The following is a 288358-nucleotide window of genomic DNA, read 5'->3' as shown; positions in this document are numbered from 1 at the left end:
ATGCTAACATGTACTGTGACATACTAAAGCCGAGCATGATCCCCTCCCTTCAAAGACTGGTCCGCAGGGCAGTATTCCTACATATCGATCCTAAACACACCTCCAGGATGACCACTGCCTTGCTAAAAAAGCTGAAGGTAAAGGGGATAGACTGGCCAAGCATGTCTCCAGACCTAAACCCTATTGAGCATCTGTGGGGCATCCTCAAACGGAAGGTGGAGGAGCGCAAGGTCTCTAACATCCACCAGCTCCATGATGTCGTCATGGAGGAGTGGAAGAGGACTCCAGTGGCAACCTGTGAAGCGCTGGTGAACTCCATGGAAGTGCTGGAAAATAATGGTGGCCACTAAGGATGAGCTTCGTGTTCGACTCGAACATCGGCTGTTCGATCGTTCGCCGAATTGCGAACGTTATGGGCCGTTCGCGCTAAATTCGTGTGGCGCGTCACGGCCCATAATTCACTGCGGCATCGCAGTGCATTGCTGGCTGATGATTGGCCAAGCATGCACTATGACCCGCATGCTTGGCCAATCACAGCGCCGTCAGTAGAGAGAGCTGTAATTGGCCAAAGCCAGGGTGGCTTTGGCCAATTATGGCTCAGGGGATTTAGTACACACCCCACACTATATAAGGCCGCCTGCACGGCGGCCCTGTGTAGTGTGTGTTCCGGTGTGCTGAGAGATAGAGAGAGAGAGAGACCGTGTCATTTGATTTGAGTTAGATAGATTAGGCAGAACAGTCAGTCAGTTAGCTGCACTTACAGTGTATTGTGTATATATATGCATCCCAGGTGTTGCATATATATATATATATACACTGTATTCAGTTTAGCTAGATCCGTTCCTGTTATCTTCTATCTAGACTATTTACATTTAATGCAGTGCGTCCTGCTCACAGTGTTCAGCTAGATCCGTTCCTGCTATTTACATTTAGTGCAGTGCGTCCTGCTCACAGTGTTCAGCTAGATCCGTTCCTGTTATCTTCTAGACTATTTACATTTAGTGCAGTGCGTCCTGCTCACAGTGTTCAGCTAGATCCGTTCCTGCTATTTACATTTAGTGCAGTGCGTCCTGCTCACAGTGTTCAGTTAGATCCGTTCCTGCTATTTACATTTAGTGCAGTGCGTCCTGCTCACAGTGTTCAGCTAGATCCGTTCCTGCTATTTACATTTAGTGCAGTGCGTCCTGCTCACAGTGTTCAGCTAGATCCGTTCCTGCTATTTACATTTAGTGCAGTGCGTCCTGCTCACAGTGTTCAGCTAGATCCGTTCCTGCTATTTACATTTAGTGCAGTGCGTCCTGCTCACAGTGTTCAGCTAGATCCGTTCCTGCTATTTACATTTAGTGCAGTGCGTCCTGCTCACAGTGTTCACCTAGAGCCGTTCCTGCTATTTACATTTAGTGCAGTGCGTCCTGCTCACAGTGTTCAGCTAGATCCGTTCCTGTTATCTTCTAGACTATTTACATTTAGTGCAGTGCGTCCTGCTCACAGTGTTCAGCTAGATCCGTTCCTGCTATTTACATTTAGTGCAGTGCGTCCTGCTCACAGTGTTCAGCTAGATCCGTTCCTGTTATCTTCTAGACTATTTACATTTAGTGCAGTGCGTCCTGCTCACAGTGTTCAGCTAGATCCGTTCCTGTTATCTTCTAGACTATTTACATTTAGTGCAGTGCGTCCTGCTCACAGTGTTCAGCTAGATCCGTTCCTGCTATTTACATTTAGTGCAGTGCGTCCTGCTCACAGTGTTCAGCTAGATCCGTTCCTGTTATCTTCTAGACTATTTACATTTAGTGCAGTGCGTCCTGCTCACAGTGTTCAGCTAGATCCGTTCCTGCTATTTACATTTAGTGCAGTGCGTCCTGCTCACAGTGTTCAGCTAGATCCGTTCCTGTTATCTTCTAGACTATTTACATTTAGTGCAGTGCGTCCTGCTCACAGTGTTCAGCTAGATCCGTTCCTGTTATCTTCTAGACTATTTACATTTAGTGCAGTGCGTCCTGCTCACAGTGTTCAGCTAGATCCGTTCCTGTTATCTTCTAGACTATTTACATTTAGTGCAGTGCGTCCTGCTCACAGTGTTCAGCTAGATCCGTTCCTGTTATCTTCTAGACTATTTACATTTAGTGCAGTGCGTCCTGCTCACAGTGTTCAGCTAGATCCGTTCCTGTTAAATTCCTACTGACAGGCAGGCTTGTCTGGTTACAGTATATAAAGCTACCTGAAGAAAATTACAGGTGTTCTATTTGATCCTATTAGTACCACGGTCAGGCAGCTAGACTATTTACATTTAGTACAGTGCGTCCTGCTCACAGTGTACAGCTAGATCCGTTCCTGTTATCTTCCTACTGACAGGCAGGCTTGTCTGGTTACAGTATATAAAGCTACCTGAAGAAAATTACAGGTGTTCTATTTGATCCTATTAGTACCACGGTCAGGCAGCTAGACTATTTACATTTAGTACAGTGCGTCCTGCTCACAGTGTTCAGCTAGATCCGTTCCTGTTATCTTCCTACTGACAGGCAGGCTTGTCTGGTTACAGTATATAAAGCTACCTGAAGAAAATTACAGGTGTTCTATTTGATCCTATTAGTACCACGGTCAGGCAGCTAGACTATTTACATTTAGTACAGTGCGTCCTGCTCACAGTGTTCAGCTAGATCCGTTCCTGTTATCTTCCTACTGACAGGCAGGCTTGTCTGGTTACAGTATATAAAGCTACTTGAAGAAAATTACAGGTGTTCTATTTGATCCTATTAGTACCACGGTCAGGCAGCTAGACTATTTACATTTAGTACAGTGCGTCCTGCTCACAGTGTACAGCTAGATCCGTTCCTGTTATCTTCCTACTGACAGGCAGGCTTGTCTGGTTACAGTATATAAAGCTACCTGAAGAAAATTACAGGTGTTCTATTTGATCCTATTAGTACCACGGTCAGGCAGCTAGACTATTTACATTTAGTACAGTGCGTCCTGCTCACAGTGTTCAGCTAGATCCGTTCCTGTTATCTTCCTACTGACAGGCAGGCTTGTCTGGTTACAGTATATAAAGCTACTTGAAGAAAATTACAGGTGTTCTATCCCAGCTTAGTGCAGCTACAGGCCATTAGTATGTCTGGAAGGCCAAGAAGGAGAGGCAGACAGTCACAAGCCAATAAGAGAGGGCAAGCAGGCTCTGTGTCTAGTGCTGGTCGTGGAGACGGTGCATCCTCATCAGCACGTGGCCATGGGACACGCTTGGCCTTTTTTTCGGCAGCTGGCCGTGTTGAGCCGCAACATGCGGAAGACTTGGTCGAGTGGATGACCAAGCCGTCCTCATCCTCCTCATCCTCTCTCACCCATGCCCAGGGTGCTTTGTCTGGCAAAGCAGCGGCCTCTTCCCTCAGCTCAATGTCATCAGTGACTCCTTCCCTAGCTCCACCATGTCCTCATGAGGATTCCCTCGAACTGTTTGACCACAGTGTTGGGTACATGCTCCAGGAGGATGCCCAGCGTTTGGAAGGCTCTGATGACGATACTGAGCTCGATGAAGGCAGTAACATGAGCACGGACAGAGGGGGTGCCCAAGAAGGACAGCAATCTGGCAGTCATGCTCCCCCTGCTGCAGCATACTGCCAGGTTTGCTCCAGTGATGAGGAGGGAGGGGATGATGAGGTCACTGACTCAACGTGGGTGCCTGATAGGAGAGAGGAGGAGGCGGCGGCACATCACCAACGAGGCAGGATGCCCTCCAGGGGCCAGCCTAAGGGCAGCACATTGACTGCATCACACCCCAAAGCTCCACATGTGCAGGGCGCTGCAGTCTCTGCGCGTTATTCAAAAAGTTCTTTGGTGTGGGCCTTTTTTGAGACGAGTGCATCAGATCGCACCGCTGCTATTTGCAACATATGTCTCAAGCGTATCTCGCGTGGCCAAAACACCTCCCGCTTGGGTACCACATGCTTGACCAGACATATGTTGACCTGCCATGCAGTTCGTTGGCAAGCGTATCTAAAAGACCCACACCAAAGAACAAAGAGGATCTCTCCTTGCTCCTCATCAGCTGAGATTTCCAACCCCACTAGACCTTCAGTCCTCTCTGAGACCTGCAGTGAGAGGAATGAAGGTGTAGAATTAAGTGTGTCACAGCCAAGTACTTGTGGGCAATCTGCTTTTGGTACACCGATGTCAGATTGTACCAGGCAAATTTCCCTGCCCCAGCTGCTGCACCGCCGAAAGAAGTTTGCTCCCAGCCATCCACATGCCCAGCGGTTGAATGCTAGCTTGGCAAAATTGCTAGCACTTCAACTGCTGCCTTTTCAGTTGGTAGACTCTGCCCCCTTCCGTGAGTTTGTGGAATGTGCGGTTCCTCAGTGGCAGGTACCCAAACGCCACTTTTTCTCACGGAAGACGATTCCGGCTCTCTACCGGCATGTGGAAGGCAATGTCCATGCCTCGCTGGACAGGGCGGTCAGCGGTAAGGTGCATATTACCGCTGACTCATGGTCCAGCAGGCATGGACAGGGACGTTACCTAAGTTTCACGGCGCATTGGGTGACTCTGCTGGCAGCTGGGAAGGATGCAGGACAAGGTGCAGTAGTGTTGGAGGTTGTTCCGCCACCACGCCTCCAAAATGCTGATTGTGACACACCTCTCTCCTCCACCCCCTCCTCTTCTTCTTCCTCCATGGCCTCTTCCTCGGAACCAGCGGTGCTCCGTAGGCGTTCAAGGGGCTACGCAAATACGCAGGCCAAAAGATGCCATGCGGTGCTTGAGCTGGTGTGCTTGGGGGACAGGAGCCACACTGGGGCAGAGGTTCTGTCAGCTCTGCAGGGGCAGGTTCAGAGGTGGTTGACGCCACGCCAACTTAAGGCAGGAATGGTGGTTTGCGACAATGGCACCAACCTCCTCTCTGCCCTCCGACAGGGACAAATGACCCATGTGCCCTGTTTGGCTCACGTCCTTAACTTGGTGGTGCAGCGGTTCTTGGGCAGGTACCCGGGCTTACAGGATGTCCTGAGGCAGGCCAGGAAAGCATTTCCGCCGGTCATATAATGCCAGTGCTCGGCTGATGGACCTCCAAAAGGAGTTTAACCTGCCCAAGAACCGCCTAATCTGTGACATGCCCACCAGGTGGAACTCAACGTTGGCCATGCTGCAGCGGCTGCACACGCAGCAGAGGGCCATCAATGAGTACCTGTGCGACTATGGCACCAGGACAGGGTCAGGGGAGCTTGGTTTTTTTTCCCCACGCCAGTGGGCCATGATCAGGGATGCATGCACTGTCCTGTCACCATTCGAGGAGGCCACGAGGATGGTGAGCAGTGACAGTGCATGCATCAGTGACACTGTCCCCCTTGTCCACCTGTTGGAGCACACGCTGCGTGGAATAATGGACAGGGCACTTGAGGCAGAACAGAGGCAGGAAGAGGAGGACTTCCTTAGCTCTCAAGGCCCCCTTTATCCAGACAGTGTTCCTGCGTGCCCGCCGATCACACAGGAAGAGGACGAGGAGGAAGAGGAGGAGGAGGAAGATTGTGTCAGTATGGAGGTGGAGCCTGGCACTCAGCATCAGCAGCAGTCTTTAAGGGATCAGTCCCAAGAAACACATGGACTTGTACGTGGCTGGGAGGAGGTGGCTGCGGACCATGTCGTTCTTAGTGACCCAGAGGACTCCAGACCGAATGCCTCAGCAAACCTACGCTGCATGGCCTCCCTGATCCTGCAAAGCCTGCGTAAGGATCCTCGTATTCGTGGTATCAAGGAGAAGGACCAATACTGGCTGGCAACCCTCCTTGATCCACGTTACAAGGGTAAGGTTGCGGACCTTATCTTGCCATCGCAGAGGGAGCAGAGGATGAAACATCTTCGGGAGGCCTTGCAGAAAGGTCTGTGCAACGCGTTCCCAGAGACTGGGAGGTTACAAACTCCTGTTTCTGGACAACGTGTTGCTGAGGCTTCGGTCAGTCAAAGAAGGAGCGGTGGAGAAGGTGGCCGTCTGACCGATGCGTTCAGACAATTTTTTGGTCCGCAGCCCCAAGGTATGATCGGTTCCAGCAACCATCGCCAGCGTCTGTTTTACATGGTGCAGGAATACCTAGGGGCAAGATCAGACTTGGACACCTTTCCCACCGAAAATCCTCTGGGTTACTGGGTCTTGAGGATGGATCACTGGCCAGAGCTTGCACAGTATGCAATTGAGCTACTGGCCTGTCCTGCATCCAGCGTTCTTTCGGAACGCACATTCAGTGCTGCTGGAGGCGTGGTAACCGATCACAGGGTGCGTCTGTCCACCGACTCGGTCGATCGGCTGACCTTCATAAAAATGAATGAGTCTTGGATCACCACCAGCTACCAAGCACCTGATGCTGATGTAACCGAATCATTTTTTTGAAATCTCAGATCCCTTCAAAGACTGCCTATGCTGATGCTGAGTGACTATCCTTGAGTAATTATCCTCTTCCTCCTCAATCATCACGCTGATAGCTTGTAAGAACATTTTTGGTTCTGGGCGCCACCACCAGTGCCTAAGGCACAATTTTTCAGCCCCTGTTTAACAGGGGCGTGTAATTACAATTTTTGATGTAATACTTTGCAGCAGGGCTCGTTCCTGCATTCCAACTAGAGTGTCTGTGAGGGGTTGCAGTGTTGTGGCACCAGCACCAGTGCCTAGGGCCCAATTTTTCTGCCCCTGTCTAACAGGGGCGTGTAATTACAATTTTTGATGCAATACTTTGCAGCAGGGCTCGTTCCTGCGTTCCAACTAGAGTGTCTGTGAGGGGTTGCAGTGTTGTGGCACCAGCACCAGTGCCTAAGGCCCAATTTTTCTGCCCCTGTCTAACAGGGGCGTGTAATTACAATTTTTGATGCAATACTTTGCAGCAGGGCTCGTTCCTGCGTTCCAACTAGAGTGTCTGTGAGGGGTTGCAGTGTTGTGGCACCAGCACCAGTGCCTAAGGCCCAATTTTTCTGCCCCTGTCTAACAGGGGCGTGTAATTACAATTTTTGATGCAATACTTTGCAGCAGGGCTCGTTCCTGCGTTCCAACTAGAGTGTCTGTGAGGGGTTGCAGTGTTGTGGCACCAGCACCAGTGCCTAAGGCCCAATTTTTCTGCCCCTGTCTAACAGGGGCGTGTAATTACAATTTTTGAAGCAATACTTTGCAGCAGGGCTCGTTCCTGCGTTCCAACTAGAGAAGTCTGTGAGGGGTTGCAGTGTTGTGGCACCAGCACCAGTGCCTAAGGCCTAATTTTTCAGCTCCTGTTCAACAGGGGCATGTAATTACAATTCTTGATCTAATATTTCACAGCAGGGCCCTGTGAGGGCTTACAGTGTTGTGGCCACAGCAACACCTAAGGCCCAAATTTCTGCTGAGTATATAGGGCAGGACCCTACTTTCAAACATCTAACTTACAAACGACTCCTACTTGCAAACGGAAGGAGACAACAGGAAGTGAGATGAAATCTACCCCTAGGAAGGGAAATTCTCTCCTGTAAGAGTTAATATGGGAAAACAATTTCTCCTTTCCACTGATGCTTTCCAATCCTTGTTCCACAAAAAAACCCAAATTTTCAAAAAACATTTTTCATTGGGACAAAAAAGTGAGGTGAAATCTTCTGAAGAGGAGGAAAGACAGCAAAACAAATGTCACAGGGGTGATAACCCTTCCCTATGTTTTCCAAAAAGCTTAGAAAAGATTTTTTGGCTGGAGCTAAACACCTTAAAAATGTTCAAAATTACAAACAGATTCTACTTAACAACAAACCTACAGTCCCTGTCTTGTTTGCACCGCCTGTATACTGCTGTTCAGAGTATATAGGGCCTGGTGGCCCCACACCTTTCCTTATTTTAATTTGGGTGCGGGGTTCCCCTTAATATCCATACAAGACCCAAAGGGCCTGGTAATGGACTGGGGGGTACCCATGCCGTTTGTCTCACTGATTTTCATCCATATTGCCATGACCCGACATGACATTAAACCCGCAAGCAGTTTTAAATGAGATTTTTTCCTTTAAAAATGACATTTGGTGCAGGGACTGTTCTAAACATGGGAAACACGCGTCACTTTACAGGCATACTATAGACACCCCCCAGGTACGATATTTAAAGGAATATTTCACTTTTTTTTTTTTTACTTTAAGCATCATTAAAATCACTGCTCCCGAAAAAACGGCCGTTTTTAAAAGTTTTTTTTGCATTGATACATGTCCCCTGGGGTAGGACCCGGGTCCCCAAACCCTTTTTAGGACAATACCATGCAAATTAGCCTTTAAAATGAGCACTTTTGATTTCGAACGTTCGAGTCCCATAGACGTCAATGGGGTTCTAAGGTTCGTGCGAACTTTCGGTCCGTTCGCGGGTTCTGGTGCGAACCGAACCGGGGGGTGTTCGGCTCATCCCTAGTTTCCACACAAAATTTTGACACTTTGGGCCCAATTTGGACATTTTTACTTAGGGGTGTACTCACTTTTGTTGCCAGCGGTTTAGACATTAATGGCTGTGTGTTGAGTTATTTTGAGGGGACAGCAAATTTACACTGTTATACAAGCCGTATACTCCTTTACACTACTTTACATAGTAGAAAAGTGTTATTTCTTCAGTGTTGTCACATGAAAAGATAGAATAAAATATTTACAAAAATATGAGATACTGTATATAGGAGCCAAGCACAATACAATTCCTTGAACTTGGACTTACTTGCAATATACCAGGCATGAAGAGGGCAATGCGATGATCTTGCATAAGCTGTAAAACACGCGTTTATTGGCAGCCTGTCTGACATTTATTTTGTGGAATGCATCCCACCATTCTCAAGGGCCAAAGACCATATCAACAAAACCAGTGGGTAAAGACGGGTGAATCAATCAGCAAGATTAAATCCAGCCAGCATGGATTACAGCATTGGGAGAAATGCTCTCAGATATTTACTTTAAGGACCTGTGTATACAGTACTTTTCTGTTTTGCTTTTAGTTCAAATCATGTTCATGTGTGGCTAGCTGTCATCCTTGCTATAGCAAACATGCTTAAAAATAAGAAGCCCATTCTCACTATTACATTACAACACACCTGCATTTTGTACGATGTGGTTGCCGTTCATGTTGAAGGGAAACCCCATGCACTTTGCCAATGGACGTGCATTGCATTGTGTTGCCACAAAAAGGTAATCACACCTTTTTCTGGTGCATATGCATACTGGTGCACTAGGCAGCCTATTCATTAACACGCAGCATAATACATAACATAATGCAATAGTGAGAACGGACCCTGAAGCGTAAGCCTATGTAAAAATGCATTAAGTCGGGCATAATATAAACCTGCATCAACACACATGCTTTGAGGTGTAGACTGGATTCTGGGAGATTACATCAGACAACTTCTTACACTGACATAAATGGTATATCTGTATGAGGGCCCCATCCAACTGATACCAAAGAGCCCTGAAATGTTGAAACCAGTTTGTATGCTGGTGAGGGGCATACATGTCATGGTAAGGGAGGAGGGAATTTTTTTGTACCCTGTGTGGAATATTACTGCTTTACACCAAACTACATCATATTCCAGTCAATGGAGGATAACTGCCAAATCAAGCAGTTTTGTGTTGAAAGGCTGGCTTGGCTACTGAATCCTTTATAACCAAAACTTTATGATATTGTATTTTCTCATGTACTAGTACCCCCGTAGGGGCTGCTAAGTGATGTGGCCCACCTGTCACACTGCCCAGCCCGGCATTCGCGTCCTGGTCACTTTGAGACAATGAACAGTCCGTGTGCTTGTTTTTGTTTTTTTTATTGAGGGAATTAAACTTGGATGGGGTGAGGGAAATATGGGATGCACCCGTGAATTGTTTATCAGTCAGTTGGCAGATTGTATATCAAACAATTGGTGGATTGTATATCAATCAATTGGGACAACTATATACACTTCTCTGTATAAGTTACTAGTCCAGTCTCCTCCAGCACTTTCCTTGCTTGCAGACTACTCCTCTTCCTTCCTCCTGCACAACTCTTTATCTCCCAGGAGCAGCTAGCACATGTTTAGGCCTGGCACTGGCTCAGCCAGGCTTTAGCAATTGCCTTTTGCAGGCAGGGACTGCAGGCCCCTTTGGTGTAGTAAGAAATGAAAAGTTTTTAGTGCTAGCTGTCCTACTGATGGACTACTCCTAGTCAGCCATCTTCAGGCCACTGCCCATGACATTGCAGTCCTCACTACCGACTCTGCACCTATCTCTGACTGCATGCTCCCAGTCCTCACAGGCGCCCCAGTCCCCCTGACTGCACATGTCCCTCACCAGCCCTCCTGGCTGCAACCTCCTGAAGACTTGACCGGGAGTACTAGTTCCTGCTGTCCTCTCTTGCTCCTCCTGTCCAGAACCTTCACACTTTCCTGAAGGGCTGAACCCTGCACCTGAGCCCCAGGCACAAGGTCACCCCCCCCCCGCAGACTAGGGAGCTCCCTCAAAGGCCCCGACAGCCTAGTGCTCCATCTCCAGTTCTTCCACACAAAAACTCCTCTCCAGCTGCACTGAGCCTGGATATTCAACCACATCCGGACCGCCGCACGCCGATATACGCCCTTACTTTGAGGAGAAATGTCGTTGTTATGGCAGCAGCTAGCTGCTGGGTATGGAGACAAGTGAGGGAAAATGGCCCTCACCCATCTCCATAACATTGCAGGGCGGAAGCGACGTTAAAACATCACTTCCGCCCATAGCTCTTAAAGGGCAATTTTTTTTTTTTTTAAATGACATTTTTTTTTTTTTTTTTAAATTGCATTTTAATGTAAATATGAGTTCTGAGGTCTTTTTGACCCCAGATCTCATATTTAAGAGGTCCTGTCATGCTTTTTTTCTATTACAAGGGATGTTTACATTCCTTGTAATAGGAATAAAAGTGACACTTTTTTTTTAAACAGTGTAAAAATAAAAGGTAAAATAAATAAGAAAAAAAAAACTTTAAATTTGCCCTGTCCCGCCGAGCTCGCGTGCAGAAGCAAACGCATACGTGAGTAGCGCCCGCACATGAAAATGATGTTCAAACCACACATGTGAGGTATCGCCACGATAGATAGAGCGAGAGCAATAATTCTAGCCCTTGACCTCCTCTGTAACTTAAAACATGCAACCTGTAGAATTTTTTAAATGTCACCTATGGAGATTTTTAAGGGTAAAAGTTTGTCGCCATTCCACGAGTGGGCGCAATATTGAAGCATGACATGTTGGGTATCAATTTACTCGGCGTAACATTATCTTTCACAATATAAAAAGAAATTGGGCTAACTTTACTGTTGTCTTATTTTCTGATTCAAAAAAATAATTTTTCCAAAAAAAGTGCGCTTGTAAGACCGCTGCACAAATACGGTGTGACAGAAAGTGTTGCAACGACCATCATTTTATTCTCTAGGGTGTTAGAAAAAATTGTATAATGTTTGGGGGTTCTAAGTAATTTTCTAGCAAAAAAAACTTTTTTTAACTTGTAAACAACACATCTCAAAAAGAGGCTCAGTCCTTAAGAGGTTAAGGAGGCCTGCCCCCTGCCAATCCAAGTTGGGGACTGGTCAGTGCTCCTTAGAACACCCCAGGCAGCTCCACCTCACCTCTCCTCCTCTCCTTTTAGAATCCTCTAGAAGAAAGAGGGAGGGTCTCAATGACACTGCCTGTGAGTCACCAGCTGCCAACTCTGAGCCACTCCCAGTCCACACAAACCTAAACAAACAGGCCTGACTGCCAGCCAAGCCTGCCTAAATTTTCCTACACTCATCAAAAATCCTGATCTAGCACCTACATATGTAGAGGATGCTACACTTACAAGGAGTACATACAACGAAACAGAAACCAAGAAATAGCTTTTGTTTAAAAGGAAAAGCCATACAAAAGTAATATTTCAGGTATCGGTAAAACCTCTGACTTTTTATAAGCCACGGATGGACGCTTCACCTTTATGATCTCCCAGCCACAATATCTACCTTTTTCCAGTCTACCACTGTGTTTTCCATTATAACATTCATCAAACAATAAAATGTAAAGCTGAACTCTTGTTAAACTGCTAAATACACAAAGGCAATAAATATATAGGGCCTGGTTTACAGCTTTACTGTACTTTACTCCTGAAGGGTTTGCTTCTGTACATCATGTTGTAAGATTTACGCAACTTTTCCACAACTTTGCCTGATTTTTCCCTGCTGCAATTACCTATCTATCCCCTGTTAAGTACAAGACCCGAAAGGGATAGTTAATTGTCCATTTCTCTGTATTCTCTCACTTTTCTCTCCTCCTATCAGCACGTCTCTTCTTAGCAAATGAGTACTGCAGCCCAACTGACTGGCTTCTGGTACTGCTTCTCCCCTCTAAGTCTAAGCTCTGCTGTAAAGGAGACTGGAAGATAATACAGGTTCAGCTGTAAAGAAATCAAACAGGGATAGTGGGAGTCCCTCATATTGGCCACAGCAGGAGTACAGACCCAGGAACACTAGCGAAGATATCTCACCAAAATAGCCTTCAAGAAATATGAGGTATTTACTTGGTTTAACTCTCCAGTACAGCCTTTCTCAACCTTGCCAACATGAAGGAACACTTAAAAAAGTTTCTGGTCTCAGGGAACCCCTGCTAATATTTGCATTATGTATAGTTTAAGGTACATTAGTGTTGTGGTCACTGGGAATAATACTCCTCAGATGTGTGCTCTTTGGGAAGAATCCCCCCCCCCCCATAATAAATGGCTAAAGATCATTGTTGTTGTCTGTGGTTACATTTTTAGGAGGCAGAAATTACTCCTTCCCTTACACAAGGAACAATAGGGTTCTACAGAACCCTGATTGAGAAAGATTGGTCTATCATCTACTAAAAACTGAAATACCAGTTTTGTGTAGACTGTACCTTTTAACCACTTCCAGACTGCCCACTGCGGATTTACGTCACTACTTTGACGTTAAACACGATGTTATGGCAGCAGATAACTGCAATAACCCTGGTATTTTCTTCACTGGCGGGCGGTCTGCTTTAAGAATAAAAGTGGTCTCTGCGGCGGATTCGCCGCAAGATCACTTTTATCGGTGGCGGGAGAGGTGCACACCCCTCCTCCCGTGCTGCGTCTTAGTCATCTCCGTCTCTTACCAGATCTCTCGGTAGAGACTAAGATTATCTGATGCTGTCCTCTGAGAGGCAGGAAGTCAAGTGAGGGAATGATGGCCCCCACTCGACACAATGCCATTGGATGACGGAATTGATGTCAAACATCACTTCTGCCCAACGGCCTTAAAGGGCCATTTTTTTTTTTCAAAGTGTAAATGTGAGATCTGAGGTCTTAAAGAGGTCCTGTAATGCTTGTTTCCTATTACAATGGATGTTTACATTCCTTGTAATAGGAATAAAAGTGTTTTTTTTTTTTTTTTAAGAGATAGTGTAAAATAAATAAGAAAAAAAAAAACTTAAAGTGCTCCGTCCCTCCGTGCTTATGCGCAGAAGCGAACGCATACGTAGTGGTGCCTGCATATGTAAATGGTGTTCAAACCACACATGTGAGGTATCGCCGCGATTGTTAGAACAAGAGCAATAATTCTAGTAAAAGACCTCCTCTGTAACTCAAAACTGGTAACCTGTAGAAATTTTTAAACATCGCCTATGTAGATTTTTAAGTGTTAAATGCTTGTTGCCATTCCACGAGCGGGTGCAATTTTAAAGCATGACATGTTGGGTATCAATTTACTCGGCGTAACATTATCTTTCATAATATTAAAAAAAATGGCTAATTTTACTGTTTTCTTATTTTTAATTCAAAAAAGTGTATTTTTCCCCCAAAAATTGCGTTTGTAAGACCGCTGTGCAAATACAGTGTGACATAAAGTATTGCAACAGCTGCCATTTTATTCTCTAGGGTTCAGCAAAAATATATATATATAAAATGTTTAGAAGTAATTTTCTAGCAAAAAAAAAAATTATTTTAACTTGTAAACACCAAGTGTAAAAAATAGGCTTGGTCCTTAAGTGGTTAAAGTAAAAAACTCCTTTAGGAAGTTTATCTAAATTGCAGCCTTTTGATGGTTTAAATACATTACCTGTGTAGTATTTATATATAACTTTTTGTTTTACATTTCTTACTACCATACAGTTCTCTGAAAATAGAACCAGACTAGAAACCTTTTAACATAATTGGCATAGTGTAGGAAATGAGGAATTTCCCCAAATACTGGCCGTAGTATGGGTAATTCTACAGCTGAAACAGATTCCTTTTGTCTGAAATGATGCAATGCTAAAACTTTCAGTTGTGCTTCTCTAAATTTCAAGCATATGGTGGTTAGTTTGTGCTGCTTTATTTAAATACAGTGAACTGGTTTGCTGTTGCACCATACGGTGCATTATATATTTCGGGCACCAACAAAGTTTGCTTTTGTCTGGTCCTGTGCTCACAGTTGTACATGCAGTGCTGAACATTTCATTGTACTTTCAGCATGTTTAGAGGAATGACATATCAGGAAATGTGCATGTATTTCAGAGATGTACTAAATATGTTTTTGGTGTTTTTTGCCCTGACATGCGCTCCATTGGATGGAATGTAAGGTATCAACTGCGGGACACTGCCTCAACTAGTTTAATCTGTAATTGAACATCTTCAGGAAGCACATCCCAGGTTACAACCCATCCCTGGAGCACAAGCCAGTTTGTGGTCTCTAAACGGTGCCACCCATCTTAATCATAAGTGCTGTATGTACCTGGTCCCGATCCTTAGGCAACTATACATGTGAGTGTGGTGTAACTGTAAGGTTTTATATGGTTTAATAAAGTTGACTGCTTTGCGCAATGAACCTTTTCCCCGATACAGTTTTTTGAGTGGCGGTGTATGGCATTGGAAGTAATCACATCCTGGTACATTTGAATGGTCAAGTTGGTGACAAGTTACACAGTGGGTCCAACCAAAAAAAAACAGTGAGACCTATCTAGCAATAGAAGGTACACCTATCATGAGTGTACATCCATGTGGGGTCACCTGGATCACCAGCAAGTGGTCACACATGTTTATCTGTCACTAATGGCACCAGCACCTTACCTTTTGTTTTTTGAGCAACTATTACTTGACTTGGACTTACTGTTACATTAGGCTTTAGTTGTATTTTTTTGGTGCTGTTCATTTATTATTTTTTCTGCACTTTTATATGTGGTAAACTGTTGTAATCTGGATTCAGATTTTTGGCAGAATAGTCTGTATACACATTTGTAGAGTTCGCAAACGTGGAAGTTAGACACATTTTGAAGGCTGCAGCAGCCATAATCACATTTGTACTGCTTAGCCTGTGCCACAGAGTTTTAATTGTTAAATAATGGAATTGGGCCCATTAATTGGGGCTAAGGGTTGTTAAAGACAAAACAAGAATACCCAGACCTGCACGTTAAGGCTGGTTTCACATGGCGGTCTGATCAGGTCTGCCTGTCAGTTTTTCTCAGCAGACCTGATCGGACCAGCCATTCCTCTCTATGGAGCGGCAGATGTCAGCGGACATGAGTCCGCTGCCAGCATCCAATCTGATCCTCTCCGTCAAAAACAGACGGATGGGAGATCCATTCCCCCTCTGTCCGGCGGATCGGATGACAGTCGGATAGAAATGGACAGGCAGTCCATTTCAATCTGACAGCCCCATAGAGAACAGCGAGGCTGTGTCCCCTCATCCACCTGCTCAGTGGGGATCAGTGGAGAGAATTCAGACCTGAAACAGACCAAAAGACGCACAGGACCAGGTGCAAAATTGCACCGGAGCCGCAGATGTGAACAGCTCCATAGAGAGCCAGTCACAATCTCCTGCTATTGCGAATTGGATGCAGGGAACCCATATCCAATTCGCACTAATGTGAACCCAGCCTTAAAGCTCTAATCTGGTCACTCTGCTCTCTCTTTCTATCTGCCTTCTTGTGAGCACATGAAATGACTGTCTCCTTTTACTGCTTCCTCTTCTCACACTCCCAACTCTGCTGTACATGGTTTGCAGCAAATGGATGACAGGGCAAATTCAGGTATTTACACTGCTTGCATTCCAAAATATTTAATTACATATTTATGATTACAGTGTTGGATTGCTTTGTGTCTTTTAGAGTTCTATCTTAAATACCTAAAAGTCAATGTAAGTGCAGGGCACATTAGAGACATTCCTTTAGAGACCAAAGTACTGTTTTTCCCTGTATATGTCTTGGTCACACTTTTTTCCATCATAGGTAAAAATAATTATCTAACAAGGTTATTTACACAGTATTATCATCATAATATCCCAGGGGAGGTTTTGGACCAGGAAAACAATGAATTTATATAACATAGGTACTGCTAGCAGACAGGGCTATTTTGGGCTCCAAAACTTGCCTGCCTGCAGGCTACATTGATCGAAACTCAGCCCTGTGTGAGCCTTTAAATACCTTTTAGACGTTTCTTTACCGTTTTGTCCCCTAAGTAGATCGCTCTCCAAGGTCTGGAGGTTTTCATTCTTTACATTTAGATGTCCGACACTTGTACACCTTGTTTCTGTGATGCAAGTAAACGTAATGGTTCCTATCCATCTACCAACCCCACAGCCAAGCTATGTAGTTGAGTTGGGATGTCAGATCAAAACATCAGCAGAAGGGCAAGATCTAGGCAAGTATGGATATTGGGGATAAGGGTCTAGAGTCTAGACCTACTTAGGTGGGTGGGGGTAAAAGGGTAAGAAAACTTTGCAGGAATGTTTCCCTACCCTATAAGGGACAAAGAATTTTGGTCCAAAACCTTTAGTGGAAAACATGTCAAAGCCCTCCCCTCTGCTGGAAATGTCCTATTGCTCTCTATGCTAGTTCAGCTACTTCGCCCCTCCCTACACCTCCCAACAACATTTTATGTAGCAGCCAGGGAGGTGGGGGGGTGAAGGATAATATTTTCCCTTGAGTGATTCTGGGTCTTCTGACATCACATACAAGATCTGATGTCTCCCACCAGTGGTCTGAGGTCTTTCGAATGTCTACTCAAGGGAGACTTTTACAGATAAATTACATGTATAAATGCACATATAAACTTTTAGGAAGAATTTTGTTAAAAAATGCCTGGCGACAGGGTCTCTTTAAAAACAAAATGAAATATAAAAAGCAGCACATTTATGCTCCAAACCGAACAGAACATTGTTCAAAGGTACCGGGGGGGATTTTAGACTAGCACTATGCACCATTCAATCCCTTGTTTATTGTATTTAAACATGTATATCCTATCACTACTTCTAAGTACCCCACCAATCCTGGAGGAATCACACAGCACACAGGCTCAAATTTTATGAATGAGTCAAGGAAATTACTCAGGGAACCTAGCAAGGAAAAGAGCAGAATTCCACCTAGAATGTAGAGTAAGCTTTATCCAAACCAGATGTGTAGCTAAAACGGTGCTGTTAATGATAAGCATAAAAAGAGTTTTAACATTAAATGTATAAAGCCAATTATTGAAAATACCATATATTTATTTGTTACATCTCTCTACATTCAGAATTATTCAATATCAAAGAGACTCGTTAATCAGAACAATGTGGGGAGAACAGAAAGGTTTTGTTTCAGCCCCAGTCACAGGAAATGATGGAGCAGCCAGTGGAATGTGTATGTTTAGTCAACCGAAGATAAACTCTGCAATTTGATGTCCATACAAGAAAAAAAAAAAAGAAGAAAAAAACGTAATGTATTGCTGGTAAACTTACACTTTGAAGCATGGCCCAAGACACTATGAGGAGAATGACTCTTACAACAAAATGTTCCACATGTGGAGAAAATCCAAGTGTGAAAGTGATGCAGACTGAACTTGTGCACATTTTCATTTTAGAATAATTGCTGCTATTAAAGAGTTCTTATTTTCCTTAAAACAGTTTACATTTCCTGCTTAAATACCTGTGTAAAATATGTAGTGTTTGGAGTCTTATATAATAAGTGCCAGGTTTTCCAAAGTGTCACTGATTTGGTGTCTGCCTTTGCTCATTTGTCTGCTTAAATTGTCTTGCCACAATTCTTCATTATAGGTACAATAACCTTTTACCCAGAGATGAACAGTGTGCATATGCAGGCCAATTACTGAAGTATATAAACTGAATATAGTCCTAATGTGCCTCCTGATAATGAAATTACTAAATCTGCTAAAACTATTAGATCCTATTTAGGTTGATGGTGGACTGTTGATGTTCACATTGGTACCTTAGGAAGGTTAGGGAAAAAAAGGCCTAGACCTGCTTCTCAGCTAGGCTGATTCTGGGAATTAAACAGGCCCTTCACCTTAAAGTGGTTGTAAATGATCTACTTGTAAAACAACTAATTCGTTGTTAAAATAGAAATTAAAGTTAAAACATTTTTGTATAGATATAAAAAAAAGATAAATATTTTTTCCCTTTTTTATAAGTGATCACATTCCCTCTGTTCTCAGCTGCATACGAGCTAGGGGGCAGAAGCAGCAGTACCCTGATCTTCCCAGCGAATGGCTATGCAGCAGGGGCGTACCAGGACAAGTCTGATCATTGGAAGAGAGCACACCAAGTTCCCAGCATAGCTAGAGAACTGACCACATTGTGTGTTCTCCTGCTTCGTGTGGTCAGTTTTTAATAGGAAAGCAAAAAGACTGGCAGGAACACCAGGGATTTCACGGAAAGGAAGCAATACAAAGTACAGGATAGTTTTTCATACAAGTACATGGTACAGCAGGCACATATCAGAAATATGAAGTGTTGGAGTAACAAACGCTTTAACTATAAGGCAGAGGGGAACTCAATTTTAGTCTTAATCTGCTGAAAGCAGAGCTCCACCCAAAAGTGGAACTTCCGCTTGTTCGGCACCTTTAAGGGGGGAGGGGGGAACGGGGACCTGTGCTTGACAGGTCTCCTCCCCCACTTCCGGGAGACGGGTCCACGACGCCGTCTCTCAAAACTTTGGCCCCTTCCTCAGCCGCCGTGCGCTTTGCTTGGGCATAGTTGGGAACCGACTGTGAAGCCCAAAAGGCTTCACTGCCGGGTTCCCTTACCGGCAATGGCGGTGACTGCACCCAACAGCCGATCCGAAGATCTGTAGTGCCGACATCGTGGGCTCCCTGGACAGGTAAGTGTCCTAATATTAAAAGTCAGCAGCTGCAGTATTTGTAGCTGCTGACTTTTATTTTTCGTGGGGTGGGTGGACCTCCGTTTTAACATGCTTTTCATCCAGTTACACATTTTCAATAAAAGTTTTTTAAAAATTGAGGTTGCCCTCTCCTTCACAAAAGTGTTGGTCAGTGAAAAGTTGTCCTATATGAATGGCCAGGTGTAAATCAGTAGTTCCGAGTCACTTGGCTAACTGGACAGCCAGCGGTAATGTCCACATTGAACAAACAAATAAATAATGACAAAATGTCAAATCTCCAAACCTGTGAACGGCTGTGCTTATGAAAGAAGGTGAGCTTACCAGATATGAATAGGTTTAAAAAGTAGAGGTGCCTTTCCTTTCTAATGCCGCGTACACACGGTCGGACTTTTCGTCTACAAAAGTCCAACGGACGCCGACGGACTAAAGCTGGCTGGTAATCCGATCGTGTGTGGGCTTCTCCGGACTTTCAGCAGACTTTTTCAGCCTCAAATCCGACGGACTTTAGATTTGAAACATGCTTCAAATCTTTACGTCGTAACTACGACGGACCCCGAAATCCGCTCGTCTGTGTGCTAGTCCGACGGACAAAAACCCATGCTAGGGCAGCTATTGGCTACTGGCTATGAACTTCCTTATTTTAGTCCGGTGTACGTCATCACGTACGAATCCGTCGGACTTTTGTGTGGTCGTGTGTAGGCAAGTCCGTTCGTTAGAAAGTCTGCTGCAAGTCCGCCGAAAGTCCGCCGGAAGTCTGTCGGACAGGCTGTCGGACTTTTGTAGACGAAAAGTCCGACCGTGTGTACGCGGCATAACTCCTTTACAGCCGTGTATAATTCTCATAAAAACTGCAGGTGTACTTTAGTAGTCAAGAGTTTCTATATTGTGCAGCATACTGCAGAAGTCACAAAACAAGACATAAGACAATTCCCTGGTACATGCATTAAAAAAATAATTTTTAAAAATAATTATGAATGTAAAAGGTCAAATTATCCCTCTATTATGCTTCCTATTTTAAAAAATGCAGCCCCTGGCTGCAGAGGCTCAAACTAATAGCATAATCCCTTACAGCGCAGCTTCAGGCACGTTCTGTGACTGCTGTGTCCTTTGGACACAGCTGATCACAGATCAGAGTAAAGGGCCAATCACAGTGGTCCTTTACCATGTGATCAGATGTATCCAATCACAGCTGGTCCCATGCAAACAGACTTGAGGGTTATCGGTAGTCCTTTCCTCACACGCTGTCTCTGTGTGAGGAAAGGAGAGCCGATAACCAGCAAGGCTGACAGGGCACAGTGAGTACATTCTTTACACTGATAATCAGTGCAGCCACATCAGTGCCAATCAGTGAAGAAGAAAAGTTACTTATTTTCAAAATTTTATAAAAGAAACTAAGGAAAACATTTTGTTTTTAACTTTATTTAGCAAAAAAAAGCAAAAAACAGAGGTGATTAAATCAGTGGTGTATTTAGGTTTTGTGCTGCCCTAGGCCTGACTAAACTCGTGCACCCCCTATTTTAAATATGACCCACCCATTCCTGTCAAGGCCACACCCCTTTCTGTTTAAGACCCACCCGGTCATCTGTAAACCACACCCCCTCCTCTTTAGGTCCCACTTCTTCCTCATAGAGCTCCACCTCTTCCTCTCTGTACATTAAAAGTGGGTACCAAGTGCCTAGTTGTAAGCTCCTTGAGGGCAGGGACTGATGTGAATGTACAATGCAGGCCTCAAAATTTCAAGTCCTGAGCCACTAGCCAGAACTTAAGAGTTACTCACCACCAGTTGCCCCACCCAACCCCTACCCTGCCCCGCCCCTAAACACACTCTCGTAAATTATCTCATGAGATGACACTGTAAGGCCCCTTTCACATGGGGTCAATCTGTTTTGACAGACTCCATTAGCTCAGCGGGGATCGCTCCGTTGATCCCCGCTGAGCAGGCAGATGACAGGTCTCCACTCACTGTGCTGAGATGGACCTGTCAGAGACCCTCTCTCCTCTATGGGGAGATTGGATGTCACCTGGTGTGGTAAAACATGGTGTCAACCCCCCTCAGTCCCTAGGCTTAGTAATGCATATTGGCCGACAGGCCCTCTTACCAGACCCAGCGAAACAGCAGCAATGATCCCTCCAGCTGGACGTTCGCTCACCCTGTGTTGTGTAGCACTCTCTCTGGTGGTGCTGGGCAGCGTGGCACTATCTCTGGTGGCGCTGGGCAGCGTGACACTCTCTCTCTGGTGGCGCTGGGCTGCGTGGCTCTCTCTGGTGGTGCTGGGCAGCGTGGCGCTCTCTCTGGTGGTGCTGGGCAGCGTGGCGCTCTCTCTGGTGGTGCTGTGCAGCCTGTCACTCTGGTGGCTCTGGGCAGCGTGGCACTCTCTCTGGTGGCGCTGGGCAGTGTGGCGCTCTCTCTGGTGGCCCTGGGCCCCGTGGCACTCTCTCTGGTGGCGCTGGGCAGCATGGCACTCTCTCTGGTGGCGCTGGGCAGTGTGGCGCTCTCTCTGGCTTCCCCCAGCACAGTTCTCTTTTTTTCCCGTCTCCTGTAATTTGCTGCTACAGTGTGGCACTCACTCCCTCAGCTTGTTCCCAGGATCTCTCTCTTTCCCCCAGCAGAGTGCATGCTGGGGGGTGTAGCTGACTCTCTCTGGAGAACAATGGAGAAGCCAATCTTCTGGGACTACATGTCCCATGATGCTCCCTTAGTCTCTTTTGATTGGCCTCTGCTGTGGCCAATGGGGAGGGGAAAAAAGCTGGGTGATGAGGCAGAAAACAGCCCTCTCTCTTATCCTGCAGACATGAAAATGAAATGGGGGGCGAGCGGGGGAAACCTTCCGACAGCCCGCAGCTCGCCTCTCCCCTAACACAGTGCCACTGCTGAGTTCTCCTAAGAAGCAGCGCGCTGTCCCTGCTTCCTGGATGGTGTCACCCGGGTACGTTCCTCCCCCCCGCAGCATCGCCACTGCCTGGGGGTTCCTTACCTCCTCCTCTGGACAAAGACAGACCACGCCCCGGGGAGGAGTTACAATGTGTAAAGATGCCACTGGAGGAGAGTAGGCAAAGCATTAGGCTCCGCCTCCCTCAGCTGAATGGCCAGTCACCGGCCACTCAATGGGGCACCCCCCACAGTGCCAAGTACGCTTCATACTGCCCAGCAAGCCGCTGGGGACTGTTTATGTGCAGCAGGCGGCCGTGCAAGGCGGGACTCGAGAGGATGGGTCAGGGGGCTTTTTTTGTGCGGGGGCGGCTTTTTTGCCGCCCCCCGCAAAGTGCCGCGCTAGGCCTGGGCCTTGTTGGCCAAGAGACAACACTGGATTAAATACAATGGAAAAACGAAGGAAAAAGCTGCGCTCGAAGAACAAAATAAGTCATAAAAATTGAAATATATTGACCAAAAATAAAAAAGAATATAAAGTGTGTGAAAATATAAAAGCAGCCAGCACCTAAGGTCTAGTCTCAAACCTCACAACAATATATATAATGCAAAGAGATGCAGCGCTAGAAAAAGGATTGATGAAAAGAAAGTGAAAAAAAAAGACTAAGGCATAGTCTCATCAGCATCAAATAATAATAATTGAGCAAAACAAATTAATGAGCTCACGTCAGGGGCGCATCCAGGGGGGGGGGCAACAGGGCAATTGCCCCCTCCGAGAAATTCATGATTGGCAGGACAGTCAGTCAGTGAATGAGTGAGCGGGCGGGAGCCGGAGGACGAGTGTGCGGGTTATTGAGCGGGCGGGCCAGTCAGCGGGGGTCGGTAGGTGAGAGAGAGCCTGAGCGGCAGGTCGGCAGATGAGTGAGGGGGGGTTGACAGGTGAGTCTGCCTGCGGGTGTTCAGGAGCAGCAGGACAGACATCCAGAGAGGGGGCGGTCCGGTCCGCAGGTGAGCGGAGAAACTGGCCAGTCCAGAGATGTTGCTTGTGACATCATCTGGAATGGACGAGAAGAGAGGAGGAGGAGGGGCCGCCGGGGGGAGCAGCAGCAGCGTGACATGAGAGAGAACTTACTACAGAGGCTGCCTGCGCTACTCTGCATATGCATATGAAGAAAACAATGAAGAAAACAAGTAAACGCTGCCCTTATTGTACCCTATGAGCCCTGATGTGCCCTGAACTTATCCCATTAGCCCTGATTGTACCCCATGTGCCCTGATGTACCCTGATGTATCCAATGTGCCTGATGTGCCCTGAATGTGCCCTGAATGTGCCCTGATGTACCCCATGTGCCTGATGTGCCCTGAATCCTGAATGTGCCCTGATGTGCCCTGAATTTATCCCATGTGCCCTGATTGTACCCCATGTGCCCTGAATGTGCCCTGAATGTACCCCATGTGCCCTGAATGTGCCCTGATGTGCCTGTTGTGCCCTGAATGTGCCCCGATGTGCCCTGAGTTTATACCATGTGCCCTGATTGTACCCCATGTGCCCTGAATGTACCCTGATGTACCCCATGTGCCTGATGTACCCCATGTGCCTGATGTGCCCTGAATGTGCCCTGATGTACCCCATGTGCCCTGATGTGCCCTGATGTACCCCATGTGCCCTGATGTGCCCTGATGTACCCCATGTGCCTGATGTACCCTGAATGTGCCCCATGTGCAAGTGATAATCAACAACATGTGGCAGGTGACGTGGCAAGTGACAATCAGCAACATGTGGCAGGTGACGTGGCAAGTGACAATCAGCATCTGGCGGTAGGCAAGTGACAATCCGCAGCTTGTGGCAGGGACGTGGCAAGGCAAGTGATAAGCTGCATCTGAAGGCAGGTCGGCGTAAAAAGTGACACACTCGGGGCTCCCACTGATTCTGCATTATGGTGAGTTGAACCATTTCATTTTATGTTAAATGTAATAATAGAAATAATGCGCTTCAATCATCCTGACACCATAACAACCATGGTGCCGTGATGATGAAAGCGCCAACACCAGCCATTACCCCGATAAATTGCCCACAAAAAAACATATTTTCTGGCAGTGCCCCTCCCGAGACTAGACTCTGGATCCGCCCCTGGCTCACGTGCAAATTAATAAAATAACATGAATATCTGTATGGGTATGGATAAACACAAAATCTAATCCAAATAACAATAAGTGAAAAAATTACTGTATATTTAAACCTTAAATAATAAAACAGTTGAGTGACAAATGCATAATAAGGTGTGTGAAGGGAACCCACAAGAAAAACCAGTCCTGAAAAAAACGACCAAAAAAGAAGAGCAACCATAAAAAGTGCCAAGAAAAAGAGACGAAGAAAGTCTTCTGTGTCTTGTCACACACTGGGTGGAAAATCAAATGCGCTTACCGGACGGCGATGACTGCTATTACAGCAGTCTCGCCCAGCACACGGAAATCGGTCTCCCAACAACCATAACGCACAGCAGCAGCTAGCAGCAGATGATTCCCGGGGATATGAAACAGAAACATTCCATAGTGTAATACGTCCAAAAAGATTAATTTATTGAGTATAAAAATACACTTACAGGATCGCAATATTAAAAGGGCAGCGGAATAATGCGGCATAAAAAACTCCGGCGTCTCCGTCTGTAACCTCCACTTCCTAGGTTCGTGTATAGCCCGTCCGAGAACAACGTGATGACATCGTAGGCTCCTCCCTACGCGTTTCTTCACGATAGGACGTCATCTGGGGATTGGCCAAGCTGGAGCGTCATCACGTATGGGCATTATATACACTACGAGCGCCATCTTAACTGATGGCAATTTAGTTACTGCAATGAAGACGGTTCAGCCATCTTGATTGCTGGCCGTCAATGCACATTAAGAAGCTAGAATCAATCTATAAGGTGGAGGAAAGAGAAGCGCCATCTTGTGGCGAAAAAAGTAAACTGATTAGTAGACACTCGGATGGCAAAAACAAACCATGAAGGGATGCAACAGACGTCAGACACCGCAAATAGACTAAAAATTGATACTTCAGCCATACATGAAAGCTCTAATAAAAATAATAAATACAATCTTAGAACACTGAAGTACATGTTGATATGAATAATTATCCGCATATAATATTAAATAAAAATTGAATAAAAATTAAAAAGGGTATAAACTAATAAAATTTAAAAATTAGGAATTATTTATAAAACAATGAATGTCCCAATCAACGTTTAATCCAAAAGGAACAAAAGATTTCAAAAGATTTCATAATAAAGATCCACTTAGTCTCAAGTCTAGAAATGGATCTAACTTTATTTGTACCTCTCCAGTGGGGGTGTATCTTATCAAAGGCTAGAAAAAGAGTACCCTTCAATTTTTTATTGTGATGTTTGGCATAATATCTAGACAAGTTGTGTTTGGTGAAACCTCGCTTTATGTTAGCCACATGTTCTGATAGGCGTACATGTAGTTCACGTTTCGTTCGTCCAATATACTGTCTAGAGCATGGACACTGGATAAGATAGACGACATACTGAGTGGAACATGTGATAAATGACTGAATGTCGTATATCTTATTCGTAACTGTAGATTGAAAAGCCTCACACTTCCTCCCCATAAAGGAGTTAATTTGGCAGATACTGCATTTACGGCAGGGAAAAAAAACCCTTCATAGTATGAAAAAAGAGATGGTTTTAGGGGGATCTATAACGTTCGTGGCAACACTGTGTCGCAATGAAGGGGCACCCCTGTATATCATTACTGGTCTATCAGGGATGGCCGCCCCAAGAACTTTGTCATTTTTAAGTATATTCCAGTGTTTCTGGAAGATTTTTTTAACAGAAAAATGTTGATTCGAGTAGCCAGTAATCATGGACCATCCAAACTTGTTGTCAGGTACAGGACTATGTTCCACTTGATTAAATACCACCGAAACAAAACTCTATCTGTCTCAAAAAATGATAAAAATGTAATTTGGGTACAATGTTGCATGACCGCGCAATTGTCATTCAAAGTACGACAGCAATGAAAACTGACCTGGTCAGGAAGGGTGTGAAAGTGCCTTGGCATTGAAGTGGTTAAAACACCCTTTTTGTATTTCGGTGGGTTACCAAAATGTACCTTAAAGTGGAAGTAAACTCTCCTTTTTTATTTTATATTTACTTATAATAAAACTTACCTGTAGGTTAAACAAATATCTTCTAAACGTGCATCGTTAGGAGATATTCTAGTAAGCAGCATGATGACACTGGCGCATGCGCTCTAAAGGAATGCCATACCCAGCTCCATGCAGCAGCCATGACGTCATGGCTTTGTTCCAAGGTAAGTCTTTCATAATGTGCTAGTATGTGATGCATACTAGCACAATATGGCTTTACCTTGCAGGTATCCTGAACTTTACTACCGCTTTAACTAACATTATGCACATTGGCATATTGCAGTGCCCTTAATTTTGAATGCCACCCAAATGTATTAAGGCAACACAACTTCAACACAAATGAGTTGCAGACACTACTGTGTAAAAGGAAATATGGCAGGGTCTGTCTCTATGTGAGAAGTGATCTCAAAGCGAGTGTATATGAGGACCTAATTGATGGAGAGTGTGATGGGTCTGAAGCATTATGGGTGGAACAGCATATAGATGTGTGTAGTTCAAAATTAATCATTGGAGTTTGTTATAGACCACCCAATGTTAATGAGGAGGTGGAGACTCAGCTCCTTGCACAGATGGAAAGGGCTGGAAGAGCTGGAACAGTGATAATAATGGGGGATTTTAACTACCCGGAAATTGACTGCTGGAACAGTTAAAGGGCAGAAATTTATAAACTTATTACAGGACAATTTTATGGTTCAGTTTATTGAGGCCCCAACTAGGAATGATGCTCTGTTGGACCTGGTAATCTCAAACCATGCAGAGCTTATTACTAATGTTCATATAAAAGAACATCTGGGTAGCAGTGACCATAACATGATTTCATTTGATGTTAGCTGTAAGCAAAAAACACATACGGGAAAGATAAAAACACTTAACTTTAAGAGAGCAAATTTTCCAAGGATGAGGGCTGCTCTCCAGGACTTAGACTTGGAGGGAATATTGGCATCGATGAAAACAGAATAGAAATGGGAATTCTTCAAAAAGACTGTTTGTGAACTCACTGAAAAGTATATTCCCATGGGCAATAGTTTTAAAAGGCTAAAAGTAAAACCTATGTGGCTCACAGCCAAAGTTAAAAAAGCTATAAACTTTAAGAAAATAGCTTTTAAAAAATATAAAATGAATGAACACAATTATCAATTAAATGTTACAAAGAATATAACAGAATATGTAAAAAGGAAATCAAGGGCGTAAAAAATTAAAAAGGAACGACAAATTGCATAGGGCAAACCCCAAAAAATTCTTCAAATATATTAATAGTAAAAAGGTCAGGTCTGAGCATGTAGGCCCTTTACAAAATAATCTAGAGTGGGTGACTGGGGACAAAGAGAAGGCAAATTTAATAAATATATTCTTCAGCTCTGTTTATACAAAGGAGCATGGGGGAGCTCAAGTCAATAATGGGAATGGTATTGGTCCAGAAATATTTAGACAGAATTAAGGTCGATAAACCACCTGGACCAGATGGCATCCACCCACGGATCCTAAAAGAATTGAGCTCTGTCATTTCAAAGCCATTGTTTCTAATTTTTAGGGACTCATTAATGACGGGATAGTACCACTGGTTTGGTGTAGGGCCAATGTGGTGCCTATATTTAAAAAGGGAACAAAGTCTTTAACAAGTAACAATAGACCTGTTCGTTTAACTTCTATAGTCTGGAAGATACTGGAGAGTTTAATAAAAGACCACATAGACGAGTTCTTGCTGGAAAAAAATATTTTAAGCAAAAGACAGCATGGATTCATGAAAGACAGAAGTTGTCAAACAAATCTGAATTCTTTTTATGAAGAGGTAAGTAAAACCTTAGACAGAGGGGTGGCTGTGGACGTGGTAAACTTGGATTTTGCAAAAGCGTTCGATACAGTTCCCCACACATGACTAATGTGTAAGGTAAAGTCTACAGGCTTGAAAATATCAGTTTGTAAATGAATAGAAAACTGGCTAAAAGATCGAATTCAGAGAGTAGTGGTTAATGATTCTTACTCTGAATGGTCTAAGGTTATCAGTGGTGTACTCCAAGGTTCAGAGTTGGGGGCCTTACTTTTTAATAGCTTTATAAATGATATAGGGTCTGGGATTAAAAATACTATTTCAGTCTTTGCAGATGACACCAAACTATGCAGTGGAATAACGTCCTTACAGGATGTCTCCAATTTACAAGCCAACCTTAATGCCCAGTCTAATGGGGCAACTAAGTGGCAGATGAGGTTTAATGTTTATAACTGTAAAGTTATGCACTTGGTGGCTAAGAATATGCATGCATCATACATACTAGGGGGGTACAACTGGGGGGATCCAGAGTGGAGAAGGATCTGGGGTCTTGGTAAATCATAAGCGCAATAATAACATGCAATGCCAAGCTGCGGTTTCCAAAGCGAGCAAAGTCCTTTCTTGTATTAAGAGAGGTATGGACAGCAGAGAGAGAGAGATATAATTTTGCCCCTGTACAAATCATTAGTAAGACCTCATCTGGAATATGCAGTTCAGTTTTGGGTACCAGTTCTCAAAAAGGATATCAGGGAACTGGAGAAAGTGCAGAGAAGGGCAACCAAACTTATAGGAGGCATGGAGGAACTCAGCTATGAGGAAAGATTAGAGGAACTGAATTTATTCTCTCTTGAGAAGAGGAGATTAAAGGAGGATATGATCAACATGTACAAATATATAAGGGGTCCATATAGTGAACTTGGTGTTGAGTTATTCACTGTACGGTCAACACAGAGGACAAGGGGGGACTCTTTACACCTAGAGGAAAAGAGATTTCATCTCCAAATACGGAAAGGTTTCTTCACAGTAAGAGCTGTTCATAGTAGATTGCTTTAAGAAAGGCCTGGATTCTTTCCTAAATGTAGATAATATAACTGGGTACTGATATTTTTAGGTAAAGTTGATCCAGGGAAAATCTGATTGCCTCTAGGGGGGTCAGGAAGGAATTTTTCCCCCTGTTGTAGCAAATTGGATCATGCTTTACTCGCCTTCCTCTGGATCAACTGTAGGTATAGGATTGGGTATATGGGATTGTATGATATTATTTATTTATTTTTATGGTTGAACTAGATGGACTTTTTTCAACCTGACTAACTATGTAACTATGTAACTGTGTGTTATGGTGCACTGTGTTTCCAAAAATGGCGCATTTTGTTTTTTGGTATCTTGGCATTGACAGCTGCCTTAATGCAACAGCCATTTACTTGTGCGTTAACATGATGCAGCAGGACACCAAAATGCGAATGGACCTTAAATTAATTCTAGATTTACAAGGTTGATTTTTAATACAGCAACCATCTTTTAATCAGCCACATCTGTGAGTGAAATATCTTCTTTCCACATGATCAATGTAAATCATATGTGAGCTGCGAAGGCCTTACTAAGTTACATAGTTAGCTTGACTGAAAAAAGATGACACATGCCCATCCAGTTCAGGCAATAGAAAAAAAACAACAGGCAACCTTCATATACAAAATCCTATACTCACTGTCAATCCAGAGGAAGGAAAAAAAACAATAAAACATGATTCAATGTGAATTTATTCCAGTGGGGGGGGGGGCCTTCCTAAACCCCCAGGAGGCAATCGGATATTCTCTGGATCAGCTACCCCTGGTGTTATGACCCATAAATGTTAGTATCCAGGTACATTTTCTGCATTTAGGAATATATCTGGCTATTTTTTTTTAAACGATTTACTTAGCTGGTAAGAACTAGTTCTTGAGGGAGTCTATTCCACATTTTCACAGCTTATACTGAGAAGAATCCTTTCCTTGTGGTGGTTAAATTTATTTTCCTCCAGATGTAGAGTGCCCTCTTGTCCTCTGTCCTTTTATTTCAATTTCAATTCATGGTATTGTATACATTAATTTGTTGTTAGTGGTAATTTATGTTATGCTTGTTGTGTTTTGCTTTGTTCTTCGTTGAGTAGAATTGTATCTTAAAGCAGAGTTCCGCCCAAAAGTGTTTTTGACAGGTAACCATCTCCACTTCTGAGAGAAAGCAGCGTGGCGCCGTCCCTTGGAAGTTAAGCCCCCCTCCTCCGCCGCTGGGCCAATTAGAAAGTGCAGCATGCTTCGCGCATGCCCAGTAGATAAACAGCTGTGAAGCCAAAAGGCTTCACTGCCGGTTTCCTCTACCTTGAATGGCGGCAGCAGCACCACAGAGCCGATCCGAAAATTGGTTTCAGGTGCTGACATTGTGGGAACTCTGGACAGGAAGGCGTCCTAATATTAAAAGTCAGCAGCTACAGTACTTGTAGCTGCTGACTTTTCATTTTTTCGTGAGGGGCGGAACTCCTCTTTATTTATCCCAAAGAGAAATTATTATTCTGAATCTGATTCCTCTGTAATGACCTGGAAGTGAATAACGCTAAACTGGCATGGCACCAATGTCAGGAGCCTGGCGGACAAGATGGGTAAACTAGAGGTACTGTTGTATGAGGAGGATTTGGATTTTGTGGGAATTTCAGAGACCTGGTTCAACAACTCTCATGATTGGCTGGCAAACATTCAAGGATATACCCTTCATCGCAAGGATAGAGAGGGTAAAAAAGGGGGAGGGGTATGCCTATATATCAGGAATAATGTACAAGTGAATGTGAGAGATGAAATTACGAAGGGAGCTAGGGAGGAGGTGGAATCCTTATGGGTAGAGCTATAGGCCCCCTAACCTGAGGGAGGAAGGGGAGACAGATCTCCTATCACAATTTGGATTAGCAGCAAGGATGGGAAGTGTTATCATAATGGGGGATTTTAACTATCCTGACATAGACTGGGCGGAGGGAACCGCGCATTCATCTAAGGCTTGCCAGTTCCTAAATGTCTGGTAGGACAATTTTATGGGTCAGATGGTAGACGCACCAACTAGAAATAAAGCGTTACTGGATTTACTGATTACCAACAATACAGACCTGATCACAGATGTGGAAATACGGGGCAATTTAGGTAACAGCAATCACAGGTCAATTGGCTTCAGTATAAATCACACAAATAAGAAACATAAAGGGAATACAAAGACACTGAATTTCAAAAGAGCACACTTCCCTAAACTACGAACCTTGCTAGAAGGCATAAATTGGGATAAAATATTAGGAACAAAGAACACGGAGGAGAGATGGGTTTGCTTTAAGAGCATATTAAATAAGGGCATCAGCCAATGCATCCCATTGGGTGATACATTTAAAAGAGTGAACAAAAGTCCTGGATGGCTTAACTCCAATGTAAAAATGCATATAAAAGCAAAGGAGAAGGCCTTCAAAAAATACAAGGAATACAAGAAATGTAAGGGTGCAATAAGGATGGCTAAGATAGAACATGAAAGACACATAGCGGAGGAGAGCAAAAAAAAAATCCCAAGAAATTCTTTAAGTATGTAAACAGTAAAAAAGGGAGGACAGACCATATTGGCCCCATAAACAATGAGGAAGGACATCTGGTTACAAAGGATGGGGAGATGGCGAAGGTATTGAATTTATTCTTCTCCTCAGTCTTCACAATGGAATCGGGGGCTTCAGTAACCAAAACTGCAGTGTTTATCCTCCTGACACATCACAGGAAGCACCTCCGTGGTTAACAGAGGACAGAATTAAAATTAGACTTGGAAAACTTAACATTAATAAATCACTGGCTACCAGATGGCTTGCACCCGAGGGTACTTAGGGAACTCAGTCAAGTAATTACCAGACCATTGTTCCTAAGTTTTACTGACAGTCTACTGAATGGAATGGTACCAGCTGATTGGAGAAAAGCCAATGTAGCACCAGTATTTAAAAAGGGTCCAAAATACATCCCTGGGAATTACAGACCAGTTAGCCTAACATCAATAGTATGTAAACTCTTGGAGGGGATGATAAGGGACTATATACAAGATTTTAGTAATGAGAGCGGTATCATTAGCAGTAATCAGCATGGATTCATGAAGAATAGTTCTTGCCAAACCAATCTATTAAATGTCTATGATGAGGTGAGTTGCCATCTAGATAAAGGAAGGCCAATAGACGTGATGTATCAGGATTTTGCAAAAGCATTTGACACAGTTCCCCATAAACGTTTACTGTACAAAATAAGGTCAGTTGGAATGGACCATAGGGTGAGTACATGGATTGAAAACTGGCTACAAGGGCGAGTTCAGAGGGTGGTGATAAGTGGGGAGTACTCAGAATGTTCAGGGGTGGGTAGTGGGGTCCCCCAGGGTTCTGTGCTGGGACCAATCCTATTTAATTTGTTCATAAACGACCTGGAGGATGGGGTAAACAGTTCAATCTCTATATTTGCAGATGATACTCAGCTAAGCAGGGCAATAACTTCTCCGCAGGATGTGGAAACCTTGCAAAAAGATCTGAACAAATTAATGGGGTGGGCAACTACATGGCAAATGAGGTTCAATGTAGAAAAATGTAAAATAATGCATTTGGTTGGCATAATATGAATGCAATCTATAGACTGGGGGGAGAACCTCTGGGGGAATCTAGGATGGAAAAGGACCTGGAAGTCCTAGTAGATGATAGGCTCAGCAACGGCATGCAATGCCTAGCTGCTGCTAATAAAGCAAACAGAATATTGGCATGCATTAAAAAGGGGATCAACTCCAGAGATAAAACAATAATTCTCCCGCTCTACAAGACTCAGGTCCGGCTGCACCTAGAGTATGCTGTCCAGTTCTGGGCACCGGTCCTCAGGAAGGATATACTGGAAATGGAGCGAGTACAAAGAAGGGCAAAAAAGCTAATAAATGGTCTGGAGGATATTAGTTATGAGGAAAGGTTGCGAGCACTGAACTTATTCTTTCTGGAGAAGAGACGCTTGAGAGGGGATATGATTTCAATATACAAATACCATACTGGTGGTGACCCCACAATAGGGATAAAACTTTTTCGCAGAAGGGAGTTTAACAAGACTCGTGGCCACTTGTTAAAATTAGAACAAAAGAGTTTTAACCTTAAACTACGTAGAGGGTTCTTTACTGTAAGAGCGGCAAGGATGTGGAATTCCCTTCCACAGGTGGTGGTCTCAGTGGGGAGGCATTGATAGTTTCAAGAAACTTTTAGATAAGCATCTGAACGACCGCAACATACAGGGATATACTATGTAATACTGACATATAATCACACATAGGTTGGACTTGATGGACTTGTGTCTTTTTTCAACCTCACCTACTATGTAACTATGTAACTATGTAACTATGTAACTCAACACCAAGTTCACTATATGATCCACTTATTGTATGTATTTCTGCATGGTGATCATATCCCCCTTATTCACCTCTTCTTAAAAGAGAATAAATTCAGTTCCTCTAATCTTTCCTCATAGCTGAGCTCCTCCATGCCTCTTATCAGTTTGGTTGCCCTTCTCTGCACTTTCTCCAGTTCCTCAATTTTCTTCTTGAGAACTGGTGCCCAAAACTGATCTGAATATTCCAGATGAGCACTTACCAATGATTTTTACAGGGGTAAAATTATATTTCTCTCTCTCTCTCTCTGAAGTCTATACCTATTTTAATACAAGAAAGGATTTTGCTTGCTTTAGAAACCGCAGCTTGGCATTGCATGCCATTATTAAGCTTATGATCTACCAAAACACCCAGATCCTTCTCCATCATTGACTCCCCAGCTGTTCTCCTCCTAGTATGTATGATCCCTGCATAATCTTAACCCCCAAGTACATAACTTTACATTTATCAACATTAAGCCACATAGTTGCCCAATTACACAGAGCATTGAGGTAGGCTTGTAAGTTGGAGACATCCTGTAAGGACATTTTTTCACTACATACCTTGGTGTCATGTACAAAAACAGAATGGTACTTTTAATCCCAAATTATATGTATATCATCAAGACCTGAAGTGTGAAAGCAGTGCTTAAAGTGGTAGTGAACTCACTTTTTTGACCTATAACCTATAATAAAGCTTACCTGTAGGTACAGTGAATATCTCCTAAACTTGCACTGTTTAGTCGATATTCACACTGCATGCAACTGGTGATGTCACTGGCGCATGTGCTCTGAAGGCCCGCGTACCGTGCCGGACCTTCATAGGCCAAAAAGGAGGGCTTCCGCACATGAGTGACATCATTGCGGCTTTAGCCACTCATGTAGCCAGAGGCCACGGACCCTGATACATATAAAGAGAGGTTCTCCTAGGCGGACTTTTAAGGCACTTAAAATTGAATGTGATGAAAGAGTATGACAGAGTATGTAACAATTAATAGTAAACAAATTTTATTTATAGACAAAATTGTTAAAAAGTGTATATATTAAAAAAACATTGACATATCTACATAGTTCGTTGTTATCACCAAAAAGTAAGTATATGAAGGAACTCTTCTCACGTCTTCCAACGCGTTTCGGGATATATAGTGTCTAGTCCTTCTTCAGGGGTGCAAAAAAAGAGAGAAGAGAGATTCATCTAGGATAATTGGAATATACGATGATAAGTGGGTTACCATGACATGCAAAGACATAGAAATATCCACTTAATATTTATATAATCAAATCACTTGCATAATATTGAATGGTGAGACAGTTGTTAATATGTTTTGTTAAATTGCATTAAAAACCTGGAGTCAAGATAGCATTGGATATTAATGCTGGTGGGATTGCTGTCCTTTTGACATCGTGGGCATCAGAGAAGTCAGTAAGTGTATACCAAGTGGTATTGTCCTCACTAAGAGGAGGTTCCCCCCGCGTTCCGCGGCTGCTTGATGGCCAGAGTGATATACCGAGGCAAAGTGAGTGAGTTTGATGGTATGAAGGAAGAGGAAATGAAACTGGTAGCTGAAAATAGAAAATATATACAAAAAAATGTATACTTATATGCTGTCACAATTAGTCTATTAAAAAAAAAAAAAAAGGTTTAAAATGTAATTCTGTAATGCTGAGTAATATGTTAAAAGACTGGGATGCCCGATATAGTATAAATGTAATTGTAAAATAATATCGGTTCAGTTATCCTTTAAACTTAGGGATACCAATATAAGAATAATATAATAATATTTGGACACTCAGCCAGCCAATATAAGTAAGGGAGTGGTGTGTTGAAGAGTAGTAAATGTTAGAGCCTGTGTATGTATACTACCTGGTCAGTCTATGTTATAGTGTGGAGATGTCATGTGAAACAAAAATGTTATTTGAAAGAACTAAATCTAGTAGATATTCTTTTGAAAAAGGGGGGGAGGGAATTTTTTTGGTTTTTAAATATCGGTTTAGATAAGGAGCTGACTAGTAGTTACATAGGTAGAATAATGAGATGTAAAATACAGGCTAAAATATAGTAAGAGTTACCTTGTTAGAGAGGGGTTTAGACAGACCAGCCACACATCCCAGCATCCAGCTATCCAATGCTTGAACTGGGAGTGGGAAGGTCCGGTATTTAAGAGTGAGGAACTCCAGTCAGCTGGCACGACAAATTGCGCTCAGCTGAGAGTGGAGCTCGTTGCCGCTGCCCCCTGAGTCGAATGTGCGCGGCCCCTACCGCGCATGCGCGAATGTCAGCACGTTGGAGCGGCGTTGTGCACACCGGCCCACCAACATGATATGCCTCACCAGCGGACTGCGTATGTCGGCCGGAGTGGTAAGATGGAGGCTATGGGCGGTGATGGTAAACGTCCAGACAGCCTCCAAAGACGCCGCCCAGATTGTGAGTCTGGGCGGCTTTCCGTTCTGGTCAATCATTCCGGTCGGCCGCAGCCCGGGGAAGGCTAGAGGGGAACAAAGGGGATGATCAAAAATAGTGGACATGGATAGAGCGATAATCAGTCCAACCTAATGGACATAAAAGAATAGAAGTAATTTTGCTTACAGATGCCAAAATGGGTGTTAACGAAAGAACAGCAAAACCAATTAATAATAGGAAACAAAAAACATAGGATTATACATTGTATAGACATAGGCTTATAGCAAATATAACAATGTACAACATGGTAGGCATAGGATGTTAACATTAGAACAAAAAAGATTATGTAATTCTCTTTAAATTCAAAACCATAACCGTACCCGTATATATCTTTTCATGGTTAAATAAACCTATCACTTATTAACATTTCATAATTAAATAAACATGTGTGTTTTGTGTATTTTTTTTTTTACACACACCTATTGGCGTATAATAGTTGTATCAACATATGTATCCGCACAAGCAGATGTGCAGTCATGTAGATTTGGATACAGAATTAACAATAGGATAAGACAATGGGCAGATGTTAAATGTGTAAGGGAAAAACTAATTCTCGTATAGAAGGAGAAAGGACAAGAAAACCAATGGTGAAGATATATAGGTTTTGGATGTTTAACAATATAATAGACAACAAATGCAAGAAAACTGACACTGAATCAAAATATTGCTGTACATATGTAGAGATACAATAAGGGAAAGAGGATAGCCCCAAATATAGATACTTGGCGAAAAGATGGAAGAGATGGAAAAAATTGAATGGATGGAAAAATTGGCATAGTTGGTACAACAAAAATCAACGAATATAGCAAAGGTAGTTAGGCTTGTTTTTTCCAGAGCAGAATCTTTCAAGAAATGGTTTGAAGCATACAGCTTTGTTTAAACCTGGAGGCAGAGTGGCCTTTTATGAGTAGATCCATCTCAGTTCCCTTTGAAGGAGGACTTTATTCCACCCCCCCCCCCCCAGGGCTGGGATGTATCCGATCTAGAACCAAAAATTTGACTTTAGGAAAGATACCGCCATGAACTAAAGATACATGGCGTCCTAGGGGAAGGTCAGGGTCACAGGTTTGCATACTAAGTATGTGCCTGTAGGCTCTTCTCCAAAATTCTAGTTTAGTCTTTCCAATGTAGAAGCAATTGCAACTACATTGGAGCATGTAGACCACCCCTGAGGTTCTGCAAAATGTCTAGGGTAAAATGTTTTACCGTTGGGAAGGGTAGGGTTTTTCTGTGTAAGCATGTATTTGCAGTAGTGACAGGAGCCACATATAAAGGTACCTTTATATTTGCAGTGTGTTCTCATTGATTCGCTTCTAAACTCACTATTTACGATTCTATCACTAATAAAGGTGGTTCTTCTGAACGTGAAGAGAGGTTTGTCTGGAACAAAAAGGCTCAAAGATGGATCTAGGGTCAACATGTGCCAATACCTCTCAATGATTTTTTTGACTTGATGTTGCTGGTTGAATTTAGTAATGATCCGTAATTGATTTGTGTCCTTGCGTTTGGTAGCCTGGAATAGAGTATTTTTAGGTTTCATCAATACTTGTTTAAAGGATCTTTTGAGGGAGGCATGGGAGTAGCCTCTTGCAAGGAGTCTATCGCGTAAGTAGCCTGCTTCTTTTATAAAGGTATCCTCATCTGTGCAATTACGTTTAATGCTTAGGTATTGGGAGTATGGAATAGAATTATTCAGAGGTTGAGGATGGAAACTTGTAGCATGAAGTATTGTGTTTCCTGCAGTGCTCTTTCTATATAGCTTGCTACATAGATTTCCCTGTTCACCCTTATAGATTTCTATATCCAAGAATGTTATCTGATTCTTGTCAAAGGACATGGTAAAATTTAGATTAAAATCATTTTTATTCATTCTTAAGAGGCACTGCTCGAGCACGTCACTGGGGCCATCCCAGATGACAAGAATGTCATCGATATAACGATACCACCCCATGATATGGTTGGTATATAGGGTCAGGTTTCCGTCGGTCAGGAACCCGGAAGGAAGACTGGGTGAAGATGGAAGCCCTGTCAGTGGTGACTGCACGCCGCTGGAGGGCTTCATTTTAAGGTAAGCCTCGTGTAATGTGCTAGTATACGATGACATTGCCTTGCAGGGGATTTTTTTTTAAGCTGCGATCTACTACAGCTTTAAAATAGGCAAAAGGCAAAAGACTCTCTCCAGTTGTCATGAATCTGCAGTAATGTTTCATGCCCTCTCTGCTTGCCTCTCTGCTTGTGTTTAGCTTAGAGACCGTGCGCTTTTCACCTGTGTGATTAAGTAATCTTCCCTCAGCATGGCTCCACCCCAGCCTTTAACAGGAAACACTATTTAACCCTGTGCACTGCAAGCCAGCTTTTCAACATTAGTGTGTTAGGCTTCCTGTGTGGTTCTTGCCGTGTGCTCTTCCTCTGATTCTGTATACCGACCTTGGCTTGTTCTCTTGACTATCCCTGTCTGCTTCATACCCCGACCTTTGGCATGTTCTCCTGTCTACCCCTGTCTGCTCGTTGCCCCTACCCTTGGCTTGTCCTCTTGACTACCTCTTTTTGTCCTGGACTGCTGCTTCCTCTCTATCCACCAGTAGGCAACCATGAGCGCGAGCTGGGAGACCCTGGGGGCCATGACCTGGATTTAGCTGCAGTGAAGGCCATCCTCACCCTCAGAGGCTCTGGGGAAAACCTGCTGGCTCTTAGACTCCGCGCCCTGGGGAATCTTAAGCTCTAGCTCCCTGTGTGATCTGTGTCGGTGCTCCAGTGGACCTGCTTTCCTGAACCATCCAGAGCTTCATCTGCAGCAGTTTGCCCAAGGGTCCACAACCTTAGGGGTGCGCTCCTAACCCCAACAGTAAGCATCTGTCACCTGGCCTCAGATGACCTGACACCAGTATTACCTATAGATTCTCTGCAGCTGATCTTTTCCTGTTACTGTCTTCCCATGCTTTGTTCTACATTGTTTTCTGTGTGGAAGAGGCCCATCTTGGTAGAGGAGCAAGGTTTGTCAATGGCTTCCTTCTATCCCCACAAAGCACCTTCCACGTCCTTCCAGTCTCTCCCTCTCTATCTCTTCTTTCGAGATGCACTGTATTCGTCTGTTTTCTCCTATTTCGCTGAGGATTGCAGCAATTTATCTGCCTCCTGGGCCGGTATCGCGCTTTCTTGATGACTTTGCTGCCTAGCTACCCTACTTTCTCTCCTCTGAAATAACCACTATCATTCATGGTGACTTCAACATTCCTGTCAATGTTAACAGCCCAACTACAGCTAACTTCTTGACTTAACCTCATCTTTTGACCTAACCCAATGGACACATACTTGAACTCACTCCAATGGTAATACCCTTGACCTTGTATTCTCCCATCTCTGCAACCCTGGCAACCTCACCAACACCCCCTTTCCTCTTTCTGATTACAACCTCATTACTTTCACTGTATCCTTGCCTCCAACCACCCATCCCTCCAAGCAGCAAACAATTACTTGTAGAAACCTTCACCACTTTAACCCTTCTCTTCTCTTTTCTGCTACTGACCACCTATATGACATAATTTCTCCCCTGTCCTGTCCTGACCTGGCCACCTCTGTCTACAACAGTTCCCTCTCATCATCACTAGATGCACTTGCTCCTCTAACCACACGCAGAATCAGGCCCCGACCGTTACAACCCTGGCAAACTGACAACACTATGAATCTCAAGAGACATTTCCGTGCTCTTGAATGACTGTGGCATAAAACCGAATGCCTGCAAGACTTATACTACCCTATATAAATATGCCCTTCTAAAATACAATTCATGCCTCCATGCTGCCAAACAAGCCTACTTTGTCTCTATTTTTAATTCCTTGTCATCCAGTCCCCATCAGCTCTTCTCAACCTTTAACTCTCTGCTTCGTCCCCCACCCCCTCTACCCACTAACTCGCTCACTGCCCAAGAGATTGCCAATCACTTCAAAGACAAGATTGATGCAATTCGTGAGGATACCTCTACTGTGCGTACATCTTCCCCACCCAACATAAACATTCAACACTCTCCTCTTTTGAATTGGCTACTACTGAAGTGGTTACAAAACTTTTCTCAGATGCCCACTTAACCAATTGTCCCCTGGATCCTGTTCCCTCACAACTACTACAGTACCCCTCTTTTTCTATCCTATGCTCCCTCACTCACATCTTCAATCTCTCCCTCTCTAGTGGCACCTTCCCCTCCCCTCTAAAACATGCGCAGATCACTCCCATACTTAAAAAGCCCTCACTGGACCGTACCAACCTGAACAACTTAAGACCTATCTCATTGCTCCCAATCACCTCTAAACTTCTAGAACGCTTAGTCTACAACCATCTTAGCTCCTACCTCATTGAAAATAACCTCCTTGACCATTTACAGTCTGGCTTTCGCTCACAGCACTCCACAGAAACTGCCTTACTAAAACTCACTAACGATTTACTAACTGCTAAAACCAACAGCCAGTACTCCATACTCCTACTGCTTAACCTCTCTGCAGCCTTCGATACTGTTGACTACCCGCTCCTTCTCAATAAACTACATTCCCTTGGCCTCCGATTCTGCTCTATCCTGGTTCTCTGCCTATTTATCACAGCGCTCCTTCAGTGTCACCTACAACTCTGTCTCCTCCTCTTCATTGCCCCATTCTGTGGGGGTCCCCAAGGCTCTGTTCTTGGACCCCTTCTCTTCTCTATCTACACCTCCTCCCTTGGTCACTTGATAACCGCCCACGGCTTCCAGTACCACTTATACGCCGATGACACCCAAATCTATCTGTCTACTCCTCACCTCACTCCTTCAGTCTCCTCTCGCATTACTAACTTACCAACTGACATATCAGCATGGATGTCGCACCACTTCCTTAAACTAAATCTCTCTAAAACTGAGCTATTAATATTCCCCCCGCCCGTGCCCTTCTCCATGACTTTTCCATCAAAATCAACAATGCAACCATCAGTCCCTCCCCTCACACCAGGGTACTAAGTGTAATCCTAGACTCTGACTTGTCATTTCATCCTCAAATCCAATTGTTGTCAAAAGTTTGTAGAATTCACCCCTGTAACATCTCTAAAATTCGCCCCTTTTTAACACATGAAACCACCAAGCTCCTCATTAACTCCCTTGTTATCTCCCGCCTTGACTATTGCAACTCCCTTCTCACTGGCCTGCCTCTCCATAGGTTATCCCCTCTTCAGTCTATCATGAATGCTGCTGCCAGACTTATCCACCTTACCAACCGCTCAGTGTCTGCCAACCCTCTCCTCCAATCCCTACACTGGCTTCCAATCACCCAGCGAATTAAATTCAAAATACTAACCACAACATACAAAGCCATTCACAACTCTGCCCCGAGCTACATCACCAATCTTGTCTCCAAATATCACCCAAATCGTCCTCTCCGCTCTTCTCAAGACCTCCTACTCTCAAGCTCTCCCGTCTCCTCCTCTCATGCTCGTCTCCAGGATTTCTCCAGAGCCTCGCCCATCCTCTGGAACTCGCTACCTCCACCTGTCCGGCTATCCCCTACTCTTGCTACCTTCAGGCAATCCCTGAAAACTCATCTCTTCAGGAAAGCCTATAACGTCTCTAACTAATCTTTTACCACTTCCATCAGCTCATTCCCCACAGTTACAACCTTTTGTACCACCTGCCCCACCCTATTAGATTGTAAGCTCTTCTGAGCAGGGCCTTCTTAATCATAGTATTGGGACACCTGCCTTTACACGCACATGCACTTTAATGGTCCCCAGTCTTAGTCCTTAGGGTTCAATATTGAGTTGGCCCACCTTTTGCAGCTATAACCATTCTTCCAGAAGCACATTTGTGAGGTCAAGAACTGATGCTGGATGAGAAGGCCTGGCTCGCAGTCTTCCCTCTAATTCATCCTAAAGGTGTTCTATTGGGTTGAGGTGCAGGACAGTCAAGTTCCTCCACCCCAAACTCGATCATCCATGTCTTTATGGACCTTGATTTGTGCACTGGTCCAAATCATTTGGTGGAGGGGGGGTTATGGTGTTGGGTTTTTTTTTTCAGGTGCTGGGCCTGGCCCTTTAGTTCCAGTAAAGGGAACACTTAAGGCGTCAGCATACCAAGCCATTTTGGACATTTCATGCTCCCAACTTTGTAGGAACATTTTGGGGATTGTCCCATCCTATTCCAACATGACATGGGGTGGAGGAACTTGACTGGCTTGCACAGAGTCCTGACCTCAAACCAATAGACCACCTTTGGGATGAATTCGAGTGGAGATTGTGAGCCAGGCCTTCTCATACTAAATCAGTGCCTGATCTCACAAATGTGCTTCTGGAAGAATGGTCTAAGATTCCCATAGACGCACTCCTAAACCTTGTGGACAGCCTTCCTAGAAGAGTTGAAGCTGGTATAGTTGCAAAGGGTGGGCCAACTCAATATTGAACCCTACAGACTAAGAAAAATTCTATGGATGTTAATGTTATTTCCTCTGGAAACTTCTACTGGAGTTTATCTGTAGTAACTGGTAGAAGCAGTTAATGTCATGAGCTTTGGGGGGATGTAATCAAAGAGACCAGTTGGTATATGGAAGCTGAAATTGCTGACCTCTCCTTATTAAAATGCTAGTTGCCTGGCTGTCATCTTGACTCATTGATTTTAACACGTTTGGAGACTCCGACCTCAAACAGGTACACATATCAGGTGTTTTAACTTTAGTCTGACCTTCTCTTTTATTCCAAGTGACTAAGAAAATACAGAAGTCAGTGACTTCCAGGTAACTGGGATTTTTGCTCAGTTTGGTGTGTATTGCTAGAGTTTTTTTTTTCTTGGGAGAGTGCAAGTGATCAGCACATGGCCAACCATCGCTATTCTGACAGAGGGTCAGGGGTCCTGCATCCTCATAGGACAATCAGGGGAGAATGAAAACTCTTCCTACAAGCTTTAACGAGACACTGCTAGAAGTCACAAGACTGTTATATACTGCTGATGAGAAAAGGTATTTAGCTATTTATATTTACTAAAACAACTGCATTTCCACGTTCTGTGTACTGTGTGAGACCAGATATAGTGAATGCAGAGTCCTGGGTTAAGTAACACTTTAAGCAACTGAGGAGTGGGCAGAAAGAGTATGAGGTGTGCAGCACTGTTTAAGACAAACTAGAATTATGCCACTCTGTTTCTTAGTAGGCCACAGAGGAAAGGGTTATAGTAGTCATTAAGGTTTAAGTTGAGGGCATGCATTATACTATTGTATGCAAATCATGCATGAGTATGAAGCTGTAACTACAAGCACTACAGGGTACCAAGATCTATCTCTATTTCTTCACTCTCACACTAAAAAACTGTTTACCCCCGAATTTGGTAATTACATATCATCTTAGAGTTAGAGACGATACACTTCAAAACCCACATGGCATAACCTAAATCTCTCATGTTACATAGACACAGAGCATTGCATTGTCACACATGGGATGGGAGAGTGCTCACGATGTGGACTGCACTGTGTACTTATTTGTTCATCAAAGAAAAAAATTGTTAAAAAATGCATTAATGTAAAGATCAGTGGTGAAACTTTGATGTGCTGTCATACTTATAATAATCCACAAGATGGAGCCATGGTCATAAAATCTACTAAGACAACATCTTGGTGATACTTTTTACAGAGATGGTAATATACACTGCCATGGAATTCATGAAGAGTGTCATAGATACTCTATAGAAACCTATCCTGTGGTAGAGCGGTGAATGGTGGAACTTGGGACAGATCATGATATGTGTTGGTAAAGTGTATATGAATCTGTTTCAACTCTGAGAGGCTATTGTAAGTACCTATATACGATCAGGTCCATAAATATTGGCACATCGACACAATTCTAATCATTTTGGCTCCATACACCAACACAATGGATTTGAAATTAAACAAACAAGTTGTTCTTTAACTGCAGACTTTCAGCTTTAATTTGAGGGTATTTACATCCAAATCAGGTGAACGGTGTAGGAATTACAACAAGTTTGTATATGTGCCTTCCACTTTTTAAGGGACCAAAAGTAATGGGACAGATTAACAATCATCCATCAAACTTTCAATTTTTAATACTTGGTTGCAAATCCTTTGCAGTCAATTACAGCCTGAAGTCTGGAACGCATAGACATCACCAGACGCTGGGTTTTATCCCTGGTGATGCTCTGCCAGGCCTCTACTGCAACTGTCTTCAGTTCCTGCTTGTTCTTTGGGCATTTTCCTTTCAGTTTTGTCTTAGCAAGTGAAATGCATGCTCAATCGGATTCAGGTCAGGTGATTGACTTTGCATAACATTCCATTGCCATTGGCCAGGCCATTGCATAACATTCCACTTCTTTCCCTTAAAAAACTCTTTGGTTGCTATTGCAGTATGCTTTGGATCATTGTCCATCTGCACTGTGAAGCGCCGTCCAATGAGTTCTGAAGCATTTTGCTGAATATGAGCAGATAATATTGTCCGAAACACTTCAGAATTCATCCTGCTGCTTTTGTCAGCAGTCACATCATCAATAAATACAAGAGAACCAGTTTCATTGGCAGCCATACATGCCTACGCCATGACACTACCACCACCATGCTTCACTGATGAGGTGGTATGCTTTGGATCATGGGCAGTTCCTTTCCTTCTCCATACTCTTCTCTTCCCATCACTCTGGTACAAGTTGATCTTGGCCTCATCTGTCCATAGGATGTTGTTCCAGAACTGTGAAGGCTTTTTTAGATGTTGTTTGGCAAACTCTAATCTGGCCTTCCTGTTTTTGAGGCTCACCAATGGTTAACATCTTGTGGTGAACCCTCTGTATTCACTCTGGTGAAGTCTTCTCTTGATTGTTGACTTTGACAGACATACACCTACCTCCTGGAGAGTGTTCATGATCGGGCCAACTGTTGTGAAGGGTGTTTTCTTTACCAGGGAAAGAATTCTTCGGTCATCCACCACAGTTGTTTTCCGTGGTCTTCCGGGTCTTTTGGTGTTGCTGAGCTCACCGGCGCGTTCTTTCTTTTTAAGGATGTACCAAACAGTTGATTTGGCCACACCTAATGTTTTTGCAATCTCTCTGATGGGTTTGTTTTGTTTTTTAAGCCTAATGATGGCTTGCTTCACTGATAGTGACAGCTCTTTGGATCTCATATTGAGAGTTGACAGCAACAGATTCAAAATGCAAATAGCACACTTGAAATGAACTCTGGACCTTTTATCTGCTCCTTGTAAATGGGATAATGAGGGAATAACACACCTGGCCATGAAACAGCTGAGCAGCCAATTGTCCCATTACTTTTGGTCCCTTAAAAAGTGGGAGGCACATATACAAGCTGTTGTAATTCCTACACCGTTCACCTGATTTGGATGTAAATACCCTAAAATTAAAGCTGAAAGTCTGAAGTTAAAGCACATCTTGTTCGTTTCATTTCAAATCCATTGTGGTGGTGTATAGAGCCAAAAATATTAGAATTGTGTCAATATCCCAATATTTATGGACCTGACTGTATATGGTAAAGTGCAGCGCTAAATTGATAATGGTGAAGAAACGTATGTTAAATGCAAAAAATCACTTATATGCATGAAGGGTCATAAGAAATATGAATTATGATGAGAGAACTCAATATTTGTCATACCTTAAAAAAGTGAGTATAAAATGAACAGTGATAAATTACAGTGCAATACTACACAACATAATGTGCATGTGCATTCTTAAGTGCATATATAGTCCATAAATCTGTGATCTCAATGAATAAAGTGACTTCAAAGTAGATTTGTGTAGACAAAATTGTCTGTAGATAGTCCGCCACTAGTAGTAAAAAAGGCTTACTAGACAAGTTGAACCCAAGTAGGCATACGCCTAATGAGTCAACAAAGCTTGTGGTGTTATACACCCAGGGGAAATGTACACAACATACAAAACTTCCAATATGGACGTATAAACTGCAAGAGTCCGTCACAATAGTGTTTCCAGTGGATTTCAACCAGGGGATTAGTGACCAAGGACTGGATCAAAAAGTGTCACCCTTAATGAGAGTCAGCTCCATGGCAGCCAAAATGCAAATTGTGTAACTTCCGGTTAAGGAAAATGGCGCCTTGGCAAGAATGCCATGACATCAGAATTACACTTGCAGTGGGACGTACTTTTTTTAGAACAATACATTTCTGAACGCATGGTACCCAGGAGTCTTATAATTCTCATTCCTCTAATCTTCAAACTCACCTGAAAAAGAAGATAGACACCAAAAGAATAACAAACATAAAAAGTATTCTAGAGACTCGGGTGACTACAAATCAGGGGTGGTTTTTGGTTGGCAGAAACGCATTACTTATCTGCACTTACATCAGAAACCCCTATGGAGGCTGAGATTGGCTCCGACCATCTTAATAATATGGCTGGGCCCAATCAATACAATGTCGCCAACTCGAGATCTTTACAGACCCCTAGGGGTAGATGACGAGATTCTAAGAATAATCCTCCCTCACAATATAGGAGCAGAAACCAGAGTTTCCGTACTCCATCTCAATCACATAGGGGTAGGGGTAGCAATTCTAATAGAAGAGGTGGAAGGGGTAACCTTAGAGGTAACCAACGAGACTCTAAATCCTACCATCAGAGAGAACAGGGGCATCACTCTTAATATAATTCCCCTTCTCAATACAATGATTACGCAGCCCCTTATAACGCACAGTCTCGATCATTTAATCGCCCCCCTATAACCACTCACAATAGATTTTCTCTCTTACATGATTCATACAGTGATGACTATCATCATTACATAGAAGAGGACTATGAACAACCTCCCTATAGAAATAGTCAATATGATCACAATGCTTATGTAAATCAGGTTTTTCACCAGGATACACAAGGGAGAAAAAGGGCTCCAGACCTAAGAGAGGTTGCAGAGGGGGCAGGAGAATTCAGAGAAAAACGAAGAAGAACTTAGTTGGCCAAGGAGTGTTTATTCTTAGTTATAAGGTACTATCCAAAGAGGAACTTCTTATTTTGGATAAAGGACTCAAGTTTGCCCCCCCAAAAAAATTGATAAGTTCCATACTTTTATAGACGTTCATAAATTCATAAGGGAAATTAACATACAACATTATCTTGTGTCCAATCCCTGTGAAAGATCTTCTAGTGCTGCGACTTCAGGCATGGCAGGGCGGATTAACATAGGGGCTATTGGAGCTGCAGCTCCAGGCCCCTTACCTTAAGATAGGCCCATTTAAAAAAAAAAAATCACACAAAAAAAAAAAGATTGACTTCGAGGGTCGTGGCTCAGCGACCAGGGGTCACATATAGCCCAAATTTAAGGGGTTAGTAGCTGAAGGTCTACCCCACTACTGGACAAAATTTGGGGCTCCTATCATCTGTGGTCCTGGAGATACGGGGCTCCTTGCTCAGCCTGTCAGAGGCTACATACAGAGCTGCCAGTTTAAATACAAGCTGGCACACTCTGTTTGCAGCAGACTGAGAGGATGAGCTCACAGTGCCTCTCCTCACTTCTTGTCAGAGGCACTGAGCTCAATGGATAGTTTGGAGCCTGCAGAGCTTGACAGGTGGCACCGCCTGTCAAACTCGCTCGCAGTAGCAGCATAGTCGAACAATGTAAAACTGCCATTCAGCAATGTAAAAAAAAAAAAGGAGGCGGCAGTAGCACCTCATGAACGCCTGTCAGCTGCTGCTATACCACTCAACAAGCAATACGCCACAGATCACTTTTCAGAGGGCAGTAAGCATTACTGCAAAAGTGAAAGAAACTTGAAACACATCATCCATTTCACACTCACCACCAACCAGGTCACTCCCCAGCCACTTTCCATGTTAGCCACCTCCCTTCAACTTATATCACAGGTGACCATTTCCGAACCTGCAGATGACAGACCATACTCCAAAAGATATCACTTTTAGTTACTCCCCCCCACCCGCTGATTGATATCCCTCCATGACCACCTCACACCCCCCTGCTGACAGACCTCTCTCCCCTTCCTATCCCCACACACCCTCTCACCTGCTGACCTGTGGATGGGGGAATCACTCCTGCAGTGTTATTGTGTTCTGCCAGTGGGGAGCCTTCCCTACCCACAGAATACAATGATCAGTGTTGCTAACTATAGCTGGCAGAACTGATTGTTTTGGGAAAAACCAGACAGGCTGGTTGTACTCAAGTCGATTAATAGATTGACTTGTGTACAACCAGCTAGCCCATATATAGATCGACTATGGCTGGTCTCTGCTTAATTGGCTTAATTTCAATTCATGCATGGCCAGCTTAACCACTACGCAGTCCCTAAACATCCTTCCACAAACCTTTACATTTTTCCATCCCAGATTCCTTCATCCTCCTCACCTGTACATAGTGCTCACTGTCATACCCTCCACACTCCTCTCCTGTATATACTGCTCACTGTAATACTCTCCACACTCCTCTCCTGTACTTAATGCTTACTGTCATACCCTCCACACTCCTCTCCTGTACATACTGCCCACGGTCATACCCTCTACACTCCTCTCCTGTACATACTGCCCACTGTCAAAACCTCCACACTCCTCTCCTGTGCATACTGCTCACTGTCATTCTCTCCACATTCCTCTCCTGTACATATTGCCCACTGTGATACCCTCCACACTCCTCTCCTGTACATACTGCCAACTTTCATACCCTCTACACTCCTCTCCTGTACATACTGCCAACTATCTTTTTTTCCACACTCCTCTCCTGTACATACCGCCCTCATAATACCTTCCACACTCCTCTCCTGTACATACTACCCCTAACATACCCTCCACACTCCTCTCCTGTACATACTGCCCCATCATACCCTCCACACTCCTCTCCTGTACATACTGCCCACTGGCATACCCTCCACACTCCTCTCCTGTACATAGTGCCCACTGTTATACCCTCCACATTCCTCTCCCTCACCTGCACATGCTTTTCACTTTTATACCATCCATACTCCTCCCCTATGCCTCTTACACACAAAAATAGTTCTTTAAAATTATATTGAACATCCTCAATGTTACCAGCTCTAGAATGGGCACACTCTTCACCCTGTCTTCCTTCCGGGTTCTGTGCCTTCTGTCACTTGCCTTGGCCAAGCTGTGTTCCTGTCACTTCCACACATGCTCATTCGCATCCTCGCTCTCTCTCTCATCCTCCCTCCCTTACCCCTCACCCTTCTCTCATCATCTTTCTCTCTCTCTCATCCTTCCTCTTTCTATTTAATTTAATTTGTTATAACAAAAAACTGTTTGCAATTTTAATTATTATTTTTTTATTTTTTTTATAAAAAGCCCCACCATAATCCTCAGCACCAGGCCCATGATGTTCTTAATCCGGCCCTATGGCACGGTACACTCGGGATTGTCTGATCCTTCCTTATTCAATCCCCCTGTCCCTGTTGCCCCAGCCGTCAATATTTTTAAAAATATAGTTCTTGGTGATTTAGCTCAATTACCTATTACTAAAACCTATAGTTACCCTTCATTTAAGGCAGGTTTGAGATCACTAAGGGAAAAATAAAGATCTTGTCATATGCCCCGTCGATAAAGGCGGAGGCATCGTGGTTCTAGACAAAACAGACTACGAACAAGAAATGTACAGGATTCTTAGTGACACAGACACTTACAAAGAAATACTCATTAACCCTACTGCCCCTTTCAGGGATAAATTAGAACAATTAATCACTAAGGGTTATGAGTTAAAAATTTTGAATAATAAAGAGCGAACCTATTTGGTACCTCTAGCATCCAGAATCCCCACCATTTATTTTTTGCCTAAGATACACAAAGATCCCATTCATCCTTATAAGCAGCATAGATTCGGTCACTTTGAGAATAGGCCACTATATTGGCTTTTACTTACAGCCGCTGGTTAAACTTATCCCATCATATCTTAAGGATACTAAGGACACTATTAAATTACTGGAAAGTATTGACATACATGGCGATTATTTATTGGCCACAGCCGATGTGGCCTCTTTATACACCTGCATTCCCCATGCTTTAGGTATCAAGGCTGTCAATTACTTTTTAAGTAAGGATGTTTCCATTACAGAAACACAAGGCAATTACATTATGGAATTGCTTGAGTTCGCAACAGAACATAATTATTTTTGGTTTGACCACAAGTTTTTTATTCAACAAAAAGGTGTTGCTATGGGCGCTAAATTCGCCCCTAGCCTCGCCAACGTATTCATGGCCAAGTGGGAGGAGGATGTTGTCTATTCTGAGGGTGGACCTTCTCTGGTCCTTTGGGCCAGATATATAGACGACATCCTCCTCCTCTGTGATAGCAGTTCTGATTCTTTGAAATAATTTTTCTCAGTCCTAAATTCCAATGATCGGGGTATCTCTTTGACCTATGAATTTAGCCATACCAAGGTAAATTTCTTAGATTTGGAAGTCGAGATCAGTTCACGGCAGTTGCCATCATCAATCATGGCTTCGGTCAGTCCCACAAAGTCAATTCCTAAAACTTCGTAGGAATTGCACAGATACTGAGACTTTTAAAAAAACAAGCCTCTATTCTTACCAAGAAATTCACAGATAAGTAATACGACCCACTATCTGTTGATTCACAATACCAAGACATTCTTAAAATAGATAGAGGTTCTTTGTTGGCTGATCGTCCTCCACGAGTACCAGATAATTCTTTTAAGTGGTCAATCTTAACTTCATATTCAGTACAACATAAGGACATTAAAACTATACTGAATAAACATTGGGATGTTCTTAAGACAGATAAAATTTTGGGCCCTTTATTACCTGAACATGCCAGAGTTACATTTAGGGGAGTTCCTTCATTACAAAGCAAAATTGCCCCAAATATTATTAATCCACCTACTTGCCCGTCTTTTTTTTCACAACCTAAAGGGCTACTATCCTTGTAAAAAATGTGCTGTGTGTTTACACAACACATGTGGAAGGTCCAAGACTTTGGAGTGCACATCTACTATTACCAACCATATATATCCAATCAAAGGATTTTATACATGTGCCACCAGATACGTTGTCTATTTGATAACGTGCCCATGTGGCAAGCAATATATAGGACGCACCATCTGCACTTTTTCAATTAGAGCGGGAGAACACATCGCCAAAATAAAGAATGGTGACACCAAACATACGGTACCAAGACATTACAGAGAACATCATAACTGTGATCCTAAAGGTACAAGTTTTTTAGTGATTGATAGTTATATCCCTCTGTGGAGGGGTGGTGCAATGACAAGAGGTGTTTCACGACTTGAAACTTATTGGATATACAAGTTACAGTCATATCATCCTTTGGGGATCAGTGTAGAATGGGACATTAACTCATTTCTTAATAAAGCATAGATCTATTATACATAAATAATACACTATCGGGACTATATGAGCTCTGGGCATTCTGATAATACTATGGGGGGGATATCTGCGTTTTCGATATTCTTAGATTTTTAAAAATCTTTTGATTTTTTACTCCTATTTTAATTCCATTCATTATATTTCCATTAATATTCTCCATTAATATTCCATTAATATTAATATATATCGTACAAATGGTCAATACAGTTATTATGTAATTTTTGACATGAACTTTAATATGGGCAATATGACATGTATGCATAAATAACATCAGCATTTGTGCATGTTTGTCATTTACTATTGATTGTTTTGATCTCATTGTGAGGGTCAGCTCCCTGTCATTGGAGATGTAATTGATAATAGATTACATTTGTCCACTTAAATATAATTTTTCTAGTTATGACCCGTTGTGTACATTTCACAACATGTTTTAATGTTTTTCATTTTTTCTCCTTTTCCGTTTGGTGTTGTTTAGCATTTCCTGGCTTCAATAAATGTTTTCACCTTTTCCGTTTGGTGTTGTTTAGCATTTTCTGGCTTCATTAATGAATCCCGATTCCTGCTGTTTATACACTTCATTGTTATGATACGAATGCTGCTTGTAGCTAGCTCTTCTGGTACATGCGCCATTTTGTTGGCACCCGGAAGTAACCACCATTCGTTTAGAATGAGGTTTGAACCGCATCATCCATTTACGCCAGCGCCATGTTGCTATGACCAGCGGTAGAGACCGATGTCTCCCGCCTCATGTGCCATTTTGTTGGCATTCTGCGGTGATCGCGGTTCGTTCCGCATGTTGATTGCCGTTGTCTGTCTGGGGGTTGGTTGCGTCCCTCATTCTCTCATTTGTGCTTATTCTTTTACATTTTGTGAGTTTTATTTTTATATTGAGTGGAGACTAGGGTGGATTAACTACTTCCTGTCTTACCCATAATGAGACATGACACGCACACCATCGTTTTCAACGCATATCAAAGCAAGGCTTGCACAGCACGCCAAGGCGCCATTTTCCTTAATTGGAAGTTACACAATTTGCATTTTGGCCACCATGGAGCTGACTCTCATTAAAGGTGACACTTTACTGTATAAATACGCAGTGGCCGCAGTGAACTAGCATCCCAGATGATGTCTTATTAGACGAAACGCGTCAGTACGGGATCTGCTGATGCCACTGCGTCACTATATTTTACCAAAGCGCTTTTTTACCTTCTCAAATGTGAGTGTTCATTTTTTATACTTTCAATAAATGTTCCCTGCTTAAAATGGAATTACACTATGTGGCCTATCTTTTCTCCTTTTTATAAACTCACCATTTGGAGAAAGTCTTTTTGATCCAGTCCTTGGTCACTAATCCCCTGGTTGAAATCCACTGGAAACAATATTGTGACGGACTCTTGCAGTTTATATGTCCATATTGGAAGTTGTGTATGCTGATGTACGTTTCCCCTGGGTGTATAACACCACAAGCTTTGTTGACTCATTAGGCATACGCCTACTTGGGTTCAACTTGTCTGGTAAACCTTTTTTCCTACTGGTGGCGGACTATCTACAGACAATTTTGTATACACAAATCTACTTTGAAGTCACTTTATTCATTGAGATCACAGATTTATGGACTATATATGCACTTAAGAATGCACATGCACTTTATATTGTGTAGTATTGCACTGTAATTTATCACTGTTCATTTTGTGCTCACCTTTTTTCATATATGACAAATATTGAGTTCTCTCATCATAATTCATATTTCTTATGACCCTTCATGCATATAAGTGATTTTTTACATTTAACATACGTTTCTTCACCATTATCAATTTAGCGCTGCACTTTACCATATATATAGCTCACTTATCCACAAACTGATCCTTTGTTGTGCTGGCTGCTACTGTACACCATTTAAAGAGACAGCGCATTTGTTCCTCTTTTTTCTTTTCCATATTGTAAGTATCTCGCCTGCGAAAAAGCTATTTGAAGCCAGGAGGGTAATAGAAACATATCAAATATCAGTTCCATAGTAACTTAAACACGCAACAGTAAAATCAGTCTGTATATGCAGTAAAGCATGCTTGCTATACTCACTGTTTAACCTAAGGGGTTAATCCTGCACATTGTGTAAAAAGGCTGCTTGATCCTGTCTTCTCTGATCCTCCCCTTCTTCCACTATCCCCAATCCATCTCTTGTTAGTACAGAGCCTTTGGCGTCACTCTGCACATGCTCAGTTTGGTGTGTATTGCTAAGGGGTATTTTTTTTTTTTTTGGTGGGGGGGGTGCATGTGATCAGCACAGGGCCAATCAGCACTGTCCAGACAGAGGATCAGGGGTCCTGCAGCCTCATAGGACAGTCTGAGTAGAATGAAAACTCCTCCTACAAGCTTTACAAGACACTGATAGAAGTCACAAGACTGCTATAAACTGCTGATGAGAAAAGGTATTTAGCAGTTTATATTTACTATAATAATTACATTTCCATGTTCTGTGTACTGTGGGAGACCAGATATAGTGAATGTAGTGGCCTGGGTTTAGTAACACTTTTAAGACAACTTGTGTTGCAGAATTGTCTTACAGTACAAGTTCAACTACCACTAAAATCCCTGCATCTATAGATACCCACATTCTAACACTAACCTATCTAGCTCTGTAAAGAAGAAATCAGTAAACATACCTTTTTTGAAGTCGATCCGACCCGATCCCACGCTGAGCTGTCAGTCTCAGCTTTGCTGTGGAGGCAGGTGCAGAGGACCCATCCGACAATGGAAGCCCCATAGTAATTCTATGGGTGACATCACTTCCCATTCATTTCACAGCCGTTGTCGGCTTTCTCCTCTGCAGAGCTTCCGCCGATGGAGACCAGATCAGATCAGCTTCAAAAAAGGTGTGTATACTGATTTCTTCTTTACAGGGCTAGATAGGTTAGTGTAAGATCATGGATGTCTGTAGATGCAGGGATTTTAGTGTTAGGGTGGACTTACACTTCAAAGATGCAACATAATAATTGCACATGCAACAAAATCAACTATTTACTCCAACATGGAAGAGGCCTTATTTACCCCCACTTTCCTTATCACCGATATGGTGGCATACTTGATTTTGTAAGTGTTAGTACTGTGACGGGAGGGCCCGTAGAACTCAGAATCCCTTGGAAAGTAGGGGATGCCCTTGTTTCAGCTCCCCATACACCTCTTATGTCTAAGTCACCCTGTGCTATCCTGGCATAGGGTGAGTGAGAAAATATATCTTGGACTACTTAAAATGGGACAGTAATATTTGTCCACAATATCTCCCAGGATGTATGTAAAGACTATTATTGGTTTGTTTGATTCTGAACTCAACCTGTTAATTGAGTGAGCTGATCACATTGGCCTCTAGGACTGGCTAGGAGAGGAACAGTCTACTCCTACTATAGTTTGTTGATGACTAGGCTGAGGAGGGGAGGAGATCACTGTTTGTATTGTTAATTGTAATTAGCTCCTGTTATTGTGAGAAAATGTCCTGTGGTTGTACTTATGATAATGTATAATGTACTGTGTAAAGCTCGGTGACCACAAGTCTGGGCAAAAGTTCATGTATCAGTCACCTAGGCTATATAAAGGATTAGATAATTAGCTCATGTTAATTAAGTTAGATTTTAGTCATCCTGCTGTATATATTTGTGAGAGATCTCAAATAAAAACAGTCCATGTTAGCAGTGAAACAAGTGTCGCCTTGTTTTGTGCTTGGGAGCAGTTGGAATATCTGATATCTGTATCCAGACTGGGAGGAAGTGGTATACTGACGGAAGCACTCAAGCGGAGTGTGGGACGTTCCGTGACAAGTACTAACAAAGAAAATGTTGCATGGTTTCCATAAATTTTGCGAAATGCTTCAGACTACATATAACACCAGAAATGCCTTTTTGAATCTTCCCATGAGAGCACTGTACCATAATAATAATGTCTCCTACAGCAATTTCTGAAGCCTGCAGACTATTTCATGCGTTCATGGGGCTGGATATGCCAAATAAAACCTAAAAAATGAATACATGCAGTAACCAACAAAGGTAGAAAAATCATAGATACTTACAGTGTAGACATTCGCCTATAAATGATATACTTACCACCATATTTAATTTACATTTAGGACAATGGTTAGGAAAAATAGCTACGTTGTAGATGATCTACTTCCAAGCCAGTGTATGGCAGAAATGCCCAGAGTGCAGCACTGAACAATTGTGGGTAATCAATTGTTCAGTTGAGCCATGCCTTATATTTTGAAAAGCGGTTTTGAAAACAAATGTGACTCAAAGAAAGAAACTAGGGGTAGCATGGTTAAGCTACTAAAAATCACTGATGTATCCCTTTCCTTACACAATATGTACAGCCAAACTGTCATTCTTTAGTTCCAGATAGAGTTGGGAAAGTTTAGAGCCCCATCATGTTTTTGCTGATGTTTCCCCGATCATCATTTTTTTTTCTGTCCTGATGACCATTGCCATCAGGACAAAATGTGATGAGAAATCTGATATTTTTGGTGGTCAACAAAACAGCAAACCATCTAATGGGCACACTGCATGTAGTGTCTCTGGCCAATGTTCTAATATTATGTGATGCAAGGATAAGGATGACAGTCTGGAGTATGTGCCATCAAAAACATGTTAGCAATGGCAGCTCTAACATTTCTATCCTCATGAGTTGCCTATAAATATAAATTATTCTCCCATATCACACAAGAATTGGAGAGACCATTGCCATAACATTATATATGAAGTTTTTTATGCAACTTGCTCTTCCTTCCATTTACCACCTGCCATTTCATTTTTACTGAACAGTGTTTTTTTCTGTTTGCCTCTGCAATACAATCAGTCTGCAAGCTAGGTACCAGTCATTTTTCTGCACAGATCTTGTGACAAAGGTCCACGCCAGTTAAAGCATATGATATACTGACCTTTGTCGACCTCTGTTACTAGATACAGTCTTGTTTTCCTGCCCCCCGCCCCCCCCAAAAATACACAGCACCATATATATATATCTTATAAGGCACTGGCTGTCAGGATTGTTGACAGTGTATATGTGTTGCCTAGGGTTCTCCAGGGTTTATGACTGATATGGGAAAAACAAACGTATTGTTTTCTCGGAATCTTGAGTTCTGTCCTGGGCCCTGGAACATGAAGACTTTGTAGAGCTTCGGCTGAGAATCAGCCTCCATTCCTAGACCCACATCTTACCTGGTAGCAAGACCTCAATATTTGTCTCAGCTGTGCACAGGCCTTCATATTTGTGACCTGACTCATGCTCAGGGATCTCTATCACTCTCTCTGCTGTGAGAGCCTGCTCTGGGTGAAAAGGCTGATTGCTGACAAAACACTAAAAGGCTCAAGAGCTGCCGGGTTGTTTTGGGGAACCCATTAGGGGGCACCCTGCTAATCAGGAACTACCTAAGTTTAGTTAGTTACTTGGATTAGCAAATGTTTTGTTTGTTTTATGTTATGAACTTGCTGAACAAAGCTCCTCTGCATTGAAACTGTTTGCTGACTAAAAGTCAGGACAAACTTGCCTGGACTGTGGTGTCCTGGTCTATCGGTGCCACTATGATTTTTGAGGTCCCCATGTATCATTGTTTTACTCGCTGTTTATTCTGCCAGTTGATCAGTTATTATCAACATCATGTAATAGGGTAACAGCGCTATTCATTCCCTGTGGACAGGATAGGCTTAAATGGACATTTCTTTTTAATTGGACTTTAAGTGAAAGACAAACTAAAGCCCAACTACAGTAAGCACTTTTTAACAGCAACAGATTTATTTATTTTTTGAAAAAAATAGGTTCACACCATACTAGCAAAAGTGTGCCCATTCCAGAATGAGCAGGATTTAGAATATTACAAATAATGTTTCAGAACTGTTCTAATAGGCCATAAGTGCAGGAGGGGAGTTAGTTAAGGTGGCTAGGGAACAAAGGATGTCAGTATGAAGAGTAAGAAGTGACTTGGTATACTAGTATTCACCAGAGCTCCTGATGGTGGAGATGGGTTTTGCTGTGAGTTAGTACCAGGTCTTGTTCAGGATCTCACCACCAGGATGTGAGCAAGCCGGCGTCCAGTAGCAGATATAGAAGGTAAGAATAAAGCAGAAGCGTAGTCAGTAAACAAGCCAAAGATCGGTAACAATTGGTCGCAGGTTGGGATGAAGCAGAAGCATAGTCCAGTAACAAAACAAAAGGTAAAAAACAAATGGTTGACGAGTGGTAGTGGCAATAAGGACATCTGAAGGCACGCATAGGAGCAAGATATAGAGATCTGGAGAGAGCAATAATCTGGCTAACAGGAAGTGTAGATACATGACTTAAATCAGGAAGTTCATGGGAGGAGCAAAAAGTTCAAGGTTCACCAGAAAGAGACAAGGCAAGATTGTTCTAAGAGATCAGACAGAGAGCTGTCCAGCATCTCAAGTGGCTCAGTAAGAAGATCTACTACTGGACGCAGCAGAGATTATGGGTTCAGATCCCAGTTTTGACATTAGCAGTGGTGAAGAGGGTTAAGGTTGCTTGGGAAGGATGATGTCAATGGGGGAATGTGAGGTTGCTGGAAAGGGATGGATGTCAGTGGAGGGGGGATGGTTGTGTGAGGTCGCTGAGGAGGGATGGATGATGGGGGAGTCAGGGAAAATTGCATATCAGTGGAAGGGGTGTGATAGGTTTGGGGATGGATTGGTGTCAGTGGAGAGGGGGGTTAGGTTGCCATAGGGAGGTGGGAGTTGGGGAAGGATAGCTGTCAGCAGAGGAAAAAGAGGCAGCTGGATAAAGGTCAGTGGAGGAAGCGGACATGGATAGCTGAGGGAGGATTGATGTGTGCAGGGAGGTTAAGCAGACAGGGAGGGATGGATGTGAGTGGGTGATGGGGATTGTGTGTGCTGGGGGAGGATGGATGTCAATGGAGGGGGTGATAAAGGATAGATCTCAGCAGGGTTGAGGATAAGGCATTGGGGATTTATAGCTGTTAGATGGATGGAGAGGCATAGATGTCCGAGGAGTGGGGGAGCCAGGAAAAAATGGAAGTCAATTGAAGGGGTGTGGCAGGGCTGAGGAGGGATGAATGTCAGTGGAGAGGAGATGAGGTTGCTGGGTAAACATGAATGTTGGGGGAGGATGGGGGGGGAGTTGACTGGGAAGAGATGGCTTCCAGCAAAGGGGAGAATGAGGCAGCTGAATAAATGCAAGCAAAGTTGTGGGTGAAGCAACTGGGGGACTGGATGAATTTCAGTGTTGGGGTGGGGGGGTGAGGCAACCAGTGAGTGATGGACATTAGTGATGGGGCAACAGAGAAAGAATTGATGTGAGCAGAGGAGGGGTGAGGTAGACAGGAAGGGACATGAGGCTGCTTAGGGGGGTGGACGTGTGGAAGGGTATTGGGGGGCTTGTGTGCTGACAAAGAAGGCAAGGGTTGGGGTTAGGAATTAGGGAGTTATCTATGTTGTGGGGATTCTGGGGAGGGAATGATGCTAGTGGAGAGGGGGGGTGAGATGGATTTGAAGGGACAGATGTCAGTGGGGGAGGGAGGGAATGTACGATCAGGTAGGGATAGATCAGTGGGGGTGGGGGGGTGGGAGGGGAAGGATGAATGTCAGTAGAGGGGTATGAGATGGGTTGGGAGGGATGGTTATCTGTGGAGTGGGGAGGGAAGGATGTCAGCAGAGGGGGTGAAATAGGTAAGGATGGATGTATGCCAGAAGAGGGGGTTTAGGACAGGTTGGAAGTTGGAGATATGCTGCAAAAGATGGGTCAGAATGTCCTGGGGGGATCTCTTGTTTGTGCTGCAAGCAAGAAGGGGGATTGAAACTGCTACATTTCTTTTGGATTTCAGACACCAGGCCCTCTTGGGGATGTGAGATCAATCTGGCATAGCAGTAAGCCAATTTATCTCCACAGGATTGCTTGTATTGAGGCACATAAGCTCTCTCCTGAGACCTGTGTGTTGCATCCTGACCTGTTTTCAGGATGCAAGTCTTTAAGTGTAGATATTTGCCCAATGGATTAGCTCTAAGGCTAATGTTAATCTTGTGCCCTGTATGGACCTCAGAGTAATCAGTATTAAAACGTGTTAAAATATTGGGCATCATGCACAAGCTCTTTGTATAATGTTTGTCCACATGGGATGCTAATTTAGGATTTGTACATAATAAAATGTATTATTGTTTCTATATTTGATTTGTACTGACTGACTTATGTCTCAGTGTTGAACAAAAAGTCTCAGAGGTACAAGGGCTTTGAGACTTGTTGGATTTACAAATTTGCTCCGGGATTGATATATGTTATGGGGTCGGGATGTGCTGTCAGGGGGGACTGGCTGTGCAGGGGGTATATGTTATGTATGGGGGCATATGATGTGCTGTAAAGGGGACATGTACTGTCAGGGAAGCAGAGGGAGGCATACTCTAGTATATGTCTTGTGAACTGTTCTGTCTCTTGCCTCAAATGTCTTTCAGCCCCTCCAGCTCACACAGCGGTTGGGGTGAGGGCAGAGGAGCCAAGCACAGGCAGAATCCAGGAGCACAGAAATACATAGGGGTACAGAAGGAGCACAGCAAAGTCGACTGCCCTGCATTCATCCATCTCCACTGCTTAGTAGGCTCGCCTGCACATTTGTCCCTGCATCCTTGCTACTAGGCTTGCTGATGCTCATGTCCTAGGCTTCATCTCTTCAGAGCCCAGTATTTGTACAGCAGGCAGCCTAAAACAGATGGCACTTGGATGGGCACGTAGGGGACCCAAGGGTAGCACTCCAGGTCTTGCTGCCCTCTAGGACTGGTGATGTCCTGTAGCCAATATAGAAATTAACAAAAAGAGGGTGCACCAGCCTAGTGCATTATCCCACAATTTCTTTTTAAAAATTATTATTATTATACAGGATTTATATAGCGCCAACAGTTTGCGCAGCGCTTTACAACATTAGGAAAAACATTACCGTTACAATACAATTCAATACAGAAGCAATCAGAGGGCCCTGCTTGTTAGATTCCACTCACAAGCATATGGATAAAATAGCTTTTCGAGGCACTCGTCCATAGCTCCATAGTTCTAGACTCAGCAATCTCCAGAGTGTAGGGGGATCTCACTGAGGTCCCAGCTGGCTGATGCGTTTGGAAGAAGTCACCTTCTATATCAGCCAGCCAGATGGAACCCCGATAAGGTCCCCCTACACTTTGGAGATTGCTGAGTCTAGGACTACAGAGCTACGGACGAGTGCCTCGAAAAGGCGATTTTATCCATATGCTTGTGAGTGGAATCTATATTGACTCTTTATTACATTTTGTGGGATAACACACTAGGCTGGTGCACCCTCTTTTTGTTTGTTTCTATAATAAAATGATGTTATGGGGCACCAAAAATGCTGTGCATCATATATGTCATTTTTTATTTTGCTCATAGTTATAGTTTAAGAGGCATAAAGCGCCTTTCACCAAACTTTTATTGGTGGTTAATCAATCGCTGTCATTTAACATGCATGTACCGGTAAGATTCACCCGCAGTGAATGTTTGGTGAATATCAGGTTACCTGCTTTATAAACATTCCCCATTAGTACAACTTTATCATCTTTTTCTTTGACTTGTGTTGCTACCCCTCCACAATGAGTGAGGTTTTTATGTTATCTTTTCCATTTGCTTTAGAGTGGATCTGCCATGTGAAACGAATGGGGGACTTTGCTAATCTGAAAATACCACAGTTTTTTCACTGTATTTTGTACTTCAGATTCACATAGAGGGAACATGCATTCTATACATAACTATCAGAATTTATTCTTTCTGCACTTGTTCTGGGTCAGAGATTCAGGCAGAACTGAAGTCAAAGCATCAGAATGACAGCCAGGAAACCAGCATTTTCAAAAAGAGACTTTGATAGCAGCCTTCACTGTGCTCATATGTAGGTTTCCCTTTTGAGCTGTGGTGTGTATATTTTTCTCACGTTTATCATGTTTAAAAACAATGGCAATAGCACAAGAATCATAACACTGGAAGTGAATGTAGGGAAATCTCTAGAGACTTTATCATCAAAGATGCAGCAGCTTGGGTGGCTCAATATTACCATCTAGTGGCCAATGGACAAAGTGAGACGTGCAGAATGCCCACATTGTCATTTATCTTAAAGTAAATGTCATTAAAATAAGCACATGTGCCTGTGCGGAGATTCTGGGAAGCCTACATTTTGCTTTTGGGAAATTATTGAATGCAAATAATATGTCTAAATGTTTTTTTTTTTTTACAAGGGAGATGTTTAAAGGATTATTGTGGTCCCAGATAGAAAAGCATACTATTGATAAAGTTTTTCTGTTCTATACTATCACAATAAACGAAAAAGTGTTTTTATCTACTATAGATCTTACAGCGCTTTCTCTAACGTGAGACTTTTTTTTGCTTACAAATGCATTGCCCGGTGTAAACCTGTCTCATATAAAATAATGGTTACTGCTTAGCCTGTGCCATCTCAAGAGAATCAATGGTGTTGGAACTGAGGCTGCAACATTCATAGCTACCTCCAGGCACAAAGGTAAAAGAGAGGTTTCAGTAGATCGTAGGTACAAGTAGTTTAAATGCAAATCACCGCTCTTCCTGAAAAGCAAAGCTTTGCCCCACCTCCTTAGCCTCACATTATGGGTTGAAGTGTGCATGCGTTAATGCGGCACATTATTGTGTGTTAAGACTTGCTGTGTTAAGGCAGCCCATTAAGTTTGCATAGACTGGCAGTTTCCCTTAACACATGAAAAAACTGGGCATGACCATTTTTTTTAACAGTGCACTTACCCTATGGCATGTGCCTTGTGGCACAAAGTAATGGTAGCATGTTGGGGGACCATTCAAAATGAACGCATCACAACTCATGCATTAACATGCTGCAGCACCACACAGTAAGGTGCACAAACCATAATGCATCAATGTAAATGAGCTGCAAGGCTTGATTTACACTGTTATGTATTTGTTGTTATGTGTAGTAATTAGGTGTGAATGGGTCCATATAGTTTTCCTTTCCAAAATACACAAAACTTCAATTAATAACTATGAACCAGCCACTATGATTGGAAATGAATAGGATTTCTTCTTGAAATGCAATTTTACAGTACAAAACATACATTTTGCTCTATCCTTCCTAGGATCGATCACCATTCTGCCATCTCTGTGCTGTTCTTTTCTTTTGGTGCGCAAAATACCATTATAATGAATAAATGTCCCATTTTTGAATAAAACCAGTGCAATTATTGGATAATTTTAAGTGCTACAATAATCACTCTCCTGAAGAAGCAGCACATTTGGCGAAACATGTTGAGAAATTAACATCATTGCAGCATGGAAAATGTCATTATAACTGTGTTCTGGTAGTAAAGACCATGATATTGTTATTGATTTTATTGTACTTTTAAAGGGATTTGGAATAAAATTGTTTCATGATTTTATGGAATATTTTAATATATCATTGTTAATTAAGCACCCATAAAATCCTGCATTATTCTAACCTTTCTGCATGAAAACATACCAGTGTGAATACGCTTATCTGTGTTCACTCACGCATATTGCTGCATGAAAATTCATTTCAGGTAGAAATGTCGTTCATTCTCATTCATTGAGGCTAGTTTACATGTACTGTACAGTATCTGCTGCAACTTGGTGCATTTTGAAAGGGAGACCATATATTGGGCCATGCATTGCTATGAGCACTGCAATACATAAGGGACACTGTGAATCCAGTCTTAATATTAATGAGTAGCAAGAAAGCAGAGAAAAGCTTTTCAAGAAAAGCTGAGATTTGATACTACAGCTACTTTTAACTGAAGGCAACTACAGCTTAATTAGTTCTGTTTTTCTGTAGTATATCAAACAACAAGCCTGAGCATCTAGGCAAAAACTGACAACCCATCATGTGGCAAATAGTCTTGCAAAATACAAAAGTGTGTTTCCACACAAACCAAAAAGTTACTGGGTTTAAAACCTAACTTTTATTGAGATTTTCATTAAAAATAGGCTATTCCCAACAGTTTAATGAAAGGTATGGAAGTGGGTAGAAATGTAGCGCTAGTGAAAAAACAGTGCTAGAAAGCAAGGTGAATAAATACAACATGTAAAGAACATATGAAAGGGGAATACAATCAAAAGTGAATAAGTCCAAAATAAACAACAAAATACGTGGTGAATCACAAATGGGTCAGTCCCAAAGAGTGGTATGCAAACCACAAGTGAGAAATGTTCATGTAGGGGCCAAAGGCACAGCTAACTGGAATTGATCTTGATACCAGAAGTCAGGAACACCAGGTGTAATCTTGACACCAAATATCACAAAGGAAAGTGAATGGGTACTCTTACCAGAACCAGTGGACCTGGATGTCAGCGATACCAGATCAAACAGGCATGGATAGCGAAAATCTCAGTGAAGCAGGAACGATTCCATGTATCCTGGAGTGTTCAGCAAAGGGACTGGAACAGACACTGATATCTTCTGGAATCAGCAATTCTCCCAATACGATTACAGCAAAAGAGCCGACCAATGGGCCAATGATGGCCGGATGGATGGATCAAGCAGGCTCATGATGGAAAGGATATGGAAAAAAGGAAGAAGGCTCTAAAATGGTGCAGATCAAAAATAAATCGGGTATTTATTTACATAAAAACCAGCATACAATAAAATTGTGATCACAAATAAAAAAGGGGGGCAAATGTCTGATAGGCAGCCTGTGCCATAACTGCCCTTTTACACTTGTGCATGCATTATCGCATTTTCACTAATGCATGTTTCCATACGTAGCTGGCAATGTTTTCTGATTTTACCCTTTTTTGTGAAAGCATATAAAAGAGCACTGGTCAAAAGCCCTGCATATAACCCCCGCCAGCTCAGAATGCTGCTGCCAGGTGCAGAAGCCCTGTGCATGTTTCCATACGTAACAGGCAATATTTTCTGATTTGACCCTTTTTTGTGAAAGCATATAAAAGAGCGCTGGTCAAAAGCCCTGCATATAACCCCCGCCAGCTCAGAATGCTGCTGCCAGGTGCAGAAGCCCCAAAAGAGCATGTCTTGCTCTCTGTACCATCAACAAACACTAAGAAGAGGGCTGCACATCATACGTGCCAAACAGATCTTTTAGTCAACACTCAGAACTCTACTCATAGACCATGCCCCTGACATGGTTCATTCTGATAGGGAGGATTAAGCCCTATCGGGCTGAAATGTGTTGAGGGGCATTAGACGAGTTTTTAGTTGAAGAGGATTCATGACTGAAAGATCTGGTTGAGATGTATGGTGTGCAGCCCCCTCCTCAAACCGTTTTAATAACTATACTTCTTTTTTGGGTCACAGGAGTTCATTTACCAATTTGCTCCTGTGATCCAGAATCAGCTGATAGTTACTGCACTGTATGCTATAAACTGACAGGACACAGCCACACCACATTTGGGAAAGATTCAGTCTGCCTTTCTGGGCATGGCTAAAAGCCATATCTGCCTTCTCCCCAGCCTGTCGCCACAGTGAGTATTGGAGAAGCAGGGTGTAACAACTGTTCTTCGCTAAGCAGATCGGGAGTGGACTACTCAGTGGATATGGAATCTATCAGCTCTTAAGCTGGCCGATACAAACATTTGTGTGAAAATTCTCATCAGTACATTTGATGGCATGATAATAATGTCATTCAAAAGTACTTCAAAAAGTTAGCTTTTAACATTAGCTTTAGGAGTAAATGGACTTTCCCTAATAAAAACCTCATTCACTATTGGAAATCATTTGTAAAAAATTTCCATCCTGCTCCTTTGACTTTTCTCATCAGTGCGGTGAAAAACAAATGTCAATTTGACCCCACAATTACTAAGAAAATTGAACAAAGTTTTTAAAACTAATTTTTTTTTTTTTAACAAATTCTTCTAGAGTAAGGCCAGCTTTAGAGCTGGTGTGGGACAGCTGCAGTGTCATACAGATGCTATATCATGGAGGTAAGTATATATGTTTGTTTTTTTAGTAACCCCATAATTCTCCTTTAAGGCTTGGGCTATATGGATGAAATCTCTTCAAAGTGTAACTGCCCTTTTAATGCAATTTTACTTTTAACTCACAAGTCCCCGATCTGTTGAGACCTTGACTGTGCAACTTTTTGGGTGTCACATGGCTTCCCGTTAGATTTTTTCCAGCGAGCCTGTGAATGCTCTCAGCTGCCTCCATTTAGTCCTATGGAGCATTTGTACTCTGTATTAATTAAACTGGAGTAGAAACGCTCTGTACAGTTTCATTGCGATTACAAGCATGATGGAGAAGAGGCTGTTTGGTGTGCTAAGCAAGACTTATCAGATCAGGGACAAGTGAGTATAATGCTGGAATTTGTAACTGCACTGCAACTGCCACTTTATCCACTGAAATCAATGGGATGCTAATAAAGATATCTGCAACAAGCTTTTGAATCCAGAAAGATATAGCTGACGGTGTAGCCATAGCATAGGGGCCTGTTCACAAAATCATGCAATGCATTCTTTTTACTTTGCTGCACTCTTTTAGGCAAAAGGAATGGGCTGCAACGCACCTCAGCATGCCAAAAATAAGTGCTGTTTGCATTTAGTGTAATTCAGTCTTACTTTGTTTTCCTAATCTTTGCTGTAATGTTCTAGGGGGAATTTTCTATGAGTGGCACAGAGAGAAAACCACATTGCACACCAGCAAGAAACTTGTGTTTTGTCTCAACAGTGGAGGGAACTTCAGGTTGAAATCGGACCTGAAACGGTGAACCAGGACGCACAGGACCCCTGCTGGGAGCCGTATCGGCATCTAGTATGAACCAAGCCTGACAGTTAACTTGCTGCCTTCTTTAGTAAAAATGTGCCCTCTACTGTTCAGATGTAGCGCTGCATCAGTTTAAAACAAGCCTTTGACAAGGAATGTACACACTACAAAGCTTGTAAAAAGTATGTGTGATTTCCGTGCCTTCAGTACCTTAATACTGTATGTGATGCAGTCACATGTATTTGAAGTAAACCCTGTATCTGATATATTTTTTTTCATAACCACTTCAATACCACGGACGTCATATGACGTCCTGGGCTTTGAGCAGGTATATCTGAATGATGCCTGTAGTTACAGACATCATTAAGATATTGTCGGTTTCAGCCGGCGAATCTCTACACCATAGGAACAATCATAGTGGCCGTTCCACCGCTTGATCGTTCCTATGGGAGGCGAGAGGGGAAGTCCCCCCCCCTCCCGCCGCCCTCCGGTGCTTGCTCCGACTCACCGTTACGATCGGTGAGGCGGAGAGTGGATCCGCCAGCACCAGATGTAGATCATAGAGATTTCCGGCAGACCAGATGGTCCCCGGAATCTCTATGATCGTCGGAGGCCGGGCGCGATGTTATGACGTCACGCCCGGTCTCTCCATTCAAAAAAATGGCGCCGCTTCGGCTGGGAAGCGGCGATCGTTTTATTTTTATTTTTTTATTTCAGGCTTCCCAGCCTAGTGGTGAGATATGGGGTCTTATTGACCCCATATCTCACTATTAAGAGCACCTGACATGTCATATTGCTATTACAAGGGATGTTTACATTCCTTGTAATAGGAATAAAAGTGATCAATTTTTTTTTTTCAAAAAAGTGTCAAAATAAAAAAAATAAAATATAATTCACAATAAAAAAAAAAAAAAAATTTTAAAGCGCCGCTGTCCCCGTGTGCTCGCGCGTAGAAGCGAACGCATACGTAAGTCCCGCCCACATATGAAAATAGTGTTCAAACCATACTTGTGAGGTATCGCCACGAACGTTGGAGCGAGAGCAATAATTCTGGCCCTAGACCTCCTCTGTAACTCAAAACATGTAACCAGTAAAAAAATTTCAAACGTCCCCTATGGGGATTTTTAAGTACCAAACATTGGCGCCTTTCCACTAGCGTGCGCAATTTTGAAGCGTGACATGTTAGGTATCTATTTACTTGGCGTAACTTCATCTTTCACAAAATGCAAAAACATTGGGCTAACTTTACTGTTTTGTTTTTTTTAAACACAAAGCAGGTTTTTTCCCCAAAAAAACGCGTACGAAAAATTCCTGCGCAAATACTGTGTGAGATAAAAAGTTGCAACAACCACCATTGTATTCTCTAGGATCTTTGCTAAAAAAACATGTATAATGTTTGGGGGTTCTATGTAATTTTCTAGCAAAAAAATGATGATTTTTACAGGTAGGAGCAAAGTGTCAGAATTGGCCCGGTATTGAAGCGGTTAAGTGTATGTAGCCTAAGTACTGTGTAACAACTGCCAGTATTTCTTACCAATCGCCAAGATCACAAAACTCCCCCTGGCAATGCCTTCATCTGTTTTTCTCACCAGAAGGACGGAGCCATTTGTGTAAAGACATCATCCAGCATCTATTTCATGGATTTATATACAGGCTCAAAGATGACACAATCATGTTATTCCCAATAATCGTGTTGTTCTTGGTTGTGTCCACAAATATCTGATCCAGATCAGTCCATTTCTGCAGCTTCTTACCATGATACAAAGTTACAATATTACAGTCTGATCACTGGAGAGGACAATAATGAGAAAAATGGTTCCTCTTGTGCGCAGCAGACTAAATACTCTCAGCCTATGCAAATGATACTGTTGCCATTTATAAAGATGTTAAAAATGTAAACAGATTTGTAGAGGTCCACTTTAAAATTAGAAAACGAGCCCTGGCTACCAGCAAGACTGTTTATATGTTTTTTATGGTGTATTTACAATGCTTCTAATGTGGAATTACACAGAGCTCTAATAGACACAATTATATAGGCTGACCACAAGAAAACATCAATGTATATAAATGGATATGCAGTAAAAATAGCAGTTGTTTTTTTTTTGGTGTGTACATACACATAGAAAATATTTTATAATTTATAATGCCTGCAATAATGTGATATAGATGATTATAGATTAGATGATAGATATCTGCCAAAAAATATTTTTTTTCCATTTGATGGGTTTAAAAAATGATGCAAGGCACACATGCTGATATTTCCAGGCTCAACCTAGGTACTGAAAATCTTTTTCTTTCAGAAAATTTAGTAATAAAAATGTAAAATGAAAAATTATTTTATGTACAACACTGGTCAAAAACAATCTCATACATGTTTGTGCTCATGAAACTAAATAAAATATACTTTTCTTTTTCTCCCATACACCACCATTCATCTACTGTAAGCTCCTGGAAACATATTTGTAGGCTTTAATGCAAGTTCTGCAGTAACAATAAAGGGCTGAGCTTTGAGCTTGTGTTGATTGTATTATTTTGAGATGCTTCTCTAATCATCCAGAATTAGACAGGTGTTGTTGACCTCCATTTGACCTGCTTCAGGTGGATTTTGCACTGCCACAGACTGGCATGGGTAAGCAGAACCTATGTGAAGTGAAGAATAGCTTGTTGATGTAGGCTCTACTAAACTAGCCTTCTGTAAGTAAACCATGCAGCTACTGGCTGCTCTAAAGCCAAAACATATATTTTTGGCTCTTGCCAAATCTCAAGCTTTTACATCAAAATGGCAGTGTGAGATTTTTTTTTCTGGTCCCTTTCACACAGGCGTCATCTGTTCAGTCACATTTTTTTTTTTTTCAAAGAAAAAAATAGATTGTTTACATCTATTTTTACATCCACCTGCTGGCATCTTTTGGGTCTGGTATGAATTTTAGTGGGGACTTCACACCAAAAAAAAAAAAAAAAAAAAGAAAAATAGCATGCACCTTCCCCCACCCTATGTTATTGAGGACAAGGGCATCCTCCCCACAACCCCACTCCAGTGGTTGTGGTACATAGTACCCCTAACCATTAAAATAAAACCAAAAAAAAAAAAGTATAAATAAACAAACACAAGTCCTCCTCCCCAATTTGAGGGCATGTGGCCTAGTTTGGTATGGATTTTGGGGGACCTAACTTCACTTTTGGGACTTTGATATTGATTTTTATATGACATAATTGTTGTTTTTTTTCTTTTCGAGTGATACCAATTTTGCCCAGCAACACATTAGCATTTTGTTAGTTTATGAAATGTGATGGTTTTTACAAATATTTATTCATAATTGTTGTGCACAATAACACTTTAAAGGGAACCACAAACAAAAGTTTTTTCACAGCGCTGTCACCTTGTAGATATATTTGTAATTGAGGTTTGTCCCAACAGGACAGCAGCAGTGTAAACTTTTGACACAGTATTTTATTACATTTTCTGGTGTGGTTCTATCTCCCCTAATTCAATTGACAATACGCTGGGTGGGAAAAATAGATTTTGCAGAAATCTAAAATGCACGATTGCAAATATTTACCAATAGAGCAAAAGCCTGCCGGGCTGGATACAATTTGCAAATATTTGGTTTATAGGTCCTTACGCTACAGAGATGTGTGTAGTTAGCCAATGGAAACTGGAAGCCTTCTGCATCATCATCATAAAACAAAACTGCTAAATAAGACAACAGAGAGAGCTGTGATTTTATGCAAAGTGCAATATGCCATGGCAACCAAATAGGCATTTACAGATACCAGATTCATAAGAAACCAATACTGATTTGACACCCAAAAGTAGCCTGTTTATAAAAACATTCATTCACTGACAAATGTCACAAGTTTTCATGCATGCTGAAAACATTTTCCTGTATTTACTGTAATAGATTAAAGCCCACTGTAGCTCTAGGTTTTAATTCACTTCAAATAAATTGTTTGTGCCAGGCAAGCCCAAACAATCCATTTCTATCACTAATACATGCACTGTCAGCGCTGCATATAAAAACGGCATGTAACATCAACACTGTGTTCCGGCAGGGGTATGAGGACTTTCGATCTTGATCCCACTTAACTTAGACACACAGGTTGCAAATATACTGTAAACCTGTGACCTGTCACAGAGCTTTTGCTCTGTTTGTGTCACTAATGTGTTAGATAAATGCCCCCCCCCCACACACACTTAACAAAAAGATCAGTGCTGCCTAGCATGGATTTTGTCCATCATAGTCTTTATGGCACTGCAATGTGCACAATATACAATGGCTAGTTCTGTAATTGCAAGTAAATTGATAAACCAAGCAAGCTTTATGCACATTTAATATAAAATGTACAATCTCCTGGTAAATATGAGTTGTATTGGAGAATTAAATAAAACCTAAAACAATGAGTACAAGTATTGTTCTTTCTCAATATGGCACAGAGTCAAATGATGCCAATATCTGCTTTCTTTCTTCGGCTGTTGGCATAGCAGGACTTAAACCATCTCTTCTTCTTTTTAACATGACTGTGTGCTGAAATAAAAAGATGAATTTTAATTTAGTTAGAGCAAAATATAAATTATGCATTGTGTTTGCCATTATATGCCAGAATTCAAACACTAAACTATGACATCAAAATAAAATTTCTATAAAGTGGTTCCAAAAACAGAAAGGTTTTTTTTTTACCCTAAAAGGAGTTGTGCAGCTCCCCCTCAGAGCCCCTCTTTTACTTACCTGAACATGGTCTTTCCAGCGAGGAGAATGAGCCCAGCAGCTCCAGCCACTGTCTGGGGTCCTCATTGAATAGATTGATAGTAGCAGGAGCCATTGGCTCCCGCTGCTGTTAATCAAATCCAGTGACACTGGAGCTGGGGGGGGGGGGGGGGGGCAGGGCTGAGTCCTGCTGTCTGTGTCAATGGACACAGCAGCAGGACTCAGGAGCGCGCCCACACAAGTGCCCCCATGGAATGGGGCAATCGATGAAGAGGAGGAGCTAGGAGCGCCACCGGGGGACCCCAGAAAGGAGGATCGGGGCCGCTCTGTGCAAAACAGAGGAGGTAAGTATAGGCATGTTTGTTATTTTTTTATTTTTTTTTAAAAACAAACCTTTACAATCACTTTAATGCATTTTCTAAATTAAGGTAAAAAATCTTCTGAGTGCAGCCCAACCCCAGACCCCACCTTATACTTACCTGAGCATGATCAAGATCTATCACTATGCAAGGGAGCAGCGGCTCTCTGTTCACCTTCTCCTCATTGGCTCAGAGACAGCTGTGGGAGTCTTGTAGTGGGGACTGGTCAAACCCCTGTCAGGTTGCCATTGCTGTTTGTGACCCATCTGGAGAGACCCAATCTCTCTATCTGTCCCACTGACCATTGTGAGTGGAACAAGAATTATAGGGAAATCTTCCAACACCTGTTTCAGTGACAACTCACCTCCCAACACTATAACCCTATTCAAAATGGAAAAAAAAATGTTTTAGCTTTAGATAGAATTTAAGTGAACCTGTGTACTTCTTCCTCACCTCCATGTGATAGCACTGGTTGTCTCAGTGGTCAATCAAGCACAAGGGAGGAAAATATTGAGTCACACGCTTTCCCATGATTGACACATATATTCCAAACATGTATTTTGTTATAATTTAGCTTTTCAAAAAATCATTCTTATTTTTTTTTTTATGTCACGAAAAACACAATATCAAACTAATATCTGAAATGTTGCATTCCAGCTGAATATTTGTGCAGCAATATGAAAGCAATCTTGGGAAATATGAAAATATTTTGCTGCATAAATAACTAGATTGTCAGCTTTTAAGGCTTCATGCACATGGTCGCAAGAAGGCATACTGTAGGGGCATTGAATTAAAATTAAAAGGTCCACGCTATGAAATGTTCATCCAGTGAAGGTCCAAACCTCACATTTGTGCTGTGACACAGATCTTTAACATCACAGCCCCCCATCCTTTTACACAAGTGTCCTCAGTCATGCCCCCCCCAACCCTCTTTTTACATCAGTGTCTTTTGCACAGAGCCCCCCCTCCCCATGTCTTCAGTCATCTTTACATTACATATCCCCCTTACAGTATATCACAGTCCCACTCTAACATTGGAGTCCTCTGGCCCCCCCTTCACACGAATGTTTTCAGCCCTCTTTATCATACACACCCCCTTCACATCAACGTTCTGAGCCTCCTTCACATCACATCCCTTCCCCCTTCTCAGGAATTGTCATCAGCACCCTTCACATCATCCACCCCTCATCATGTGTAGTTATAATCCTTTTGGCTTTTGTTCTTTTTTATTTTACTGCATACAAATTGGAACAATACAATAAAACAGCAAAGACAGCAGCAACAGAGCCGCAGGAAAAAACAAGGGTCAATGGACCCAAATAGGCAACCAACAGCGGAAACACCTGAAAGCCGAAGCATGAATCAGCAGGGGCTCAAATAGACACCTGTTAAAAAACGGTTTCGAAAAAATGAACAGAAAAACAGGTAGGAGACCTGTAAAATGTGAGACGGACAGATGCTAGATGCCTTTAAAAAATTCAAGAACCCAAACATGGGAGAATGGGGAATAGACTCAAATAGGGAAGGAGGAACTTGATCCCTAAGGGCAGAAGCCCTAGTACAACAATAAATAAAAAAAAGCAAAATAACCACTCAGCCAGAAGAGGAAGGGGAATAACACAGAATGACAACTCAGTAAGGAATGGAAGAGGGTTCAGTTTTCAAAAGGAAATACACAAGAGGCAGATTTTGATAACAACTCTGACCTCACCCATAAGATGAATCATAATTGTTTTGATATGCCTTCAAAGCATTGAGGAAGAAATATATTACCTCAGGTGATAAGAAGAGCCCCAGAGAAGCACAAAAGACTGGCCTCCAGGATACTTTGATCCTAGCACATTAAAAAGAGAGGGCTCCCCAGGAAGAAAACTAGGCGTGCTCAAGCAGGACCACAGCTGCCAGGAGCATTGTAGAGAAGGAGGACCCTTAATGACAGAAACCCTATTAGGGGAATAACCCCTTTGAACACAAAGGGCAGGTTTTTTTTCGGGGCAAGAGCACCTAAGGAATTCCCCAGGGGGGTATAGAAAAAATGCAACTGTTGACAAAGACCAACTTCTTGTAAAAGGAAGCAAAAAGTGTGAAAGCAAAGGTGTTAGGAAGAGGATATGCAGGGCCTAACCAAGACTTGCAGGGTACGAAGGTGTTTTGCGAATACTAAACATATTAAGTTGCAGAATGAGGAAAGGCAGCTATTTTTAGCATGGGTTCCCTATCATCACACTACGTGGGAACCACCTCACAATATAGATTTGCAGAGTAAGGGGGCAGTGATTAGCATACCCCCAGAAAATAGGGGCACCCAACCTATAGGTTGGCATTTGCCTAACTGGTGAATATCAGAGAATTAAAGAGGAAGTAAACCCTGATGGGTTTTACTTCCTCTTTTTTCCTCTGCAAAATAAATGCATAATGGGCTAGTATGCACCACATACTAGCCCATTATGTTGCACTTACCTGGAAACAAAGCCCGTGATGTCTTCGCTGTCCCCGCTGGTGGCCACATCCATCTTCACCGCTCTTCCTTCCGGAGCCGTGGACTCCGGTTCTGTGACTGGCCTGAGTCGCATGACATCACTCCTGCGGGACCCGCCAGTCACAGCACGGGCCCTTTAAAAACGGCACGATTGTGCCCATTCTTCAGTGTGCATGTGCCAATAATGTTGGCGCAAGCGTATATGGTAAATATCTCCTAAACCAAGAAGGTTTAGGAGATCTTTCCAGTACCTACAAGTAAGCCTTATTATAGGCTTACCTGTAGGTAAAAGTAGTGTAACTAGGTTTACAACCATTTTAAGAGATGCTGGGAGTTTTCTGGATGAGAATCTGTATAGCAGTCATACTGAAGATGTTTGGTGAGAGAGGCAAGCAAGTGTCGGGACAGCTACGGACCCTATGTGGAGAGGAAACAAATACACAAGGGGAGTACTGAGAACAGGGGCAATGTGCTCTTTACCAGTACTAAGCCGGAAAATGGAGTTGACAAGTACCAAATGACCAGGTCTTTGAGGGGACATGAGCAGGATGACTTCTCAGCTCATAACACAGGCAACTTGGCAATCCTTGAGGGAGGAAGGGTATATCAAAACTCAGGACAGAGTGTGAGGATTGTAGGCCAGGGAGATCTGGGTATAAAGGGGTCCAGGAGTAGCGTTTCAGTGACCCTGAGTGAATAAACCTGGCCATTGGCTGTCCCAAAGGACTGCAGCAAACCCCGAGAGAATTTCTCATAGAGAGCAAACCAAAGGCTACCAATGAGAGTATGTTCACGAACATAGGGTTAGCGATAGACAAAATGTCATCCTGGAGATGTGATTAAGCATGAGGTCAGGATTAGACCCAGATACCCTGTGCAATACAAACCAAAGTGTGAGCATTAGCATTTGGGCATGGTTTCCTGGGATATGAATGTCCAAGGTGTGATTAAGAATCTAATGACATAGCACCACAGAGTGTTATAACTTTTTTCTTTAATGTAAAGCCTACATTAAAGTGTGAATAGATAAAGCAGAAGACCAACTAGGAGTCCAGGTACTGCAGTAATATGAATAGGATGTTTGATGGGTGTGATGGGACATGCATCCCTATAAACTGCCACAGGTCCATTTGTAGGACTTAGAAAGTCCTTGTATTTGGACCTAAAACAAAAAGAGATGACCACCCCTTGTGACTGTAAGCTGCTAGGAGGTATAGAAAAACAGTCTGCTTTTTGGAAAGCAACAAATAAAAACAGGTAGAAAGGAACAGACAGAGGACAGCAATTGAGACTCTGTACCTTTCCTAAAATTAAAGCCAGGTTGTCTTTGTACCAAGCTGGAGCAAATGTAAATTGATGTTCTTACACCTCCTGAAGTGGAAGTGAACCTTCATTGTTAGGGATTCTGATCAGGTCTGATTTGCTTAGTTTAGGGTGTCTGCCACAAAAGTATGGACATTAAATAGACGACGCCTGGAGGGGGTGAACAGACCGCACATTTTTCCAAACAGTAGCTCATCTTTAAAGAACATATACAAAAGGCACCATTCTTAAGCCGGGTGAGCTAACCAAGAGCTGTAAACTTGCAGACAGAATAGATCTATATTAGGAAACAGTCCACTATTGAATTATCCAGCCCAGTTTGCTATAGTCTGGGCAACGGATAAGGTGTCAACAAAGGCTAGGCTTGCCAGAGCAAAGGAAGATTTCAAAAGAGTCTCCAAATGCCTATCAGCTAATTCCTTAAAGGAGGGAATGCCTAAAAAAAAAACCCACACACAGTAGATTGATTATTTGGTGCAAGAAAAGTGGTGTCCACAGTGGGTGCAGTCCATTTCTTTTTTAATTAGTCCTCCGTAGTGCACAAAACTTGAGTTGCAATGGTTTAAACATGAAATGCACAACAGGTGCAAGAGAAACCAACTCCAGTTGGCATACTGCACTGCAGAAAAGCAAAGCCTTACAGTGAACATCAGCAAAACTGTGAGGACCAGTAAGAGCAACGGAACAGCAAGCAGGGTGATATGAACTCACAGATAACTGAATCAGTGGTGGGGAGGCAGAGTATCAAGCCAGGCAGATGCCTAGAAGTGGAGAAGTGAAGAATCAAACAGTCTCCCCATCCTGAACCCGCAGACGAGCAGGGAACAGAACACTATAGCGGATACTGAGAGTCCACAGAGCCGCCTTTACCTGATTGAATGACTTGAACCTCCTCTTTTCAGGTCCCCTCCTGATGAGTACTCAAGGGGAAGGGGCTATCTATGGGGGCACTCATGCAGGCCCTCTCCCAAGCCTCACTGTCTGCATCTATAGACACACGCCCCATGCTCCCTTGTCACTGTCTTTGATTGACAGCAGCCAATGGCTCCCGCTGCCTCAACAAAGTTTGTGAGACCAGGAAGTAAGGGGAGAGTAGAGCTGCAGATGGACACAACGCTGGATCGAATGAGGGCCCAGGTAAGTAAAAAGGAGGGGGTGAGGGAACAATACTGATGCCTAAACATTTTTTTACGTTAATGCAAAAAATTGCATCAAGGTAAAAAATGTTTAGGCGTTATAATCCTTTACTTTATACTTTAACCCAACTACTCATTTGTTGTTCATGCAGTTATGGCAGATTGGTTGGCTACATAATTTTCAGGTAAGCTATGATGTATGCACTGCACATGCCTTAGGTATTGGAAATATCAAGCTTTATGTGACACTGTTTTGGGTTGAACTGGAGCAATAGTGTTCACTGAGACTTGTTTTGGGTGAATTTAGGGCAGAGTCAAGTTTGCATCAGGATTTGGAATTTTGGCAATTATAGAAATCTGTCACATAATCATAACCCTCTGTATAGCAATTATTGGGGCTATTAGTATTTGTGACTGGGTATTTCCTTCCACCTTCACTTAACTGCAAGAATACCACTACTGCTTACAAAGAAAGAGCCAAATCGAACACAAAACAATATAGGATAGGCCCAGAAAACCCTCATGAATAAGGTTATAACAGAATGCATTAAACAATATTGCTATGTAATATTTCTTAACAGCAGGTTTTGCAGGCATAATATACATAGAATGGCCTAACAGCCTGCAACTTTGTTCTTAACATAACTCTTGCTATTGTTATTGATATTTGTATATCACTAGGTGATACATTTTACTGGATAACTACTGCTGGTATTCTGTGTGATTGTGTGATGGCTATATTGTCTGGAAAGCACAGCAACTGTCTGGTGGTAAACAAGTATCCCAGGAAATATAGCAGTGATAGTACCCTGTGGTTACTATATTACAGGTATCAGTGCAGCCAAATTTGAGGCTTAGGAGTATTTGCAGGGACAATGATGTAAACCAACTCCACACAGAAGTGATATTCTTGTAAAATGAATAGCATGTTGACTTATATCTCTAAGTGACTGACATCAGAATTTCCAGTTACACCCACCTGACTCGGTCATTGAGCCAAACTTTTCATTCTCTGTAATGAGGAATACACAAATAACTGTACAGTCCAAAAGAAACCTCCATGGACATCAAGCTTACACTAGCTGGAAGACTTTCATAACTTAGCACACGCTGCAGGTAGTAGATATGTCCTGCCTGGGACATTTAAAGTGACTAATCTTAGAAATGATACATGTCTCTGCACTCTGGGTTTTATGTCTGGAGTGTCCTGTCAGTTTTTACTATAGTACTCTGAGAGGGTGGGGTCTTCTTGGTTAAGCCAATTGACAGAACAAAGTTTGCAGTCAATACTACAGCTGGCCATGGGCTGACTGAAATGCGGCTGGTTCAGCAAGAATGATGCCCCTGTCTACTATGCTTCTGTCAGAAATATACTCTTCATCAAGCATCATGGAGCACTTGCTGAATCCTGATGGGTGATGGTAAAAACATTTACACCCATATACATGGCTCAAAAATAAACAAGGTTAAGTGGAACTAAAGTAAAAAACCTCTCTTTTGTGTTTTGGATATCTAGGGATGGCTCTGAATTACTGTAAGGTTTTTATTGCTGACAGCATCCCTATTGAGAATTTCATCTAAATATGCTATAAGCACTGAAATCTCTACAGGCTTTTTTATTTAAAAGTTAACAGTGGTTTAGTAGTTAGCACTTCTGCCTTGCAGTACTGGAGTTGTCAGTTTACTAGAGGAATTAAATTTGCATGTCCTCTCTATGCTTGCATAGGTTTCCTTCTACACTTCATAGCCATGAACAAAGTATATCTAGTGTGTATATGTCTGAATCCAGAGAACTGTGTCATTTCTGTCTGCTGCTTTGTTCCTCTGCTGTCAGCATGACTCACTTGTGACAAGTTTTCCCGGACACCAAGAGAAAAATGGTGACGGGAGAGGGATCTGCAGCAGACTGACATCCTGCAGCAGCTCTGCTCCTGTGTGCTGAGTGGAGGGGGGTGCCTCTTCCCTCCAATCAGCTCTCAGACCTCTCCTCCCTAAGCTCTGCAAAGTGTTACTTCAGCTCTCGTCCCCTTTTTTTTCCTGACAGTTGGGCAAGCTTTATAAACGCTCCACTTTGAATAGATGTAGAGAAGAGAAGACTGCAGATAATCAGGCACAACTTATGTAGGAGTATTTGTTTCTTCTCTGTGTATCACCCGAGGTCACTCACATCACTAGGAAAATGGAAAGGTTTACAACCACTTTAATTGGCCCCTGTCTGTATTGGTTCCAATATGTGCATGCATGCAAGATAGTACTGAATCCCAGCTAGGATACTATCTGCATGTGGTTTACATGGCTTACTCTCATAAAGCAGGACATGCTGATAGGTTAATTGTATCCTGTCTAAATTCACCCAATATGTGTGTATGCATGTTAAGACAGGACATTAGATTGTAAGCTCCTTGAGGGCAGGAACTGATGTAAATGTACAGTATGTAAATCACCCTGTAAATTGCTGCTATATAAATACCTATAATAAGATTTAGACAAGGAATGCATTTAGATATCCTGGCAATAGAAGCCAGTTTTTCTTAAGAATTAAAAAATGGATTAAATACAATAATTTGCTATACTGTCTATACATATTAAAATTGTATGTATGCCATGAGACAAATTGCAATGGATAAATCTGGAGTTTTAGAGAAACACGATAAAAGCACAAACATGTAATCATTGTATGTACTTTAACGCTACCAAACATTTAGAACATTCAAATTGAGAAGGTACATTACTTCCAGCTGATCTACTCTTCTATTTAAAGATTTTTTATATTGCTTGAGTGAGATACTTAAGGTCAGCAATGACTACACTGAAATTCTATACTTAGTCAAAACAATCCAGAGTTAATCATATTGAAAGTAGTCACAACAATGGAGGTCCTTCCTGGGATCGACCTGACTATGCTACAGAAAAGGTTTAGGGTCATATGTGCAGAAATCACCGTACTGTGTAATACAACTTGAAGTGACTTTCTGCTGCAGTTCCCTGATTATCCTTAAGGTTAAGAAGCCAAACCTTCCTATTCCTCCCCCCATATGCATGTGCTGCTGAACTTTAGAACGAAACAGGCAATGTGAGTAAACAGTCCATTACCTGCATACTTCAGCTGAAGTTTCCCCTTGTCTTGAAGAAAGTAGTTTCAACAGAAAACACACTTAAAGTGTAACTATGGCCAAAATAAAAATGATATATATGATACAGTCTATCAGTACCATTACAAGAGCAGTCTTCTTTTCTGAATACCCCCCTGTAACAGTTTATTACCTGTTGATCCTGCTAGTAGATCTGCTTTTCAACTTTCTTTAACAACCCAAGCTGTCCAGCAAAGATGGCAGGTAGAGGATTGAAACAAAAGCATTTTACATTGTCAGATGTGCTTAAATTGCTCAGCTATTATCTATGTATTTTAGCAAAAAAAAAACAGATAGGCTAATGCTGCACTAGAAAATCGATATGTGAAAAAAATAAAATTGAGTATAAAATATCATAAAATACAACAAGCTGCCAGCCCTAAAAAATCCAATACAAAAACTCCAAGTAAATAGGCATAGAAAAGAGTGCAGCGCTATATAAGCAACAAATGAAATAATCTTTGCAATATGAGAAGTGAGAAAATATGTGAAAAAGAAAACTAAGGCAATGTCCCCAAAAAACATTAACATAATTCTGTAGGTATGATAAGTGTAAAAAGATTTTTTCTAATTAAGACTAGAAACAAAGTCCAAGTGAAAAATCAATCCATAAAGCAGAAATAACAATCCATATGTGATGACGGTGACAAATCGCGCAGAATCTTCAAATAAATGTGCATCCAGCTCCACACCCAAGTGAAAAAGGTAGCCTGCTTACCAGATATCCATGACTGTTGAAAAACAGTCTCACCTAGCGCAGGGAAATATGTCTCCCCCAAAATCCTTAAAGTTGTATGGGACTGCTGCTGGAACAATGTCACTCAAAAAACAAAACAAAGTGCTTCCATAGTGCAATATGTATAAAAAGTAGCAATTTAATGAAAAATAAGTGGGTTACACTCACAGATCAATTTCTAGTTAGAAACCAGATGGATTTTTGATATGAAATCGTATGTACCTTTTGGCTTAAACATTGATTGGGACATTAACTGTTTCATAAATAGTTCTTAGTCATTTTAATATAAATCAATTTTTTTTTTTGTAGTTGTTTATACTAATTTTTTATAGTTTTTTTTTTTTAAATATACTTTTTTGTTTAACAATGCATTTCAATGTATGTCATTCTTTTATCACTTCCTGCTTCTTTATCCTATTTTTTGCTGCATCAGTGATAAGATTTTACATTTTTCAATTAGATTTTTCGCCACAAGATGACAAGGTTCTCCTATATGCTTCCATACCTCTTTTTATATATCCTTTTCCTATGTTTATTGATAGCCAGTAGTCAAAATGGCAGTTTTCCCTGGCTTCATTATTGTAGTAACCTGGCGTCCAATACTTAAGATGGCGCCGCTGGGCTATAAAACCCATATGCGTAATGACAGATGCACCTGGCCAATCCCCAGATGATGTCCTATTGTGACAAAGCGCGTATGGTGGAGCCTACGACGGTGACGTCATTACGTTTTTTCACAGAATCGATGGGAGAAGGAAGTGAACGGAAGCCATAGGAGACGCCGTGGACCTCATGGATGAGTTATTCGGCTTGTATTGCTTTTATACATCTTAGATCTTGTGAGTGTAACCCACTTATTTTTCATTAAATTGCTACTTTTTATACATATTGCACTATGGAAGCACTTTGTTTTTTGAGCGACATCGTTCCAGCAGCAGTCCCATACAACTTTAAGGGTTTTGGGGGAGACCGATTTCCCTGCGCTAGGTGGATATCTGGTAAGCAGGCTACCTTTTTCACTTGGGTGTGGAGCTGGATGCACATTTATTTGAAGATTCTGCACAATTTGTCACCGTCATCACATATGGATTGTTATTTCTGCTTTATGGATTGATTTTTCACTTGGACTTTGTTTCTAGTGTTAATTAGAAAAAATCTTTTTTCACTTATTTTTTTGGGGATTTTGCCTTAGTTTTCTTTTTCACTTATCATATTGCAAAGATTATTTCATTTGTTGCTTATATAGCGCTGCACTCTTTCCTATGCCTTTTATCTATGTATGTAAAACCTTTATCCCCCCCCAAAAAAGAAGACATCTATTGCTGCAACTGCTTAAAGTGGAACTTTAGTCGTAAAATTAAGTCTTGTTAGATCACTTCAGGCTGGCCCCTTTTGCAGGTATAGCTATTTAAAACATTAAAAAGAAGTTCTATACTGTGTAAAATGCTGTAATACACTGCCTCACCCTGCTCTGCACATGCTCTGTTGCTCTCTATTTTGAGGCACTGTGCCAAATTTGTAGAGGCTGATCTGCTGACAACCTAAAGATTTAGGTTCAGGGACTGTGGGCTTCAGCAAAATGGCAGCCTCCAGCAAGAAGAAACATGAACAATGCTAGAGGCAATTTACAGCACACACTCATTTTGGTAGCATAAGTATTAATGTGGAATGTATATTCCTTGATAAAGAACATTTTTATCAAGTTGTTATGGATAAAGTTCCAGTTTAAGATTATCTGGAGTTCAGCATTAAATGGATTAGTCACTACTGTAAAGTCCATATAAAGCCAATAGTGTATACAAGACCACCCTGCTTTACTGATTGACAAATGCTGCTGTCCAAGGGTGCCTACGCTGCTCCTTCATAGATTCAGTGAAAGAGTGAATGTAGCCTCCCTAAGACAGGAGGTGTGTTATTGGCCAATCACCAGGTGAAAAAGTAAAAAAGCCTGAATGAAAAGAAAAACTAATGCAGCCATCACATCCAATGATTAATAAGCTACAATATATTGCATTTTTGCTGTTGGGCTTAGTTACACTTTAATATGAACCCTGGTGATATTTTTATCTCACCATACACAGATTGGTCAGTCCTCAAAAGTACTCTTATGCCGCGTACACACAAGTGGACTTTACGGCAGACTTGGTCCGACGATCTTTCCGACGGACTTTGTAGCGTAGATGCGCCGGACTTACAAACAGACGGATTTGGACACACACGATCACACCAAAGTCCGACGGATTCGTACGTGATGACGTACAGCCGGACTAAAATAAGGAAGTTGATAGCCAGTAGCCAATAGCTGCCCTAGCGTCTGTTTTAGTCCGTCGGACTAGCATACAGACGAGCGGATTTTTCGACTGGATTCAAGTCCGTCGGAAAGATTTGAAACATGTTTCATTTCTAGGTCCGTCGAACTTTTGGGGGAAAAAAAGTCAGCTGGAGCCCACACACGATCCAATTATCCGACGGAGTCCGGTCCGCCGGACCAAGTCTGCCGTAAAGTCTGCTCGTGTGTACGCGGCATTAGTACCACTTCAACTTGGACTGTCCATTTTGAGACCGGAGTTTTTTTTTTTTTTTATCTGCCTGCAGCTGTCTGTGCTGTCTAACAGGGGTGTCTGGATCTGGCTGAACACAATCATAAATGCTCATTCTAAATCATTTGCTGCAGACTCCTTGGGTTGATAAATTAGCTATACTGTATTGATTTTTCTCATGGATCGCCTTCTCTATGATGAATGGCGGACACATACAGAAGGGAAAATAAATATTTGATCCCCTGAAGATTTTGTAAGTTTGCCCATTTACAAAGAAATGAAGGGTCTATAATTTTCATCATAGGTGTATTTTAAATGATAGAGACAGAATATCAAACAACAATCCAGAAAAAACACTAATATAAATGTTATAAATTGAGTTGCAGTTCAGTGAGTAAAATTAGTATTTTATTCCCTACCAACCAACAATAATTCTGGCTCCTGCAGATTGTCAACAGTATGTGCTCATGTGGTACACAGATTAGTCCTGTCAATTTAAGAAGGTGCTCCGAATGACAACTCGTATGTGTAAAAAAGACACTTGTCCACAGAATCTTTCTTCCAGTCATATCCACCATCATGGGTAAGACCAAAGAGCTGTTAACGGACATCTGGGACAAGATTGTAGACCTGCACAAGGCTGGAATGGTCTACAAGACCATCAGCAAGAAACTTGGTGAGAAGGAGATAACTGTTGGAGTGATTATTTGCAAATGGAAGAAATACAAAAAAAAAAAAAACATCAATCGCCCTCGGTCTGGAGCTCCATGCAAGATTTTGATTCATGGGGTCAGGATGAGAAAAATGAGGGATCAGTCCAGAACTACACAGGAGGAGATTGTGAATGATCTCAAACAGTGGGCACTTAATGAATTATAACTCTGCATTTATTACCACACAGGTATTTTAACAGCAGTATGTAGAGTACAAATGTGTTTGTACTCTACTTCCACTAGCTCCAACACTGCTCTGTTCTGACATTTCCCCGGCTTCCCCCCTTTGCACATTCTACTGTGTTAACTCCTAGTGTGCTGGAAGGTGCAAACGGGGGGAGCCCAGAGAAATGTCAGCACAGAGACAGTACAGGGAACTTCACAGTGCTGTCTGTCAGTTGGGGATTCTAATCCCTCCTGACCACCCAGCAGCCGTGTGTGTGACTTCCTGTACTCTGTAGTGCACCGGATTAGTGCACTTTTACTAAAGCGGAGTTCCACCCGTTTTTTAGTTTATTAAAAGTCAGCAGCTACAAGAAGTGTAGCTGCTGACTTTTAATAAACAGACCCTCACCTGTCCCACGGTCCATCGATGCGGCTGCTCCTCTCCCCCTCCTTGGCGCCGACATATCTACTGTGGGCAGTGACAGCTTACGGCTTCACGCGCACTGCGCTCTGCCATTGGCCAGCCAATCTCCTGGGGCCTGTGTTGTGTCCGAGAAGATCGCTGGCAGGGAGGGGCCGCCTAGGGCGAGAGGAGGAGTCACCTAGGCAGCCAGGACAGGAAGTCCCACTTAAAAGAGGACACACACTCCCCCCTCCCAAAAAAATGACATGCCAAATGTGGCATGTCAGGGGGCGGGCGGGGAGTGCTTAAAGCAGAAGTTTCACTTTTGGGTGGAACTCCGCTTTAAAGGAGTGAGGTTATTTTTAATTCAAAGCAGAGTTCCAGTAATTTTTTTTGTTTATTAAAAGTCAGCAGCTACAAAAAAAGTGTATCTTCTGACTTTTAATAAAAAGACACTCGCCTGTCCCACAATCCAGTGACGTGGCCACCCAAACCCTCCATTCTCTCCCCTGCCTGTCCACGGCACTGGCAATACTACTGTGGGCATCCGGCTGTGACAGCTTGCAGCTTCACAGCCGGGTGCGCATGTCTCACTGCGCTGTCCTGAATGGCAACCTTCTGGGACCTGTGATGTGTCCCAGAAGATTGCAGGGAGGAAGGGACGCCTAGGCGGCCCAAGCAGAAGTGGGAGCGCGTCAGTAATCGTGATGCATCTCGGAATCAAATCAAATCAAATCGTGAGACCAGTAAAGATGTGCACCCCTATTAGTAAGGCTTGTTTCATACCTTTGCATTTTTTGTGCTTTTTGCAGATTTGCTCGACAGAACGTATTCCATAGGAAACCATGTTGAATGGGCTGTAGTGCAAATCTGCAAAATGCAAAAAGCACTAAAAATGCATAGGTGTGAATCCAGCCTTACACCATACACCGCCATGGATTGAAATCCTGCAGCAAGATCCCCCCTCCTTAACCATTTAAGGACCGAGCCTCTTTCTGAGATTTGTTGTTTACAAGTTAGGTTTTTTTTGCTAGAAAATTACTTAGCACCCCCAAACATTATACATTTTTTTTTCTACTACCATAAAGAATAAAATGGCCGTCATTGCAATACTTTCTGTCACACCGTATTTGCGCAGCGGTCTTGCAAGCGCACTTTTTTTGAAAAGTGCGCTTGTATTTTTGAATTAAAAAATAAAACAGTAAAGTTAGCCCAATTTTTTTTATATTGTGAAAGATAATGTTATGCAGAGTAAATTGATACCCAACATACATATCATGCTTCAAAATTGCGCCCGCTCGTGGAAAGGCGACAAACTTTTACCCTTAAAAATCTCCATAGGCGACGTTTAAAAAAATTCTACAGGTTGTATGTCTTAAGTTACAGAGGAGGTCTAGGGCTAGAATTATTGCTCTCGCTCTACCGATCGTGGCTATACCTCACATGTGGTTTGAACACCGTTTTCATAGACAGGCGCTTGTCAAGTATGTGTTTGTTTCTGCACGCAAGTAAAGAAGAGTGTACCAAAATCCCTCCTGATATGTGTGCAAACCTGGTAACCAACTAAAAGAAATGTCTTACCTCTGTGCTTGCCAACAAGGGTATCCCCACCAAGTACTAAGTTATGTTTTGCTTTGGGACCAAATACTTATTTTACTCACTGAACTGCAACTCAATTTACATGGTTACATAGGTAGTCAGGTTGAAAAAAGACACAAGTCCATCTAGTTCAACCAATAAAAAAAAAATAATAATAATACAATTCCATATACACAATCCTATACGCACAGTTGATCCAAAGGAAGGCAAAAAAACCCCAGCAAAGCATGATCCAATTTGCCTACAGCAGGGGGACAACAATTCCTTTCTGATCCCCTGAGAGGCAATCGAATATTCCCTGGATCAACTTTACCTATAAAAAAAAAAATGTAGTACCCAGTTATACTATGTACATTTAGGAAAGAAGCCAGGCCTTTTTTTTAAAGCAATCTACTGAGCTGGCCAGAACCACCTCTGGAGAGAGTCTATTCCACATTTTCACAGCGCTTACTGTGAAGAAACCTTTCTGTATTTGGAAATTAACTCTTTTCCTCTAGATCTAAAGAGTGCCCCCTTGTCCTCTGCGATGACCTTAAAGAGATTGTAAACCTCAAAAAAAAAAAAAAAACTTACAAGACAAAGGCATCACATACTAGCTCATTATGAAATACTTACTTTAGAACAAAACCCTGGATCGTCACTGGCACACCGCTCACACTGCCAACATGTTTTCCGGAGTTACTTCCAGGCACCGGGCGCTGTGATTGGCCAGAGCCACGATTACGTCACTCCCGCACATGCGCGTGGGTCCTGCCGGTCACAGCACGGGCCAAGAAAAAACGCCACGAGCGGGCCGTTCTTTCAGTGCGCATGCCGATGACGTCGGCGGCAGCATATATAGTAAATATCTCCCAAACGGTGCAAGTTTAAGAGAAATTTACAGTACCTACAGGTAAGCCTTATTATAGGCTTACCTGTAGGTAAAATTAAAGAGAAAGACTTTACTTCCTCTATAAAGAGAATAACTCAATACAAAGTTCACTATAGGGACCCTTTATGTATTTGTACATGTTGATCATATCCCCCCTTAATCTCCTCTTCTCAAGAGAGAATAGATGCAGTCCCTCTAACCTTTCCTCATAGCTGAGCTCTTTCATGCCTCTTCCCATACCCTTCTCTGCATTTTCTTTAGTTCCCCGATATCCTTTTTGAGAACTGGTGCCCAAAACTGAACTTATAACATTTGTATCATGTAGGGGATCAAATAATTATTTTCCCCACTGTAGCTGTTACATTTTAGAGCCTTTACTAATTTTGTATCGTATGAAGAATTCTACAAATAAAGATTTATAAAAAAAAAAAAACACAAAAAAAAAAAAACTGAGCTAACATTTAAAAGTCTTACAAGTCCCTAAAAAGTGGATTATTTTTTAGCTGGCAAATTATGAAGATTTCTTAACAAGTCAGCAGATGTAAACTGAGGCTGCTAAAATTAGTCTGGGCATCTAGGCTTTAGTAATCTCTGATCTGAACAGCTCTCAGGACTTTAACCCATGTGGCAACATTAGGTATTTAAGTGGCATATTGCCAAACACCAGCAATGTGAGGTGAGCCACTTTTTAACCATTATCCTACCCTAACACCTAAAGTTTCAAACTTTTGACCTGAAAAATGAACAAAGCATATCCTCCTATAGTGTGCACTTGACTCTATCCAAAGCATGTGTGATTTCTATTTGCCATCTCCTTCCTCTGCTATCTGCATGAGTCATTTCTGACAGGTTGTGCCAACTCCAAGGGATGAGGGGGTACTGAGGAAAGGAGCCTCCAGCACACTGCCTGTGATTGACAGCCTCAGCCAGGCATAGTTCCCTATCAGAGTGAGTGTGTGTGTGTGTGTGTGTGTGTGTGTGTGTGTGTGTGTGTGCGGGGGGGATAGTTCTCTCTACTCAAGTCTCAGAATTTACTTAGCTCTACTCTCTGAGCAGTTGGACATCAGATCCTGCCCCCTGGCTCTTGCAGCTCAGAAATGCTGTGTAAATTCAAGACTTTGAACAGCTGTAGAGGAAAGAGCGCTGCAAATAAACAGGTACAACCCACGTAGGAGGATTTGCTTCATCTCTGTGTATCACCTGAGGCCAGTCCCTTCATTGGGTATATGTAGGGGTTTACAACCACTTTAACCCTAATCCTTAAGTTTCATGTGTTCAGGCTATGCACCTATTTTTAAACTGCTAACTAACTTTAAAACTAGTCCTTATGGACCAGCATACACTATGGAATAACTCATCACAGGTTACAGTGGAAGCACTGAATTTGTCCAAATCAGCAGCTCAGCTAACTCACATTTTGAATTTTAGAAGGATGCTGAGTCCATTCTGGAAGCGAAGAGCTGCGCTGGCTTTGAAAGCAGTTTTACTTACCTCATACTCCTGTCCTGCAGGCTCTCTCCAGGCTGTAAGACTGACTGCTGCAGCCTCTTCTCCCCCACACTCCGGAGATTGCAGCTCCTCTCACATCATCTACTCCAATGCAGAGCCCACAGGCCTGCTCTGGACATGAGGGCACCAAATGACAGTAGAGGAGTGTGCAGGCTTGCAGGAGAGCAGAGCATTGAGTAAGTAAAATTGCTGTTCCCAGTCCCATAGCTTGAGCATTTAACCCTTTTCCTACTTTAAGGAGAGAACATTTTTTTAATTCAAACAAAAAAATGCTATTCACTTTTACCTACAGGAACTCTCAAAGCTAAGGGTTTTTTGAGAATTTGGTTCTACTTAAACCTTAAAGGAAATCTGTATGAAGAGAGATGGAGAGGCTGCTATTGTTGACATCCTTCTAAAAAGTTAGTTGCTTAAAGTGGTTGTAAAGCCATATGAAAAAAAAACCCCCCAAAAAACTGCAAGACAAAGGCATAATGAGCTAGTATGCATCGCATACTAGCTCATTATGAAATACCTTAGATTGAAGTTGTTGCAGTGGTCCCTGTACACTGCTGTGACTGGCGACATGTCCCCTGGAGTTATTTCCGGGTTTGCGGGCTCCGGCACTGTGATTGGCCAGAGAAGCAATGATGGGAGCCATCGGTCATGGCACAGGCCATTTAGAAACGGCACGATCGAGCCGTTTCTTCAGTGCGCACGTGCCGAAGACGTCAGCGCAAGCATATATGGTAAATATCTCCTTATTATAGGCTTACCTGTAGGTACAAGTGGTGTAACAAGGTTTACAACCACTTTAACAGTACTGCTGATGACTACAGAACATTCTGAACCACCCACCTGGAACAGGCATGCAACAAATGGAAGTCAGAACTCTTGATCTGCATACTTCATACAAGGTCAGGGGCTCAAAGAACTGAAGAATTGATTAGCATGACAGCCAGGCCACTAGCATTTAGCAATGGAAACTTCTAAGTTTCTCCTGGCATAGGCTACCTTTAACTAGGATGCATTAAGGTGAAAAAACGCAAACCTTTAAAACCCCTTTAATAAACACTAACATGAATTTTAGGGCCAACAAATGCAATAAATTACCCACATTTTTGGTAATATATAAAAGAGGAGGTTGCACCGAGTAAATAAATACCCAACACGCCAAACCTTACATTTTTGGGCGCCCGTAAAATGGCGTCAAACTTTAGTACCCTATATTTTCTATAGACGACACTTCAAAGGTCCCTATAGGTATCAGTTTAGTGTTACGGAGGTGGTGTTGCATTAGAATTATTGCTCTCACTCTGGCGTACATGGCGTTATGTAACGTGTATCGCAATCAATGTTTTCACGTGTAGGCACCCAGACACATGTTTACGTTCGTGCGTATATGTGGAGGTGATTTTATGTGCTTGGGTGTAACTTTCTTTGTTTTTTTAGGTGACAGGTTCTCTTTATTGAGATATGCAGTGTTTTTTAGACCCTGCACATCTCCCCTGTACTCCACTGAATGTTTTGCAACGCACATCGCATTGCAAAACATCCTTTACTGGCAAAGTGAGCCGGGGACACCAAGTGATTGACCCAGAAGTGACGTAAGAGAGACGGTGCTTTCCGGGTTACAAGAAGTGGGGGGGGGGGAGGAGAGCGTGTCCACTCTTCTCCTTCCCCTCTACCCGCCGGCACCCAGTATGGAGATCCCGGGCCCGCCGATGGGCAAGCAGAGCACAGTAAGCATGGCGGAGCGCGGCGGCAGGGGACTGCGCAGATACCGGGGTGCGTGCCAGCGATCGAGGGGCAGTGGAGCAGCCCAAATGCTCTCATCTGACAGGCAGGGGTCTGCCTGTCAGTTTCACACACAATCCCGGTGGCTGCTGCCACCGGATTGAGTGCGATACCCCGCTGTCAGGTACTGTACGTATGACATTCGGACCTGGCGGCGAAAGGGTTCATCACCACAGTGACTACAGTTACATATACTGTAACTAGTCAGCACAAACTAATATACAAAAATAAAACATGCAGTGTACAGATGGTCCAACTAAACAGATGCTTTTTTTCCCCCTAAAGCAGCCCATGGAGACCAAGTGGAAAATGTACCCAAATTTCTATACAGTAAAACTGTCCCATTTTTACACATTTTAAGGCGTGATACACTGCAAGTTAATTCATATTTTACATTTTTTTTTAAATTTTTTAAATAACTTTAACTTACCCAAAACTTTCTGCACTCTTTGTATCTGATAAAGTAATAGCTACACATTTCCTTTCTGTAGTTATTGTTATTCATACACTTTGTAGAGGCATCATTTTCCTTGAAACAAAGGGACAGAAATGTTTTGCTCCATTATCATGTGCAACTACCAACTAAAAGGCAGGCCAAAATTAAATGAACACGTCATCATTTTTCTAGGTAATAATATTTCTAAAGGTGCCATCCACATGAAATTTATCACGTTGGTAACAACCCATGCAATCCATAAATACAAAAAAAAATTAAAAATACATTCACAAAATAAGATGTGTAATAAAATGGAATGACAGAGAGAAAGCACTGAACATGCTAACTGAAATGTAATACTTCGTACAAAATGCTTTTGTTGGTAATGACAGCTTCAAGATGCCTCCTGTATGGAGAAACTAGTCGCATGCATTGCTCAGGTGTGATTTTGGCCCATTCATCTACACAGTCTTCAAACCTTGAAAGTTCCATGGCCTCTTCTATTAACTCTGATCTTTAATCCTTTCCATAGATTTTCTATTGGTTTCAAGTCAGATGATTGGCTGGACCATTCTAGCAGCTTAATTTCCTATTTTGAATCCAATTGAGAGTTCCCTTGGCTTTGTGTTTGGGATCATTGTCTTGCTGAAATGTCCATCCTCGTTTCATCTTCATCATCCTGGTAGATGGCAGCAGACTTTTATCAAGAATGCCTTGGTACATTTTTCTATTCATCCTTCCACCAATAATATAAAATTTGCCAGTACCGTATGGTGAAAAACAGCCCCACACCAAGATTTCATCTCCAAACTTCACTTTTGGGATGGTGTTTTTGGGGTGATGTGCAGTGCCATTTGGACTCCAAACATGGTGTGTGTTATGGCATCCAAAGAGTTCAATTTTGATCTCATCTGACCAGACTATATTCTCTCAGTATTTCACAGGCTTGTCTAAATGTTGTGCAGCAAACTTTAAATGAGCTTCAACATGCTTTTTCTTCAGCAATGGAGTCTTGTGTGGTGAGCATGCATAAAGGCCATGACGATTGAGTGCATTACTTATTGGTTTTCTTTGAAACAATTGTACCTGCTAATTCCAGGTCTTTCTGAAGCTCTCCACAAGTGGTCCTTGGCTCTTGCACAACTCTTTTGATAATTGCTTTCACTCCGTTGTGAGAAATCTTGCAAGGAGCACCTGGTCGCGGCCGGTTTATGGTGAAATTATGTTCTTTCCACTTCCTGATTATGGCCCCAACAGTGAAGCCATTTATTATCAATCAACTGTGTTTACTCTTTTTAAATCATAATCACAACAGAAACTACCCAAATGACCCAGATCAAAAGTTTATATACCCCATTTCTTAATACCATGTATTGCCCCCTTTAACATCAATGACAGCTTGAAGTCTTTTGTGGCATTTTTGGATGGGGCTTTTTATCTTCTCAGATGGTAAAGCTGTCCATTCCTCTTGGCAAAAAGCCTCCAGTTCCTGTAAATTCTTGGGCTGCCTTCCATGAACTGCACGTCTAAGATCTCCCCAGAGTGGCTCAATGATACTGAGATCAGAAGACTGAGATGGCCACTCCAGAACCTTCACTTTATTCTGCTGCAGCCATTGACAGGTCGACTTGGCCTTGTGTTTTGGATCATTCTCATGTTGGAATGTCCAAGTACGTCCCATGCGCAGCTTCCTGGCTGATGAGCGCAAATGTTCTTCCAGTATTTTTTGATAACATACTGCATTCATCTTGCCAACAATTTTGACCAAATTTCCTGTGCCTTTGTAGCTCACACATCCCCAAAACATCAGCGATCCACCTCCGTGTTTCACAGCAGGAATGGTGTACCTTTCATCATAGGCCTTGTTGACTCCTCTCCAAATGTAGTGTTTATGGTTGTGGCCAAAAAGCTCAATTTTGGTCTCATCACTCCAAATGACTTTGTGCCAGAAGGTTTGAGGCTTGTCTCTGTGCTGTTTGGCTTATTGTAAGCTGGATACTTTGTGGCATTTGCATAGTAATGGCTTTCTTCTGGCTACTCGACCATGCAGCCCATCTTTCTTCAAGTGCCTCCTTATTGTGCATCATGAAACAGCCACACCACATGTTTTCAGAGAGTCCTGTATTTCACCTGAAGTTATTTGTGGGTTTTTCTTTGCATCCCGAACAATTTTCCTGACAGTTGTGGCTGAAATTTTAGTTGGTCTACCTGACCGTGGTTTGGTTTCAACAAAACCCATGATTTTCCAGAGTTAGAGTTTTATACAGCTCAACTACTTTTTCCTGCAGATTCCTTTGACAATTCTTTTGCTTTCCCCATGACTCAGAATCCAGAAACATCAGTGCAGCACTTGATGAAAGATGTAAGGGTCTGCCAGGAGTCCAGAAACTTATTGACCTTTTATACACACACACACTAATTACAAGGTAAGAGATCACAGGTGAGGATAGTTACCTTTTAATAGCCAAATAAAGCAAAGTGTAGCGCTACAAAAATTAAGTACAAATGATAAATGTAATGTCAAAAATCAGGTATAAAGAAAATCTGCCCACTCATACACCCAAAAAACGCTGCGCTGATGGAAAATAAAGCCTGAATCTAAGCTGCTGCTTAAATGATAACAACCATAAATGAAAAATTTGATTCACCACAATCTCGCCCCAAGTGAACTCAAATTAGCAGCGCTAAAGTGAACCCTAATCAAGAAGTGACATATAGTAAAGAGTGATGAAACAAACAATCAAACAATGATATAATCATATCATCACTCCTCCCTATTATTGTGCATCAAATAATATGATGCTCACCAGCTCCTTTTTTTTATCCCACACAGCAAGGGGAAATGAATGATCTCCAATGGTCTACCATTGGAGATCATTCATTTCCCCTTGCTGTGTGGGATAAAAGCTTGGTGGCCCTGACACGAGAGTGTGGGCAAAATTCAAGATATATATATAAATATGTGTAAACCAATGTGAATCAGTCCACAAATATAAAAAAGTGTCCACAAAAAGTCCAAATATAATATTGTTCCGTGACGTGATACAGTGCAGGTCTTCACTTAAAATAATTCTTCCACCACACCTCTGTGACTGTGAATCCACTCCCCTTAGGTAAATAAACTCACCAGCTCCTTTTGCCCACACTCTCGTGTCAGGGCCATGCACAAAAATGTGATAAATGCACAAAATGTGAAAAAATAAATTACATATACTGTGGTGCCCATGGGAGGACTCCACTGCCGCCTTTATTTTATATACAAGCGCTTTTTATCTACTTAAATGTAAGTGTATTTCTTTTTATTAAAATTATTTAATTATGTGGCCCCTTTTTTATTCTATATGGGCCACGTTCTGGGATGCTTAATTATCTGTGCGGAGAAGACACTTCCATGAAGTCTCCTGGAACTCCATTACCTCCAGGTATTGCGGGTTGGCAATACAAGCTGGTTTGACCCATACGGTGTATGCTGTTTTGGGTTCAAACCCTCCGGTAAGCCTCCAATCATTTTGGCTGTGGGAATTGCACAGGTTTCTATACAGGACACTTTGGTGAAGGTTTTCCAGATCTTTTCCCCCTGCTGGCCATCAAGATTTCCTGTATACGATTGGTGGACAATTAGAAGCCAGTTTGACTCATTTATAATCCATGTCAGTTTTGGCGTGAACTGTCTAGCAGGCTCCCACTTTGGTGGCGGCATTTCACTATTTTTTTTCACAGCTGGTGATCATGATGGCCCTATTTATATATAGATTGTAAACTACTGGCACATTGATGGACGTTTAACCTCAATTTAGACACCACAGTATATGTAATTTATTTTTTCACATTTTGTGCATTTATCATTTGTACTTAATTTTTGTAGCGCTACACTTTGCTTTATTTGTCACTTTAACAAAAATTCTATTTGTTGTGTCGGCTGCTCACATTTTAGAGTAAGCGCAAATTTATCACTGTTGTTTTGTATACCTTTTAATAGCCATTCAAACCCTTTTGTGTCAACTTGTGAGCATGTTATCATGCCAAAATCACCAGGGTATGTACACTTTTGATCAGGGTCATTTGGGTAGTTTCTGTTGTGATTATGATTTAAAAAAAGAGTACACAGTTGATTTATAATAAATGGCTTCAGCCAAACACTAACCATGAGTGAAAGAAAGGTTTTTGTGTTATCATTCATATTCTCTAAAAAATGTCCAAGAAATCATAAATTCTGTCAAGGTATGTAAACTTATGAGCACAACTGTATGTATATACACTGAGAAAAATTATAAATGCAACACTTGTGTTTGCCCCTATTTATAATAGCTGAACTGAAAGATCTACGACTTTTTTATGTGCCTTAGGCTGGCCACAATAAAAGGCCATTCTAAAATGCAATTTTACTGTATTGGGAGGGTTGGAGGGGGGTCCAAAAACCAGTCAGTATCTGGTGTGACCACTATTTGCCTTACGCAGTGCAGCACATCTCCTTCGAATAGAGTTGATCAGGTTGTTGATTGTGGCCTGTGAAATATTGGTCCATTTCTCTTCAATGGCTGTGCGAAGTTGCTGGATATTGTCAGGAACTGGAACACGCTGTCGTATACGCCAATCCAGAGCATCCCAAACATGCTCAATGGGTGACATGTCTGGTGAGTATGCTGGCCATGCAAGAACTGGGATGTTTTCAGCTTCCAGGAATTGTGTACAGATTCTTGCAACATGGAGCCATGCATTATCATACTGCAACATGAGGTGATGGTCGTGAATGAATGGCACAATGGTCTCAGGATCTCGTCACGGTAATTCTGTGCATTCAAAATGCCATCAATAAAATGTACCTGTGTTCGTTGTCCATAGCATACGCCTACCAATACCATAACCCCATGGCCATCATGGGCCACTCGATCCACAACATTGACATCAGCAAACCGCTCACCCACATGATGCCATACACACTGTCTGCCATCTGCCCTGCACAGTGAAAACTGTGATTCATCCGTGAAGAGAACACCTCTCCAAAGTGCCAGACGCCATTGAATGTGAGCATTTGCCCATTCAAGTCGGTTACGACGATGAACTGCAGTCAGGTCGAGACCCCAATAAGGACAATGAGCAGACAGATGAGCTTCCCTGAGACGGTTTCTGACAGTTTGTGCAGAAATTCTTTGGTTACGCAAACCGATTGTTGCAGCAGCTGTCCCGAGTGGCTGGTCTCAGACGATCTTGGAGGTGAAAATGCTGGATGTGGATGTCCTGGGCTGGTGTGGTTACACGTGGTCTGCGGTTGTGAGGCTGGTTGGATGTACTGCCAAATTCTCTGAAAAGCCTTTGGAGACGGCTTATGGTGGAGAAATGAACATTCAATTCAAGGGCAACAGCTCTGGTGGACATTCCGCAGTCAGCATGCCAATTGCACGCTTCCTCAAAACCTGCGACATCTGTGGCATTGTGCTGTGTGATAAAACTGCACATTTTAGAGTGACTTTTATTGTGGCCAGCCTAAGGCACACCTGTGCAATAATCATGCTGTCTAATCAGCATCTTGACATACCACACCTGTGAGGTGGATGGATTATCTCGGCAAAGGAGAAGTGCTCACTAATACAGATTTAGACAGATTCGTGAACAATATTTGAGAGAAATAGGCTTTTTTGTAAACACATATACACACACTATAGTGCCAAAAGTATTGTGACACCTGCCTTTACACGCACATAAACTTTAATGGCATCCCAGTCTTAGTCCCTGGGGTTCAATATTGAGTTGGCCCACCCTTGGAAGCTATAACAGCTTCAACTCTTCTGGGAAGGCTGTCCACAAGGTTTAGGAGTGTGTCTATGGGAATGTTTGACCATTCTTCTAGAAGTGCATTTGTGAGATCAGGCACTGATGTTGGAAGAGAAGGCCTGGCTCACAGTCTCTACTCCAATTCATCCCAAAGGTGTTCTATCGGGTTGAGGTCAGGACTCTGTGCAGGCCAGTCAAGTTCCTCCACCCCAAACTCGCTCATCCATGTCTACTAGTGCACTAGTGTTGAGCACAAACTGTTCCCACAAAGTTGGTGCATTAAATTGTCCAAAATGTCTTGGTATGCTGACGCCATAAGAGTTCCCTTCACTGGAACTAAGGGGACAAGCCAAACCCCTAAAAAAACAACCCCACACCATAACCCCCCCTCCACCAAATGATTTGACCAGTGCACAAAGCAAGGTCCATAAAGACATGGATGAGCGAGTTTGGGGTGGAGGAACTTGATTGGGCTGCAGGGTGGGCCAACTCAATATTGAACCCTACAGACTAAGAATTGGATGTCATTAAAGTTCATGTGCGTGTAAAGGCAGGCGTCCCAATACTTTTGGTCATATAGTGTACATTTACATAGACATAATCATGGCCAAAAATATTGACACCCCTGTATTTCTGTCAAATACAACACCACTTCACCCAGAAAATTGTTGCAATTACAAATGTTTAGGCATTCTCATTTTTATTTCTTTTGTTTGTATTGGTATGACAAAAAAGTGGAGATACAAAAAGCGAAATCTAACACATTCCATGCAAAACTGCAAATATGGACTGAACAAAATACTGGCACCTTCTCAAAATTGTAAGAAATAATTGCATTCCAAATTGGTGAAGCTCCTGTAATTTGTAATCAAACTCACCTGTATCAATTAGCAGGTGCTGACAATATAGAAATCACACCGGTAACCAGTTAAAATGGTGAAAAATTGACTCAACCTTTCTGTTTTGTGTCTCTGTGTGCCACAAGGAGCATGGAGAAGAGAAACAGCAGCAAAGAATTGTCTGAGGATATGAGAATAAAAATTGTGAAAAAGCATGGACAATCTCAAGGTTAGAAGTCCATCTCCAGAGATCCTAATCTTCCTGTGTCCACTGTGCACAACATTGTTAAGAAGTTTACAGCCCATGGCACTGTAGCTAATCTCTCTGGAGGAAAGAGAAAAAGTAATCAAAGATTGCAACAAAGGATTGTTCGAATGGTGGATAAAGAAGAACCTCATTCAACTTCCAGATAAATTCAAGCTGACTTTCAGGCACAGGGTACAACTGTCAGCTCGCACTATAAATCGCCATCTGAATGAAAAGGGACGCTATGGTAGGAGGCCCAGGAGGACCCCACTGCTGGCACAGAAACATTAAAAAAGCCAGATTGGAGTTTGCCAAAACATATCTGAGGAAGCCAAAATTCTTTTGGGAGAATGTGCTGTGTTCAGATGAAAAAAAAAAAAACAGCTTTTTGGTAAAGCCCATCATTCTACCGTTTTCAGAAAAAGAAATGAAGCCTTTAAAGAGAATACAGTCCCTACAGTCAAACATGGTGGAGATTCACTGATATTTTTGGGTTGCTTTGCTGCTTTAGGCACTGGATGTCTTGACCATTTGCATGACATTATGAAATCTGAAGACTTTCAAAGAATTCTGGGGTACAATGTAGGCCCAGTGTCAGAAAGTTTGGCCTCCGTTTCCCGATCCGCGGCTGCACATATCGGGAAAGGTCTCACTGCCTGTGATTAGCGCTGCGCAGTGTAAGCTTCCTGGCAGGCTCGGGCATGTGGAGCTGCAAACATACCTGAGCCCATCCATACTGGCCAGCAATGAGTCCAGATCTAAGACCTGGTTCACACCTATGTATTTTAAGTGCTTTTGCAGATTTACACTACAGTCCATTTAACATGGTTTCCTATGGGATGCGTTCTGTAGTGCAAATCTGCAAAATGCAGAAAGCTCTAAAAATGCATAGGTGTGAACCAGGCCTTAATCCCATAGAGCACCTGTGAAGACATCTCAAAACAGCAGTTGAGAAAAGGAACCCTTCCAATCTGAGAAACCTGGAGCAGGTGTAAGAAACTCATTGATGGTTACAGGATGCAATTGATTTCAGTTTTTTCCAAGGGGTGTGCTACCAAATATTAAATTGAGGGTGCCAATAATTTTGTCAAGTCCATTTTTGGAGTTTTGCGTGGAATGTGTCAGATTTGGCTTTTTCTTTCTCCACTTTTTTGTGTCATACCAATACAAATAAAAGAAATAAAGAATTCCTAAACATATGTAATTGCAACAATTTTATGGGTGGAGTGGTGCATTATCTGACGGATAAAGGAGTGCCAATATTTTTGGCCATGACTGTATATATTACATTTTTTTTCCAAAAAAACGAAAAAATTATATAAAAATGTGTGCTTATAAATCATTCTTTTAAAATGTTCCAACTAACCTCCAAGCATGGATTAGTATCACTATTTCTAATTGAAGCCATCTTACTGAAAAATAAAAAACAGAACAAAATACAAAATTAGATTTTCATATGTTACAGAATATCACCAAATTTAACATTCACTTGGTCCATGTAAATTCCTCTTAAATCTAAAATTATTAAAGTGGAAAATCACTCTAGCATTAATCAATGGTTCAATCAATGAATCAATGATTAATGAACATTAACCACTTCAACTCTAGAAGGTTTACCCCCCCTCATGACCAGGCCATGTCTACCCACTGAGTCTGCGGGCTGTGTCTCCGCTCGATCTATCACAGTGCCGGGCTCCGTTCCCTGCGAGCGTTGCAAGGCACGGAAACGGAGCCCGGTGCCAAATTCAACTTGAAACTTGAGAATGTCCATAGCAACTAAAAAGTGTCCCTTTACATCAAAAGCGGTTTTAGACCAGCTAGAAAACAGCGATAATAAATTAGAATCACTTGCAGAATTGAGGGATAGTGATTTGTGGGGAAATTCGTCAAACACTAATGCCCTGTACACACGGTCAGATTTTCCGAAGGAAAATATGTGATAGGACCTTGTTGTCGGAAATTCCGACCGTGTGTAGGCTCCATCACACATTTTCCATCTGAATTTCCGACACACAAAGTTTGAGAGCTTGCTATAAAATTTTCCGACAACAAAATCCGCTGTTGGAAATTCCGATCGTGTGTACACAAATCCGACGCACAAAGTGCCACGCATGCTCAGAATAAATTAAGAAACGAAAGCTATTGGCTACTGCCCCATTTATAGTCCTGACGTACGTGTTTTACGTCACCGCGTTCAGAACGATCGGATTTTCCGATCACTTTGTGTGACCATGTGTATGCAAGACAAGTTTGAGCCAACATCCGTCAGAAAAAATCCATGGATTTTGTTGTCGGAATGTCCGATCATTGTCCGACCGTGTGTACAGGGCATTAGGCTACTTTCACACTGAGGCACTTTACAGGCGCTACAGCGCTAAAAATAGCGCCTGCATAGCGCCTGTACAGAGCCTCACCTGTCTCTCCAGTGTGAAAGCCAGAGTGCTTTCACACTGGAGCGGCGCGCTTGCAGGATTGTCAAACAAGTCCTGCAAGCTGCATCTTTGCAGCGCTGTAGGAGCGGTGTATAAAACGGCCCTGCCCATTGAAAGCAATGGGGCAGCACCGCCAAACGGCCAACAAAGCGCCGCTTAGCGGGTGGTTTAAACCCTTTTTCGGTCGCTAGCGGGGGTTACGCCGCTTTACTGGCAGCGCCCGTACGCCCCAGTGTGAAGGTAGCCTAAAAGTATTGACAGCTACAATTTTGCAACTGAGCAAATGTCAGTGTTTTTGATTTGATTACATTATTAAATAAATGTAATTATTATATTATATTAGAATTATTTATAGTTATTTATTATATTATAATTTATGATTTCGTGTTTCAAACTTTATCATACCCGGGATGTCTACTAGACTCTTGTTTGGACAGATTTAAGTGAGTTGTTCCTAAGCATTGCAGGCCTACAATATAAAAGGCCAAATTTCCATGCGAAACAATGTACCGCTTTGAGCATCGAAAATCTGACATAATCATACCGCCACGGAGGTTAACTGACAATTGCGCAGCCGTGCGACACTGTACCCAACTAAAATTGATGTCCTTTTTATCTCACAAATAGAGCTTTCATTCTTCATCACTTTAGGCCAAAATGTATGCTACTACATATTTTCGGTAAAAAAAAATCCCAATAAGCGTATATTGATTGGTTTGCACAAAAGTTATAGCGTCCAGAAACTATGGGATATATTTATGTATTTTTAAAATTTTTTTTCTAGTAATGGCGGTGATCAACAACTTATAGCGGGACTGCGATTCAGGCAGCTGCAGCTTACTGAATACAATGGTAGTGCAGAACACTGGGGTTAATTTACTAAAACTGGAGAATGCAAAATCTTGTGCAGCATAAAACAGAAACCAATCAGCTTCCAGGTTCTATTGTCACAGCTTATTTAAACAAGCTGAAGTTAAAAGCCGATTGGCTACTATGCACAACTGCACCAAATTTTGCACTTGCCAGTTTTAGTAAATCAATCCCACTGATAAGTCTCGTATACACGATCAGATTTTTGGATGACCGTTCATCTGTTTTTTGTTGCATGCTAGTCTCATGTCGAAAGTGAACAGGTTACTCACCATACAAAAATTCTTGTACGACAGAATTCAACTTTGGAAGTGATGTAATGTGTTGAATTTTTTTTTTGTATTCTTTCGTTTCTGAGCATGCGTAGTCTTGCTCTTACAATTTTTTTCGGCCAGAAACCGTACTAATTATACAAAAATCAGACGTTGTGTTCACATACGATTAAAATGTTATAGTCTGTACAAATTAAGGTTTTAGCATAGGAAAAATCAGAATTGGCTGTCGAAAGCACCATACTAACGATCGTTCGTTGGACGAAATTTTACTTCTGATTTTCGTATCATGTGTACGGGACTCTAGGGTGCACTCTGTTTGGCCAACAATTTTCCACCTGGCTCATATTCACTTTGCAAAGTGAACTTGTTTTACTTTTAATTATGTGGCCAATCACTATTTTTGAATATAATACTATCCTTGAATGACAGTGTTATACATTATGATTTCTGCAGTACATGCTACAGAGTACAGTAATTTGGGGGCCTCTGGTTATGTAACCAGGTTTATACACAACCTATTGGACCAATTACAGTAATACCTAACAAAAGCACCACTGCAGGAATACCAAATGTGTGCATGATTTAAATGGGTAAAGTAAAACCATGAACTTGTGTGCTCTTATGGGAGGTCTTCCTAATTAGAGCTTCTGTGGGTCAATCATTCTCATAATCTAAAAATTTAGCTCAAAGGCACCTGGAGCCGTTTGACTTGTATTGGTACCCCACGACTTTTAAAAACCACTGAACGCATAACAGCAACTAAATATTAATTCTCAACATGCAGATTTATAAACATAGGCTATAAGTGCAGGAAGTTAAAAAAAATAAAATTATGTTCTAAATACACTGCTCAAAAAAAATTAAGGAACACTTTGAAAACACATCAGATCTCAATGGAGAAAACTATCATGCTGGATATCTATACTGATATAGACTGGGTAATGTGTGAGGAAGAAAAGGATGCCACATCGTTTGATGGTAATGAAAGTTATCAACCTACAATTGGCTGAATTCAAAGACACTCCGAAAATCAAAGTGAAAAAATGATGCAGCAGGCTAGTCCATTTTGCTGAAATTTCATTGCAGCAACTCAATATGGTACTCAGTAGTCTGTATGGCCCCACCTGCTTGTATGCATGCCTGACAATGTCGGGGCATGCTCCTAATGAGGCGATGGATGGTGCCCTGGATCAAGACCAGGGCATCACTGAGCTTCTGAACAGGCTGAGGTGCAACCTGAAGGCTCAAGATGGACCGAAACATAATGTCCCAGAGGTGTTCTATTAGATTTAGGTCAGGCGAGCATGGGGGCCATTCAGTGTGACAATTGGTCCAAGGAATTCATCCCAATACCTAATGGCAGTCAAGGTGCCATTGCCTAGCCTGTAGAGGTCTGTGCGTCCCTCCATGGATATGCCTTACCAGACCATCACTGACCCACCACCAAATGCTGAACACACGAGTGGACTTTCCGACGGAAAATGTGCGATCGGAGCTTGTTGACGGAAATTCCGACCGTAGTGGGCTCCATCGGACTTTTTCCATCGGAATTTCCGACACACAAAGTTTGAGAGCTGGCTCTAAAGTTTTCCGAAAACAAAATCCGTTCTCGTAAATTCCGATCATGTGTAGACAATTCCGACACACAAAGTGCCATGCAGGCTCGAAATCAAAGCAGAAGAGCAGCACTGGCTATTGAACTTAATTTTTCTCGGCTCATCGTACGTCACCACGTTCTTGACGTTCGGAATTTCCGACCAACTTTGTGTGACCGTGTGTATGCAGGACAAGTTTGAGCCAACATCCGTTGGAAAAAATCCGATGGATTTTGTTGTCGGAATGTGCGATCGTGTGTACAGGGCATAACAGTCACTTTGGGCGGGGTGGCCCGTGAAACCCAGAATCCCTTGGGGTGATTGGGAAAACCTTGTTTCAGCTCCTCATGCACCTCCTATGTCTAAGTTACTCTGTGTCTCTAATAGGGGCACAGGGTAACCGAGAAATCCAGTCTGATCTGTACTAATCGGACTCACTGTACAGCCACACTGGAATGGTGTGTGTGTGTGTGTGTGTGTGTGTGTGTGTGTGTGTGTGTGTGTGTGTGTGTATGTATATTGTCTCATTTTGTTGTGTACTCTTTGCTGGGTCGTTTGGGGTGTGGCTGTAGTCCAATGTTCTATTATTGTGTCTGTCTGCCTTGGATATTATGGGATGTGTATGTAGATTAGCTAGGGGCGAACTCCTCCAACAGCTCTCACTTCTGATTGGACAGTCTACCCCGCCCGGAATGCAAAGGGGGGGATTGTCCAGAGTATTACCTGTGTTTTCAATAAACAGTCCATGTTCAGCAACCAAACGAGTATTGTCTTGTTTGTTGTTATCAGCGGTTGGAACATCTAATATCTATATTCAGACTGGGAGGAAGCGGTATATGACGAAAGCATTCAAGCGCGGTGTGGGACGTGACGTTTCATTAGTGGCAAGCAGTGAGTTGCTTCCTGCAGTCTGGGACATCCAAACCCCCACCTGGACCCAAGGTCCAGATAGCAGGAGAGGTACAGTTACCAGCCGCCATGGAAGAGGAATTCGGAAGGAGGTTGCGAAGATGCAGATACAGCACAGAGGACCAGTATCACAGCAGGTCCTGCTGGGATGGTATGATTCTATCCGCTGCGAACTATGGAAGGAAACGCTAGCCTGTGAGCAGCACCACCAGGGAAAAGTTCTCCCCTCCATCCAGGAAAGGTACTGGTCGCAGTATGGATTGGGGGTGCTGTTTTTGGGAGAAAAAACGCACAAGGAGCAGACAGCTGAATTAAGCAGGCTGGTCTGAGCAGAGATGCGGTTGAATGAGAGCTAAAGAGCCCTCCGGTGGCATGTATCCCAAGCATGCCCTTGGATAGCGGATGACAGCCCAACAGAAGGCTTTGGCTATGGTGGCCTGGGACTGTTGTATGTGAAGCTGACAGGGGACCCTAACTTTGGGAGTGATTTGGAGCAGCGGTTGGACGAAATCATGGATTTCAGAGGAGAGCTACTGAACGTCTCGGAAGTGCACTGGGCACTGGAAGATTTAGAGTTTCTGGCTGTTCAAAAATGGGAGCCGGAGATCGCCTACAGACAGCTGCTAGACTCTGCTCAGCTCCAGGGCTGGGCTCCCTTTAGCTGGGACCATCAGTAAGTACCAGCCGACAGCTCTGAAATCCTGACTGAAGAGTCGGCAATGTAGCATAGTAAGTGTGCTTTACCCACCTGCCCCTGCAGCTATGGATGTGGAGGTCTTATGGCGGATGCAGCAAGTACTGACTGACCTTGACGAACCTGTTCCTGCACAAGACGAGGTTGGATGGAGGAATGTGCCTGTACAGCAGCATGCCAGAGAATTGGCACTGGAAAATCTGGAGATTGCCAACCCCCAAAGCTGAAGTGCTGACAACAGGGCAGAGCTCTGCTAACCTCTGCCCAGCACCAATAGCATCTTCTGGGTTCCAAGTACAGGAGATGGTGAACCTCTATCCCCAGGCACCAGTTTCAGAGACAGGGGATTTGATAGACTTTTCTGCTGAGGAAGATCAACCTGGTGAGCCTGCAGCAGAAGAGCTGGTATCAGGGCCAAACTTCACTGAGCTCTGCCCAGTGCAAACAGCAGCATCTTTGGAATTACAAGAGACTCCTCCAGCTGAAGAGCTGGCCACCGGACAGAGGGTCCAAGACCTCTTCCCCACACCTACGGCAGTTCCAGGGGCCCATGGTAAGAAGGTCAGGGTCACTCCCCAACAGTTGGCTGGAGTGGATGATGTGCGGTCCTCAGCTGAAGTGCTAACAGGGCAGAATGCTACTGGCCTCTGCACACAACTGCACCTTGAGCTGATATCGGTGGATGGAACTGCGGTCTCCACTCACAGCAACCCAGCAGAAGAGCTGGCAACAGACCAGAGTGCTGCTGGCCTCTGCCCTCAACTAACAGAAGAGAGAGTTGGTAATGAATGGGACTTCGGTCTCCACTGACACAACCCCAGAAAATGGTGCGGCACTGAGACAGGAGGATGTCAGCCATGCTTTGCAAGCACTTGGGGATTTTCACTCACCAAAAGTGGATGAGACTTCAGTCTCCACTTGTATACCCCAGGGATGCTGGGCAGTCGGCCCAGATCCCCAACAGCAAGACGGAGTGATCCCAGTCATCCTGTCTTCTCTCCAGCAGCTAAAAAGACTCCAGGGAGAAGGGCCAGTCCACGCGTCTCCCCAGCGTCGGATATGTTCTCTGAGAGAGGCAGAGGTTGGCTGGGTGAATAATGCTCTGTTTGGGACAATTTGGGGTACTGTGTGGATACCGGCATTGGGGGACTGGAACTACTGACTAACTACGGAGTCAACCCATCTAGGGTCGCCTCCTGTGTTAGTCTTCTGTGGAAAGGGGAGAGATGTAACAGAGTCACTTTGGGCAGGGGGCCGTGGAACCCAGAATCCCTTGGGGTGGTTGGGAAAACCTTGTTTCAGCTCCCCATGCACCTCCTATGTCTAAGTCACCCTGTGTCTCTAATAGAGGCACAAGGTCACAAGGTGACCAAGAAATCCAGGCTGATCTGTACTAATCGGACACACTGTACAGCCACGCTGGAATGTTTTATGTGTGTGTATATATATATTAGAGACACAGGGTGACTTAGAATAGGAGGTTCATGGGCAGCTGAAAAAAAGGTTTTCCCAACCACCCCAAGGGATTCTGTGTTCCACGGGCCCCCCCCTCCCATGTCTGTCACATGTGCTCAGGGTGAGCCTGCTCTCATCTGTGAAAAGCACAGGATGCCAATGGTGGACCTGCCAATTCTGGTGCTCAATGGCAAATGCCAATCGAGCTCCACAGTGCCGGGCAGTGAGCACAGGGCCCAATAGAGGACCTCGGCCCGCAAGCCACCCTCATGAAATGGGTTTCTGATTGTTTGGTTAGAAACATTGACACCAGTGGCCTGCTGAAGGTCATTTTGTAGGACTCTGGCAGTGCTCATCCTGTTCCTCCTTGCACAAAGGAGCACATACCGGTCCTGCTGATGGATTAAGGATCTTCTAAGGCCCTTTCCAGCTCTCCTAGAGTAATTGCCTGTCTCCTGGAATCTTCTCCATGCTCTTGAGACTGTGCTGGGAGACACAGCAAACCTTTTGGCAATGGCACGTATTGATGTGCCATCCTTGAGGAGTTGGGACTGCCTGTGTAAATTCTATAGGGTTCAGGTATTTCCACACGATAGCAGTAGTGACACTGACCCTAGCCAAATGCAAAACTAGTGAAAAACAGTCAGAAAAGACGAGTAGGGAAAAAAATAAAAATAAATCAGTGGCCTCCACCTACAAAACCATTCTTGTTTTGGAGGTCGTCTCATTGCTCATCTAGTGCACTTGTTAAAGTGGTTGTAAACCTTTAACAATTGCAAAAAAATACCTGCAAGATAAAGGCATAATGAGCTAGTATGCATAGCATACTAGCTCATTATGAATTACTTACCGGAGAACGAAGCCCCCGCAGCCATCCTCGTCTCCCCCTCCAGCCGGCGACATCTCTCCCGGGGGTTACTTCCGGGTATCGCGGCTCTGGCGCTGTGATTGGCCAGAACCGCGATGATGCCACTCCCGTGCATGTGCGCGGGACTCGCAGAGAACAGCACAGTACAACTGAAGCAACGGCACGTACGTGCCATTGCTTCAGTTGGCTTAAGTGTGCATGTGCCGATGACGTCGGCACATGCAAATACAGGGATATCTCCTAAACCGTGCAGGTTTAGGAGATATCCAGTGCAGCTACAGGTAAGCCTAATTATAGGCTTGCCTATAGTTTAAAGTGGTTTACAACCACTTTAATTTCAATAACACCAAAGCAGCTGAAACTAATCAACAACCCCATCTGCTACTTAACTGACCAGATCAATATCCCAGGAGTTTAATTGATTTGATTTGATTTGCTCTGATTGAAAAGTGTTCCTTTAATTTTTTTGAGCAGTGTATACTATCTACTGTTTGCCGATTTTCCTTTTTAATTGTACCTACAGGTAAGCCTATAGTAAGGTTTACCTGTAGGTACTGTAACTATCTCCTAAACTTGCACCATTTAAGAGATATTTACTATATACGCTGCCACCGACATCATCGGTGCATGTGCACCGAAGGAACGGCCCACTCGTGCTGTTTCTTCAGGACCCGTGCCGTGGCCAGCGGTATCTGCGCGCATGCGCAAGAGTGATGTCATTGCGGCTCTGGCCAATCACAACGCCGGAGCCCGCGATCCCGGAAGTAACTCCGGGAAAGACGTCAGACATGTGACCGTGCATCGCTCTAAGGTAGGTATTTTATAATGAGCCAGTATGCGATGCATACTAGCTCATTATGCCTTTGTCTTGCAGGTTTGTTTTTTTTTGGGAAATTTTTTCAGAGGTTTACAACTTCTTTAAAGATCACATTTCCAACGGTCCCTCACCAACATCTTTTCCTGTGTCTGATTTCGGCCATCTTCATTGACTGGTGCAGGATAACGTGCATGCTCAGGAGCTAGTCACTCCAGCACACAGGGATCGGGCTGATTGCTGTAAGCTGAGCAGCTCAGTTTACAGTCCGCGGCTGGCTGTGAGCAGGCAGCTAGATGCAGTTTATTGTAGAAGAGACATTGCAGGTCTATTCTGCAATAAAAAGCATGTCTGCTCAAAGCATGTACAGTAACAGTGGAACTTTAGTTCTGCTTTATAAATATCTTTTGATCTTGCCATAAATCTTGTGAACTTCCTGTGCTCTCTCAATTAGTGTTGTTTTCAGCTAAGGGCTACAGGACGATGCCCCTATATGTTACAAATAGGAGAGGGGAGTGATCCTATCTTGTTTCTGGGGTCCTGATAAAGAATAGTGAAGGAGTGTTGTCATACTAGGACAGTAAGGCCAACCATAAACAGAGTGATTTTTCTTTCCTGCAAACACAGGTTCCCACAGAGCCATTGTGTTCTCCCAGCAGGGGGGCAGGAGAAGCCATCCCCACTGGGAGAACATGGTGATTATTATTAGCGACTATAACAGCAGCTAGCAATAATTGCATGTAAAATCCAGCAGGCTGGTTGTACCCAAGTTGATCAATCAACTTGGTTACATTCAGCCTGCCCATATATGATTTGAAACTCAGCCGGTTCCTCCTGAATGGCTGGCTTAAGTTTGTTACTAGCAGAATCAGAAGAATGTAGCTACCATATCTAAAGCCTGGTAAGCTGTAATACATAACATTTTTTGTTTTTGGGTTTAGATATGCTTCACTGTCCAGAAAGGCTGACATAAACCCATGTTTCAGTTGTACTTTTTATGCTAGCTGACTCCTGAGCAATGGGATTTATTCAGATTTATTAATGGATACTTATGGTGTACTCATACTGAACACAGTTGATTTGTACCATGCACGAGTACAACTGCCCCCCCCATGGTCTGCCTTCACACCATGCTTGAAAGGAAGTGTTCCTGTGAACACGTACATTATCACCTCTGCAAGCCAGAGCACATTGATCCCTGCTTCCCTGCCCAATGATCCATGGAGATTGTGCTCATACTGACGCAAACTGTACTAGACTCCAAGTGAACTGTGTCTCCAACCAGCTCTTCTAAGGGGTCCTGGGCACAGTATGCTTAACCAAGCCTGTGCACAATTCTGAGCGTTCACACTACACAACTGACTAATGAGATGAAGCATGCCCAGGCCTAATGTGAACTTAAAGCGGGGTTCCACCCAAATTTTGAACAATATCTGTATGTATTCTCTTCCTTGCCTAGATGCTGACATGCCGTTTAAAAAAAATTAAATTGCAGTAATTACCTTTTATTTTTCTATTCTTCTTTGCACTTCCTGGTTCTCCTCCCGTGGGAGTAGGCGTGTTTCTAGCCTCTCCCAGACTCCACACAGTCTCCTGGGAGCTAGTCTCAGGCTTCCCAGGATGCCACTGAGCATGTGCGGGAAAGAGTGGTGAATGCTGGGAGCACAGCATTCACCACATCCAGGAAATAAATGCTTGTGGGCTTCAAATGCCCACAATGAAGATGGAAACCGCCTGCAGTGAATAATATAAGTTATTCTTTCCGACGAAATCTGACACAGGCGGACATATTACACACAATATGTGAGTATGTAATGCTGAGAAGAAAAGTTTGTGAATGAACTAAAAAAAAAAAAAAAAAAAAAAAAACGATAGATAGGTGGACCCCCGCTTTAACCCGGTGTTAAATGACACATAAGAAGTCTGTTCAGAGCTAAGGACACTAGCAACTTTGTAGCAAAGATTTGTAGCAGTTACAAATCTGTCTACTGGTTTCTTCTGGCAATCTGTAGCTAGCTATATAATTTCTGTTGTAGTTAACTACAGTGCTTATTTAAGCAGCTACAAATCACTGATGAGGCATGGTCAATAGCAGACTGGATAAAATTGGTAGCTAGTGGAGATTCCAAAGCAAACACTATATCCTGCACAAAGTTAGCCATTCACTTGGAATTACAGCGAAACCTCACTTGACTGCAATTCATTGCAACAATTCTGCAGCTGCTTCAAATTTGCTGGTGCCACATGAGCCTAAAGCCAACCATACATGGATTGAAATCCAGCCAGTTCAGCAGGGACTGGCTGAATTTCGATCCATATATGGGCTCCCTGGTTGTACATAATTCAATTGCTTGACTTCCGTACAACTACCCTGTTGGGTTTTCCTGAACGATCAGTGCTGCTGGCACCGCACCGCCCCCCCCCCCCCCCTCCAATCCCCTGTTTTGACAGCAAGCAGGGGAGCACCCGGCCGCATCATTCATTCACAGAGTTCTGTGAATTGGAAACTGCAAGTACCAACAGCCTTTGCAGCTGTTGGTTTGTAGTTCTCAATGAACTACTAGGGAGCTGTTGAGAGCTGTAAGTAGTTAACTGAACTGTCAGAGTAACTGCCTGCTCGTATCAGAGGTACAGCCAGACAGATATACGGACAGTCTGCACGACTGTGGTTTTATTCCCATGATCTTCTGATCATGGGTGTAATGCTTTACAGGTTCCTAATAAAAAAAAAATAATAAAGCATATTTCTTTTCCTGTAAAAAAAAAAAAATGTGCATTTATAATTTTTTTTGTAAAGGTGAACTTATCCTTTAAATAGGGGGACAGTACAAACGCTATCAGCTTTTTATATAAAGTTGGAAAGGGATAAAAAAAAAAAAAAATCATAAAATCTGTATCTGAAAAAAAAAGTGCAACTCCAGACATTTTTTTCTCTTTAGTTTTGAAAAGTCAGGAAGACTCTGAACTACAGTCAGGTTTTAACTGTTACCTGTGATTCCACTGGGGAATTTTAGCATTTCCTGTCCTTATCACATCAAGATAAAAAAGGAGGAGGAGTGGGGATCACCAGGACAGAAAAGCACAGAAAATAGTCACCACAGAGGCTCTTACCTTCCCTCACTGTAATAAATGTGTTTCAATTGCAGTGCCTGTCCTGATCCACGTGGCTAGATTTCCCAACAAACCTGTCTGTCTGACCCCTGTCACCAGGACAAAATGGTGAGGGGATATTTCCCAAATGATAACAAAGACACTACAAAAACAAGAAAACAAAAAACAATATAAGAGTTAATTTAACCCTCCCCCACTATTTTCAATACACAAAAACAAAACAAAAACAGTTTGGTGGAGTTAGCTTTTAAAAAAAAAAATTAGGAAGCATTACACTCAGTACTATTGATACATAAAACGGACCCTTAAAATAATAATTTTAATCATTTGAGAAATGCTGTAAATATCTTCACAACTGTTGGTAATTCAGGTCTCTGCAATTCACACATGCATGGGTTATATCCTTAGATACCATGTGTGGCACAATACATTCTTACACTCCACATGTTGAAAACGGTTTAGACAGAAAATAAAAAAGTTTCTTCCATGCAACTCTTAAAAATTAGATTAGATTAGTTGCTGATCAGTCAGCGTGTACTGGGGGGGAGACGTTTTTGGACAGGGTCAGATCCTGAATGACATGCTGGCCACTTCCTTATTGCAGTAAATAAGATAAAGATGCCACTGGTTATATTTAGGGATTTCAATGGCTAATTTTAAAAAAGGCTTCCAGGTTTTCAATTAGTCCTGGGTTCTTTAACCTTTTTTGTTACCAGAGTTTTTTGAAGCAGAGACGCCCAGGCCAAGTTTAGCACTTAACTTGACAATAACTCTATACCTATTTTTTCTACATGACAGGTCTGGGAAATGAAAACACACACAGTTGAACTCTCCTGCAATTTAATGTTCTCATGGCAAGAGGAGATTTACAGTTAGACTTATGTTATATAGCGGTCACAAGGGGTTTAATATTCATAGGTGGTTATGTGTGCTCAAAACTGTAACACTAAAGGGTAGGGATGCACTTTTTTTGCACATCTTAAATATTAAAAAAATAGAGTCACCACCAAATGTAGAGTTCCATCTAGCTGTACCATACATAGAAGCCATACTACAGCTTCTAGGAATGAAATATATGAATGGAGTGGGGGGGACCGATCAACCATACACCCTTCCTTTATTCTTACAATCTGTTCTGCAGTACCATGTGATCCGGTTGCAGTGCGCTTTTTAAAACTAGTGCATGTATTACTCCTCCATTGTTGGGGGCATGGCCTGGATGAACTGAACAATGGCTGTTTTTGCCTGCTAACTGCTTGGGCCTGGCGAGGTGTGTGGTGGCTGGGCTATTGCTTTCTATTTATACAGTGTGCATTACTTTTGGAGTGATCCAGTATGATTTCAGCCCATTCAAATGAATGAAATCACAGCGCACCGAGTTGCACAGGAACGTAGACCGCGCTCCTGTGTGATTCAGGTTTAAACTAGCCCTTAGTGAAACTTTCAATTAAAATGGCTGTCAATGCACCAGAACAGGACATGAAACGTTTTTTTATTGCAGCATCCATCTCACATGTGCGTCAGAAGGGCTTTGGGGTGCCATTGTTAATGAATGGACACTACCACATAAGGCCCCTTTCACACGATTGGACCAATCAGGTCCGCCTGTCCATTTTTCAGGCAGACCCGATCGGACCACCCATTATCCTCTATGGGGAGGCGGATGTCAGCGAACACGTGTCTGCTGACACCTGCCAGGCATCCAATCCGACAAAATCCACTGAAAACAGACGTATGGTGATACATTCACCATCCGTCCAGCGGGTCAGATCAGATGACAATCAGATGGAACAATCATGCAGTCCGTGTTCATCTGACTACCCCATAGAGAGGTCAATTAGTTTCAGTATAAATCACACAAATAGGAAACATAAAGGGAATACAAAGACACTGAATTTCAAAAGAGCCAACTTCCCTAAACTACAAACCTTGCTAAAAGGCATAGATTGGGATAAAATATTAGGAACAAAGAATACGGAGGAGAGATGGATTTGCTTTAAGAGTATATTAAATAAGGGCATTAGCCAATGTATCCCATTGGGTAATAAATTTAAAAGAGCGAACAAAAGTCCTGGATGGCTTAACTCCAATGTAAAAATGCATATAAAAGCAAAGGAGAAGGCCTTCAAAAAAATACAAGGTTGAGGGATCATCCTCAGCTTTCAGACTTTATAAAGAATGCAACAAGAAATGTAAGCGTGCAATTAGGACGGCTAAAATAGAACATGAAAGACACATAGCGGAGGAGAGCAAAAAAAATCCCAAGAAATTCTTTAAGCATGTAAACAGTAAAAAAGGGAGGACAGACCATATTGGCCCCATAAAGAATGAGGAAGGACATCTGGTTACAAAGGATGGGGAGATGGTGAAGGTATTGAATTTATTCTTCTCCTCAGTCTTCACGAGTGAATCGGGGGGCTTCAGTAACCAAAACTGCAGTGTTTATCCTCATGACACAACACAGGAAGCACCTCCATGGTTAACAAAGGACAGAATTAAAATTAGACTTGAGAAACTTAAGATTAATAAATCACCGGGACCAGATGGCTTGCATCCGAGGGTACTTAGGGAACTCAGTCAAGTGATTGCCAGACCGTTGTTCCTAATTTTTACAGACAGTCTACTGACTGGAATGGTACCAGCTGATTGGAAAAAAGCCAATGTAGCACCAATATTTAAAAAGGGCCCAAATACATCCCTGGGAATTACAGACCAGTTAGCCTAACATCAATAGTATGTAAACGCTTGGAGGGGATGATAAGGGACTATATACAAGATTTTAGTAATGAGAACGGTATCATTAGCAGTAATCAGCATGGATTCATGAAGAATCGTTCTTGCTAAACCAATCTACTAACCTTCTATGAGGAGGTGAGTTGCCATCTAGATAAAGGAAGGCCCGTAGACGTGGTGTATCTGGATTTTGCAAAAGCAATCAACACAGTTCCCCATAAACGTTTACTGTACAAAATAAGGTCCGTTGGCATGGACCATAGGGTGAGTACATGGATTGAAAACTGGCTACAAGGGCGAGTTCAGAGGGTGGTGATAAATGGGGAGTACTCAGAATGATCAGGGGTGGGTAGTGGGGTTCCCCAGGGTTCTGTGCTGGGACCAATCCTATTTAATTTGTTCATAAACGACCTGGAGGATGGGATAAACAGTTCAATCTCTGTATTTGCAGACGATACTAAGCTAAGCAGTGCAATAACTTCTCCGCAGGATGTGGAAACCTTGCAAAAAGATCTGAACAAATTAATGAGGTGGGCAACTACATGGCAGATAAGGTTCAATGTAGGAAAATGTAAAATAATGCATTTGGGTGGCAAAAATATGAATGCAATCTTTACACTGGGGGGAGAACCTCTGGGGGAATCTAGGATGGAAAAGGACCCAGGGGTCCTAGTAGATGATAGGCTCAGCAATGGCATGCAATGCCAAGATGCTGCTAACAAAGCAAACAGAATATTGCCATGCATTAAAAAGGGGATCAACTCCAGAGATAAAATGATAATTCTCCCACTCTACAAAACTCTGGTCCGGCCGCACCTAGAGTATGCTGTCCAGTTCTGGGCACCAGTCCTCAGGAAGGATGTACTGGAAATGGAGCGAGTACAAAGATGGGCAACAAAGCTAATAAAGGGTCTGGAGGATCTTAGTTATGAGGAAAGGTTACGAGCACTGAACTTATTCTCTCTGGAGAAGAGACGCTTGAGAGGGGATATGATTTCAATATACAAATACCGTACTGGTGACCCTACAATAGAAATAAAACTATTCCGCAGAAGAGAGTTTAACAAGACTGGTGGCCACTCATTAAAATTAGAAGAAATTAGGTTTAACCTTAAACTACGTAGAGGGTTCTTTACTGTAAGAGCGGCAAGGATGTGGAATTCCCTTCCACAGGTGGTGGTCTCAGCAGGAAGCATCGATAGCTTCAAGAAACTATTAGATAAGCATCTTAATGACCGCAACATACAGGGATATACAATGTAATACTGACACATAATCACACATAGGTTGGACTTGATGGACTTTTTTTTCAACCTCGCCTACTATGTAACTATATGTGTCCTTGTCCGCTCTGCATAGCGCAGTGGACAGGACCTGTCACCTGCCTACTCAGCGGGGATCAGCGGAGAGCTCCCCCGCTGAGCATGTGGATTCTGTTTGGACGGATCCACCCCGTGTGAACGGGGCCTAACATGCAAAAGCACGTTCTTGCAATCCACTTCACTGGAAAACATCTGAATGGACCCTTAGAAGAACCTGTGTCACATGGGCTCTACTATTGCATGCCTATTCATTCAATGACGTCTGACTGTCCTACCCATCTAATGGCTTCAAATATAACTAAAAGCTCTGGAGAGAGGGATTAGAACTCCTATCAAATTTTATTGATGTCTGTGCCCTTTAGGAAGATTCACCCTCTATTTTTCCTATTTACCGTTATCACAGAGCAAAAGAGAAAGAAAATCACAAATTTTAGGATGACACCACAACAGTAGTAGAGAGTAAATCTTCCAATGGGGACACCAGTTCTGGTGATTTTCTGTAAAGGTGAATTTACCCTTTAAAAGAGAAATAAAGGATTTTTATTTTGCCCCCCAATTATACTTATCTAGGGGGATGCAGCATTGATCCAATGCTGCATCTGTCCCCTGGAGCCTCTACACTGAGAACCGATCGATCGAACATCGCTGATCACTGACAACTCCCCGAGTAGAGAGCTGCCGACTGTCAATTAGCAGCTCTTCCCCTCCACAGCCCAGCGCTCTTCTCGCTCACTGGATCGCTGGGCTGCGGAGGGGAGCGGCCGTCTCAGGCTCTCAATGGCTCGCTGAGAGGCTGAGACGGGTGTCAGTCCAGGCACCTGGCGGATCCCGACTTCCATTGTTGAGATGACGCGGTGCCTGGACTGATTCCTGTGACATCAGCAGAGAGCGGACTTCAGCCCGCTATCTGCTGAAAACGGGTCATAGGAGTGCAAAACGAACTGCGCTCCTGTGATCCATAGGGGAAGTCCAGCCAATCGAGCTTTGGCTATACTTCTCCTTTAAAAGAGATGTATGTTTTTTGTTTTATTTTCCAGAATCATACTTACCTAGGTGGATGCTGCATCTGTCCCCCAGCGCCTCTTCACTGAGAACCGAGCGATCAAACACCACCAATGGCTCAGTTCTCTCAGCTTCCCAAGCAGAGAGCTGCTGACTGTCAATCAGCGGCTCTCCGCTCTGCATTCTCTTCGCTCATTGGAGGAGCCAAGCTGTGGAGGGGCGGGAAGCAGCCGTCTCAGGCTCTCAGCGGCTCGCTGAGAGGCTGAGCGGGGTGTCAGTCCAGGCACCTGGCGGATCCAAACTTTATCGTCGTGATGACGCGGTGCCTGGACTGATTTCTGTAACGTCAGCAGAGAGTGAACTTCAGCCCGCTGTCTGCTGAAAACGGGTCACAGGAGTGAAAAATGAATTGCACTCCTGTGAACCATAGGAGAAGTACAGACAAACGAGCTTTGGCTATACTTCTCCTTTAAGAAAAAAAAAAGGGGGGGTGCATTGGACTGCATTAAAAACACACCAAAAACGCACTGGAACACCTTAAAAACACGCATGCAGAAAAGCTTCTGGACTGCGTTTCTATGGTGTGAACTGGCCCTAAATCTTATGGAACTCTTTCCACCGGTCTGTTGCTTTTTGGCTGTTTTCACACTGCTCCGTTGTTGATAAAAACGCATCATGCCTCCCTTTAAAGGGTTGTAAACCCTCAATGCATTCTATGCATTAAGGTGAAATACCTACTGTGATGCAGCAGCCCCCCCCCCCCCCCCGAGCCCCCCTTTTACTTACCTGAACCCGGTCTTTCCAGCGACGAGGAGGAGCACACCAGCTCCAGTGGTGTCTCTGTCCTGATTGGATAGATTGATAGCAGCACAGCCATTGGCTCCCGCTGCTGTCAATCAAATCCAATGACGCAAGAGCCAGGGCCAAGTCCTGCTGTCTGTGTAAATGGACGCAGCAGCAAGACAGAGGAGCGCGCCCGCACGAGTGCCCCAAGGGAGAGTGGCTCTCCAACGGGGTGTTTAGTCAGATTAGGCGACCCGTCAGAATTTGTAATGGAAGTAACGTTCCGTCGCTGTAAGGATATAGTGAGAAGGCGGCGAGCGGACATTTTCTTACACCCACTGGAGTTTTGCATTTCACACTTACTTTTAACAGTAAACTGAGCTTATAAGGTCAAATACAGTATTTAGAAGTCCGACGGACTGTTTAGATGTTCAATTTTAAAAGCAGCGGCAAACCTGCTGCTCTCACAGGTTTGCAAATCTGACTGAACACCTCTGATTTTATAATTCAACATGTAAACAGTCCATCGGATTTCTAAATACTGTATTTCACCATATAAGCTCCGTTTACTGTAAAAAAATAAGTGTGAAATGCAAAACTCCGGTGGGTGTAACAAGATGTGCGCTTGCCCCCGTCTCACTGTATCCCTACTGTGGAGGAGTGTGGGGTGTAGCAAGATGGCGGCGACGGAACCTCACCTCTGTTACAAATTCTCACGGGTCGCCAAATCTGATGAACAGGAGGAGCCAGGAGGTCCGCAGAAGGACCCCAGAAGAGGAGGAGGATCAGGGCAGCTCTGTGCAAAACCACTGCACAGAGGAAGTAAGTATGACATGTTTGTTTTGTTTTTTAAACAAACCTTTGGATATCCTTTAAATCCTGTGTACATTTTTACACCAGTCTGCTGTGTTTTTTTGGCTATTTTCACACTGCTCTAGTTTAAAACGCAGTAAAAACACATAATGCATCCCTTTGGATTCTACTGAACTCTTCACACCAGTCAGTCGTGTTTTTAAAAGTCCTGCTTATAGCATTTTTGGTGCAGTAAATAAAAACGCGCTTCTTCAATGAAATGATTGGAAACTGCAGCAAACATGTAACGCACCACAACAAAAACGCATATGCATCCCTTTGGATTCTTTGGAACTCTTCACACCAGTCATGTTTATAAAAGTCCTGCTTATCGCATTTTTGGTGCAGTAAATAAAAACACGCTTTTTCATTGAAATGAATGGAAACTGCAGCAAACATGTAACGCACTGCCACAAAAACGCATATGCATTTTTGCACTGGAGCAGTATGAAAGCAGCCTTAGGAGCTGACTGGAGTGAGATGTGTGTCAGAATATCATAAGGAAGGGTGAAGTGACAGGAGTGTGAGGGAGGAAGCAGGAAGGAGGGCAGTAATGGCAGCCTCCATGTGTCCTCAGGCACAGGACTACCTGGTGACCCCCTCCCCCACACACACATCCCAGTGTACCCCATAGAGCAGCCCAGGCCATGCAGACACCGTGTGAGTGGAGCTCAGCAGTCATGACCCTGACCCCCCCAGGAGGAGGACATGTGCTGCACACACACACTGGGGTGACAATGACAAGCCTGTGTGTGGCCGGTGGAGGAGCACAGCCTCGGACAAATAGAAGGAAGGGCGGAAGAGCCAGCGGGGTGACAATACCTGTGACCGGGAAGGTCATAACAACCCCCTCTCACAAGTCGGAAAACTCCAATTCGAAATACGTCAACTTCTCGCCTCGCTCCCCTTTAAGTAGTAGCGCACTCTAACCTGCTAAACAAACCCCCGCCCCTTCTACACTGACAAGTCCCTCAGCCAATCCCCAGCAACCTTTTCCTGACTGTCACCCCCGCCAGCCAATCCTTCTACGTCCCGCCCCAACCTGCTCCCCGCCCTGGACCCGCCCCACAACAGCGCTCCGAAAAAGACTGGCGCGCCCTCCAGCCAATCCCCGGCCGGCCCGGTGACAGCACCGCCTAGGCCATTGGCTGCGGCTCCGCGGACCGCGGGCAAGGCGGCGGAGCTTAGCGGCAAAACAGGGCGGCGTTTGAGGTGGGCGCGTCTCCCGGGGCAAGTTTGGCTGCTCCGCAGCGCATACACTACAATGGCTGCTGGAGAGAGGGGAAAGCAAACAATTTCCAGGCCCGCAGCGTCCAGGCGAAAATATGGGAAAAAAATTATTAAAAAATCGGAAAGGCGCGTAAACCCCGAAAATCGACCGTAGGAAGGATGTTAAGGCTCCCGCGGTGAGTTTGCGGCTGGTTTGGGCTGGCGCAGTCCCTTCTGAAGCGGAGAAAATCAGGGTTATTTAAATTATGGGAGAGGGGGGGGACGGGAGAAGGAGGAGGAGGGGGGAGAGGGAGAGAGCTGGGCAAAAAAAAAGTTCTAGCACTTCACCCCCTCCTCTCCGCCTGTGCCGGGACTGGACTGGGGGGGTCCTGGGGGGCACTTGGGGGGGGGGGGAGTTGCACTTTTGGGGAAATTCATTTAATCAGAAGGGGGTGCATTAAATGGTGGCATCTTGGGGGACAAAGTAATTCTTGGTGGTGGGGGGGGGCAAGGGGGGGTGACCCCATGTTGGGACCCCAAGTTGGGACCCCGGAGAGAAGCTCAGGATGGAAGTTGTGAGCAGCTTTTTCTTTCTTTCAGTGAATCTAGTGACAGGAGGCTGCAGAGAGGAGGAGGGGGAGAGAGAGAGGAGGGGAAGACATTAAAGGCAGACCAAAAAAATAAGGGAAAATAATCAGTATAAAATCCCCAATCTGCCCACACTGCCCCGATCTCCATGGGGGGCACCCCGGGGGGCTCCCCATCCATCCTGCACTCCTTTCATCCTTAATCCGGGGCTCCTTGCTGCATTTCCATGCCCTTCTTTACAGGGGGGGCTGCAGGGTCCTATCTGATCTGACCCCCCCCTTCTGCCCCCCCCCTTTCTATAAGATGGGGGTGCCCATACCGATCGTTATGTGCCCCCCCCATCCTCTTTCCCTGCATCGATGGCCGGATCGGGCACAGAGGACGGGTTCCTGGGACAGCTTGTTGTCAGTATCATAAACAACCAAAATGGAGGGAGAATAGAAGGCATAACTATATAAAAAAAAATCCTAAAAAAAATCCTAAAAAATCCCAGCTTTGCCCATCGGTCCCGGTGTTTCGCAGCATCGCACGGTCCCGGCTTTTCCAACTTGCCTCCTTAACCATTCCGTCCCCGCAGCCCTGCCAGCTTTTTACACTCATTCTCCTATTTTTTTCCCTTTCATAAAAAGTTTGTAAAAGTTTTTGTAAAGTGAAGATGGGGGCTGGTGGCGAGGAGTCCGGGGCAGGCGCCTGTGTTGATGTTTTCTGTCTTTTATTACTTTATTATTGAAAAAAAACAAACAAACAGACAAACAACTACAAAAAACAAAACAAAAAATAACATAATCAACGTGGATGGGGAGCTGGCATGATGTGTGTGAGAGCAATTCATGGCTGCCTTTTTAGAAGTGGCTGTGGAGGTGATGTGAACTGTCTTCCTTGTCACTTTTCTACATGCTAAAAAAAAAAACTTATCTTTGCAAAGCAAGCTCTTGCCTCCCCCCCCCACCCCCCGCCGCTGTGAACACTCAGCCATTGCATTGCTCTTCTAAAGGCTGCAAGCTTGTGTTCTTCATAGTGCTGAGCTGATGAAGGGGGGCAACTAATGTGGCATCATCAGTCCTTTTTTTTAGTTTTTTTTTTATTTAGGGTTGCACTGTATACACTTCACCTGCTGTAAGAGATCCAGCAGTTCCTGCTGCTGATTTACCCCCCCCCCTTCTTTAGTATACAGCAACATGCATATTGCATTGTGTGCAATGGGAAGGAGATGGAGCTGCTGCTGATGCTGTGATCCACGTGGGGCTGGGGGCAGAGGAGATGCTTTAAAAAGACAGGAGCACGTTGTCCAACTCCTGCACTGGGCTCATTCTTTAGTGGCTTTGTACATTTCCATCAAAACCTTGCTGCATAACCAATGCTTTGTGGATTCTCCGTTGTATTTTCTGCTATAGTCAAGCTGTTGGGTGTAGTAGGAGCTTCCTGCATGGGCACCATAGTTCTGAACATGTGAAAGTGGTCAGACATGTAAAGTGATAAGATTTCAAAGTAAAAATGTTGAAATATGACTATCTAGCCCTAAGATCCATGTCTAATGCTCATTCTTATGCAACACTACACTGGTGACATGAGCAGCAGCAGCAGAAAGCTAGCTGAATGTGTGTTAGTTTCCTGTACACATTTCTTTAGACAGCATCTCTTTCTAAGGCAACCTAAGCATGCAGAAGGGTGGACATCTAACACATGTTATGTACAGAGTTTGAATTGTGGTTATATTATTAGTATTATCATTATTGGGCTACATGTGCACTGGCTTAAAAATCACTGTGACTACAGGAGTTTTGTGTTCTACAAGCTAACGTTCTATGTGTCCATGCACATTAGGATGGCTACAGGCATATTTTAAGCTCAACGTTTAAAGGCAAGACAAAAACCCTTCTGGTTTGCGTTCCTGATTGGAGCTTTCGGTCGGAAAAAAAACACAAAATTCTCCTAAACTCATCTAAACGTTGTACAAAAAACGCTCTATATGAGCATTTTTTCCTGCCAAAGGAAATTGAGTTTTTTTAAGCCCAGTGTGCATGGAGCCTTAGACAGCATCTCTTTCTAAGAAAATCTATGCATGCAGAAGGGTGGACATCTAACATGTTATGTACTGAGTTTGAATTGTGGGTATATTATTATTATCATTATTATACAGAATTTAGTTTGCGCAGAGCTGCACAATGTTAGGGCAAACAGTACAGTTGCAATTCAACTTTTATACAACATATGTTTGCACTTTAATTTATCATATATATGCAACTTTGTTACTTATTAGTGCAGCACTTGTTTATTAATCTGTTTTTGCACAATTTATGTAAATTGTGATGTTTGCAGCTCCTTTAATTCTTTTAGCGCAGTATCTTTTGAGTGATAATTCAATAGAGGGGTTGATTTACTAAAACTGGAGAGTGCAAAATTCTGGTGCAGCTGTGCATAGTAGCCAACCAGCTTCTAACTTCAACTTGTTCAGTTGAGGTTTACCAATACAACTTGGAAGCTGATTGGTTTCTATGCAGAGCTGCACCAGATTTTGCACTCTCCAGTTTTAGTAAATCAGCCCCATAGTAAATTGATTGTGAAATCCGTCATGAGGCAAAGTAATTTGGGAGGTTTTTAGATATAGAGAATACAACAGTAAATATGATCATCTTTGACTATGAAATTCATAGGACAGGCTAGCCAAGTATTAGGTTAATAATAACAAGTAATTAAAATATTCATTTTGTGATGCACAATACTTAGAAGGACAATAGTGTTTTTTTTTAAAAAGCCACTTCTTTAAAATGTGGTTCTTCATGGTCCTCATATGTTCCTGTATTGCTGCTCATGCGATGTGTAAAAATACAATTGATCACTAGTTGGCATCTTTATATTGCAAATTTATAAATCATTTTTGTGTTGTCTTAATCAGATTCTTTATAAGAACTGATGAATCTAAATATATCTCATCTTTTGGAAATAAAAGCTATTTTTAGAAAGAGATTTGCATTAAAACATGCAATTACAATTTTCATTGTTGCTTTGTAATCTGTAAAATCAATTGAAATGAAACCAAATGAAGAGAGATCCTTTATCTGGTGTAGTTCTTGAAAGTTGAGTCACAGTGCTCAGTTCATTTATTTGACACATAATGAGCTTGTTACATTTTAATCTTTGCTACATTTTAGCTTTTCTTCTGGCTGATAGTGTAAAGTGGCTGTGTACAGTTTAGTTCTGTTAAATCTTTGAACAGCTTCTGCTTGTTGTATGCCTCCTTATATCTGTGTATATGACTTGCTGGTGCCTGAGTGACATGTCCTAAATATCCATTCTATATTGGGCCTTTTCAAGCCCTTATAATTGCTGCCATGTAAAGGTAACATGCATTAACATTTGGATTAAGCTAAATGATGCTGGCATGTACATCTTGAACAATTACATTATATTGTAGCTTGGTTAAAGTAAATATTTGATGGAACAGAATGGTTTTGTATAGATTCTCATGGTTGAACTATAGCTGTGTATTTGAGCTATCAAGATGAAATAGAATCATTTAACCTTTTTTCTACATTCAATAGAGTACTGTTACTTGTATGAATGTAATGATGTGCAGTGCATCGAAAGCCATTATTTTGTTATTTAAAAAGAAGTTGTGTCAGTAGTTTGCAGTTGTAGCAAATCAAAATAACATACTGCTTTGTTTTTACATGTTATTAGCCTGTTATTAAGGGGAATATGTAATTTTGATAAACCTTCAGCTATTTTTTTGTGTTGGAAGGTGTGATAGATGATTTGTATTGTGTTGTATTTATAATACTGTTTAAGATAATTGTTTTTCTAATGTACTTCTCTTGTGATGCATATGAACCTATAGGGGTTTTAGACCATTGCATAAAGTGTTTATAACTGACATATTTTGATGAATTCAGTTATCACATTACAGTTTCAGTTTTGACTGGGTTTTCTTATAAAATGAAACTGATAAGTGTTCTATTCATTAGTTGCAAGTTAGCTCAGTTACTTTTTTCTGTATCTTACAATAATGTGAGGGTATTTGCGTGGCTTTGGCATTAAAAGTTTAATTAAATACCCTACATTCATGTTTTCTGTACTTCCTAGGGTTGACAGAAATACATTTCATTGCCTGAATTATTTATTTAGCATAACTATAAAGTGATGGATATTAAGTGTTTTTGTTACAGTTTTTAACGACATTTGAAAAAATGATCAAACTAGATATGTGGAATGAAGGTGGTCTAGTGGGAGGCAATATTTTTCAACACATAGCTGACATCCTGTCCAGATATCCTATAGAAGAAAACTACTAGGGGTGATTTTGTTGTCTGCTTTTGTCTAAGATGGCAGCTAACACAGCACAAGTATGTCTAGCGCATGGAAATGTCATAGACCTTGTTTTTGGACAAGTGTTAGTATTTTTACACAGAGAGAGGTTGATTTTTCTAAAGCATTAGAGACCGTGTACTGATCTTAATAAATTAGGTGAATTAATCATGTGCCAGAAAAATAAAACCTTTTTTTTTGTATTTCCTTCACACATGATTAGGTATTCAGAGTAAACACATATTCCCCTTATGCACTAACATTAACCTTAATACTACTTTAGTAAATCAAACCCATATTATTGAATATTAATAGATTATCTTGCATGTTATGTACATTTTGTAGATGTCTTTTGAATCAAAGAGATATATTCTAATGTGGCAGTTTATTAAAAGCTTCTTTAACTGTTACTGTAGTTGCAGTTTTGATAGGAAATTAATGTATCATTAGTAGTACCAACACATTAAGCAACTTCTGAACTCGTACTGTTTCGTCTAATAGGCAGTCACTGGGGTTTACATACTATAGGCAAAATACACTGTTCACTTTGAAAAGAGGGTGTTCCCTTAACTTAGTACAAAGGTGAAGCTCTGATGACTTCCATAACCCAATCATGTGCAAAAAAAAAAAAAACACTTGGGTTGATTTACTAAAACTGGAGAATGCAAAATCTGGTGTAGCTCGATTGGCTACCATGCACAGCTACTCCAGATTTTACACTCTCCAGTTTTAGTAAATCAGCCCCACTGTGTTTTTATTTGCCTTGCACATGATTGGGTATTTTCTGCAAAGTAAATTTTAACCACATTACTAAACTAAGAGAAAATTCCATTGCAAAGTGTAAATTCCTTTGCAAAGTGAATAGTCAGATTGCCTTTAGTAAATCCACATCTCTGAACACAGATGACACTCATGTGACCCTTGTTGCTAAAGTGAGCCAATAGGGTACAAGTTGGAGCACGTAATATGATACTGCTGCAAACATGGCAGAGCAAAGGAATAAGACAAATGTAACAGGAACCTTGTGTTATAGTGTTGATCAGTAGCTACATGCCATTAATGCATCATATTCTATTATAGGTAGTTGGGAACAAGGTATACATTACACATTTGTAAGTGCCATGTAGGTTGTCTTGCTAGGATTTAATTAACATAATTTTCCCTGTAAATATTGCAGTTGCTAAAACGACATGCTCATTATGGTGTGGTAAAGCTGTAATCATCTAATTATTGATTTAAACAATTATTTCTACAGAATGGCTGGCTGATCTTTTAGCTGCTCGGTTTTTATAGCCCTGTAAAACAGCTTTGTGGTTCATGGGTAGCATTGATCTTAAGTGATCAAATAGTGTATTTTATAATCCACTTTGCTTCATCTTCTTGAACCAAAACACACTGGCTTGATTGTTTTTTTCCAATTCGGAAGTCACTTGGTATAAATGTATTTTGTGTTAGAGTTGTGATGCCTATTTTGTAACTTTTCATTGATAAGGCATACATCCTTATATTATATACTTAAATAAATGTTATATGTGAGGCAAGATTTTTGTTTAACACATCACCCTGTCATTGGAGTTGGATTTCTTAATCCTAACATTTTATCTGCTCTTAGAGACTTGGCAAAATGATACTTTATTTGATGAACTGCTTTATATTCAAGCATTCTTTTGTAGGGTGACATATTCAGTTTTTTACTGTTTAATGCCTTGTTTTATGTGTAGTCTATCACCATACATGGGGCAGCCATGTTTCCTTGGTATATATACATTGTGCTCAGTGATTGTGATCTATATAAATACACCCTCTAGGTGGCTTATTTTGTAGCTGATTTTATCCCCTCATTGAGCCAGGTTTCTATAATTGATTTTTGCCTTATTCCTTGAGTAAGGATGCTGACTGAAGTTTATGGTGCAGATAAAGTTGAGCAGTGTTTCCTATACACTTGTTCTATTCTGACAACAATTCATGTTTGCAGATATACACACAGATAGTTGGGTCACATAGCTGAGACACTAGTCACATGCCCTTTGCACATGAACTGTTGGTAGGACTTGAGAACATCTACAAATTTCTGTATGACGTTCAAAAGGGAAACATGGCTTACCAAGCAAGGAAAATGTGACCATCAATTTATTTTTAGTATGCACCCCTCGTACTCTAAGACTGAAGTTTTAGGGCAAATAAAAGTGGAGCAACTCTTGAGCTGTTATCCATTGTAACCAATTGCCCTCCCTGCTACATGTGAAAGATAACACCTTGTTGGTTATCATGGGCATCTGTTATACTGTTGTTCAAGTTTTTTCTTTGTTCAACTTTTTGAAAATCATCTCAAGTTGTTTTCCTCTAAATCGTTTTGTCCAAAAGAGATTAAAAGAAAATTTAAGCAAGTTTTATATATGAATGATCGAATACTACCCATGGACTAACCATTTTAAAAACATGGTTTGTAAAGAATGAATTTGAATAGCACCAATAAAGGAAACTTGTATTGAAAGAAAAAACATGGCTGCTGTTGCTGACCTTTCTTTGTGAAAGCAATAGTTGACTGTATGTGATGCTGATCCAGTGGCCTTGGTACTTTAAGTCCAGCACCTGTAACCAGTATGCAGTTTAACAGTCCTGACTTTTCTTGCTGCCTGCTTCTTCCAGCTTAGTCACGTACTGATGCCAGAATCTGTTAGGCGTCCAACAGTTTTAGAAGAAGGTAACTAAGAGAAGTTTATACATTTTATTACAGATATTTATATAGCACTACCAATTTACTCATTGCTTTACATATGCAGTATATTGTACATTCACCATTCACATCGGTCCAAGCCCTCAATGAGCTTACAATCTGGTCTCTATCTCACATACTTACATACATGCATAGTTACATAGTTAGTCTGGCTGAAAAAAGACACAAGTGCATCTAGTTCAACCAATAAAATTACATTCCAGGGCCAATTTAGACAGGAGACAATGAACCCACCAGCATGTTTTTTGAGTGTGAGGGGAAACCTAGTACAGGTTAAAAATGTTATTGCAGTGCCTTTTAAATAAAGGCAGTCAAATATTATAACAGTGCAGGGTTTCTTTTTAAAGATTATTTTTAATCATAATAAGACTTTGTGTATTTGACGTGTCCACATGGTAAAGGTCACCTGAAGCCCACTGTTTGCTGCCAGTTTTCAACTGCCTGCCCTCCCTCATTCACCCTTCCCTGCCCCTGAGGGTGCAGTATGTGGCGTCAGGCAGGTGACAATTGACAACAACTAACAGACTTCAGTTAACCTTTCATTTCCTCATGAGTCATGCTGAAGTGTTAGACATACAAGTAAATAAGAGGGGGAATAAATCTCCGATCAGTAACCCTGTTATAATGCATTTAACACAGATTACTCAGATTCTTGCATTAAATGGTTTTCATTTAAACAGTGGTTGCCAAAACCACCGCAGATGATCTGGCAACAGGGGCCTGAATGTAAAAGCAAAGTGATTTCTGAATTGCTCATAATGTTTTGCAACACAGTGATGTAGAATAATGTGCAACAGAAACTCTAAGGTGCACATTTATTACATTACTTCTCAGTGCTTGAAACACAAATGCTTGTTTTTCGTGCTGTGCTAAGGATGTTAAGTCCAGTGTTGTTACCCAATGGGGGTTATTTACGAAATTCGGCAAATCCACTTTGCACTACAAGTGCAAACTACAAGTGCAAAGTGCACTTGGAATTGCAGTCGTAAATCTGAGGGGTAGATCTGAAATGAGGGGAAGCTCTGCTGATTTTATCATCCAATCATGTGCAAGCTAAAATGCTGTTTTTTCTTTTCCTTGCACGTCTCCCTCGAATCTACAGTGACTGCACTTCCAAGTGCACTTTAAGTCCAATTTCAAGTGCACTTTGCACTTGTAGTGAAAAGTGGATTTGCCTTTCGTAAATAACCCCCATAGTGTCTTGTCTGGGATGTCCCCCAACTATTACCTATCCATTTGGCCTTACCTAACTTTAACATTTAAGATACACCCCCTCCCCCCCACAATAAAAAAACAAAAAAAAACATGGCTTTCTTGGTGAGGGTGGGTGTTACATTTTATTCTTAACCTACCCTTTACTCTTACACTAGCACGTAAAACCACTTAAAATTCTCTCTTGATATTAGACCTATACCTAATTCTCCACTATGTCCCCCTAATTTTAATATAATAGTTATGCTTAACTAACTCCCTTACCTAAGGCTGAACTATAACTTATCCCTATCAGTGTCATTTGGTTTTAACATAACAGTAACATTTTAAGCTACTGCTTCCCTGCCAACACCATTAGAAATGTCTTGGTAAATCCATACACTTAATTTGCTGTTTCATTTTGATACACATTCACCTTCAATATTTACTTTATTTGTTACATAACTGTCTTATATGCTTTTACACACAATTAGCACAGCTTCCACCCACACTTTCTAATTTGATTCATTTAGAACAATGTGTGAATCGTGTGTGAATGAATCTGGGTTATGAATAGACCCTATAATTAGTACAATGGTCACTTGAGTAATTTTTAGGTGAACGTGTGATAAATATTTATATGGGGTTGGAAATGGTCTTTGTCTAAATACAATGAATCAATGCTCATTTCTCTCTGGAAATCCATATATTTATTCAATAGGCATTGGCTTACAAATATAAACATACATATTAATTTATATAAAGTATGGTCTAAGTTGGTCTAATATTATTTTCTATTATATATCTTGTTTTATCTGTTGTTTGTGCACATGATCCCCTTTTTATATTATATATCATATCAAGCTTTACTTGATACCAGTTGTTATATGGATTAATGTAACTATTAACAATCTGTGTGCTTTTTTATTGTTGAATACCTTTTAAGAGAGTATATATAAAACAGTTGATGTGACATTTAACAAACCTTGAGTGGTGGTGAATATTCATTGGGCTTGTGTTTTTATATTACTGTGATTTTTACTTGCAGTGAATGTCACATTCACCGTTTCATAAATGTAAAGTATAGAAATCAGAATTGTGGTTCAGATCAAATTAATTTCTCTTCATCTTAGATATTTTTTCCATTCAGTTTTTAGTATTTTAGTACCAAATGGCTAATCACAGTCCTTCCAATGCCTATCCTTTAAAACACCTTTTAAAACCAAAGTTCACCATTTGAGAATGGTTAAAGTGCTAATCAAAGTTTTTGGTGATTGAGCAGGAAATGTGAAATTCCCAGTGCTATAGGGTGAATAGTATTGATGAACAGATGTTGAACATCAGCAGGGCAATCATTTTAGCTAAATGTTCTTTATAATTGTGAACAGGTACCTTTTTTAAATGTATGCATGTCTAGAAAGGCACTGCTGTTTGCAAGCTGTCAGAATATTTTTTTGGGAAAATATTTATCTCATGTAATATTGTTGTTAATATGGACAACATTGATAATTAAGAATGTTACACTTCGTGATATATGTACACCTAGCATGAGTATTTCTGGGAGGTTTGTGGCTTTACCCCTGCTTGTTGAACTGACCAAATTACCATTTTACAAAATTAAATTGTTTTTATTATAGACAACATTGATGCTAAGAATTAGCAATATATGTACACCTAGGAGGAATTTTTCTGGAAGGTTTAAGGTTTACGTCTGCTGCTTGAATCTCCAGTTTAAAATTTTACAAATTTAAATTAATTGTAAATATGAATTTTAATTTACAATTGTTATAGAGGGAGCACCCAGTGTATTCTTTTATTTTGAATTTGTTAAGTATTCATTTAAAAAGGAAATAATACATATATTAACATGTATTACCTTTATAAAACATAATTTAAAGGTACAGTAGACATTTTTTAAATTTGCACTAGTAATGACTATTTTTTTTTTTTTTTTTTGTTACTGGAGATTTTTTTTCTTATAAGGGTAGTAGACAAAGTACTAATGTCAACCATATATCTTTGTTTATATCATGTTTCAGCTGTTGTTTTTGTGCCTGGATAATCTAATAATCCATATAAATTAACAGTGGGGTGAAATTGTACTTTACATTTTTTTTTTTTTTTTTTTTTATGATGATCCTGAAGTGAGATCGTGTTCTGTTGAACTAAGACTGGGAAGGCAAACATGGAGGATGCTTTGATGTATATGTTAAATACTTGTTTTTTGTTAAAAAAAAACAAAACAAAACAGTTATTTAGATATTGTAGAGTGTGTGTGTGTGTGTTTTATGCCATGCTTAATATATCTTCCTGATTTGGACAATAGCCTCACATTAAGAAGCATTACCAAAAAACACACACCTGGTGCATTTACACCTACAAACACAAATGTAACATATTGCAGATTACCAGTCCTTGGATATGGTGCATTAGCTTTCCATTTTCAGGCTTTTTCCTTTATTGTTGCTTGATAATCCAGTAAATGAGACACTTCCTGTCTCTGGGTGGCTACACTCATTTCCTCACTGTATCTATGGGCGGTTGTCACAAAGGCTGGGCTTCAAATATATCTGTCTTTGTTCATCTCCATTATATGGTAGACTGATGGGAAAAGTAGTTTACACAAGAAAGTTAAGGATATTTCTGCTTTTATGCAGGAAGTGATAAGGACACTGAAATTCTGGCCAGAGCAATAGGTATTTCCCCGTATTTTCTGAAAATGTTTTTGGCCTGATAAAGGAAAACTAGTGCAACCAGCACATCTAAGTACTGGTAAACTGTGATATATAAAATTGATTAGGTTTGGATATGCTTTAATGAGTTACTGGAGAAGAACTTCCACACATCAGGAGATACACACACACACACACACACACACACAGTGTTTTGGGTTATAAAGAGGTACCTTGTGAAACAAGTCTGTTAAATGGTTTAGAGAACAAATATTATCATGAACAAACAAGATCTTTTTATGTCTGTAAAGGTGTGTTTGTGTGGCTCTCTGAATGCTTTTTTTCTGGCAGCAGTATACATCTTCACTATAATTTAGGTCTAAAAATACAATATCTCAAATAAGGATTGTTGTGAGTAGAAGTATATTAAAGAAAAGAAGGTTCAAAAAAGGTTTCTTTATTGAAGAAAATGGTTTTATGGTAAAACCATATGTGTTTTATGACAATTTCTGACATCTTTATAGTGGGTGCCAAGACTTTGCTAAAAAAGAACCCAGGAAAAACTTAAAGGGTTTCCCAAAGCTTTCATATGATGTACATAATACTAATGTAATGCATTTCCACTCAAAATAAATCTAAATGTATTTTTACAAAAGTGTCACAGCTGGTAGGTCTTGACCTTCTCTTAGTATAGAACTCTAAAACTACAAAAAACAAAACCGAAAAAAGAACTATATCAAGCCAGTCCGGGTTATTCTGACAGCATAGAATAACAGACTATCACTAGGATATTGCAGTAAGGCTTGTTTTATATGAACAAAATATTAATAGTCAGGAGGGTTTTTTTTCATATTGAACCTGTTTTTATTTTTTTCATATGTTCATACATATTAAACCCAAAAGCAAACATTTAGAATATTGCATGGCTGTATTAGTTTCCTTTTTTAAGCTTGCTTTTTTCTATTTTCAACTGGTGATCCAGCCAGTAAGTCTGTTTGTTGTTTTTCAACAGAAAAGCTCTCTTACAGTTACAGGGATGTAACAGATCATTTAACACTGACAAGGGTGCTTAACATGATCAGCTGTTATTTATTTATGCTGATCTGGTAATTCAGTCAGTAAGTCTGTTTTTTTTTCCATCAGAACAAGCTCTCCTGCAAATGTATCAGGGTGGTGAGATAAACCACTTACAGGGGTGCTTATAATACAATGATCAGCTTTTATTTATTCATGTAACCCTTTTGTCCTAAAAGAAAAAAAAACAGTTGCTGTAACTGCAGTGTAAGCTGGAGTTTGGCTTCAGTTTGTTGGTGTATCTAAATCTGCTAGTGCATATAACACTCCCCTCCCCCCAGACTGACAACACTGCTGTCCAAAGGTGTCACAGTGCTGCTCCTGCCAGAGTTGGGGCGCTTTAAGGTGCGTTCCTGGCCAGATCATCAGGTGAAAACGGAGGGAAAAAATAAAAAAAAAGGAAACCTAATGCTCATCTAATGCTGGAAAAGCTGCAATATATTACTTTGTATTTTGTTTTGCATTTAATACCACTTCAAACGAATCACTGTGCATTTTTCATATATTGCCAAGTCAAACGTGAATTATTGGGAGTTGGTGCCCAAGAAAAATAAAAGAATGGACAACAGCTGATTAATTAGTTGAAGTCATCATTTACATTATTGGTACCACGTAATGCAAAATTCATTTTAGGTTTGACCTCATGGACACCAATAATCTGCTGCATTCAGGCACAGAACAGTCTAGTGAGCTCCAATCTCCATGTGGCTTTTGCCCTGTAGAGTTGTAGATTTCCAAAAAAAAGGAGACCAAACCTGTGTTTTCACCCAACAATGGCACCTTGTATAAAGTAAAAGTAATTTCTGCTATGTTTTAACTTGCAGTACAGCACTGTGTGGGAGATTCTAGGGACATTTGTTGTAGAGAAAGCACTTTGTCTAAGTAGTGACTACTGTTTTACTGCTTGGATCTGATGGTGACACCTGCACCCTACCACAGCAGATGGTTTCACAGGGTGGCATTAAGATAAAAGGACCTCACCTGCACCAAATTAGGAACTAATCCTAGTGGTATTAGTATAGTTTATATCTGTTTTGGCTCATGTTAAAAGGATAGTTTCAATTTTAGTTATAGAGTAAATAATACCATATTTAATTGTACATAAATATTAGCTTGTGTAAAGTCACATTAGATCCAATTTGACCTAACAACTAGACAGGGTTTTTGTTTAAATTATTGACTATATGGCTTCTGCCACAATTATTTTTCCTTCTGTAAAAAAATAAAATAAATAAAATTCAAGTTTCTCACTTCTTTTTGAAAACACCCAAAGCAGAAAGTAAATGGCTGTATTGCAGTTGGTCCTGTGTTGTATTTATATTGTAAAACTCCACTTTTGTTAGGCAGGAAATCCATTGCAGGCGTTTTAGCAAACTCCTCTGCCCAGTTACTTGGTATAGTTTGTTGAAACTGATACATGTATTTTCAGTTGTTTATTACTTCATGAGTGTTAAATGGGGAAATAAGGGGGAGGTCTGTCGGCTTTCCGCACATGATCAGTTGTAGAAGAAAAAACAGTGGGGAAAGTGTCCTAGGCATTCCCGATGTTGATATGGCTACAGGATATCAACATCTAATTTTAGGGGGATGTTTAGCTAAAAGTCACCAGTAGTGGGAATGGAGGAGCCTTTGTTTCAGAAGTGTACGAATGGACCGGATTTTGGCATCATCAGCATATAAAGGGAAAGAAGGTGGTGGAGACTATAGTATACACATTGAGTTTTTTTTTTTTTTTTGTCCAACCTGTGTACTCTGATCCGATAGAAAAACTACTGTAGCTTAAATTGATGAAAAATGTTAATGCTGGTTTCATATGAAAGGTATCAGTATACGCAGTGCATCACCGTTTGTTGTATATGAGGTTGTGTAGCTGCAGACCGATCAGGGTGCCCTTGCTGACCTGTGTCTCCAGCAAAAAGCACCTACAACGGGCACGTGAGCATCAGATATGGACCACATAGCATTGGAAGAAGGTGGCCTTGTCTGATGAATCAATTTCTTTTACATCATTTGGATGGCTGAATCTGCATGCATCTCTTACCTGGATGCAGTATGGGAAGAAGGCAGGCTGGTGGAGGCAGTGTGATGCTTTGAGGATTATTCTGATGGGGAAACTTTGAGTCCCGCTATATATGTGGCTGTTACTTTGGAGTCAGTGGCTCAGGTCAGGGCTGTTTTGGCAGTAAAGGGAATTAATGTTATGGTGGGTGGTCATAATGTCATGGCTGATTGGTGTATAAGGAAGACTGTTGATCTTAATGTCTTTGTTTGTGCATATTAACATCCCAGCAGGAATACTGTATATTACAATTATACATAGGAACTCGTGAAGCGTTTTGGGAGATTTGTTTAAAGTCACATCTCTAAGCAGTTCTCAGGCGTATCAACTAGTACAAAAATACAAGATATACAGGTAGACGTGTGGAATAAGTAAGTAAGAAATACTGGAGGCACGTGAGCTAGGCAAGGGCCTCATACAGCTTTTCCACAAATCCTAGGCTGGAGGGATCATCATGAACTACACATTTGAAGAATGACATGACTCCTCTCAAAGTAACCAAACTAGAAGAGTGTAAGGTGGAAGGGTAGATGAACGGGAAAGAAGAAAAGAGAAAAAAGAAAACAAAAATTAAGGGGGGTGAAGAGGGGGGAGTTCCCAGGGATCCTTGTGCTCCGTGGGAAGGGAAGAAAGGGTGAGACCTGGACTCTAGGGGGTCAAGCAATGCAGAGTCAAAATCAGCATGCCAGAACTTATCTATCCAGGGCTCGATCATGTACGGATGAGGCCAATCTTTCTGTGGACCGAGAGGCGAGGTTTTCCAGGCTGACGCAATTGTTTAGCAACTGTAGCGATATGTGAAATAAGTTTGAATTGTGCTGTAGTAATGTCCGGGGGGCACATATTTAAGATAGCTATAGTGGGTTCTGGGGTATAAGTAGAAAGAAAACTAAAGACCCCCGTCCAGAATCTATATACAATTGGGTATGTCCACCAGACATGTAAGTGTGTCCTCGTTCCTTGCAGCCTTTAAATCAGTGCAAGGGGTAGTTCTGTAAATATTTTGAGATGCGTGCTGAGACCAGATACCAGCAAGCCAGGACTTTATATGTGGTTTCCAGCACAGCAACATTTATAGAGCAAGATTTAGTGGCCTGCCATATATTGTTCCAATCATCCAGCTCTACAGTGACACTGAGGTTGGACTCCTATTTGCTGATGTAGAATGGGTGTGTGGGAAGTGTTTGCTAAGCATTGTGAGGTACAGAGCGGAAATTTGACCTAAGGAGTGGGTGTCCTTCTCGCAAAAGCGTTCAAACATAGTAAATTGATTCAAGGATGAGTGAGATGATGGACTGCTTGAAAAAAAAAAATCTTAATTTGCATGTGATAGAACAGCTCCTTTAATGGTAGATGAAAGCCTTGGCTCAGGGTGGGAAAGGGAAGAATTCCATCCGGGCCTGCTAGCTGGTACCTTTTCGTCAAAGCAGAAATTTACCCATAACAACTTGCTAAAAAATAACATTCCACATTAATAATTATGCTATATAAATTATTGTGTGCTGTGCATTGTCTCCAGCAGTGCTCCTGTTCCTTCTTGCTGGAGGCTGCCATTTGGCTATAGCTCAGATCCCCTGAGCAGCAGAAAAACTTTAGGCTACCAGCAGATCGGCCTCTAGTGGCTCTGAATTTAGGTGTCAAAAAAGAAAGCAACTGAGCATGTGCAGAGCTGAGTGAAACAGTAGGGGTTATTTACTAAAGGAAAATCCACTTTGCACTGCAAGTGCACTTGAAAGTGCACTTGGAAGTAAAGTCGCTGTAGATCCGAGAGGGACATGCAAGGAAAGTAAAAAAACAGCATTTTAGCTTGCACATGATTGGATGATAAAATCAGCAGAGCTTCCACTCATTTCAGTTCTACCCCTTAGATTTAGAGCGACTGCACTTCCAAGTGCACTTTCAGTGCAAAGTTGGTTTGCCTTTTGTAAATGGGCACTTATTTTTAATATTTTACATAGCTATACCTGCAAAAGGGACCAGGATGAAGTGATCTAATTAATTTTCTGACTAAAGTTCCACTTTAAATTGAGTGATACCCAGGTCTGGAAAGAAGCAGGAGAAGTATAAGATAGGTGGAACAATTGCAGGGCAGAATGAGCTTAAAGGAGACATGCACCCCTTTTAAGTAGATCCAAAAGTGGAGTTTGTGATGAATTTACAGACCTTTGAGGTGAGCTAAAGAAGATTGGATATAGCTGTTGGATCACATCCCACTCCTTCTATTCCCACCCATAACAGAGTTTATGTAGTTGTGTGTATTACTTTGAACCATTTGGGCGGTGTGGTAATATTTTATTTTGGGTAAGCCTAAACCGCCTCAGAATTTGGGAAGGCAAATAATGGCCCTAGGGAACCTCGGGCAGGCCCATCCCCATATGAACTAGAAAAAATGCCATTGAGTATTCACAAATAATGTAAAGGTGCACAGACTGGTAGTTCATGAAAAAGAGAGGATTGTAGGTTGCAGCATCATTTTTTACCACTGTAGTTTTGCCTAGCTACAATATGCGCAAAGACGCTCATTGGGTCATGAGGGAAGAAAGTTTAGTTAGCATAGGGTATAGTTGACCCAGGACAATAAAGCATACGTGGCCTTTGGGCGAATGCCCAAGTATGGGATGGAGTCAACAGATCATAGGAAGGGGAAAGACTTTAGGTATACTAGGTCATGTGAGGAAAGAGTCACATGCTTAAGATCATTTTTAATTAATTTGAATTACAAATCTAATTTGTAATTACTTACTGATCTCTTCTATAGGTTATTTGAAAGTGGAATTATTTTTAATTGGTTGTGTATGTTACATCAAAACTATACCTATAGCAAAAAACAAAAAAGCTTCCACAATTCATTCAATTATAATTAAATATCCTTCAAGACCCTTCTTCATGTTTGACAATTTGTTTTAAAGTTGCTGCCAATAAAATACCAGTTGTTTTGAAATATCAGGTCATAGTTAAATATAATACCTCCAAGAATAGAATGCTATATCCAGCAGTAGTGCACTAATTAGATAAAGTAATTTGTTTTTGCAGAGTTTGCCTGTGACAAAATTAATGTTGCAATGGTATACAGAGTTTGTTGTGGGTGCAGCCGTTTTGAAAAATTATCTGCTGCGTCCAGATAAAAGGGACATTACTACTACAGTTTGAGATTTAACGTGAACCTATGAGGATAGAATTAAGATAGTTCCCACTGCTGATTTGCTTGCTTGCTTGATTTTGCTAAGAGATTCAACATCCAAACCTGTAATCCTAATCCTGGCAAATTACTGACTTGAAACAAGGATGCAGGAGGTCAGACTTCACTCATTGCATGCTTTTTCCAGATTAGTGAGCTGAATTTACAAGTCTGCCATAGAAAGCTTTCATATTTCTAAGTTTTGGGTTTCCTTTTTACATGAGAGTAAATATGGTCAGGTTTTAGCAGATTTTTTGTTTGAAAGCAGCACAACTTCTTCACTAATTAATTTTGCTTTACAAAAGTGTAAGTACAGCTCCATTGTAGGGGAAAAAAACAACCATCTCCAGATAAACTATATACACTGCAAGGATTTTTTTTTTTTTTTGCAGATTCCTATTTTTCTCTTCTTTGAAAAAACATCTATTTACAATATGTTCTTTCTTGAACTGGTTTCTGAATGTAACAGTCTGACTTCATTCTCACAACCTGAGTGTTGAAATGAGAAAAGCTGCAGTGTCTGCATTCAAAAGATTTTCTTCTTTTTTTGGATAAATGCAATGTATAGAACACTCTGATGTTCCAAAAAAAAAAAAGAATGCTGACTGAATCAAAAGGTATAAATTATAGGAATTCTATATATTATTTAATTTATGTGAAAATGGGATTTTCATAGGGGGGGAGGGGCTTAAAAGTCATCAGTTCTTTATATTCTGTTCCTCTTTAATGGTATGACAAGATACATTTGTTTTAAAACCTTTGTGTTACATTTACCCAACTGAGCAATTAATACAATGTAGTGTAAAATTTCCATTACTTATACTTATACTTATATCTATATTGTCGTTATTTAATTGTCTTGAAAAGAGCTGTGTAAAAAAGTTAAACTATATGCAGTTTGGTTATTTTTACATATACTGTATATCTATAGCTACAGTGGGTATAGAAAAGAATCATCCCTCCCCTTTTAAAAATCACATTTTGTTGCTTTGCAGCCTGAAACGAAGACAGACACAGTTTTTGTTTTATCCAACTGTATTTACAATATGTCAGAAACAAATTTAAAGAAATGTTGAGCCACTTTTGCTTTTATTTACAGCCTTTAGTCTGTTGGGATATGTCTCTACTAACTTTGCACAGCTAGACTTTGCAATATTTGCCCACTCTTCTTTGCAGAACAGCTCAAGTTGCACTGAATAATTACAGCTGGATAAAACAAAAACTGTGTTTGTCTTTATTTCAGGCTGCAAAGCAACATATGTGATTATTTTAAAGGGGGCGATCCTTTCCTATACCCCTGTACATGCACATTTTAGCCTGTCATCTAAGTTCTAATTTAGATTTACTTGCCCGTTTATGACCAACTGTATTCCTCTTCCAAGTGTGTATAAAGCCACGTGCAAATTTTGTAATTACCTGTAAACTCTCCTGAAAGCTTTGCCACTTAGTGAAAACCACTATCTGGAGAAGATAACTATGGCTTTTAGTGACTCTTCAGTTGTTAAAGTCTTTGTGTGTTCCTTTTATGGAGGCTGTAAGGTATTTTACTGATCTGAGTTTATCATTCATTGGTTGTCTATGAAATTTTAAGTAGTTTCCTGTGTTTTTTTTTTTTTTTCTCTCTCTTTTGCTGTATGTCACTTGGTCAACTCTGTAATGTGACTTGGAGGTCTTGGAGGTACTCCAAGAAAAGTAAAATAAGTGTATGTTTATGTAACGTTAGAGTCTGAAATACAATACTGTAAAAGTGACAGTTTTTGGTGTGGCTTTATTTGTAGACAGTGGACCATAATGTCCAGTGTTCCTTTCCTAGCATTTCAAAACACATTGATCAGATCAAGCAGCATTTATCAACATTTTCCCTTCAATGATTACTAGTGTTTAATGTACTATTTACCCTGTTTATTGTCCAGTGAATGTCACATTCACTGCTTATTAGCCCTGCTTGGCACAGACACCATTCTCATATATAGGTTGCGTTTTAAAGGTTTGTAAATGTGCCACTCCAGAGTGATGCTGCCCTAAATCTTTAGGCTGTCGACTATAATTTAATTTATCCATATTTAAAGGGTATGTAAACCAAAATCTCACTCACAAATCATTTTTTTTATGTATATAAATCTGTTGTATATTTTAACTGAATATCCTGTCATAACAAAGCATATTGTAGCAGGCTGGCAATGCAAAACCCAGATTGGCACTGTTTTGCAATTAGCAGTTTCAGTGTACCATGTGAGCTCCCTCAATTGCCCATTTAAAGACTGTGATATACAGCCCAACAGCCAGCTAAAAAGAGCACATGGTAGCTGAACAATGCTGCTGCTACTTGTAAGACTACACATTGTCCAAATCACATTGTCAGCTGGCAACAAAAAGTAATGTTAGTAGTCAAGTCTACAGGTATAATAGTTTGCAACAGATTAATAAAAAAATGATTTGTTTAAAGGGTAACTCCGCTTTCGTGGGGGAAAAAAATAGCAAAGAAATAATAATATAGCGTGTACAATTGCGATACAAGTCATGTTGTAATTGAATGTTATTAAAAATGACCTTTCCTTTTCAATCTGTAGCCGCTGTTATTTTCTATAAATGCAATGCAATATGGCTACATGGAGGTGTTCTGTACACAGAATGTGTACTGACCACTCCCCAGAAACATCATTTCCTGCTTGTTTGGTTGGCTCGCCAATTTTCCCAGAAGACTGCCTAAGATACGAGTCAGATTATAGGCATCCCCTGCAACAAAAATGTCATTTTTGGTGCGATATTTCCAGTCGGAACACGTCTAAAGGGATCCAGGCCCAGCAGCTTTCCTCGTTCACGCCCTGCAGCTGCAACAGCTGACTGATAATTATGAAACCACTCCCATTAGACCCACTCAGCTCAGAGGCACAGACAAATGCACATGGATTTCTTCAGAATAATAAAGGGTAGGAATCTGCAACAAAGTTTGTCATAATCTTTGCAATATACATAGATCACCCAGGGGAAAATGTTTTTTTTCTTTTTCGTACATCACGTGACACAGCACCACAGTAATAACTGTATGGGTTATACGCCACCTTCAGCTGATGGACACTGGCATAATTACAGACAGGAAGTCCCCCTCCCTATATAACTCCTCCCACACAGGGAGTACCTCAGTTTTTTCGCCAGTGTCTAAAGTGTTGATGCTTCTCTTTAAGAGAGCTGGGCCCTGGGATCCGGCACCTTGGTCACATTCTCATACCACAGGTTTTGTTCTGGCAGGGCACTATACGGGTCCAAGGCAGTGGACCCTACATTAAAAAGGGGACCCCGTCCTTGAAGGTCTGGCATGACTGCAACCCGCCGTGATGGGTGAAGATTGGGTCACTGTGAGTATTCCAGTTTATACCCTGCGGCGGGAATGGTAAGTTAAGAAGATCCTGGGTCATTCCTATAGACTTCTTTTAAGTAGATGTTGTCTTGCCTGTATTTATATTTTCAATCACTAGAGGGTGTTATTGACAAATGTAGTGTTAAACATCTCATGCTAGTCCCTATGGATAGCTGTGTCAGCAGTACCTGTTGAGGGGTCTGCTTCACAGGCTCCTGTCAGCAGCTACTCGTAGGGGGAAGAAGGGGGGAGAATCCAGGCATCAGTATACTCACCCCCTTCCCCCCCCAGGATTGCTGATGTGTACCGCCGCACGTGCATGGGCAAATGCTCTCCTCCTTCACAGTTTTGTGGATTGAGAGGTTGTCACAAGGGGGCGGGGCTCGATGCTGCTGGCGTGAACATGGACCGGCGTGCACGCTTTCTCACGGCACAGGCGCGGTCCGGCGGCTTTGTATAAGCCATTGATGTGTACAGAGTGCTGGCTGAAGGAGGGACACAGACACAGTCCAAGGGCATGTAAGCGCTGGGTGATTGGCTTCAGGCAATTTAGACACATCTACTTAGCATCTTGCTGACATTGATAGCGGCATATTAACCATTGCTAAGACTGAGCTCAGCAATCGATGCATGGTAATAGTACCTCTGCTGTGTGCTTAGGACTATGTATTCCCAGAAGAGGCGGACAAAAGCAGGGAGAAGGAGCGCAAAAGCGCAGCGGTCAGGGTCTGAGCACCCTAGTCATGCCTCCACAGTATCATCCTCTCCTGAAAGTCCTGAAGTGGTTGCCCAGGCTGAGCCATTGGAACCGTCAGGCATCGTAGCTACCTCCAACACTCCAGCCTCTGCATATGTCACTAAAGACGATTTGGCTACAGCCCTGGCTGGTTTGGAAGGGAAGATAGCTAGTGCTGGGAGGAAACGTGAAAGATCCCCTTCCCCTGCCCTGGACTTGGCATCTACGGATCAGGAGTGGGTAGAGGATTCGGATGTGCCCCTGGGGGGCCCACTGGAAGAGCAGGAGGATGTTTCCTCATTTGAGGACTCTATCCCAGAGGATTTGGTTTCAGGTTCAAAGGTTGCTAGTTCAATCACTCACTGAAACAGTGCGTTTTTATTATAAATTACCCTTATCAGAGACGGCTGAAGCACCTTTCTCCTCTTTGGGTTCAATGAAGCCTCCTCAGGGTTCACATGCTTTTCCTATGCACCCGTTGCTGGAACAGCTTTTTTATGCTGACTGGGATCATCCAGATAGGCATTTTATTCCTCCTAAAAGATTCTCTCAGATTTATCCTATGGAGGAGAAATTTATTAAAAAATTGAGTTTGCCAGCAGTAGATGCGGCTGTTTCTTCTCTGAATAAGAGTCTTACTTGTCCAGTAGACAATGTTCAGGTATTTAACCACTTCCCACCCGGCCTATAGCAAAATGACGGCCGGGTAGTGGTTCAGTTATCCTGACTGGGCGTCATATGACGTCCTTCAGGATAACATTGCGGCGATTGGTGGTGCGGTGTGTCAGTCTGACACACTGCTCCACCAATCTTGGTAAAGAGTCTCCGACGGAGGCTCTTTACCACGTTATCAGACGTGTCCAATCGCTGATCACGAAGTCAACAGGAAGTGCCGTTTATTAGTGCCCATCATCAGTGCCACCTCATTGGTGCCACCTCATCGGTGCTCAGCAGTGCCGCCTTATCAGTGCCCGTTAGTGAAGCCATATCAGTGCCCATCATTGAAGAAGAAAACATACTTATTTACAAAAAATGTTAACAGAAACAAAGAAAAACTTGTTTTTTTTTCAAAATTTTCGGTCTTTTTTTATTTTTTAAAATAAAAACCGCAGAGATCAAATACTACCAAAAGAAAGCTTTATTTGTGGGAACAAAATGATAAAAAATTTTTTTTTGGGTACAGTGTTGTATGACCGCGCAATTGTCATTCAAATTGCGACAGCGCTGAAAGCTGAAAATTGGCTTGGGCAGGAAGGTATCTAAGTGGCTGGTATTGAAGTAGTTAAGGATCCAGCAGATAAGAGCCTGGAGACATTGCTTAAAGCCTCATTTTCCATGGCTTCCATGGCCCAAATTCCTGCAGTAGTGGCAATTGGCGGCTGTCAATCTCTTAATGACAAAGTAAAACAAGTCATCAAAGGGGAAGAGGTCCCGGATTTGGGCAGATTTGCCCAGGGCCCTTTGTTTTGCGGTTGACGCTATTAAGGATTCTATTCATCGGGCGTCTCACGAGTTGCCTTGTAAGAAGCTGCTGACTGGTTTTCCCTTTCATGGGGAACAATTATTTGTGATTTCTCTTTCAAATCGTTCTGCCTCTCCATCGCCAGGGGTAACGGCCTCCAGACAGTTACAGCGGCCTCCGCCGTCAACTTCCAGAGGAAGGCCTCAGAACCAAATGCAGGGCCAGAAAAAGCCCTGGGGGCAGAAGTCTACAAAGCAGAGTCCCAAGCCAACTTTATGAAGGGGGCACCCCCGCTCGATTGAGTGGCGGGGAGGCTCCAGCAGTTTTCAGGAGTCTGCCGGGAGGAAATCCAGGACAAATGGGTCATCTCCACAGCGTCTCTGGGGTACAAACTAGAGTTTCGGGAGTTTCCACCGTCTCGCTTTCTAAGATCGAGCGTTCCCAAGGACCCAATAAAAAGAAAGTCCTTATTTCAGGCACTAGACCGGTTGCTTTCTCAGGGGGTGATCATAGAGACTTCCTTAAGAGAGCAGGGGTTGGGGTTTTATTCAAACCTCTTTACGCTGCTGAAACCAAATGGGAGTGTCAGACCCATTTTAGATCTCAAGGATCTGAACCAGTTCCTAAACATTCGTTCATTTCGCATGGAAACAATTCGCTCAGTAGTATCCACCCTTCGGGGAGGAGAATTTCTAGCATCAATAGACATCAAGGATGCATATCTCCATGTTCCAATATTTCCCGCTCATCAGAGATTCCTGCAATTCGCAGTAGAACAGCGGCATTTTTAGTTTGTGGCCTTGCCCTTCGGGTTGGCCACCGCATCTCGGGTGTTTACAAAGGTCCTGGGTCCGCTTTTCGCAAGATTGAGAGCCCAGGGTATAACAGTGGTGGCGTACCTGTCAGATATCTGGAACATTTAGGTTGGGTTCCCAACCTAGAAAAGTTGTCCTTACAGCCAGTAAAAAGACTGGAGTACTTGGGTTTAGTCATAGATACTACCCACAAGAAAGTGTTTTTACCACGGGCAAAGGTTTGCACCATAAGAGAACTGGTGCTCACGGTCAGGACAAAGAGTCCTTCCGCCCGCCTTTACATGAGGTTGTTAGGGAAGATGGTAGCCTCATTCAAGGCGGTTCCCTATGCCCAATTCCATTCAAGGTTTCTGCAAAACAGTATCCTGGTTGCCTGGAGCAGGAAAAGCCAGGATTTGGATTGTCCAATGGGTTTGATGCCAAGTGTTCGTCAGAGTCTCAATTGGTGATTGTCAGCCAAAAATTTGCAGAAAGGTAAAACCCGTCATACCCGTCACTTGGAAGGTAGTGATGCCTGGTGCCAGCCGTTTGGGCTGGGGAGCAGTCTTATAAAAAGACACTGTCCAGGGGAAATGGTCGGATTCCGAAAGGTTCCTACCCATCAACATTCTAGAAATTTGGGCGGCATGTCTGGCCTTGAAGGCCTGGACAGACAGACTATGAAACTGTCCTGTCCGGATTCAGTCTGACAATGCCATGGCAGTAGCCTATATCAATCATCAAGGCGGCACTAAGAGTCGTTCTGCCCAGAGAGAGGTAAACCATATTCTATCTTGGGCAGAAGAGCATTTGCCCTGCCTATCTGAGTTGTTTATCCCAGGAGTGGAAAATTGGCAGGCAGACTTCTTAAGTCACCAACAGTTGCTTCCAGGAGAATGGTCTCTGCATCCCGACGTCTTTCGGGCCATATGCCAAAAGTGAGGCACCCCGGACGTAGACCTGTTGGCGTCTAGGTTCAACAAGAAGTTGGACAATTATGTGTCAAGGACAAGGGATCCGCTAGCTTGTGGAACAGATGCATTAGCAACTCCTTGAGAGTTTTCACTGATCTATGCGTTTCCTCCAGTTCGCTTGCTTCTGCGTCTCCTACGCAGATTAAAGTGGGAATGGAAACTAGTAATCCTAGTGGCTCCCGTGTATAAATCCTCCGGTCAGATCACCTCTGTGTCCATGGGATTTGAACCTGGTCTTGTCGGTCCCTCAGGAACCTCCTTTTGAACCAATATGTGATACTCCATTAGTCCTTGTGACAAAGAAATTGGTATTTTTAGTGGCAATAACCTCCGCAAGGAAAGTTTCTGAGTTAGCAGCCTTCTCTTGTAAAGAGCCATACTTGATCATTCATAAAGATAAGGTGGTCTTACGTCCTTGGCCATCCTTTTTACCTAAGGTAGTATCCAGTTTTCATGTAAATCAGGATATTTTGTTTGTGCTACCAGAAGGTCCCAGAAGGGGTGCAAGCAGCATCAAAATCAACTATTCTAGGTGGATCAGTCAGGTCATTATTCAGGCCTATGATTTAAAAGGGTAAATTCCGCCTTTTCATCCTAGGGCACACTCTACCAGAGCAGTTAGTGCTTCTTGGGCAGTTCATCACCAAGCCTCCATGGCTCAGGTTTGCAAGGCCGCAAAATGGTCATCAGTACATACACTCACGAAATTCTACCAGGTGGATGTAAGTCAACAAGAGGATGCAGCATTTGGGCACAGTGTTCTGCAGGCAGCAGTATAGGTCCTCAAGTCTGTTGGCGCCCTACAGGTTGTGTCTCCCTCCCCTCAGATGGCATTGCTTTGGAACATCCCATACTGTTATTACTGTGGTGCTCTGTGTCCTGTGATGTACGAAAAAGAAAATAGGATTTTTATAACAGCTTACCTGTAAAATCCTTTTCTTGGAAGTACATCACGGGACACAGAGGTCCCTCCCCTCTTTTTTGGGATATGTATATATTGCTTTGCTACAAAAACTGAGGTTCTTCCTGTGTGGGAGGGGTTATATAGGGAGGGGGACTTCCTGTCTGTAATTATGCCAGTGTCCATCACCTGAAGGTGGCGTATAACCCATACAGTTATTACTGTGGTGCTCTGTGTCCCATGATGTACTTCCAAGAAAAGGATTTTGCAGGTAAGCTGTTATAAAAATCCTATTTTACTCAACAAAAGTGGAGTTACGCTTTAAGAAAATAAGAGATAATAACTGGATTTAGATCCTAGATTAACCAAACCTGATATACAGGATCTCACAAAAGTGAGTACACCCACTCACATTTTTGTGAATATTTTATTACAGATGCTCCTCGTTTAACGGCTTACCTGTTTAACAACCATTCAGATTTGCAACCAGCTCTCCCCACCTGAACGACGCGCTATACATCATTGTATTGTACAGTACAGAAATTTCGTGTGTGTTCTGTACTTATGCAAATTAAAACAACGTTATTGAGCTGGAGTTGTGTGTTTAGACCTGTTTTTTACAATACAGGACAGTATAGCAGTTAAGAATGATTAAAATATTGATTACTTGTGACTTGTCTTTTAACAACCAATTCGTTTAATGACCTGGTCATTGGAACGGAACCTGGTCATTAAGTGAGGAGTACCTGTATACCTTTTCATGTGACAACACTGAAGAAATGACACTTTGCTACAATGTAAAGTAGTGAGTGTACATCTTGGTTAACAGTGCAAATTTGCTGTCCCCTCAAAATAACTCAACACACAGCCATTAATGTCTAAACCGCTGGCAACAAAAATTAGTACACCCCTAATTGAAAATGTCCAAATTGAGCCCAACGTGTCAATATTTTGTGTGGCCACCATTATTTTCCAGCACTGCCTTAACCCTCTTAGGCATGGAGTTCACCAGAGCTTCACAGGTTGCCACTGGAGTCCTCTCCCACTCCTTCATGACGACATCACAGAGCTGATGGATGTCAGAGACTTTGCAGATGCCCCACAGATGCTCAATAGGATTTAGGTCTGGGGACATGCTTGGCAAGTCCATCACCTTTACCCTCAGCTTCTTTAACAAGGCAGTGGTTGTCTTGGAGGTGTGTTTGGGGTTGTTATGTTGGAATACTGACCTGTGGCCCCGTCTCTGAAGGGAGGGGATCATGCTCTGCTTCTGTTTAGCAGGAGTTTTCCAATCTCTGTACAAAGTACCTTCAAGAAAAGAGTATACCAGAAATCTTTTGATAGTCTTAGGGCCTCTCAAGGGATCCCAGACTAGTAACATCATTAGCAGAAGTTACAGCTGTTCCATTTTTAAGGTAGCATGCACCTCATTAACAAACAGAGATATACTGTATATCTTTAAATTGGGACTCCTCAGAAACCTTCATCTAGCAGGAATTCATGAGACTCTTTATCGGACATATCCTTCACAACAAGGCTCAAATGCCTCTACAACTTTAGGTATGTCAAACACAGATTCTGGAGGAGTAGGTGTGACATTATACTTGCAGCCTCTGTGTTGTAAGTCCATAAGCATAGTTGCTCTTTGTCCCAGGAAATCTAAAATGGCTGCAGAGAACTCTTCCCTGGATAGAGAAGTTTATGAGGAGTGCATGGGCTGAAGCAGGGGACAACAATCCAAATTGTCTGTATCGGGTGCCCGAGGAGGGTCACTGCAGACCTTCCCCAAAGTATTAGTGGATTGCGAGTTCGAAAGACTCAGTGCAGCTTGGAATCTGACATGTTGCATTGTCTAACCGAGACAACCTAAATTTAAACACCAGGTAAGAACCATAGGTACTCCAAACCGGCCGCTGCAAGCAGAAGAGGTTTAAATGGCTGCAGGTGCCTATGTCACTGCAGATGACAAGGACTAACTGAAGTAGAACCATGTACCTCTTGCAAATAAAAGCAATGGCTTCTTGCTGAAAAGGTAGGAACACAACGTAGGGTGCACACTTGACGCCAGCTAGTGATGCAGAATTTAATATCCCAGTGTGTTGACCCTTTCTCTGAAAACCAATGAAATGGGGAAATATTGATGGTACTCAATAGTTCTAATAAACATAGTTCATGATGCTCAGCTCATATGGCGTGCTCAGCTCATATGGCATGCTCATTAAGAAGTCTTCAGAGACTGATTCACATCAGAGGCTGTGCCAAGGTTCAGGACCTGGAAAGGGCCCTGCGCCTTAATACCATTGTACACAGAGGTCTGGAAAGCAGTATAAGCAGAGCGATGTGCCTGAAGGTCTCATTCCAGACAAATATTTAATTCCCCAGTGTTCTGTGTAAACCAACAGAAAAGTTCCAACAGTACCATACTTGTGTACCAACTGTACCATATTGATGGTACTGAATAGTTCTGATTAAAAATAGCAGCTCCTGATGCTTAGGCAACACGCCATACTCATTAAAGAGTTTCTGGACCTGGAAAGTGCCCTGCACCTTAATAACATTCTACAGAGGTCTGAAAAACACCACAAACAGAGCCCAGTGCCTGAAGGTCACATTCCAGGCAAGCCCCACAATCTTTGATCTAGCAGGGCCTGGGTATATCCTATTGCTGAGGTACACCTATCTGGATAACTGCATAAAGAATCCAACTTAGTAGCATATAAATAATGTTTTGATTGAAGAAAATACTCGCAAGAGTGAAAAATGACTAGACTATAGATAAACATTTTTTAATCATTTTTTTAAACATTAGCATTGTTTGCTAATTTACAATTCCTTCTGTAGGAGACATTATAACCCAGTTGTCTCAGAATAACTAAATCCTGTGTTCTAAATTACCAATTAATATTTTTACTTCCTATCCTAAAAAAAGAAAAAGGAAAAAACAACCAATCACCATAATGGTCTGAGGAGAACCTACAGAATATGTCAGTACTGTTCACATGTCAGTATTGCCATCTGTTGATGAAATATGAAAGTTGAGGCCTTGCTTTTCCTTCAGCCCTTTTTAGTGCATTGCTAGCAAAAGTATGCCTTTTCATTAAAGTGGTTGTAAATTCTTAAAGTTAAATTTTCCTATTTTAAATAATCAACACATACTGTGCAAATCACTGTATTTGGATCTCTTCTATCATACTTGCTTTTCTTGTAATCCATTGCTGTTTATTTCTCTGATGTCACGCGCAAAATGTCCCTTTTTTACGGCACGCTTCTCATGCGTTAGTCCTTGCAAAAACATGCTGTGCCAAGATCATGGCCTCTCTATGGCATTGCTCGGCAATCCCACGAGAGCACAAGCTCAATTGGGATTTTCGCTTTGCCGGTGACAGGGTTTCCATAGTAATCACAACAAAAACGAGGCTTGGCTACAAACTCACTGCGCATGTGCAAGATTACGTCAAGGAGAAAAAGAAAGGGCGGAATCCCAAAAGTCCTGCAAACACGGAAGACAGTACTTAGCATGGTGCTGGCTTTGGATGAAGAGGAACAAATTACAAACTGCACTAAATACAAGTAAGAGACATCACAGGGGGTTACTAGCTGGGCAGAATGTAATAGAAACCGTGAACATACTGGCTGCATTACTAAGGAGCGCTTGAGGGGCAGAGTTTACTTCCTCTTTAAATGTCAAAAGTTAGAGGACAATGTTCATGTGGTTTAAAAAAAATATTTCACCTTTACACTACATTTTTTTCAGCTTTCTTGGTCATTTTTCTATTTTATGTGTTTTTTTTTTATTTTCCTATCAACCACTTGAGTCCTGAGGCCTTTTTCTCCCTAAATTCTCTTAAGTCCCAGAGCATTTTTTTTTTTTTTTTTTTTTTAATTTTGATCATGTCTCAGTTCCACACATTACACCTTTGATCATTTCTGGTCTACTCTACGTACTCTACATCTTTTTTCATTACAAAGAGGGCTTTATACTGGTAGCAAATTTAGATACATACATTTTTATTTCCTTGGTTTTTGTTGGAAATAAATTTGAAAACGGTGCATTTTTCGCAATGTAACATTTATGTAATTTGCACACTTCCATATATTTGCCGCAAAATTTAAACAAAGTCTACTGATCAAAAATATATCACATTCATACAACATTTATGTATTACAGCAGAATGGTAAAGTTCGAAGTGAACATACTGTATGTATCCTACTTTTAGGAGAACTTTATTTTCCTTTCAAAGGTACATTGCATGGCACACAGTACATTTGTTAGGTTAACATTAAGATATGAGTTGGGTTGATGAGATCACAAATTAGCATGACAATGACTTCTTTACAGGCTTGCAGTCACTAAAAATTCGAATGACATTGGTTATGTTATCCAGATAATCCACCGTCATTGTTGGGACTTGAATATTACTCTAGGGAGGATATATCAAACACATTTTCTGGGGAAAAAAACACTTTCATGAATTTTTAGTGCACACAAACATAATAACCAATTTTTGGCCAAATATAAAAGATGATACTCTGAGGAAATAGATACCTTACATGTCACGCTTTAAAAATGCACATGCCCGTGGAATGGTGACAAAATACAGTACATTCAATTATTTATAGACAAGGCTATAACCAATTTTTGGTCAAATATTAAAGATGATACTCTGAGGAAATAGATACTGAACATGTCACGCTTTAAAAATGCACACACTCATGGAATGGCGACAAAATACATTACATTCAATTAACTATAGGCAAGGCTTTAAAAGCCTTCACATGTTACCAGTTTAGAGTTACACAGGGGGGTCTAGAATGATTGCTCTTCACTCTGACGTTTACAGCAATACCTCATGTGTGATGCGATCTAAAGCCTTGTAGAACTTCAGCTCTAATCATGTACTTCAAAAAAAGAAAAACCTCCATTGGAATCCATGCGTCCGGCACCCCACATGTAGATTAGGAGGCCGGACATATGGATAGGGGGACAACCACTGGCTCAGAGGCAAGACAAGCTGCTATGATGAATCGACCATCTCCTTCAAAGCTGTTGTTGGATTGGCCAAAGCGGGAGGGGAGGAGCAGGTCGTGCTCATAACTAGAGTTAAAAAGTACCTAGAGACATGGGACAAAATGCTATGTGTAATTTGTCCCATATAGAACAGAACTGTATAATAAATATTTTGGTTTTTTTTAAATATGATAGTTGTTCCTTAAAGTGATTGTAAAGTCTCCTTTTTTTTTTCTATAAAAAGCACACTTGCTCTGTTGCAGTGGCTTTGCACAGAGCAGCCCAGATCCTCCTGTTCTTGGGTCCCCCTTCTGTGATCCTGGCCCCTCCCTCCTGTTCAGTGCCCCCACAGCAAGCAGCTTACTATGGGGGCACCCGAGTTGAGTCACAGCTCCCTGTGTCCATTCAGACACGGAGCACTGACCTTTGATTGACAGCACCGGGAGCCAATGGCGCCACTGCTGTGTCTCAGCCAATCAGGAAGGAGGATCTTGGATGGCTAAGACACTCATAGACATCGCTGGATAGAGAGGGACCTCAGGTAAGTGTTAGGGGGACTGCTGCACACAGAAAGCTTAATGCATAGAATGCATTAAGAAAAATAACCTGCCTTTACAACCCCTTTAAGCCACTTTAGATTTTTACCTGCACATCACATATGCTAGATGTTGATAACTTTTAGGGTGAACTAATATTTGGAAAGTTTTAGTTTTAAAGTCTATACTGGTTAATAGTTGTGGACTATGTGTTTTTTCACTTCCTCATTGCAATTTTCCAAGCCAGGTCCCTAGTCCATTTGCAAGGCCTTGCATGTAGAGTCTACCAAATCCTTAGACAAGCATTCCTCAGCATACAGGTGGATTCTTACTTTCCAGAGTAGAGGTATGCTTTCTTCTGATTCCTCCATGATGGTTGATGTATGCCAACTAAACAGCTGAAGTTCAAGGTTATTTTTTTTTTTTATCCCAGAGAAGTTCAAGGTTATTTAATGGGAGATGAGATTCTTCTGACATCTAAATCCTCTGCATCGCTGGGGAGCTTAGGACTCTTTCTCAGCCTAACAGGGTTGGTGACCATCCCAAAGATCTTGCAGAATATGGGAATGAAGACATTTCCCAATTCAAGAATTGGCTTGCTGAGCTAATAGGCTAGAGACAAACTGGTCATTGGTGCCAAATGAATTGAACTGTCCAGGGACCAGATTAACTTATTCCATGAGTGTTGTATTGCATTAATTCCCCATGTATACAGTACAATGAAGTCTGGCCATGCTGTGACCTGTAGTTATAATACATACCTACATAGTTATACTACAAGTGTCAGTGCATAGAAACAGACACTGTCAGGTCCAATTTTCAGTCATCTGTATTAATCATCTTCTACAGCAGGTCTGCACTTTTAGACTCAGCTTCTCAGACAGTCACTAGAGAAGTAAAGAGTACCCAGTCCACTCAGTCCTTTCCCGGAAATAAACTCTACATCTTCAGATCTGATTCTGTCAAGCAGTAGACTATTTGGAGAAAAGGTAGAGGAAGAAAATCTTCCCCTCTCTACCTGCAAAGTCTGGTTTCCCCTGCCTAGTAGCATAGGCAAAGTAAAGGTCAACATTAAATAGCCAGTACAAGAGCGACCATAAGCAGGCTGTAAATATTATTCCCGATGCCCCTATCCATTGTCATGTGTTCTCTCATATCCAGAAGTACCAGGTGTTTTTGAGAGTCTCTGGTGGTATATTAGGATGGGGAAGTGGGGTTCATGGAAAAGCATGATATCATATGATCCCTCTTGTAAAGTAAACCGTTTTTTTGTCTACTGTGATCAAAATACAGGATCAATTTAACAGTTGGCTTTAGTAAACAATCAGTTTTCATCTCTTAATTTAATAAGCCACAGACAAAAATGTTTTTTCAGCAGCTAATGGTTAGTGAACTTTACAGATTATTCTTTGCCTTATGAAGTGAAAAATTCAAGTAAAAAAAACGTAAACATAATCACCAACTGACTCCATGTTCACCAGTGGGCAACATTTGTGAATTGCTACACTTGTCTTGCATTTTGGGCATTGCACAACTGGCTATTACAATTTAAAGGGATGAGGGCTTGAGCGATCACAATTTGTTGTAGGCAATTTCCCATCCCAGGCTTTAGCAACCAAAAAAACATGAAAGCTGAAATGCCCTATAAAGGCCAATAACAAAAAAATTGTGATGGCTTTTGATACATGGGGGGAAAAAAACATTTATAGGGTTAAAGCTTACATTTTTACATATTTCATTTCTTTTAGGTGTTTTGTTATTTTATGGACTTGTTTTTTGCCGCTTTTGTAAAATAATTGCTAGTGAGAAAGCGGAGATGAGTTGCTTGATCTAAATGATACATACTAGGAGAGCTGCTGAATAATTACCCTGGGAAGGCATTGTAAGTACCATATGCTAATAGAATGTGGGCTTTGGAGGTTCCAGTATTTCCAGACATGTAAAATATGTACATAGTTTAGAATGTGTACACTGTGCTAAGTATAGGGTTGAAGGTGCTGTAGTAAACATGGAAAGACATGACAGAGCAGCAGTGTGCATTATAAACCTGTGCTTTGACTTAGCCTTTTAGCTCTGTTCCTCTGAAATGATATAAATTTGCACATTTTATATTCTGTCACCACTGATAATATTTTTACGATATTTTTTTTTTGCATAAATGTGCCTATGTTTATATCCAAGAAAACTTAAGTGTCTGCCTAGTTACAGTAGAGAAGAAAACAATTGGCTTTGGTGGGGACTTTTAAGGTACAGGAATTATTCACTCCTTTAAAAAGTGCAACATTTTTTAAAACATTATTAAAATTTGTGTAAGTGTAAATGTTTTACAAAAAAAGAATATGGCTGACATATAGTACTAAATACCTCATTTATAGTACTAAACCCGTCATTCCAGTTGTACATTTGTTTACAGTTGTATCATTAGACTACCCAGTGATCCACATGGCACCAAAATTGTAACAGATCTTGCCGTGAAGTGTATACGTCCATATGGAAAAACCCAGCTTGTTTCAATGCAAATTTTTCTCAGGGGATAGAGTGGTGGATTTTTAGAGGGTATACCATTGTAGAAAATCAACTAAACATGTTAAAAGCATAGGTTCATGCATTAAGAAAATTCCTACAGGGTTCGGTCTAGGCCCACAAGGAGAAGAGGTACATGCAAGATGCCCCCACACTAGGCACTTCATGTAGATCAATTTTAATCAATACCATGCAATTCCCCCATCCATGCGTTAAACAACGTGGATGTACCAATCTGCTGTGCCGGGTTTTGCATTCTTAGAGCTGGCACAGTGGCTGTCAGAATTACCAGTTGGGGACTGAATCTGATTGGATGGCAGGTGCTATCCAAAGAAAATATTCTCCCTGGCTCCTTCGACAAAGGATTGAAGATTAAAAATGTGTCTTTTGTCAAGCTGGGTGGTGCCAACAGGACCACCCACAGAGTGAATTTTTGGTCAAGTTAGCAAGAAGAGTTCAATTTCATATATGGCTAGGTTAAGAGGTTTGCGGCATTGCTAGGAGAGGTGTTGTCTTTTTATGCACATTGATGCATTATTTCATGCATGTTTATATACATTCTGCCCTTGCTTGTTGAGGCTGCTATGGGAGAGGCTGGTTATCATGCACTGCCGTTGCTATCAATAGGGCTTAAGTGTGCGTTCACACATTAAAAAAACAGACTTTTTCAGCCAGCATGTCAGTGCATTGTACAGATTTAAATTAGCACCATTAAAAAGCAATGGGAAACCTGTGCACAAGCACTGAAGTGCATTGCAACATGCACGTTAAATTTCATATGTGTAAGCGGAGCCTATGAACAGCACAGCTTACAGATCACTTCCTGTCATGGCAATCTGATGAATGCATCTGAACAGTGTGTATATGTGTGTGTATGTATATACAGGACAGAAAGTATTCAGACTCCTTAAATTTTTCACTCTTTGTTATATTGCAGCCATTTGCTAAAATCATTTAAGTTCATTTTTTCCTCATTAATGTACACACAGCACCCCATATTGACAGAAAAACACAGAATTGTTGACATTTTTTCAGATTTATTAAAAAAGAAAAACTGAAATATCACATGGTCCTAATTATTCAGACCCTTTGAGTCTTTTTTGGAAAAGATGCAACAAGTTTTTCACGCCTGGATTTGGGGATCCTCTGCCATTCCTCCTTGCAGAACCTCTCCAGTTCTGTCAGGTTGGATGGTAAACGTTGGTGGACAGCCATTTTTAGGTCTCTCCACAGTCAGGGTTTAAGTCAGGGCTCTGGATGGGCCATTCAAGAACAGTCACGGATTTGTTGTGAAGCCACTCCTTCGTTATTTTGGCTGTGTACTTAGGGTCATTGTCTTGTTGGAAGGTAAACCTTCGGCCCAGTCTGAGGTCCTGAGCACTCTGGAGAAGGTTTTCGTCCAGGATATCCCTGTACTTGGCCGCATTCATCTTTCCCTTGATTGCAACCAGTTGTCCTGTCCCTGCAGATGAAAAACACCCCCACAGCATGATGCTGCCACCACCATGCTTCACTGTTGGGACTGTATTGGACAGGTGATGAGCAGTGCCTGTTTTTCTCCACACATACTGCTTAGAATTAAGGCCAAAAAGTTCTATCTTGGTCTCATCAGACCAGAGAATCTTATTTCTCACCATCTTGGAGTCCTTGTTTTTTTAGCAAACTCCATGCGGGCTTTCATGTGTCTTGCACTGAGGAGAGGCTTCCGTCGGGCCACTCTGCCAAAAAGCCCAGATTGGTGGAGGGCTGCAGTGATTTCTCCCATCTCCCGACTTCATCTCTGAAGCTCAGCCACAGTGATCTTTGTGTTCTTCTTTACCTCTCTCACCAAGGCTCTTCTCCCCTGATAGCTCAGTTTGGCCAGATGGCCAGCTCTAGGAAGGGTTCTGGTCGTCCCAAACGTCTTCCATTTAAGGATTATGGAGGCCACTGTGCTTTTAGGAACCTTAAGTGCAGCAGAAATTTTTTTGTAACCTTGGCCAGATCTGTGCCTTGCCACAATTCTGTCTCTGAGCTCTTCAGGCAGTTCCTTTGACCTCATGATTCTCATTTGCTCTGACACGCACTGTGAGCTGTAAGGTCTAATATAGACAGGTGTGTGGCTTTCCTAATCAAGTCCAATCAGTATAATCAAACACAGCTGGACTCAAATGAAGGTGTAGAACCATCTCAAGGATGATCAGAAGAAATGGACAGCACCTGAGTTAAATATATGAGTGTCACAGCAAAGGGTCTGAATACTTAGGACCATGTGATATTTCAGTTTTTCTTTTTTAATAAATCTGCAAAAATGTCAACAATTCTGTGTTTTTCTGTCAATATGGGGTACTGTGTGTACATTAATGAGGAAAAAAATGAACTTAAATGATTTTCGCAAATGGCTGCAATATAACAAAGAGTGAAAAATTTAAGGGGGTCTGAATACTTTCCTTCCCCACTGTATATACATAACTCTGCCCCCAGCTACATCACTAACCTAGTCCCAAAATACCAACCAAGCTGCTCTCTTCGGACATCCCAAGACCTCCTGCTCTCTACCTCCCTTGTCACCTCCTCCCATGCTCGCCTCCAGGATTTATCCAGAGCTTCTCCCATCCTTTGGAACTCCCTACCCAAATCTGTCCCCTAATCTGTCCATCTTTAGGCGATCCCTTAAAACCCTTCTCTTCAAAGAAGCCTATCCTGCTTCTAACTAACACTGTTTTACTTCCTCCATCAGCTCATCCCCCCACAGCTATTACCTTTTATATCAATTGACCCTTCCTTTTTAGATTGTAAGCTCTAACGAGCAGGGCCCTCTGATTCCTCTTGTACCAAATTGTAATGTAACTGTAATGTCTGCCCTTATGTTGTAAAGCGCTGTGCAAACAGTTGGCGCTATATAAAACCTGTATAATAATAATATATATAAATAAAAACATTTTATTTATTGTATGAGCAATTATAGAAACCAGTCATGAAACTGTATTGCTATACATCAAACACTGATGTTCTAACCTTAAAATCTGTGCAATCCAAATAACCTAGAAATCACGGCTCCTAATAAGTTCAGTGCATGCTTCCCTTTGTATGCCTCTTTGTAAGGCATGTAAGTTTCAGTGGGAACCTCTCACTCATACAGTCAGGACAGCAAATGGTGTTCCTAGATCACCAGAATAGGAACAAAAAAACAGAGTGGGCTACTGCACCACAGCACTGCCTGAATGAAAATCGCATGGTCTGATCATGTTGGCTTCTTGTTTTGCATTGCTTAAAGAGAAACTGCAGTCTGCACACATAATTTGTAATAAAAACCTCTTTGCCATTCTGAAGCTTCCCTCCAACCACTTTGCATATTATTTTATATATACTTAGGGAAGACCTTCACCATGCCAACATCCAAAATATATATTTAAGGACTGACCAAGTCAAAAAATTAGCAGACTTTGTGGGCACATAATGAGAGAGAGAATCAGTAACAAAGTTTAAATTTTATTACAACATAGTTAAAAAACATAAACAACATACAAACAACACCCTGTATGGACACAGTTACCAGTTACCCAATAATGCAGTTATAGAGGACTGGACCTATGGTACAAAGATTAATTTAATACTGTATTATGGTAAAAGAAAAAATTCTGATCCAGTAATGCCTCCAAAAACTTGCTCATCAATGCTTCCTCAGGTCAGATACTGGGTAGGTGCTGGTATATTTAAAACAAGAAAGTACATGTGTAAGTATTCAATGTAGCATATATCTATATAAGTATGAGTTATGATTGTTACAACATTTCTCCAGGAGGAGTACATATACACAGAGACTAATTACATATAAACATAACAACGTGTATACTTGCTTGGTAAACTTGTGGCTTAAGGTGTGGTAGAACTTGACCAAACTAACAAACAGCCGAAAAAACGAAATTGCATATGTGTGTCTAAAGTAGTGGCATGCACATATATCATGTGGTCTATAGTAGATACCACTAAATAAGACAAAAAACAACAAACGTATTCATTATAGACTAAGGTGCTACTATAAAATTCCCCCAATTCAAAGACTGATTTATATTAGACTTAGTTCCCACCTGGTATATAGTAGTCATGTATAGGTATTTGAGTATAAATCATACACAGCGGTAAGTGGTCACAAATTCCCACTATTTATTTGTGTTCAATACAATATTTAAACATAAACCAAGTAAATAATCAGATATTGACCCTTTAGATAGGGTATATATCAGGGCTATGCAATTAGCGGACCTCCAGCTGTTGCAGAACTACAAGTCCCATGAGGCATAGCAAGACTCTGACACAATCCGATCGGACCCCCCCCCCGGTGCCTGCGGCGGTCGGCAAATCTCCTCCCTGCGATCGCTAACAGTTTTTTTGGTAGCGTTTTGGTGAAATGGCAAGCACCAGCCCCAGGCAGCGTCAGGTTAGTGCCAGTAGCGCTAACACCCACGCACCGTACACCTCCCTTAGTGGTATAGTATCTGAACGCATCAATATCTGATCCGATCAGATCTATACTAGCGTCCCCAGCAGTTTAGGATTCCCAAAAACGCAGTGTTAGCGGGATCAGCCCAGATACCTGCTAGCACCTGCGTTTTGCCCCTCCGCCCGGCCCAGCCCAGCCCACTTAAGTGCAGTATCGATCGATCACTGTCACTTACAAAACACTAAACGCATAACTGCAGCGTTCGCAGAGTCAGGCCTGATCCCTGCGATCGCTAACAGTTTTTTTGGTAGCGTTTTGGTGAACTGGCAAGCGCCAGCGGCCTAGTACACCCCGGTCGTAGTCAAACCAGCACTGCAGTAACACTTGGTGACGTGGCGAGTCCCATAAGTGCAGTTCAAGCTGGTGAGGTGGCAAGCACAAATAGTGTCCCGCTGCCACCAAAAAGACAAACACAGGCCCGTCGTGCCCATAATGCCCTTCCTGCTGCATTCGCCAATCCTAATTGGGAACCCACCACTTCCGCAGCGCCCGTACTTCCCCCATTCACATCCCCAACCAAATGCAGTCGGCTGCATGAGAGGCATTTTTATGTCCTCCCGAGTACCCCTACCCAACGAACCCCCCCAAAAAAGATGTTGTGTCTGCAGCAAATGCGGATATAGGAGTGACACCCGCTATTATTGTCCCTCCTGTCCTGACAATCCTGGTCTTTGCATTGGTGAATGTTTTGAATGCTACCATTCACTAGTTGAGTATTAGCGTAGGGTACAGCATTCCACAGACTAGGCACACTTTCACAGGGTCTCCCAAGATGCCATCGCATTTTGAGAGACCCGAACCTGGAACCGGTTACAGTTATAAAAGTTACAGTTACAAAAAAAGTGTAAAAAAAAAAAAAAAAAAACACAAACAAAAATATAAAATAAAAAATAATAGTTGTCGTTTTATTGTTCTCTCTCTATTCTCTCTCTCTCTCTATTCTCTCTATTGTTCTGCTCTTTTTTACTGTATTCTATTCTGCAATGTTTTATTGTTATTATGTTTTATCATGTTTGCTTTTCAGGTATGCAATTTTTTATACTTTACCGTTTACTGTGCTTTATTGTTAACCATTTTTTTGTCTTCAGGTACAGCATTCACGACTTTGAGTGGTTATACCAGAATGATGCTTGCAGGTTTAGGTATCATCTTGGTATCATTCTTTTCAGCCAGCGGTCGGCTTTCATGTAAAAGCAATCCTAGCGGCTAATTAGCCTCTAGACTGCTTTTACAAGCAGTGGGAGAGAATGCCCCCCCCCCCCCACCGTCTTCCGTGTTTTTCTCTGGCTCTCCTCTCTCAACAGGGAACCTGAGAATGCAGCCGGTGATTCAGCCAGCTGACCATAGAGCTGATCAGAGACCAGAGTGGCTCCAAACATCTCTATGGCCTAAGAAACCGGAAGCTACGAGCATTTTATGACTTAGATTTCGCCGGATGTAAATAGCGCCATTGGGAAATTGGGGAAGCATTTTATCACACCGATCTTGGTGTGGTCAGATGCTTTGAGGACAGAGGAGAAATCTAGGGTCTAATAGACCCCAATTTTTTCAAAAAGGAGTACCTGTCACTACCTATTGCTATCATAGGGGATATTTACATTCCCTGAGATAACAATAAAAATGATTTAAAAAAAAAAAAAAAATGAAAGGAACAGTTTTAAAATAAGATAAAAAAGCAAAAAAATAATAAAGAAAAAAAAAAAAAGCACCCCTGTCCCCCCTGCTCTCGCGCTAAGGCGAACGCAAGCGTCAGTCTGGCGTCAAATGTAAACAGCAATTGCACCATGCATGTGAGGTATCACCGCGACGGTCAGATCGAGGGCAGTAATTTTAGCAGTAGACCTCCTCTGTAAATCTAAAGTGGTAACCTGTAAAGGCTTTTAAAGGCTTTTAAAAATGTATTTATTTTGTTGCCACTGCACGTTTGTGCGCAATTGTAAAGCATGTCATGTTTGGTATCCATGTACTCGGCCTAAGATCATCTTTTTTATTTCATCAAACATTTGGGCAATATAGTGTGTTTTAGTGCATTAAAATGTAAAAAAGTGTGTTTTTTCCCCAAAAAATGCGTTTGAAAAATCGCTGCGCAAATACTGTGTGAAAAAAAAAAATGAAACACCCACCATTTTAATCTGTAGGGCATTTGCTTTAAAAAAATATATAATGTGTGGGGGTTCAAAGTAATTTTCTTGCAAAAAAAAATAATTTTTTCATGTAATCAAAAAGTGTCAGAAAGGGCTTTGTCTTCAAGTGGTTAGAAGAGTGGGTGATGTGTGACATAAGCTTCTAAATGTTGTGCATAAAATGCCAGGACAGTTCAAACCCCCCCCAAATGACCCCATTTTGGAAAGTAGACACCCCAAGCTATTTGCTGAGAGGCATGTCGAGTCCATGGAATATTTTATATTGTGACACAAGTTGCGGGAAAGAGACAAATTTTTTTTTTTTTTTTTTGCACAAAGTTGTCACTAAATTATATATTGCTCAAACATTCCATGGGAATATGTGAAATTACACCCCAAAATACATTCTGTTGCTTCTCCTGAGTACGGGGATACCACATGTGTGAGACTTTTTGGGAGCCTAGCCGCGTATGGGACCCCGAAAACCAAGCACCGCCTTCAGGCTTTCTAAGGGCGTAAATTTTTTATTTCACTCTTCACTGCCTATCACAGTCTCGGAGGCCATGGAATGCCCAGGTGGCACAAAACCCCCCCAAATGACCCCATTTTGGAAAGTAGACACCCAAAGCTATTTGCTGAGCGGTATAGTGAGTATTTTGCAGACCTCACTTTTTGTCACAAAGTTTTGAAAATTAAAAAAAGAAAAAAAAAATTTTTTTTTTGTCTTTCTTCATTTTCAAAAACAAATGAGAGCTGCAAAATACTCACCATGCCTCTCAGCAAATAGCTTGGGGTGTCTACTTTCCAAAATGGGGTCATTTGGGGGGGGTTTGTGCCACCTGGGCATTCCATGACCTCCGAAACTGTGATAGGCAGTGAAGAGTGAAATCAAAAATGTACACCCTTAGAAATCCTGAAGGCGGTGATTGGTTTTCGTGGTCCCGTACGCGGCTAGGCTCCTAAAAAGTCCCACACATGTGGTATCCCCGTACTCAAGAGAAGCAGCAGAATGTATTTTGGGGTGCAATTCCACATATGCCCATGATCTATGTGAGCAATATATCATTTAGTGACAACTTTGTGCAAAAAAAAATAAATAAATAAATAAATTGTCACTTTCCCGCAACTTGTGTCAAAATATAAAATATCCCATGGACTCAACATGCCTCTCAGCAAATAGCTTGGGGTGTCTACTTTCCAAAATGGGGTCATTTGGGGGGGGGTTGTGCCATCTGGGCATTTTATGGCCTTCAAAACTGTGATAGGTAGTGAGGAGTAAAATCAAAAATGTACGCCCTTAGAAATCCTGAAGGCAGTGTTTGGTTTTCGGGGCCCCGTATGCGGCTAGGCTCCCAAAAAGTCCCACACATGTGGTATCACCATACTCAGGAGAAGCAGCTAAATGTATTTTGGGGTGCAATTCCACATATGCCCATGGCCTGTGTGAGCAATATATCATTTAGTGACAACTTTTTGTAATTTTTTTTTTTTTGTCATTATTCAATCACTTGGGACAAAAAAAATGAATATTCAATGGGCTCAACATGCCTCTCAGCAATTTCCTTGGGGTGTCTACTTTCCAAAATGGGGTCATTTGTGGGGGTTTTGTACTGCCCTGCCATTTTAGCACCTCAAGAAACGACATAGGCAGTCATAAATTAAAGGCTGTGTAAATTCCAGAAAATGTACCCTAGTTTGTAGGCGCTATAACTTTTGCGCAAACCAATAAATATACACTTATTGACATTTTTTTTACCAAAGACATGTGGCCAAATACATTTTGGCCTAAATGTATGACTAAAATTGAGTTTATTGGATTTTTTTTAGAACAAAAAGTTGAAAATATCATTTTTTTTTCAAAATTTTCGGTCTTTTTCCGTGTATAGCGCAAAAAATAAAAACGGCAGAGGTGATCAAATACCATCAAAAGAAAGCTCTATTTGTGGGAAGAAAAGGACGCAAATTTCGTTTGGTTACAGCATTGCATGACCGCGCAATTAGCAGTTAAAGCGACGCAGTGCCAAATTGTAAAAAGTGCTCTGGTCAGGAAGGGGGTAAATCCTTCCGGGGATGAAGTGGTTAAGACACACATATGCAATTTAGTTTTTTCAGCTGTTTGTCAGTTTGGTCAAGTTCTCCCACACCTTGAGCCACAAGTTTACCAGGCAAGCATACACGTTGTTATGTTTATATGTAATTAGTCTCTGTGTATATGTACTCCTCCTGGAGAACTTTTGCAACAATCATAACTCATACTTATATAGATATATACTACATTGAATACTTACACATGTACTTTCTTGTTTTTAAATATACCAGCACCTACCCAGTATCTGTCCTGAGGAAGCTAATATTTTAGTGAAACGCGTCGACGAGCAAGTTTTTGGAGGCATTACTGGATCAGAATTTTTTTCTTTTACCTTCATACAGTATTAAATTAATCTTTGTACCATAGGTCCAGTCCTCTATAACTGCATTATTGGGAAACTGTGTCCTTTTTTACTGATTCTCTCTCTCATTATGTGCCCACAAAGTCCGGTCATTTTTTGACTTGGTCAATCCTTGAATATTTTATATATACTGTGATTCTGTACTTGCCAAATATGCTGCAGAAATCTCTCTCCACTAAGTCTGGCTGCATCTATTTTAATCGAGTCACCAGGCCCTTCTTAAGACCAGCCTTCTGCATGGTCCCTTCCAAGATGGGTCCTCCCCTGGATCTTCTCAATTGTCCGGCTTCTTCCCACAGGACAGACAGCACAGGACCATCCCAGCAGTAGTAGGCCCCAGATAGGCTCCTGGGCCTACTTGCACGGCTGCAGCAACGTAGCCCGGAGGGCCACGAGGTAGAACTGACCCCTAGCACATGGCGTCTGTCCCATAAATACTCTCTCCCAGAATGCAGTACAGAGGACCACCTCTGCGAAGTTGTTTCCGGGAAAGAAGAGCACTCATATACTTCAGCTTGTTGCTTTCCAACACCGACCTATGGTGACAACGACACCCGCAGGCACAATGTGGAACTGCATGCAACACAGCCAAATAGGAACAGAGGCTAATTTAACAATAGATTGAATCTGAACTATGTACAGAACAGATGACCCACTAAATTTACATATAAGCGGTAGATTAAAAATCTGCCAGCGCTACACTAGTCTTTTACTCCAGGAGGAGTATGAGTTTGGAAATTCTTAGATAATGCATTACAATATAGCTAAACCCATTCGATTTTAGTGACTAAAATGTACTGGAGATTTTACTCGACTAAAATACGACTAAAACTAAAATGCCATTTTATTTAAAAGACTGTGGGATTGATTTACTAAAACTGGAGGTGGCAAAATCTGGTGCAGTTCTGCATGGTAGCCAATCAGCTTCTAATGTCAGCTTGTTCAATTAAGCTTTGACAATAGAACCTGGAAGCTGATTGGTTTCTATGCAGAGCTGCACTAGATTTTGCACTCTCCAGTTTTAGTAAATCAATCCCTATGACTAAAACAAAATCAAAATTTAACATAAAAATTACTACTTCTTCAACCTCCTTCCCAGTATATGCACACTTCTACATAAAGCAAAAATTTTAGAATAAAATTATGCTAATAGAGAAATAAAGCTAAACATTCCACTTTGACGTACACTTCACTGATGGTTCAGATTTTAAAGTGAACCTGCATTTTGCACATAACCAAGTACTTTAAAAGCTCGCTATAGGAAAAGATCTTGTATTTTGGTAATTGTAGGGAGATTAGCATTTGGTAAGCATTTAGTATGTGCATTCTTTATTTTGCATGCCTTTATATTTTCTCCCCCTTTTACATCCAGGTCAAGCTTTCCAGTAAAAGTAACAGTTATATTTATTGAAACAAACTATTTATACTGATAAGCATGTTAACTAGTGTTATATGAAGAATGTTTCCCTGGTGTGCTTACACGTAGGACTAAACTGTTATGGCCTATTCACACCAAAATGATGTGCAACACGCTCTTGCTGTGAATTAAACAACCCATTTAAAATGAATGGCCCGAAACACACAACAGCACCTGCAAAAATAGGACAGGCTGCATTTTATCACAGCACAATGCAAGGACATTGTGTTGTGTTACACTACTATGCAGCACATGTGCATCTTAGAGGTGTGCTGGGGTGCCATGCACAATGAAAGGCAATGCACTAGTGCATCTAACGTGTTGCAGTAACTTGCGCATTATCACAACGCAGTGGTGTAAATGGGCCCTTATTTCAGTGAAGGACATTGCCAGAAGGACTGTAATGCATCCCCAGGCTCTTCCACGAGGACTGTAATGTGACCTTAGGCTCTGTGCAGAAGGTAGTGAGCTAATTCAAGAAGATTAGATGACAGTGAGAGTAAGCCCAGTCTACAAACTGTGATGTTACCATAGTTACAAGGAAGGAATTTTTTTAAATGTTTTGAAGAGTTTTAGGGACTCGTGATTTGCATAAAACTGAAACTTAATCATTACTATAAAGAGAATCAACAATCTTTTTGCAGTTATTTTAGATAGGTATGCGTGTTCATAATGCGTATGTGTGTTCAGCTCAACATAAGTACTGTCATCGTCCTAATGTTTCGAAAATAAAAAAAAAACTGGTTTTAATGTATTTTGTATAATTGTATTTATACACCCATGTACAAATTTGCTAATTACATATGCATCACTTTCTGATTAATAGTAATACAACAGTGACTGGGCTTCACTGCTCCACTTTTCAGTGCAATTTTCTAGAACAGGTCTGATTTGGTTAAATAGAACAGACACTCTGCAAAGCTAATTCAAAGCGAATTCAACCTCTCTCAGTGATCATTAAATCAGATTACGGCAGGTAGGTTAAATATCATACTAATTACCCAACACTCACCCTCTACCTCCTTTACTGGCTTGAGCCCCCTGCTAACTTGCTTCGTAGGTTGGGACCCACGCCTAGTTGGAGTTTACACATGGCTTTAGATCCCTTCTTCCACCCCAACCTGATAGCACACGAGCCTCACGATTAGGTTCTCAAAGGCTGAACTGTGTATTGTGGGTAGGTGTTGGTTAAAAGCCTCTCACCCAGGTGTATGGGGTTTTGCTCTGGCAAAGGAATTGGGGCAGTGTTGTCAACCTACCAGATTGAAATTTACTGACACAACACCCAAAATTTACTGGCACCGTTTTTACTGGCATTTCCAAAAGTTACATAATTACAGTTTTAAGTGCAAATTAGAGTATTTAGGCTACAAATACAATATGTTAGCAATATGATTTAAGGTAGATAAAAAGGCAAAAAACATATTTCTTATTTAATTTTTGATATAGTAAGTAAGTAGCTCAGGGACTGGCCTCAGGAGGGCAAGAAATTAGAACGGGCAGCACACACACATAACATTGACTCTCACAGTGACACTGACAGCAGTGTGCAGCAGCACAGATGTTAATGACACTTCACCGACACAACACTTCCCCTCCTGAGTCACAGTGACAGTCTCTCTCCAAGCCAAGTGGTCCCTCCAGTCCACTCAAGTCTAAACAGCACTGACGGTCCTGGTCCCAGCCTGCCTTGCTCAATACCGCAGACCCGCACACAAGGCTCTGTCCGCTCTGCTTGGTCCCATTGCACCATGACATCACACGACATGCTCAGGCACCGCCTCCGCCAGAGCCGCCCAATCACACTGTAACAAGCACTTGGATGGTCCCAGCCGGCTCCGGACCAAGCCGAGCGTCACAGCCATATTTTTTACTTGCAACCTTTTACTTTTACTGGCATTTCCTGGCAGGAGAAAATTGCCTGTTTTTTTACTGGCTGCCAGTAAAAATACTGACTATGGCAAAACTGAATGGGGGTAACAGAGCAAGTGGAAGGTGCACCTTTTGCACCGTAATTTTAAGTAGACTGGTAGTGTTGTGATATTGCTGTTAAAGAACAATCTCAATTTCGTTCTGTCTGTAATCTGATTATCTGGAATGCACCAGTTTGGGATGCTGGAACACCTACTGCAGGCTTCATGCTATCCCTCCTACTAATTTTGCCTAATGCCAGTATAGCAATATTTTCATTAGCCGATGAAGTTATTATAAAAAGCTTTTACTGTTAAATACAGAAATCGAATGGGTTATTAGTTAATGCATTCAGGAAAATCTTCAAGTTATACTGGGCGATACCATGTGAAAATTTTGTCTTCAAATCTGTACTGGTAGATTTGGTAATGTCATTTAACGAACATCAATCAAGCTTAAAAGCAGTTAAAAAAAATGCTGTTTTGCCCATTTAGGCAAAGTCCTTTCGCTAGCCTACCCACTGATACTTCCCTCCTTTGCCCTTGTCCACTGCTTCATTCAGCTGTTGGAATCTTGGTTTAATACCAGTGAAAGCTGAAGACAAAGAGACAGATTCACTTTATTATAACTTGCTGGTAAAATCCAAGATATGCATCTACATGTTTCCACAGGAGTTGAGATGGTTGACTTGTACTTTTCTGTGCATCCCATGGTTCTATTTTACACCATTTTAGGCATAATTGGGTAGGAGGTTGGCAATATGTGGGTGTGTGGATTTATGATAAATGGGTGTGTGTATGTATATATTATACTGCTTTGGAAATTGCCCTTCATTTGAAACCATTTCTGGGAGAAATATAGAAGCTACCATTGCTAACCTACCCTTCTGAAAATACCGGTTGTCTTGCCATCAGATTGATTCAGTGGCTGCCATACTTGAAGTTACTGAGGCAGAATATTTGTACAGATTAGGAATTATGATTTCTGTGTACTCCAGGTAGACTTGGATCGTATTCACATTACAGGATTAGCTTGGCTCCTGGAAAACTGGAAATTCTAGGAGTCAGGAATGGTTAATCCTATATTTCAGAATAGGTTCCCACATCTAAGGATTTGTAAACTGCATTACATTTTTTATTTTGGATTTTGTGACAGACCCAACCAGGACAAGGGCTTTTTTGGGGGGACTGCATGGTAGCCTCTTGCATACTGTCTATGGGCCCTGGCATTTGAGGGGGCTTTATTCTTTGGGAGGAGTGTGCCTGGGGGACCTTTGGAGTGGTTTTGCTTCAGATTTGGGTCCATGTCTCTCTGAAACACACAGGCTCTGGGAACCTAGGACCTGGATACAGATTTGGAGTTTCTAAGCCCAAACCAGCAATGACTGCTTCAACCCCCTCCTAGACTCCGAGACTCTCAGCAGAATATTATTATCAGTTCCAACAACATGATGCTGGTGTCTCCTGCTTTGTGAAAATCTGTTTATTAAGGTGTCTTGCTCTCATTGTATAACTCCCCCATTGTGTGCCTCCTAGGTGTGAATTCTCATTGTTAGTTGAGTCACCCACTGTTTCTGTCTGTCTGCTAATCCTCTTGGAGATGTGATTAGTATTGTGTCCACTTTGCTTCGTCAGTCAACTATTGTGAGATGTTTATGTGTTTGTTAGCTGTTCATTAGATGTACTGTGAGATGTACTGACTGGTGATATTACTGTTTAAAGTTTGCATTGTTTAGGATAATGTGATCAAGTGATCTGATTTTGTGTTGTATATATTATGTGTGAACTTACAATAAAGGGTTCCAGTTTGTGCCTAAGCTAATGTCGTCTAGTTCTTGGGTGCAGGGTTCTTGGGTTCTCAGCTGTAATACCTGCTTCCTGGTTCCAGAATGGAGGAAGCTCTATCTTGGCGGAGGAACCCAGGTGGGGTGTCAGGCTGTTCATTACGGGAGAATCACCAACTTGTTCATTTACGATTTGCCTGAATATTTTCATGTGGATCTGTAGAGAATCACACAATTTAAGAATCAAGGGAATCCCATGTATAATTTTTCTGCAGATTAGTCATATCTTCATACACACTATTTATTTTAGAGAATGAAAAACTTCAAATCATTCATGTCAGTGTCTGCATTGGTATTACAATGTAATCATAAATTCACTATGAGCACTGCCGTGTCAAATCTTTCTTTAGAGGTTGAGAGGTAGATTTGGGGTTAAAGTTGACGTATTACTGGATATATACCCTTTACACAATACATGAAAAGAGGGTACTTGGGGCCCCAATTATATCAGAGAGCAGATATTTATTTATTTATTTCAGGTACTTATATAGCGCCGTCAATTTACGCAGCGCTTTACATATACATTATCATTTCAAGTTTATTGAAAAAAAGAATAGCAACAAAAGAATACACTGTATATTGCAAATTTTGCAGATGCAACTGCGTACTTTCCGTCTTTTTACAAAATAAACAGTTAGTGTGAAACTCGTGTAGAAGTCTAAATGTTTAACAGACACCGCATCACTGAGGTTATTTCCACTAAGCTGACTTTGTGACTGTAAAAAATACAATATAATATTTCTATCTACGCATTCGTAAGCCATTGCGACAAACATTTCTTATCAGTTGTTCAGATTGTTTATTGTTGAGAACAGGCAGAAGTGTGGTCTCTATGATTCTCTGAGACAATCTAACTCACGTCTATAAGAGAAGTACGGATTTCCAAGATATATACCAGTGAGAACATAGGCTATAGATCAACCATAAAGTGGTAAGAAGTTAGATGTAGAAAAAGAAGTAAGAAAAAGTAAAGGAAATAATGATGTGAAGGGCAGAAATAGAATACAGAGGCAGGGCACCCGCCCAGACCGCGAGGTCCCTCCCAAACCTAGTTCAGGAGGGGAATTCTGCAGAGTATTTGAAAAGCAACCAGGGTTGCCATGTTTTGTGGAATCGTTCGATATGGCCTTTGTCTTGAGCCAGTACGTCTTCCATTTCGTGGATTTCACTGACTCTCGACAGCCAATCCCTAACAGTTGGAGTAGATGTAGAGAGCCAGTGCAGAGGTATTTGAGATTTGGCTGCATTGAGGAGGTGAATCGTCAACGAGCGTTTGTAGCGTTTAAAAGAGGTATTGGACAGGTGTAGTAGACAACATGCTGGGGTCAGTTCTACTCTGGTTTCTGTAATTTTTTTAATTAAAACCCTAACTTCATTCCAGAATGGTTCAATTTTGTGACAATGCCACCAGATGTGGGCTAGTGTGCCTTTTTCGGAGAGACATCTCCAGCAAGTGTCTGGTTTTTGTGTATCCCATTTGTGTATTTTGTCAGGAGTGCTGTACCAATGGGTCAGAAGTTTGTAATTTGTCTCTTGCAGTTTTGTGCTTATGGAACATTTATGTGCTAGGGCAGCCACGTACCTCCATTGTTTGTCTGAGATCTCCAATTCAAGTTCTTCCGACCATCTCCTCCTGTGCCCGTCCGATATCTCAGTCCCCGAGCGATTCAGCCACTCATATGCAACAGAAGTGGCCTTTTTAATTGGAGTTCCCTCCCGACACGCCGACTCCAAAGCCGTCAGGGGTCTATATAGTGTTTGAGGTTCTTTAATGTTACCTAAATAGCTTCTTAGTTGGAAATATGTCCAGAGTTTCAGTTGGGGTCGGTTTATGTCTGTCTTAAAAGACGACCAATCTCTGAGTTTGTTTTCATTATAGCAGTCTCCGGCCAGCAAGGGATCCCCCTCCGGAATCGTCTTAAGAGTCGGGTTATGTAGGCCTGGGGCAAAGTCTGGATTATCTGTCAGGGGCGTTAGAGGGCTGGGTGTTGTGGTCAGCTTTTTTTGTTTAGCTAGGCCTGTAATGATCTTCAGTGTGGTACCAGTGATCGGGTGCAACCTAACAACATGAGGTAACGTTTTGATAGAGGACCATGGCAGGTATTTAAGCGGCAGCGTGGCAAGCGTTGACTCTAGTGATACCCAGTCTTTCTCCGACTCATGGCAATGCCAGTCTATGATTCTGGTTATGTGTGAGGCCTGGTAGTAACTGCGGAAGTTCGGGAATTGGATTCCTCCTAGATCTTTGGGTTTGACCAGGGTGCCTAGTTTGATTCTAGGTTTTTTATGTTGCCAGAGAAATCTCGTGACCATTGTATTAAGTTCGTTGAAAAATTTCTGAGGTATCTCTATCGGTAGTGTGCGGGTCAGATATAAAAATTTGGGTAGTATGACCATTTTTACTATGGCTGCTCTGCCGAACCAAGAGAAATAGTTCTCATTCCAGGCTGTTAGATCTTTCGCACAATTTTTTAGAAAGGTCACAAAATTTCTCTCATATTCCATTTTTAGGGATGGTGTAAGCCAAATTCCTAGATATTTTAGTTTGGTCCTGTCCCAGTTAAATGTTGAATTCGCCTGTGTTAATTTGAGTACACTGTCTGGAAGGGAGAGGTTCAAAGCCTCTGACTTTGTGTAATTAATTTTTAGATTGGATAAAAATCCGTAGTGTGCGAATTCTTGTAACAGGTTGGGGAGTGTTATAGTCGGTTTCGTTAAGAAGAACAATAAGTCATCTGCGTATGCAGCTACTTTGTACTCTTTATTTTTAATCTGGAAACCTTGTATTGCTGTGTTCTTTTTCACTGTTCTAATAAAGGGCTCTAGTGAGAGAATAAATAAAAGGGGCGATAGGGGGCAACCCTGTCTAGTCCCATTTTTAATATATACTTTTTCTGAGAGAATTCCGTTTATTTTTAATTCCGCTGTTGGGTTCTGATAGAGGGCCGAGATCCAATGCAACATGTTCGGACCTAAGCCCACCCCTCCACACACCGCCAGCATGAAGTCCCATGCCACACGATCGAAGGCCTTCTCCGCGTCTGTTGAGAGGAGAAAGCCTTCGATCTTCCGTTGTCTCACAGCCTGTGTTAGCAAGAGAGCTTTAGTAACATTGTCTCTGGCCTCTCTGTTTGGCGTAAAGCCCACCTGCTCCAAGCCAATTAGTTTTGAGAGCAGCGGCCCCATCCTCAATGCAATGATCTTCGCGAACAGCTTGGCATCGAGGTTCAACAAAGAGATGGGACGGTAGATAGCACATTCCTCTGGGTTTTTGCCCTCTTTCGGTATAACCGCAATATGGGCAGAAAGAAAACCAGGAGTGATACGTCTTGGCTTGGATAAGGCGTTCAGTGCATCTTTTAAGGGTTCAGTCAGAATCTCTATGAAGGATTTGTAATATGTGGCGGAATATCCGTCAGGACCCGGGCTCTTGCCTGGTTTTAGTAATTTGATGGCCTGTTTGACTTCCTCTGTTGTGATTGGGGCTTCTAGGAGATCTGTATCCTCCTTGGGCAGAGATGGTAGTCCGCTATGTCTTATGTAGTCTTGTATGATTTGTGTCCTATCTCCTAGCATTTGTGGAGGTTTATGTTGTGGGGGCAGGTTATAAAGCTTCGTATAGAAAGCGTGGAAGTGATTAGCTATTGCCTCAGGTGTTACCTCGAGCTTTCCCTCTTTGGATCTGATACCAGCTATCTGATTGATTGAATTTTGTTCTCTGAGGGCCCTCGCCAAGAACCTCCCAGCTTTGTCACCTGACTCATAATAGAGCCGCCTCTTAAAGAAAAGAATCCGTTTGGCTTTAGTGTGGAGAATCTGCTGTAGATCCTTCCTTGCCTCTAGGAGGCTCCTGGCTGAGGTCTCCGATAGAGATTGTTTATGTGATAGTTCTAGTGACTCAATTTGGGTGAGTAATTTTCTGATCTGGGCATCTCTTTCCTTTTTGCGCGTTGAACCCATCCCTATCAGAACTCCTCGTATGGTACATTTATGTGCTTCCCATACTAGTAGGGGGTCTATCTCAGGTGTGTTATTATGTTTGAAGAAATCGGTTATGTTGTTTGTAAGTACAGGTAGGAGTGTCGGATCTGATAATAAAGACGTGTTCAGTCTCCATGTCTGCTGTTGTCTACTTGAGTTCTGTAAGTCCAGTGTCAGTGAGATAGGTGCGTGGTCCGATATTGTTTGTGTACCTATTTTCGCGGCGGAGATTTTTGATAGATCTCTCTGAGGGACAAATATGCAATCCAGCCGGGCATATCTGTTGTGTGGTGTCGAGAAATGAGTGTAGTCTCTACCATCGGGATTGAGGAAGCGCCAGGAGTCCACCAACTGGAGTTTGTGTAGGAGTGATTTAATCTTTTTCAGAATTTTATAGGTAATGCAAGTCCTTCCATTGGACGTATCTAGAAGTGGGTTTAGAGGTACATTAAAATCCCCCCCAAGTATAATACAACCATCGGCGAACTCCTGTAGCCTCCCCACGATGAGTTGGCAAAAAGTTATGTGGGACTTATTTGGGAAGTATACATTGGCGAGAGTCAAAGGCAAGTCATTGTATGTACCCTTCAGGAACACAAATCTGCCCTCAGGGTCACACAGCTCTTCATTTAGTTTAAATGGTGTGTCTCTGCCTATTAGTATCGTGACCCCTTTTGATTTAGAATCGGCTGTGGTAGCATGGAAAGCTCTCGGGAAGTGTACATATACATTATACATTCACATCAGTCCCTACACCCTCAAGGAGCTTACAATGTAAGGTCCCTAACTCACATTCATACATACTAGGGCCAATTTAGACAGGATCCAATTAACCTACCAGCATGTCTTTGAAGTGTGGGAGGAAACCGGAGTACCCGGAGGAAACCCACGCAGACACAGGGAGAACATGCAAACTCCAGGCAGGTAGTGTCATGGTCAGTATTAGAACCAGTGACCCTTCTTACTGCTAGGCAAGAGTGCTACCCACTACACCACTGTGCCTCCCATCATGCTTGGCAGTTCTCTGCACTGATGCTCAACTCCATTCATAAAACACAGACCATGGTGTAGAGACTACTGTATGTTAGAGTTACTCTGCTTAATGCAATAGAGAGAACTCCTAGATTGAAGGAAAGACCAGTCACATTATTTTAATACTTCATGTAGCCAGACTATCCTTTGCTTCTTCTTTTTTTTTTTTTGCAATTTTTTTTAAAGCTTTTGTTGGTCAGGGCACCACTTTGGTGGTGCTGAGCAAAGCCTTGTGCAGAAGGTGCGTGAGTAGCTTCTCATAAGACCATCTACTTGTATCCTTACTTGAATTGTGTCATATCCCCTAAGTAATACTTAGCAAATAGATTTCCCCAGGAATGCCTGTATGATTTTTAGAACCAGTTACACAAAGGAGTTCACCTACTAAAATTGGAGAGCGCAAAATCTGGTTCAGCTCTGCATAGAAACCAATATGCTTCCAGGTTTTTTTTTTTTTGTTTTTTTGTTTTTTTGTCAAAGCTTAATTGAACAAGCTGCGCTTAGGAGCGGATTGGCTCACCTGCACCAGATTTTTTGCACTCTCCAGTTTTAGTAAATCACCCACAATGTCATACAGTAAAAAACCTGCATCCACACATAGGGAAATACCTCATACCTCCCCTGACTCATTAAGCTGTATTCGCTCTAAAGAGAACTGAACAGGAGGGATTTAATCTATACACTTTACAACACAGGGGTAAAGAACAACAAAAAACATTAGTAAACAGATGATACAGCTCCACCAGCTGGCTAAGTGTGATATAATTTAAATTGGTGATATGCAGCATTTCCTATTTATTTGTCAAAAAATAAATATAAAATTATTCTTTAGTCCTAAACACAAGCGAGAACATTTGTACAGACCACTGTACATTTCCTTTACCAAGGGTCTGCTCTCACCCAGTAAGGTGATATCTTATAAATTGGTATTAGCTATTGGAGGTATTGGTTTCTGTCTTGTGAATATTGATTTCTACTTAGTACAGTTATCATCAGTTAGCTGATCTCCAACCCTACTCACACCATCACCGAAGTTATCTGTCCTGACAAATCTTTGCTGTGTAGCCTACTGGAAGCCACACAGCTGCCACTGTAAAGTTCTGGCTGAGTATCCTGTGGAAAGGCTGTATATTATCCTGCCCATCCAGAAGACTTTGCAGTGGTGGCCCCCAAGGAGTAGTATGAGCATGCGCAATCCAAGAACCTTTAAAACTCCAAAATGTATGTTATCCTTGAAAATTCTGTGGCCAATACACACACTGATTACCGTCAGATTAGGTCTCAAAAATGTAAGCATCTTAATAGTTATGATACCTATATAGGCAATATAACCATTCCTATTTCCTTTCTGTTTTAAAAGCTGTAGGAAGTGTCAATGAACTACGAGAGCACTGGATGTGGGAGAGTTATGTTTTTGTCAAAATAGCCAAATGGGAAACTATAATGGATGTTGGTCAATATTGTTGTCGGAAGGTGCGAGAACTGGTGCATAGTAAAATGTTATATGTTACACTTTAAATACGGGGTAGTATGTTACTAAAGGTGAACTTAGCCTTTAGGTTTCACTGATATAGGAAAGCTGAAGTGATAGCCAGGAAAGTAGTATTATCCTAGGGAGAGGTTCGCATTTGCAGCTTTGATAGTTTTCATCACAGGATTCTGAACACAACTGTATTAACTGATGTTTTATTGACATGTTTTTTTTTTTTTATTATTACTAAATATTTAAAGGTTTTAAATGGTAAAAAGGTAGTTGACATACAGAATCTAAATAGAAACATATCACATTCCACAGGGGCATTGTCTGGCTTGTTAGACAGTCCTTCAATTCATTTCAGTAGGTTGGGAACTACAGCAGAGGCACCTGACTCCCAAATCAAAAAGCTGCTTGGTGCAGTGCACACTGGGCAGTGAAATGAGGATCACATTTGCACAAGAATTTTTTATGTCTAATACATTTTTATGATAAGGATAAGATATAGGACCAATGGAACATCCAAATACATATGCATCCAAAACAGCACAGAAGTCAATTATCCAATCCTCCTGTCAGTATTACTTCATCCATTCTCATTGTAAAGCAGCATTCTACTTTTGAACCAGCAGTTGTTGCAATTAAATTCACCAAATACACCCTAGTATACTTACAGTTGGAAAGCAGCTATCTGCAGTACAACCTGAACACATACTATAAGCATCAACCGATAATGATTGGTATATGTTTCTTACTGAAGCCAACAATACCACTGATGCTGGGGTCAGAGGAGCACTGGGCTCTGCATTACCCTGAAAGGATGGAGACCGTAGAATAACTTTTAGATGGACTGACATTGACATTCCTGACATAATAAATTCAAAAAACCCTGCAGCTGACAGTTCTGAAAAAGATGTATGTGCTCACCCCCTTCACTGCATCATGTAGTTTGACAACATAGCTGACACATAGCAAAGAACTGAAAGCTTGCATTACATCATGGGAATTGAGGTTCAGATTTCATCAGTTAAGACTTGCTGAGCAGCAATACTGGCCACAGACGAAAACAAAAAAGAATACCTTTACACACACTTTTGATAGTGGCATGTAAATGCTAAAGAAAATTAAGTTATTTCACAGAGGATTGAATATTTTAAAAAAAATTAAAAAATAATCTTTATATAGTAATCTCGGAAATATACTCTAAAAGTATGTGGACAACCCTCCAAATTATTCAGGTGTTAATGTTAAAGCATACAAAGACATTTTAGTGTTAAAACAGTTTAAATATAGCGGTGCAGTTGCCACTAGTAACAGACAATTCACGCCGCTGCCAGACTCCATACATCACTTGCAGAGATAATGAACAGTCTTTTGCTGGTTTTGTTTTTGTTTATTGGGGGGTACAACTTGGTTGGGGAAAAGGGTATATGGGATGCCCATAGGATGTTTCAATTGCAATCATATTTTACAGATTACACATTAGCACATAGTTAGAGCCTAAAGAGATGATGTGCATTTATGATTAATATGATCTTCCTCCTGCATCACCATGCAGACTGTTGCTCCTCCTCTGCTTAACTCCTGTAGACTATTTCTTCCAAGAATTCCCCATCCATTACCGTGTAAAGAATGAGGACAGCACTCTTGACCGTGTAAGAGTGATGGTCCCAGAACTTCTTTCCTCCTGCCCAAGACTTCTTTCCTCCTGCACATAACTTATACTGAAGTGAAATAATGTCACATCCTCTTCTTTCGAGCAATAAGGACCCACTCTGAACAAGTCCTTAACAGGCTCTGGTTGCTGGCTGCTAATAGCCTGAGGCCTGCAGTACCTCTCCCCGGAGGCCTTGTAGTTTAAAAGCATTCTCTTGGTTGGTGGACTACTGTTCACAGCCAGCCCAGCTTGCAAATCCTGTGCCCCCAGGCCACATTGATTTGACACATCACCCCACATTCTCTCCTCTGATCCAGGAAATGTATCACCATGTAAACGATGAAGATTTTGCTAATGATCATGTAGAAGCAACATTCCCTCACAGACTTCCTGGCACATCCAGCCCTCCACTGTGGTAACACTCACCAAACTTTCACTGCCCTGAGTCATTGATGGAGAACTTGACCGGACCATACGTTTCCGACAGCTTCACCTGCCCCTCTGCTCCAGGAGTTCTTTATCAATGGCCGTGTGATGATAAAGACATTGCCAATGACCGTGTAGAGGCAAAGTTCCTTCACAGCTCTCCCCGGGCCTCCTCCTGTGATCGGCACACCCCCCCCAGATGTGGGTGCCCTCCTGCTGGTGCCTAGTATTCCATCCTCCACTTCACTCAGCCGAAATCACCTCCCAGTGGCACGTTAACTCAGATTATATAGGAGGCCCACCCCGTGCCAATTCCAGTTGGGGATTGGTCAGGGCTCCCACACAAGCTGCCTGCCACTCCAGTTCTAGGCCCTGCCCCTCTTCCAGAACATTCTCCCTGGAAGCAGGGGAGGCACCTCAGAACTAGAGCACAGGTGGCCACACCCACTGCTACTCTGACCACTCACAGCCCCCAGATCAAAACAGACAGGCCTAGCTTTCAGCATAGCGGCGCTTTGCGGGTCGTTTTTGGCTCTTTTTTTGGCCGCTAGCAGGGGTTAAAAGTGCCCCACTTGTGGCCGGAAAACCCCCACAAAAACTACGGTAAAGCACCACTAAAAATAGAGGTGCTTTACCGCTGACGCCCCAGTGTGAAAGGGGCCTTAAGGTGATACTAAACCCTAAATTAAAAAAACACACACATAGTGTTGTAGACTTTAGGACTCATCTTGTTTGAGGATCTATTTTGTTATTAATGTGTAAAATAAATTAAAATCTTGCTCCCAGTGTACATTATTATTATTATACAGGATTTATATAGCACCAACAGTTTACGCAGCACTTTACAATATAAAAAGGAGACAATACAGTTACAATACAATACAATACAAGAGGATTAAAGGAGTTGTAAAGATAGAAGGTTTTTAATCTTAATGCATTCTATGCATTGAGATAAAAAGCCTTTTGTGTGCAGCAGCCTCCTCAGCACCCTCTAATTACTTACCTGAGCCCCATCTCTCTCCAGTGATGTCCACGAGTGTCTAAGCCTTCTGGGACACTCCTCCTGATTGGCTGAGACAAAGCAGCGGCGCCATTGGCTCCCACGGCTGTCAATCAAAGTCAGTCAGCCAATCAGGAGAGAGAGGGGGCTGGGCCAGGTTGGGGCTCTGTGTCTGAATGGATACACGAAGCTCTGACTCGGTTTGGGTGCCCCCAAAGAGAGCTGCTGGCTGAGGGGGCACTCGATAGGAGGGAGGGGCCAGGAGGAGCAAAGAGGGACCCAAGAAGAGGAGGATCCAGGCTGCTCTATGCAAAACCAATTACACAGCGGAGGTATGTATAACATGTTTATTAATTAATTTATTTATTTTTTAAACAAGACTTTACAATCACTTTAAGAGGGCCCTGCTCTAGAGCTTATAATCTAATAGCATAAAATGTATATTCAAACAGCGGCATATCTGAATACAAGATAAGGAAAATATAAACACAAAATTGTTGTGTTGTCCAAATTGTGTGCATCATACACTCAAATACATAAATTCATATCACAAACAGTAAATAGATCAAAGAGCGCACGCGGTCTCCTTGTGCAGTATCCTTTTTAATAAAGATAAAAGTAAACACTCATAATGTGAAGCTCAATATAGGCATTGTACTAGTAACAATAAATAGAAGCGTATCAAAAATGAATCAATATGATACGGCACCGTAATACACCTCTTATTCAGAAGGGATATGTTATTCTTGCCTTTCATGTTATTGATACTTGTGATACACTTTTTAACTTGAGCAACCTACATTACCTGGCTGTACTGTTTTCTTTTGTATTGTCTAAAAATATTTGAAAAAAAAATCAATAGTGCATAAGTAATATAAATAAGTAATTAAAAAATAAAAAGTTCATGCCAAATAGCCAAAGTCGTACTGTGAGAAAACCACTGCCATCTGGTGTGCCTTCAAGTGCTCCCACACCTCAAAGTGCACAGGTGTCTTACTAGAAGCAATAGACTTCTAGGTTATAAGAGGTCTTTTAAGGATATGAGGTCACAAATCACTGCTCTCCACCACTCTCTAGCTCCAGTACGTCCAAAAGTGACCCACACTAATGTTTGAGACACAGACAAGCATAAACAGCTCAGACCGGTGATTACCTTCAATAACGATGACTATTGAAGGTAATCACCAGCTGTGGGGACAGTCATGACTATCTGCTGCCACTCAGCCCATACAATGCATTCTATGGGCTGGGCACCCACAGCTGTTTGCACAGATATGTCATTCCAGCCACAGAAATCCACAGATTTTTTGCTGCTGAAAATAGCAGTGTGTTAATCGCTCGTGTGAAAGGACCTTAACGTTTGGAGTTTTGAAGTCTTACATGAAAGCTTTTGTTTAACTTTTCAGGACAATAAGAGTGAAAGAAAAGATTTATAAGAGAGGGTTATGATGAATTGATTGTATGATGTCATGAAGTGCAGTATATTTACTAACAAAAAAACATACATCATGAATGCTTTGTTTTTGCAAACTTTTACACTTATTTTTATGTAGTGTTTGCCAGGTATACAAGTATATGTTGTGTATATGTTACTGGGTATGGCTTCATTTCCTGGCATGTAAATGTTTATATTATGTTATGCATGTAAGAGAAGGTACTTAAAGTAGAAATTAGGCAAAGTATGAAGTAAAAAGTGACGGTGCTCTATAAATGTGATTAATTGTGATAATCTCAAAACATATACCAACTAAGTGAAGAAAACTCTAACTTTAAATATTGATACCCAATGATCCTATATGATAACCAAGTGATAATAATTCTAAAAATAATGTCCAGTGATGCTACAGTGATATTAGCATGTGCAAAATATAAGTTTAAACTCAAGCAAAAAAAAGTGAATCTGTATATCGATATATATAGATAGATACAATTCTCTCTCTCTCTCTCTCTCTCTCTCTCTCTCTCTCTCTCTCTCTCTTTCTCTTTCTCTCTCTCTCTCTCTCTCTCTCTCTCTCTCTCTCTCTCTCTCTCTCTCTCATATTCGTGTCCAAAAAATGATGTGTGTGTCTAAAAATCCACACTCTATTTCTCCAAATTATATGTACCCAAGCATAACAGATGACAGTATAGTCTTTTTCTATGAAGTAATTCAAAGTGGTATTAAACCCAAAAGCAAATATTTATTATATTTCAACTTATTAATTCTTAGATGTGGTGGCTGCATTCGGTTTTTTTGTTTTGTTTTTTTTTTTTTTTAGTTTTTCCTTCTTTGTGCTTTCATCTTTTCATCTGGTGATCCAACCAGTAAGTTTTTTTTTTTTTCAAAAGCACAAGCTCTTCTGCAAATGTAGCGGTTAGACGGTTGAGACAAAGCATTTAACACTGGTAGGGGTGCTTACAATGAGCATATTTTATTTATATAAAACCTTCATCCCAAAAGGAAAACCTGTTTTCTGTAGTTGATTATAAAGTGGTAGATGGAGTTTGGCTTCAATTTGTTAATGTATCTAAGTCTGCTAGTACATCTAACATTCTCCTCCCCCAGATTAAAAATACAATGCTAGGTGGGCTCCTCACACTGTAGATTATCCAGTAATCCACCTTAACAAAATCCAATCACTGTTCAAATCTTGTAGACTTCATCTCTGTAACAATTCCAAAATACATGGCTTCTTAACCAATGGAACCATCAAGTTACTCATTCACTCCCTCGTTATCTCTTGCCTTGATTATTGCAACTTCCTTCTCATAAGCCTACCTCTCCACAGGCTATGCCATTCATATCATGAATGCTGCTGACAGACTCATCCACCTTACCAACTGCTCAATGTCCGCTGATACCTCTCTGCTATTCGGTCAACAAATAAAATGCAAGATACTAACATACAAAGCCATTTACAACTACATCACCAAACCTGTCTCAATATATCAACCAAATCTTCCTCTTTGCTCCTCCCAAGAACTCCTGCTTGCTATCTACTTGTCTCCACCTCCCATGCACACCTCCAGGACTTACCACACCCCTCAGCTTTAGGCAATCCCTAAAAACTCATCTCTTCAGTGAAGCCTATCCCATCTCAACCTAAAAACTGAACTTTTATTTTTTCCACCAGCTCATCCCTCTTAAAGTTATTACCTTTTCTACTGCTTGCCCCTCCCTATTAGATTGTAAACTTTCTTGAGCAGGGCTCTCCTACCCTCTTGTATTCGATTGAATTGTAACTGTGCTTATGCACTGTGCAAACTGTTGGCACTACAGTATATAAAACGTGTATAATAACTGGCAGTCAGAATACCTGCTTAGTTCTAAGTTTGAATTAACTGGATTAACTCTACGCTGTGTGTCAGAGGTGACCTTGATTTGTGAAACCATGTTCCTTTTGAGTTGAATGAGGGTGCCACCTTTGCAAGAGTAAGCCTTCCTTTCACTAAACACTTGGAGCAGTTGTCTGGAGCTTTTTGCAAAATGGGTGGGGGATCTTGTTATAATAATACCCTGGTCCTATCCCCTAATATATCCAATAGAAAAAATACTTCCCATATACTGTACACTCAGAGACAAAACAGAGGGAAGATGGGAAGAGAGAGGATTTTACCAAAATCAAAAAGGAAAGATCTCCATTCAAACTACATATTTATTCCAACATTAAAAACAGTAGGATATAAAAACATATATCATCAGCTACAAACAAATATTGAAAGTATACATCTGGACATCGTAGAATCCCCTCTCTTCCCATCTCCCCCCCCCCTCGTTTTTTTTCTGGGGGTATATGGGAATTATACTCTCTTTTTCTCTTTGTCTGGAGCTTTTTTCTTTAACTGTGGCAACCTGTTGCAAGCATCTAAGCTTTTCTCACACAGCATTGAAGTCCATTCACATGCGTGGGAACTTTGGCTTACATGCCTGGGATTCCAATGATAAATCCAAGGGACATCTGACTCCATTATTTTTTAAGGGAAAACGCCTCCTCGTACCCGCTCTTGATAAGTCATCAGCATTTCCTTTGATGGTCAGAGTGAGCTCCTGTCTCATCTATTACAGCAGTAGTGCAGACAGTGGGAGCCTTCCTCCCGCTCAAGTCAAAGGGTTCAAAGCCAGAAGTCTTCTAACCCCTCTGCTCACCTTTCTGTATGAAGATGCACTTCTACTTCTCCATGTTAGGGGTCTGTTTGTTCATCCTGCTGGGTGGTTTACCCCCTCTGTATTTGGGTAATTAGGGTGTTCCTTGTGGTCTTTGGCTTGAATCCTGGGCATCTTTTTAAGTTGACTCCCTCACCCTGCTGGTTTTATTGCACCCTATTGTGCATCTTCCTTGCTTTCTTCTGGATTCTCTGCATCTGGAGGAATCTGATTCCTACCTCCTATAGGAGCATATCCCTGGGAATGGCATCCTACTCAGACTTGCACTCATTCCCACAGATGCTCTTTAACCCTACCACTCTCTTGAGTGAACTATTGACCTACAAATCCACAGGAATCCATTCCCTACTGCACCTTTTCCAGGAAAAGACCTTACCCTCTGCATTCTCTTGACACAGACCATGCCCACAGCTCTGTTTTTTATGACCGTCCTAGTGCGCTTTTTTAGCAGCCCCTTTGCGGAACACTCATTAGACCCTCCTTTAAGATGGTCCATTTGCCAGAGCAATGTTGAGCATCCTATCTCCTGCAGACTTGGAGTAAATATGGATATCCATGTATCTAGCACCTGTAGTCTTAGATCACAGTCAAGTGGGGTTGTTCAGCTCAAATCTTTGCTAATGGAGTCCACTTTCTGTGGACTCTCAACCTCTTCCCTATGTATAGCCAACTTTTTCCTGTCCCGTCTTGATGAAGGATGTGAGTTTGATGAAGAATATTCTTTTACTATCCTCTCTCAGTTCCCTTGTTCCCTTCAGATTTGTTATGGAATCTGGTTTCTGGAGAAAACACTACGGTGGTCTCTTTGGACCTGAGAAGTGCCAGTATTTGGAAGGGGATGGGATGTTCCTATCTCCCTGCTATGGATGGATCCCTTCTATAGGTGTATCCTATCTAGCCCTTGTGACTGTTTTTTCAACACAGACATTTCCAGTCTCATCTAGGGGTTCTTCTGTGGGTCGGTACTTTGGCCTGCCCTTGACTGGACATCACCTAGGTGCTGCAAGGCATGCACCTGTGGAAAATTCTGGGAACTCTCCCTGCTACAGGTCAGAAGACCTGCTCTCTATGCCCAATAAGTGTGTGGTTTGTGAACTCACTGTCTTTCTTAGAGCCAAGATAAGGCCTTTGGGATCTACTTAAAAGATTATCTCTACATTGAAGGGTGAGTTTTCACGTGGATTTCCACTCTTTCGGCTTGGAGAGAAGTGTCTATTGCTGGAGAGTCCTGTATTCCTCTGAATAGTCAGCAGACAAGACTTTCTGGGACCCTACTGCAGTTTTCTTCAATGGGGGATATTGGAAGCTCCCAGAGGCCTTTGTAGGACCTGATCACCAGGTCATAGGTTTTCATTCTACAGCAAAGCTACAGTTTTCTAAGAGTCCCTTGGATTCTTTTCTTTCTCCTATCCTTAGGCAAAATTTCCTAGTAATATCACTAGGATTTTGTCATCTTGCACCATGATGGAGAATTCATGCTTTTGGTAACTTGTAAGAAAGGGTTACAATGTATTTTACTATACTGTAGTAACATTTCTTTCCTCTACCTTCTGATCCTGCTGTTTTTGTACACCAGTCTGGCATTTTGGTATACCCTCACTTCTGCTCATTTCCTTTAGTGAGGGTGTCCTAATCACCTAACCATCTCCTTTAGGAGAATTTAGATTTAGTATCTTTCAGATTTTTACCAGCCTTGTGGGTCATTCTCTTTTTACATTTGGTATGTTACGCAGTGTGGAATGTGACACCCATGGATGTTTCATTGCAAAATTGGTTTTCTGGTGACACAGCTTCTTTGGTTATCATGGCCCTTCCTTTACCAGAAATCAAGTGTTAGGAATGCTAAGCTTGAGCCTTCTGGGTGCTGGTCTCCTTTGGACATAATTGTCCCTCCTACTTTCTCTTAAGGATTTATTGTTTTTCCTGGATATTGACCCAATCATTTTTTTTTCTTGTTGACCACATTTCTTTCTTTACATTCAGTTAGTACATTTTTCCACCAGTTTTTTTTTGGTGAATTCTTGGTTTTTTAGTTGGATTTCCAGTTTTCACCAGGTTTATTCTCTGTGCTCTCCCCCATCTTGCATAGCTCTTTTCTTCATTTAACCTTGTATCGAGTGTTGACTCCTTCATATACTCTGTTGGGACATGGTTCCTTTCTCATTGGACCTTTCAGAGGCTGTTGCCCACCTCTTGGTTGGACTGCGTTTTGGATATCTCAACCTGAATTCCTGTGTCTGTCAATGGACAGTAAAGTAAATAGGATTTTTGTACTTACCTTAAAATCTTTTGCTTACAGTTTTGCCTGTGTTTTTTACTACTTGTTCAAGCATGCTATGTAAAATAATCTGTCGCATGTTTCTTTATCATACATCACGGGACATAGAGTTAGGCTAATATTCATTACCTACTGGGTTATACGCCATCTGTAGGTGAATGGACACTGATAGACAAAGTCTTAGACAGGAAGTCCGCCCCTATATAACCCCTCCCATACAGGAAGTACTTCAGTTTTTTACCAGTGTCTGCAAGGTGGATGGGCACATTTGTTGAGCTCTCTGAGCTCCAGGTGTTTAGTCCCAAAAACAGTTCTGAAATAAATCAAGGGATTGACCGATCAGATCCATTTGAAGAAAAGCTTTTATGCGTATGCTTTTATAAATGGTACCCAAGCCTCGCAAAGAAGATGCAAGGATCCTGCTAGGTATTGCCTGTAATGCGACCTTTGGGCACTGGACCCTGCATAGTGGAATCTTGGATATCACAGAGCTAAGGCATTCCTGCAGGGTGCTGTATAGGTCCAAGTGAGTGGATGCTAAAACTGAAAGGGTACCCAGTCCTTGAAGGTCCCCAAGTGACGGAACCTGCTGTGATGGTTGAAGATTAGGCTCTTAGTTTCTAAGGCTGCCCAGCGCCTGGATGGTTAAGTGAAACCCCCTTATTTACTTATTGTGGTGTGCCCCAGGGATTGTAACAATCACTCAGCTAGCTAGAGGCTGGACACCTGTGTGCGGTGAGCACGGGGGGAGTTTTGGGCTAGCTGTGGGTGTTTTGAAACGAGTACCTTTTTTTTTCTTGTTGTCTTGGCTGTTTTTTCTTATGGATGGTCCATGCACGAGGGTTTGGCAGCCATGGTGCACACAGCTTAGCCACGTTGAAACCCTAGTGTTGTATCCCCTGAAAGACTAGAGGCTTCCGGGCAGTTTGAACCACTGCGCCTGTCTGGTATTGTGCCTACGGTTAACGTGCTTCAGCCTTTATCACCAGGGATGATCTGTCCTCAGCCCTAGCCGGGTTAGAGGCCAGGATTGCTGGCATGATTGCCTCTATCTCTAAGGGTGGTAAGAAGCGTGACAGATCCCACTCCTCTGGGCCTCCTATCTTGGAGTAGGAATGGGTTGAGGATGGGGCAAATCTAAATGCAAAAGGATTCTGTGGAGGGCCTGGCAGATGAGTCTGCTTCTGAGCAATCTGGGCCAGAAGATGTCCAGTTGGTATCAGCCTCTCAGTCGTAGAGGCTTTTGATCCAGACTCTTACTAAGATGGTTCGTTCTGCCTTAAGTTGCCTCCTGAAGAGGTTTCTGAGCCCACCTGGTCCTCCCCCTGGTCCTCTTTGGGGTCCCTGTGGCCTCCTCAGACCGCACAGGCTTTCCCCTTGCTGTTGGAACAGGCGGTGTATGCTGATTGGGAACATCCTGACATGATTTTTGTTCCTCCTAAGAGGTTTTCCCTTTTATATCCCATGGAGGAAAAGCAAGCAAGCAAAAGCAATTGGAGTCTGCCAGTCCTTAAAGGATTAGGTCAGATGGCCTGACAGGACTAACCAAGAGGATGATTCTGCTGAAAGATGAGCAGATATACCTTGAGCGCTGTGTTTTGCTGTTGATGCCTTGAAGGATTCAATACAGAAGGTTTCTCGTTTGGCTCTCCTTTCTCCTTTTGTGGCTTAAGAACTGGTCAGCCGAGCTTCCTTGTAAGAAGTTATTGGCAGGGTTCCCCTTCCATGGGGAACGTTTGTTTGGTGATGACTTGGACAAATATATCCAAAAGATTTCCGGAGGGAAGAGCTCTCCACTTCCTATGAAGAGAAAGACCAGGCGTCCCTCATTTAATACCTGAGGGACCACTTCCTCAGGTGTCTCAGCGCCAAGGCAGTTCCAAGGCCAACAGGGAGCTAGAGCCAGGGGCAAGCCGCAGGGCCAGAAGAAACCCTGGTTCCAAAACTCTTCTAAACGTGGCACCAAGCCCTCCTTTTGAGGGGATGCCCCCACTCTATCGGGTGGGGGGGAGGCTGCTGCACTTTGCGGACATTTGGAGAACAGTGATTCAGAACGAGTGGGCCACCTCGAAAGTATCCCGCGGTTACAAGCTGGAATTACGGGGGGTTCCCCCTCAGAGGTTTCTAAAATCCTCAGATCCTCCAACGAGAAACTTATTGTTTTAGGCACTAGATCATTTAGTGCATTAGGGAGTGATTATACAGGTTCCTGTATCCAAAAGGGCTGCAGGATTTTATTCGAACCTGTTCACGGTTCAAATACCAAACGGGGACACCAGGCCCATTTTGGATCTAATATCTCTGAACCAGCATCTATTAATCCAGTCCTTTCAGATGGAGTCCGTCTGCTCAGTAGTAGCCTTGCTCCATTGATATCAAGGATGCGTATTTACACATACCTATCTTTCAACCTTATCTGAGGTTCCTGCGATTTGCAGTAGAGGAACGTCATTTCCAGTTTGTGGCTCTGCCCTTCAGGCTTGTCACAGCACCCCTGGTGTTTACAAAGGTCCTAGCCCCAATGCTGGGTCTTTTAAGGGCCCAGGGAATCTAGGTGCTCGGATACCTTGATGACCTCCTGCTCAGAGATCACTCACTACAGGCTTTAGAACGGAGCATAGCCTGCACAGTGCGGTATTTAGAAAGCTTTGGCTGGGTCATAAATACCGAAGAGACCAGCTCAAAGTCTGAAGTATTTAGGGCTGATCCTAGATCTGGTCCAGGCAAGGGTATTTTTGCCACCCGTAAGGATCTATGCCCTGAAGGATCAGGTGCATCAGATAAGGGGCACCATACAACCCTCTATTCTGCTCTATATGAGTCTACTAGGAACGATGGTGTCCTCCAAGGCAGTGCCCTAAGCCCAGTTCTGTTCCAGGCCAATAGAACAAGACATCTTGTTGGCTTGGAACAGGAGAGTGCAAGCCCTGGATTAGCCCATGTTCTTATCGCTTCGTGTGCGCTTAAGCCTAAGTTGGTGGTTGCAGGATCAGAACCTGCAAAAGGGAAGATCCTTCCTCCCAGTGTCTTGGAGAGTACTGACCACAGACACTAGTCTCTCAGGCTGGGGAGCGACCCTAGAGGGGCTCACAGCTCAGAGGAGATAGTCAAGAGCAGAACAGAGCCTGCCCACCAACATCCTGGAGTTGCAGGCAGTACGTCGGGCCCTACGGTCCTGGACGGTGGAGCTTCAGGACTACCCTATCAGGGTTCAGTCTGACAATGCCACTGCAATGGCCTATATAAACCACCAGGGCAGTACCAGGAGTCGTTCAGCCACATACTAGCCTGGGAAGAGGGACATGTGCCGGTTCTATTGGTGGTCCAAATCCTGGGGGGTAGAGAACTGAAAGGAAGATTATCTCAGCCACCAGCAGATGTGCCTGGGGAATGGTCCCTACACCCGTAGGTGTTCCAGGAAATTTGCCAGCGCTGGGGATGGCCAGATGTTGATCTATTGGCATCCAGGTTCAACAACAAGTTACATCAGTTTGTGTCCCGAACAAGGGATCCTCTAGCAATCAGAGCAGATGCTCTGGTAGTTCCATGGAGCCAGTACTCCCTGGTTAATGCTTGCACCCCCCCCCATCTCTCTCCTACCACATTTGTTGTGCAGGATTCAGAGAGAGGGTGTTCCAGTCATTCTGGTGGCACCAGCCTGGTGCAGAAGGCCCTGGATCCTGGAGGTTGTGAGATTACCAATAGATGGGCCATTATTATTATTATACAGGATTTATATAGCGCCAACAGTTTACGCAGCGCTTTACAACATTAGGGCAGACAGTACAATTACAATACAATTCAATACAGGAGGGAATCCAAGAGCCCTGCTCGTTAGAGCTTACAATCTAGGAGGGAGGGTCAAGTTATACAAAAGGGTAATAGCTGTGGGGGATGAGCTAATGGAGAAAATAGTGCAGTTGTTAGATGGAGGCAGGATAGGCTTCTCTGAAGAGGAAAGTTTTCAGGGATCGCCTAAAAGTGGATAAATTTGGAGACAGTCTGACAGATTAGGGTAGCAAATTCCAGAGGATGGGCGAGGCTCGGGAGAAGTCCAGGAGGCGGATATGGGAGGAGGTGATGAGGGAGCTAGAGAGCAGGAGGTCTTGGGAGGAATGAAGAGGGTGATTAGGCTGGTATTTTGAGACTAGGCTAGTGATGTAGCTGGGGGCAGAGTTGTGGATGGCTTTGTAACTTAATGTTAGTATTTTGAATTTAATTTGTTGGGCAAGTGGCAGCCAATAAAGGAATTGGCAGAGAGGGGTAGCAGACACTGTGGGGTTTGTAAGGTGGATGAGTCTGGCAGCAGCATTCATGATGGACTGAAGTGGGGATAGTCTATTTAAAGGTAAGCCAATGAGGAGGGAGTTGCAGTAGTCAAGATGAGAAATAACCAGGGAGTGAATCAGGAGCTTTGTGGCTTCATTGGTTAGAAAGGGATGTAGTTTGGAGATGTTGCGGAGGTTGAGGCGGCAAGCTTTGGAAAGTGATTGGATGTAGGGCTGAAAGGAGAGTTCAGAGTCCAGGATAACACCTAGCATGCTGACATGTGGGGATGGGTGGATGGTTGTGCCATTGCTCTTGACAGAAAAGTCAGGGGAAGAGGCACGTGGGGGAAAAGGGGAGCAAGGAAATAGGGAGTAGGTTGTTAAGATTGGTAGGGTCCAAGGACGGCTTTTTAAGTATGGGGGTGACCAGTGCATGTTTTAGAGCATTGGGGAAAATGCCAGAGGTGAGGGAGAGATTGAAGATGTGGGTCAGAGAGTGTAGGATAGAGTCAGAGGGCGACCGTAGTGTTTGAGAGGGAATAGGGTCCAGGGGGCAGGTGGTTAGGTGGGTATTAGAAAGGAGTTTAGCAACTTCGTCTTTAGTAGCAGATTTGAATAAGGGGAGTGTCAATTGTACCTGTTAATATGGGATCTTAACTAGGGGAGATACCTGTAGAGTGGAGATTTCATCACGGATTGTATCAATCTTGTTTTTGAAGTGATTAGCAATCTCCTGGGCAGCGGGTGGAGGCTGTGGAGGACGAAGTAGAGAGTTGAAGGTAGAGAAAAGTTTACGGGGACTGGATGAGAAGGTGTTAATAAGAGTTGCAAAATAGGTCTTGGCAGAGTGGAGGTTTTTTTGGAGGGCAGATTTGTGTTGGTTGAAGTCTTTGAGAAACTTAGGGGTTGATTTGCTAAACCTGAAGAGTGCAAAATCTGGTGCAGCTCTGCATAGAAACCAATCAGCTTCCAGGTTTTATTGCCAAAGCTTAATTGAACAAGCTGAAGTTGAAAGCTGATTGGCTACCATGCACAGCTGCACCATATTCTGAGTGCTCCAGTTTTAGTAAATGAACCCCTTAGTCTTGTGCCACAGACACTCAAGAGCGCGACTACGTTTTTTGAGAATTTTAGTGACATCTGTTTGCCAGGGTTGTAGAGGTCGAGGCTTGATTCTGTGTGTAGTGAGGGGAGCGAGCTTGTCCAGGGCGGAAGACAGGGATTTATTGTAGATGGAAGTGGCTTGGTTGGGGCAGGACAGAGGAGAGATTTTGTCATGGAGGTGGTCAGTAGCAGAATAGAGGAGAGAAGAGTTGAAGTTGCGAAAGTTTCTACGGGTGATGGTTAGGCAATTGGAGGGAAAGGTGGTGGAAGACAGGGAGAGAGAGACACTAATAAGGTATGGTCAGAGAGAGGAAAAGGATTGTTTGAGAAGTTGCATGGAGTGCATAGGTAAGAGAATTCAAGGGTGTTGCCATCAGAGTGATTGGAAGCTTGTACCCATTGCTTCAGGGCAAATGAAGAGGTTAGACTAAGAAGTTTAGAAGTAGCAGGAGTGTTTGTAGTAGCAGGGATTTTGAAATCACCAAGAAGGATTGTGGGAATTCCAGAAGAGAGAAAGTAGGGTAGCCAGGCAGAAAACTCTTCAAGGAAAGTCGATAATGGTCCAGGGGGCTGGTAGATCATAGCAATTCTTAGGGAAGTTAGAATAAAGAGAATTGACGTACCATGGGCCATGGACGCTTCCGCACTGCCCCGATCTACTGTCTCAAGGCCCCAATTTACAGTCTCTAAATTTGATGGCTATTGAAGCCAGGGTGCTGAAGGATCATGGCATCTAAGGACCGGTGGTGTCAACCTTAGATCTTCCTAGTGACCGCTTTCCTAGCATTCACTATCATAAGATCTGGAATACTTTTATATTGCTTGGTGTGAAGCCAGAAAATGTCATCCTCGGAAATACGTGATTGGGAGAATGCTCTCTTTTTTACATTCGGCTGTGGAAATTAGATTGGCTTCAAGTACAATCAGAGGTCAGATTTCATACCTGTCACTATTCTTCCAAAGGCCTTTAGCCTCCCATTCACTGGTCCGAATCTTTATGCAGGGGGCAACTTGTTTGCTTCCCGCTATTAGGTCACCTATGTGTCCTTGGGACTTAAATTTGGTGCTGTCTGTGTTACAGAAACAACCATTTGAGCCTATCAAGAAAATTTCATTAGTCTTGCTGTCACGCAAGCTAGCCTTCCTGATGGCCATCACCTCGGCTAGAAGGGTGTTGGAATTGGTGGCCCTTTCATGTAGGGAACCATACCTAATTCTTCACCACAACAAGGTGGTGTTGCATTCTATTTCATCCTTCTTGCTAAAGGTGGTGTCGGCCTTTAATTTAAATCAGGACATTGCTTTGCCTTCTTTTTTTCTCTCAGCCTCGTTGTCCAGGCAGTCAGATTTTATTTGTCTAGATCTGCGGAGATCCGAGGATCAGACTGCTTTTTTGTTTTACCAGAAGGACCCAAGAAGGGACAGGCAGCTTTCAAAGCTTCCTTTGCCAATTGGGTCCTCCAGTTGGTCATTCAGGTCTGTGGTCTGAAACGTAAGGCTCCTCCCTTTAGGGTGAGAGCTCATTCTACCAGGGGTGTAGGAACCCCCTGTGCTTTTTGCCATCAGGTATCTGTGGCTCAGATTTGTAAGGCTGCTACCTGGTCTTTAGTGCATATGTTCACAAGATTTTATCAGGTAGATGTTAGAGCATCCGAAGATCTGGCTTTTGGCCATCTGATGGCTATTTTTGTTTGGCAGGGGGTCTCCCTCCGCTCAAGGCTATTGCTCTGGGACGTCCCAGTAGGTAATATTAGCCTAACTCTGTGTCCCATGATGTATGGTAAAGAAAATAGGATTTTTTCATCATACTTACCTGTAAAATCCTTTTGTTTGAATACATCACGAGACACAGAGGTCCCTCCCCTCTTTTGAGGATTCAGTGCTTGCTACAAAATTGAAGTACTTCCTGTATGGGAGGGGTTATATAGGGGTGGACTTCCTGTCTAAGACTTTGTCTACCAGTGTTTATTCTAGGGCTGCAACTAACGATTATTTTCATAATCGATTAGCTGGCCGATTATTTTCGATTAATCGATTAATTGGATAATAACCTAAAAAAAGTGTGGTGTATAATTTAATATGTAAAGTTTAAAAAAAAAGGCATATTTATTCTTCAAAATCTATATGCAGTGGTAAATATAAATAATCAACTATATGATTAGGGAGCAAAATCTCTAATCCACTCTGAGAATAACAGACAGAAGAGATATACTGTATATACTATTGGAGGTTGAATCTGGTAAATATCATCAGACTCAGAGATCACATTTTTTATTTAGACCCCATTCACACTGGGGCACATGTAATGTGCCCTGCCTCTTTGAAATGTGCCCTGCTCCCACATAATGTGCCCTGCCTCCTTGAAATGTTCCCTGCTCCCACGTAATGTGGCTTGCCTCCATGTAAAAGTTTACTTTAAATGTAATAGTAATGCCTTCTATTACCTCCAATCTATCGGCCTCCACCGTCTCTGGGTTCAGATGCTGATTTTCCCTGCGCAGTCTTTAAAGTATTTTTTTTTTTTAAAACAAACATGTTATACTTACCCGCTCTATGTAATGGTTTTGCACAGAGCAGCCCCGATTCTTCTCTTCTGGGGTCCCCCACCGATGCCTCTGACTCCTCCGGCCTTTAGAGTTCCCCAATAGCAAGCTGCAAATTATAGTATAGTGTGCCCCTATAACAAGGTAAAAAAACTGCTTTTAGACCCACTCACTTCCTGCCCAGGACTACATGTTCCATGAGGCATTGCTCCTCACACATTCACATTCACAAGTTCTCAGGCACTTCCTGACATGTATAGATGGTGTACTGAGCTGCACTGTATTTCCTGATATGTAAACAAATAATGCATTCTGTATGCAGGCCAAATAATCGGCTGGCCGATTAATCGATTATGAAAATAGTTGAGAACTATTTTCATAATCGATTAGTTGTCGATTAATCGATTAGTTGTTTCAGCCCTAGTTTATTCACCTAGAGATGGCGTATAACCCAGTAGGTAATGAATATTAGCCTAACTTTGTGTCCCTTGATGCATTCAAAGAAAAGGATTTTACAGGTAAGTATGATGAAAAAATGCTATTTTTATGCTCCTTAGACATTATTGCACAGAGGATCCATGCTATAAAATGTGACAGATCTGGCAGGGTAATAGTATATCTGTACTTTTTCCCTTAAATAGTGGACAATGCTCTACATTCTACCACTTAATGAAATATTGCACCGTTACTTTACTATATCTTGTGTTACTCTTCACAGATCTAAGAAAATGGGAACTACTAAAGTCTGGTCTCTTCAAAGACGTGCCAGCGGGACAGGTTAAAGACCAGAACTGAACTGAGGAATCTACTGGACAACCATCAGGTGTGAAACGAACGGAATCTGTCAATTTACATTTTTAAGTATGACTTTTATTTATTTAATTAACTACATGAGTCAATTTTTCTTTACATAAGACTATATAATTTGTGTTAATAAGATAATGAAATGCCTCCATTTAGGTTTTATAAAGTCTGTTTGATCAGTTTTACCTTTGGGACTTTAGATATGTACTAAGAGTTCATATACATGTACATTCACTGTGTGCTTGACTGATTTGCTCTGAAGTAGAGCTAAGCTGACTCTGCTTGTAAAGTTTTTAAATTATTCACTGGCATATAGGCTGGTGTAACACACAGTAAATATAAACAGCCCTGTATTGGGAGAAAGGAGTGAGCAGGCTTGGCAAAGATCTGTTTGCCCTGCAGCAGAGGATCTTGCATTCATTGGGGTGGATTTACTAAAACTGGAGAGTGCAAAATCTGGTGCAGTTGTGCATGGTAGCCAATCAGCTTCTAACTTCAGCTTGTTCAGTTAAGCTTTGACAATAAAACCTGAAAGCTGATTGGTTTCTATGCAGAGCTGCACCAGATTTTGCACTCTCCAGTTTTAGTAAACCAACCCCATTGTCTGCTTTGTTAAATACTATTCATTTTTAGACTTTTGTTCTCTACCTAAAAATACATGTTGCTTTACAGTCACTAACAAAATGTAATTATTCCTGTTTAAAAGGTGGTGTGTGTTTAATGTTCTGAAATTACTGAATCAAATATACAGTGCAAAGGCTGAGAAAATTTGCAAAAATTAAATGCAAATACACCACAATTGGAAAAAGAGTTGATCATGCAATATGGACATTTTGGTCTGATCCCATCGTGACCACAGAGACAAGCTGGTGCTATGATTTACAGCACACTGTGTAACCATTTAAGCAAATTATGTGCCATATACAGTATAGTGAATCTGCATTTTGGAAGTGAATCTATGAAATGGATGATGTAAGCAGATGACTAAAAAGTTTGTGGATGGCCAATATCCGATGTTGAAACAATCTGTACATGCCCATTTAACTTCCAGTGGTATCTGTTTTCTCTATTGTGTGAACATTTTAAAATCTACATTAAACTAGTTTTAACTATCTATCTGTAGCCATTGATTAAAATATTTTTTTTCTTTTCAGAGCATCATTACAGAGATGCTATGATGAGAAATGTGTGTTTAAAGCAGATCTTTACTGCATCTGAGCACCACAAACTAAAAAAAAAAAAATTATTTTTAATATTCAAAGCAAAGTCCCCCATTCATCCATGTCTCTATGCTTTATTTTTTTGAGAAATCAGTTTGAAAAACAACCCTCTAGCATTTCTGGCTTTGGCCATCTTGAGTAAGGGCAAATGATTAAGGTAGCATTTACTTCCTGGAATCCATCTGCCCTTAGCTCAAGCATGCATGCAGGAGAGTGAGCTTAGCTGAGAAAACCCCTGCTCCTCTTCTGCCCTTCTGAAGACTCCTGGGGTGTATGACATCATTTGCCTAGGCAAGAAACCAGGAAGAAATGTAAGAAAAAAAAGTTAAAAACCAGTAAATATGATCTACTTTCCTATCTATGTACTAATGCTAGCAGAATGAGGATTAAAAATAATCAATGTTGATTGGGAGAGTCAAGTTCCACTTTAAAAACGTTGTAGGGTTTTTTCTGGACAAGTCGGACAGTATTTTTCTTGCCTAAAATAGCCCATTAGAGTATAAACAGAATACCGATAAATGGATACACAATCTGAATGCTCATGTTCTGTACAGACATGGAACTTTTACACACAACCGCATGTTTTCTTCTATGTAAAGCAACTTGTACTTTTTGTTTGTTGCCCCATTCAAATGTCAAGTCCATTCCATTTGGTTAAACATGTTTTGGGGTAACATCATCCAGTGCCATCACCCATGTCCTTCTTATCTCTTTTGGAGCTTTAGTAGGGACTTCTTTTGATCCTGCCCTAAAAAACCTACTCCTTTTTTCAGCTACTATATTTACCTATAGAAAACACAGGAATAAGATACACAGCCTAATATCTAAAGTGTACTGTGTACATAATATCTACAGGAGTAGAGACCTCCAGGAAATTTAGGTAACATAGCCTTTATTAAAGCTTATAAAACACAGAGTGATAGGTCATAAATTGTAATACTAAAATCTAGATTAAAAGGAACCTATGAGTATAAAAAATATTGTAGACTGATATCCTGATCCTCAGTACTTAGTGAGTCACTCACCTTGAACAATCAAGTCTGTAAGTCTGCAAAATCTGAGTTTCCTGTGTGACTCTTTCCAGGTCTTTGACTCTACATAGTGAATCCAGAATCAAGCACTGTAAAACCATTTTAGCGATGGCAGCCTCCGTTTTTCTATCCTCAGTTTCTCATGCGAGTTGATAATACTTGTTTTCACAAAACACAGTACATGGGGAAACAAAGCCTTAGGCCGGGTTCACTCATGCTGTGGCCACAGCAGGGGGCTGGTGCATCCCTGTTCACCAATTCAGGTGCGAATCAGGTACAAATTTTTGCCTGAATTTGCACCTGAATCACTACCAAAGACGCAGAGGACCCTTTCCAAATGCGGACGGTGGCTGCCCCGGAAGTGTGTGAATTGGCCCCATTGCACGCTTTCCTGTCATGCGAATTGGATGTGGGGAAACCCGCATCCAGATCACATACGTGTGAACCTAGCCTTAAACTGTAAGTCCAAGCAAAAACAAACTAACTTTAAATCTGCTCTCTGCCACATTCTAAACCTAATCTATCTAACCCTGTAAAGCAAAAATCGCTGTATTTACCTATTCTGCAGCGGATCCGGTCTGGTTTCCAGCAGCGGAAGCTATGTGCAGGAGAGGACCGACAATGGCTGTGAAATGCATGGGAAGTGACGTTACCCATAGACTTTCTATGGGGCTTCCGTTGTTAGCTGCCTCTCCTGCACCCGCCTCCATGCTGAAGCCGCCGCTGACAGCTGACGCTGGGAACGGACCGGATTAGCTGCAGAATAGGTAAGCAATTTTTGCTTTACAAGGTTAGATATATTAGATTTAGAGTGTGTCAGAGAGCACATTAAAGATTAGGTTTCGCCTGAACTTCCACTTTACAATATGGTAACCAAGAGAGTGGTAGACACAGACATAATCCACAATGGAGAAAGAAGGGGCTCAGTTATAAAGCAACTGTATTGTCTTACTGCAGCTATGCTGTAAAAAAAAAAAAAAAAAAAAAAGAAAAGGCAATGTGCTTTACAGATGTGAATGACATTTCCCTTGCTTGTGGAATTGAAGGCAGGCAAAATAATACATTAATGAATGCAGTTATGTATTCATAAAAATTATTTGATATATTTTTACATTTCTGAGTTTTTTCCTGATATCAGCCTCCTGTCATCTGCAGAGATGACAGGGGAGTCAGTCAGTTTTTGCTGCTGTGCACATGTGGACAGTGCTCATGTATGAGTTCAGGTGGCAGGTGGAAAGATCTGAAAAAACCTTATTGGTGGACTACACCTTCACTGTGTAATCAGCAAGCAGAGGATGTGTTCTCGATCAAGATGTGTTGCTGAAATGAAGGTAGAAGACACTGCTGTTGTCTGGCAGGGGTCACTTGATCACAGTAGTGGCTGCCTGGAGTTTAGCTTTAGAGCCCTTGCACACTGGGGCGGTTTGCAGGCGCTATTGCGCTAATAATAGCGCCTGCAAACCGACCTGAAAGTGCCGCTGCTGTGTATCCAATGTGAAAGCCCCGAGGGCTTTCACACTGGAGCGGTGCGCTGGCAGGACGGTAAAAAAAGTCCTGCCAGCAGCATCTTCGGAGCGGTGAAGGAGCGGAGTGTATACCGCTCCTTTACCGCTCCTGCCCATTGAAATCAATGGGACGGCGCGGCTATACCGCCGGCAAAGCGCCTCTGCAGAGGCGCTTTGCGGTGGTATTTAACCCTTTCTCGGCCGCTAGCGGGGGGTAAAACCGCCCCGCTAGCGGCTGAATACCGACGGTAAAACGCCGCTAATAATAGCGGCGTTTTACCGCCGACGCCGCCCCAGTGTGCAAGGGCTCTTAAAGTTCATCTTTTGTAAAAAAAATAATAATAATAAATGCACATCTTATTGCAGGTAAAAAATGTGTATTTATTTTTATTTTTTTACCCTGCAACCTGTAAAACATTGCACCCACGATCAGCAGATCGCTGGTGCAATGCCAGGATCCTGCAGACTGTCAGCTGTCTGCCGGTACTTCCCATACAGGCAGACAGTTACTACACTGTAGGAAGAACCAATGAACTACAAGTGTGGTCAGTAGCACCCTCCCAGTTCGTTGACCACTACAAGCCTCTGCCACAATGGCAGACGGTACTTGTAGCTCATTCGTTCAATGGAAGCTGTAAATAAATGACGCAGCCATGTGGGCAGAGCCCGGCACAGCCACACTGTTTTTGAATTGTTACAGGAAGAGGATCCCCCACCTGCTGTCACAGTGAGGGAATGGGGGTCATTGTGGCAGGTGCTCTTTGGTAACATTTTACATGTGCCACCCTAAATACGGGTGTAATATTTTACCAAAGAAAGGTGAACTTATCCTTTTAAGTAAGTAAAATGAATGTGTTAACAGCTATATCAAGCTGAGAAACACTGATGCATTGAACATTCAGTTTATTTTAAAGGGAAACATCACACAAAAGGGAAAGTTCTGCTTCTTTGCATCCCCCCTTTGATTATTGGAAGTTTTTGGGAGAGTGGGTACCTGGTTTTGACCTCCCTTTCCTTCACATCAAAGGTCCCAGAAAACTGCAGGACCATTTACAAAGGGCAGAGCGGCTTGAGCATGCGCAGTGGGAAGCTGCAAGGTTTCTCTTACTTAAAGGGGTTGTAAAGTCAGAAGGTTTTTTATCTTAATGCATTCTATGCATTAGGATAAAAAGTCTACTGTGTGCAGAGCCCCATCTCTGTTCAAGGATGTCCATGAGTGTCTCGGCCATCCGGGACTCTCCCTCCTGATTGGCTGAGACACAGCAGCTGCGCCTTTGGCTCCCGCTGCTGTCAATCGAAGTCAGTTAGCCAATCAGGACAAAGAGGGGGCGGGGCCAAACCACAGTTCCATGTCTAAATGGACACAGGGAGCTGCAGGAGCCCCGAAGAGGAACCCGAGAAGAGGCAGATCGGGGCTGCTCTGTGCAAATCCATTGCACAGGAGAGGTAAGTATAACATGTTTGTTATTTTAATATAAAAAAAAAGAGACTTTACAATCACTTTAAGATGCTGGGACCTGGACCCGAAGCTGATTGAAGAATGAAGTGAGGACAACACTGGATCCTTGGACAGGTAAGTGTCCATATATTAAAAGTCAACCGCTACAGTATTTGTAACTGCTGACTTTTAATTTTTCTGGGGGAGACTGGAGTTCCTCTTTAAGTCTATATTTTATTTCATCAGTATTAGCCAAGTTGAGCAGACTTTTTCTCTGTGGTCTGTTGAGGGACACGGCTTGATCGTAATTAAACAACCTGGGGTTATACAATAGAAAAAGATGCTAGGCACATAGAATACTGAAGGCCAAAACCCCTCGAGGGCCAAACCACCTACCACCTCACACCTGCTTAGTGCCCTCAGGCAAATGCATGTCTTTCTTTTCTGCTTCATTTTTGGCTTGAATTAGAAAATCCTGGACATCTCTCTAGTTAGCCAATGATCACAGGTTTTCCCAGTTCTTTATACTGGTGTCGGCAGTGACTAACCTATCAGTGTTCCAGTTTTTACAGGACGCTATTCAGGTCAAGCCAGTACATCTGGGGATTCCTTGCAGAGTGTTGAGATTAGAACTGTCACAGAGCTGTCTGTCCCCATCTTTGAAGATTCACTGGTACTGAGTGGCTAAAGCAGGTCTTTTTATATGAAAATTTTTTTTATGCTTTTTAGTATACTTGAATTTTTGAAGTATACCTACTATATGTAGTATTTACCACACAAGCATCTATAGCTTACTGTGCAGAGGGGGACAGTTGCTCTTGTGAAAACCCTTATCTTTAATTTATCTGAGGCAGTGCGTGGTGTTTTTTGATGTTGGACACTATTTAAACCCACACTGCCATTTACTATTCTGCTATATTGTTGGTAAACTTTTCTGGCAGCTGCTTGAATCTCCTGCTGTACCTTCTTCTCCTGCTGGGCCCTTCTGATGCAGCACATTGGAAGGATGGTGTCTGGACCCAAAAGAATGGTCTCCCTAATCTAAGGTGTCTGTGTTTGAGAGTCGCAGATGTGGACTTATTGGCATCTAGGTATACAAGAAGCTGGAAAGATTTTTCTCTAAGATGCCATACCTGAGGGCGAATGCAGCAGATTCCCTGGTAGCATGAGATCAGAATGCCCTGCTTTTATGCCTTTCCTCCACTAAATCCATTTGCCCATCTATTTTGAAAAATCAAGGCTGAGAGCCTTCCAGTCATTTTTATATTCCCAATTTGAACTCAGTGAGTGTGGTATGCTAACCTCATTCGTCTGTTAGCCAAAATGCCATAGCCTCTACCTGATCAGCCAGATCTGTGATCATATATTCCCCCCCCTACTTTTCTGGCTTTGACGATCTGGTTTTTTAAAATCAAGTTCTGAGAGAGTGGAGTATTTGGGATTTTGTAATGCCAGCCATGTTTATAGTACATTAATCTTTTTCCTGCAAGGTTTTTATGTGAATGTGGAAGACCTATGTTTACTGGTGTAAGCCTCTAGAGATCTCTCTACGCCTTTTTTTTTGATGAGCTGTGTTTTTTCTTCCTGCTGTTTTGTAGTAGAACAATATTTGGCCCTTTGGCACTATCCAAGGGCTGGTGTCTGTACTAACTGTTCTTTTCCCACATCCTCTTGCTATCACGTTGTAATTTTTTTTTCATGGATCAAGGATCTACTATTTTTACTCAAAGTGCTTTATGTTTCACCCTAATGTATGGTGTTGCCTTACCTGGATCCTACAGCAGTTTACTCTTAAGGGGATTCTCTTCATTGTCTAGATGTGGGTGAGGGCCATCAAGGTTTTTTTTCCAGCTTCCACATCCACCATTTCAAGTAACTTAATCCGTTTACTATGCGAGCCTATGAGTTGTAAGATAACTGTGACCTTTTCTCATTAAAGATGAACCCTAGGAATGGGATTTCGTTATACACTTACAGTCAGGTCCATGAATATTGGGACATCGACACAATTCTAATCTTTTGGCTCTATACACCACTACAATGGATTTGAAATGAAACGAACAAGATGTGCTTTAACTGCAGACTTTCAGCTTTAATTTGAGGGTATTTACATCCAAATCAGGTGAACTGTGTAGGAATTACAACAGTTTGTATATGTGCCTCCCACTTTTTAAGGGACCAAAAGTAATGGGGCAGATTACAATCATCCATCAAACTTTCACTTTTTAATACTTGGTTGCAAATCCTTTGCAGTCAATTACAGCCTGAAGTCTGGAATGCATAGACATCACCAGACGCTGGGTTTCATCCCTGGTGATGCTCTGCCAGGCCTCTACTGCAACTGTCTTCAGTTCCTGCTTGTTCTTGAAGCATTTTCTCTTCAGTTTTGTCTTCAGAAAGTGAAATGCACGCTCAGTCTGATTCAGGTCAGGTGATTGACTTGGCCATTGCATAACATTCCACTTCTTTCCCTTAAAAAACCTTGTATTCTCCCATCTCTGCAACCCTGGCAATCTCACCAACACCCCCTTTCCTCTCTCTGATCACAACCTCATTACTTTCACTGTATCCTTGCCTCCAACCACCCATCCCTCCAAGCAGCAAACAATTACTTGTAGAAACCTTCGCCACTTTAACCCTTCTCTGCTCTATTCTGCTACTGACCACCTATATGACATCATTTCTCCCCTGTCCTGTCCTGACCTGGCCACCTCTGTCTACAACAGTTCACTCTCATCATCACTAGATGCACTTGCTCCTCTAACCACACGCAGAATCAGGCCCCGACCATTACAACCCTGGCAAACTGACAACACTAGAAATCTCAAGAGACAATGCCGTGCTCTTGAACAACTGTGGCGTAAAACCAAATGCCTGCAAGACTTTACCCTATATAAATCTGCCCTTCTAAAATACAATTCATGCCTCCATGCTTCCAAACAAGCCTACTTTGTCTCTCTTATTAATTCCTTGTCATCCAGTCCCCGTCGGCTCTTCTCAACCTTTAACTCTCTGCTTCGTTCCCCACCCCCTCTACCCACTAACTCACTCGCTGCCCAAGACAAGATCGATGCAATGCGTGAGGACATCTCCACTGTGCGTACATCTTCCCCACCCAACATACCTTGCCTAGCAGCACATTCAACGCTCTCCTCTTTTGAATTGGCTACTACTGAAGAGGTTACAAAACTTCTCGGATGCCCACCTAACCAATTGTCCCTTGGATCCTGTTCCCTAACAACTACTATGGTCACCCTCTTCTTCTATCCTATGCTCCCTCACCCACATCTTCAATCTCTCCCTCTCTAGTGGCATCTTCCTCTCCCCTCTAAAACATGCGCAGAGCACTCCCATTCTTAAAAAGCCCTCACTGGACCCTACCAACCTGAACAACTTAAGACCCATCTCATTGCTCCCATTCACCTCTAAACTTCTAGAACGCTTAGTCTACAACCGTCTTAGCTCCTACCTCAGTGAAAATAACCTTCTTGACCCCTTATAGTCTGGCTTTCGCTCACAGCACTCCACGGAAACTGCCTTACTAAAACTCACTAACGATTTACTAACTGCTAAAACCAACAGCCAGTACTCCATACTCCTACTACTTGACCTCTCTGCGGCCTTTGATACTGTTGACCTTCTCAATAAACTACATTCCCTTGGCCTCTGAGATTCTGCTCTATCCTGGTTCTCTGCCTATTTATCACAGCGCTCCTTCAGTGTCACCTACAACTCTGTCTCCTCCTCTCCATTGCCCCTTTCTGTGGGGGTCCCCCAAGGCTCTGTTCTTGGACCCCTTCTCTTCTCTATCTACACCTCCTCCCTTGGTCACTTAATAACCGCCCAGGGCTTCCAATACCACTTATACGCTGATGACACCCAAATCTATCTGTCTACTCCTCACCTCACTCCTTCAGTCTCTTCTCACATTACTAACTTACTAACTGACATATCAGCATGGATGTCCCACCACTTCCTTAAACTAAATCTCTCTAAAACTGAGCTATTAATATTCCCCCCCGCTTGTGCCCCCCTCCATGACTTTTCCATCAAAATCAACAATGCAACCATCAGTCCCTCCCCTCACGCCAGGGTACTAGGTGTAATCCTAGACTCTGACTTGTCATTTCAGCCTCAAATCCAATTGTTGTCAAAAGTTTGTAGAATTCACCTCCGTAACATCTCTAAAATTCGCCCCTTTTTAACAAATGAAACCACCAAGCTCCTTATTCACTCCCTTGTTATCTCTCGCCTTGACTATTGCAACTCCCTTCTCATTGGCCTACCTCTCCATAGGCTATCCCCTCTTCAGTCTATCATGAATGCTGCTGCCAGACTTATCCACCTTACCAACCGCAACCACTCAGTGTCTGCCAACCCTCTACTCCAATCCCTACACTGGCTCCCAATCACCCAGCGAATTAAATTCAAAATACTAACCACAACATACAAAGCCATTCACAGCTCTGCCCCGAGCTACATCACCAATCTTATCTCCAAATATCACCCAAATCGACCTCTCCGCTCTTCTCAAGACCTCCTGCTTTCAAGCTCTCTCATCTCCTCCTCCCATGCTTGTCTCCAGGATTTCTCCAGAGCCTCTGCCATCCTCTGGAACTCGCTACCTCCATCTATCCGGCTATACCCTACTCTTGCTACCTTCAGGTGATCCCTGAAAACTCATCTCTTCAGGTAAGCCTATCACGTCTCCAACTAATCTCCTATCACTTCAAACAGCTCATTCCCCACAGTTACAACCTTTTGTACCACCCGCCCCACCCTATTAGATTGTAAGCTCTTCTGAGCAGGGCCCTCTTATTCCTCTTGTATTTTATTGTATTATAACTGTATTGTCTCCCTTTTATATTGTAAAGCGCTGCGTAAACTGTTGGCGCTATATAAATCCTGTATAATAATAATAATAATTGTCCAGGCCTCTACTGCAACTGTCTTCAGTTCCTGCTTGTTCTTGGGGCATTTTCCCTTCAGTTTTGTCTTCAGAAAGTGAAATGCACGCTCAATTGGATTTGGGTCAGGTGATTGACTTGGCCATTGCATAACATTCCACTTCTTTCCCTTAAAAAACTCTTTGGTTGCTTTCGCTGTATGCTTCGGGTCATTGTCCATCTGCACTGTGAAGCGCCGTCCAATAAGTTCTGAAGCATTTTGCTGAATATGAGCAGATAATATTGCCCGAAACACTTCAAAATTCACCCTGCTGCTTTTGTCAGCAGTCACATCATCAATAAATACAAGAGAACCAGTTCCACTGGCAGCCATACATGCCCACGCTATGACACTAGCACCACCATGCTTCATTGATGAGGTTAGATGCTTTGGATCATGAGCAGTTCCTTTCCTTCTCCATACTCTTTTCTTCCCATCACTCTGGTACAAGTTGATCTTGGTCTCATCTGTCCATAGGATGTTGTTCCAGAACTGTAAAGGCTTTTTTAGATGTTGTTTGGCAAACTCTAATCTGGCCTTCCTGTTTTTTGATGCTCACCAATGGTTTATATCTTGTGGTGAACCCACTGTATTCACTCTGGTGAAGTCTTCTCTTGATTGTTGACTTTAACACACATACACCTACCTCCTGGAGAGTCTTCTTAATCTTGCCAACTGTTGTGAAGGGTGTTTTCTTCACCAAGGTGTTTTCTTCAACAGTTGTTTTCTGTGGTCTTCCAGGTCTTTTGGTGTTGCTGAGCTCACCGGTGCGTTCTTTCTTTTTAAGGATGTTCCAAACAGTTGATTTGGCCACACCTAATGTTTTTGCTATCTCTCTGATGGGTTTGTTTTGTTTTTTCAGCCTAATGATGGCTTGCTTCACTGATAGTGACAGCTCTTTGGATCTCCTATTGAGAGTTGACAGCAAGAGATTCCAAATGCAAATAGCACACTTGAAATTAACTCTGGACCTTTTATCTGCTGCTTGTAAATGGGATAATGAGGGAATAACACACACCTGGCCATGAAACAGCTGAGCAGCCAATTGTCCCATTACTTTTGGTCCCTTAAAAAGTGGGAGGCACATATACAAACTGTTGTAATTGCTACACTGTTCACCTGATTTGGATGTAAATACCCTCAAATTAAAGCTGGAAGTCTGCAGTTAAAGCACATCTTGTTTGTTTCATTTCAAATCCATTGTGGTGGTGTATAGAGCCAAAAAGATTAGAATTGTTTTGATGGTCCAATATTTATGGACCTGACTGTACATTGGGCCAGCTGGGCTTAAACAAATTATGCAGATGCCAGCTCTGTGTGGCCAACGGTTAACCTGTAATTTACTGTAAACTCCATTCTTTTCTGCCAGGTGTTCCAGCAATTTCCCCTTTGTGGAAGAGAATTGCTTGCTCTGGAATCTTCACCACTTTGGAGAAGTCTTGTATTTTTTCATTGAAAACATAAGGCTTCCATTGACTGGCTGAGACAGAGATTCTAATGTCATCTGTATACGTCAGCCAATCAGAAGTTGAAAAGTCACTTACCCCGTCACTTATCCCGGCAGCAATGCCAAAGCAAGTGACTTTTTTTATTTAGCGCACAGTGGGGAACTTTGCTGGAGCAAAGCTGCTGTTGTAGCATATGCTACAACAGTAATTTACAGATTCACCATCGGCCACGCAGAGGTGGCGGCATCTGCATGATCGCATTCCTGGAGTTCCTCAATTGCACAGATTCCTAAGGCTGCAACCTGGCTTTCTGATCATATTTTCTACAATATTTACAAGGTTAATGTGTCTGCTTTGGCAGATGCTAGTTTCAGTTAAAAGGTTCTGCAAGCAACTGTTTCAGACCTTGGTTTCGCCTTGTTTGGTTTTTCTTGTTAGGCTGATTTACCTATATTTAAATGTTCTCACTGCTCAGTTGGCACTTCTTTTGGACGTCTCTAGGTTGCTTAATTATTATTATGCTGTGTCTCCCAATGGACCATAAATAGTATTTTTGAGTTCCTTGTAAAATCTTTTTCTCAGGGTCCAACCCCTGAGAAACACAGCTCCATCCCCTTATATAGTATTATTTCCTTTGGACTTCTTGCAACAACGGACAGATGTGGGGAGGAGGCACTATACCTTCAAGAGCGGTGGCCTTCAGTTTACTCTGTGTGTAGTGTCCGTTTCTCTTATAGGCAGCATTAGGTTTCTCTAGGTTTCTTTATTATCACCAAGCTGTATAATGGACTCCAAAAAAAAAAGATTTTAAGATGAGTACAAACATCCTATTTTTCACAGATTGTGGGTAGGACTGTGGGTGTTTTTTCACATGTTTCTGTGCAGTCTTTCTCCTGCTCTGCTGTGTGTGCTGACAGAGACAGAGAGAACAGTGCTGGAACAAGGGAACACATGGGTCTGTATTTTTCAATTTAGATTCAGGGCCATTCAGGAAATTAGAATATCAGAAAGAAAACCATGTACAAATGATGAACACAAGAATATAAAATTACAATTATTCAGCTGTGTCTGCTGGGTCATTTTAAGTACCTTTAACTTCTAGCACTATTACAGGATACCAGAACCTGTAACCCAACTTTCAATGCAATAACAATAATACATTTGTTTCTCTTCTTATGTTTCTGCTCTTTAAGGCAACAGAATTTAGAATAAAGCTCCATTGCTACATAGTTATTTTATATTATTTTTCTTTTTTCAGTCCCCTATTGTTTTTTTTTCGACCACATGGAACTTCTGAAGCCACCAAAAACGCTGTCACTTAGTGGAGTTGGGCAGTTGCCAGTTGTCCAACAAGAAGGCCTGGTATAGGCTGCGATGGCCACTGTCATTCCTGGTGATTTGTCAGAAGTAAGAGATACCCAGAAAGTCCCTTCAGGGAAGCGTAAACGTGGTGAAACAAAACCAAGAAAAAACTTCCCTTGCCAACTGTGTGACAAAGCATTTAACAGTGTTGAAAAATTAAAAGTCCATTCATACACTCATACAGGAGAGAGGCCCTACAAGTGCACGCAACAAGACTGCACCAAGGCCTTTGTTTCTAAATACAAATTATTAAGGTATAAACTCTTATTTATCTTTCAGCTTTTGTTAAAGGGCAACTCTGTTCAGTGCCAATTAGAGAAGTTTAGGGAGAGGATTGCAAAATGAAATTGCTCCATAGTCTTATTCTGCAAACTGACTAGTTTTAAGTGGTTCTGTCACTTCAACATAAAAGGAATTTTATGCTGCTGATGGGTATAAAGGAAAGGAACCTAGAAGTGCCTGCATAGACCTACAGTAATTTTCAGTCTTCTGCTTCACCCAAAGCTGGACCAGTGTTATTTGGCAAAGCCTTGGTATTTCTTTGTACTGTAAAAGCTCTCTCGCACCCCCATACATTTCTGTTTGGCCTATCACTTTTATGGACTGCCTCCCTGTCTAACACAAATTTGTGAGAGGGGTGGGAAAGTTTTAGCACTTTCAGGGAAATGCCAGGAAGATCTGTTCTCAAATAAACACTCTAATTGTATTTATTGAATCCCGGATTAGGTGCACACTTCAGATTTGAGGAGTTTCCTGGAGAATGCAAAGGCACTGTTCTAGAAAAGCTAAAGTAAACATGTTGTAAGAAGAATATGGGCACCACTATTGCTGACATCCTTTTGTAAATGCTAGTTGGATGGCTATTATATTGACCAACTTGTTTAAGTAATTTCTGAGTTACTAACCCATAAAAAGTATGCAAATAAAAAAAATCTGAAGTCCTTATCTGTCTTCTTGTTTCATGCAGTGACTGAAAGTATGGAAGTAAGAGAAACAGTGTGACAGCCGGGGAACTAGCATTTTCAAAAGCATAATTCCTCAAAATCAGCCTCTGGGTCTGTTGTAAATGGTTACATTTAAAGTATGTGATGGCACATCTGGGACAATGTTTTTTACTAAGTGCAATAAAATCACAGTGTAGATTTAAAAACCATTTTGCATTAATGTACCTATAAGGTGTGTTAACTTGCAGCTTCTTCGTGTTGGGTGTTAAGAATTTCCCAAATACATCTAGGGAGCTCACTCTTGGTGGGCTTAGAGGAAGGCTGGTGATTTCCATAAGTGCACAAGCCAAACAATTGGAATGTCTAACCATGGAAATGAGAGTACTGACTAGTAAGATTTAAACATTAAACTGCCAATGCCCCAACCTTGTTGCTTCATTGATTGGCTCTGAATGGGGTTGCCAGCTAACTTTTTGCTCATTTATTGCATGTCTTTTGATTTGACTGTAATTTAACAAGCTTCCTCTGTAACATTTTGCTTAAAGAAGGCATTGAAAACTGTTGTGCAGTGGAATTTGGAGGACAACTCCCTTTTATTAACAAAAAATGTTTAGTCTGTTTTAATAAGATACATAATGCTAAGCATTTTTTATGGTAAAGGTTTGATTTTCTTGAGCTATGTTATTAAGTTTGAAAAAAATAAACTTTTGCTTTGTCATTCTAACAGTTATTTTACTTGACTATATCTGTGTTTAAAGGCATATGGCTACACATTCTCCAGAGAAAACCCACAAGTGTAATTATTGTGAGAAAATGTTTCATCGGAAAGACCACCTAAAGAATCACCTCCATACCCATGATCCCAATAAAGAAGCCTTTAAGTGTGAAGAATGTGGAAAAAACTACAATACCAAGCTTGGGTTTAAACGTCACTTGGCTTTGCATGCTGCTACAAGTGGAGACCTTACCTGTAAAGTATGCTTACAGACTTTTGAAAGCACGGTGGTGCTGTTGGAGCACCTAAAGACCCATGCAGGCAAATCTTCCAGTGGTGTTAAGGAGAAAAAACACCAGTGTGAACATTGCGACCGACGCTTTTACACTCGCAAGGACGTCCGCAGACACATGGTAGTGCACACTGGGAGAAAAGACTTCCTTTGTCAATATTGTGCACAAAGGTTTGGACGTAAGGATCATCTAACCCGTCATATGAAGAAAAGTCACAATCAAGAACTGCTTAAAGTGAAAACGGAACCTATGGACCTGTTGGATCACTTCACCTGCAGTGTTCCTATTAAAGATGAGCTGCTTCCCGTGATGTCCTTAGCTTCCAATGAGCTGATATCAAAGCCATTCACAAACAGTTTGCAGTTAAACCTCTATAACACACACATTCAGTCCATGCAGAGCTCTGCAACTACACACCAAATGGTTGCTTCAACATTGCCTTTGGGTATGCCATGTCCAATAGATATGGATCCTGTCCATTCTTCTCACCAGCTTTCGCTGAAATACCCACTTAATTCTACCTCATATGCCATTTCCATGCCTGAGAAAGAACAACCTTTGAAAGTGGAAATAGAGAGTTACCTTATGGAATTGCAAAGTGGCATGACGCCTTCCTCTCAAGAGTCCCCTTTATCTTCGTCAAAGCTAGGCTTGGATCCTCAAGTTGGGCCATTAGAGGATGGTCATGATGGAGTATCCCTCTCTAAAAGTTCTGTATCAATTAGTGAACCTCTTAACCCATCTTCATTGGACTTTAATCAATTGTTCAACTTCATACCTTCCAACGGTCCCCCCTACAATGCACCAGTATCTGTTGGGAATTTAGGAATGGGTTACTCTCAAGAAGAAGCTAATTCATCGATGGCACAGATCCCCCCACAACCACAGGATCCTCAAGATCCTAGCAATAACATGTGTTTTGGTTCTTTACATTCATTGTCTTCTGCTTTTACAAGTAATCTGAATTCAACCACAACATTGCCACGATTTCATCAAGCTTTCCAGTAGGAGTTTATACTATGGATTGCGTTAGATAGCTTTTTTTATCTTAGTGCCAATGAAAAGACATTTGAAACACCTCTACTAGTCTATACTTTAACAACCTTAATAAGCCAGTACATTGTTAGCTTTTCACCTTTTTACAAATGTCTTAATTGTTTACTCTCATTTTAGACTCCTTGCTCTTTGTGGCACTATGCTATAATGCCAGCTAATTTTTATTTTTTTCTATCTGTAGGAAATATTCATAGCTTTAATGCCCAATTTATTATTAAATTATTCAAATTGGTCAAGTATCAATGAAAGCGTTATCACCAATATAAAACAAATGTTCATATGTTAAAATGCCGAATTCATAATTCTAAGAATACACTTTTACAAAAAAGATATTGGAACATTGATGTGAGTTTAATTTTAAAAAAGTACAATTTTAATGCAACGTATCGATAAACCTTCATCTTAAAACTGTTATGCAATGCAGTTATGTTAAATATTCACAATGGGTTGCACTTTTGTATTTTATCAATTTTACATATGGCTCTTTTCAGCCAGGGCAAAAAAGACCTTTGTTGTCAGAAGATTGTATGAAAGAAATGCCTCAGCCTGTAGTATTGACTACTACATATGTGCCTTCATTAAGCCAGTGTCAAAAAGAAATGATATAAATATAAATATATAGTTTTTGTGTTTATCTGTTTATATGGTATGGTACTGCCATTCAACAGATACACGCCACCAGCACTTGCAGATATTTTTACTTGGTTTAGGACCTTTTTTATTGCCAAGGTTTCAAAATAGGACTCTAAGGAGTTATGTAAAAGCATATTGCTTACACCACTTTGCTTAGAAACTGTTATAACCAGCCCCAATCAACATGCTCTGCTATCTCATATTAGGCATTAGGAGGGAAGGCAAAGTCTATAACCGAAGAATTACATGGTTTATATATATATATATATATATATATATATATATATATATATATATATATATATATATAAATTAGTTATAATAAAGTGTACCTGAGAAAATATGGCAGGGCAAAAATATAAACATTATGGGAAATAAAGTTTCCATTATATTTTCTTAGTCATTTTTAGTTATTGTTTTTTTCCAGTAACTTGTAAATATTCATTGTATGTCTAACAGTATTTTTCTTCTAAAGGCATTATATGGTAGGAATTGTATTTTTTTATGCAAACTGCTTTTAACATTTCAGAGTGAAAATAACAAATCTGTGCATATAAGGTGCACTGACAGCTCTGATATTTTAATATTCACCCTATAGTTTCTATGAAACAATTTGATGGCTTTCATTGAACAATTAGTGTTCAAGGTTGCCTTTTCTTCACAGAAAAAAAAAATACCGCGCAGCAATAAAATACAGAAGGGAATAGGTAAAAATGTTAATAACTAGCCTAATCCACATGAAAAGGGCTGTAGGTTTCTCAAAAAGAAACACACCTAAATCATTGATTGCCATTTTGTTTAGAAATGTTTGGAAAGCTTAGTTTTTGTGTTTCCAACTCACAACTGCTGCGTTTTTTGTTTTGTTTGTAATTTTGTTTTTATTTCTTTTTGTGTTTTTTTCACAACCCTTATTTCTTATTTTCATCTCCTCTTATTTCCTTTACTTTTGTCCATTTATTAGGCAGACTACCTAAGACACATTAAACCTGCCTTTTAATACATAGGGAAAAAAACACCGTATATAGGCTAAAGCCTGCCACATGTCCTAAATCATGGCCTTATATTGGATATTTTGGGTAAATAAAAGTGCCATATATTTATATTATTATAGTATACTATGTTTCAGTTAGTATCTGGATGTGTAAAATGTTTTATGTATTTGTGTGTGTGTGTGTGTGTGTGTGTATATATTATATAAAAATATATATAACTTGCGCCAACACCCTTAAAGTAATAATTAGCCAAATTCTGCATTTTATTGGAAGGATGTTTTCTTAAAGAATTATATTCCATTAAAAAATTATAAAAAAAAAAATAATCAAGACAATATGTTGAACCTTAACTGGTCATCATGGCTTCAGACAGGCTATAATGTTACAATTGTCTTACCCTAGATCTAAAATATATAAGCAATTGCTGATTATTTTTAATGCCTTAAATTAGCCCCACTACTGGCAGCATATCCATATTTTGCTATCCAATTACATGTGACCCCTTTGACCCATTTTCATAGTGGGCATACACTACTAAATTTGGGGGGGTGAAGAAGTCCACTGGCAAAATGTGTATTTTTATTTTTTTTATAACACTTTTTTCATTTATTGTATGTCCAACCTCTAATTTGCGGATTACAGTGAATTTACTAATTTTGCCAGTATATATTTTTTTTCTTCTTTTTTAAGAACCATATGCTGACTGATACATGAGCCAGAGCTGTTTGCGTTGAGGTTATGAATGTTAAGATTTACTTTCAGGATTATTTGCCTAGTTTTTTTTAATGTGTGTCATAGGCCAATATTTTGTCAAATTAAGCTTGGTTGACATCTATGTTACACATATTATGAAATATAGCACTTTTTTGGGGGAAAAATAAAAAGCTAAAAAATGTGGAACCTTTTATGAGAGAAATAAGGTAATGCTTTTATTATAGATTTTTTTTAATAATGTGTTCAATTTCCATTAGTTTAAAATGATGTAGAACTTATAGTAATAATGCTTTGTGAGAAACCCTAGTTTTGAACAGGTACAACTTTATTTACAGTGTTGCTTATCCAATTGCTATGTTGCACAAACCAGTGTCTTTGTTTTTTTTGTATTTTTAATAACTCTTGCTGCCAGAGATACTTGTGGAGTATTGCAGAATTCCACCATGGATTCCTTTCACACAAGTATTAGTGTTGTTTTCAATACCTACTGATTAGGTTTACACACTTCAAGACACACTGCCTTCTTCAGAGAGATGTTTGACGAGCAGGCTTACACTTGTAATAATAATGCCTGGTTATTTGCCGCACCTTATTTAGAACAGGTGTAGGTTAATGTCTCCATTATTACTCCTGGTAGAGGGAATCGTCTATCATGATGTGCAAATCAGCTTAGTTGACACAGCTATTCCTATTATGAATCCACAGTTCTATCCAAGTCTGTTTTTTATTTTTTTTGCATACATTTTTTGTAGTAGGGTTGAAGCTGCAGTAGGCACACTGTTGTCAAGCACTATCCTGTGTGTGGGGCAGAATAATTTCAAATATTAAAAAAATATAATAATTAACGTGGAGTTCCACCCAAAAATGGAACTTCCACTTTTTGGATTCCTCCCCCCCTCTGGTGTCACATTTGGATCCTTTCAGAGGGGAGGAGGGAGCAGATACCTGTCTAATACAGGTATTTGCTCCCACTTCCTGGCATAGATCACCGCGGCACTTGCGGTGATCTATGCCACTTCCGGTGCCTACACTGTCCTCCCCTGCTGTATTCTGAGAGACACAGAACACAGCAGGGACCAGAGAGGATGCGCAGCGTGACTCGCGCATGCGCAGTAGGGAACCAGGAAGTGAAGCCGCACGGCTTCACTTCCTTATTCCCTTACCGAGGATGGCGGCGGCAGCAGCCGAGAGCCAACGGACGGATCGGCTTCAGCTGCCAACATCGCGGGCTCCCTGGACAGGTAAGTGTCCATATATTAAAAGTCAGCAGCTGCAGTATTTGTAGCTGGCTTTTAATACTTTTTTTTGGCGTACCTCAGCTTTAAGCATGTACAGTATGTGGAACATTGTCAGCACCTAAATGAAGAGCTTACTATAAAAGCACAGATATGTCCCTTTTTTAGTTCCTTCAAACATTTGGCACTTATTTCCTTATTCTTAACCAGTGCTATATGGCAGATTAATGTGGAATAAACATTGTCTGGTAGTCTTGAATTCATGCACTTATTTTGGGGTCACATAAGCGAATCTGACCCCAGTGTTTTTTCTATTACAAAAAAACCCACAGCACAGTTGGTCTCTCCAGTAATAACAAATATGAGAAAGGGAAACTACTGATATAGTAGAGTGATGAAATGAGGGAAACACATGCAGTCTAACACTTAGTGTGATAGATGACATTCCTCAAAAAGCTGATCTAATCATATTTGAAGGGCACCCAAGGACTTTTAGATCCTCAACAAATGGAGAACCACACGCTGCCCATAACTAAGCTAACAAAAAAAAAGTAGAAGGGAAAAATAACCAAATTGAGATTACCAATGCCATGCAAACCCCCTATTCCCTAAATCTTTTTTCTAGCAATTTTACTGTACCATCTTAGCATTTTGTGTGAAGCCAACATGATTTAGATAAGATTCATTAACTTGACTTTTGATGCAGATTAAAAGGTGCCTGTAAAAAAAAAAACAAAAAACAAAAAAAAAAAACAACAGGCTGAGTCGATATGGCATTGTAAAGAATACCAATCCACAGCAATCAACAATTGTTTACTGTAGTTTGTACTGTAGTTTGAACAGTTAAAAAATCTGGCTGCTACAGGTTACTATTTGCTTATTCCACTACATTAATGACAGAGCCAGATAATGTGGCTATCCAGCCAACCTACCCACTTTTAAAACTCTGTAATATACCCTTCAGACTATTACTAATACAATGCAAGATTTCTTTAGGAACATAACTACTCATAATTTATAAACCTGTTTTCCCTTTACTCAAATATGAATTTATTAGGACATGTAAAAAAAGTACATCCCATGGAAATTGTTGACATATTTGAACAGGTAAACATAAGATCTTCATTCAAACCATGCCTTCAGGTAAAGGTAATATACTTTAATTAAAACACAAGGAATAAATTCCACAAGGGAAAATTGGACTGATACCAGGTTTTTTTAGGTTTTTTTCTAGCCACACAACTGATATAAACTAAAACACAAAGAAAACTTGGCTTTTTAATATTTTAGTCAACAAAAATATTAATAGATGTAATGGTGTATTGTGTGTAAAGTACACCTCAGAAGCTGGTATTGCCCCTTTCAGCAGAATCACTTCTTGTAGGAGTTTTACATAATTTCCCACCAGTCTCTGATATCAAATTTTGACTACTACTCCATGCAAAATTCCTTCAGTTGCAGGATGTTTGTGGGTTTCTGTGCACAAACTGCCCATTTTAAAATCCTCACAATATTTCACTAGGAGTGAAATCATGGCTTTGAGTCGGCTGATCCAAAAAGCTTTACTTCATCTTTTGGAGCCTATCTTTGGTGGATTTGCTAGGGTGCACTGCAGGCTGCTTAGGCCTTGAAAGTGACTCCAAACCATTATATTGAGTTGGCAGGAGGTTTTTCTTAAATGCTACCTTTGGCACCAAACATGTCTGTTATTATTTTGACTAAACAACTCTATTGTTGATTTATCAGTCCATGGCATATTGTTCTAGAAGGCATGGTCTTTGCCCACGTGTTCAATGGTAAACTGTAGTCTTGCTTTGTTTATTTTGAACAGCAAAGACCTTTTCCTGGCATACCTCTCATGCAGGTTAAACAGTCTCTTTCTAATTTTAGACGCATGGAGTTTAACACCAACTGTTGCAGGAGTCACCCATAATGAATTATTGGTGTTCTGGAAGACTTTTTAGAATCAAATGGTTCACTCTTGGGTTGATTTTTTCGGGCTGGTCATTCCTGAATAAATTAGCCATTTTTTAAAAAATGTATCCCATTTGTACATTTTAATCCCCATTAATTGATTTGACTTAAAAAAAAAAGGGTTATGCTTAAATCCCCTGCAAGACTCGTAGACATCCACAGTCTTCATTCTGAGGGCCCTAGAGAATTTTTTTTCATCTTAGTATGACACCACACACTCCAGTAGCAAAGAGAACACCAGACCTTAGATATCTGAGGTTTAAATTAGACCAGTTGCCTACTTATGATGCAGTTCCAATAAGTTATACTTTATCTGGAACACCTGATTCTAAATTCATGGATTTGAAGTGGTGGTAATTACAGGGCTGAACTTGTGTTTGCCTTTTGATTATGGCAATAAACACATGTCAATTTTATGTGTCAATTGTTGAAGTATATCACCTTTGCTTGTAGGAACTGTTTGAATGAAAAATCTAAACTTAGATCAGTCATTTGACATGTCATACCCTAGTGTTAACAACCGAGTGACATTTTACAACAGTTGCTCCTTCAAATTTAAAATGTGTGTGGTCCAAGACACAACAGGAAGTGAGTGGAAACTCTGCAAAATAAGGGAAATCCTCTTAGATAGCTGCCAATGGAACAATTGTCCCCATTCAGAGAATTCCATCTTTATCTGTTCTAAAACTAAAACTTTAGAACTAAAAATCTAAAGCTGGCCATAGATAAGTCTTTTTTTTTTGGTAAATCAGCACGTTGAACAAAAAAAAAATTGACCCGATTCCCCCATCCACACGTTCAAGGTGGATGTGAGAATCCTCCCCACTGTGTCTTTTCATTCTGACAGTGGGGAAACTTCCCAGCCATTAGAATACACTGATCAGTGCTGATCAAGAGGAAATTTTCCAACAGGCTAGTTAAACAGAATTTGATCAGTAGATCAACATCTGTTCAACCACAGTGCCCATACATGGATTGAAATTTAGCCTGTCCCTGCTAACTGGTGAAATTTCAATCCATGTATGGCCAGCTTTAGATGTTCCTTGCTTTGCATCCCAGTGACATTTGGACAGTTAAAGTATCTTCCAGGTGGAACAAAGACAGTGTTAACATTTTGACAGTGGCTTTAACATTTCCCTACTCCTTCCACAATTAAAACGAAAATTCTCACACTTTCAATGGATACATATTTCAATTTCTATTTTACAAATATTACATATCACTGGTTGTTCATATTCAACGGAATTTCCAGTTACTGCAAATGTTTTAGTTCATGATGATCATTGCAGTGTAGCAGTATTCCCTAGCCAGGAGCCCTTGAGCCACATGTAGCTCCCAGCTACCTTTCATGTTGGCCTTGGCAACTTCCTATCAGGGACTTACTGTGTGTCTAAACACTGTAGTCATTATGCACTATAATAGGGCCATTAAGCCAAAATACCTTATTAAAACATTTTATTCATGAAGCTTTACTTGCCTTATGTCTTTTGTGGCCTATGGGCTGACAAAGGTAGGAAAGGGAGGCTGAAGAGAACCTCAGAAGATTTTACACCTTCATTTCACTTTAAAAGGAACGTACTTACCTGGGGGGCAGTGTCTCTTGACCAGAAATCTTGCCATAGAAGTGATCCTTACATTGATATGTGTGTAAGCACTTTTCAGTTTAAGCTTCAGTGGTACAATCCAACCAGTATGAATGTCTTTCTTCTCAAAAACACTCCTACAATATTGTACTATTGGATCATCATGCTGCTAATGTAACTAGGGAAAACCGTTCTCTAATGGTGCTACAACCTCCCTGTCACTTACAGATGTATTTTTACCATAGAAAAAAGGACTATTTTATTATAGCGATAGTTGTATGATATATTTTTATACTGTGATTTAGTTTACCCTTTTACTGAACATTGTACAACACCACAGCGTATTAATATGCACTTGCAAAGCGAAAAAAAAATTCAAGAAAAAAAAAGGAAAATCCATGGACATGCTGTTTGTTTCTCGGACACAGCCCAAGTTTTTCTTTGTTGTTTCATTTAAGCTGAAAATAAGTGAAATGGGCATAATATATAGCGTGGTGTACAGATCACTCTGTATATTACACAGAAAAAAACCTATGCCTTTCTGTATCACTTTGAAAAGTTTTTGGAACTGATTAAATCTCTTCTGACTTATTGCTGAAATTTATATTTTTATTAGGTGGAAAAAAGTTTGGACTTACAAATGCTAAAAAAAATTATTTAGATTATAAAAGGTTTTAAAAGTCAAAGAAGTTGAAGAAATTGCATTCCAGACTGAATTTTGTGTATCTTTCTTGCATTTAAAAAAAAAGAGTTATCAAGAGATATGGGAAGTTGTGTTGCTTATCATGTAAATGTACTTACAATGTATTCACAAACTACTGTTGTATTTGTATAAAATATAGACAAAAAGATTGCATATATATATTTTTGTGTATAAGCTCTGTAAAATAGCAGTCACATTATGAAGCTGCAGCGGGTCGTCATGTTAAGCATTCACATCCAAAGAGATAGACTATTTATTGTCCAGAATCTCTGATATTAAAAGATACCTCGCTGCTATTTTAAACAATAGAGCTGCAGCTTCTTGAGGCCTACAGTGTTTGCTGTATAAAATATGTGAACTCCACAAAATCAATAAAATCGCAGAATGGTTTAGATAACATACAAATCTGACAGATGTTTCATGGATTTTTTTTCATACATTTCTGAAGTTTAGGATAAGGCTTTATGGAACTATATTGATAAGAAATGTTTTTGCTTGACAGGTATTGCTGGGTCTATACAAGCTCAAAGGGAAAAAAGCAATACAAAGTTCTATAAAATCATGATTGAGCCTATGAAGAATCAAAATGTTCCGCTTTGAAATATTCAAGCAAATGAATAAAATATTTTCATTTTAGCTTTATTCTGAGGACAATTCTAGGAACCCCCCCCGCTTTCCAAACTGCCTGATCTCAGTAACACATGATGTCTCCTATGGCCATAACTGTAACCCATACAGAATCATAGTTAAGAGGAATGTAACTTAAGGGCTTGAGTTTAAGCACTTGACCTCTGGAAGGTTTTACCCCCTTCCTGACCAGGGCATTTTTTGCTATTCAGCACTGTGTTACTTTAACTGGCAATTACACAGTCATGCAGAACTGTACACAAATTAAATTTGTAATTTTTTTCACACAAATGGAGCTTTCTTTTGGTGGTATTTATTCACCACTGGGTTTTTTTGCTATATATTTGAAAATTGATCAGTCCTTATGTACTGATGGCCTAGCTCCATTCTTGAGGCCCTTAAAATGCCACGACAATACAAATGTCCCCAAAATGACCCCTTTTTGGAAAGTAGACAGTCCAAGGTATTTAGTAAGAGGCATGGCTAGTTTTTGAAGTGGAAAATGAAGAAAATAAATAAAATGTGTTTTTACATACTGTCATCAGTGCATTACAGCTTCATCACATGACTGTAGTGGCAGTGATCAGGGATAGTGACTGGTGAATGGTAAAAAAAAAAAAATCAATTTTTTTAAACATTTTTTCCCAGGGGGGTTGATCAAGGATTTGATCAATATTTTTTTAACACTATTGCTTATAACAGTGTTGTTCAGTGTTATAATAAATAGTTAACTGTCATTAATGGCTTTCCATTCATGACAGCTTGTTTTCTGTTGACATGCTGTGATTGGCTACAACTAATTACATGGCACAGGGTATCAGGTACCATGTGATAGTGTGGGCCAATTACAGCTCTACAACACTAAAGCTGCTCATAAATGTTTTACATTGTAAACATATGATCGCTATGACCAATCATAGCAATCACATGATACCCCAGCCACTCATAGCGCCTGGGTTCCCGAGCACTGTTATCCGCTGTGTCCACCACATACATCAGTCATGGGTGTGCTACTGTGCATGTGCCGGGTGACATACCAGTTTGTCACTGTGCTGTCCATCTACAGTAAAACTACTGTGGAAGGGCAGCAAGTGGTTAATACTGTCATGGTTACTTAAGAGCTGGAAGTCAGTGTTTTATCGGTGTGAGTACAGGACACAAACTGAAAACTATCAGACCTCAGGGAAACTCTCTGCTGTGATTTTTAGGGGAGCATTTCTAGCAGAGCACAGATTGACTTCTTCACAAACCTCAGAACATTGCTGGAAATACTCTGCACTGCATTGACATGTAACCCTTCATTTATAAACATTTAGGCAACATTCACACAAGAGTTCATATGTTGTTCACTAGCAAAAATCTGTAGATTCTTGCCAGAGGTTTTAAATACTGTTGCACACATGTGAGTGGTTACATGAAAATATTGAATTTAGGTGCAGCCAGTCTTCATCCAAGGTCAGTGTTTCTACAGAGTTTTGGCTGTCTCCATACTCGCTGCAGGTAATCGGAGTACAATAATTTAAAACACAGGGGGATCCAAATTGATCAAGTAAATAAAGACCCAATTATGAGAAGGGTACTGACTCATCATTTAAAAATAACTGGTGGTGCCCACAGAACAAAAATAAATTGATAAGCTAAAGAGTGGGAAGACATCCAATGAAGTACATCTAATGTGGGACAAACTGCAGTTTCACCTTCAGTATACTATAAACATAATATAAACATTTTGTGTATATATATATATATATATATATATATATATATATATATATATATATAGATTTAAATATCAATATAAACATCAAAAACTGATAGCGGCTTCCGCAATACATTATTAAGAAAATGACAACGTTGTCACATCTAAAATAGGTCACATTGATGATATCACTCACACATTTAACCAGCTGATATATACAAAGTATAATGCAATTTACTCAAGGGTCCTATTAAGACATAGGGAACCTCTGTAAAATTAACCACACAAGGTGTGTAAATCAACAGCTGACATCTAGTCAATAATTTAACCCAATGAAGAACCACTGATAGACTGACTGATACTATTCCATATACGGAACTTCTATATCTTAATATATAATTAGCCCACTGTCAATTCAGAGTTACAGTGCTCAGCATAAATGAGTATACCCCTTTTGAAAAGTAAGATTTTAATCAATATCTCAAAGAAACACAAGAACAATTTCCAAAATTTTGACAAAACTTGGGTCTTATAAAACATTTATTTAGCTCATTACATGAAAGTAAGGTTAATAATATAACTTAGATGGCAAAATCTTCAGTTTCACTGTAATTAGTTAGATGCAAAAATGAATACACCCCACAACAAAAACTACTACATCTAGTATTTTGTATGACCTCCATGATTTGTAAGGACAGCACCAAGTCTTCTAGGCATGGAATGAACAAGTTGGCAACAAATTGCAACATCTATCTTTTTCCATTCTTCAAGAACAACCTCTTTTAGAGCCTGGATGATGGATGGAGAGTGATGCTCAACTCGTCTCTTCAGAATTCCCCATAGGTGTTTGGGTTCAGATCAGGAGATATACTTGGCCACTGAAGTACTTTCACCCTGTTCTTCAGAAATGCAACAGTGGCCTTAGATGTGTGTTTTGGATCATTGTCATGTTGGAAAAGTGCACAACTACCAAGGGCACGGAGTGATGGTAGCATCTTCTCTTTCAGTATAAATTAGTAAATCTGTGAATTCATGATGCCATCAATGAAATACAGCTCCCCAACACCAGCAGCACTCAATGCAACCCCACAGAAGGACACTGCCACCACCATATTTCACTGTAGGGACCATGCATGTTTCTTTGTACTCCTCACCTTTGCAAGGCCATACAGTTTTGAAGCCATCAGTTCTAAAAACATTTATCTTGGTCTCATCATTCCAGAGTACAGAGTCCCAGTAGTCTTCTTCTTTTTCAGCATGGGCCCTGGCAAATTCTAGGTGGGCTTTTTTTGTGCATGGGCTTTAGGAGAGGCTTCCTTTGTGGATGACACCCATGCATTCCATTCCTCTGCAGTGTATCACCCCAGTTTGGCTTTCTACTTCATTAGCTAACTGCAGTGAACTTGCATGGCGATTTTCTTCAACCCTTCTCATCAGAAGACACTTCTGTCAAGGTGTTAATTTCTGTGGATGGCCTGGACATCTCTGTTCCATTTTTGTTAAATTTTTGTAGCACTTTTGCTACAGTATTCTGACTGATAAGTAAAGCTTTGCTGATCTTGTATCCTTCACCTCAGGCCTTGTGACATTTCTCTTCCATGTGGTGCCATTGCTGACAGCATAAAATGGGGAGGTGTTTTCTTTGATAAGTATTGTTCTTTTATAATCAATTGTCTGCTGGACACCTGTTTAATGAATAATTAGACTAACCTGTAGTTGAATTCTTGTTAATTAGGATTTTGGCTGTCTAAAATTTTGTAGCACTTTTGCTACAGTATTCTGACTGATAAGTAAAGCTTTTAGATGCCTTTGAACACAGCAAATTGCACATACAAACTCCCGTGTGAATGTAGCCTCAGAGCACAAGGGGGAGGATTTACTAAAGGCAAACAGACTGTGCACATTGCAAGTGCAGTTGATTCAGAGCTTATTAAATGAGATGAAGCTTCACTTTGCAAAGAATACCCAATCACATTGAAGAAAAAAAAAAGGGTGCTGCCTAGTAACATGTTACACCCTAAATACGGGCTAATTAGCCATTAAGGAACACAGGATTTAGTTATTCAAAGACAACTGGGTTATACTGCTGCCTATAGGTAAAATTGGACACTGCCTGCACACTTTGCTTTTTTTGGCTAGTGTCCTAGGAGGACAGGCATCTTGTGTCTATTGAGAAAAGCTTAACTATTTTTCAGGCCCTTTTCTCTTTGAAGTACAAAAGTAATCTATATTCAAATATTCATATACCTGCTGCTGAACTGGCCTCTTTATGCAGCTTATCAACTTGATGTATCCTCAGCATTAGATTTGGGGGTGATACCTGGACTAGTAAATGTAGGATTTTCCTAGAATGAGACCTCCAGATGCTGGGCTGTGCTTGTAGTGCTTTCCAGAACTGTGTGTAGTGTGTTAGTTACCTTCAGAATGCTTTGCAGGTCCAGAGCCGTAGCACAGTCTTTGGTGTAACCCAGTCTCTGAGACTCATATATGGGTAGGCTGTGTGTGCTGAACATCAGAAGATATTATATTTATTGAAACCATTGAGCACCATTATTTCCTTTTTTCCTGTTAGTCTTCAGGGACAGGGTTACTATGCTACATGTTGCATTGTTAGCTTAGCTACAGTGTCACATGTGCACTAGTTCTGTTCATGCCCTGTTCCCCGTCTATCCCAGAATCTGTCTGACACACCAGCAGTGGTAGAGGTTTCTGAGCATTTTGTTTCAGAGCTACCCTTTACTTGAAGGTGTTCTATATTCACATTAGAATATTCCTGATGAACTTTGGCTGAACTCTTTGGCTAAAATGTTGGTCTGCAGAACAGCGATGTTTAAAAAAAAATGCTTGCTCATGTCTTTTGATAGTGAACATCCTCTTGGTGCTTTGGACACCCTGATAAAGGTTGTCACTGAGGGTAAAAGTACTTATCTGCCCCATCTGACAAAGTCTAAGCCATAAAGTAGGAAGACTCCTTTCCGATCCTGAGGCCAAGAAAAGTTCCCTTCGTTCAGGGCTTTTTTTCTCAAACAATAGGTGCTGGAACTTAACCACGACCTCACAAAACCCCTCCCCCTACACACAACCTCCAAATCACATCAAATAGTGGATGTGGCCAGTCAAATTTCACGAACAGTAGGAGGGTCTTAAAGGGGCATTAAATACCAGGATTGCATTACATACAGAGTGCAGAGCTGTCACTTGTAAACACAGAAACCAAACTTCTGTGTTTACAAGTGATTGTGGTGAGCAGGCACCAAAGGGTCTGAACCAAAGGTGGTGGAACTGAGTTCCACCAAGTTCCCCCTGAAAAAAAGCCCTGCCTTCGTTACTCCTAGGCATCAACCTCCAAGGCAAGATCCAAACCAGGAGCCCAGTTCAAAAGCAAACACTGTGCTCCTGAAGCTACAGATAACTCCTCTTTGGTGTGAAAGGATGGCCCCACTTTTCCAAAGCGTGGGGACATCTGGGGCTACATGCTAAAACTCTCTGCCCCTTCTCATTTCGTGCTGTTCAGCCTGCCTGTGTACGTGCACAGGCTAGCAAACTTCAGGGCTTACAGATCTTTTGAGCCATGGAGTCACTATTTTTGTTCCAATGACAGAAAGGTCTCAGAGTTTTTACTCCAAACTTTTCACTGTTCGGAATCCCAAAAATTAGATTTTTCCTTCAGCTTACCTGTAAAATCCTTTTCTTGGAGTACATCGCTGGGCACAGAGCAGCCATAATAATGACTATATGGGTTATACGCCACATATAGGTGAAAGGACACTTTCAGATAGTCAAAAAGGAAGTCCTCCCCTATATAACCCCTCCTACACAAGAAGTACCTCAGTTTTGTAGCAAAGCAATGAATATCCCAAAAAAGATGGGAGGGACCTCTGTGTCCCGTGATGTACTACAAGAAAAGGATTTTACAGGTAAGCTGTAGGAAAAATAAAATTTTCTTTATCATACATCACGGGACACAAAGCAGCCATAATAATAACTATATGGGATGTCCTAAAGCAATGCATTTGAAGGGAGGGAGGCACAATCACAAAAACTGTCACCTGAGAAGGACTTCTTCTGCCGCCCAAAACTTACAGTGGCCAAAGTAGTATCTTCCATGGCTTTGATATCCATCTGGTAAAATTCTGTGAATGTATGAACAAAAGACCATGTAATGGCCTTAAAATCCTGAGCCACTGACACCTGATGGCGGCTGGCCCATGATGCCCCAAAACACCTGGTAGCGAGCACTTTTACCAAAAAAAGGGGTGGGGGACCTCGCCCTTTCAAGCAATAGGCTCCAATAATTAACTGGCGAATCCAATGAAAATAGTTAACTTGGATGCTGCCTGCCCATCGTGGGCTCTACCGGCAGCACAAACCAGGATTCCTGACCTGTACCGACAATTCAAGCAATTCTGACCGCCTGAACTACCTCTAGAGTATGCAGTGATCTTACTCCTGCCAACTGAGGATCAGAAAAGAAAGCAAGACATGGTCTTAATTCAAGCGAAAACTAGACACCACTCTAGGCAATAAAAATGGATGAGGACGCAACATCGCCTTATCATGATGCGAGACCAAGAACGGCTCCTTGCATGAAAGAGCCGCCAACTCTGACACTCCACTTAGTGAAGTAATAGCAACCAAAGAAGCCGCTTTCGGAGATAAAGGACCAACAAAATCTCCCAGTTGGTTCAAAAAGTGGCCTCTGCAAGGACAGTCAGGACTGTCTACGTTACACTCTGTATGAAGTATGAATCAAGGAGTGAGAAACAACGGCCGCTGGAAAAAAATGGATAGAGATGAACTCTGACCCTTAACGGTACTCCTCCTTTCCCCTACCAAATAGAAAAAGAAAAACTTCCACTCACATATTTCTGCAGGTGCCACTTCCTGGCTTCACCCCAGACAAAAAAAATATTTCCAAGTCCTGTAATTGAAGTTCCCCGACTGGCTTCCAGGGGCTCAACATTGCTGAGATACAGGACTCAAGACTCAAGACCATTAGGTCCCGCTGGACTGGGAGTGTCCAAGGAGCGACCCATGCAAGGCTGTCAGTGTACCAAGCCTTCCTGGGCTAATTCAGCTAACACTATTATCAGTGTTACCACCTCCCGCATTCTTCGCAAAAGATGTGGCAGAAGTCAGAACAGAGGGAAGCATCAAATACGGGAGAACTGGTCCCTAAGGTGTTGCCAGTGCATCTACCCCTATTGCCAGTGGGACTCTCGTCCCGGACACAACCTGTCCCAACTTGTAGAATTTGGAATATAGTAGATTCACCTTCAGAGTCCCCCCGCCACTATTCTATAACTGGAATATGCACTGACGATAGAGACAGCACTTGTGCTGTCCCAGACAGAATGTGGTTCACCTTCCTGAGCCGCATGACTCCTGATGCTGCCCTGGTGGTTGATATACAGTAGCTCACAAAAATGAGTACACCCCTGATATTTTTGTAAATATTTTATTATATCTTTTCATGTGATAACACTGAAGAGATGACACTTTGCTACAATGTAAAGTAGTGAGTGTACAGCTTGTATAACAGTGTATATTTGCTGTCCCCTCAAAATAACTCAACACACAGCCATTAATGTCTAAACCGCTGGCAACAAAAGTGAGTACACCCCGAAGTGAAAATGTCCAAATTGGGCCCAAAGTGTCAATATTTTGTGTGGCCACCATTATTTTCCAGCACTGCCTTAACCCTCTTGGGCATGAAGTTCACCAGAGCTTCACAGGTTGCCACTGGAGTCCTCTTCCACTCCTCCATGACAACATCACAGGGCTGGTGGATGTTAGAGACATTGCGCTCCTCCACCTTCCGTTTGAGGATGCCCCACAGATACTCAATGGGGTTTAGGTCTGGAGACATGCTTGGCCAGTCCATCACCTTTACCTTCAACTTCTTTAGCAAGGCAGTGGTAGTCTTGGAGGTGTGTTTGGGTTTGTTATCTTCTTGGAATACCGCCCTGCGGCCCAGTCTCCGAAGGGAGGAGATCATGCTCTGCTTCAGTATGTCACAGTACATGTTGGCGTTCATGGTTCCCTCAATGAACTGTTGCTCCCCAGTGCCAACAGAACTCATGCAGCCCCAGACCATGACACCCCCTCCACCATGCTTGACTGTAGGCAAGATACACTTGTCATTGTACTCCTCACCTAGTTGCCGCCACACACGCTTAAAACCATCTGAACCAAATACACAGGACATGGTTCCAGTAATCCATGTCCTTCGTCTGCTTGTCTTCAGCAAACTGTTTGCGGGCTTTCTTGTGCATCCTCTTTAGAAGAGGCTTCCTTCTGGGATGACAGCCATGCAGACCAATTTGATGCAGTGTGCAGCGTATGGTCTGAGCACTGGCAGGCTGACCCCTTCAACCTCTGCAGCAATGCTGGCAGCACTCATACGCCTATTTCCCAAAGACAACCTCTGGATATGATGTTGAGCATGTGCATTTAACTTCTTTGGTCAACCATGGCAAAGCCTGTTCTAAGAGGAACCTGTCCTGTTAAACCACTGTATGGTCTTGGCCACTGTGCTGCAGCTCAGTTTCAGGGTCTTGGCAATCTTCTTATAGCCTAGACCATCTTTATGTAGAGCAAAAATGCTTTTTTTCAGATCTTCAGAGAGTTCTTTGCCATGAGGTGCCATGTTGAACTTCCAGTGACCAGTATGAAAGAGAAAGAGTGATAACACCAGATTTAACAGACCTGCTCCTAATTCACACCTGAGACCTTGTAAAACTAACAAATCACATGACACCAGGGAGGGAAAATGGCTAATTGGGCCCAATTTGCATATTTTCACTTAGCGGTGTACTCACTTTTGTTGCCAGCGGTTTAGACAATATTGGCTGTGTGTTGAGTTATTTTAAGGGGACAACAAATTTAGCACACATGATCTGTTAGCAAGCATGAGTGGTTAGCAAGCATGAGCGTTTAGCAAACATGAGCTTTTAGCAAACATAAGTTTTTAGCAAACATAAGCTTTTAGCAAGAATGAGCTTTTAGCCAACATAAGCTTTTAGCAAACATGAGCTTTAGCAACCATGAACTTTTAGCAACCATAATCTTTTAGCAAGTATGAGCTTTTAGCAAACATAAACTGTTAGCAAACATGAGCTTTTAGCAAACATAAGCTTTTAGCAAATATAAGCTTTTAGCAAACATGAGCTTAAAGTGGTTGTAAACCCTCAGGGACAACTTTCACCTACAGGTAAGCCTTAATCTAGGCGCGGGAGTAACGTCATCGCGGCTTCGGCCAGTCACACAGCCGGAGTCCACGAACACGGAAGTCACTCCGGGAGACAAGGCGGCGACAGAGGAGGGGAACGAGGACCACTGCGGGGGCTTCTATCTCAGGTAAGTAATTCATAATGAGCTAGTATGCTATGCATACTAGCTCATTATGCCTTTGTCTTGCAGGGTGTATTTTTTTTTCTTTTTTCAGAAGGTATTCTTCCTCTTTAAGCCAGTTTGCAAATATGTACCTGTTCAATTGCGCCAGGCCCCATACTAGTTTTGTGCCAAATGCACATTGTTCTGGAGACACAACACTTTTTAAGTGCACTGCTAGGAGTGTATGGGCTTACAGTGCCACACCCCCAGATTAAGCAGTAAGTATGCAGTATATAATCATGACTTGTCTGCCCACACATTTCTCCCATAGTAAGTACTCTTTAGTATCCATGGGCTACTGTTATGTCTTAAAGAGGCCCTGTTGAACCTGTCGTCCACATGGCAAACATGGCCACCCCTCCACTTCCTGCCTATATAGAAATAGGCCCCTGCACCCTCTAGAGGCTGGAGGAGAAACGGCAGCCCATACTCCTAATACAGTAGGGCATAAAAGTATTTCGTCAGCCACCAATTGTGCAAGTTCTCCCACTTAAAAAGATGAGAGAGGCCTGTAATTGTCATCATAGGTATACCTCAACTATGAGAGACAAAATGTGGAAACAAATCCAGACAATCACATTGTCAGATTTTTGAAAGAATTTATTTGCAAATTATGGTGGAAAATAAGTATTTGGTCACCTACAGCTGCTTATTGCATATTCAGTCTTCCCAGCCTGGTGCAGATCTACAATTTTGTTTCTGGTGTCCTTCGACAGCTCTTTGGTCTTCACCATAGTGAAGTTTGGAGTGTGACTGTTTGAGGTTGTGGACAGGTGTCTTTATACTGATAACAAGTTCAAACAGGTGCCATTAATACAGGTAATGAGTGGAGGACAGAGGAGCCTCTTAAAAAAGAAGATACAGGTCTGTGAGAGCCAGAAATCTTGCTTGTTTGTAGGTTACCAAATACTTATTTTCCACCATAATTTGCAAATAAATTCTTTCAAAAATCAGACAATGTGATTGTCTGGATTTGTTTCCACATTTTGTCTCTCATAGTTGAGGTATACCTATGATGACAATTACAGGCCTCTCTCATCTTACAGGCCTCTCTCATCTTTTTAAGGTCCCCTGGACCTGTATAGCACCCTGCAGGAAAGCACCTTGGTCAGAACAAACACTGCGCAGAGTTATGCAGGGTCCAGCGCCGTAAGGCTGCATTACAGGCAAGCCTTGATGAATCTTCTCTTCTTCCAATGAGGCTCGGGTACCATCCATTTTGGCTGACAGCATTTTGGCTGACAGCTTTTTTGAATGGAACCAATTAAAGTACTTGATTCTCAGTAGAACCATTCCGGGCCTCCAAGTATGCTCCAAGAGCACATGTATCACATAAGTGACCACCACCTTACAGACACTGGCAAAAAGACGGAGGTACTTCCTGTGTAGGAGGGTTTACATAGGGGAGGACATCCTGTTTGACTATCTGCCAATGTCCATTCACCTATAGGTGGCATATAACCCATACAGTCATTATTATGGCTGCTCTGTGTCCCGTGATGTACGATAAAGAAATGGGCCTCTGCCCCATCTTGGATCTGAAGGCTTTAAATGTCTTCATTCAAGTCCAAAAGTTCTCCATGGAATCCACCAGCCCTGACATAGCCTGCATCCATCAGGGAGACTTTCTAGCCTTTGTGGACATCAAGGATACATGCTTGTATGTCTCCCTCTTTCCAGTGCATCAACACTACCTCCATTTTGCTATGGGCGCACAACATTAGCAGTTTGTAGGAATACCATTTTGGTCTATTTTTTGTACCCTGAGTGTTCACCAAGATATTAACCATTGCTATCCGTACAATACTCCCAGGGAATCCCCATTGCGGGATACCTGGATGATCTTCTATTGAGGGAAAAGTCTGTGTAAAGCCTGACAAAGTAATGCAGACAGTCCAGAACTTAAAAAGCTCAGTTAGATTGTGAACTTTCAGAAGCCATTCTGTCCCCACTGCTAGACTCCAGGCCAGTACCAATTGATCAGTTCACTTCTTGACCCCTACAATGCAACATTGTGTTGTCATAAGACAAACTGGTCAGTCTCTATAGAATTGAACTTGCGTGGCACCCGAAGACCAGGTTATTCCTAGTGTGGTGTTTTAGGGATCCAGCTCTGTAGTTGAGGAAATCCTTCCTCCCACTGTCTTGGAAGATGCTGACAAGTGATGCAAAGGGGTAATCCTAGACAGTGTCTCAGTGTTAATCAACATTTTAGAGCTCTGAGCAATTTGGTTTTCTCTGTAACGCTGGACACCCAGACTGGAGGGTCATCCAGTTGCCAGAGCAGTAGCATACACCAACCATTATGGATGTGCTTTGGCACACAAAGGTAGAAAGGGATTCTAACTTGGGCAAAACTACACATTACAGAGAGAAACCTCCCTAGGCGTAGGAGGTATTAACAGGAGGAACAGGAGGTAAAGCTCTGCAACTGGGCAAAAAAGCGGTTACATCAATGGCATATAAGGCTTACAATAATACAATTAATAAGTTAAAAAGTTAAATTTATTCCAAAAATATCAAGGTATAAAAAACATTTATTAAAATGTACATAATTATGGGAACACACAGTGCTTACTTCACCATAACACAAAACACCAAAAGTATATACAGTGGGGACAGAAAGTATTCAGACCCCCTTAAATTTTTCACTCTTTATTATATTGCAGCCATTTGCTAAAATCATTTAAGTTCATTTTTTTTCCTCATTAATGTACACACAGCACCCCATATTGACAGAAAAACACAGAATTGTTGACATTTTTGCAGATTTATTAAAAAAGAAAAACTGAAATATCACATGGTCCTAATTATTCAGACCCTTTGCTCAGTATTTAGTAGAAGCACCGTTTTGATCTAATACAGCCATGAGTCTTTTTGGGAAAAAGTTTTTCATACCTGGATTTGGGGATCCTTTGCCATTCCTCCTTACGTTGGTGGACAGCCATTTTTAGGTCTCTCCAGAGATGCTCAATTAGGTTTAAGTCAGGGCTCTGGCTGGGCCATTCAAGAACAGTCACGGAGTTGTTGTGAAGCCACTCCTTTGTTATTTTAGCTGTGTGCTTAGGGTCATTGTCTTGTTGGAAGGTAAACCTTCGGCCCAGTCTGAGGTCCTGAGCACTCTGGAGAAGGTTTTCATCCAGGATATCCCTGTACTTGGCCACATTCATCTTTCCCTCGATTGCAACCAGTCGTCCTGTCCCTGCAGCTGAAAAACACCCCCACAGCATGATGCTGCCACCACCATGCTTCACTGTTGGGACTGTATTGGACAGGTGATGAGCAGTGCCTGGTTTTCTTCACACATACCCCTTAGAATTAAGGCCAAAAAGTTCTATCTTGGTCTCATCAGACCAGAGAATCTTATTTCTCACCATCTTGGAGTCCTTCAGGTGTTTTTTAGAAAACTCCATGTGGGCTTTCATGTGTCTTGCACTGAAGAGAGGCTTCCGTCGGGCCACTCTGCCATAAAGCCCCGACTGGTGGAGGGCTGCAGTGATGGTTGACTTTCTGCAACTTTCTCCCATCTCCCAACTGCATCTCTGGAGCTCAGCCACAGTGATCTTTGGGTTCTTCTTTACCTCTTTCACCAAGGCTCTTCTCCCCCGATAGCTCAGTTTGGCCAGACGGCCAGCTCTAGGAAGGGTTCTGGTCGTCCCAAATGTATTCCATTTAAGGATTATGGAGGCCACTGTTCTCTTAGGAACCTTAAGTGCAGCAGAAATTTTTTGGTAACCTTGGCCAGATCTGTGCCTTGCCACTATTCTGTCTCTGAGCTCTTCAGGCAGTTCCTTTGACCTCATGATTCTCATTTGCTCTGACATGCACTGTGAGCTGTAAGGTCTTATATACACAGGTGCGTGGCTTTCCTAGTTAAGTCTAGTCAGTATAATCAAACACAGCTGGACTCAAATGAAGATGTAGAACCATCTCAAGGATGATCAGAAGAAATGGACAGCACCTGAGTTAAATATATGAGTGTCACAGCAAAGGGTCTGAATACTTAGGACCATGTGATATTTCAGTTTTTCTTTTTTAATAAATCTGCAAAAATGTCAACAATTCTGTGTTTTTCTGTCAATATGGGGTGCTGTGTGTACATTAATCAGGAAAAAAAATTAACTTAAATGATTTTAGCAAATAGCTGCAATATAACAAAGAGTGAAAAATTTAAGGGGGTCTGAATACTTTCCGTCCTCACTGTAGATACTGTATGTGTATCACAAAATTCCAGCATGGATAACACACCACATCAAGATATACGACCAAAATCAAGCTGGGAAATGCGATACACATGGGACCCTGGACCCATAATTAGCTGCCTATCCCAAAAATTCTCAAACCTATTCATAAAGTGTATTTGATGTTCACATGAGGTTAGCAGGCTATCATAAGAGATGCTTTTAAGCAGAGAACCAATCAATGTGTCACATATTGATGCTAATTGCATCCTTTCATTGGTAGAAAGTGCATCATTTCAGATTTTTTTGGCAGCACAGCAGCAGGAATTGTAAGCAGGGTGGCTAAAATGACATTCATTAGTGACTTAGACTTCCCAATATAGGATTCCTGAATATCCAGCAGACTTGAATTGGTACCATATTTCATAGCCAGTGTACGCACTGGAGACAGATTCACACTGATTGATATACAGTACCTCCAATGAATGGGCACTTAGCGAAGTACTAGCTAAGATAAAAGAAAGTCCAGTCAGTGCCAACTGAGTAGGCTAATGTGGTGACAGGTACTTAGGCAGGATGGGCCGAGACATTAAATACTTTTGTTGATACCCTCATATTTTCTTTTTAGGGTTAATGTAGGAGGTGGGAAGTTTACCTCCTGCAAGGTTTACTATCACACAAGTAAAGCACACTTTGCTTGGTGTGAGAAAAGATTTCACCTCAGAAATACTCTGTGGGAAGAATCCTAACTTTTCTGCAATCAGGTCAAGATCAGCATTTGTCCCTGAGAACCATTAAAGGAGCAGAACAGTAGTTGAGTAGTTAGCACTTATGCCTTGCACACTGTCTACATGGACTCTACTTTATGTTCCCCTTGTACTTGCAAGGGTTTCCTCCAGGTACTCTAGTTTCCTTCCATATTCTAAAGAGATATTGGCAGGTTAATTGGCTCCCACAGCAGTCCAAAGCCTGTGCAAGTTAGGAGGGTTGAGGGAAGACCTGTGACATACCTTGTAAATAGAAACCAAGAAAGGAAACATGGGAATCCGACTAAGTAAGAAAGAATGTAGTACTCCCCCTGTGTCACAGGAGGGTGTAGTCTATATATTTGGCAGAAACCATGATTCAGACCGAGACAGAAGTACAGGTAATCACACTTGTTTAATAATAATAAAAAGGTAAACAGAGTAAGCGTAGTTAATACATAGCCAGAGTTCAGTAACCAGATCGGGTAGTCAGCCAATGCCAATGTCAGAGTGCCAGAGATCAACATAGTAGTAGAGCAAGCAAAATCAGGAGCCAGAAGGGACGTCAACCGAGCAAGTCTTCAACAGGAACGCAGGAGAAAGTCTCTGAGATGTGACCAAAGGCGAAGGCAGAGATGAAGTAAGCTGGACGGCTTTAAGTAGTCAGGACTGACGAGCAGATCATCAACAGCTGAGTCACTGTGGAGAGAAAGGAGCTGGCAATTAGCCAACAGCTGAGCGGCCAGCTCAGAGAAGGAAGGGCTGAGCCCAGCCCTGACAATATTATACCAACAAAAGTGAAAAACAAAAAAACAGAAAGACTGTACACAACCAAACCGAGTTAAATAAAAACTTATTGAGCATGAGCCACTAAAGGATGTATACAAGCATAACGATAAACCCTTCATATCCCCGTGACCCCCCCCCCCAAAAAAAAAGAAAGAAAAAACCCACCCAAACTCACCCAAATTCCCCACCCTAAACTGGGACCAAAATACACCTTCCCTTCCAAAACAACGAGGGGTAGGGGATGCAGTCCCACCAGGGAGCTGAGCCCACCCTCCCCATATAAGTGCCCCCCTGTAAACAGGCCCTAAGCCACCCATCCAGGGACCAAGTATGAAACCGCTCTCACATTGAAGCTGCAATGGGCGAAGGAGGCACTGCCCCGTAATAGAGCAAGGTGAAAGCTCAGAGGTACCACAAAACCTACTAATGTCCCTATCAAAAACACCCACAGTCCAAAGTCGGTCAAAAATAGAGGATGTCAGTCAGTGGCTAAGGGTAGAGCCCATAAGGTCACGATAAGTAAACTCAAGAAGTTCTCCAGTGTCCAGCTAGTTAATGCTCAGCCATGCACATGACTATCCAGACTGATCATGGCCAAAGTGGGTTGTCCATGTAGGGATATGGTGTAATGACAGGGGATGGAGCGATGTATAGGAACGGCAGGAAGATAACTCCTAGATGGTAAACTGATTTCTGTACATATATAGGACTACCACACAACTAACGCTTGAGATATTTGTCTGGAACAGGGAGATTCCCAAGATAGCAGGTATGTCCAATCTGTCGCTGGTACAGTTATATGCAACAAACTCCTGTGTGATGCCGTCAAGTGTACTTACAGTCCTCCGTTGGTGTTCCCCTCCATGTGGGTAGATGGTTAGACTGTGTCCTGACTAGGGATGAGCTTCATGTTCGAGTCGAACCCATGTTCGACTCGAACATCTTCTGTTCGACCGTTCGTCGGATTGCAAAAGATATGGGCCGTTCGCGCCAAATTCGCGTGGCACGTCACGGCCCATAATTCACTGCGGCATCGCAGTGCATTGCTGGCTGATGATTGGCCAAGCATGCACTATGACCCGCATGCTTGGCCAATCACAGCGCCGTCAGTAGAGAGAGCTGTAATTGGCTAAAGCCAGGGTGGCTTTGGCCAATTATGGCTCAGGGGGTTTAGAACACGCCCCACACTATATAAGGCCGCCTGCACGGTGGCCCTGTGTAGTGTGTTCCGGCGTGCTTAGAGAGAGAGAGAGACAGTGTCATTTCATTTGAGTTAGCTAGATTAGGCAGGACAGTCAGAGAGTTAGCTTACAGTGTATTGTGTATATATATATATGCATCCCAGGTGTTGTATATATATATATATATATATATATATATATATATATATATATATACACTGTATTCAGTTTAGCTAGATCCGTTCCTGTTATCTTCCTACTGACAGGCAGGCTTGTCTTGTTACAGTATTTATAGCTACCTGAAGAAAATTGCTGGTGTTCTTTTGATCCTATTAGTACCACAGTCAGGCAGCTAGACTATTTACAGTTAGTGTAGTGCGTTCTCATCACAGTGTTCAGTTAAAGCTACAAGTTAGTTTAGTGTGACCTCTGCACAGTATTCAGCTAAAACTACAAGTTAGTGTAGTGCATCCTCCTCACAGTGTTCAGATAAAGCTACAAGTTAGTGTAGTGCGTCCTCCTCACAGTGTTCACCTAAAACTACAAGTTAGTGTAGTGTGACCTCTGCACAGTGTTCAGCTAAAGCTACAAGTTAGGGTAGTGCATCCTCCTCACAGTGTTCAGCTAAAGCTACAAGTTAGTGTAGTGCATCCTCCTCACAGTGTTCAGCTAAAACTACAAGTTAGTGTAGTGCAACCTCCTCACAGTGTTCAGCTAAAGCTACAAGTTAGTGTAGTGCGTCCTACTCACAGTGTTCAGCTAAAACTACAACTTAGTGTAGTGCGTCCTCTGAACAGTGTTCAGCTAAAACTACAAGTTAGTGTAGTGCGACCTCTGCACAGTGTTCAGCTAAAGCTACAAGTTAGTGTAGTGCGTCCTCCTCACAGTGTTCAGCTAAAGCTACAAGTTAGTTTAGTGTGACCTCTGCACAGTGTTCGGCTAAAGCTACAAGTTAGGGTAGTGCATCCTCCTCACAGTGTTCAGCTAAAGCTACAAGTTAGTGTAGTGCGTCCTCCTCACAGTGTTCAGCTAAAACTACAAGTTAGTGTAGTGCGACCTCTGCACAGTGTTCAGCTAAAGCTACAAGATAGTGTAGTGCGTCCTCCTCACAGTGTTCAGCTAAAACTACAAGTTAGTGTAGTGCGACCTCTGCACAGTGTTCAGCTAAAGCTACAAGTTAGTGTAGTGCATCCTCTGAACAGTGTTCAGCTAAAACTACAAGTTAGGGTAGTGCGTCCTCTGAACAGTATTCAGCTAAAACTACAAGTTAGTGTAGTGTGACCTTTGCACAGTATTCAGCTAAAGCTACAAGTTAGTGTAGTGCGTCCTCTGAACAGTGTTCAGCTAAAGCTACAAGTTAGTGTACTGTGTCCTCCTCACAGTGTTCAGCTAAAACTACAAGTTAGTTTTTTGCGAGCTCTGCACAATGTTCAGCTAAAACTACAAGTTAGTGTAGTGCGAGCTCTGCACAGTGTTCAGCTAAAGCTACCTGTAGAAGATTGGTGGTGTTTTCCTGATCCTATCACTACTGCAGGCAGCTAAATAAGCTACAAGTTAGTTTTTTGCGAGCTCTGCACAGTGTTCAGCTAAAAGAAGGTTGGTGGTGTTTTCCTGATCCTATCACTACCGCAGGCAGCTAAATAAGCTACAAGTTAGTTTTTTGCGAGCTCTGCACAGTGTTCAGCTAAAACTACAAGTTAGTGTAGTGCGAGCTCTGCACAGTGTTCAGCTAAAGCTACCTGTAGAAGGTTGGTGGTGTTTTCCTGATCCTATCACTACCGCAGGCAGCTAAATAAGCTACAAGTTAGTTTTTTGCGAGCTCTGCACAGTGTTCAGCTAAAACTACAAGTTATTTTTTTGCAAGCTCTGCACAGTGTTCAGCTAAAGCTACCTGTAGAAGGTTGGTGGTGTTTTCCTGATCCTATCACTACCGCAGGCAGCTAAATAAGCTACAAGTTATTTTTTTGCGAGCTCTGCACAGTGTTCAGCTAAAGCTACCTGTAGAAGATTGGTGGGGTTTTCCTGATCCTAGCACTAGCGCAGGCAGCTAAATAAGCTACAAGTTATTTTTTTGCGAGCTCTGCACAGTGTTCAGCTAAAGCTACCTGTAGAAGGTTGGTGGTGTTTTCCTGATCCTATCACTACCGCAGGCAGCTAAATAAGCTACAAGTTATTTTTTTGAGAGCTCTGCACAGTGTTTAGCTAAAGCTACCTGTAGAAGGTCGGTGGTGTTTTCCTGATCCTATCACTACCACAGGCAGCTAAATAAGCTACAAGTTATTTTTTTGCGAGCTCTGCACAGTGTTCAGCTAAAGCTACCTGTAGAAGGTTGGTGGTGTTTTCCTGATCCTATCACTACCGCAGGCAGCTAAATAAGCTACAAGTTATTTTTTTGTGAGCTCTGCACAGTGTTCAGCTAAAGCTACCTGTAGAAGGTTGGTGGTGTTCTCATACTACAGGCAGGCAGTTGATTTTGCTAGCTGCAGTATCAGTATATATATATATCTATATATAGATATATATATAGATATATATATATCTATATATATATCCCAGCTTAGTGCAGCTACAGGCCATTAGTATGTCTGGAAGGCCAACAAGGAGAGGCAGACAGTCACAAGCCAATAAAAGAGGGCAAGCAGGCTCTGTGTCTAGAGGCAACAGTGCTGGTCGTGGAGACGGTGCATCCTCATCAGCACGTGGCCGTGGGACACGCTTGGCCTTTTTTTCGGCAGCTGGCCGTGTTGAGCCGTAACATGCGGAAGACTTGGTCGAGTGGATGACCAAGCCGTCCTCATCCTCCTCATCCTCTCTCACCCATGCTCAGGGTACTTTGTCTGGCAAAGCAGCTGGCAACGCGGCCTCTTCCCTTGGCTCAATGGCATCAGTGACTCCTTCCCTAGCCCCACCATGTCCTCCTGAGGAGTCCCTCGAACTGTTTGACCACAGTGTTGGGTACATGCTCCAGGAGGATGCCCAGAGTTTAGAAGGCTCTGATGATGATACTGAGCTAGATGAAGGCAGTAACGTGAGCATGGACAGAGGGGGTGCCCAAGAAGGACAGCAATCTGGCAGCCATGCTCCTCCTGCTGCAGCATACTGCCAGGTTTGCTCCAGTGATGAGGAGGGAGGGGATGATGAGGTCACTGACTCAACGTGGGTGCCTGATAGGAGAGAGGAGGAGGCACATCACCAACGAGGCAGGATGCCCTCCAGGGGCCAGCCTAAGGGCAGCATATTGACTGCATCACACCCCAAAGCTCCGCATGTGCAGGGCGCTGCTGTCTCTGCGCATTATTCCAAAAGTTCTTTGGTGTGGGCCTTTTTTGAGACGAGTGCATCAAATCGCACCGCTGCTATTTGCAACATATGTCTCAAGCGTATCTCGCGTGGCCAAAACATCTCCCACTTGGGCACCACATGCTTGACCAGACATATGTTGACCTGCCATGCAGTTCGTTGGCAAGCGTATCTAAAAGACCCACACCAAAGAACAAAGAGGACCTCTCCTTGCTCCTCATAAGCTGAGATCTCCAACCCCACTATACCTTCAGTCCTCTCTGAGACCTGCACTGAGAGGAATGAAGATGTAGAATTAGGTGTGTCACAGCCAAGTACTTGTGGGCAATCTGCTATCGGTACAGCGACGTCCGATTGTACCAGGCAAATTTCCCTGCCCCAGCTGCTGCACCGCCGAAAGAAGTTCACTCCCAGCCATCCACATGCCCAGCGGTTGAATGCTAGCTTGGCAAAATTGCTAGCACTTCAACTGCTGCCTTTTCAGTTGGTAGACTCTGCCCCCTTCCGTGAGTTTGTGGAATGTGTGGTTCCTCAGTGGCAGGTATCCAAATGCCACTTTTTCTCACGGAAGGTGATTCCGGCTCTCTACTGGCATGTGGAAGGCAATATCTTGGCCTCCCTGGACAGGGCGGTCAGCGGTAAGGTGCATATTACCGCAGACTCATGGTCCAGCAGGCATGGAGAGGGACGTTACCTAAGTTTCACCGCGCATTGGGTGACTCTGCTGGCAGCTGGGAAGAATGCAGGACAAGGTGCAGTGGTGTTGGAGGTTGTTCCACCACCACCCCTCCAAAATGCCACTACTAATGATTGTGACACACCTCTCTCCTCCAGCCCCTCCTCTTCTTCTTCCTCCATGGCCTCTTCCTGTGCTTTGTCCTCGGAACCAGCGGTGCTCTGTAGCCATTCAAGGGGCTACGCAAGTATGCAGGCCAAAAGATGCCATGTGGTGCTTGAGCTGGTGTGCTTGGGGGACAGGAGCCACACTGGGGCAGAGGTTCTGTCAGCTCTGCAGGGGCAGGTTCAGAGGTGATTGACGCCACGCCAACTTAAGGCAGGAATGATGGTTTGCGACAATGGCACCAACCTCCTTTCTGCCCTCCGACAGGGACAAATGACCCATGTGCCCTGTTTGGCTCACGTCCTTAACTTGGTGGTGCAGCAGTTCTTGGGCAGGTACCCGGGCTTACAGAATGTCCTGAGGCAGGCCAGGAAAGTCTGTGTGCATTTCCACCAGTCATATAATGCCAGTGCTTGGCTGGCAGACCTCCAAAAGGAGTTTAACCTGCCCAAGAACTGCCTAATCTGTGACATGCCCACCAGGTGGAACTCAACATTGGCCATGCTGAAGCGGCTGCACATGCAGCAGAGGGCCATCAATGAGTACCTGTGCGACTATAGCACCAGGACAGGGTCAGGGGAGCTTGTTTTTTTTCCCCACGCCAGTGGGCCATGATCAGGGATGCATGCACTGCCCTGTCACCATTTGAGGAGGCCACGAGGATGGTGAGCAGTGACAGTGCATGCATCAGTGACACTGTCCCCCTTGTCCACCTGTTGGAGCACACGCTGCGTGGAATAATGGACAGGGTACTTGAGGCAGAACAGAGTCAGGAAGAGGAGGACTTCCTTAGCTCTCAAGGCCCCCTTTATCCAGACAGTGTTCCTGCGTGCCTGCCGATCACACAGGAAGAGGGGGAGGAGGAGGAGGATTGTGTCAGTATGGAGGTGGAGCCTGGCAGTCAGCATCAGCAGCAGTCTATAAGGGATCAGTCCCAAGAAACACATGGACTTGTACGTGGCTGGGAGGAGGTGGCTGTGGACCATGTCGTCCCTAGTGACCCAGAGGACTCCGAACCGAATGCCTCAGCAAACCTACGCTGCATGGCCTCCCTGATCCTGCAAAGCCTGCAGAAGGTCGTATTCGTGGTATCAAGGAGAAGGAACAATACTGGTTGGCAACCCTCCTTGATCCACGTTACAAGGGTAAGGTTGCAGACCTTATCTTGCCGTCGCAGAGGGAGCAGAGGATGAAACATCTTCGGGAGGCCTTGCAGAAAGGTCTGTGCAACGTGTTCCCAGAGACTGGGAGGTTACAAACTCCTGTTTCTGGACAACGTGTTGCTGAGGCTTTGGTCAGTCAAAGAAGGAGCAGTGGAGAAGGTGGCCGTCTGACCGATGCGTTCAGACAATTTTTTAGTCCGCTGCCCCATGGTATGATCGGTTCCAGCAAAGATCGCCAGAGTCTGTTTTACATGGTGCAGGAATACCTAGGGGCAAGATTTGACTTGGACACCTTTCACACCGAAAATCCTCTGGGTTACTGGGTCTTCAGGATGGATCACTGGCCAGAGCTTGCACAGTATGCAACTGAGCTACTGGTCTGTCCTGCATCCAGCGTTCTTTTGGAACGCACATTCAGTGCTGCTGGAGGCTTTGTAACCGATCACAGGGTGCGTCTGTCCACTGACTCGGTCGATCGACTGACCTTCATAAAAATGAATCAGTCTTGGATCACCACCAGCTACCAAGCACCTGATGCTGATGTAACCGAATAATTTTTTTGGAAATCTCAGATCCCTTCAAAGACTGCCTATGCTGATGCTAAGTGACCATCCTGAGTAATTATCCTCTTCCTCTTCAATGAGCACGCTGATAGCTCGTAAGAACATTTTTGGTTCTGGGCGCCACCATCAGTGCCTAAGGCCCAATTTTTCAGCCCCTGTTTAACAGGGGAGTGTAATTACAATTTTTGATGCAATACTTTGCAGCAGGGCTCGTTCCTGCGTTCCAACTAGAGTATCTGTGAGGGGTTGCAGTGTTGTGGCACCAGCACCAGTGCCTAAGGCCTAATTTTTCAGCCCCTGTTTAACAGGGGCGTGTAATTACAATTTTTGATGCAATACTTTGCAGCAGGGCTCGTTTCTGCGTTCCAACTAGAGTATCTGTGAGGGGTTGCAGTGTTGTGGCACCAGCACCAGTGCCTAAGGCCTAATTTTTCAGCCCCTGTTTAACAGGGGCGTGTAATTACAATTTTTGATGCAATACTTTGCAGCAGGGCTCGTTTCTGCGTTCCAACTAGAGTATCTGTGAGGGGTTGCAGTGTTGTGGCACCAGCACCAGTGCCTAAGGCCTAATTTTTCAGCCCCTGTTCAACAGGGGCATGTAATTACAATTCTTGATCTAATATTTCACAGCAGGGCCCATTTCTGCGCCCACCAAGAGCGAGTGAGGATGCGAGTGAGGACTTACAGTGTTGTGGCACCAGCACGACCACCAAAGGCCCAATTTTTCTGCCCCTGTTCAACAGGGGCATGTAATTACAATTCTTGATCTAATATTTCACAGCAGGGCCCATTTCTGCGCCCACCAAGAGCGAGTGAGGACTTACAGTGTTGTGGCACCAGCACCACCACCACCACCGAAGGCCCAATTTTTCTGCTCCTGTTCAACAGGGGCATGTAATTACAATTCTTGATCTAATATTTCACAGCAGGGCCCTGTGAGGGCTTACAGTGTTGTGGCCATGACAACACCTAAGGCCCAAATTTCTGCTGAGTATATAGGGCAGGCCCCTACTTTCAAACATCCAACTTACAAACGACTAATACTTGCAAACAGAAGGAGACAACAGGAAGTGGAATGAAATCTACCCCTAGGAAGGGAAATTCTCTCCTGTAAGAGTTAATATGGGAAAAATATTTCTCCTTTCCACTGATGCTTTATCGCCAATCCTTGTTTCAGAAAAAAACCCAAATTTTCAAAAAACATTTGTCATTGGGACAAAAAGTGAGGTGAAATCTTCTGAAGAGGAGCACAGACAGCAAAACAAATGTCACAGGGGTGATAACCCTTCCCTATGTTTTCCAAAAAGCTTAAAATAGATTTTTTGGCTGGAGCTAAACACGTTAAAAATGTACCAGTTTAAGATTACAAATAGATTCTGCTGTTGAGAGTACAGAGCCTGTATACTTCTGTTTCCTTTTTTAATTTGGGTGCGGGGTTCCCCTTAATATCCATACAAGACCCAAAGGGCCTGGTAATGGACTGGGGGGTACCCATGCCATTTGTCTCACTGATTTTCATCCATATTGCCAGGACCCGACATTACATTAAAGCCGCAAGCAGTTTTTTTCCTTTAAAAATGACATTTTGTGCAGGGACTGTTCTAAGCACGGGAAACACGCGCCACTTTACAGGCATACTATAGACACCCCCAGGTACGATATTTAAAGGAATATTTCACTTTTTTTTTTACTTTAAGCATCATTAAAATCACTGCTCCCGAAAAAACGGCCGTTTTTAAAAGTTTTTTTTGCATTGATATATGTCCCCTGGGGCAGGACCCGGGTCCCCAAACCCTTTTTAGGACAATACCATGCAAATTAGTCTTTAAAATGAGCACTTTTGATTTTGAACATTCGAGTCCCAAAGACGTCAATGGGGTTCTAACGTTCGTGCGAATTTTCGGTCCGTTCGCAGGTTCTGGTGCGAACCGAACCGGGGGGTGTTTGGCTCATCCCTAGTCCTTACTCTTACGGCTCTCCTGTTGGTAATAACATGCGCCAAGAATCACATGCTGTGCGCTGGTTGGCTGATCCAATCAGGGGCGGCTGATCTCTTCAATCAGAGTAGGTGTCAGAAACCATGAATCAGGCCGAGACAGAAGTACAATAAAATCACACTTGTTTATTAATAAAAATAAAAAGGTGAATAGAGTAAGCGTAGTCAAAGCATAGCCAGAGTCCAGTAACCAGATCGGGTAGTCAGCCAAGACAGAGTTCAGTAACCAGATTGGGTAATCAGCCAAGCCAGAGTTCAGTAACCAGATCGGGTAATCAGCCAGGCCAGAAGTCAGGGATCCAAGTAGAGGAACAGCAAGCAGGATAAGGAGCCAGAATGGATGTCAGCAAAGCCAGTCTTTAAACAGGAACGCAGGAGATGGTTTCCTGTGATGTGACTAAGGCGAAGGCAGGAATGAAGTGAGCTGGAGATCTTTAAGTAGGTGGGACTGACGAGCAGATCCACAACAGCTGGTTAACTGTGGAGAGAGATGAGAGCTGGCAATTAGCCGACAGCTGAGCATCCGGCTCAGAGAAGGAAGGGCTGAACCAGCCCTGACAGTACCCCCCTCAACGACTCCTCCCCCTCAGAGGACCACCGGGCTTGAGGGGAGAACGTCTATGGAAATCACGGAGGAGGGCAGGAGCATGTACATCCGAGGATGAGACCCAGGAGCTTTCCTCCGGACTGTACACCTTCCAATGCACCAGGTACTGTATGCGCCCATGGAACCTACGGGAGTCAACAATGGATTGCACCTCATACTCCTCATTGTTCTCAACCTGTATAGGGTGAGGATGTGGCACCGAGGTGGTAAAGCGGTTGCAGACCAACGGTTTAAATAAGGAGCCATGAAACACATTTGAGATGCGCATACTAGGAGGAAGGTCCAACGCGTAAGCCACTGTGTTAATCCTGCGAAGGATACGGAAAGGCCCAATAAACCGAGGTGCGAACTTCAGTGAGGGAACACGAAGTCGGAGGTTGCGAGATGACAGCCAGACCCTGTCCCCAACCTGGTAGGAAGGCGCAGGGAGGCTTCTGCGGTCAGCATGGAGTCTGTACCTGTCATTAGCATGACGCAAAGCCTCCTGGACTTGTGCCCAAGTGGAACGAAGACCGCAGAGATGCTCCTCTAGCACAGGAATACTCTGCGGAACAAACGAGTCAGGCAACATGGAAGGTTGGAAACCATAATTCACCATAAACTGAGAAAATCGGGAAGCAGAATTCAAGCCACTGTTGTGAGCAAACTCTGCCCATGGTAATAGGTCTGACCAGTTGTTGTGATGGTCAGAAATATAGCAACGTAGGAATTGCTCCAAGGACTGATTGGCTCGTTCTGCAGCCCCCTTAGACTGCGGGTGATACGCAGAGGAGAAAGCAAGCTGAATTCCCAGCTGTGCACAAAAGGCTCGCCAGAACCAGGACACAAACTGACTACCCCTGTCTGAGACAATCACCTTGGGTAGCCCATGTAAGCGAAAGATCTCCCGAGCAAAAATGGAAGCCAGTTCCTTAGAAGTGGGCAACTTCTTAAGTGGAATACAATGACACATCTTTGAGAACCGGTCAACCACCATAAGGATAACTGTGTTGCCCTGGGAGTTGGGCAACTCCACAATGAAATCCATAGACAGGTGGGTCCAGGGCCTCTCTCAATTGGGTATGGGTTGTAGGAGGCCCACTGGAAGGTTTCGTGGAGTCTTACTCTGAGCACACATGGAACCGGCAGCTAGGAAGGCAGTTACATCAGCACGTAGACTAGGCCACCAGAATTGTTGGGAAATGGCCCAAACGAGTTGATTCTTACCAGGGTGGCCAGCTGCCTTGGGAGAATGGTAAGTCTGGAGCACGGCAGTATGGAGACACTCTTGGACAAAGCAGCGGTCACAAGGTTTCTCAGGAGGAGCATCAACCTGAGCAGCAAGAATTTTGTCACCCAAAGGAGAAGTAAGACTGCTGCGAATCATAACCAGAATACGATCAGGAGGAATTATAGGAACCGGAACCGACTCCAACTTGGAAGTGGAGGAAAATTGTCGTGACAAGACGTCAGCCCTTACATTCTTAGTACCGGCTAAGAATGAGACAATGTAAAGACTGCCGAAAGTTTCTCTGGGTCCATCAAAAAACCAGCAGTGGAAATGACATAGCCCAGGAATTTAACCTGTTCCTGATGGAACTCAGACTTCTCCAGTTTACAATAGAGATTGTTCTCTCTTAATTTCTGAAGCACACGACAGACATCTCTGTGGTGGCTCTCTAGGGACTTGGAAAATATGCAGATATCATTGAGATAAACCACCACACATAACTGCAACAAATCTCGGAGGACATCGTTAATAAATTCCTGGAAAACTGCCGGGGCTTTACAAAGGCCAAAAGGCATTACGAGATACTCATAATGGCCTGTTCTGGTATTAAATGCAGTTTTCCGCTCGTCGCCCTCCTTAATCCTCACGAGATTGTAAGCCCCTCTCAGATCAAGCTTAGTGAAAACTGTTGCTCCCTTGAGGCGGTCAAATAACTCTGTACTCAACGGGATCGGGTAGGCATTCTTAATCATGAAACAACTGAGACCCCTATAATCAATACAAGGTCTCAGTTCACCACTCCTCTTCTTCACAAAGAAGAAACCAGCACCAGCAGGAGATGAGGATTTGCGGATGAAACCCAGAGAAAGTTCGTCTGCAACATCCTCCTCCATGGCTTTATCCTCCAAAACCGACAAAGCGTAAACCCAGCCACGAGGGGGAGTGGCACCAGGTTGAAGTTCAATTGCACAATCAAATGGCCGGTGTGGAGGCAAACTACCGGCTTGACCTTTGTCAAAGACATCGCTAAAATCACGGTACTCCTCTGGCAGGGAGGAGAGTGAAGAGGTACACAGGACCTTGGCTACCTTCCGGAAGCTTGTTTCACTGCATTGTGGTGACCAGGAGAGAACCTCAGCGCGGAGCCAATCAAAAGAGGGGTTGTGCCTCTGTACCCAAGGATAACCAATTACAAGCGGAAACTTAGCAGAGGAAATCACTTGGAATTGGATTATCTCATGGTGAAGAGCCCCTACGGCCATGGACAACGGAACCGTCTCATGAGTCACATGGGCAGGCTGTAGAGGCCTCCCGTCAAGAGCATCAATGGCAAGTGGAGTGTCACACAGCTGCAGTGGAATCGAGTGCTTTGATAAAAAGGCAGCATCAATGAACAGGCCTGCAGCCCCAGAGTCAATTAGAGCCTGTATTTCGATAGAAGACTTAGCCCAAGAAAGGGTGACCGAAACCAGAGGCTTATCCTTCTGGATAACTGGGGACGACACATCACCACCTAAGGTCTGTCCAAGACTTCAAAAAGTGACCTGCCTGGCCACAATAAAGTCACAATCTCTCCCTCCTCCTAAAGGCTCTCTCATCCGCAGAGAGACACGTGAAGCCCAAGTGCATGGGTTCTTCTTCACTGAACGACTCTGTACCAGGAGGCACGGGAGTTGAGGGAGGCACGGGTGGGACTGCAAAGCTCGGAGGCAAACTTACAGGAGACTTCTGCAAGCGCTCCTTAAAGAAAGTCTTTCTCTGAGTCTGGAGTCAATAAAGGATGGCAAACAAGATCAAGCTCTCCAGCTCAGTGGGTATATCTCGGGCTGCTATCTCATCCTTGATGGAATCCGAGAGACCATGAGAAAAAGCAGCCATGAGGGCCTCATTGTTCCAAGCAACCTCTGCTGCCAGAGTACGGAACTCAATGGCATAGTCGGCAACAGTTCTCATCCTCTATTTGATGGAAATGAGGCACTTGGCAGCAGAAGCGGAGCGTACGGGAACGTCAAATACCCTCTTAAAGGAGGCCACAGGTCTCCCATAGAGGGTTAGCCCAGGCCAAGGCTCTCTCAGAAAGCAAATATATCACAAACCCTACTTTCCTTCTGTCCGTGGGAAACGCCTGGGGCAGCATCTCAAAGTATATCTCAACTTGGTTGAGAAACCCTCTGCATTGAACTTGATCGCCCCCAAATCGCTGGGGAAGCGTGGCGGAACCAGACATACCTCTTATAGAGGTAATACTCAAGGCGGGTGCCTGCACAGAGACTTTCGCAGCAGCAGGGACGGCCTGCAACTCAGGTTGTACCGGAGCAGCCCCAGTGGGGGATTCCAGGTGAGCCGTGCGACTCAGGAGCGTTTGTAATGCCATGGCAAACTGATCCATGCGGTGATCTTGCTCATCCAATTTGGAAAAAATATTACCAACAAGTGGATTGACTGTATCTTCTGAATTAATGGCCTTCGCCTACTGTCAGAAACCATGAACCAGACCGAGACAGAAGTACAGTAAAATCACACTTGTTTATTAATAAAAATAAAAAGGTAAATAGAGTAAGCGTAGTCAAAGCATAGCCAGAGTCCAGTAACCGGATCGGGTAGTCAGCCAAGCCAGAGTTCAGTAACCAGATCGGGTAATCAGCCAAGCCAGAGTTCAGTAACCAGATCGGGTAATCAGCCAGGCCAGAAGTCAGGGATCCAAGTAGAGGAACAGCAAGCAGGATAAGGAGCCAGAAGGGATGTCAGCAAAGCCAGTCTTTAAACAGGAACGCAGGAGATTCTTGTGATGTGACCAAGGCGAAGACAGGAATGAAGTGAGCTGGAGAGCTTTAAGTAGGCGGGACTGACGAGCAGATCCACAACAGCTGGTTAACTGTGGAGAGAGATGAGAGCTGGCAATTAGCCGACAGCTGAGCAGCCAGCTCAGAGAAGGAAGGGCTGAGCCAGCCCTAACAGTAGGTTGATGGACCATAGACTGAATCATCCACGGTCAGGAGCTGAAAGTCCCTGGAACTAGTGGTGGCTGGGCCCATAAAGAAGGGGGGCGCATCCCTGGGTCAGCGTCTACAAGTTTTGTTCCCGACACCCAAACTTCGTCAGGACTTGTGGGGCAGTCAGCTGTCATTCTCTTAAGTACAGGGCTAAGTTCCACCCCTAATCTTACTTAAAGTGACCCAGGTGATCATTTATAAATTAGAATTATCAAATAGGAGGGGTGATTAGGATAAAATAATTTTACAAAAGGAGGTAAAATGATTTTTCCTTTTGGATTCCCCTTCCCCCAAGGGGTTAAATAGTGACCTGTCCCTGCAATGCTTTCTGTAGACATGCCCCACTACGACCATATGAATATGTGACATATACAGTTACTGTGGGATAGACCTGTAGATCCATATGTATGTACTTAATTCCTGGATTCCTGGGCTCTCTCCTTATAGTGTATCTGCTGCCAATATACATATATTTACCTCTATTGTGTTGCCTACCATCTGTAATGGGCATTCGGCTCTATGTGGTTGGTCCGGTTCAATTTGTGTATACCTTGATGGATATGCAGCCAGATATATCTCTGACTTCTATGTCTGAATACATGTCTTTCCATGCCTGTGAGGGAAAGGGGGTGTTTCTCCCATTACTGAGCATGGACATGTGAAATAGGTATAGTTTATGTCATTGTCAATGCACAAGTGTACCTTAGTGGGCTGTGCACTTTTTATATTTGTTTTTAATATCACAGGTTTTTAGCACCTGGGTCACTTTAAGTAAGATTAGGGGTGGAACTTAGCGCTGTACTTAAGAGAGTGACAGTTGACTGCCCCACGTGTCTTGACGAAGTTCCTGTATCAGGAACAAAGCATGTAGACGCTGACGCAGACAGCCAACCCCCTTCTTTATTGGTCCAGCCACCCCTAGTTCCAGGGACTTTCAGCTCCTGACCCTGAATGAGATTTAGTCTATGGTCCATCAACCTACTCTGATTGGAGAGATCAGCCACCCCGATTGGATCAGCCGACCAGCACACAGCATGTGAATCTTGGAGGATGTTATTATCAACAAGAGAGCCGTATGAGTCGGGTCACGGCTGAGCGGTCTATACATCTACTCACTTGGAGGGGAACACAAACGGAAGACTGTGAGTACACTCAACACCACCACATGGGAGTTTGTTGCATATAACTGTACCAGCGACAGGTTAAATGTACCTGCTATCTTGGGAATCTCCCTGTTCCAGACAAAGTTCCAGAGTTTGTTGTGTGGTAGTTCTATATGTACAGAGATCAGTTTACCATCTAGGAGTTATCTTTCTGCTGTTCCTATACACTGCTCCATCTCCTGTCATTACATCATATCCCTACATGGACAACCCACTTTGGCCATGAGCAGTCTGGATAGTCATGTGCATGGCTGAGTCACTCACCCTTTGTTACCAGAATTAACTATCTGGACACTGGAGAACTGCTTGAGTTTACTTATCATGACCTTATTGGTTTCACCCATAGCCACTGACTGACATCTTCTAATTTTGACAGACTTTGGACTGTGGGTGTTTTTGATAGGGACATTAGTAGGTTTTGGGGTACCTCTGGGCTTGCACCTTGCTCTATTATGGGGCAGTGCCTGTAAGAGAACTATCATGGTGCTCCGGGTGCGCTCGCGCACGCGTGCATAAGAAACTGTGTGGATCGCAGAAGCACCAATGCGCGTGCGCAAAGGAGTGTGCATGTCCGTAAGATGCTGACTGATTTTCAGCTGTTCCTGTATCCTGTTGTATCCTGCTGTTACCTGCCTGAAATCCATTGCTGAACCCTGGCTTTCCTTGACCTTGCTTCTGGACTCTCCTTTACTTCTGATTACTGGTTCCTGATCACGGCTTTCTATTTGACCCTGCTCCTGCCTGATGACTTGGTACCTTGCTGCCCGCCTGCTATCAAACCCGGCTATCCTTGTGACTTCGCTTCTGTCTCCTGTTTGGCTCCACACTGCCTCCCAGGTGTCCGCAACTACGTTCTTGCGACTTGCTGTGACTTCCTGCCTTCCAAGAGTCACATCTTCTGCTCAAGCTTCAGGGGCTACATCTGCAGGCACTCGTGTTCCTCCTGTCCCTTGGTTCCTCCTGTCTCCACCCTCAGCAGGACCCGGGCTGGAGATACAAGAGAGGCTGACCTCGTCACTTCAGACTCTGACCAGGTACGTGACAGTATCAGTCAGCCAACAACGGTCTAAAAGGGAGTCCTCGCCTTTTGAGGACATCTGCCGATCGATCTCTGCACTAGCCCATACTGTACGGAATCCCCAAGAGAACCTTGGCCGGATAGAAGGACGACTACCAAACCTGCTTGATGTCTCACCTGCCTCTACCCCCCTTGCTTTTGTGAGTTCTTTTGTGCAAACAGACTTTTGCCTGCTCAGTGAAACCACTCTTCCTCCTGAACCCAGAGTGCTTTTGCTTTTTCAGGGGATCGCAAACAGTTACGTATCTTCCAAAATGCCTGTGAACTTTATTTTTCCTTGTTACCTCGAACTTTCTCATCTGGAGGCATTAAAGTGGGATTCATCATTACACTCCTACTAAATGAACCACTTTCCTGAGCTCATCGTCTCAGGGAACAACATGATCCGGCCCTGACAACCACTGACTCCTTCTTCTCAGCCATGTCCCAGCTTTATGCCGATCCTTTCCTCCAGCAGACTGCAGAATCCACGCTTGGCAAACTCCAACAGGGCCTAAGATCTGTTGAGGAGTATGTGACTGACTTCTGTGTTTGGAGTATGGATACTCAGTTGAATAAAGCTGCTCTCCATCATCAATTTCGTCTTGAACTTTCTGATACATTAAAGGACGAACTTGCCCGTGTGGGTGTACCCGCATCTCTGGAAGACCTGATCAATCTTGTCATCCAGATCGACCGACGGCTACGTGAAAGGCAATCTTAGAGGACTAATACTAAACCACCTGCCAGTCACTGCCAGAACACCAAGGGTGCCCTTCAAGAGTAAGGAGCACCATGAATCTCCCCGTAAAAGCTTTCCAAGACCACCTCTGTCTCCTTCTGAACGCCTCCGGTGACAACATGACAGACTTTGCCTTTACTGCAGGGAGGCAGGCCATTTCATACAGACTTGTCCTGTAAAACCTTTCAAGCCCGTTTCTACACTGCCCCACATGATGCATCTCCCTGGGAGGGATCAGCTATATCTCCCTCTTCCGCTCCAGCTCCAGTTACCAGGAAGGACTATTCTTCTATCTGCAATTATAGACTCTGGAGCCTGCAGTTGTTTTGTGGACTCAGCCTTTGTTACTCTACACCAACTTCCCTTATGCACCAAGAGGCAGGGATTTACTGTGCACCTAGCGGATGGCTCTGGTCTCAAGTCGGGGCCAGTTACACAAGAGACTGCTCCCATTCTCTGCTGGACTTCCTCTGGACATCAGGAACTTCTCCGTTTGGATGTCTTAACTTCCCCCATATTTCCTATTATCCTGGGGCTGCCATGGCTAAAAGCCCATAACCCTCATATTGACTGGCTTATCTCTCTCATATTGACTGGATATCTCCTTCTCTTCCAATTATTGTCAAGGACATTGTTACTCGGAAAAGACTTTTAACTAGCTTCTCTCCTCAGCATCCACTCTGACCCTAAAACTATGAAGCTAGCACCAGCTGCATACCACAGATTCCTGGATGTGTTTAACAAAAAGAACGCAGATACTCTTCCTCCCCACAGGACTTACGATTGTCCCATTGAACTTTTACCGGGAGCTGAGATCCCTTTCAGCCGAATATACCCAGAATCCAAACTGGAGGCCTTGCACAAGTATATTGATGAAAGCCTGGAAAAAGGTTTTATTCGGCCCTCTTCCTCTCCAGCAGGGGCCTGTATCTTCTTTGTGGAGAAAAAGGATCACACCTTGAGACCTTGTATAGACTATCGTGATCTAAATAAACTAACTGTCAAGAACCGGTACCCACTTCGATTGATCCCTGAGTTGTTCCAGAGGTTGCGGGAGCACAAGTATTTTCTAAATTAGATCTGAGAGATGCCAACAATATGGTTTGGATCAGGGAGGGAGATGAAGGGAAGACAGCCTTTAGGACACACTTTGGGCATTTCGAATATTTAGTTATGCCCTTCGGTCTCTGCAATGCCCCAGCCACCTTTCAGCACCTGGTAAATGACATTTTTTGGGACTTCCTTGATCTGTTTATCATTGTCTATCTCAATGATATTCTTATTTTCTCAGACACTATTGAAATGCATCGCACCCACATGATGTATTCACTAGACTTCGGGAACATCACCTCTATGCCAAGGCCGAGAAGTGCGACTTCGAAAAACAGACAATACAGTTTCTGGGACTTGTCATCTCCACTGAGGGTATTTACATGGATCCCCAGAAGGTCGCCGCTGTCTTGGAATGGCCAGCCCCTACGGACAGAAAGGCTGTACAAAGGTTTGTGGGATTTGCTAACTTCTATAGAAAATTTATTAAGAACTTTTCTGGCATCATCTCTCCCATTACAATATTAATCAAACAGCACGTTCAATTTTTGTGGAGTCCAGAAGCACAAGCATCTTTTGAACAGTTAAAAGCCTTGTTCATGTCAGCCCCCATCCTGAAGCATCCTGATCCGTCCTTGGCCTACGTTCTGGAGGTAGACGCCTCTGAAAACGCAGTAGGGACCATATTATCGCGACAGGGTCATAAATCTCTACTCCATCCCGTGGCTTTCTTCTCCAAGAAATTGAATCCATCTGAGAGGAACTATGACGTAGGAGACCGGGATTTGCTAGCCATTAAAGCTGCCCTTGAAGAATGGCGTTATTTGTTGGAAGGCGCCCTTCACTCTATACTTATCTTTACCGATCACAAGAATCTAGAGTACTTGAGAACAGCCAAAAGACTAAGAGCACGGCAGGCAAGATGGGCAGTCAGACCTGATGAGTCAAATAAAAGCTGATATGTTGGATCACCCCCCTTCTCAAGACTTACCTCTCCAGCTAAAGGATGGGCTCTATTACCACAACGAACAGATCTTTGCCCCGGAGCGGTTTAGGGTTACCGTCCTGAAACGTTGCCATGATCACCCCTTGGCAGGCCATTTTGGGATCCACAAGAGTACAGACTTAATTTCTCGTTCGTTCTGTTGGCCAGACTTGATACGGGACTGTAATAAATACGTCGAATCCTGTGTAACTTGCCAATGCGCAAGACTGATCAAGCCAAGACTTGGGGTCTACTGGAGTGCCTTCCTGTGCCTAAGAAACCATGGAGCATGATATCCATGGATTTCATTGTAGAGCTTCCTCCGTCTGAAAACTATATCACCATATTTGTCATGGTCGACCGTCTGACCAAGATGGCACATTTTGTACCCTTGCAAGGAACCCCTTTTGCTGCTGAGACTGCCTCCACATTCATCAGAGAAATTGTGAGACTACATGGTATCCCCAACAATATCGTCTCTGATCGAGGGGTGCAATTCACTTCCAGATTTTAGAGGGCCCTTTGTGAAGCTTTGAACATTGAACTCCGTCTGTCCACTGCTTACCACCCTCAAACAAATAAACAGACGGAGAGAACCAACCAAACTTTGGAACAATACTTGCGTTGTTTCTCCTCTTTCTCACAGGATGATTGGTCACCTCTTCTCCCGCTAGAGGAATTTGCATACAATAACTCCATCTATTCAGCTACCAAACACCCTTTTTTGTCAACTACGGATACCACCCTTCCTTTTTGCCCGAAGTGCCCATAGAATCTTCTGTACCAGCTGTTCAAGACAGATTGAGTTTTTTCAACTCCAATAATAAATTGCTGCAAGACATCATCTCTAAAGCCCAGGCAAACAACAAAAAAATTTTGACAAGAAGAAGAGGGGTAACTTGAGTCTGGAACCAGGAGACAAGGTCTGGCTATCTACCGCAAATTTGAAACTTAAGTGTCCCTCCAAGAAACTTGGTCCAAAATACCTATGGCCTTTTCCAGTAAGCAGAAAGATCAACTCTGTGGCCTTCAAACTAATTCTTCCAAAGAATCTGAAAATTCACCCCATTTTTCATATCTCTTTATTAAAGACAACAGTGCCTAAGCCCTTTCCCAACCGGGATCCGGAAAATCCTCCTCCACTGCTCGTCGAGGACAGTGAAGAATTTGAAGTGGAAGCTGTTCTAGATTGTAGAACCAGGAAGGGCCAAATACAGTTCCTGATCAACTGGAAAGGCTATGGCCCTGAGGACAATTCATAGGAACCAGCTGCTAAAGTGCATGCCCCACAAAAAGTACGAGCCTTTTTTCAGTGCCATCCAGAGAAGAAGCCCCTGAAGGGCATCCAGAGGCTGCCCGCAAGGAGGGGGCAATGTAAGAGAACTATTGTGGCGCTCCGGGCGCACTCGCGCACGTATGCGCGCATAAGAAACTGTGCGGATCACAGACGCGCCAACGCGCTTGCGCAAAGGAGTGTGCGCGTCCGTAGGAGTGCGCCCGCGCTTCTCTTTGGCACCAGACGGCCTATTTAAGGGGCGCACTGACCTGTAACGGATGCTGACTGATCTTCAGCTGTTCCTGTACCCGTATCCTGTTGTATCATGTTGTTACCTGCCTGAAATCCGTTGCTGAACCCTGGCCTTCCTTTACCTTGCTTCTGGATTCTCCTTTACTTCTGATTACAGGTTCCTGATCCCAGCTTTCTATTTGACCCTGCTCCTGCCTGATGACTTGGTACCTTGCTGCCCGCCTGCTACCGAACCCGGCTATCCTTGTGACTTCGCTTCTGTCTCCTGTTTGGCTCAGCATTGCCTCCCGGGTGTCCGCAACTACATTCCTGCGACCTGCTGCAACTTCCTGCAATCCAAGAGTCGCATCTTCTGCTTCAAGCTTCAGGGACTACATCTGCAGGCACTCGTGTTCCTCCTGTCCCTTGGTTCCTCCTGTCTACACCCTCAGCAGGACCCGGGCTAGAGATGCAAGAAAGGCTGACCTTGTCACTTCAGACTCCGACTAGGTACGTGACAGTGTCTCATTCGCCCATTGTGGCTTCAAGGTGGAGCACTGCATCCAGTGAGAGTGGGTTCATACTTGGTCCCTGGTTGGGTGGCTTAAGGCCTGTTTCTGGTGGGCGCTTGTTTTGGGGAGGGTGGGCTCAGCTCTCTGGTGGGACTGCATCCCCCACCCCTCGTATTTTTGCGAGGGAAGGTGTATTCTGGTCCCAGTTTAGGGCGGGGAATTTGGGTGAGTTTAGGTGGGTTTTTCTTTTGTTTATTTGGGGGGGGGGTCACCGGGATATGAAGGGTTTAGCGTTATGCTTGTATATGTCCTTTAGTGCAGTGGTTCTCAACTCCAGTCCTCAGGACCCACCAACAGGCCAGATTTTATGTATTACCTTGGGGAGATGCAAACTAGAATACTGCAATCACTGAGCAGCAAATGATATCACCTGTGATATATTTCAGTTATCTTGCAAACCTGGCCTGTTAGTGGGCCCTGAGGACAGGAGTTGAGAACCACTGCTTTACTGGCTTAATAAATTTGTAGTTTACTTAATTTGGTCGTGTACAGTCTTTCTGTTTTTTGTTTTTCACTTTTGTTGGTATACCTTGTAAATAGGAGAAATTATATGGAAAAGGATCACAAGCATATCAGACATGAGGTCCAAAGAGTTGGCATATAGAATCACTGAGGGTCAGATAGGACTGAATAGATTTCACACATGCAAACTCCATCAGGGGTGAAATCTCAGCCCACATGATCTTATTCTAAAGACCACTTACCGCCCATTCATTGGTCATAACTTTTATTCAAACTGAAAAAGAGAAGCTGTGCTCTTTTTGAATTTTGTTATAAGGCTTTATTAGCCTCCAACAATACTGCTCTTGATTCAACACAAGGTAAACTTGATTTTAACCCTTCTTGATGGTTATCCCAATGTGCTTCACCCTGTTATGTTATTGATTTAATATATCAAAAACACTTTCCATTTAATTTTTAGCCTTCGGTTACTATATTCCACATATAGCCCCTCTGTTGGCCATAACGTTCGGGAGGTCCTAGACGGTTGAGATTTATCCAGTTACTCTTGAATGTGAACCACTGGTTCTTTGTATCTACAATTTGTACGTTACCCCTCTTCAATTCTCGATTGGCTTGGTAAGCGAGTCTTATTTATGATGATCTAACCCTTTACTGTATTGGCCCAATAGTGATAATGGTTCACTACGTGGGCACATATATATATAACTACTGCAATTTATTCATTGTTGGTAAATCCAAAATTCACTATAGATAGTTGTTTAAATTTAATGATTGAATTTTTCCTTTGTGTATGCAACAACTACTTGTGCTTTTTAAATTTCAGACGCATATTTATTGTATTTGTTTCCTTACCATCTGATGTGTATTTTGTCTCTCTCATCTCTAGTATGCCACATATGTACCAAAACTCCTGATGAAGCTCACGAATTGAGCGAAACATGTCGAGTGGTATTCACTGAGTGGTTTTTGTCAATTCCTCTGTTACAATTGAATTATAGAGATTGAGAGATTGGTTGTTTTTAACTCTTTTTTTGATATTTTGTATTAAAAATTTGAATAAAAGATTATTTTATGTAGTTTAGACGTTGCATACATTACTTCACCCGTGTCTACCTGATTGTGTAAAGCACCTTTAAAGTCCCTGGGGCAATTTTACCCCATTCCCTTTTACCTTTGCATTTCATAATTTGGGATGTGGTGCTAAGGGTTAACTGTCCCTGCCCTCTCATTATATCCCTTAAGTTCCATAGTGAGTGTGACAAGCATGCTTTACTGCATATACAGACACATTTTACTGTTGTGGGTTTAGTAACACTTTAATCATACAGTATAGGACACAGTCAAAGTATTCATAGACCCTGGGTTATAGGCTTGTATATTTAGGTGATCGGACACTACCTCCCCTATAACCCTACCCCCTTCCATGAGTCCTCAGGTTTGTCCTAAGTGATGGACCTTGCCGAAAAAAATCACTCTGCACTTAACTTGTTTATTATTTTATCTTTTGGATTCTTCAATCATCTCCTCAATTGTCTCCCTCACTGATTTCCAGTATAACAAGCAGAAGCAGTGGATCTGGATCCGCACAGCCTCGGTTAAACCTTGGGAGCCATAACTGGACCCCATGCTGTGGGGATGGTCTGTAATGTTGCTTTGGGCATTAGATCCTCCATGGGGGCTCATCTTAACACTTTGGGCAACACGTGTAGTCAGCAGCAGGTGCTACACAGGTCCAGGGCTGGACCCTATGGAAGTTACACTCTGAAGCTTCCTTTGGGGGCATGCCCACCGTGACGGATGAAGCCTGGACCCTATATAATGACATATATATAAATAAACTCAATCTCTCAGAACTTAGTCTCAGGTAAATGAACAGGTGTTACATCACCCCAATGGTCGCACACTTTTCTGCCATTTTTGCCTACAGCCCTTATAGGTACTCAGGCACTTCCTCCTGCCCTTTCACCATAAGGACTTCTCTACAGAATGGTCTACACCCCGGTTACTGCAAATTCCTTCCAACGCACACACCCTAAATTCTGCATTCTACTCCATGAGTAGACCACATGGAAATATCATCACCAGATGAAAGAGAGCCATGGCAAAACCTCAGGATAACATTAGTTCTGCCAAATGTCCACACAACACTCAAACTGTGACAATGTTTCCCTTGCACCAGAGCAGGAACTCATTTTAACATCAGTCTCTTCATCTGATTCTAGTTCTATTTTACAAAAGCAAAAAGCAGCCTATGTGACAGAAGCAGAATTTTCTGTGTGTTTGTCACAATTCCTCAGACAACTAATGGCTTTAATACAGCCATATCTGTACAAAACGCCAAGCCCCTTCTCCTGCTTCTCCATCTCAGATCCAAAAACAGTGAGGGAAAAAAATATTTGATCCCCTGCTGATTTTGTATGTTTGCCCACTGACAAAGAAATGATCAGACAATAATTTTAAGGGTAGGTTTATTTTAACAGTGAGAGACAGAATAACAACAAAAAAATCCAGAAAAACACATTTCCAAAACGTTATAAATTGATTTGCATTTTAATGAGTGAGATAAGTATTTGACCTCTTCGCAAAACATGACTTAGTACTTAGTGGCAAAACCCTTGCTGGCAATCACAGAGGTCAGACATTTCTTGTAGTTGGACACCAGGTCTGCACACATCTCAGGAGGGATTTTGTCCCACTCCTCCTTGCAGATCCTCTCCAGATCATTAATGTTTTGAGGCTGACGTTTGTTAACTCGAACCTTCAGCTCCCTTCACGTATTTTCTATTGGATTAAGGTCTGCAGACTGGCTAGACCACTCCAGGACCTTAATGTGCTTCTTCTTGAGCCACTCCTTTGTTGCCTTGGCTGTGTTTTTTGGGTCATTGTCATGCTGGAATACCCATCCATGACCTATTTTCAATGCCCTGCAAGGAGGTTCTCATCCAGGATTTGACAGTACATGACCCCGTCCATCGTCCCTTTGGTGTGGTGAAGTTGTCCTGTCCCCTTAGTAGAGAAACACCTCCAAAGCATAATGTTTCCACCTCCATGTTTGATGTTGGGGGTCATTGGCAGCATTCCTCCTCCTCCAAACAAATTCGAGTGGCGCTTCACGGCCCATAATTCACTGAGGCATCGCAGTGCATTGCTGGCTGATGATTGGCTAAGCATGCACTATGACCCGCATGCTTGGCCAATCACAGCGCCGTGTGTACAGAGAGCCGTAATTGACCAAAGCCAGGGTGGCTTTGTCCAATTATGGCTCAGGGGGTTTAGTACATGCTCCACACTATATAAGGCCACCTACGCGGTGGAGAGAGATTGATCGTCAGAGAGACAGCGTCACTTGATTTACGTTAGAGTAGGCAGGTCGAGTCAGCTGCACTTACAGTGTATTGTGTATATATGCATCCTAAGTGTTGTGTATATATATATATATATATATATATACACTGTATTCAGTTTAGCTAGATCCGTTCCTGTTATTCTCTTCCTAATATACTGACAGTAGGCAGGTGTTTTACAGTATTTACAGTTCTTGTACTGTGTACCCTGCACAGTTGCATCTACAGTATAGCTACCTGAAGACAAGTGCTTGTGTTCTTCTTCTGATCCTATTAATAGCACAGGCAGGCTCTTGAAGTATTTACAGTTAGTGTACTGTGTACCCTGCACAGTTGCACCTACAGTATAGCTACCTGAAGACAAGTGCTTGTGTTCTTCTTCTGATCCTATTAATAGCACAGGCAGGCTCTTGAAGTATTTACAGTTAGTGTACTGTGTACCCTGCACAGTTGCACCTATAGCTACCTGAAGACAAGTGCTTGTGTGCTTCTTCTGATCCTATTAATAGCACAGTCAGACTCTTGAAGTATTTACAGTTATTGTACTGTGTACCCTGCACAGTTGCACCTACAGTATAGCTACCTGAAGACAAGTGCTTGTGTGCTTCTTCTGATCCTATTAATAGCACAGGCAGGCTCTTGAAGTATTTACAGTTAGTGTACTGTGTAACCTGCACAGTTGCACCTATAGCTACCTGAAGACAAGTGCTTGTGTGCTTCTTCTGATCCTATTAATAGCACAGGCAGGCTCTTATAGTATTTACAGTTAGTGTACTGTGTACCCTGCACAAGTGGTGGAATTACCAGAGTCACAGCAGTCACACTTGCGACCGGGCCCTTGCGTTCCGACACTGTGGGAGGGGCCCTAAGACTGCAGGAAGACTTCACACAGGCAGCTCGGCACTGTACAGTGCTAAAGAAACTTAGTGCAGCGGAGTGTTTTTAAAGTTCTCACAGCTTGGATCCAGCAGGGATCAGCTACTTCACACAGGTGACCCGGCATCTGAGAGAAGCTTAAGCAGCACTTTGATCGCCCATTCATATCCCTGGTGGGGTGAAGACACTGAGGGCTCTGCACAGGTCGGCATCTGCAGAGCTCACTCTGCTTGTGTGTCGGCTCCCTGTCTAGCAGCACACACAGTGAGCTCATCCCGTCCTGGAGGCACACATGGTATGTGGGCTCCCCGTTCTATCAGTAGCATCAGCTGTATCAGGTTACAGCTCATTACAAGGTAACACGTCTCTGGGAGGGGGTAAGTTCGGGTGAGTCTTCTTGTCATTGTTTACAGAATAATTACAGTCCAGCCATCCATCCAGCTCGATCCCCTAATAACCTACATTGGCTCCCTGGCTATTGCGAGAGGTTCATAGCCACAATCAAAGTTCCTGGTGGACTGGGCCAGCTACCTGTAGGCTAACACCACTTTTTTTGTGGTTTATCACAATCTGCATTTGCAATATATTACAGATTGACCACAGTGAATAGCAGTCCAGAGGATAACTTTTTGGCATGTCATTTTTATACCACGTGGACTTTTAGTCCAATTATATTTTTAATTGGGACTTATATATAGTTGCGCCCAGTTGCTATTCTGACAGAGGTATTAATGCATTGCCTTTATGTATTGTTTTACTGGGTATTTTCCATGCAGGCTGGTTTAGCAGGCACTGTGGTGGGTCACTTGGTGTCTCTTGGGGGGGATGAGAGGGAGCTGGAAGGGTTCTTTTGGGTCTGACCTGAGTTGGTGTTTCCTTGGCCACATTTTCTTCTCTTTTGTTGTTTACCATAATAAAGGGCCCCGCAATGGAAGTAAAGGGCCCTAGGACCAATGCAAAGGGCCCTGGGACGGGGTCAGGGGGGCCCTTCATGGTTTCTTGCACTGGAGCCCTGAATGTTCTAGTTACGCCTCTGCCCTACACAGTTGTACCTACAGTATAGCTATCTGAAGATTTGATTTGATACACAGTGTATTGTGTATATATATGCATCCCAAGTGTTGTATATATATATATATATATATATATATATATATATATATATATATATATATACACACTGTATTCAGTTTAGCTAGATCCGTTCCTGTTATTCTCTTCCTAATATACTGACAGTAGGCAGGTGTTTTACAGTATTTACAGTTCTTGTACTGTGTACCCTGCACAGTTGCATCTACAGTATAGCTACCTGAAGACAAGTGCTTGTGTTCTTCTTCTGATCCTATTAATAGCACAGGCAGGCTCTTGAAGTATTTACAGTTAGTGTACTGTGTACCCCGCACAGTTGCACCTATAGCTACCTGAAGATAAGTGCTTGTGTGCTTCTTCTGATCCTATTAATAGCACAGGCAGGCTCTTGAAGTATTTACAGTTAGTGCACTGTGTACCCTGCACAGTTGCACCTATAGCTACCTGAAGACAAGTGCTTGTGTGCTTCTTCTGATCCTAATTATAGCACAGGCAGGTTCTTGAAGTATTTACAGTTAGTGTACTGTGTACCCTGCACAGTTGCACCTATAGCTACCTGAAGACAAGTGCTTGTGTGCTTCTTCTGATCCTATTAATAGCACAGGCAGGCTCTTAAAGTATTTACAGTTAGTGTACTGTGTACCCTGCACAGTTGCACCTATAGCTACCTGAAGACAAGTGCTTGTGTGCTTCCTCTGATCCTATTAATAGCACAGACAGGCTCTTGAAGTATTTACAGTTAGTGTACTGTGTACCCTGCACAGTTGCACTTATAGCTACCCGAAGACAAGTGCTGGTGTGCTTCTTCTGATCCTATTAATACCACAAGCAGGCATTCTGCTAGCTGCTGTATAATCAGTATATATATACATCCCAGTTTTGTGCAGCGACATCTCACTGCAGTGCAAGCCATTAGTATGTCTGGAAGGCCAACAAGGAGAGGAAGACAGTCACAAGCCAATAAAAGAGGGCAAGCAGGCTCTGTGTCTAGAGGCAACAGTGCTGGTCGTGGACACGGTGCATTCTCATCAGCACGTGGCCGTGGGACACGCTTGTCCTTTTTTCGGCAGCTGGCCGTGAGCCCCAACATGCTGAAACTTGGTAGAGTGGATGACCAAGCCATCCTCATCCTCCTCATCCTCTCTCACCCAGGCTCAGGGTACGTTGTCTGGCAAAGCAGCTGCTAACGCGGCTGATTCCCTCGGCTCAATGGCATCAGTCACTCCTTCCCTAGCCCCACCATGTCCTCTAGAGAAGTCCCCCGAACTGTTTGACCACAGTGTTGGGTACATGTTCCAGGAGGATGCCCAGCGTTTTGAAGGCTCCGATGATGGTACTCAGCTAGAGGAAGGCAGTAACGTGAGCCCAGACAGAGGGGGTGCCCAAGAAGGACAGCAATCTGGCAGTCATGTTCCCCCAGCTGAAGCATACTGCCAGGTTTGCTCCAGTGATGAGGAGGGAGGGGATGATGAGGTCACTGACTCCACATGGGTGCCTGATAGGAGAGAGGAGGAGGAGGCACATCCCCAATGAGGCAGGATGCCCTCCAGGGGCCAGCTTAAGGGCAGCACACTGACTGCATCACACCGCAGAGATCTGCATGTGCAGGGCGCTGCTGTCTCTGTGCGTTATTCCAAAAGTTCTTTGGTGTGGGCCTTTTTTGAGACGAGTGCATCAGATCCCACTGCTGCTATTCGCAACATATGTCTCAAGCGTATCTCGCGTGGCCAAAACATCACCCGCTTGGGCACCACATGCTTGACCAGACATATGTTGACCTGCCATGCAGTTCGTTGGCAAGCGTACCTAAAAGACCCACACCAAAGAACAAAGAGGACCTCTCCTTGCTCCTCATCAGCTGGGACCAACCCCACTATACCTCTCTGAGACCTGCACTGAGAGGAATGAAGATGTAGAATTAGGTGTGTCACAGCCAAGTACATGTGGGCAATCTGCTATCGGTACAGCGACGTCAGATTGTACCAGGCAAATTTCCCTGCCCCAGCTGCTGCACTGCCGAAAGAAGTTCGCTCCCAGCCATCCACATGCCCAGCGGTTGAATGCTAGTTTGGCTAAATTGCTAGCACTTCAACTGCTGCCTTTTCAGTTGGTAGACTCTGCCCCCTTCCGTGAGTTTGTGGAATGTGCGGTTCCTCAGTGGCAGGTTCCCAAACGCCACTTTGTCTCACGGAAGGCGATTCTGGCTCTCTACCGACATGTGGAAGGCAATATCTTGGCCTCGCTGGACAGGGCGGTCAGCGGTAAGGTGCATATTACCACTGACTCATGGTCCAGCAGGCATGGACAGGGACGTTACCTATCTTTCACAGTGCATTGGGTGACTCTTCTGGCAGCTGGGAAGGATGCAGGACAAGGTGCAGTAGTGTTGGAGGTTGTTCCACCACCATGCCTCCAAACTGCTACTACTGGTGATTCTGACACACCTCTCTCCTCCACCCCCTCCTCTTCTTCTTCCTCCATGGCCTCTACCTGTGCTTTGTCCTCAGAACCAGCCATGCTCCATAGGCGTTCAAGGGGCTACGCATGTATGCAGGCCAAAAGATGCCATGCAGTGCTTGAGCTGGTGTGCTTGGGGGACAGGAGCCACACTGGGGCAGAGATTCTGTCAGCTCTGCAGGGGCAGGCTCAGAGGTGGTTTAATGCCACGCCAGCTTCAGCCAGGAATGGTGGTTTGCGACAATGGCACCAACCTCCTCTCTGCCCTCCGACAGGGACAACTGACCCATGTGCCCTGTTTGGCTCACGTCCTTAACTTGGTGGTGCAGCGGTTCTTGGGCAGGTACCCGGGCTTAGAGGATGTCCTGAGGCAGGCCAGGAAAGTCTGTGTGCATTTCCACCAATAATATAATGCCAGTGCTCGGCTGGCTGACCTCCAAAAGGAATTTAACCTGCCCAAGAACCGCCTAATCTGTGGCATGCCCACCAGGTGGAACTCAACGTTAGCCATGCTGCAGCGGCTGCACACGCAGCAGAGGGCCATCAATGAGTACCTGTGCGACTATGGCACCTGGACAGGGTCAGGGGAGCTTGTTTTTTTTCCCCACGCCAGTGGGCCATGATCTGGAATGCATGCACTGTCCTGTCACCATTTGAGGAGGCCACAAGAATGGTGAGCAGTGACAGTGCATGCATTAGTGACACTGTCCCCCTTGTCCACCTGTTGGAGCACACGCTGCATGGAATAATGGACAGGGCACTTGAGGCAGATCAGAGGCAGGAAGAGGAGGACTTCCTTACCTCTCAAGGCCCCCTTTATCCAGACAGTGTTCCTGCGTGCCTGCCGATCACACAGGAAGAGGACGAGGAAGAGGAGGAGGAGGAGGATTGTGTCAGCATGGAGGTGGAGCCTGGCACTCAGCATCAGCAGCAGTCTTTAAGGGATCATTTACAGTCCCAAGAAACCCATGGACTTGTAAGTGGCTGGGAGGAGGTGGCTGTGGATCATGCCGTCCTTAGTGACCCAGAGGACTCCAGACCGAATGCCTCAGCAAACCTACGCTGCATGGCCTCCCTGATCCTGCAAAGCCTGCGGAAGGATCCTCGTATTCGTGGTATCAAAGAGAGGGATCGTTACTGGCTGGCAACCCTCCTTGATCCACGTTACAAGGGTAAGCTTGCGGACCTTATCTTGCCGTCGCAGAGGGAGCAGAGGATGAAACATCTTCGGGAGGCCTTGCAGAAAGGTCTGTGCAACGCGTTCCCAGAGACTGGGAGATTACAAACTCCTGTTCCTGGACAACGTGTTGTTGAGGCTTCGGTCAGTCAAAGAAGAAGCGGTGGAGAAGGTGGCCGTCTGACCGATGCGTTCAGACAATTTTTTAGTCCGCAGCCCCAAGGTATGATCGGTTCCAGCAACCATCGCCAGTGTTTATTTTACATGGTGCAGGAATACCTAGGGGCAAGATCTGACTTGGACACCTTTCCCACCGAAAATCCTCTGGGTTACTGGGTCTTGAGGATGGATCACTGGCCAGAGCTTGCACAGTATGCAATTGAGCTACTGGCCTGTCCTGCATCCAGCGTTCTTTTGGAACACACATTCAGTGCTGCTGGAGGCTTTGTAACTCGGTCGATTGACTGACCTTCATAAAAATGGACCAGTCTTGGATCACCACCAGCTACCAAGCACCTGATGCTGATGTAACCGAATAATTTTTTTTTAAATGTCAGATCCCTTCAAGACTGCCTATGCTGATGCTGAGTGACTATCCTGTTCCTCCTCAATGATCATGCTGATAGCTTGTAAGAATTTTTTTGGTTCTGGGCACCGCCACCAGTGGCTAAGGCCCAATTTTTCATCACCTGTTTAACAGGGGCGTGTTATTACAATTTTTGATGCAATATTTTGCAAGGAGGGTTCATTGCTGCGTTCAGCTAGAGTATTTGTGAGGGGTTGCAGTGTTGTGGCACCAGTGCCTAAGGCCCAATTTTTCAGCCCCTGTTTAACAGGGGCATGTAATTACAATTTTTGATGCAATACTTTGCAGCAGGGCTCGTTCCTGCGCTCCAACTAGAGTATCTTTGAGGGGTTGCAGTGTTGTGGCACCAGTGCCTAAGGCCCAATTTTTCAGCCCCTGTTTAATAGGGGCGTGTAATTACAATTTTTGATGCAATACTTTGCAGCAGGGCTCGTTCCTGCGCTCCAACTAGAGTATCTGTGAGGGGTTGCAGTGTTGTGGCACCAGCACCAGTGCCTAAGGCCCAATTTTTCAGCCCCTGTTTAATAGGGGCGTGTAATTACAATTTTTGATGCAATACTTTGCAGCAGGGCTCATTCTGCGCTCCAATTAGAGTATCTGTGAGGGGTTGCAGTGTTGTGGCACCAGTGCCTAAGGCCCAATTTTTCTGCCCCTGTTCAACAGGGACATGTAATTACAATTCTTGATCTAACATTTCACAGCAGGGCCCGTTTCTGCGCCCACCAAGAGTAACTGTGAGGACTTACAGTGTTGTGGCACCACCACCACCACCAAAGGCCCAATTTTTCTGTCCCTGTTCAACAGGTGCATGTAATTACAATTCTTGATCTAATATTTCACAGCAGGGCCCATTTCTGCGCCCACCAAGAGTAACTGTGAGGACTTACAGTGTTGTGGCACCAGCACCACCAAAGGCCCAATTTTTCTGCCCCTGTTCAACAGGTGCATGTAATTACAATTCTTGATCTAATATTTCACAGCAGGGCCCATTCCTGCGCCCACCAAGAGTAACTGTGAGGGCTTACAGTGTTGTGGCAACACCAACACCTAAGGCCCCAATTTCTGCAGAGTATATAGGGCAGGCCCCTACTTTCAAACGACTCCTACTTGCAAACAGAAGGAGACAACAGGAAGTGAGATGAAATCTACCCCTAGGAAGGGAAATTCTCTCCTGTAAGAGTTAATATGAGAAAAACATATCTCCTCTTCACTGATGCTTTATCACCAATCCTTGTTTCACTAAAAACCCCAAATTTTCATAAAACATTTGTCATTGGGACAGAAAGTGAGGTGAAATCTTCTGAAGAGGTGCACAGACAGCAAAACAAATGTTACAGGGGTGATAACCCTTCCTAATATTTTCCAAAAAGCTTAAAAATAGATTTTTTGGCTGTAGCTACACTTTAAAAATGTACCAGTTCAAAATTACAAACAGATTCTACTTAACAGCAAACCTACAGTCTCTGTCTTGTTTGCACTGCCTGTATACTGCTGTTCAGAGTATTTAGGGCCTGGGTCGCCCCACGCCTTTCCTTTTTTTAAATTTGGGTGCGGGGCTCCCCTTAATATCCATACAAGACCCAAAGGGCCTGGTAATGGACTGGGGGGGGGGGTACCCATGCCGTTTGTCTCACTGATTTTCATCCATATTGCAGGGACCCGACATTATATTAAAGCCGCAAGCAGTTTTAAATGACTTTTATTCCTCTAAAAATGTCATTTTGTGCAGGGACTGTTCTAAGCACGGGAAACACGCGCCACTTTACAGGCATACTATAGATACCCCCCAGGTATGACATTTAAAGGAATATTTCACTTTTTGTCACTTTAAGCATCAATAAAATCACTGCTCCCGAAAAAAACGGTAGTTTTTTACATTTTTTTTGCATTGATACACGTCCCCTGGGGCAGGAGCCAGGTCCCCAAACCCTTTTTAGGACAATACCATGCAAATTAGCCTTTAAAATTAGCACTTTTGATTTTGAACGTTCGAGTCCCATAGACTTCAATGGGGTTCTAAAGTTCGCGCAAATTTTCGGTCCGTTCGTAGGTTCTGGTGCGAACCGAATCGGGGGATGTTTGGCTCGTCCCTATTCATTAGCGAACTTCAGATGGGCTTGTGCTTTCTTGAGCAGGAGGACCTTGCGGGAGCTGCAGGATTTCAGTCCTTCACGGCGTAGTGTGTTACCAATTGTTTTCTTGGTGACTATGGTCCCAGCTGCCTTGAGATCATTGACAAGATTCTCCTATGTAGTTCTGAGCTGATTCCTCCCCTTTCTCATGATCATTAAAACTCCACGAGGTGAGATCTTGCATAGAGCCCCAGATTGAGGGAGTTTGGCAGTTATTTTGTGTTTCTTCTATTTGCAAATAATCACACCAACTGTTGTCACCCTCTCACCAAGCTGCTTGGCGACGGTCTTGTAGCCCATTCCAGCTTTGTGTAGGTCTACAATCTTGTCCCTGACATCCTTGAGCAGATTTTTTGGTCTTGGTCATGGTGGAGAGATTGGAATCTCTGGAATGATTGATTGCTTCTGTGGACAGGTGTCTTTTGTACAGTGTGTAAAGTTTCTACTACACTTCTAGTGGTGTACACAGTATACAATACATTGCAGCCATTGTACAGTTTGTAAAACAGTGCAGGCGGTGTACACAGTGTCAAATACTGGGTGTACAGTTTCTACTACTTTTCTGGTGGTGTACACAGTATCTAATCTGCTAGCAGTACACCATCAATTGATTTTAGCAGGCAAATTTTCCTACCCCAATTGCTGAACCGTAAAAAGAAATTTGGTCCCAGCCATCCACATGCTCAGTGTCTAAATGCTAGCTTGGTCAAATCGCTATCACTGAAACTAAAACTGCTGTCTTTTCAGCTGGTAGACTCTGCCCCTTTTCATGAATTTGTGGAATGTGCAGTACCTCAGTGGCAGGTTCCAAAACGCCATTTCTTTTCACAGAAGGCTAGTCTGGCTTTTTACCGGCATGTGGAAGGCAATGTTTTGGCCACGTTGGACAGAGCGGTCAGCAGTAGGGTTCATATTACCGCTGACTCATGGTCCAGCAGGCATGGGCAGGGACATTACCTTTCCTTCACGGCGCACTGGGTAACTCTGCTGGCAGCCGGAAAGGATACAGGACAGGGTTCAGTGTTGTTGGAATAAAAACAAAAGGTCGCGCTAAAATGGTTAAATTACAAGAAAATCTGATGAGTGCTCACAAAAATGTGTATCAATAGACTACACTAAGTAGTTCTAAAAATAAACCAATCCATTCAGTGCAAAAGACAAATTAAATGAATAGCCACACTCGATAATGATACTCAGTGGCCAGTGTGATACCTCAATTATACTGCAATGTGGAGGTAGGTATTAGTGTTATAAACAGGTGAGGTTTATAAGTACAAACACCAAATAATATACTTAATATTATATAACAAAACCCATGACTAAATAAAAAAGTCCATTTGTGCTAATATATAAATAATAACATAATGCTGATTAGTCCATTGGAAAAATTGATGATTCTTGAAAGGTGATATGCTGCAGAGTTTTCCAGAAAAAGTGACAAGTGAAAGGATGCCTCTACCACAAAGAAACATTGCCGCTTACCAGAAATCGGTGGTCCCTTATTACAGGGGACCACACAAGGCGAATGGCTGTAACCCCAGCCCGGAATCTCTCTGGCATATACTGGACACCTCAACCTCAATAAGAACAGTCCATTGATGGATCGATTCAGGTAAAGTGGAAGTTCCCCATAAAACAACAAAGGCTTCACGTAGCATAAAATCCTTTATATGTATTCCATATTAGAAAAGACAAGTGAACACTTACAGAGTGGTAGACAATATAAGCATTAAAACGAGCCGGCCGGCTTCTAAAACCTGTAGCTTCCGGGACAGGACGTGTAGCGGAGACGTCAGTGCATCGCTCCTCCTCCCTACGTCGTTTCGTCACTAGCGGACGTGGTCACCGCATACGGGCAGCGTCCTGACGCACCGCTTAAATAGCATACATACAACCAAGCCTCGGTTTGATTCCCGAGGAGAGAACCACTAGGCGCCATCTTGTTTGAGGGAAAACCTAGAGACAAATATATCTAAAAGCCCATAAGTAAGGGCAAAGCGGAAGCAGCCAAATATAAACTAGCTAATAAAAAGAGACATGCGGAAAGCATTGAGACTTACTAATTAGCATAAAAAGACAACTATAGATGGAAAAAGTGCTTCAAAAAAGTGAAAAAATAGAAATAAAAATAAAAATAGACAGAACCAGATTAACAGGCTGTCTGGGTGGTCTACAGACAAAACAATCAGGACTAGGGATGAGCCGAACACCCCCCGGTTCGGTTCGCACCAGAACCCGCGAACGGACCGAAAGTTCGCACGAACGTTAGAACCCCATTGACGTCTATGGGACTCGAACGTTCGAAATCAAAAGTGCTCATTTTAAAGGCTAATTTGCATGGTATTGTCCTAAAAAGGGTTTGGGGACCCGGGTCCTACCCCAGGGGACATGTATCAATGCAAAAAAAACTTTTAAAAACGGCCGTTTTTTCGGGAGCAGTGATTTTAATGATGCTTAAAGTAAAAAAAAAAAAGTGAAATATTCCTTTAAATATCGTACCTGGGGGGTGTCTATAGTATGCCTGTAAAGTGACGCGTGTTTCCCATGTTTAGAACAGTCCCTGCACCAAATGTCATTTTTAAAGGAAAAAATCTCATTTAAAACTGCTTGCGGGTTTAATGTCATGTCGGGTCATGGCAATATGGATGAAAATCAGTGAGACAAACGGCATGGGTACCCCCCAGTCCATTACCAGTCCCTTTGGGTCTTGTATGGATATTAAGGGGAACCCCGCACCCAAATTAAAATAAGGAAAGGTGTGGGGCCACCAGGCCCTATATACTCTGAACAGCAGTATACAGGCGGTGCAAACAAGACAGGGACTGTAGGTTTGTTGTTAAGTAGAATCTGTTTGTAATTTTGAACATTTTTAACGTGTTTAGCTCCAGCCAAAAAATCTTTTCTAAGCTTTTTGGAAAACATAGGGAAGGGTTATCACCCCTGTGACATTTGTTTTGCTGTCTTTCCTCCTCTTCAGAAGATTTCACCTCACTTTTTTGTCCCAATGAAAAATGTTTTTTGAAAATTTGGGTTTTTTTGTGGAACAAGGATTGGAAAGCATCAGTGGAAAGGAGAACTTGTTTTCCCATATTAACTCTTACAGGAGAGAATTTCCCTTCCTAGGGGTAGATTTCATCTCACTTCCTGTTGTCTCCTTCCGTTTGCAAGTAGGAGTCGTTTGTAAGTTAGATGTTTGAAAGTAGGGTCCTGCCCTATATACTCAGCAGAAATTTGGGCCTTAGGTGTTGCTGTGGCCACAACACTGTAAGCCCTCACAGGGCCCTGCTGTGAAATATTAGATCAAGAATTGTAATTACATGCCCCTGTTGAACAGGAGCTGAAAAATTAGGCCTTAGGCACTGGTGCTGGTGCCACAACACTGCAACCCCTCACAGACACTCTAGTTGGAACGCAGGAACGAGCCCTACTGCAAAGTATTGCATCAAAAATTGTAATTACACGCCCCTGTTAGACAGGGGCAGAAAAATTGGGCCTTAGGCACTGGTGCTGGTGCCACAACACTGCAACCCCTCACAGACACTCTAGTTGGAACGCAGGAACGAGCCCTGCTGCAAAGTATTGCATCAAAAATTGTAATTACACGCCCCTGTTAGACAGGGGCAGAAAAATTGGGCCCTAGGCACTGGTGCTGGTGCCACAACACTGCAACCCCTCACAGACACTCTAGTTGGAATGCAGGAACGAGCCCTGCTGCAAAGTATTACATCAAAAATTGTAATTACACGCCCCTGTTAAACAGGGGCTGAAAAATTGTGCCTTAGGCACTGGTGGTGGCGCCCAGAACCAAAAATGTTCTTACAAGCTATCAGCGTGATGATTGAGGAGGAAGAGGATAATTACTCAGGGATAGTCACTCAGCATCAGCATAGGCAGTCTTTGAAGGGATCTGAGATTTCAAAAAAAATTATTCGGTTACATCAGCATCAGGTGCTTGGTAGCTGGTGGTGATCCAAGACTCATTCATTTTTATGAAGGTCAGCCGATCGACCGAGTCGGTGGACAGACGCACCCTGTGATCGGTTACCACGCCTCCAGCAGCACTGAATGTGCGTTCCGAAAGAACGCTGGATGCAGGACAGGCCAGTAGCTCAATTGCATACTGTGCAAGCTCTGGCCAGTGATCCATCCTCAAGACCCAGTAACCCAGAGGATTTTCGGTGGGAAAGGTGTCCAAGTCTGATCTTGCCCCTAGGTATTCCTGCACCATGTAAAACAGACGCTGGCGATGGTTGCTGGAACCGATCATACCTTGGGGCTGCGGACCAAAAAATTGTCTGAACGCATCGGTCAGACGGCCACCTTCTCCACCGCTCCTTCTTTGACTGACCGAAGCCTCAGCAACACGTTGTCCAGAAACAGGAGTTTGTAACCTCCCAGTCTCTGGGAACGCGTTGCACAGACCTTTCTGCAAGGCCTCCCGAAGATGTTTCATCCTCTGCTCCCTCTGCGATGGCAAGATAAGGTCCGCAACCTTACCCTTGTAACGTGGATCAAGGAGGGTTGCCAGCCAGTATTGGTCCTTCTCCTTGATACCACGAATACGAGGATCCTTACGCAGGCTTTGCAGGATCAGGGAGGCCATGCAGCGTAGGTTTGCTGAGGCATTCGGTCCGGAGTCCTCTGGGTCACTAAGAACGACATGGTCCGCAGCCACCTCCTCCCAGCCACGTACAAGTCCATGTGTTTCTTGGGACTGATCCCTTAAAGACTGCTGCTGATGCTGAGTGCCAGGCTCCACCTCCATACTGACACAATCTTCCTCCTCCTCCTCTTCCTCCTCGTCCTCTTCCTGTGTGATCGGCGGGCACGCAGGAACACTGTCTGGATAAAGGGGGCCTTGAGAGCTAAGGAAGTCCTCCTCTTCCTGCCTCTGTTCTGCCTCAAGTGCCCTGTCCATTATTCCACGCAGCGTGTGCTCCAACAGGTGGACAAGGGGGACAGTGTCACTGATGCATGCACTGTCACTGCTCACCATCCTCGTGGCCTCCTCGAATGGTGACAGGACAGTGCATGCATCCCTGATCATGGCCCACTGGCGTGGGGAAAAAAAACCAAGCTCCCCTGACCCTGTCCTGGTGCCATAGTCGCACAGGTACTCATTGATGGCCCTCTGCTGCGTGTGCAGCCGCTGCAGCATGGCCAACGTTGAGTTCCACCTGGTGGGCATGTCACAGATTAGGCGGTTCTTGGGCAGGTTAAACTCCTTTTGGAGGTCCGTCAGCCGAGCACTGGCATTATATGACCGGCGGAAATGCACACAGACTTTCCTGGCCTGCCTCAGGACATCCTGTAAGCCCGGGTACCTGCCCAAGAACCGCTGCACCACCAAGTTAAGGACGTGAGCCAAACAGGGCACATGGGTCATTTGTCCCTGTCGGAGGGCAGAGAGGAGGTTGGTGCCATTGTCGCAAACCACCATTCCTGCCTTAAGTTGGCGTGGCGTCAACCACCTCTGAACCTGCCCCTGCAGAGCTGACAGAACCTCTGCCCCAGTGTGGCTCCTGTCCCCCAAGCACACCAGCTCAAGCACCGCATGGCATCTTTTGGCCTGCGTACTTGCGTAGCCCCTTGAACGCCTACGGAGCACCGCTGGTTCCGAGGAAGAGGCCATGGAGGAAGAAGAAGAGGAGGGGGTGGAGGAGAGAGGTGTGTCACAATCAGCATTTTGGAGGCGTGGTGGCGGAACAACCTCCAACACTACTGCACCTTGTCCTGCATCCTTCCCAGCTGCCAGCAGAGTCACCCAATGCGCCGTGAAACTTAGGTAACGTCCCTGTCCATGCCTGCTGGACCATGAGTCAGCGGTAATATGCACCTTACCGCTGACCGCCCTGTCCAGCGAGGCATGGACATTGCCTTCCACATGCCGGTAGAGAGCCGGAATCGCCTTCCGTGAGAAAAAGTGGCGTTTGGGTACCTGCCACTGAGGAACCGCACATTCCACAAACTCACGGAAGGGGGCAGAGTCTACCAACTGAAAAGGCAGCAGTTGAAGTGCTAGCAATTTTGCCAAGCTAGCATTCAACCGCTGGGCATGTGGATGGCTGGGAGCAAACTTCTTTCGGCGGTGCAGCAGCTGGGGCAGGGAAATTTGCCTGGTACAATCTGACGTCGGTGTACCAAAAGCAGATTGCCCACAAGTACTTGGCTGTGACACACCTAATTCTACACCTTCATTCCTCTCACTGTAGGTCTCAGAGAGGACTGAAGGTCTAGTGGGGTTGGAAATCTCAGCTGATGAGGAGCAAGGAGAGATCCTCTTTGTTCTTTGGTGTGGGTCTTTTAGATACGCTTGCCAACGAACTGCATGGCAGGTCAACATATGTCTGGTCAAGCATGTGGTACCCAAGCGGGAGATATTTTGGCCACGCGAGATACGCTTGAGACATATGTTGCAAATAGCAGCGGTGCGATCTGATGCACTCGTCTCAAAAAAGGCCCACACCAAAGAACTTTTTGAATAACGCGCAGAGACTGCAGCGCCCTGCACATGTGGAGCTTTGGGGTGTGATGCAGTCAATGTGCTGCCCTTAGGCTGGCCCCTGGAGGGCATCCTGCCTCGTTGGTGATGTGCTGCCGCCTCCTCCTCCTCCTCCTCCTCCTCCTCCTCCTCCTCCTCCTCCTCCTCTCTCCTATCAGGCACCCACGTTGAGTCAGTGACCTCATCATCCCCTCCCTCCTCATCACTGGAGCAAACCTGGCAGTATGCTGCAGCAGGGGGAGCATGACTGCCAGATTGCTGTCCTTCTTGGGCACCCCCTCTGTCCGCGCTCATGTTACTGCCTTCATCGAGCTCAGTATCGTCATCAGAGCCTTCCAAACGCTGGGCATCCTCCTGGAGCATGTACCCAACACTGTGGTCAAACAGTTCGAGGGAATCCTCATGAGGACATGGTGGAGCTAGGGAAGGAGTCACTGATGACATTGAGCTGAGGGAAGAGGCCGCTGCTTTGCCAGACAAAGCACCCTGGGCATGGGTGAGAGAGGATGAGGAGGATGAGGACGGCTTGGTCATCCACTCGACCAAGTCTTCCGCATGTTGCGGCTCAACATGGCCAGCTGCCGAAAAAAAGGCCAAGCGTGTCCCATGGCCACGTGCTGATGAGGATGCACCGTCTCCACGACCAGCACTAGACACAGAGCCTGCTTGCCCTCTCTTATTGGCTTGTGACTGTCTGCCTCTCCTTCTTGGCCTTCCAGACATACTAATGGCCTGTAGCTGCACTAAGCTGGGATAGAACACCTGTAATTTTCTTCAAGTAGCTTTATATACTGTAACCAGACAAGCCTGCCTGTCAGTAGGAAGATAACAGGAACGGATCTAGCTGAACACTGTGAGCAGGACGCACTGTACTAAATGTAAATAGTCTAGCTGCCTGACCGTGGTACTAATAGGATCAAATAGAACACCTGTAATTTTCTTCAGGTAGCTTTATATACTGTAACCAGACAAGCCTGCCTGTCAGTAGGAAGATAACAGGAACGGATCTAGCTGTACACTGTGAGCAGGACGCACTGTACTAAATGTAAATAGTCTAGCTGCCTGACCGTGGTACTAATAGGATCAAATAGAACACCTGTAATTTTCTTCAGGTAGCTTTATATACTGTAACCAGACAAGCCTGCCTGTCAGTAGGAAGATAACAGGAACGGATCTAGCTGAACACTGTGAGCAGGACACACTGTACTAAATGTAAATAGTCTAGCTGCCTGACCGTGGTACTAATAGGATCAAATAGAACACCTGTAATTTTCTTCAGGTAGCTTTATATACTGTAACCAGACAAGCCTGCCGGTCAGTAGGAATTTAACAGGAACGGATCTAGCTGAACACTGTGAGCAGGACACACTGTACTAAATGTAAATAGTCTAGCTGCCTGACCGTGGTACTAATAGGATCAAATAGAACACCTGTAATTTTCTTCAGGTAGCTTTATATACTGTAACCAGACAAGCCTGCCGGTCAGTAGGAATTTAACAGGAACGGATCTAGCTGAACACTGTGAGCAGGACGCACTGCACTAAATGTAAATAGCAGGAACGGATCTAGCTGAACACTGTGAGCAGGACGCACTGCACTAAATGTAAATAGTCTAGAAGATAACAGGAACGGATCTAGCTGAACACTGTGAGCAGGACGCACTGCATTAAATGTAAATAGTCTAGATAGAAGATAACAGGAACGGATCTAGCTAAACTGAATACAGTGTATATATATATATGCAACACCTGGGATGCATATATATACACAATACACTGTAAGTGCAGCTAACTGACTGACTGTTCTGCCTAATCTATCTAACTCAAATCAAATGACACTGTCTCTCTCTCTCTCTATCTCTCAGCACACCGGAACACACACTACACAGGGCCGCCGTGCAGGCGGCCTTATATAGTGTGGGGTGTGTACTAAATGCCCTGAGCCGTAATTGGCCAAAGCCACCCTGGCTTTGGCCAATTACAGCTCTCTCTACTGACAGCGCTGTGATTGGCCAAGCATGCGGGTCATAGTGCATGCTTGGCCAATCATCAGCCAGCAATGCACTGCGATGCCGCAGTGAATTATGGGCCGTGACGCGCCACACGAATTTAGCGCGAACGGCCCATAACGTTCGCAATTCGGCGAACGATCGAACAGCCGATGTTCGAGTCGAACATGGGTTCGACTCGAACACGAAGCTCATCCCTAATCAGGACCTAACACTCACAAAGGAGACCTGTGAACCAAATAAAAAATATACATTGAAGTGATGAGCCTAACATAAACAGCATAAAACAACCTAAACAGTGAGATCTCTCACTAGCAAAAATAATACCTACATAATACATAAAAATAAATAGATGTATAGGGTCACCGTTCTCCCTTGACAAAAAGGCGCCCTGCACTCGTGATGTCATTAATTCTTTCTAACCTTAAACCATGTGTGGGGACCAAGCTTGTAACGGCAGATGTTACTTCCTTATATACGATAATCCCTCATCACTTAGGGTTGGATGCTGTGTCCTTCTTTCTAATTCAGTCTTCCAACCTTCCTCAGGAACAGATCGATTTTATTATGGTATTATTAGAGTACGCAGCCACTCATAATTTCTTTTGGTTTGATGGACGTTTTTATCGCCAAAAAAAAGTGGTTGCTATGGGGGCCAAGTATGCCCCCAGCTTGGCCAATTTATTAATGGCCAATTGGGAGGAGGATGTTGTCTATGACCAGCCAAGGCCCCAGTGACCTTGTGGGTTCATTATTTAGATGACATGCTCCTCCTATGGGACGGCAGTGGTTCATCTAAGTTATGAGACAGACAGAAATTCATTTATGCCCAGTGATAGCTGCCACCACTCTTCGTGGCTTAGGTCTGTGCCCAAAAGCCAGTTTCTGAGACTGAAACGGAATTGTACTGAGGATAGTACATTCCAGGCTCAGGCACAGGTTTTAACCCAAAGATTCCTGGCAAAGGGGTATGACCCTGACTCCCTTGCTAACACCTTAAATCAGGTTAATCAGGTGGATCGTAAGGATCTGCTGATAGCAGGAGATGGTGGCCTGGTTGGGGAGGCTTATCGCTGCTCCTTTATCACCAACTTTTCCTGTCAACATTCTAAGGTTAAGCACATAATTAGTAAACACTGGCATATCCTTAAGAACTATAGGGTTTTGACATCTATCTTGCCAGAGAAACCTCAGGTGGTTTTCAGAGGTGCACCGTCTCTTAAAGATAGACTGGCGCCTAATATTTTGAACCTCACAGTCTCTAGACCTGGTTTCTTTTCCGAATTAACTGGATATTATGAATGTAGGAGGTGCCAGGTCTGTTCACTTAACCACTTGACCACTGGGCACTTAAGCTCCCTTAATAACCAGACCAATTTTCAGCTTTCGGTGCTCTCACAATTTGAATGACAATTACTCAGTCATGCAACACTGTACCTATATGAAATTTTTGTCCTTTTTTTCACACAAATAGAGCTTTCTTTTGGTGGTATTTAATCACTGCTGGGTTCTTTATTTTTTGCGCTATAAAAGAAAAAAGACTGAAAAGTCTGTAAAAAAAATGCATTTTTTTTGTTTCTATTTTGCAAATTAGTAATTTTTCTTCATATATTTTTGCCAAAATTTATACCACTACATATCTTTGGTAAAAATAACCCAAATTGGTGTATATTATGTGGTCTTTGTGAAAGTTATAGAGTCCAAAAACTATGGTGCCAATATCTGAAAATTGATCAAACCTGAAGTACTGACGGCCTATCTAATTTCTTGAGACCCTAACATGCCAGAAAAGTACAAATGCCGCCCAAATGACCCCCTTTTTGGAAAGAAGACATTCCAAGGTATTTAGAAAGATGCATGATGAGTTTTTTGAAGTTGTAAGTTTTTCCCACAATTCTTTGCAAAATCAAGATTTTTTTTTCTTTTTTTTTTTTTCACAAAATTGTCATATTAGCAGGTTATTTCTCACACACAGCATATGCATACCACAAATTACACCCCAAAACACATTCTGCTATTACTCCCGAGTACGGCGATACCACACGTGTGAGACTTTTACACAGCGTGGCCACATACAGAGGCCCAACATGCACAATGCACCTTCAGGCGTTCTGGCGTGCCCAGGCCAATTCTGACATTTCTCTCCTACATGTAAAAATCATCATTTATTTGCTAGAAAATTACATAGAACCACAAAACATTATATATGTTTTTTTAGCAAAGACCCTACAGAATACAATGGCAGTCGTTGCAACTTTTTATCTTGCATGGTATTTGCGCAGCAATTTTTGAATGCATTTTATTTGGAAAAAAAACTGTTTTGTGCTTTAAAAAAAGCAAAACGGTAAAGTTAGCACAATGTTTTTGCATAATGTGAAAGATGAAGTTATGCCAAGTAAATAGATACCTAACATGTCACCCTTCAAAATTGCACATGCTCATGGAATGGCGCCAAACTTCGCTACTTAAAAATCCCCATATGCGATGCTTTAAAATTTTTTACTGGTTACATGTTTTGAGTTACAGAGGAGGTCTAGGGCCAAAATTATTGCTCTCACTCTACCGATCGCAGCAATACCTCACATGTGTGGTTTGAACACCATTTTCATATGTGGGCGGGACTTACGTATGCGTTCGCTTCTGCATGCGAGCACACGGGGACACAGGGAAAAAAAAATTTTATTGTTCATTTTACTTTATTTATTTTAGTTTGACACTTTTGTCCAAAAAATAATTTTTTTGATCACTTTTATTCCTATTACAAGGAACCTGGCACCTGGCACCTGCCACCTGGCCTGAATACAGCACTCTCATATAAACCATTTTTGTGATATATGGTTAGGATATATAACTAGGACCCCCCGTTCAGTCCTGTTTTTCTATTCTCTTATGTCCTCGTTCTCTACAACATACAGGCTCCATTAATAACTATTTCAAATGACCCCATACCCCTTTTGGCCCTCTACCTTCTGTGTCTAGGGTGGGCTAATGTATATGGGTGAAGAGTTGGCGGGCCTTGACTCGTCAGGCTCCTCGTCTCTCCTTTTTTTTTTTTTTTTTTTTCCATGAACTCCATCTTGTCAATGAGAATGGCTGCTGCAATTTAGATGTATTAATTTTACTTTATACCCATGCATGCCTGTTTGGCTTCTAAGGGAAAGATCCCTGTATGGGTTATTATTGTATATAATCATATAGGCTTCTTATTGGTTATGTCTATTATATTTGATATACAGTCTGCAAAGTCTTTTGCGGGACTATTCCATTGAGCCTCCCCCATGCTGGGATTGTCAAGTACCTTACTGCTGCTACTGCCATAGATAGGGGGACTCGGATGTCCCTGCGTAAGGGGGCGGAGTGTTTCATATCCGCCCTATATGCCCTTACTCCGTTTGCGGAGTGTGGGCAGTGCGCGCGCAACCACTCCAGCAGTAGGATGCGCGCGCATCATATGCAGGGATGTCCGGACCGGAACCTTTTCACTTCCGGTGGGACCACACAAAAGATGGAGGCGCCGGTGTGCTGTCTGTCAGACGCACTTGGCGCCGATCCGCCTTCATCGGCAGGAGGAGACTCTTAGAGCGAGGAGCCACGGTCTTCTGGCCTCTGCAGGTAATTACTATGTCGGATGTTCATGGCTATTTGGGAGGACATTTGGTTCTTTGTGGGATTTTGTGCACTGTATGCTTCCCGTCTGGGAGAGGGGGATACCCGTTTGTCATGGAGGAAGATTTAGTGGCCGCGTTATTTGTTCATCTTTTGATGCCTGGCAGCCACGCTACCTTATAGGACCTTGGGGTCCTCATCAGCCCTATACAGCACTATATAGGGCTGTGCGGCCCTATTAGTCCTGCTAACCCTATACAGCGCTTAATCCAATACTGATATTCCCTACCCATCTGCCTGGAGTCCTTAAGAGACCATGTGACTAGAACTGCACATGTATAGCCAGAAGCCGTCCAATGTTAATTTGTACTACACACTAAATATAATCTCACATATGGATACAGCTATCTGCCTCCCATATTGAGAGTTGCATGATTGATTTCCTAGCATATATGGCTATGACTACACCTCACTCATTTATTTTTCACTTCGGCATAATGTGAGTGACAATGTTTTTCAACTGTCATACTGCACATATTAATTATATTCTTCCCTGGATTATGAATTTATTGGCTCTATTTTTTCTCTTATATATTTCATTAGACTCTTGCCCTGCTATTGTGTGGTCCAGTTCCTCTGTTAGTATTATCCGGTTGGGATCTGGCACCCTTGGATTTTTTGCACCAGTTGGTACAGTGGATGACGCCTGGCAATGGTGGTGTGTGCTTTGATTTTAGACTTGCACCAGTAGGTGAGACTACAAGATTGAATGTTTTGATTAAATATTTTTGCACTTTATGTGGTTACATAATTATGTATGACCACCATACAACTGTAGTTTATTTATTTGTTGTCTATATAGTTCAAATGAACCAGTGATGTCGATTTATGCCCTGATGAAGCAATTAGTTCTTTGCGAAACATGTTGGCTGACAGGCACGAATTTATTTTGAACACAATACTGGATGGTCATACCTTTGTATATATTTATATCTGTTTTGTATATTTTTTATTACAATTTAAATAAAAATGATATTTTAACTACTTTACTTGTTTATGCCTACTGGAAAATAGACGTACCATCTCCCTACAAAAATCCCATTTTCTTGAAAGAATCATAACTTTCGTTTTATTTGTATTCCTATTACAAGGAATGTAAACATCCTTGTAATATGAATATGGCATGACAGGTCCTCTTTACAGTGAGATATGGGGTCAATAAGACCCCACATCTCACCTCTAGGCTGGGAAGCCTGAAATAAAAAAAAAAACAATCCTGGCTTCGATCGTAGCGGTGAGTCGGTAGAAGCACCTGAGGGGGGACGTCCCCTCTCACCTCCCGTAAGAATGATCAAACAGTGGAACAGCTGCTATGATCATTCTTATGGTGTAGGGAATCGCCGGCTGAAAAAGCTGATATCTGAATGATGCCTGTAGCTGCAGGCATCATTCAGATATCCCCGCACAAAGTCAAGGACGTAGTATGACGGCCGGCGGGCGGGTGGGAAGTGGTTAAAACGCTTTTTTCTAAACGCATACTTCTAACACATAGCATGTACATACCAAAAATGACACCACAAAATAGATTCTCCTACTCCTCCTGAGTACGGCGATACCACATGTGTGAGACTTCCACAGCCTGGCCACATACAGAGGCCGAGTACAGCCGAGTATGGCTGAGCATGGCAGAGTATGGCTGAGCATGGCTGAGCATGGCTGGGTATGGCAAAGTATGGCTGGGTATCACCGAGTATTGCAGAGTATGGCTGGGTATTGCAGAGTATGGCTGGGTATTGCAGAGTATGGCTGGGTATGACAGAGTATGGCTGGGTTTTGCAGAGTATGGCTGGGTATGGCAGAGTATGGCTGGGTATGGCAGAGTATGGCAGGGTATGGCAGAGTATGGCAGGGTATGGCAGATTATTGCAGGGTATTGCGGGGTATTGCAGGGTATTGCAGAGTATTGCAGGGTATTGCAGAGTATTGCGGGGTATTGCAGAGTATTGCGGGATATTGCAGGGTATTGCAGAGTATTGTGGGGTATTGCAGAGTATTGCAGAGTATTGCGGGGTATTGCGGGGTATTGCAGAGTATTGCAGGGTATTGCAGAGCATTGGGGGGTATTGCAGAGTATTGCGGGGTATTGCAGAGTATTGCAGAGTATTGCGGGGTATTGCAGAGTATTGCGGGGTATTGCAGGGTATTGCAGGGTATTGCGGGGCATTGCAGAGTATTGCAGAGTATTGCAGGGCATTGCAGAGTAGTGCCGGGTATTGCTGAGCATGGAGGGATGGCTTAGGATGGATGGATGGATGGCTGGATGTGACTGCACATGTCACAGAGCAGCGCTGTGGGCACTACACATCCAGCCCACAGCACTGCTTCCATCCGATCCCTCCCCCTCTGTACCGAACGGTACAGAGAGGGGAGAGAGGAACCGGCATCATGACTTGACGGCGGTTTGTTTACATGTGATCGCTCCGTCATTTGACGGAGCGATCACATGGTAAACGGCCGCGATCAGGCACCTTAGATGACGTCCGCATGATGAAACGCGTAAGGCGGGACTAACTTGTTACGCACGTCACATCCGGATCTTCTGGTTTTTGACTTACGATCAGTGGAACGCAAGCTCCGAGTAAGGAGAGCGTTACCCCCGCACCATGCTCGGAGAGTATGTGAGCTAGTTAGCTCCCTCTCCTCTTTTTAAACTGTTAAACTTTTTTCTGTCAATAAAAGTAGAAAACGGGATTACGCTATGTGGATGTTTTTTTTCCTTTTATAAACACATGTATGTGGATACCTGGCCGGGATTTACAGTGCAGAGGGGAGACACTGGAGTCTCCTTCCCTTCAGCCCGTGGATGATCTTTTCACTCCATTGCTGGGAACGAGGTGGATATCGTAGGTTTGACACTGGGATCATATCATCTACACTTTACGCTTGTACCCCTGCAGGGGTGAAGCGCTCTGGTGAATGAAGGCACAAGAGGGGAGCACAGTCACTTTTCTGGCACTGCTTACCATTGGATAAACTTTCACTAGCTGGAAGGAGCACTTTATCACTTTATATGGACACTCATTTTTCATAATTTTATTATTTGTTGATTTATTATTGGATAACACTTTCAGTACTTATATCATGTTTACATTTTGATATTTATCACATTGTGTTTTTTGTGGATTGATGGACATTATTAGCATCAGTTGATATTTATAGATACACTTTTATACTTCTCCTTTTTTTTCATTCTTTGCATAAATTAATTTTTAAGCACATGTCACTTTTTATGGTCACTTGTTAGGAAGGTTTTATCCTTGCTAGCTTATACACCTTATATGTACGTATACACATATATATATGTCTATTTGATGGTACATACATTACAAGTTGTTTTTTTACATAGAACAGCACCAATTCCCTTTCTGATGTTTTTTTATATTTTTAGATATATTTGTCTCTAGGGTTTCCCTCAAACAAGATGGCGCCTAGTGGTTCTCTCCTCGGGAATCAAACCGAGGCTTGGTTGTATGTACGCTATTTAAGCGGTGCATCAGGACGCCGCCCGTATCCCATGACCATGTCCGCTAGTGACGAAACAACGTAGGGAGGATAATAAGGGACCACCGATTTCTGGTAAGTGGCAGTGTTTCTTTGTGGTGGAGGCATCCTTTGACTTGTCACTTTTTCTGGAAAACTGTGCAGCACATCACCTTTCAAGAATAATCAATTTTTCCAATGGACTAATCACCATTATGTTATTATTTATATATTAGCACAAATGGACTTTTTTATTTAGTCACGGGTTTTGTTATATAATATTAAGTATATCATTTGGTGTTTGTACTTATAAACCTCACCTGTTTATCACACTAGTAATACCTACTTCCACATTGCAGTATATTTGAGGTGTCACACTGGCCACTGAGTATCATTACCGAGTGTGGCTATTCATTTAATTTGTCTTTTGCACTGAATGGATTGGTTTATTTTTAGAACTACTTAGTGTAGTCTATTGATACACATTTTTGTGAGCACTCATGAGATGTTCTTGTAATTTACCCATTTTTAGCGCAACATTTTGTTTTTATTCCTGTTTAGTGTTGTATAATGCTTTTAGTCGCAGCTCAGTATATTGTCCACTAAGTGCAGTTTTTTCTTTTTTCTATTCAGTGTTGTTGGAGCTTGTTCCACCACCACGCCTCCAAAATGCTAGTGGCGATTTTGCCACAGCTCTCTCCTCCACCCCCTTCTCTTCTTTTTCCTCTATGGCCTCTTCTACAGATTTGTCCTCTGAACCAGTGGTGCTCTGTAAGCATTCAAGGGGCTATGCAGTCAGGCTAAAAGATGCCATGTGGTGCTTGAGTTGGTCTGCTTAGGGGACAGGAGTCACACTGGGGCAGAGATTCTGTCAGCTCTGCAGGGGCAGGCTCAGAGGTGGTTGATGCCATGCCAGCTTCAGCCAGGAATGGTTGTATGCGACAATGGCACCAACCTTCTCACACTTGACCCATGGTCCATGTTTGGCGCACATCCTGAATTTGGTGGTGCAGCAGTTCTTGAGCAGGTACCCAGGCTTACATGATCTCCTGAGGCAGGCCAGAAAAGTCTGTGGTCATTTCCGCCCATCATACAATGCCAGTGCTCGGCTGGCTGACATTTAAAGGGAATGCAACCTGCCCACCGACCTCCTCATTTGTGACATGCCCATCAGGTGGAACTTAACGATGGAAATGCTGCAGTGGCTACACACACAGCAGAAGGCCATCAATGAGTATGGCACCAGGACAGGGTCAGGGGAGCTTGACTTCTTTTTGCCATGCCAGTGGCTACTGATCAAGGATGCATGCACTATCCTGTCACCGTTTGAGGAGGCCACCAGTATGGTGGGCAGAGACAATGCATGCATCAGGGACACTGTCCCTCTATTCTTCCTGATGGAGCACACACTTTGTGGAATCATGGACAGGGCACTTGAGGCAGAACAGCGGGAGAAAGAGGAGGACTTTCTTTGCTCTCAAGGCCCCCTTTATCCAGATAGCATTCCTGCAGGCCCACCAGACACACAGGAAGAAGAGGAGGAGGATTGTGTCAGCATGGATGTAGAGGATAACACTCAGCAGCAGTCTTTAAGGGATGGTTTTTAGTCCCCAGAAACCCAAGGAGTTGTACGTGGCTGGGTGGAGGTAGTTACGGATAGTGTGATCCTTAGTGACCCAGAGGACTCAGAATCGAATGGCTCTGCAAACTTACGCTGCATGGCCTCTCTGATTCTGCAAAGCCTGCGAGAGAACCCTAGGATTCATGTATCAAGGAGAAGGATCATTATATGCTGGCAACCCTTCTTGATCCACGTTACAAGGGTAAGGTTGCAGAACTGCCTTCGCAGAGGGAGCAGAGGATAAAACATCTTCAGGAGGCCTTTAAGAAAGGTTTGTGCAACGCATTTCCAGACCCTGGGAGGTTACCATTTCCTGGTGCTGGACAACCTGTTGCTGAGGCTTCATTCAGTCAGAGGAAGAGCGGTGGAGAAGGTGGCCGTCTGACCGATGCCTTTAAACAATTTTTCAGTCCTCAGCACCAAGGTCTGATCGGTTCAAGCAACCATCGCCAGCGTCTGCATTATATGGTGCAGGAATATCTAGGGGCAAGAGCAGACTTGGAGACCTTTCCAATAGAGCATCCACTGGGTTACTGGGTCTTAAGGAAGACCACTGGCCAGAACTTGCTCAATATGCAATTGAGCTACTGGCTTGTCCTGCATCCAGTGTGCTTTCTGAAGCACATTCAGTGCTGCTGGAGGGTTTGTAATGGATCAAAGAGTGCGCCTGTCCACAGACTCCGTTGATGGGCTCACATTCATAAAAGTGAAGTGAAGTGAATCAGTCTTGGATCAGCAGCTATCAAGCACCTGATGCTGATGTAACTGATTGAATTTGCTATGGATGTGGGATCCCTTGAAGACTGCCTATGCTGAGTATCCTGTTCCTCCTCAATCTTGATGATGCCAGCTTCTAACCACATTTTTGGTTTAGGGCACCACCACCACCCAAGGCCCAATTTTTCTGCCCCTGTTTAACAGGGGCATGTAATAACAATTTTTTCATCTAATATTTCACAGCAGGTCCCGTTCCTGCGCTCAACAAGAGTGTCTGTGAGGAGTTACAGTGTTGTGGCACCAACACCACCACCACCCACGGCCCAATTTTTCTGCCCCTGTTTACCAGGGGCATGTAATTACAATTCTTGATATAATATTTGACAGCAGGTCCCGTTCCTGCACCCAACAAGAGTAATGCCCCGTACACACGATCGGACATTGATCGGACATTCCGACAACAAAATCCATGGATTTTTTCCAACAGATGTTGGCTCAAACTTGTTTTGCGTACACACGGTCGCACAAAGTTGTCGGAATTTCCAATCGCCAAGACGTACACCACGTACGACGAGACTAGAAAAGGCCAGTTCAGAACCAAGCACGGCACCCTTTGGGCTCCTTTTGCTAATCTCGTGTTAGTAAAAGTTTGGTGAGAGACAATTCGTGCTTTTTCAGACTCGTGGTTTTCAGATCGTTTTCTGCTGTTCAGTTTGTGCTTGTGGGTTTGTATCTGCTCTTCAGTGCGTGCAGCAAGTATGATTGACTTGTCAGTGTGTTCTTGTTCGTTCGTTACTGTTTTTCAGGTCGCTCTTCACAAGCCTTGCTGTTCTTCAGTGCGTTTTGTTACTTCGTTCTGAGCAGCCGACCATTTTCTAGCCATGTTGCGTATACGTACTCCTCGTAGAGTTCGTGTTGTGCGGGGGTTTGTGTTGGGGTCCTGACCTTGACACAAGTCCAGTCCATGAATAGGGTGGGGAGGAGTTCATGGACCAAGAATTGGTTGCTTCAGCGTGACCAGTTCTGTCATATGCCTTTGCTCCCTGAGATCCGTGAGAATAATCCTGATGATTTCAGGAACTTGCTCCGGATGATGGACCCCGTATTTCACCGTTTGTTGGCTTTGCTGACCCCCTATATCAGCAGGCAGGATACCTGCATGAGGCAAGCCATCACTCCGGAGCAGAAGCTAGACACAACCCTGCGACAGGGAAAAGGTTGCAGGACTTGAAGTTCTCGACAGGCATCTCCCCCCAGGCTCTTTGGATCATTATCCCGGAGACCTGTTCTGCCATCATACAGGTCCTGCAGAAGGAGTATATTAAGGTAAGATTTATCCTTTAATATCACATTTTATTGTATTTAATGTTTGATAATATATTGTATTTCTTTCCTCATTCCCTAATTACCATGATTGTAATATGCTGTGAATGTCTCCTTTGTCCTCATGCATGCTTGATATTTTTGTAATTATTTTTGTTGTCCTTCATACATATTTGCCTTCACTTACCTCCCCAGCATTGTCTCCTGGCCCTATATTCACCTCATGTAGTCACTTAACAATGTATTTTATCAGCTCCATAGTAGTGCTTTACCCCAAACACCCCTAAACTGTTTTGAAATGTGATTTGTGCTTTAAATTCAGGCAGAGTGCCAGAGGCTTTTTTTGGGGGGTCCCCAAATCATTTGGAACCCTCCCTTCCCCCAACTGCTAAGTCAGCTGATACCAATTCTCTATGAGCCCTTGCACACTGGGGCGGGGGGCGGCGTCGGCGGTAAAACGCCGCTATTATTAGCAGCGTTTTACCGTCGGTATGCGGCCGCTAGCGGGGCGGTTTTACCCCCCGCTAGCGGCCGAGAAAGGGTTAAATACCACCGCAAAGCGCCTCTGCAGAGGCGCATTGCCGGCGGTATAGCCGCGCCGTCCCATTGATTTCAATGGGCAGGAGCGGTAAAGGAGCGGTATACACACCGCTCCTTCACCGCTCCGAAGATGCTGCTGGCAGGACTTTTTTTACCGTCCTGCCAGCGCATCGCTCCAGTGTGCAAGCCCTCGGGGCTTGCACACTGGGATGACAGCAGCGGCACTTTAGGGGCAGTTTGCATGCGCTATTATTAGCGCAATAGCGCCTGCAAACCGCCCCAGTGTGCAAGGGCTCTACCTATCCTCAATCATCTATCTGCTGACGTTTCCAAACCCATACACACTATACACATCTCTTTTGTGGCCAGATTTATGCATGAATTCCCCAAAGCATGTAGTGCAAGGGCCTGCCTTTATACTTTCAAATGGTAATGTTTAAAGTTTTTGTATCCTATTATTATCTTGATAGGTAATAGCAGAATGTCCAAATGTGCTCAAACGTGTACAGTGTGTATTTATATCTTTGTATTATGACACTTCTTACCTGTCCAGTGGGCTGCCAATAGTGTAACTAAGGAGGGGCTGTTCAAAGTAATACCCATTATTTAGGCATTCATCTCTCAATGAAGTGGAGAGGGTTACCTGTCCAAGAGCCCCCCCCTATAATGTTAGAAATGGCCCATGAGGGGGGAGGAGGAATATGATCGGTGTACCTTATACTTTGGTCTTTAAAAATTCCCATAAATAAATGTTATCTTGATGTTGGCCAAGAATGTTTGTGTCTAATCTGCTTTCCATGTTTATGTGCAAAAAGACTATTTTTTTTTATTTACTCCACAGTTTCCTTCTACGCCACAGGAATGGCAGACTGTGCCCTCCCACTTTGCCCAGCGGTGGGACTTTCCTAACTGCGGAGTGGCAATTGATGGGAAACAAGTCCACATCATCCAACCACCCAACTCGGGGTCATACTATTATAATTATAAGTGGTTCAATAGTATTGTGATGTTGGCGCTGGTGTCGGCTACTTATGAATTTCTGTATGTGGACGTGGGGAAGAATGGCCAGATGTCCGATGGTGGAGTCATCGCCCAGACGGAGTTCTACAGACGTCTCCAGAATGGCAGCTTGGACTTGCCACCTCCAGAAGACAATGTGGAAGGACTCCCATTCGTCTTCGTTGCGGATAAAGCTTTTGCGCTGGGGGACCATCTTATGCGGCCATTCCCGATGAGGACCCTCACCCCGGACCAGAGGGTTTTTAAGAGCCAGAAGAGTGGTGGAGAACACGTTTGGAATCATGGCCAGCCGGTTTCGCCTATTTCTTACACCCATACATATGGCGGAGTACAAACTGAATCACATTATCCTGGCGTGCTGTGTTCTACACAACTTTTTATGGCAACATTCTGCCAACTATGCTGGCTCAGTTGGGCCTTAGGCTGGAATTCAAAATGAACCAACCCTGACGGCGCTTGAAAGTGGCCGTCCTGGCTTGCCCCCCCTGAGTGCCCGTGATATCCAGCTCAGATACCTAGAATTCTTTGCGGGTAGGGGGGCTATCAATATGCCCGACAATGTGTAAAACCTTTTTCAAATAAAAAAAACAAAACACAAAACAAAATAAGCAAATCTTTGGTGACATTTACTGCTTGTGTTTGTTTCAGCTGACCCTGACAGAAATGTGGTGAGTCCTGAAAATGGCGTGATTGTGTAACCTTACAAAGCACTGTTGGGTGTTATTTACTAAAGGCAAAGACACTTTGCACTACAAGTGCACTTGAAACTGCACTTGTAGTGCAAAGTGGATTTGCCCTTAGGAAATAACACCCATTGTCACAGAAAGCAGCAATTAGAGCACCCCAAAAGTGTTGTAGCGTTGAGACAATAATCCACACATTCTTGATTAACAATCTTTTTAATACCTGCACAATCACATGTGCATTTAGAAAAGGTTTTTAAAACAAACCAACATGTTTGTTATATAACAATTTTTGGGGTCACATTAGAAAAAGCAAAAATGTCCATTTAAGATAAAACAGGCATGTTTAAAACCAACAAGAAAGACACAAATCTTGAACTTACAAAGTTCACATTTGGTAGAACTTGAAAGCAATATCAGACCTGAGTATTAACGAACTGTGTTTGATATTGCGTTCAGATGGGTTGAAGTCACCCCCAGAAAAGCCAAATTTTGAAGATGCACACATATAGCCGAATGTCAACATGTGCTAGCTGCCATCATGGGGGATCAAGGGACGTGTTTTGGGGGAGCAACCCCTTCCTCTCATCTACTTTATTATTGCGGAAGGGGTTGCACCCCCAAAACGCGTCCGTTGATCTTCTGTGATGGCAGATAGCACATGTTGACACACTGTGTGCATCTTCAAAATTTGGCTTTTCTCCAATTTGACAAAAAATGTTAAAATTGTAGCACACCATAAAACAAAGGGATTTGGAGGGGTTTTAAACTCTCCCCAAAACATCAATGATGTTCTTATTTTTTTTGAAGAACATCATTGATGTTTTTCTTGATGTTTTCCAAGTCCCTATTACACCCCAGGATCTCCCCAATCAGGATCTGTGCACTTTCCGAGGTGAAAGGATCTGGATCCACAACATCACGATCACCTAAAAAGATTGAAACCAAAAAAAAACATGCCGGCATCCATCTCTTACCTGAGCCTGTGGTCGCAGACACTCACCTGTTGTGGTGCCAATTTCCACCACGTCTTCCTCCTCCTGCTCTTCTTGTCTTGGTTGGATTTCCCCTTCTTCCAGAGGTGGGGGGTCTCTGGTCTCCTCGGATGAGGGGTGTCCTCCAAGTCTTTTCTCCCCTATGTAAAAAAAAAATGGTATACTTAGCACACAGATATTTGAGGGAAGAACTATAAATATGAAACATTGCTTGGAAGTGGGGTACATTTGTCTGTTTTGGCAGAGTTCCAAGATGTAGAATTTTTAGTGTCCTTTGTCGGGCTTCAATACTTTACCTGTTTTGTACAAGCTTCACAGATGGAGACACCCCTATAGTATACACTGGAGCACTTGTGTGGGCCACCTAATAATAATAATAATAATAAGAATAATAATGTTCTTGTGACCCACACTAGTGCTCCAGCGTCCAGATGTCTAAACAGCTGCTGAGTGTCCTCTCCTTACACATAATCTAGTTTGCATTTCATTCTAGTAACAAACCCAACTACACCACCAAATTATTTTCAGACAAGTAGGCCCTAAAAAATGTGGGCAAATGCATATGGCCAAAACAATGGTGTTTTATAAGCCGAAAGAAAAATGTTTGATACGAACGAATAATGTGCCCATGAACATTAAAGTTGACATTTTAAACTGGATAACAGTTAAGAAAAGCACATGGAGCAGCACGAACGTAATAAACACAAAAAGACTAGGAACACAGCACAACTACTTACTTTTTTGCAGCACTCTCCGGATTTTTCTGTACTGCTCGTGCTCTCTTAAATTTAGGTCCGACCACCGCTTCCTGAGCTGATCTTTCGATCGAGGTACCCCGAAATTTCGGTGCAGACTTTTGACCACTTTCGCCATGATCTTGGTCTTTCGGACATTGGGGTTGGAGTAAGGTCCATACTTTCCATCATAGTCGGCCCTCTTCAGGATGTCGACCATCTCCAACATCTCCCCAAAGGACATATTTGATGCCTTAAATCGTCTTTCCTCCTCCTCCTCCTCGTTGGTGTAAATATCAGACACCTGCTCTGACTCTGCCATGTGCTCTTCCCCACTGCGCCGAACGAGAAGGGGCGGGGAATAGACTAGAAAGAACGTCAGGGGCGGGCAGAGTTTCACGCATGCGCAGTGTCTATAAAGCGTAACATGCGTGCGTAGTATGTACGACCTGGAAGGAGTAACGGAGGCGCCGATCGTGATAACGAAGGTAAGATTTAACATTGGGCCTATACTGCTTCTAGATTGAGGCCTGTATTTGCACAAGTTTAGAAGACTTTAGGCTGACAATAGGGTTTGTCTTGTGTTGTGTCTTGCAGTGAAAATGGATATCTTGAAAGATATGTTCAGGGAGCTGCCCTGTCTATGGGAGATAAACCACCCTGAATATAAGAACCAAACGAAGAGGAAGGCAGCGCTGGATAATTTGTTGGAATTTGTGAAGACGGTGATCCCCACGGCAGACATCACCTATTTGAAGATCCTAATTGGTGGCCTGAGGAGCACTTATCTAAGGGAGCGCAAGAAGTCCAGGATTCCCAGAGAACAGGAGCTGCAGATGACATTTATGTCCCAGGCTGTGGTACTATGACAGGCTGCATTTTTTGGCAGGTCAGACTGAACCCAGGCCAGCACTCTCCAGTCTTCCTTCCATGCTTCCTTCCCCCCCAGCTTAGGCTTCTGAAGCCCAACCTGGGCCTTCCAGGCAGCAACATGTGGAGGAGCCCAGCTTGAGCCAGGTATAGCATTCCTCAAAATATTTATGGTTGTCCCATCAATGATGTTAACTAGATGTTAGTTTGGAGTACTAATTTATGATTGTGATTGATGATGCAAAAACTACAACCATGTCCCTTTTTCATACACAGGGAAGTCTCAGCCAAGCAGGCTGCCTGATATCCAGGTCCCCACCCTCCACCTTCAAAGACAAAGTGGCAGGAAGAGGAGTAACCTGGAGGAGGCTGCCATAGGCCTCTTTTGGAAGGCTACAGAGGCCCTGAGAAGCCCCCACAGTGTGGAGGAGGACTTTGCTGGCCTAACTGCCTGCAAAATGCTGCAGATGGAGGAGGGCCAATGACTCCTGTGTGAGTCCTTAATTTTGGAAGCTCTCAATAAGGGGTTGAGGGGCCAAATAACATGTGCTACCCACATTTGTAACCTCACACATAGTCCTCCTCCTCCTCCAGGTCCTACTACTCCTCCTCCTCCTCCTCCAGGTCCTACTACTCCTCCTCCTCCTCCAGGTCCTACTCCTCCTCCTGCCACATCTCTAACACCAGAGCCACAGCCGGGAAGGAAGCGTGGAAAGAAGACCAGAGAGTGACGACCCTGGGTCCAGTCTGGTCTGGCAAAAGATGCAGCCTCTTGTAGTACCACAGCCTGGGGACACAGATGTCATCTGCTGCTTTCATGATCTCTGGAACTTCTGGACCAGACTGCACTCCCTTAGACATGGACTCCTCAGGCCACCAATTTTGCAGTAAAATAATTGATGTCTGCCCTGGGGGTTCAAGGCTTCGCCAATTTCTGATGTTTCTCCAGCCTTGCCTCCCTCTTTGGATTTTTTGTTTCAATTATACTCGCCTTTGTGTGTTTTCCTTAAAAAAGGACAGTTTGTGAGGAGGCAGATACATTTCAAAAATACAATGTGAAATTAACAAGAGACACCAACACCAATCAACCTTCTTGAGATTAAATAATACAAGATAATAATGGTGTTGTGGTAACTTGAAACACAAAACACACACAAAAATATTATGGAGTAAAACTAAAAATAAAATAAAACAAAGATCAGCCTTGAAAAAAATACAAACCCAAAAAAACAAAAAACAAAACAAAAACAGCCTTGAAAAAAAAAAACATATATAAAACAACAAAAAAGAAATTTTGTCAGATGTGACAAATCAAAATATATTGAGGGAATCACGATAAATAATAAAGAAAGAAGTTTGTGAGAAGTCTGTGTGAATATGAGCAGCAAAACTACTTCATTCTTCTCACATTATAAAGAAGAAGAGAGTG

The 288358-nt window shown here is 42.7% G+C and overlaps 2 protein-coding genes across 6 annotated transcripts; one reads left to right on the top strand and one right to left on the bottom strand.

The window, feature by feature from the left end:
- Positions 1-70100: 70100 nt before the first annotated feature.
- Positions 70101-117221, bottom strand: CHCHD7 (coiled-coil-helix-coiled-coil-helix domain containing 7). 2 transcript variants are annotated; one of them, XM_073631651.1, is made up of 5 exons: positions 117064-117221; positions 109550-109691; positions 97893-97938; positions 89663-89761; positions 70101-70312 (listed from the first exon to the last, which is right to left on the bottom strand). In XM_073631651.1, exons 3-5 carry the CDS (start codon positions 97932-97934, stop codon positions 70208-70210), a joined length of 246 nt encoding a protein of 81 aa, XP_073487752.1. In that variant the 5' UTR covers positions 97935-97938; positions 109550-109691; positions 117064-117221; the 3' UTR covers positions 70101-70207. The 2 variants fall into 2 exon arrangements, with proteins under 2 accessions (XP_073487752.1, XP_073487753.1); XM_073631652.1 differs by lacking the exon at positions 109550-109691 and having other exon boundaries at positions 117064-117171.
- Positions 117222-117422: 201 nt separating this feature from the next.
- PLAG1 (PLAG1 zinc finger) lies at positions 117423-214687 on the top strand. Of its 4 annotated transcripts, none has more exons than XM_073631647.1 (4): positions 117423-117647; positions 190399-190503; positions 203332-203689; positions 205138-214687. In XM_073631647.1, exons 3-4 carry the CDS (start codon positions 203448-203450, stop codon positions 206393-206395), a joined length of 1500 nt encoding a protein of 499 aa, XP_073487748.1. In that variant the 5' UTR covers positions 117423-117647; positions 190399-190503; positions 203332-203447; the 3' UTR covers positions 206396-214687. The 4 variants fall into 4 exon arrangements, with proteins under 4 accessions (XP_073487748.1, XP_073487747.1, XP_073487751.1 ...); XM_073631646.1 differs by having other exon boundaries at positions 190399-190541; XM_073631650.1 differs by lacking the exon at positions 203332-203689.
- Positions 214688-288358: the final 73671 nt, after the last annotated feature.

Source organism: Aquarana catesbeiana, linkage group LG05 (assembly GCF_042186555.1).
Source record: "Aquarana catesbeiana isolate 2022-GZ linkage group LG05, ASM4218655v1, whole genome shotgun sequence".
NCBI classification, from domain to species: domain Eukaryota; kingdom Metazoa; phylum Chordata; class Amphibia; order Anura; family Ranidae; genus Aquarana; species Aquarana catesbeiana.
Note: the sequence above shows the minus strand (reverse complement) of the source record. Positions and strands in the feature narration are given on the sequence as shown.

Coding starts and splice junctions, on each gene's coding strand:
- CHCHD7 (XM_073631651.1), bottom strand. CDS start 97,934: ATGGCTTCAATTAGAAATAGTGATACTAATCCATGCTTGGAG. Junction 89,762..97,892: donor ATACTAATCCATGCTTGGAG/GTTAGTTGGAAC, acceptor CTTTGTTTCAAG/GAAAATGATGCCTCTACAAA. Junction 70,313..89,662: donor AAGAGTGCAGAAAGTTTTGG/GTAAGTTAAAGT, acceptor TTTTTATTTCAG/CACACAGTCATGTTAAAAAG.
- PLAG1 (XM_073631647.1), top strand. CDS start 203,448: ATGGCCACTGTCATTCCTGGTGATTTGTCAGAAGTAAGAGATACCCAG. Junction 203,690..205,137: donor TCTAAATACAAATTATTAAG/GTATAAACTCTT, acceptor CTGTGTTTAAAG/GCATATGGCTACACATTCTC.